General features: G+C 41.0%; 1 protein-coding gene and 1 long non-coding RNA gene across 10 annotated transcripts; one reads left to right on the forward strand and one right to left on the reverse strand.

Moving 5' to 3' along the window:
- Nucleotides 1-13,693: 13,693 nt before the first annotated feature.
- On the reverse strand, nt 13,694-223,881 carry KIF13A (kinesin family member 13A). 8 transcript variants are annotated; one of them, XM_037037896.1, is made up of 41 exons: nt 223,659-223,881; nt 223,319-223,409; nt 135,082-135,094; nt 113,433-113,493; nt 96,356-96,448; nt 95,051-95,231; nt 91,829-91,916; nt 90,070-90,204; nt 89,268-89,380; nt 78,100-78,211; nt 77,505-77,717; nt 74,666-74,776; nt 73,147-73,281; nt 70,236-70,366; nt 64,097-64,183; nt 63,839-64,005; nt 61,340-61,459; nt 56,042-56,255; nt 52,212-52,374; nt 51,034-51,174; nt 50,140-50,289; nt 47,619-47,780; nt 46,921-47,094; nt 44,937-45,088; nt 43,882-44,014; nt 43,544-43,690; nt 40,326-40,364; nt 38,499-38,598; nt 37,044-37,170; nt 35,091-35,146; nt 33,456-33,580; nt 33,021-33,197; nt 32,209-32,301; nt 31,908-32,060; nt 30,852-30,929; nt 29,253-29,300; nt 28,081-28,192; nt 26,829-26,980; nt 25,835-25,876; nt 20,085-20,870; nt 13,694-15,892 (listed from the first exon to the last, which is right to left on the reverse strand). In XM_037037896.1, exons 1-41 carry the CDS (start codon nt 223,711-223,713, stop codon nt 15,866-15,868), a joined length of 5,457 nt encoding a protein of 1,818 aa, XP_036893791.1. In that variant the 5' UTR covers nt 223,714-223,881; the 3' UTR covers nt 13,694-15,865. The 8 variants fall into 8 exon arrangements, with proteins under 8 accessions (XP_036893791.1, XP_036893789.1, XP_036893793.1 ...); XM_037037894.1 differs by lacking the exon at nt 25,835-25,876 and adding an exon at nt 26,209-26,313; XM_037037898.1 differs by lacking the exons at nt 25,835-25,876; nt 61,340-61,459 and adding an exon at nt 26,209-26,313.
- Nucleotides 223,877-226,400, forward strand: LOC118981175 (uncharacterized). Of its 2 annotated transcripts, none has more exons than XR_005065286.1 (3): nt 223,877-224,355; nt 225,024-225,081; nt 226,036-226,400. It is a non-coding gene; the product is annotated as an uncharacterized LOC118981175 (long non-coding RNA). The 2 variants fall into 2 exon arrangements; XR_005065287.1 differs by having other exon boundaries at nt 223,887-224,355; nt 226,114-226,400.
- The last annotated feature ends 61,958 nt before the right edge of the window (nt 226,401-288,358 follow it).

A 288,358-nucleotide genomic window follows, 5' to 3' on the forward strand; every position in this document is an offset into this window, starting at 1 on the left:
GAGTTGTGGGAGTTCCTTATATATTTTGAATATTCACCTCTTCTCAGATACATGTTTTGCAAATACTTCCTCTCATTCCATAGGTTGCCTTTCCGCTTTGATGGTCACTCCTATTGCTGTGCAGAAGCTGTTTAGTTTGATGTAATCTTACTTGTTTATTTTTGCTTTTGTTGCTTGTGCTTTAGGAGTCATATCAAAAAATCATTGCTGGCCCTGGCTGGGTGGCTCAGTTGGTTAGAGTGTTGTCCTCATATGTCAATGCAGGTGAGTTCTCCAGTCAGGACACATACAAAAAGCAGCCAATGAATGCACCAATAAGTGGAACAACAAATCTCTCTCTCTCTTCAAGAAATAAAACTGAGAGACTTCCACCAAGATGAAGGCATAGGTGGAAACACTGTGCCTTCTCCCACAACCAAGTTTGAATACAACAAAGGTTTGGAGAAATAGGACACACCCAAAGACCAGAAAATGGAATTATACGGAAGTCCAACAACTACGAACCATTCAACGGGGACGGTAAGAGAGGCGGAGCCAGCAGTGGAGCTGGGTCGGGCAGGACAGATCCCCCGATCTAGGTGCGCAGGCAGCCCCGAACCAGTCGGGGTGTGGGGCAGACTGACCGAGGTCGCACATTCGCACACAGTGAGACGGACCACGCAGGCCCCAGGGGGCGAAGGCTGACAGCGGTGGCACACTGGCGTGCAGTGGGACGAAATGCTCGGGCCAGTAACAGTGGCAGCTGCGGCAGATGGGATGCCGTTGTTCCTCGTTGACCCCGCCCACACATACAGCGTCACAACCCAGCGACTTAGTTGCCCTGCTCTAGTGAACACTTTAGGGCTCCGATCCTGCTATGGAACAGGCACGAAGAGCCCAAAAGATGGTGCAAGAAAAACTCAAAGTCCCAGAGCCAATAACTCTAAGCGACCGAGAAATTGCCAGCCTCTCAGAAGCACAATTCAAGACACTATTTATCAGGATGCTCACAGAACTGGTAGAGTATAGTCACAAATTAGAGGAACCTATGAAGGCTAAACTAATTGAAATGAAGGGAGATGCACAGGAAACCAATAGTGATGGAAAGGAAACTGGGACTCAAATCAATGGAATGGACCAGAAGGAAGAACAAAACATCCCACCAGAAAGGAATGAAGAAACGAGATTTCAAAAAAATGAGGAGAGGCTTAGGAACCTCCAGGACATCTTTAAACGTTCCAACATCCGAATTATAGCGGTACCAGAAAGGGAAAAGAAACAGCCACAAGTGGAAAACTTATTTGAACAAATAATAAAGGAGAACTTCCCCAGTCTGGCAAAGGAAATAGACTTCCAGGAAATCCAGGAAGCTCAGAGAGTCCCAAAGAAGTTGGACCCAAGAAGGAACACACCAAGGCACATCATCATTACATTAGCCAAGATTAAAATGAAGGAGAGAATCCTAGAAGCATCAAGGGATAAGGGGACAGTCACCTACAAAGGAGTACCCATCAGACTGTCAGCGGATTTCTCAAAAGAGACCTTACAGGCAAGAAGGGGCTGGAAAGAAGTATTCCAAGTCATGAAATCCAAAGACCTACAGCCAAGATTGCTTTATCCAGCAAAACTTTCATTTAGAATGGAAGGACAGATAAAGTGCTTCTCAGATAAGGTCAAGTTCAAGGAGTTCATCATCACCAAGCCCTTATTATATGAAATGTTAAAGGGACTTATATAAGAAAAAGAAGATGAAAAATATGAACAGTGAAAGGACAGCAAACACACAGTTATTAACAACCACCCCTAAAACAAAAGCAAACCAAGAGGACAGCTAGATCAGGAGTGGAACCATAGAAATGAAGAACACATGGAGGGTTAGAAACAGGGGGGTGGGAGGAGGAGAAGGGGGGAGAAGGCACAGAAAATAGCATAGATGGTAGGCAGAAAATGGTTGGGGGGGGTGAGAATAAAGGGGGAAATAAAGAATCTAAAGAACTTGAGACACGTGGTTATAAACTAAGGGGGGAGAATAGTGGGGGAGGGAGTGTGCGGGTGGAGGGGAATGAAGGGGGGAAATAGAACAACTGTAATGGTATAATCAATAAAATATATATTAAAAAAAGAAATAAAACTGAAAATAAAATCACTGCTAACACCAACATCAGGAAGTATTTTTCCTATGTTTTCTTCTAGGAGCTTCTTTTAGTTTTCAGGTGTTATGTTAAAGTGTTTAATGGATTTCAAGAGAAGTTTTGGTGAGTGGTATAAAGTAGGGGCCTACTTTCATTCTTGCCTGTGAATATCCATTTTAACAGCAGCACTTATTAAAGGGAATCTTTTTTCTGCACTGAGTATTCTTGGCACTCTAGTCAAATATTAGCTTAGAGCTTATGCTTGGGTTTATTTCTGGGCTCTTGATTCTGTTCCATTGGTTTCCACATCTGTTTTTATTCCTGTACGATACTATTTTGACTACTATAGCTTTGAAATGTAGTTTTTATTATTTATTTATTTTGTATTTTATTGATTATACCATTACAGTTGTTCTATTCCCCCCTTCATTCCCCTCCACCCTGCACACCCCCTCCCCCACCCTTCCCCCCTTTAGTTTATGACCACATGTCTCAAGTTCTTTAGATTCTATATTTCCCATACTATTCTTGCCCTCCCCCTATCTATTTTTTACCTACTATCTATGCTACTTATTTTCTGTATCTTCTCCCCCCTTCTCCTCCTTCCACTCTTCTGTTGCCAACCCTCCATGGGAGAAATGGTTGGCAACCATTTCTATGGTTCTGCTCCTGATCTAGCTGTCCTCTTGGTTTGCTTTTGTTTTAGGTGTGGTTGTTAGTAACTGTGAGTTTGCTGTCCTTTCACTGTTTATATTTTTCATCTTCTTTTTCTTAGATAAGTCCTTTTAACATTTCATATAATAAGGGCTTGGTGATGATGAACTCCTTGAACTCCTTGAACTCCTTCTCTTATCTGAGAAGCACTTTATCTGCCCTTCCATTCTAAATGAAAACTTTGTTGGATAAAGCAATCTTGCATGTAGGTCTTTGGATTTCATGACTTGGAATACTTCTTTCCAGCCCCTTCTCTTTCTCAAAAGGTCTCTTTTGAGAAGTCTGCTGACTTCTGTTATGTATGAGGAGTGGAGCCCTAGGTGTTCACCAGGGCGGGGCAACTCAGTTGCTGGGTTGTGACGCTGAATGTGGGGGCGGGGCCAAAGGAAATCAATGGCAGTCCCCTCTGCTGCCTCCCGCCACCACCGCAGGCCATGCAGTCTGTTCCACTATGCATGAATGTGGGACTGTGGTCAGCCCACCACCCAGAGCCCTCACTGGGTCAGCCCGAGGCGGAGCTGCCTGGGTGCCTGGGTCGGGGGATCCTTCCTGCCCTATCCTGCTCTGCTGCTGGCTCCGCCCCTCTTACCGTCCCAGTTGAAGGGTTCGTTGTTGTCGGACTTCCCTATAGTTCAATTTTCTGTTCTTTGGCTGTGTCTTTGTTTTCCAAACCTTTGTTGTATTCAAATTGGTTGTGGGAGAAGGCACAGTGTTTCCACCTATGCCTCCATCTTGGCGGAAGTCCCTGAAATGTAGCTTTTTAAAAATTCTTTTTAAATTAAATATATTAGGGTGACATTGATTAATAAAATTACATAAGATTCAGGTGCACAATTTTAAAGATATCATCTGGGTATTGTATTGTATGTTCACCACCCCAAGTAAAATCTCCTTCCATCACCACTTATCCCCCAATACCCTCTTCTATCTCTCCCTGGTAATCAGCATACTATTGTTTGTGTCTATGAGATATTTTCTTTCCTGGTAATCAGCATACCATTGTTTGTGTCTATGAGATATTTCTTTCCTGGTAATCAGCATACCATTGTTTGTGTCTATGACATATTTTTTTTCTTAACACCCTTATCTTTCTAACCTAGCCCTGCCAACCACATCCCTCCAACAGCTGCCAATCTGTTCTCTATCTATGAGTCTGTTTCTGAAATATGGACTCAAATATAGTTTGAGTCTAAAACTATGAAATATAGTTTTAGATCAAAATGTGTGATGTCTTGAGATTTGTTCTTCTTTCTCAGAATTGCTTAGGCTATTTGGTATCTTTTGTGGTTCTATATGAATTTTAGGATTAAAAAAATTTCTATAAGAAATGCCCCTGGAATCTTGATAGAGATTGCATTGAATCTGCAGATGGCTTTGGGTAGTATGGACATTTTAACAATATTAATTATTCCATGAACACGAGCTATTACTCCATTTATTTGTGTCTGCTTCAGTTTCTTTCATCAGTGTCTGAGTTTTCAGTGTACACATCTTTCACCTCTTTGGGGGGATATCAGCTTTGAGGCTATGAAAATGAAGTTGGCTAGTAAGGAAAATAAGTTATAAAAATACGTGTAAGTGGTACATTTTTTTAACTGCATAGTAAAAGAAGGAGGAAGAAAAGAACAGTTACATTGCATCAGTGCAGAAGCGGAAAGTGTCTGAGAGAAAAGGAAGTCCACCGTTACTGAGCAGCTGTCTGAAACAACGCACCGGCCCTCTTCGCACTCAGAGGTGTTCTCTCCTTTGTACTCCTTCCCTCGGTACTGAAAGCAGTAGCCATTAAATCTGATCCTTTAAGCTCGTATTCACCCCCACGTTCTAATAGTCATCTAACAGTGTATCTTCTTTCATTCTGCCTTCACCCAAACCAATTCAAATCCTATGATCTTCTTCGCTGTTCTGAGAGCTCTCAAAGTGGTCTTGCCATGTGGAGTCCAATCTGCCCCTCTTCACCAGGCCAGCTCCTAAGTATACATCAGGCCTTAATTTAAAGTCCTTACAGAAAGCTGTGGTCATGCCTCAGACTAAATTGGGTTCCTCCTCAGTGTGTGATCATAATAACTGTCCTTCTTCTCTGGACCACTTATAAGTGGTATAATTAAATAATTGTGTGTGGATATATAAACACATTATATATATACATATACATATATGTGTAATATGTACTTGTTTGTTCTCTCTCTTACCGAACTGTCTACTTTGTGCCAGCAGGACCAGTGTCCATGTTTCACGGCACTACACTCCCCTTGCTTACTGCAGTGCCAGGACACAGCAGGCTCTCGGAAGTTATTTGCTAAATGGCATATATATTTGATGGAATGTACACATGTTAAATGGAATATGTGTATGCATAATACATATAATTTTTAAGTTAACTTCCTTTTCTGCTCCAGGGTTACATCCAAGATATCCCATGTTGTTACATTTCCTTGTCACATTTTCTTAGGCTCCTCTTGGTTATGATAGCATCTGAATCTTATTTTTGATGTCTGACCATTTTGAGGCATGTGATAAGGTATACTACAGGGTGTCCCTGTCCTGGAATTTGTCTGAAGATTTTCTCATGGTTAGACCGGGGTTATGGGTTTACGGGAGGGCGGACACAGCAGTAAAGTGCCATTTCATCACATCCTGTCAAGGGGACACACCCGATCGCTGGGATGCAGTACCTGTCCCGTTTCTCCTCTAGGGTTTCTCTTTCCTCCTCATTTTCATACTCATACAAGGAAGTTACTGTGCAGCTCACACATAATGAGGGGGGGCTCAGGGAGCCCCTTATTCTCACCATATTTCACCACTTACCACTACAACAGCACACTGTTTCAAGTTCTTTTTGAAAAAGAATGATCTAACTTACCTCTGTACAGGATCTGTGTCAGGGATGCCCCAACCTGCAGGAAGAGCTACCTTTCATCTCCTTAGAGGCTAGAGACCAGCAAATACGGGGGTCACAGACAGAAGAATGCCTGCACCCCCTAGGCCAACGGCGGGCTGCCTTTTCTGCTGCAAACCCACAACACTGAGAGTCAAGCATAATCAGTGGCAGCCACCGGGCAATTCTTCTGAACAAGATCTGGAGACTGACGGGCTCTGATTAGACGGTGCTCCTGGATTTGAAGCTCAGCTCCATTACTTTTCTGGTCTTCGGGATCCTGACAAAGCCATAACCTCGCTAAGACTCAGTTTCCCCAATTATGAAGTGGGTGTAACGTTAGTATCTACCTAATAGGGTTGTTGAAATTATTTCAGGAGACAAAGAATATAAAGCCCTTTATACTCAATAAATAAAGAACAATGCAAAGGAGATATTTGTTAATAATGTGGAGTATCTTTCCTGCCTACAAATCGTGTAGCCCTCTGGTTCTCTTCTCGGCATCGCCAGCGTGGCTGTCCTCATGGCATTGTGGGTACTGTCTGGAACACAGCTGGGCTTGCAGACCTCATCAAAGTAGTAAGAAAACTTGAGAGCCATGTTTTGTTGGATGAGAAGAATTTCCTTAATTCCAAAAGCCTTCCTTTACATGTTCACAGCATAGCTTGAAGGTAATTTTGTTATAAGCCAAAATGTGGAGAGAAGGAAGACATCAGGAAAGGGACGAGAGGAGAGACATGGAGATTCAGAGGTTCAGACTGTGATGAGGATGCTGTCAGTTCATTGAAAAGACCGGTCCCCATGTCTTGGTCTGGGGTGACAAGTAAGACATCAGTTTAAAAGCTAAGGCACCTTGAGGGGAAATTTGACAGTGCCTAGGCTGATGCTCTGCTTCTCCTTATCAGCCTGGCTTTGGTAGAACAGAAGGAATAGATGGGCTTCCAGGAAGCATTTGGCTGGTCCTTCTGGTGGCATGGAGTTCCTGGAAACTTCCAACACTGATGCAGAAGACAGCTAAGGACGAAGAGTCACTGCGACTGTCCAGGGTTCACCTCGAGAGAGCGTGTCAGAGAAGTGCCACAGCAGGGGCGGCTTGTGCACAGCCCAGAGCTGAGAGCAGGGGTGGGCAGAGCTGAGTCTCTCCAGGACCAGCATGAGGCCAGCTGGGGGACCTGGTCAGTGAAGGGAGTTTGCTAAGCTTCCTGGGAGCAATTAGGATGGACCATTACTAACATCAGTGGTGGATGAAGCTGGGACAAAAGTCAGTGCCCAAAAATTAAATGTGAAAAGCGATCCCCAACCAGGGATCAGCAGGAGGCAGCAGAGGACAAGAGATTGCAGGTGCCTACCTTGGCTGACAGGGCAAGGCACTGCCTTCCAGACCCATCCCGGGAGGCCAGGGGGTCGAGGGATAGACAGCAGGGAAAGGAGCCCCCATGCTGAGTCTGAGTCCACTGAATCCTTAACCGAAAGAGTCAAATTTTAAACAGGAAGAAACTATCCAGGAATCCTTTTCTATGTTATCTGCACCATTTTTGTTAGGCTATTTTAAACTTTTTAACATGTTTTCCTTTTTAAACTAGTCTTTAAAAAATCCCTTTAAGTTTCCTTTCCTGGTTGTTCTAAAGTTTCATTTTACAAGCTTCAAGAGCCCTGAACCCCTTTCTCTTATTTCCAACAATTGGATGTATATTGCATTTTAATAAAATAACCCTACCTTTGTCAATCTCTTTAGCAAAAAACCCCCCAAAACCTCACATTCATAAACTTATTGGCAGTTTTATTTCTAAAGCCTATCATTAATATTGCTTGCCTTAAGATGTTTGAATTTCTTGATTCTGTCACAGGTGGGCATAGGTAACCAGGTTCTTGGTGATTGGGACAAAGAATTGAACTAAACACCCAGAGTTTATAGCAGAGAACATGGGAGCAGGTCAGCTCCAAGCAGAGACTGACCTCATGGGCTGGAGGGACTCTATTCTTATAGGGCGGATCCTTCCTGGCTAGTTTTGGCAGGTTTTTACTGCGCATGTACAAGTAGTTGTATTATTTTAAAACTACTGCACGTGGGGTCTCTCGTGATTTTCCCTGATTGGCCAACAGGGAAGGGGGGCCCACAATGTTACCGAATTGACCCCCCTTTCTGTTGCAGTCTCCCTGTACTAGGTTCACCTTTCCCATTACCAGATAATTATAGCTTTCCATGTCAGAAATTGGTAAAAAGGGATTATTTATTCAAGTTATACAGACTTAAGAGTAATGACTGAATGTCTTAATCAAAATCCCAAAGTCCCTTAAAACACCCATACATATAGTCTTTCTCCCCTCCCTTTGCCTGGTCTGGGGTACCATATCTCAGGAAAAGAAATAGGAAGCCATGTGGTGGTTCTTTGCCAAAGCCGCATGGTGATTCTCTGCCAAAGCCATGTGGTGATTCTCCCTCACATGGCTGCGGGGGTCCCCACTCTGGCCAAAGCCATGTGCTTCTTCTTCACCAAGTCTGCAGGAGTCCTCACTCTGCCAAAAGTGCATGTTTCTCTTCACCAAGGCTGCGGAGGTCCCCACTCTGCCAAAAACACATGGTTCTCCCCTCAGTGGCTGCCACATCTGGGTTTAAATCCCAGTGCCAATCTTCCTCTGCAGCCTCATTTCCAACTCCTCCCACAATCGGCTACACTTGCACTCAGCATTCCCATATCCTTCCAGCTTTACTGGGCTGCCATAGTGAGTCTGGGCAGGCGTGGCCCCATGGGGTAGAGCCAATCAGCTCCAAGCTCTCACACAGGCACTGTAAATGGGAGTTGCTTCCCAGTTACGTCTTGGATGGAAGTCACTCCCTTGTCCCTGGCTCAAAGGAGGGCCACAGCTATTTAACATATCTATGAAACCAGTGAAAGGTTATAGATATGTTAAATGGCTGTTCTTTTTACATATATATATATATATATTATATCATTACAATTATTCTATTCCCCCCTTCATTGCCCTCCACCCTGCACACCCCCTCCCATACCTTCCCCCCCTTTAGTTTATGACCACGTGTCTCAAGTTCTTTAGATTCTATACTTCCCATACTATTCTTGCCCTCCCCACTGTCTATTTTTTACCTACCGTCTATGCTACTTATTTTCTGTATCTTCTCCCCCCTTCTCCTCCTCCCACTCCCCTGTTGCTAACCTCCCTGTGTTCTTCATTTCTATGGTTTCGCTCCTGATCTAGCTATCCTCTTGGTTTGCTTTTGTTTTAGGTGTGGTTGTTGGTAACTGTGTTTGCTGTCATATTTTCACTTTTCATATTTTTATCTTTTTTTTCTTAGATAAGTCCCTTTAACATTTCATATAATAAGGGCTTGGTGATGATGAACTCCTTGAACTTGACCTTATCTGAGAAGCACTTTACCTGCCCTTCCATTCTAAATGAAAACTTTGCTGGATAAAGCAATCTTTGATGTAGGTCTTTGGATTTCATGACTTGGAATACTTTCTTCCAGCTCCTTCTTGCCTGTAAGGTCTCTTTTGAGAAATCCGCTGACAGCCTGATGGGAACTCCTTTGTAGGTGACTGTCCCATATCTCTTAATGCTTCTAGAATTCTCTCCTTCATTTTAATCTTGGTTAATGTAATGATGATGTGCCTTGGTGTGTTCCTTCTTGGGTCCAACTTCTTTGGGACTCTCTGAGCTTCCTGGGTTTCCTGGAAGTCTATTTCCTTTGCTAGACTGGGGAAGTTCTCCTTTATTATTTGTTCAAGTAAGTTTTCCACTCATGGCTGTTTCTTTTCCCCTTCTGGTACCCCTATAATTCAGATGTTGGAACATTTAAAGATGTCCTGGAGGTTCCTAAGCCGCTCCTCATTTTTTTGAATTCTTGTTTCTTCATACTTTTCTGTTTGGTCATTTTTTTCTTCCTTCTGGTCCACCCCCTTGATTTGAGTCCCAGTTTCCTTTTGATCACTATTGGTTTCCTGTGCATTTTCCTTCATTTCAATTAGTGTAGCCTTCATATGTTCCTCTAATTTGTGGCTGAAATCAATCAGTTCTGTGAGCATTCTGATCACCAGTGTTTTGAATTGTGCATGTGAGAGGTTCGCTATTTTCTGGTTGCTTAGAGTTATCGACTCTGAGACTTTGAGTTCTTCTTGAGCCATATTTTGGACTGTTTGTGCCTGTTATGTATGAGGAGCAGAGCCCTAGGTGTACACCAGGGCTGGGCCACTCAGTCACTGGGTTGTGATGCTGTATGTGGGGGTAGGGTCAGAGGAAAGCATTGGCAGGGGCCCCTGCACTGTCTGTCCCACTGCTCACTCCTCTGCTGGATTATCTGCACGGGAATGTGTGACCACAGCCAGCCCGCCACCCCACGCCCTCGCTGGGTCAGCCTGACGCGGGGCTGCCTGGGCACCTGGGGTCGGGGGATCTTTCTTGCCTGTCCCCGCTCTGCTGCTGGCTCTGCTCCTCTTACCGGTCCGGTTGAACAGTTGGTTTTTGTCGGACTTCCGTATAGTTCAATTTTCTGTTCTTTGGCTGCGTTTTTGTTCTCCAAACCTTTGTTGTATTCAAAGTTGGTTGTGGGAGAAGGCACAGTGTTTCCACCTACGCCTCCATCTTGGCCGAAGTCCCTCAACATCCCATGTTTTTAATATTTCCTGGACACCCCGAGTTCTGGATCCCATTACAAATCCTTCTTCTGGGAGTCCCCTGGCTGCATCCTCCTACAATTCAATTCTTATTTTGAACAAAGCCATAAAATTTAGTCATATGTCTGTGCCTCTAATGAAGCAAATCTGAAAAGAATCACATATGAAACTGTAACTATAAAAAGAAGAAAAATCAAATTTCTGATCATTTGCCTCCACCAGGAGTATTAGTGCAGTTTGATTATCATCTATAACTCATACATTCAGATCATCCTAGAATTTTTCCTTTTTTAGTAATATCTCCGTTTTCTTCCATGGAACTGTGGCTTTCCTTTTGACCCTACCATTTATAAATGGGCTGGATTCCTATATTCACTCAGAGGTTCCAGTTGGCTTTGCTTTGACCCATGGCCTCAGCTCTGTAACTCTTAACTGCTTACGGTGGTTTTAAAATGTCTAGAAACTCCTAAACTTTCCTCTTTTCAAGAGGAAGAGCTAATTCCCTTTCCTTCAGTGGAGGCTGGTCGTGACTCAATTCTAAAGAACAGAACGTGGTGGTGGAGGGGACCAAGTGTGACCTCTGAGACCCAGTCATACAAGGCATTTTGGCTTCTATTTGTTCACTTTGGAGCCCTCAATCTAGGGAAGATGACCAGCATGCGGTGGAGAGGTGGCAGTGTGAGAGGTGCACGTGGCGAGGAAGCGGCAGCATCGCGAGGGGGAAGTCCCTACAAGTGGCTCCTCGCGGGTCCAGGTAAGCCTTTGGGTAACCTCTTGCCTGCAGCCTCATGAGCGACTGGAGCCCGGACTACCCACTCCTGAATCTAGACCCAGAAATTGTGAGATGATAAATGTTTATTGCTGTTTTAAGCTGCCAAGTCTGAGGGTAATTCATTTTGCAGCAACAGGTTAATAACTAGCTTTCCCACTACATACAAAAGGTCTAGAAAATAAAGTGGGCCCTGGCTGCTGCGGCTCAGTGGATTGAGCCCTGGCCTGAGAACCAAGGGGTTGCCAGTTTGATTCCCAGTCGGGGCACATGCCTGGGTTGTGGACCAGGTCCCCAGTGCGAGGGGCACAAGACAAAGAGACAACCACACATTGATGTTCCTTTCCCTTTTTCCTCCCTCCCTTCCCCTCTGTCTAAAAATAAATTTTAAAAAATAATGTGGGTAAACTGGCATTTTATATCATTAGGATAGCCTTGGGTGCAAGTGGTAGTGAGGTTAGGATCTTACATCCTTATCTTCATGAATTGCTCTTTTAGGAAGCTGCTGCAGCTAAGCATTTAAACTGGTGTTTGTAAGTAGCTTGGCTTACTTGTGGTTGACCGCACACTAGGTAAAGACTGTGCTGACTCAACAAGACGGAGTCATCAATTACATGAAGGTGTGACTTCTGGCTCAGGTGTATTTTTATGACATTTTAAAAAAACTGATTGATTTTAGAAAGAGAAAGGAAGCAGGGAGAGAGGGGTGGGTGGGTGGGGGAGAGACAGAGAGATACACTAGAAAGAAGCATCCATTTGTTGTTCCAGCTATTTACCCATTCATTGGTTGGTTCTTGTAGTGTGTCCTGACCAGGGATCGCACCCACAACCTTGGCATACCGGGATGATGCTCCAACCAACTGTGCTACCTGGCCAGAGCTTTTCTGAAATTTTTAGTGAAGAAAAATACATCTACTCTGCTTGATATTTCTCCAAACTCACGCTAGACCGAGAAAAGAGAGTAACTAAGATACCTAACATCTTTAAATGGTTTGGTTCAGGCAGATTTTTAGGAGATGAAGACCCAAAGTAAGAGTTTAAAGTTGTCACAAACATCAGTGTTTTTCCACTTAAAAATCTAAATAGTTACACGTTTTAGGTATTGTGAAAGGGTCAACTTGGTTTGTACTATAAAACCAAACTGGGCCTCTTTTTCCCTCTTCAAGTTAATCTTTTCTTCCTCCAGAGTCTCCAATTTCAAAACTTACCTTTTCTTTACAAGACATTCATTGTTCTAATAATCAGCCTGTCACTGTCTTCATGAACAGGGTCCCATAAGGATTTCAGAGTTCCTTTCTCAGGGACAATCTGGCGCTGAGAAAACCTACAGTGAGGTCCAAGGTGGTGGTTTCTGCCAACCGGGCTCTGATTACAGACCCTGAGGCACCCCAAGCTGCTCTTCTAAGAACTCGATGCAAAAATAGAGGCAGCCAGTGAACATCAGAGGTGAAAAATCACTTGTTTTTCCAACAATACACTGAGGTGAGTGCATGTTCTGGATCACCGGAGAAATAGTGACTCAGTTTTACTTCAACTTAAATTAACTCACAGCACTGACATCTACAATGATCTTTCCCCATACCTTGAGGGATTAGAAACAAATGACAAGCTGGTTAAATTTAGACTTTGGGACTTTGTTTTCACCACTGTCAGCTCCAGTTCCTAATGAGTTAAAAGAGCAGAGCTGGTGTCCCAGCTTCTCATGGAGTTGTCTCCATTCCAGGCCCCCCACCAACTGGGTATTATAGGAGCCCCCAGATGTCTGAGGGGATGCTGCTGGACATTGGAACAGACTCCCTTTTTTCTGGGTTAGGAGAAAGTCTGAAATGAACTGCTATATATTAGAGATTGACTTTTTGTTGTTGATTTTTAACTTAGGAGGTAGGCTGTTACTGTAATAAGTTCAAAGCCAAATACACAAAACTTTCTATGTGATTACATACCAGCAACATCCTTTCCTGTTTTTAGCTCTTGGTCCAGGGAAGAAGACAGAAAGAACTTACTCAATTACATCTTCTTTTCAGACTTTTTAATTACTTGAACAAAAAGCTTTACTTTTTAAAATTAAGCTTAATCATGTAATTAGTTTTCTTTTTTCCCCAATGTAGTTTTAAAGCTTAAATACTGTAATTTTCAAAGTAAGTATTGGCTAGTGCAGCATTTAATAGAAGACAGCATCTTGCCCTTACCTAACCCTAATGGTAGTTTTATAGTTATTCTTCCCATAAGTGGGTACCCTAGGATCATAAGGCTATTTTTTTGCTATGATAAAATGTGTCCAAATAAGTATAAACAAATGTGGTAATACTGGTAATATATTTGCTTTGGAAATTAACTGTTGAACATGTGCCTACATTTAACTGTCCAGTAAAATACGTCCTAAAACCATTCTGCTCTTTCGCAGTCATAACAACAGAGGGCAAGGTCAAAGCCCGACCACCACTGATCTCGTACCAGTGAAGGGAATGAAAATTAGTTCATTCTGCCTTGAACTGTATTTGTAATACTTTATTTAAATATTACAAAGCTACTGTCCACCCAACCCCTATTTTGTAAAATTCCAAAAAGGTTTGGGCTTTTCTGCCCTCTCTACTTTTTCCTGGCAGTCCATACAAGACACTCTTCCATCCAGAATATTTAGATCTAATTCTTGATTCTTTCAGAAAGGCTATTGTAAGCGACTGAGACTTTCCTAAAAAGACTCTGCGGTAGCATTTTTCCGATAAATCTTTCCTATCACACTATTTCTGGTCACCGCTTCATGGACGGCAGAGCACTGCTACTTGCCTTAAAAGTCTAAGCACGGTGACCATGAATGGGGACTCTGTCCCATCTACTGCAGACGCCTCCCAGCAACGCTGGTCAGCCTGGGACATCCGACACCCGCCACGGCTCTGCGTGCCCCTCCACGACACATCCCCAGACAGAACACGGAGAGGAGAAGCTGCTGGAAGTGGGAGTGGAATCCCCCTCCCAGGCACTAACCTCTCTGTGTCGGACCTCCATTCACCAAACACGCAGTGACAACAGTGCCCAGGGCATCTGTCGCTGTGAGGATTAAAGGGCATAACACATATCACATATTGGGAACAGCACCTCAAACACGGTAAACCGTCAGTGAATGTTGGCTGTTACTATGATTGCTTAGGCTGCAGGGACACGAGACACACAGGTGTGGAACATCAGATTGGATAAAGGCAGTGTTATTAAAGACAAACAACTACTGTTTTAAAACCTGGATTAGACCGTCTGTATTCTAAAAGACACACACAATCTGTACCCATTAAATACAATAAAGTTGAAAGGGGATATAAATTACAGTTTTCCTTTTTTAAAACAGACAATAGTAAAATACTACAGTCAGCCCACTATACACAAAAATCATGAACAGCAGCTTTTCATTAAAGTCTCGAATACCTTATTCATTTACTGATGCCGAGAACTCACAGAGAAAAGGGACAGCAGGCTGGACACCTCCTCTCACGCACGCACACAGTTACTGCTGTGCCTCCAGACCAACTGTCCAGGCATCCACAGAACAGGTACCTGAAGTACCTTGGTAAAGTTTCTGCACACATAATCCCTCCAATGCCCCCACGAGCAGGAGAACGTTACAAATGAAGACATGGGCAGCAGGGTCATCTGTATTCAGTCACCTCCTGCAAACATGGTGAAGTGGGAACCTGTGAACTTTATAGCTTATTCCGTCTCTTCAGCATTCTCCAGAACTAAGTACAATAGCAACAGTAAAAACCACACCACAATGAAACCTACCAATCTGAAACAAAACCACACAAAGACAAAAACCAACACCCCTCCCCCACCCCACCCCAACACTTGGTATGTCCTTGTGTTTTTACAGTAATACTGCTTTCCCCACTCTGCCTGCCCTGCTGGGCTGAACCAAGAGCCCCAGTCATGGTTACAATGCAATGTCAAGTCAGCAGGCGGCAGGCCAGTGGAAGACCAAGGAAATCTGCTGTGAGAGCTTTCAGTGTGCTTCTGAAACAGGACAAAAAGGCAGGCGTGGCCTGGTGGCCAAGGGCAGTGCGGCACCAAGCTTGCAGTCAAACATATATGTACACAGAAAACAAGGGTGGACAGCAAAATCGACCAGTCATATGTTAAGTTCTTTGGTTATAAAGAACGGCATTCTGTAATCTTTTCTGCAAAGAGGGATCCGCAACCTCATTTGGGCAATAAAATGTTTCGTCTGCTTATGTATACAAGATTGCCCAAGTTGCTCTGTAACCAAGCCCAGTACCTTATGATTTTTTACAAACCACTTTTCTCTGCATTTTAGTGTGCAGTCTTGTCTGTCTCGACACAGACATACTATGAAATGTACACATTTCATATACACAATATATATTATAAAAAAACACATTAGAGTATTGACTACAGATTCTACAGTAAGAACTTATTAAAACTGTACAAGAATAAGTTTGTTTGAATCTGGGGTTTCCACACAGTGGGATGTATAGTAAGTGCAAAAAAACAAATACTGCCACTTAATTAGTCCACGATTTTCAGTTCTCTGGCTTTCCAGAAAAAGCAGGAGCTGTCAGTTCACCCAGGTGACAGCACCGCTGCTTTATTGTCGCGCAGGAGCGCAAAGGTGGCGGCCCAGGGGGTGCATGGCTTCTCCACGCCAGTCTGAGGGCCTGCAGGGCCGCAGCACGTTATAAAGATGAGGCTGGTGCTCTGGAGAGGAGACCCGAGACAGAGATGCGGGGCCTGCGGAGGAAGTGCTTGCAGCCTTTCACCGAGCCGTCGGGGTCCTGCTTCCCTGGAATTCAGAGGTTACAGTGAGTTCAAGCCCCGACCCCACCTCCCCTCCCCACCCACAGCGACCGTCCTCGGCCAAGCTGTGCCCATCCCACACCAGGGGCTCTTCCTCAGGGACCCACAGGATTCAGTTTCGGATGGAATCCAGCTCTAAAATTTACAGTATACAAGAGAGAAATCTAGCCCCAAGATGAAGCTTCTAGGAAAAGTAATGGACAGCAAGACCTAGTGTTAAAGCAAAAAACAGTTATTTCTGAGCCCACACAGTAAGTTGTATTAGGGTAAGAACAAAAGTCAAACTTTAGCATGTAAAAAGTTCTCAAACTGTTACAGTGTTAAAACAACATTAAAACTAAAATACCAAAATATTAAAACAATAAAAAGAAAAAAATATTACCATAATCCCACATTGTCCTAATACAACAAATATTTTTGTAAATCCCGCCTTTAAACCACAAACGTTGGCAGGGACACACAGTTCAGGAGACTTTCGAAGGCAAACCCTAGGCGTTCTTCCTGCTGTTGGCCTCTGATGTCCCAGGCATTGGGTGGTTGGCCCTCCTCCCTGTTCTCTGGGCTGAGTGTTGCACGGGGCAGCCCTTGGACACCCGGCCTTGCAGGACGTCTGCGGAGGGCTCTGTGGGAACCTCAACCCCACTGAAGTAAAACCTTAGGTGTGGAAGGCATTGGCTACTGGGAATCTGTGCCTTTTAAAAAATATATATTATTTATTTATTTATTTATCTTTAGAGGGGGAGGGAAGGAGAGAAGGAGAGAAGTATCAATGTATGGTTGCCTCTTGTGAGTGCCTGCTGGGAACTGGCCTGCAACCCAGGCATGTGCCCTGACTGGGAATCAAACTTCGATTGTGTGGTTCGCAGGCCCGTGCTCAATCCACTGAGCTACACCAGCCAGAGCTGGAATCTGAGCTTTTAAGAGGCACCTTCTCCCAACACCCACAAGGAATCCGTTGCACATTCAGGTTGAGAAGCACAGTTCCAGGGTGAAGAATTATCTCTGGACTTCTGGTCCAAGTACTTCTTGGACTTCCTGGAAGAAGGGTTGAAAGCTCACGTAGGTCAGCAATGAAGATTCTACTGAAGGCTCAGTGTAGAGGACGTTGATGACTTTCTTTAAATCATCTTTAAAATTGTTATTCTATTACAGTTGCCCCAGTTTTTCGTTTGCCCTCCTCTGCCCATTCCACACTGCCTCCACAGTCCATTCCACACTGCTGTGCCTGTCCATGGGACTTTTAAGCAAATGAGTGTTTGGTTTGCAAGAACAATCATGAGTAACTTCGTCATTCTTAAATTGGGGATGAAGTCTTTTTTTTACTGAAGAGATCACTGTTTAGGTTTTTGCAGTTTATGACTATGCTGTAAAAATGACTACACACTGAAGTTTTAAGGGATAGTATGGAAAACTTGGGTCAAAAAAATCCACCGATCTGAAATGGCAACTTCCTCTGTGAGACACAGAGACTGAGTGGCACCAGGATTGTCTTATCCTTCACCAAGCTGCCTTCTAGTTTGGTCAGCTCTTTGTTCTGCTAAGCATGGGCACTACCATACCCCTTACACCACTGTGCTTGGCGTGTGGGACCAAAACAGTGACTCTCGATGGGCAGAAATGGTGGCACTCACCAGCAGAGTATGCAGAAGCAGATAACTTCTTATTTATATGATTTACCTTTTTTCTTAGGAATATTAGCAAAAATCCATTTTGTTCCAATATAAGAATTAACATAATAAACCAACCTAGGCAATTTCCAAAGCCCAACATTCAGTTGCTCAAGGAATTCACCTTTACTTCTCCAAAGCACCTTTTAACCAAATGATTGTATTTTGTCAGTTCTACGATGCATGTTATTTTCCCCCACATTTTAACATCTCTGAAATTGGACTGTGTCTTACAATTGCTAACATGATATAGTTTAATTGGAAGTATTTTTCCTTAACGATACATAAAATAATGGTGTATCTAGTAGGCCAAGAAATCACTAATTTAATGAAATATGGCAGATACTACCAGATAGCTTGGGATAGCCAGTAACTAAACATCTGAGGGAATGAACAGGAAAATGACTGATCCTTATCCAAGTGAATACTTAATTCAACAAAACCCTCATGCCAGCTGAGAAAGCCACTGCTCCACACAGTGTAGTTCCACCCTGCAATGACGCAGGCAAGCTTGCTGCCCCATGCTCTGACAGCTGGGCAACACGTGAGCTTGCTCCCCAGGTGGGCACGTCTTCCCTCCTGGCAACATCTTTTTTGTTAAGTATATTTTATTGACTGTGCCATTACAGTTGTCCCAGATTTTCCCCCTACACTCCCCTCTGCCCAGTATCCTCCTTCCCTCCAGCAATCCCCCCCTTAGTTCATGTCTATGGGTCGTACATATAAGTTCTTTGGCTTCTCCATTTCTTATGCTATTCTTAACCTCTCCCATCTATTTTGTGCCTACCATTTATGATTCTTAATCCCTGTACCTTTTCCCCCATTCTCCCCACTCTCCCCTCCCAGCTGATAGCCCTCCAAATGATCCCCCTCTTTATGATTCTGTTCCTATTCTGGTTGTTTGCTTAGTGTTCTGTATTTTAGACTCAGTTGTTGATAGTTGTGAGTTTGTTGTCATTTTACTGTTCATAGTTTTGATCATCTTCTTTTTCTTAGATAAATCCCTTTAACATTTCACATAATAAGGGCTTGATGATGATGAACTTTAACTTGACCTTATCTGAAAAGCACTTTATCTGCCCTTCCATTCCAAATGATAGTTTTGCTGGATAGAGTAACCTAGGCTTTAGGTCCTTGCTTTTCATTGCTTTGAATACTTCTTGCCTGCAAAGTTTCTTTTGAGAAATCAACTGGCACTCTTAATCTTATGGGAACTCCTTTGTAGGTAGCTGTCTCCTTTTCTCTCGCTGCTTTTAAAATTCTCCCTTTATCTTTAACCTTTGGCATTTTAATTCTGATGTGTCTTGGTGTAGTCCTCTTTGGGTCCAACTTGTTTGGGATTCTCTGTGCTTTCTGGACTTGTATGTCTATTTCCTTTGCCCAATCAGGGAAGTTTTCTTTCATTTTTTTTTCAAGTAAGTTTTCAATTTCTTGCTCTTCCTCTTCTCCTGACACCCCTATGATTTGGATGTTGGTATGTTTGGAGATGTCCCAGAGTCTTCTTATTCTCCTCATTTTTAAAAAATTCTTGTTCCTTCATTCTGTTTTGGTTATTACTTCCTTATGTTACAAATTGTTGATTTGAACCCAAGCTTCCTTCCCTTCATTGTTGGTTTCCTGTACATTTCTCTTCATTTCACTTAGTGTAGTCTTTATTCCTTCCCTTGTGCTTTTGCCATATTCAATGAATTCTCTGAACATCCTTATCACCAGTATTTTGAACTCTGCATCTGATAGGTTGACTGTCTCCATTTTGCTTGGTTCTTTTTCTGGGGTTTTGTTCTGTTCTTTCATTTGGGCCATGTTTCTTTGTCTCCTCAATTTGGCAGCCTCCCTGTGTGTGTTTCTGTGTATTAGAAGAGAATGTGGTATAGCAGCTACACAGGGGAGGTGGTGGTGAGGCAGCCAGCAGAACAGGTGCTCCCACATTCACGTGTGGTAGATAAAACCAGGAGGGATATCTTGGGAGTGAGCAATCCCAGACCCAAGCCAGACAGCGAAGCTCAGGGTTCCAGTGCTAAGAAAATAAAGCCTCATAACTTCTGGCTGTAAAATCTGTGGGGATTGGGTGGCGGAGGAAACTGCTGGTCTCTCAGGATAGGCCATTTAAAGGGCCCGCACAGTCCTAGAATGAACGCAAATATATCCACTCTAGGAACCACTACCAGAGCACCAGCTAGAGCAGCGCCAGTCACACATGGGAAGGGGGGAAAGTGACTGGAAACAGGACAAGCACCGAGCAAGCCTAAGCAGCATTGTCCTCTCTCTGACCCCTCCCCCACATACAGAGCCACAAAGTGGTGAAGCAGGCTGCCTCACCCTGGGGGGTACTTAGGACTCCACCCCACACAACTTAACAGATGCACTAACACAGGGAGTCAAAGTAGCTCTACCTATTGGCAACCTCTTAATGAACATCTCCTAAGTCACAGAGGGGAAGGGCCACCGGGGGTTGGTGCCCAATTAGGCATGCTCACTGACAGCACAAGGAATGCCTCTGGAGTTTATTACCTGGTCATTCTCTGCCAAGGAATGCAGCTGGCCAGGGTCCTGTGGCTCATCTGCGACACTCTTACTGTCCATTTTGTTTGGTAGGTTCTTCCTACTTGAAATCTCTCCAGAATCTGTCAAACCATCAAAATCTTTCCCATCCGACACACCCATAAACTCCGTGAAAGAATGGTCCTCAAGGACGTTTGTGGTGTACTCTATCGTCACCTCCTTGGAGCAGAATTCTCTGGCAGCCTGGCCATTTCTGCTGGAGCACGTGTCTTGTTCTGAACACGAGCCAGTCCTACAGAATATCTTGGAGTTGTTCTCAGGAATGCTTTGGGATGAGGGGCTCCCTTTGGCTAAGGCACTGTTTTCCTTGAGGGGCACCGTAATGATCTTATCCTTTATCAAACCTCTTTCTAGCTCTGTCAACTCCTTGTTTGAGGACGATCTGAAATCCTGCAGAAGTGAGGGTCCAGAATGCTCACTGGAGTCTGTGTCTTTTGCCTGAATGGCTAGCTGATCTGTGCTGTCACTAGAGGGGACCGCCATGTCAGACAGAGTGGCATTGGAGGCACTGTGGGAGAAGTAGCCACTGGTGATACTGCTGGTGGTGGGGCTACGGGACACTTCTTTCTCCAAGACCCTTGAGTTCGTCAAATCTACTTTAGACGAAAACCACTCTCTGTTCTCCAAGCTGGCATTGTAAACACTGAAGTCAGCAAACTCCACCGGTACGTACGGCTGTGAACCTATCAGCTTCCTGTTCAGAGCTTCCAGATCATTTTCCTCCTCCTCAGAGTCCTACAGAAAAGAAGCCAAAGTCAGTCATTAGCTCCTTATAGCAACTGTAATGTTAAGGCAAGTTTTAAGTACTTGATTACTAAAGGCATTTGCATTTAGTGTTTTTTTTCTTTTTTTTTTTCTGCATTTGGTTAAATCTTATTACCTATTATGGACACAGGTACAGTATCCTCAGAGGTTTGTGAACACAAAGCCATTACCTCCTAATATGAAGACTCATTTCTTCTGTGCTCATTCAGTACTAATCAGAAATTTTCCTCCCCTGGTTTAAAAAAAGGATGGACTCTAGTGCAGTGGACTTGAATTAGCTGGCTTGTGATTGGTTTTCAGTTGGGATGTTGTCCCTTCTCTAATTAAATGAGTGGGGGGGAGGGGGCGGCCAGAGAGGAGCTGCTGCCTCACTTGTTCTTACGGTCCTCACCTTGGGGAGGCAAGGAGCTACAGTGCAGACAGGTCAGGTGATTTGTGAGATGTTTCTGAGCTGCTTTATGGAGAGAGGGTGGCAAAACAAGGCTGCAACAGCAGGAGGGCTAAGAACACAACCTCAACGCCCACCTCAGTACCGTACTATGCATTAGAAGGCTGCAAAGCACTACCAATCAATAGGAGAATTACAGGGGTTTTGAGGCGCGTGGATAGAGGATTTGGCGGGAAGCATGGAAAGTGAGGAAGATTTAAATGGAAATCTACTTTGTCTAATAGCTTTTGAGTTCTGTTTATAAAGATTGGTAAATATACAAAAGTTGGGAGTTACCAACTCCCTAATCTCTCTCCCTAATGAATGATTCTTTATATTTTGTGGAAAACAGTATAAAACAAATAGATATTTTACATTTAAATAAAAATAAGAATTATTATGTAGTAATTTCTAATTAACCTCATAAACATTTGATGACCTTGCAAATATTCGTTTTACCTTTTAAAATGTAACTTTCATTCAACAAATATTCATCTAGCATCCACTCTGTGCTAGCCATTGTCCTGAGAACTGGGAATATCAATGTGGAACAAAAAATCGGCATGATGCCTGTCCTCAGGTAGTTACGATTTGGGGTTCTTGTTCTCAGAACAACCCTGTTGCTCTGGCCAGGTAGCTCAGTTCGACAGAGCATTGTCCTGATGCACCAAGGTTGTAGGTTCAATCCCCAGACAGGGCACATACAAGAATCAACCAATGAATACACAAATAAGTGGAATAACAAATCCCTATTTCTTTCCCTCCCTCTCTCTCTTCCCTTCTCCTTTTCCTCTCTCTTTCTAAAATGAGTCAGTTAAAAAAAAAAAAGAACAATCAGACACTGTCTGGGTGGATGGAAAGTTCCTAGAACCAAAACGTCAACCTTACTCATCAGACAGATACAGGGAAAGGAAGGAGGGGGGAGAGGGGCGGACAGTGAGGATGGGCAGGGGTAGGAAGACTATGTCCCATTGCTATGGCAGATGGCAGTTAACAAATCAACATAAATTTCATCTAGTGAATTGTATTGTAATATTCCCTTCCTCATCTCATCAAAGGCTAAATATCTAAACATAGTTTAATATGCTTCAGTACTTCTTAGTTTTAAAAATAACTTGAATATAAATTATTTAAAAGCATCAGTGGTTTTAATTCCTTGGCTATTAATTAAAGGTGACTATCAGTGATAAAGTTCCAGAAATTAGCAAAGCCAATTTTGGGGCAACACTAAGCTCTTGCCATCTTATCTTTAGCTGCATTCTAAATTAAGTGGCACTGCTCGAAAATGGGCCGCCAGAGCGTTCTTTCTCCAGGGCTGGGGGAATGTTTGTAAAGGATCAAAGACTGAACAGAACTGTCTGAATCAGTCGCCTTTGTCGATATTTTCTACATTCTCCACTGGACTTGTTTAGAATCGAAATTGAGCCACAAGTGTTTGTATCTGTTATATTTCCTTTTGACTTAAGCTGGCAAAGAAACACAATTCCCCAAGTCCAAAAGGCCCCGGGGCGGTGCCTTACTAGAAAGTCAGCTGTTGCAAGGAAAACCAGATTTGAGGATGAGAATTAGAGCTCTGGGGGCCCTTGCAACGCCTGAAGACATTTCTTTGAAAGGCGGAGGAAAGGCCTGTCATCCTGACATTTAACAAATAAAATACTCAGTCATGACTCTAATGTGTAGAAACAGGTGTACATTTATCAAACTTGCAAAGACAAAAAATTATTCCTAAAGGATTAGAATTAGCTTAATAAACCTGCAGGTTACAAAACCCCCAAGACTTTAAGTTCACACAGGGATCAGTACATAGACCTGTACGTAGGGTGGGGATGAGACGGGAGCAGAGAAGGGCCGAAGCAGTGGGGACAACTAACTCCAAAAAAAAGAGAACTGAGTGTGGATGAAACATTTTCTAACATGTAAAAGGAGGCCGAAGTTTTACCAAGTTGTTGTCTTCAAAAAGAAAAGAGAGGACTTACTTGTCTTAAACTGCGTGTTCAGGGAATCTGGTTACATAGACAATTTGTTCCAGAAATATTATTTTATCATTGTATCTAAAGTAGACTAAACCACGCACCTTCCTACTATGTCTTAAGGACAAAAAGAATGAAAACGCTACCTAAAACTGGATCATGGAGTTGCGTTCTCAAGCTTCTCTCTAGCTACAGTCTTCACCATTTGATTTTTAGAATTTATTTAGGAAGCTGATAATTACCTACAGACAAAACACCTTGATTTTAAGAAGGAATCAAAACCCACATAAAGCAGTGACTCTGCAAGGAGTTTCACTTGATTAAAGTCATTTTCACTCCCTCTATGAATGGGACTGTATTTGCATCAGAGAGATGGTCTGTTTGCAGAAAGACTATCAGCCAAGGGCCCCCAGTGCTTCTGTCCATGGTGCTAAGGGGTGGGCAGCCCCCATTAGAAACAGCAGCAGAAAGGTGACTGAAAAAACTGCACCATCTTTGGGGTGACTGGGGTCAGCCCAATTCTGCTGAGAGATGCAACCTTTGTCCTCACACTCCCATTAAATGTGAAACCTTGGGCAAGTCCCTCAACAAGTCTTTTGTTTCTTCCTATGTAAACTGAGAGAAATAAAATACTGTGTATGCAAAACCGAAGAGAGGGAGAAATAACTTACTTTCTGCCGGTCTCTCTGCTTCATGACTTAGATAAGAGTCCAAAGGCGTATCACTGCATTTATTTTACGTACTTCACATCTTGAATGACTAAGATCTGACAAAATCCTGCTTTATAAGGACCGGTCATAGCTATATTTATTATGTTTTACGTGAAATTACGGTTACTCTGGTAACTAGATGGGCTAAAAAAAGGAACAATGTTCCAATATTGTGTCTCCAAAAGGATTTCAAACCCCCTTGCTCACACTGAACCACTGATTCACTCTCTGGTTTTTCAAGAGTAGAAAAAGAAAGTGAATTAGGAACAAAGCAATAATGCAGTTTGTGTCCATTTATAAGGAAAGAAATAAAATTAAGGCTTTTTAAAGAGAGATGGGAACTTCGGGTCAAGCAAGTAATGCCCTTAAAATCTACCAAAACAACCTAGAGAAACTGCTATCTGAAATAAAGTAAACAGTTCAACAGCTTCAGGGATGACGAGAGCTCCGCGAGCCAGATTTCTAAGGAGAGTAGAAGCTGATCTCTCTAGTAGGCCCCCAGCAAGAAAGACGGCACATGGAGCCCTGCCTCGTGGGCTCGGTGGGCTGTTCCGTCACAAAGGGTCTGACTGCTGCTTGGGACTTCTGGGTCCAGAGAGCCTGGTTTTATCCCGCTTTCTGCCAGGGAGGAGTCCTGAGATAGTTTCATTTTAAAATACTGGGAGTATAGGAAAACAACTGCGAGGCAAACTCTGAGAACAGTGCAACTACATTCTAGGCAGCCCAGAAGGGTCATCCAGCCTTCTTTTAATGGTGTTCTACCAAACTGTAGTGTTAAAGTGGGTTTAAATATAGTGCCTGTGCACCATGGTGGTAAGGGCCATGCCAACAAACGGATCAGCCACAGAGCCCGAGAATCTGAGGGTAACACACCAGCCACCTGGCCTTTCTAGCCCATGCTGCAGCCCTTATTAATTAAGCAGGTCAGCCAACTGACTGAGCAGCTCATTAAGATTCAGAGGAGCAGCTGTTGTGCACTCTCTTCTCCAGCAGGAATTAGGATGGGGATTTAGGGCTAGAGGGGCCGGGAGAACACAGAGGCATAGGCAGCAGGGAGGGACAGAGAGGTGAGGGGATAAGCTGACTTCTTTCCTTCCCTCAGTGCACCAGAGGGATGACAAGCTCATTTCCTAAATCCACTAGTACTTCATGCATGTAGCAGAGTGGCCAACTGCATATCCCGAACTAGGTAGTTTCACACGCTGTGCATTGGCAGCACATTCTAGAACCGTTAAAGGACCTCACACTAAAGAGCCTCTGGAATGGATCCGAAGTGGTACAGCTGGGAAAGGAACCTTCCCACACCCTGGCCACAGAGCAGGCGGCACACAAGCACAGACAGCGAGCTGTCCTCTTTTGCTCCTGGCTGCTTTACTATTTCAAAGTCTAAGAAAAGCCACATGAGAGGGAAAGCCCAGGCATAAAACTAGAAAATTCTTTCTAGGTCTGAGAATACAGAGGGCTTCTTTTGTTTTGTTTGTTTTTTAAATTGAGGTATCATTTATAATCCACAGTGCCTGGTATGCAGTGTTTAAAAAAAGATTTTTCAAATTTGTAATTGGAAAATCAAATGCTAGGGAATGAGGTTTCACAGGTAGTTTCAACCTACCTGGGATAAAATGCAGATGGGCCACCCTGGAAGTGAGACTGACACCAAGGGCTGTGGATTATGTCTGGTGAGCAGATGTAAAAAGGCTACCTGGGATGCAGGGGTGAGGACGGAGGGCTGGACTGTGGCTGCAAACTACACAGCAACCTTGGCAATCGCATCAAGCAACATGAAAGAAGCTTGCAAACATACCCACCGCTAAATGCATGAGTACTTACTGCAAGTAAGTGCAATTCTTCTAGGTAGATTAACTTCAGAATCTGGCCAGTACATACAGGCACATCAGAAACAGTCAATATTAGTGAAAGTAATCCCTTTGTTCCACTTTTTATAAAGTCTAGAATCATGAAAAGTGCCTTTCCCCCTTTTTCTGAGCAAGTGTATACTAAGCAGAAAAAATGAAATAAAATAGAATAAACACTTAGAGAATAAAAACACAGGTCACGGTCACCTTCATGCAAAATTTCATTACCAATGGTCACATTTTTTTTTTTTTAGAAAAACCAAAGACCCAATACACGTATCTGGATCACTGGGAAAGGGCCTTAAACCCACCACCGGGCAATAGGACAGAAATGGTTCCAGAACTTACAATCTTCTTCTCACGTTTGCTATTGTGCTCTACTGGCATGCTGCTGCCATTGCTTCCCGAGGGCACAATGCAGCCAGGGTTATGTGCCTGAGGTGGAGGCATGCTCTGCAAAGGTTAAGACACACAGATGCATCACACACAGAAGACGATGACAGCCAAAATACACGTTAATACGTGCAAGTTAGAAAAGCAACGCAAACATTTTCATCACACGTGAGTCGTGCAGCAAACAATTTTGCAGGCTACAGTTAAAGTACTAATGAAATCTGACAAGACTACACAGATTCTGTGGCAAAGAGCATAACTGGTTTTACCAAATTAAAAAAAATGAAAGCTAATATTTTCAAAATGCCTAGAGAACATCTCTTTCTCACTTGAAAGATAAAAAAGACTGTACATACACAGAAACAAAGCAAACAACAGCAATCGCAACTAACACAAAATTCTACTATGACCCTGTGTGCTTGAGAAAGAGGTGTTCCAGAATAGGACCCATGAAGTGCTAGCCCACGCATACATGTCTACATCCAGCATCCAGCTTGTTAATGCAAACTGTTACTTCTCCACAGGCAACACCACTCCTTCCTATTTCACATGGTACAGACAAGTCAAGCATTTACCTCCTGGCTTAGGAGAGGTCTTGCTTCAAGAGCTATCTTTTTCTTATGCTCCTCTTTCACAGGCATTAGGGGCTTGAAAAACTTTGGTGGCTGAGGAGAGAACGCTTTAAAAGGGCTGACTGACAAGGCATGAGGATTCTCCGATGTACAGCCTGGGGAAGACAAAAAGGCATCGGTTCACAGGCACAGAGCACTTTAACCAACACATAGAAAGAAAGGTACAACCTAGCCACAGGGATAGCTGGTGTAACAAAGAGATTAATATGCTAACACGTGGCTAAGCATTAAAACAGAGGTGACAAGAATGGAGATGCATCTATAAAGTCACAAAGTCATCAAAAACATGAGAAACCAAATTTTTTACCTCCTTTTCAGGATCCAGGTTAAGTGCCACTTACCAGACCAATTTCAACTCAAACTGATTTTGTTGCCCTGAATTCTCAGAACCCTTATTAAATGCACACACCATTTGACACTTTATTGCTTCATATCTAACTTTCTATGTATTTCATTTCCCCAGTTAGATTTTAAGATGTATTAGCGGTACCTTTTTATGCCTTTCATTGCACATAGCGTAACCTCCTGCAAGCCCATTCTCTCCCTCAAGCCCACCTGCTCCACATGACTAAGGAAGGACATCTTCTTTCTTGCTTCCACTCATTTCTTTGGGCCTTTTCTCCTCCTCCCACATTTTCCTCACCAATTCACTGGTACAATGGCACTTAGGTCAACTATAAGGTGTAAAATAATAGAACTGACTTACTTATCCACAAAATGTGTTCCCTTCATGGCACTGAGAGATTATATTTAGGTAATAATGTTGTCACAAATCAAATTTATTTCTGGCACCATTTAACAATTTAGGAATCAGAGACATGTTCTAAAAAATCCTTTGAGTACAAAAACATGACAGAGGTAGATATTCTTTTTTGGGGGGTGAAGAATGAAATCTTACCATAATGTAATAAGATTTGTGACTTCCAACTCAGGAGATGATGCATGAAAAGTGATTTAAAAATTCTGAAGTGTTACACAAAAGGCTTATTATTATTATTTGAATGACACATTGGATAAACAGCAAAAAGAAATCAAATGAGCGAACACGATATGTTCCAATCAAGAAGATAGTGTAGCACTATCCAGCAAACTAGAATTTCAGCTTCCGACCTTATTATCTGCCCTCTATAAAAGAACTCTACTCAGTGCCGTTCCTGAGCAATTATAAAGCAATAGCACAGAACAACAATCTCACCGCTACTCTCTCTACTCCTTCGAGGTGAATCTCTGGGCAGAGTCCCGTAGCACGCGACGTCCTGGTAACTGGAGCTGTAGTCCGACATGTCTAGCCGGCTCTCGGGCCAACCCTACGAGGGAAAAGGATGGTTCCGCTGTGACTCAGTCCCTCTAAAACGGCAGAGGAAGTGAGGACTTGAGTTGTTCTTGTTTTTTAATGGGATGGCAGTATGTACCCTTCTATTCTTGTTATGACATATTTTAAATGTGTAGAAAACTCCTAACTATGACAAATACTGTCGTACCCAAAGTACACCTAGAGTGAATAAATGTTAATACTTTATTGTATTGCTCAAGATTTAACAAAATCATTATGAGTAGAGTGGCCTACAGGTTCCATTCATCTTCCTCCCTCCCCAGAAGCAGCCACATTTATGAATTTGGTGTGTATCTAAGGAGGCTGGATAATTTAAAGCCCAAACTGAAACACTTTTCAGAGGGAAATGGTCCCACTGATAATTTTGGGGGGGTCTCAGGTAAAAGCTGGGACTGCCCCAGGTAAACTAGGTGATGTGGTTACTCTACATATAACTGAGATTTAAAAGTATCAAATTGGCACAAGATATTGATATCTTCAAGGGAGAAAACTCCTCTCGTATATCATATAAGCTTATTTATCTACTTCAACTTCTCAGCAGTTCATTGCCTCTAAGGACTAACTTTTAAGCTTCTTAAGAAGATAATCTGTGTTTAAACTCTGAAGCAGCCACAGTCCCTAGTTTAGTAACTTAACATGTGATATACATGGTTATGAAATGTTTGCTGAATAAGATGATGTTGCAAATGCCCTTGATTTTAAATCCCTAACTTTACTCACTTGAAATAACCATGATTTTGCAAGGGTGGATGCAATACCTTCTAAAATCATTTAGAGTTAGACCTATAAACACAGATGTCAACTAGATGTGCTATCATCCTAGTAGGAAAAGCAGTATTATGCTAAGTAACAGTGTAATACTCAGAGTGCACAGCAATGTCATATCAAGTATTTGAACTTGGAAGCAGACATGTAGACACAATGATCTGCATAAGATTAAGACAGAAAGTCTAGAAAGAGTGAACCACCAAGATATCCTAACATTCCAGACTTAAGAGACTGCTAATAACCTGGCCACGCCCAAAGGTGCACACCTTATCATCTTCATCAAAGCCAGAGAGGTCTGGTCGACTGGAGGAGACCTGCAAGAGATAAATGGTTTTACCAATGTGGTTTATGTATCTCACATAGATTTTATGTATATGTAAAGAAATATGATGTCATATATACGTGAAGCCTGGATGACCATCTTTTCTCTTTCTTCTCTCTTTCTTCCCCAGGAGCAATGACTACCCTAAATTTTGGGCTTATTATTCCCATATAGGTTTTATACAACTGTATGTTTGTGTGTGTATATGCATAAATATTTTGCATATTACAAAAATATGCAAAATGCTATATATTACTTATATGTACACACATATAAGTTATATATATATATACACATATACATATATATATAGAAATACAAAGGCCCTTTGTATTTCCACCATTTGTATCTTCTTTCATATTTTCTTTTCTACCCCCATCAATATTACTGTAAGCAATCTATTTGACCAATCTTTAAAAACCCATTTTTCAGTTTCTTTTCTTTTTGATACAACTCGGTCTGATCTTTATTATTTCCTTCTTTATTGAACTTACAATTCTAACTTCAATACTCATTATCATTTTATTTTTAAAAATATTCTGATTTTTCTAATTTTAAAAAATCCAAAGTATTTTTATATGAATCTCTTAAAAATAAGTAATTCCTCCTCCCCTTTTAAAAACCATAACCATATGCCATTATTACATCTTAAAAAGTTAAGTGATTCCTAAATAGTATCAGATCTCGGTCAGTGTTCAAATGTCTCATAACCATTTTCACAATTAATTTCAAAGCCAAATCAAAACAGTTCATATATTACACCTGGATATATCTTGTCTCCTTTAATTTATGAGTTTTCCCTTTTCTCTAGGTCACTCTTTCTGTAAAGTTTTCCACAGCTGGGGTTTTGCTGACTGAATTCCTGTGCTATCAGTTAACATTTTCCTCTAACCCCTGTAAATATTAGATCTAGAGTCTTGATCAGATTTTGCTTCAATCTCTGCGTGCGTGGCAAGGGAGGGTAGAATACTTCACAGGTGGTTTTCCTTTCCTTTGTAAGACAGATGTTCCCCTCATTATTTTTTACTGTTATTTTAAATATAAGAGCTACAAGTTTCCTAATAGCAGCTCTCACTCTTTCGTTTTCTCTGCTGTCTAGTATTTGTGAGATCCCACTAGGGCCCAGTTACGCAGCTGCGCTCTCTGGTGTGCTTCCCTGGGACCGAGGAGCAGGTGCGGCACCTCAGCACGCCCACACCAGTGCCCAATGTTCTATTCCCATCTACGGACCCTGACCTCGGGTCCCTTCCTGTGTCGCTCCCCAACCCCTGAGACAGGTCACGCAAGCCCCAGCCCCGCAGGGAGGTGCTCACATTATGCACATTCGGTGTGCTGAGGCACGGACCTTGACCTCAGGTCCCTTCCTGTGTCGCTCCCCAACCCCTGAGACAGGTCACGCAAGCCCCAGCCCCGCAGGGAGGTGCTCACATTATGCACATTCGGTGTGCTGAGGCACGGACCTTGACCTCGGGTCCCTTCCTGTGTCGCTCCCCAACCCCTGAGACAGGTCACGCAAGCCCCAGCCCCGCTGTGGGGTGCTCACATTATGCACATTCGGTGTGCTGAGGCTCCGCCGCAGGTGTCGCGCTTTGGTGGAAAGTGCTTCTTTGACTGTGACTGCCTGGAAATTGGAAGACAACATTAATGTTTCTCCTTCAATAGCAGGAGTAATATTTGTTTCTTGTGCACAACTTAGAAAATACAGAAATAAAGATCATTTCAATCCTACATGTCACCTGCTTCCCCATATTTACAAAATTGGAAACTTTTTGTAACTACTCATTTTTTTTTTTTTTGCTTAATCCATCAAAAGACATTTTCTTCATGAATAAAACCAGGAAAACTGTGGAATAGACATTTATACATTGTAGATATTTTTAAAGGTGGGCAGAGGAAACACAGAAAAATACCTCTAGCTATATATCTCACTTTAAAAACTACAATAAACTTTTATGCTGTTGGTGTTTTACTGACGCAGCGATCTAGATGGCACTTCCCTGAAGGAAGGTTTTTCTGACAGATGCCAATCTCAGTCCTCTGGTTGCTCAAGACACACTTTCCATAACTTCAACTCCTGCTTCTAAGAAATGACACCTTCCATCTCAGGGTCCTCCTATCCAGTGGGTTTTCACCTGAATGTCATGCTGTTGCCACAACCTGAATCGGAAAATCAGGGAACCAGTACCCGTCTGTGGTTAAGCACGTTGACTTCGGAGACAAGCTCTCTCGGTTTACATCTGAGTCTGGGCCACCTCCTCACTGTGTACCCTTGGGCAGGTGAGCGAACAGGTCCCCTTCCATTTTCCCATTTAAAAATGGGGATTATAATAGTATTTACCTCAAGGATTATCTTGAAGATTAAATAAACTAATGTATCTAAGTGACTTAAGTGCCATGCTTAAGTTAAAGGTATTCAATAAAATGGAGTCATTATTTGAATTTTTGTTTTGTTTTGTCAAAGAAACTATTTTGTGTAATGAGATCGCTACTCAAGTTTCACTTCTCAGATAGACAGAGAGAGAAAGTGCTTGGTAAACAAATTCATCTTTGTCCATTTGGTGTGAAGCCTGGTAACGCACCCTCCGGTCCCGTTACTTGCCTGCCGGAGCCGTTCAAGGCTCAGGATGTTCTCCACCTGCAGCACGCCACGCGTGTACTTCTCAATGTACGTCTCCCCATCCGACGTGCCTTCGTTCTCACTCCTCGCTGCCATGAGAGCCAGCGTTTCCCGGTCCTCAATCTCCTCTGTTGCCTAAGGTGACAGGAAGACAATTATTCCACTTTTACATGAACAGTATCTTTTATCAAAACTGTGGTGAGAAAATGATTTAAAAGTTTTGAGATTTAACATTCTCTATTACTTATATTGTGATCTTTTGAAAAAGTAATAAATATTTTACCTTTGGTATATTGGATACTATTTCATAGGTTACGCCACAGGAATAAAATATATTTTTTAATGACATTCTTCTCTTCAAACTCTGGGTGAAACTCTGGTAGAAAAAGAAAGCTGGATTAAGCGATGTGAAAGTGTAAGTTATTTAGTATTTTACAAATTGTAAGAGTATTACTAATCACTGGTTTTGACACACAATACTCAAAATAGAAAAATAACGGAACAGACAAAACCCATGTCCACCCCAAAGGGACAATGATGTCCAGCTGTTATTTGGGCAGACTATAGAATCTGTGGCCTATGTAGGGTGTGTGTGTGTGTGTGTGTGTGTGTGTGTGTGTGGTTGATTCTCTTGTGCATTTGCTGCCTTTCTTTTGATCATGTCAGGGTTTCATCCATCCGTCCTTGCACAGTCAGAAGAAAACCAGAAGATCAATTTTGTGACAGTACTTCTGAAATGAGGGGACATTTGGATGGGGATTTATTGGAGCCTGCATTTTTGTCCTGGTTTTGTGACCAACCCTCTTGCATCTGGCACTTAACCCTTTTGAAAGAATGAAATTCCGTAGCTCCCTGCCTCCTAGGATTATGGGTCTCACTCAAATCAGCAAAGGTGGAAAAGTCCTCCCAAGTGACATTCATTCTACTACACTCAGACCCCATTATTCTAGATAAATGAGAATCAGACTGTAACTTGGCCAGTATGGTAACAATCTACACATCCACTGTATTAACACCAGAAAACACTACACTTTGTGACAGAAGGAAAAACTTCAAGCTCATATACACAACTGCAGAATCAGGTCCTGTTACTACCTGTTTGTTGTAAATATTGGCTGCAATCCGTTTTCGTAACACTAATTCCATAGCAGCCGGGTGGCTGAGCTGGACTGTGGTCTTCACTATCAGGTAAATCCGTTCATTCTGAGGAGTGACCCTGTTCAAGTGAACGGAATCATGCACCGAGGAGTCCCAAGAGGCGATGGCTGAAACCTAAAAATGGCAGAGGGGGTGGGGAGCAGGAAAAGAGACACAAGTCAGGTATTGCAATTTTACATCACCCACTGGAAAATACATGCAACTCAACTGAATATTTTTCCTCACTTTTTAGAATGACAACCCAAAAGTTCTATTTTTTAAAGTCCCCAGTCCTCTTCCCCAAAGCAGACTATGGTAATTTAATGGGAAGACAGGCCCACCAGCAAATGCACTAATACAAGGTCCTTAAAGAGAAGCACAGGGGTCACTTACCTCCTCATCACTGTGCTTTATGATGGGCAGGTAGAAGAACTGGCTGCCATGCTCCTTGGGCAGGATGGAGTTCACGCCTGATGCATGCGGGCCCACAAGCTGTTCATTGGCACTGAGGTCATCCGCTAATCAAGTCCAGGGCACAGAAACAAAAGTGGGTGAAAAAAGTCAGTTTTTAATTAAAGACTGAAGAGATGAAGTTTACATGTGACACATTTAAATTTTTTTCTTTCATTCCTTATGTGCAGTTGATGTAAGAGACTTCAATGCTCACTCACAATAGCTTCTGTCCCTTACAGATACAAGTATGGGGACAAAAAGGTACCTTTGTGAGTCTCCTACAAAATGGACTGAATATATTCTGCACATAGTTCTAGGAACAAATATTATTATTACCTGCACCTTAAAATTTTGCTTTTTTCTCTTTTCTTTTTTTTTTTTAATTTATGGATTTTAGAGAGAAAGAGGACGGCGTAAGAGGGAGAGAGGGAAATATTGATCTGCTCCCCACGCATGCATGTCTTCGCTGGTTGATTCTTGTATGTGCCCTGACCAGGGACTGAAACTGCAGTCTTGGCGTAGCAGGACGATGCTCTGCCCAACTGAGCTACCCAGCCAGGACCAAAATTTTGTTGTTTTCTGATATCATTTCCTTCTGTAGCCTAGTGTTAGGTTTGTTTGGCCTATTTACATAACTTATGCTAAATTAGAGATTTGAGAAGTTCAATGATCAATTCAGAATCAAAGTTCTGAGCACTTGGGAGAAATCTGATCATCTCCTTCCATTGCCATTCCAAAAGTGGGACTCACCCTTCACAAATCTCTGTAAGTGCCCATCCAGTTTTCGCTTGTGCACCTCCAATAACGGGGAACTCCCCACTTCTGGAAGCACAGTCTACCTCTAGGTTTTAAAAAAATTCTTCACGTGAAGAAGCAAACACAGTCTCCCCGAGTTTTCCATCTACCCATCATTGGTCTTCTCTCCAGAAGAGAGGTGTTGAGGCTGTGTTTTGAGGATCACAAGGGCCCGGTCTAAGGGCCTGCCGGAGCCTGCCTATCCCCAAACTCGGCAACTCTGCTTTTGTTTTCTACACACGGAGTTCCATTTAAGATTGCATTTTGAAAATGTATTTTACTGCTAAAACATATTGCAAACCATTGTTCTAGGTTCACCCAGGTTTGATGTATTGCTATGATAAAGCACAACCTTTAACGCAGGTGGAGTGCGTGGTCACGTTCTGACATCAGCGCTCTTGTGGCGGAGAGCAAAGGACACTAGTTGGAAATGCAGATGCCTGGGCCCTTGCAAGGCCTAAAGATTCAGAATCTCTGAGGGTAATTACTTTCTCACGTAATTTCTATGTCTGTTAATGTTTCTGAGCAATAACTGCTTTAATGTTTCTCTATGAAGTTCTCAATCTTCAAGTGCTCTCTCTTTAAGATTAAATACCCACATCTCTCTTCGAGTGACCTGCCTGTCATGGACATATATATTTGGTTGGACTAAAAATGCCACCTCGATGCAGCAAATGAATAATCAGAAAAGTGACTTAAGCATCAACATCATGTGGGTCTGAACAGATCACAGGCTTTACTTCAACGTGACAAGCCCTGGAATGTTCGAGGTCTACTCACCGTTCAGATCAAGAAAGAGAACTGGTATGTGGGTTTCCATTCCAGGTGGTGGGATCCTGAATTTAATAACAAAATATAATCATAACCAAACATGTGTTTTACATCTTGGCAGACAATCAGGCAGTGCAGGGGCATGACAAAGAAGAGACCTACTGTGTAGATACAGGTTCTATTAAGGAAATACGTTCACATTTACTGATGTTCCTGGTAACACAAATCACGAAAATTATGTGACTTACATGAAGAACTACCAGTTGTATGAATTACATGTAATTACTTGAGACAAAGATTATTTGATGCATTTCTAAAAATAGTTCTAGTGATGGGAAAAAGGAGATGGGGATGTTGTTAGAGTGGGAATAGGGGAGGGGAAATAAACAGGAGAGACAGTATTCGAAAAAGCTCAAAGAAAGCGAGAAGGAAAGATGTATGAAACGAGGCGGGGTAGTGTACTGAACAGACCCAAGCAGTAGTTTATCAAAAACTTGCCCATCTGCATGGGAGTCAGCTTGGGGGCCTTGTACATTGAGCGTCCTGGGCCCGTCCTTTTTCTTCCCAATCAGAACAACTAGGAAGGGGACCCAGGACTCTACATTTATGAATGCTCCAGGTGCTCTGACGTTTGGAAATACCTCAGATGAAAGTGACTGGGGTAAAACAGTTTAAAGAGGGCCTCAGAGGGAAGAACACGACTGGGACTGAGCCGACTACTCCTTTCCGACACACTGCCTGTGACTGCAGGGCTCCAGCACAAGAGGACGATCAGCAGGGAGAAACATCAGGTTACACATTATGTGCCTGCAGTTCAGATTTTTTAGTTACATAATAATACCATGGAATCAATTACACTTCCATTCATCACTTTAGACACAACAGCACTAATGTTTCTGTGCCTCTCTGAAAGAGATTATCTCGACATGTACATTTTGTCTCAAAAGAAATCTGCTTTCTCTTAAATGCCTAGAACATATTCTTACAATAAGAACAAGAATAAGCAGCAGAAGTTGCCATTTAATTAATGGGCACTATGAACATGGTATTTTAAAAAATACATTATTGCTAATCTGTGTAAGAGTACCAACAAGGTAGTTCCATTAACGATTAGGAACAAAGCCTCAGAGAAGCTAAGTAAACAAGAGTGAGAGCTACGGCTGGAGAGCATATCCAGCTCTACTGTGGCCCACAGTCTGGCACATCACACCGTTTCCCAAGAACATCAGGACTGACATATCAACTGATCGCAGCTTAGATACACGGGGATGGGCAACAGTAGGTTTTACAGTTATTCTTTTTTTTTTTTTGCTTTGTAATCAGTATATTAAGGAGACATTCATATATTTCAAGAATTGCTTAAATTCGGATATCCAGACTTAAGCTTGTGAACATAACTTTCAAACACACATTTAAAGTTATCCATAATTTGCTACACTACCAACATTAAATTACAGTTACTTTGGAGCGTAAGTTAAATGGTTTAAAGTAAGCCTATAACATACCTTAAAAAACATGATAATTAATAAGTCATATTACAAGAATAAAGTCTATCACATACTCACAACTGTAAAGTTACTTTTGCCCCACCCTGTATTTTCTGCCCTCTTCAATTACACCCTAGATATACCCTTCGCTTGAGCCCAAAAGAGAGAATTTCTGGTGATCAGGAAACCACATGGGAGCTGCTCACACAGAAGAACTGAGGAGTGTGGTATCTGATTCCCGGCCAGGTACCAGTGCTCTCTGGCTGCCCGTGACAGGGAGCCGGCTGCGGTGGTGAGGACAAACGGGAAGGCAGCTCTACTGTGCCCCAGAGATGGGTGATGGGTGACCCTTCCCTGGGCAGCTCATGTTACTTAGCATTTCATGTGATAATCCTGGAAAGTCACTTGCATGACTCTTGCCACAGGCCATCTGAGCCATCCTGTGAGGCCTGCACAGAAGGAAGGGTGGACGTACCAGTCAGCAGGCGCCCCGGGGATCCCGCTGCCCGGCGCTGGCACCAGCACAGCGTTCCTTTCCTCAGTCAGCCCCACCCACTGCTCCACAAGCCGGGCTTCCCGTTCCACGTCGTCCTCAGTTCTCTCTGGGGGACAAAATGAGGGGAAGAGTACCAAGAAGGGAGGAAGTACAATTTCTACATTTCAGATAGACTATTACTTGGTTATATCCACATGGCTTAAACATCTGCTACATTACAAAGGATCTGAGGCTCCGAAGCTCAAGCCTGAGCACCCACATGGGCCTGGAGAGGCTAGGGCACTAGCTCAATGAACCACACACCAGGAAGAGTGGAAAACGCACTGGAACGAGGACCAGAAGACTTGGGTGAGCTCACTGGTTCTGTAATCTGGGGAAGTTATTCAACAGACGAGGCTAGTTTCCTACCCTGACAAAAAGGGATCATGAAGTCATGCCTGTTGTACTTCGTGCACTTGCTGGAAGGATCAAATGAAACGACAGATGTGACACTGCTTTATAAAAATAATGCACCACTTTATAAAGACAGAGGATTACAGAATACCATGCAGTGCACTCTGCAAACCTAACATTCTTTTCCTTCAGGCTCATTACTAAGAGATTGGATCTGATATATTGTGAAATACTCTTCCCTACAACCCAACTCTGGAGCTACCTGGGCACAAAGTGAGTTTTCACTAGTAGGCTGAGCACATACACAGCTGACACCAAGGGCACTGAGATGTTTTTCTGAGGGAGAATTTTTGCTCAATTCTTCATGAAATAAATGGGTTAACATCTGCGATTGGTCCTTTGGTACAGAATCAACTACAACGAGTGGATCATAAAGTCAGGATGAGAGACTAAGGGTTTTAATTGTATGTTTTTACTCTAAAATCCAAGAGGCAGTTGCCAGCATGAGCAAACTGCATCCCTGGAGCCTGGTCACAGTGAATGGAGCTGCAGGCCAGCGTTAGCTGAGTGCATGGCTACGGCCCAACAGTAGCAGGGCTGACCTGCCAAACGCTGTGCTTCGTGAACTGACCCTTTGGCTGCTGTCAGTTCCACTGCTCTGAGCCAGAAATAACCTCATTATTGAGATACTACGGTATGGACCACATTTGTATTCATCAAAACAAAATTTTAGTTTCACGTTTAATATAACTGTTTCATATAACAGTTAACTCAGAGTTTTGGGGGGGAGTTGTGGAGGGGGTAAATGCAGACAATTGTACTTGAACAACAGTAAAAAAACTCAGGTTTTTTTTTAACACATTGATGTCAAATTCAGAGCCTTCTTAAGCCAACACTGTAAAATATGATACACAAATAATCTATAACTGTTATAACATTAAAAACTAAGATACAATTATCTAACAAAGAGACAAAAATAATCCACAACCATGATCTAGAAGTGAAAAAGCTACTCTCAAGAAAGAGTTTAATCTCACATACCTTTTTTATTGCTGATTTTTTTAATCTGCTCATCTAAATATTCTCGTCGTTTAATGAGTGCATCAGACCATCTCTCTCTCACACAGTTCAAGTCTTCTTCCTGATGTGAGGGAAGGAAAGGATTTTTCTTCTGAGTCTACAGACAAGTATTTTTTTTTAAAAAGGTGTCTCATTGACTAGAAAAATTTTCATCAGGAAAGGCTGTTGAACATTGCTGTGTGATTAATATGCAAGAAAGCAAAGAGGCCTCAGAAAAACTGCATGCTGATCAAGAATCCCAGCACTTGGAAATCAGAGCCCCTATATTTCCAAAAGGATAATTATACCTAAAAGCAAGAGAGCCTCAAATTACACCAGCTGTTGGATGATTCCTACACGGTATGTGTGTGCATGTATGTATTTAAATTGTAGCTATTCATCTGGAGGATTTGCAATTCCAAGCTGAAGGACACCATGAACAGAGCCCAAACCATGTAACAGCAAACGGAATGGAAAATGACAGGCATTTTCTGAAATGCAAAGAATAGATCAGCAGAGAACCTTTTGAATTTGCCGCAACATTTGTACTTCCAACCCCTACCATGAGGCTAACCAAAAATCTCCCATGCACAAACCCAGCATGCAGCCAGCCATGCTTCCCAGAACTCCCAGCAGCAGCCGCCGGACTCCAGGTGGGCACGCGGCAGAAAGCGCACAGGCAGCCGCAGGAGTTAGTTAATGGCGTTTCTGAGATCCAAGGGGATCCTCCTCTTACAGTTTGTTTTTGCTTGCTTGTTTTCTTTCTTAGTAAAACCACGAGGAGGAAAAGAAATCCACAGTTCTATTCAAAATGCCCTGATTTGCTTCATATTAGTGTAACCTTTAAGACATTACATTCACAGCAGACACCTGTGGACTTCTGAGGCTCTACCTACAATGCATCCACATTTTAAGTACAGGAAGGCACATGGGGAAAACATGCTTTTAACGTTTATGTGGAGAGGAGTACACAGACTGGGAACGAAACCCCAAACTGTCCATCTCAGCTTGCTGCCTCGACCATTACTATTGCTGCACATTCCATGAGAGCAGGCCAGTCAGTGACAACCAGGTAAAAGTTCACATTTGCACATATTAAATAGTTGAAATTTGCCCTGGTCCGTGTGGCTCAGTTGGTTGGAGCATCATCCCTTCCTCTCTCTCTAAAGCAATGAAAAAAAATGTCTTCAGGTGAGAAATAAAGAAGGAAATAGTTTCACTGTGAAAGAATATGTAAATGCAAATAAAGATTATAAAAAATAAATAAATAAAAAGCAAGATTTAAATTCTCCAGGTCATGTATAACTAAGCCTGGCCCTACCAAGAGAAGAAAACTGGCTAAACAAAACAAAACTGCGTACATAAAATGTCTTCGGTTTTCTTATCCAACAAAAGTCTCTTAAGGTAAAAGGGCATTTTAGAACAATACTACTTTCTTGGGTGTCAGGAGCTAAGTGCAGTTCCTCACAGGAAAGACAAGAATTGCTTAGAGAACAGGCATGGATAACTGCACAAATTTCAAGATCACCAATTTGACATGGTGATAATCTTCTTGCTTAGAAAGGCTTCATAAGCTAGTAATTTGAGACAGCATAGCAAAATTGCAGTATTTGGTTATAAATTTTCAAGTGACAGGCAAATCTATAGAGACGGTCCTGTATCCCTGATTATATTTGATGCAAATAAAAAACGAGTGGAAAATTGCGTATTCTTGCTCTAGGCTCCTCCTTCCTCCCTGCCCCCTGCTTGCGGAAGGCTGGCAGTTAGCAGCAGCTGTGCCCCATGCCGCAGGATTGACAGCAGCGATACCTGATAACTATCCATATCACCACCATCCTCATCATCTCTCTGGTAGGAGAAAATAAACACAAAAACATGCAATTTGTTTCTCATACAGCACACAAGGAACGTAATTCTTTAAGCTTAGCTAATACAGACATCACCACAGCACACATAAAATATGAGGATAAAACATTTAACTGAATCTCAAAATGGTTTAGTGGATTTCATTCACTTGTCTATAATTACTTAAGGAACTTAAGTTTAAGGAATAAAGAAAGGAGTCATTTAAAAACAGTAACTCTCCTAGGTGAGACTGCAGGCCTTACTGCACTATTATCCAAATAGTTGTTGTATAATGGGGGCTGAGATTTAGAATGGGTTTAGAGAAACAGAATGTCTGAGAAAGGACTTTAGAGACCCCCCCCTGCTTGACCTCTGGAGTTTTATCCATGAGAAAGCAGTTTTACCCTTTTATCCAACTAAAGCCTGAAGGATGAAATAATTTAATCTGAGGATCCCACGTGGAACGTCAGGGGCAGGCCCCCCGTCTCCCACCTCAGCACACCACTCTCACTGAGGGCGTCACCACAGTGAAAGCCCCAGGGAACCCGAGGCTGTCTGCACACACGCTTCTGCACACACGTTTCTGCACACACTACTGCAATGTTATCTACTACTGTACATATCAGCATCCACACCAGTCAGCTGAGAAAAATCAAAACTGTTAAATCCACAGCAACATTTTACAATAATGTAAAAGAACACCTTGGCAAAAACATCTGGCAAAACAAAATCATTATGTTGAAAATAAAAGGGTTTTAGTTGAGCCAATTTTCTTTAAATGTAAGAACAAAGAGATTCCTGTTTGTAGAGAACATTCCTCCATACGGAGGCAGGTTCTACTCAAATGAATGCTATGTCACGTAACAACCTTCTTGCATTTCTCCGTGGTTATTGAAAGGTTAATAGTCAAACAGGAAGTAGAGTGGCCAAGTCATAAAACAGACAGAGTGGTTTTTTAAAAAGTGATTTAAAAATATAATTACACTATTCTCCTATCTAAATATATGTCAAAATATACTGTTATTTAAATGTGCTTTAAAAATACTGTCAAGAATATTCTATGTATAGACTTAAAAATAGGCTTTGCTTTAGTTTGGTAACCATAATTATTGTTTGTACAAATAATTCATTAAATGTGAGCCTAGCACTGAAATACATTTTCTTGAATTAATCCCCCATATTAATAAGTAATCTGTCTTTATTTTTTAGACAAAGAAGATACTTTTATTGACTGAAAACTAGCCTGAGCTTTATGATGGGTAACTGTTGGGACATCAGCATATTCCGGATCTGCCTGAGCTACTGAGTCAGAATAATTCTAACATACAATGTCAGTAACAAAAAAAAAAATTTATGGACATGACCTTGAACATGGCAGCAAAAATAAATGAATAACAAATACATACATGCATACATACACACATACATAACAGCTTTATTTTTTAAAAGATTTTTAAAATTTATTTTTAGAGAGGAGAAAAGGGGACAGAAAGGGAGAGAAACATGAGTGTGTGGTTGCCTCTTGTACACCCCCAACTGGGGACCTGGTCTGCAACCCAGGCATCTGTCCTGACTGGGAATCGAACTGGTGACCCTTTGGTTCACAGGCCGGTGTTCAATCCACAGAATCACACCAGCCAGGGCTATAAACACCAGCTTTAAAAGAGCCAGTTTAAATTTGCATGACGGGTACTATGCTCTTTAAAGAACATGTAGCCCAGGGGAAAGGCTATTTGAGAGCTCAAATTTTGACAAAACCCAGTTTTAACTTAAGAGGTATGTTGTTTTGACAAGTGCAAATAAGCAAGCCCTGTGATATTTCTCAAATGGGAACATTTAGTCAGTTGATGTTCTATATTCTGTAGGTCACGGTTTGGGATACACAGATTCAAAGTTTTATTTAAGATCAGAGACTTATGAAGCCACAAAATTTTACTGCAGAAAGGGACCTCGGAGAATTATTGTCCACATCATCATTTTAGAGAAGAGAAAAAGGGCTTGACGTTTCAATTACCTAACTATGCAGGAAGGTCAAACTGATCTTAAGAACTCTGGTCTCCCCACTTCAAGTCTGAGGGGTTCTACCAGGCCCCAAGGTCACCCCAACATTCACAGCCAAGTGAGGGATTGAACTGTGATGAGAATACAGACAAGCCAATTTCATACTCCACACACCCACAAAAGTCTCATGGACAAGCCTCCCCCAAAACAGCAGGCTCTGTCTCCACACTTTCACGCACACTCTCCTGCAGGTTTTGGGAATTCTGGTGTGAACAGGGAAGGCCGTGTCTGACAAAGCTCTTCCATCCTTAAGGCCCATGAGTCCAAGACAATGTTCTTTCTAGTTTTCAGAAAAGTCTTTGCCTGAATGCCAGGAAGTTCCCCACAAACAAACAAACAAACAAACACGAAAAAACAAAACACAGAGATGGAAGGTAAATCACTTTCTAGATGGACTGGAGTTCTGCCTGGATCCCACGGAGAAATGTTGTCTCCCTCTCGTGACAGGGAGAGGGCTTCCTCTCACCTGTGACAGTGAGGGGGCCCCGACTTCACGGTCTGATTTCACCCAGGCCCTTATCCATGTTTGAGAGGAAACTGGGGACCAGGGGAAGCACATGCGTTCCTTCAGGCCGCTGGGGACAATCTCCTAATCTTAAAGTTTATTTTTAAAGAGCACTCTGGTAATATAAAGGTCAATTCCTAGAGGTTTTCATCTTTAAAAATGAGAACATAAGATTTAGTAAACGGAGAACCCATGGACAAAAATGATTAGGAGGACAACTTTTAATTTTAAAAAAGTAAAGTTTTCTAAGAGCTGATTATTTATGACAGTGTATGGGAGCAATTTTACATTAATAAAAGTGAATCAAGCAGCAGGGTCCAAATACCCAACATAATTTGGCCCAGATATAAAATAAAACCTGCCTAAAGTAAATGAGACTATAGCATTAAAATGTCTGTTTATAAACAAAAGAATTATCAATTAACACTGAGCCAATACAGTACCTTAAATCTAGAAAAAGGGCAATGGATGGACATATGAATGGGTGGACAAATAGATGGTTAAGGGGAGGAATTCTCTTATACTCCTAAACAGGTCTCCATCACAGATCACTGACCTCCTTAATGCTGCATTCACAAATCTTCATTAAATACTATTTCAAACCTGTTTGTCTTACCTGGTAGCTGTCCAGCCCTCTTTGGAGCTTGGTGGACCTGGCGGTCACACAGCCAATGGACACTGACAGGACAGCTTCGACCATAAGTGGCAGTGTCCCCGAATGCTGTACAGGTTTTACCGTGACTTGCACTCTCCGGGAATGACCCTGTAGAGGTGAGCGTGTGATGAGGGAGCACGTGGAGATGGGTGCCAGCAATGGGGATGGGGAGACGGGGGGGAAAGGATAAAGGAAGAGAAACAAATTAGGAAACGAAGAAGCAAATAATGAGAAAACTCCACAAACGGTGTGTAAGAGTGGGATAGAGTGGAATCATGAGACAAAAACAGGCGTAGCACCTGTCTGAGTTGAAAGATGCCTCCTGTGTTGACATCTTTCGCCTGATGAAGCTCCACGGCGGCATACTCCCCCAACTCGTTCAGTTCTAATATGGAGATCCACATTTCTATTCTGCGAGTCACTTCGTTCCACCTGCAAAACACATTCCAACGCACCACAGTGTCATTGCCCAGGGACAGTGTTAGGAATTGGCCACCATTCACTGAGCACTTAGTATGTGCTAGGCACTGTGCTATGGATGTTGCATAGATTTTTTTATTTCACTCTGAAAACAAGTTTTCAGTATAGGTTCTTTTCATTTATTTGAGGTATAACTTACACTCAGTGAAATGTCCAGATCTCAAGCACGGAGTCTGATGACTTTTGACATATGCATACACCTGTGTAACTCACCCTTCCGTTACCTCGGAAAGGTTGTTCATACCTCTTCATATAAACAAAATCACGTAGTAGCATGAACTCTTTTAGGACTGGCTTATTTGATTCTGCATGTTTTTAAGATTCATTCAAATGGATAACAATAATCTTTCTTTTATCTGTATTTCTGAGTAATATTCTATTACATGAATAATATTCTAATTTCTTTATTCAGCCTCAGATTGAAGGATATCTGAATCGTTTGCAGTACTAGGGTCGCTATAAACATTTGTGTACAAGTCTGATTATGAACTTATGTTTTCATTTTCTTGGATAAATATTTAAAAGTAAAATTTCTGGGTCATAGAAGAGGCAAATGATTACCTTTAAATGAAGATATTCTCCTATTTTCTGTTATAAACTTTGTAGTTTTATCTTTTACATTTAAGGTAATGTAGTTTTAGATATGGTGTGAAGTAAAGATCAGAGTTGTTTCTTTTCATACCGATGTGCAATTTTTCAGTCTTGTTTGTTAAAAAGACTTTTCCTTTCCCATTACATTTCTGTGATGCCCAGTAGCTCCTTTCATCATTCTCATCTCACACACGTGGAAACAGGCTCAGAGAATCTGCTTTCTCAACTACTGCCTGAGTGCTAGTCTTGGCCCTGTGTCTAAAGGTCACAGAAAAGTCCCAACCTGTCATGCAGTGTTCTTGTCTTGGCATGAAGAGAATCAACTTCCCAGATGGAGCTACCATTCCCAGCACACCGGTGGCCCCACACTTCAATTGCTAGTGCTCCATCTGAAATGAACTCCAGGAATTCTTCTGTTACGTTCACCACAAAGTCCTGGGGTAAGTGGGTTGAAAGAAAGAGTGACAAGAATTGTGCATAAAGACACCTGTGAAATTTTCCTTTTTACCTTTTAACTGTGTAAAGATTCACCATTGATTTTTAGAGAGAGGGGAAGGGAGGAAGAAAGAGAGAGAGAAACATCGATTGGTTGCCCAGTGGGAGACTGAATCTGCAACACTGTCATGTGCCCTGACAGAATCAAACCGGTGACGTTTTGCTTTGTGGGACGATGCCCAACTCATTGAGCCACACTGGTCAGGGTGAAAAACGAATGTTTGACTCTTCCTTTTTATGGCTTAGAACAGCAGTTCTCAACCTCTTTGGCACTAGGGACCTGTTTTGTGGAAGACGGGGTAGGGAAAGGGGTTCAGAGGAAGCAGAGCTTAGGTGAGCTTCCTCCTGGCCCTTACTGGTCTGTGGGTGGGGCTTGGGGACGCCTGGATTAGAAGACTAATAACAGGATTAAATTGTGTATGATTATGCTCGTGATTCTGATCTCTTGCTCTTAGACCCTCCCACCCCAATTTCTCATTCTAAAGTGCACACAGATGAGTGTGAGGAGATGAATATCGAATTGACTGAGTAGCATGGCAAACCGCCCGGCACCAAGCAGCAGGCAAGGAACAAAGCCCATTTGCTTCCCATGAGCATCTCAGTGGAGTCTCAGCTAAAGACGACTCTGACTCATTTTTGGCAAGAGCTGTGTCATACTGATTTAACGTTGTATTATTTAACTTATTTATTTCATTTGGAGACAGAGCAAGAATTTTAGAAGGAAAATAAACTTAATAACCAATTAGTACAACCTACATATTTTTAACATGAAACAAACCCCAAGGTCACGTAATGAATCTGGGGGCTCTGAGACCAGTATTTATTAAACCAGCTGTTAACTAGAATTCATTTAAAATTCAGATTCCATCCTGCTAATAAACAGCTTTGTAGAGCTAAAGAAACATGGGGACTACAGAAACAAAAAACAGTTAATAAAAATCTTGAGAAACGGATTGGTAAGTATAGGCAAAAATGTGGGCTATTTATTTTCAGAAAAAAAAACTTGATAGTATTTACATGAGTGAAATTTTATAGGTGGTGATATGGATTTGTTTTTAAAATGTAGAAATAGAAGAAATATGCATGGTTTGCAAAGAAAAATGCACAGAAGATAGAGCCCGTCTGTTAGACAAGAATCATTGGCAGTTCAATGTAAAAGCCAGGAACGGTAGCTAATGCTCCAAAGTAGGTCCATACAATATTCACCAAAAATCCACTTTCCCTGTTTTATATTTTCTTTCAAACATCGTTTGGTACATTAGAATGCTATGCTTATAATGCTATACTCTATTAAAAAAATGAAGATATCTACAACTTACATGTTAAGATGTCCACATATATTAAAATAACAAGATGCAATTCTGCAATACATATAATGTAATCATGTTTTTGTGAAAAAGTATTAGAAGTTATGTATGCATGGTATTAAGAGTGCGTATTTACGCCCATCTATATATATGAATGTAAGTTTATCACACACATATAAAAGCTGTGGAACACAGAAAATAGTTTATCAAAATATGTAGCAAGCTGTCATTGGTCATCACACTTCTGGGGAATACAATTTTGAATACAGGTTTTCCCAATTTATTTTAAACACTTCTGGTTTTTTTGAAATTATATTGAAGTACATTTTGAGGTTAAAAAGCCCAATGAACATACTACTTTTATAAAACATTTTAGGGGGAAAACTTCTAAAGTACAAGTACACTTTTGAATGACACCCAGGTCTGTTGCCTCCCATGTAATTCATTTCACAATGGCACCTGTACCTTACAGTGAGAGAAGGTCACACTATACTGGGCGTCCTTGGACTGTGGGGAAGGCACCTCTGGGTCCACTACAGGGGCAGCCACTGTAGGCTCACACTGGTCCCAGAATGTGTACTGACAGAAGACGAAGTTCGAAAGGTTTAAGGGCAGCCCAGTTGCCTCTTTAACTTTCACCTGAAAAGACAGATTTTAAAAATGCAACTATAAATTCCATAAAGAAAACATTACACTATGCAGTCTTAACTACTTCAAATTTAAGACTAAGCAATGAAATAAACCAATCAGTCATCCATCTGACATGTGAAAATATTTGGCACCATTTCATTGGGGGGTTCTATCTGTAATGAGATCTGTGACACAGTTCTATAACTACAGCACAGGAACTTGGCAACAAAAACACACATCCCTCCAAAATTTTCCTACTGAGTTTCTGATACAGATGCAACCTTTACTAGACAAGTATGATTCACCAAGCAACATACACTCCTTGCACGCCAAACACACAGGCTTTTGAAATATCACACACCTGTCGTCAAAAAGTGCGCTATACTTCTGGAAAAAGTACTGTTCACCATTGTATTTACTGCCAGAAAGTTTAACTTTTATTATGCTCTACAGAAAACTCTTAAGATTTTTTAATAAAATTGTTTTGAATGAAAAAGTCATTTCTCTGGGCCTCCCCATTCCTGTCTGCTCACCCTGCACGTCAGCTTTTTGACTCGGTGAATGACTTCCCCACTGCTGTCCACGACTTCAAGACTGCCGCTTTCACTGGAGTTCTCCGAGGAGTCGTCCTCCACCACGCGCTCCGGGACAGCTCCTGTAACGCGCATCACCTCCACGTGGAGACGCCCTGCGACCTGGGACAAGAAGCCAGAGGGTCCTGGGGTTAAAGGGCACCCCTCAGACAACACAGACCCGAGGCAGAAAGCACTGTAACAGCGTCACGGGTGAGCAGCTTCAGGGTGGTGGCTCACCCTCTCCACTGGGGAGAAACTCGACACTCCCAGAGCTGGTCCTCTCCACCACTTGTCTCTCTAATCATCCTGCCTGACTCTGACCCAAATTTACCTCCCAGTAACTTGCCTTTTCTTCATTCTTATCCTTTTTTTTACAGGATGGCCCATGAACAGCTTAGGGCTACTATCATATTCTTCTATCTGGAATCACCTCTTTTCTGTGTGTATATGTATTCACTCACTCACTCATTTGACCAAACACCTGGCCTCCTCAGGCAAGGTGCTTTCACCAGGAGACAAAGACATGGGCAGCATCTGCTGTCAGCACACTCGCAGCCCGGTGGGGAAAGACAGAGAGGTACACCCCAGTAACAGTGTAGGCCAGCTGCTATGACAGAGATCATGTACCCGTCGTTAGGGAATAAATGTATCCACTCAACGAATATTTGCCAAGAACGGACACTGTGCCAGGAACTGTGCTGAGTGCTGTATTGACAACAGTAAACGAAACAGACATGGTCACTGGGCTCACGAAGCTTCTATTCTCTTGGGAACAGAGAGTGGCATGTCGTTCACACTGGGGCAGGGAGCAGGTGAAGAAGAGCTCCCTGAGGTGGTGAGACCTGCTCCAGGAGAAACAGCATATACAGAACTAGGAAGGTATAAGGACACAGTTCCTTTAAAACTGTTTTTCCAAAATCAAAGGCTTAAAACTTCCTCACTTTCCTGGTGTTCTCAGAATAGATGCTAGTTTAGCAGTATCTCTCTTAACATTGTAGCAAAGAATCAAAGGAAAACTGCTGAAATGTGCATTCCCAGAGTGTTGTAATTGGCCGAGTGATCTCTCACAAAACAGGTTAAGGTTGTAATAACTGCAGTGTGCATATGACATGCATTCTGGCAGTGCCGCTGTCATCTTAAATAGTGAGCCTGTTTTCAAAGGCAGCTCAGACCCAGCTTCCAGGCAGCCATCTGCACTGGCGCCAAGGACCTGAGAGATACTGGTCGATGGTATTTGACAAGGCAGAAACTATGAGGAAGTGGTAAAGTGGGGGCTGGGGAAGGGAATAAGCGAGATCACAACACAGAAGACAGTGGTTCTTCAGCTTTTCTNGCATATGACGTGCATTCTGGCAGTGCCACTGTCATCTTAAATAGTGAGCCTGTTTTCAAAGGCAGCTCAGACCCAGCTTCCAGGCAGCCATCTGCACTGGCGCCAAGGACCTGAGAGATACTGGTCGATGGTATTTGACAAGGCAGAAACTATGAGGAAGTGGTAAAGTGGGGGCTGGGGAAGGGAATAAGCGAGATCACAACACAGAAGACAGTGGTTCTTCAGCTTTTCTCAGTGCTTCTTGAGACGCGAATACATTTTTAATTTCAGGGGGATTCACGGAACTCTAAAGCCCTCTATGGACCCTAGCTTAACCCTGACTCAGCCACTGGATCCCTTTGCCCCAGGAGTTGTGCCCATTTTTAATGTGGGAAAAAACAACTCTAGCCCAGTGGTCTTCTACAGCAGGAAGTTCCCTGGGCTGCGGGGGAGGGGTTATGACACCTGCAGGCAGACTATGCACTCACACCCCACAACCAGGGCTCTAGGGTTTGCTTTGGGCAGAATGACCCCTTATTCTAAGCCTGCTCTAAAAATCACAAAAAATAACCTTGCATGTTATTTAGGGACAAACTACAAAATAAAAGTGTTATTGAATTTAAATTACAATATCAGTTGATGAATTGTATAAAATTAAAAAGTTTGATTTTGAAGACTTTCTGAAATGTCTTAGGCCTCTACAAGGCCAGTATATCTAAATAACCTAAATACAAGAGTTTAAAAATAAGGTGCTCACAATAGGGTAATAAAGCTTATTTTCTTTGAATACTTTGGGTTTCAAAATAATCCTCTCAAGTTGTGTCTTGTAAAGACCACTGAGAGGCCAGGAGGGAACTAGAGTGTATACAAAGGTAAGAGATGAAAGGAAATGAATATGGGGCCCAGAACGGAATCTAGTTTCCAAAGATTTTTAACTTGATTAAAATAAAGAAAAAATTTGTGAGCCACAAATATAAAATATGTTATAATAATCTTTTAAAACTGTGACTTAAGTTTGATAGTTTCTATTGATACTAGTAGAGAAAAAAGAATGAGGACTGTGATTCCTTTGCCTAGTTTCTCTCTATCAACCTCAGGAACTTAAATTGAAAACAATCCCCAAAACTTGAACCACCATCATCTTCTCTGACGTCGGTGTGTCCTTACCTCCCCCTGCTGGCTGATGATAGGGACTGCATACTGAAGTTTCACATCACAGAAGAGACACTCCAAGAACACATTAGCCACACCAATGAGGTTGTGATTCTCTTGCGCTTCGTAGAAAGGATCACCTCGTTTCCCATAGAGTCTCTTGGCCTGAGAGGAGGAGAGGTCAGTGGATAGGACAGAGGAAATAAAACAGCGATTGAATAATATGATTTAAAACTAGTGTTAACAATTTTTAAAAAGCATTTATTCGACAAATTAAAAAAGTAAACTTAGAATCACAGCACATCAATGGAACAAAGCAGCACACAGAAGGGCTTGTTAGTTGGAGACTAAGTCCGAGTAGAGGACCCTTCTTTAGTTACTGTCTTGTCTTCCCTGTCACACCCCACCTGCAGCCTATTTTATTTTATTCCCTGTGCGTTGCCTCATTTCCTTCACTGAATCTTCTAATCTCTAAAAATGAAGTGTTCTCTCTCATGTTGTTCATAGGAATCCACCCAGCTAAGAGCACAGCTAGGGGAGTGAGCACATGCTAATGAATACAAAATCCACGCTGACTCCATCCAGCCGACTTTTCACATCACTGACACGACCGCACAAATTTCGTTCCACTTCCCTTCCCTCGAAGGGCAGTAAAAATGTGACCAGACAAGGATACACTGTGTTATCCTCATTTGGTTCCTCTTTGGGCAGAGATCACATGTTACGTTACTGGTATAACTCAGCACTCCTTTCAGGATCACTTCTGCTTTACTTTTTTAATCTAAATGTTCAAAACACTACTACAAATATTCACTACACTACCAATCACTACAATGATTAAGTCATTAAGTCATTAAGTCTCTCTGCTTTTAAAATGACCAAATCTCCTTTACATTTTATCTCTCTTACCTCTGGGACGTTTTCCTTCCATTCTTGGTAAAGTTCTCTCATATCAATTAATTTATTCTCCAGCTTCTCAATGGTCCAGACTTGGGTGCCCTTCCCTTTCCGCTTCACTTGAATGGCTGGCTCGCTCACTATTGCTCCTCTCTGCAGAACAAAGAAAAAACAAAAGGGAGACAAACCTTGTTATAACTTTTTGAATTGTTAAAGCATTACATTATTACTGTAAAGTAGGTTATAGCAACAGTATATACAAAAGAAAATGAAATTCTACCACCTTCAGAATATTTTGGTTTATTTTCCACCTTTTATGTATACTCAGGCACATACTTAATTTTTATCACAAGTAGAACCCTGAGCAAAAATATAAATTTTGCATCCCGATTCTCTACAGTTTCATATTACGATCACGTCCTTGTGTTCACTGTTCTTCATAAACATGATTTTTATAGGTAACGCAGCAATCCTTATGTGGATGGACTATTCATTTGACTAATGAATTTACTGTTCAATATCATGGTTTTCTTGATTTTTTTTCAAACTTTATAAAGGAAATTTTATGTCCTTATACAAAAAAGCACACGAAACGTTAAGTTTACTTCTGTGACTATGGACTTAGAGTACATTTCTCCAAGGTCAAATGACTAAAACAAACCCAACAAGACTGATAGAGATACTCCCTCACCGATCTTGGGATAAATGAAGAAAAACTACTATTCTACAAAGTTTCTCCTTAAAGAAAACATCCTTCAAGACAGAATGATGGGAAACACCCAGATGGTTGCAGAATGTTCTCCTGTGCACATAAAGGCAGTTATCCTACCAGTCTTCCCGTCTTCCTTCCTTGTAGAATTCATTCTCAGGATGATACTACAACGAAACATACACCTACCCCCCATTTCAGAAGGGGGCATTTATATGAAAGAGAAGAGCTGGTGGGATTACTTACACATGCCTAGATTTAATGAAAACATCTAAATGCTTTAAGCCACTCGAATTCTCATATTCTGACCATAACATATCTAAGGGCATACATTGATGAGAAGGTCTATAGAGGAAGTTTTGAGAAGAATGAATACTTCAGGCTCACGTCTCACTTCAGGATCTCCTCGGGATCTTACCTTGGAAGTCAGGTTTACGCCACCTTACAGTCGTCACTAGTGCACACCCTGCCTCATTCTCACCTTTCTATTAGCACTGAGGTTCGCAGCTGGGATCTGCAGAGTCACCTGGTAGTCAGTGAGCTTGCTCATTTCCTCGGCTAAGAAGTTTGCCTCCCTCACCAAGGTATTGGCTTTAACGAGCTGTTCGCGCAGCTTTGCCAGGCTCTGGCGGAAGAGTTCATCCCTGTGGTATAGCAGAAGAGGAAATAAGAAAATCAAAAAGAAAAGCAAACTAACTGCAATCCAGTTTCTAAGGGAGTCATATTATTAGAAAGTGTTAGAAACGCCTTTCAGACAGTATTTTTCTATTGATTTTTGCCACCAAAGCCCCTCTCAGGCCTCCTTCCCATCAGGGTCACATGGGCTAGATTTATCTAGCTGGGTTTATTTATCTAGCTGGATTTATTTATCTAGCTAGATTTATTTATCTGCTGGTAACCACTGGTGAGGAGCAGATGTGTGAACTGATGTAAGTAAAATCCATTGTAAAAAATTATATAACATTCCAAGACTACTAGATTTTGATATGGTGATGCAAAAATAAAACCAAACCAAACCCAATAAAGGATGCTTTAGGGAAAAGACACGATTATGACTTCTGTGTGCTTTAGGGTCGGGGAAGGGAGGTGGGCGGTGAAAAACGCCTGCAGTCATAAAGAAGCAAGTGCTTCACACGGTTTCTTCAGCTGGTAAAAGGCAAGAATGGGCACTTTCGTGGCAGCAGGAATTCTTTTTTCAATGCTCTACACAGCAGCAATTCTGATAAAAGCTTCTTTGACAACCTGACCGGGTCAAAACCTGAATATGTGTTCTCCCAGGCCCAGATTTTTTTGCTCCAGTAGCACTTACAGTTACAATTTTTCACTTATCTGTACAGTGATTCGACTAAAGTCTGCCTCCCCTAAGAGGCTGTAAGCAACCCTAGGGTAGGGACCCTGTCTTTTCTGCTTGCCATTACGCTTAATTCCTGGCCAGGTACATTGCCCATGTAAGGTATTAAAAAATACCACTGAATGAAAGAAAGAGTACATCTGGATTCCACTTTTGAATCTGGGCTCAAAGGCAACCCAGTGTAGCAGACTGCGCTATTCCTTATATAGGTCTTCTTTTCTACCATTTACACACCTCCTGCCCTCACTTCATAGGGAAATGATAAGCCTGGAACATCCAAATCCATACTCTTTCCTTCTCACCCTAGAAATGACAACAGGAGGCCCACTGCAAAGATGTTAATATAAAATGACCTAAATTATATCACACATTGATAGTGCCGTGCTGCCTTTTCTAAATTATATTACTTTCCCCCCCAGTTACTTAGGTTTGACTACTTTCAGCCAGCCCAGTCTTTTCTTTTTTCCACAATATGCAGAAAAATGCCTTGTCGATCCTTCCTTTGAAACCTCTCCTAAATTTCTCTCCTGTTTTGTTCATTACCCCAGTTCATGTTCCTCAAACTTGCCCCAAATTCCTACAGCACCCAGGCTCTTCCTCCTCCACTACAAGACTGTTCCTATAAAGCCCGCCTTTCCTGGGTAGCTCCTCAGCTCAAAGTCTTCTCCTCCCCCACAGGATAAATCCTAAACGGGCAAGTCTCTAGGCCTCCTATGTACCCTGAAAGTTTTGGACTTCCTTCTCCCTATTCCTCTGCAAATCACTTTCTAGACTCAACTAATCTTCTCACATAATCTCCCAAATACACCTTACTCTTCTCCATCGCTTCACATTGGTTTATGACAACCCATCTATCCACAATGCCATCCCACCTTCTGACTATCCTAAACTGCACCCTTCAGACTCAGCGTGATGGGAGTCCTCCCACTGAACAACCATTGCACTTACTGTGCCCTCTGCCCAACTGGCCATCACATTCTTATCACTCAACAATTTCATACAGTCCACACTTACTAAGCGCTCACCATGTGACAGCATCGTTCTAGGCACTGGAAATATTTCAATGAATGAACCTTATTTTTCAGTTGAAGGAGATAAACAACAAATAAATAATTATATAATTGTGTCACTTCCTATTGTTTAATGAAACCGTTGTTTAAATCCCCTATTATGGTTGGACTTTCACACATTTGCACTTCACTCTAAATTATAAGGGTAAAGAAAGAATGAACTGCATCTTTAACTTTCTTTGTAATTCTCACCGGCTCTTAAATATACTTGATTCTAAAACCCTCAACATTTACTTTGATGTGAATCCTTCAATATTTTGCAAGCCATCACCATCTTCTTAGATAAAAGTTGTCCCAACTTCTTAATGACCATTTTTAATGGCATCTTAATTTTAGCCAGCAAAACCTGGTGAAATCAATGTTGTAACCATTTTTTAAAATGTTATCCTTTCTACTCTGTTTCTTTTTAAGAATTTCAGCCTCAAGAAGAATTAGTGTGGTATTATGGGAAGTAGCAATTTTTTTTGACATTTAACTAAAAAATGAAATGCTACATGATGTAATTAAAGCAACCTACCATTTCTACTGCACTTTGTTTTTGTCTTTTGCAACCTTATGTATATGGGAAAGTAAATAGGAAAGATAAATAGTAAGGATATCAGTGGGAACAATTACACCAATGACTTTCAGCTAGCTATTGCATAATAAAGCCAACAGCTCATAGTAAATATGGAAAAGGCAGCCTTCAGAAAAAGCATCATCTGATAACTTTTGTCTGTTTTACCCAGGCACAATACAATATAAAAAAATAATACAAGCATGATAAGTATTCATATTTAGTATCCAGACATGTGAGCAGAGAGCTCCTTGGGAAAGTGTAATTGACTCTTCTCCCTTGATCTGGAACAATCAAGTGCATTACTCTGGTGACCCTTCCAATGCAGGGTAGGGTCCCCTTTTCTCCTCTCAGAGGTCATCTTCCCTGGATGTGGCTCAAGTTAAGCGCCTCATTGCTGGAGAGAGATGCAGTGTACACGCCAGAGTGAGAGGAGGTCCCCTGAAGTCAGACTGCCCTGGCTCTGATCCCACTGGCCCAACCTACTAGCTCCACACAGCTGGGCGCGTCATTAAACCTCTCAGCCTCAGTTTCCTCATGTGTGAAATAGGGGGTGAAAATGACAAAATATGGTAGCAAATGGAAAACTTGGGTGAATATATGTAAAGCACTTAGTCACTCGTGCATGATAAATGCTCTATAAATGTCAGATGTTGCTTTTATTACTAATAATTATTAATACAACACAGGAGTTACTAATGGGTCTCTGGACAGACCTGGCTTTTTCAAATTCTGGCTTTTCATTGCCTAGATGGGTAAATGAGTCAGAGCATTTACACTGACTTCCCATCTACAAGACAGAGGTAATAGAGCTGTTGGGAGCATTAAATAAGATTAGCACCATGCCTAGGTATGGTAAGAACACAGCAGAAGTTAGGAATAATTTATCGTTCTTATCAGGGTTATCACTACCATTTCTTCTACCACTACCTCAGTTCTCATGTGTTTTAAAGTCATAATTTTAAAAAATTTGTATATATGAGATTTCTTAATACTGACATATTTAAATAGAATCTAAAATAAGAAATAAAAAAATAAGGAGAAAGTCTTATTCAGACTATCTCCATTTTAATATCTTAACAGTCTAAGCCTTCAAACTTGGTACCATTTTTACTGAAGGGTTGGGAGGCAGGGCATGTCTTTAACAACTAACTATAAGCATACCGAGGCTGGACAACATCCTTGAAAAGAAAAGCCAGTTGTGAACAATCCAGAAATGGGATTAAGATTTCCTCCTGTGCCAGGTTTATCCCCCTTTGACGTGTCTCAAAACGCTCCCCCTGAGCCCCACAGCCCCAGAGCCTGGCCTCTGGGCCCGGCGGGTCGGTCCTCACCTCTCCTCTGCCCACTGCGTCACCTGCTGCTGCGCGGTCTGGCTGCCGCAGGCCAGGCGGTCTGGGCCGCTGCTCCGGGGCTGCCTCTCGGGGGACAGTTGCCGGCGGAGCTGCTCCAGCTCTCGCTCATACATAAGCCGCTGTTCCTCGAGGGCGCTCCGCTTTTCTTCCAGGTACTGCTTCTCCAGGACCTGAACCACATTTTGAACTGGGTCTGGTGAGTCAAGAGACAAGGCAAGGTGTGTTCAGTGGTGGCTAAGACGGCAGTCAGCCCGTGCTGCTTCCGCAAGAGCCACCTCCCCCCCCCCCACCAAAACGGCCTTTCGATGTCCTTTCTAGCACAGGCCCTGTGGGAAATCCTTTCAGCTTTTTCCCCCACTAACATTTTACGTAAATTCCATATATGTAAATATGTTGTTTTCTTTAATTTGATGGGCTTATCCTAATGATAAATCTACTATAAGCAGAGTGTAAAAGAGGGGATGAGATCCGATGCACTGGGAAGAAAAACGTCATGAAATCTAGGATAATGTCAAACAAAGATGCAGCCATACAAGATTTGATTTTTATGGTGGTGAATTTCTATGCCCATTTAGCATTCAGTTTGGTATACGACAAACGGCTTATATTTCTGATTTTAACCACAAATCGTACTACTCCTGAATTTCTGTAATGTGAGAGGAACAAATCTTACAGATCGTTGTGTCTATTTGAAAAAATATTGAGTACAGCATCTGGCAATTTTTCAGGTGCTGAAAACTAAGAGGATACGTCACTCACAAAAATAAATGTCTCTTTTTGTGATTCTTGCTGTTGCAGATCTAGAGATCACCAATACGTACATGGGTGAACAGGCATAAAAATACCTATAGGTCATGCTCAGAAGGGCTGTACCATGACTAGAGGGGGCTGGGATGCAGGTGAGACTTAATCCTGAAGAGTTAACTGGCTGAGGGAGAACATTCACTTGGTGAGGACTAATGGACTCAAAGCCATGGAGAAAGACCGAGGTGCTGGCCTCGTGTACACAGAAGAATGTTACTGACAGTACATGAGCAGACTGTAGGGAAACGGTATGTTAGACTACCTGGAAAGTCACTACCACATCAGCATTTCCTGTAGGAACAGGTGACCTATACCTGTTCATATTCTCAAACTATCCTGGGACTTAATTTCCTCCTTGTATATGGACACACTTCCCAGCTCCTCAGAGCTATCTATGTTCTGTTTCCACATACTGACTGTCAGTTTGATTTCCAGGACTGATTTGTTTTGTTTCCACATACAAACTCTGTTTGATTTCTCAGTTTGATAGTGGGAAATTAAGATTTTGTCTAACACCCTATGACAGCTACTGACAGACTTTTCCAAGAAGGCCCTTATTAATTTGTGAAATAAGTGTGTAAGTTGCACCAATCTCTATATGAGTAGTAAGAGAAAAAGAGAGCATATCAACTAAAAAAAAAGTAGGTTAAATCATACAAAACAAAAAGTAGAAAGCAATGAAAATATCATGATGTGCACAGCATCAGTGAGCTTTTTAAATAAAAACCACCACCACAATGACAATAATAATTTTATTAGCTACTGGCTGTATCTCACATAGAGGAGCTATACATACATACCCACTGCATGCATCATCAAAACTAAGAGGGTGCATCACTCCCACTGTAGGGATGAGGAAACGGGGCTCGGAAAGGGCAAGTCGCTGACCTAGGATCACATCTGACCTCAGATCAGTGCTAACTGGCTAGGGTAGACATAAACTCAGTAGTAAATTAATGTAGTATTCTAACTTCCAATGTTTTGCTCAGAATTAGTACTCTGTCAAAGAATACAGGATGTGGCAAAAGTAGGTTTACAGTTGTTCATCTGTAAAATAATAATTCATAAATAATAATACAAGAGAAAACTCTTGTGTTTCTCATACTCATAAGGGTAAATCTATTTTTGCCAAACCCAAATTTAAAAAAATACTGTTCTTTGCTGATATAAGATTCTCAAATTCTGCATTTTTTTCAAAACAGAATGGTTTTCTTCAGAGTCTCTAAAATATGTTACTTGAAAACATGAAGGAAAACTAACCGCCACCATCAGCCCCCTCACCTCACCCCCCCAAAAAAATCCTACACAAAGACAGACCATGAGTGGACAAGACATTTGCTGCAGAGTAAAAATCTTTGTCCCCAAAGACTCAGCACTTCTGACATAGGCCCCAAATTCCCAGAAAACAAAAAAAAAATGAACATGGTAAATTTTTTTGAGGGAGTCTGAAGGACGTTTTAATGCAAGGGCTAGAGAACGTAAGCTCCCTCGGAAATATATTTAAAAATATATTTCTCAGACAGTACATATTTTTGCTCTATTCAGACTTTAGTTTTAAAAAGTAAAAAACAAGGTCCTCACATCGATTTATATTTACACAGGGCCTTATTTTCGAGATCCTTAGCTCAGTGTTTATGAGTTAAGAGAGAAGCCTTTTCTAGAGAGAAGCTGGAAAACATACCACTTCATACAAGTATATGCTAGGGTTTTTGCTAAAAGACCCCAAATAAGATACTTAACTCTCATTTCCGCTTATTAGTCAGTGGTGTTCAGAAACACACAGGATCCTAAGTCTTAAGTGGAGGAGATTCCACCGCAGGGCTCCACACCGTGCAGAGGCAGTGTGACCGAGGCTGCTTTAACTGCTTCAGCAGTTGCCATGACTGCCACTCCTATTGTAACAGGGTGCAGACAAGAGGGGGCACCCAAAAGGGATTTGGAACAGGGTCCAGAACTCAAGGTATCCAAGAAATATTAGGATGTCCTCACCCCTTCCCCCACAGATGTGAGTTGGGGGAAGGGACAAATGGAGCAGGGCCATGGAGAACTGTTTTGCATAGATAGCAACAGCTTTGCAGTTAACCTCTGGAATGGTCATTTAACATATCTATAACCTTTAACTGGTTTCATAGATATGTTGAATATCTGTGGCCATGCTCTGAGAGCCAGGGAGATGGAAAGTGACTTCTACCCAAGATGTAACTGGGAGGCAACTCCCCCTGTTTACAGTGCCTGTGTGAGAGCTTGGAGATGACTGGCTCTACCCCATGGGGCCACGCCTGCCCGGACTCACTATGGCAGCCCAGTAAAGCTGGAAGGATATGGGAAGGCTGAGTGCAAGTGCAGCCGATTGTGGGAGGAGTTGGAAATGAGGCTGCAGAGGAAGATTGGTGCGGGGATTTAAACCCCCTTGCAGCTCTGCAAGAGGACCACCTGGCTGTGGCAGTGAGGAGACACGTGCTTCTGGCAGAGAAGGGACCCCTGCAGCTGGGGCAGAGAGAATCACCATGCAGCTTTAGCAGAGAACTACCACTCGGCTTTGGCTGAGTGGCAACCCCAGCTCCCTGCAGCTTTGGAGGAGAGGAGAGATCCATGTGGTTTGGCCAGAGTGAAGACCCCCGAAGCTCTGGTGGAGAGAAGAGTACCATGTGGTTTTGGCCAGAGTGGTGACCCCTACAGCTTTGGTAGAGGAGACCCATGCGGCTTTGGGGTCTCTGCTCCCTTTGGCTGCGTGGCCTGGGGAGCAGGAGAGGCTTTGCCTGGGAGAAGGCTAAAAGAACTCTTGCCAGTAGGCCACGAGAAGGTGTCACATAGCTTTGGATTAATTAGAGATCCTGCCTGGATGGCGACATAGCTGACGGTTTTAAAACAGCTGTGAAACAGCAGCCTGAAACACGGACATGTGCTTCTTTTCTGGAGTTATGGTACCCTGTGATTAGGGCAGGGGGGAGAAGAAGTGCTGTGGGTGACTATGGTTATCCTAAAGAACTTTGATATTTTGGTGAGGACGTTGGGTCACTACTTTAAGTCCATATAGCATTAAATAAACATTTCCTTTCCTTTTCACAAATCTCTGGCATTGAGAGACGTCTTTCCTATAGGGTGGCGGACATAACAAACCTTGGCCCCTTTTGCTCTGTAACACTACTGTTCCCCAGGCTTTGTCAGTGGCCACAATCCAATGTGCAGCTATGAAAGACAGAGCCACCCAAAGCAACTGCCCCTGCACCTGCTCCACTACAGCCTGGCAAGCCCGGCCCCGGCCTCTGCCCTGGTAGAGGTGCAGGGGCCGAGAGTTTCTGTTTGTTTGTTTTTAAATTCTAGTCCTAACAAAAGTCTGGAAACACCTTTCTCTTATACATATTTGATAACATTTTCTTTTCAACTTTACCAGTTTCAAGCCTTTATCACTACCTATATTTTAAAAAAGAGATCACTCTAATCAGTAAGTCAATCTGACTCTATAATAAGGCCTAGGATAGAAGGCAAAGATTATTTGGCTTATTTCCAAGTGACCAATCAACTATCAAAACATTGCCCACAGTTTTAATTTCCCCCTATCACTTTCCTCCTTTTGAATGAGCTGTTTTAAAACGCAGTGAGTCTGGCGCCTAAGGCCAAGATACCAAGAGGGTGGTATTTTAGGAAGAGAAAAAAGGACCACATTTACTTTGGGCAGAGCACTTCTCTTCTTCATCAGTTTATTGTTTACCTGGTATGCAGCTATGAAATGAGCTCAGATTTACTTGTGTGTCCCAAGAATGGAAAAGAGAGAGTGGTGGTGGTTGGAGGGCATTTATGTGATAAAGTTAGAATTCATTCTTACCAAGAGGCCCAGGGCACCAAATGAAGGGAAGTAGATCTCTTTGGGGACAAAAGGACCTCTTAATCCCAGATGGAATAAGCGGGCTGTATGATTGTTCTTTACTTTAGAGCTACCATTGACTCTGAAATAGATCAGTGTCTGATTCCTAATTTTGAATCCTCGGGGAGAAGGCATTATTGTCTACAGATACTAGGTGGCTTGCTTTTACTCTTAATTCACATGAATTGAGTTTTCGATCATTATTTACTCTAGAGACTGAAAACACATTATTCTATTCTGTTACTGGGATAATGCAGGAAAATGCATATACGGAAAGATGTTCTGACTGCTGTGCTTTCAACAGTAATAAAGCCATTAGCAGCAGCAGCAATGACACGAGCAACACTTTTGTGCTGTTGGATGCACAGGGAAAAGAACAGTTACCAGACTGTAACCATGGGGAAGGTAGTAGAGGTGGGACATGGGAGGCAGGGGTCTTAACTGGAAAGGGAACATTCCTCAATCAAGGATGCAGAGCGCCACTGGCAGGAAGGGTCAGCTTCTTCCCAGTCACGTTAGATTTTGCCAAAGCACGGAGCACAAGCATCAGTCAGCAGCACTGCTAAAACCCGGTCAAGCTCCCTCATGCTAATGCCAATCAGTGAAACCTTTATCCCACTGTTTGTGGAGAAGCTTCGTCTGAAACCACAGGAGAGGGAAGAGAATCTTCAAATAGGACCACCAAGGGGACGACCACCAGGCAGATAGGCTTATTACTGGGAAGCCACCTAGTAGCAGAGGGGAATCGTAAGAACAGTGTCCAGCAGCCAGCATTTCTGTACTTGCATCAGAACATGTCTACGTGCCCCACAGGGAAGCTCCATTTACCAATGAACTTGGGTAAGCAATCGGGTGGGGAGAGGAAAACATTACTTTTAAGTAGATAAAATCAACACTGGAGAGCAGGGCCAGATCTGGAATACAAATGAATAACTCATGTTAATACCATGAACCATGATACCATGATCAGTCATGCTGCTGATGACTAACTGGTCTGGTCAAGAAGACTGAAGGAGTTAACAAATGTTTACTAAATACTCATTGGGTATTCAGGGATTTACTATGTACATGATAAGGTAGCAACTGGATTAAATTAGAAATCTGTGCTATGGGATGATACATGATTCAGTTGATACTAGGAGACTCTGCAGAATTAGGGGATAGAGATCTCTAGAATTCTGTAACCTCACTGAAAGAAATAAGTTCTCTTCGAATGGGAGTTCTTCCAGCCGGAGTGTGGAGCCTACACCCTCCTGTAACAGCCGTGTCCCTCCAGGCTTCCAAAAAGTCATTCACAGGAGGCTTGTTGCACAGGCACGTTGTTAAACGATGTGTTAATGTGATCCTGATGCCTGAACATCAACTTGAAATGCCTTTTGGGACTCTGCCACTTGGTGCAGCAAGTAGCAAAGTGGACTGACGCTTGATTTCCAGCTGTGGTCCACCCTGCGCTGCAGTGTCAAAAGCTCCAATAGCTAATTTAATCCATAATCTTCATGTTTAAAATGAGAAATCACCAAACTTTTTTCATAAAGTTACTTTTTCGCTCTTTTTTTTGTTGTTACACTACACTTGTTTCTCAATCTGACCTTTTCTTCGAAGCTTATCTTTATAATGAAAAAGAAGGGTCCTTGAGGATAAAAATCCATAAACGGAGATAAATCAGAATCTTTATTCTTGCAACAGAATCCCCAATTTGATATGCCAGAGATCTGACCAACAACTCTCTAGCCATGCTCAAATTCTTCCTGGATTGGCTTACTCAGGGAATACAGTAAGAAAGTAAATGCTTAAGGGAAGCGCTCAACTGTGAAACCAACATACTCTTAAGCACCCTGCCAGGTAGAGGCTGTCCTTCTAGAGAGCCTAGGTAGGGCTCTCAGGGTTCCTGGACCCCCCCGCCCCCCCACTTCAAGTTAGGGATCCTCAGGTATCTGAGGAACAGATGAATGGGAAAGTAAGGCTGGACAACATCCAGAAACCAACTTGCTCATGTGCTCCTGAGTGGAGCCATCAACCATATTCCTGTACCATAGTTCAAGTCCTAGAAACGTAGTTTTGTGCCTGGTAACGGGAGATCTTTCCTGTCCAGCATCCAGATCTCAGGTACAAAGTACGGTGATTAGAAGACTGGGAGATGGAAAAAGGAACAAGCAGACTTACAAAAGGAAGCAAGAAAAAACTTTGGTGTGTCTTTTACTGAACTCACATAAGCGAGTAAGCACAGAAGAAGAAAGTAGATAAAGGACTTTCTTTTAAACATAGATAGGAGGAACTTTAATACAATCATTAAAAACTTCCTGGAAAGAGGGATCTAGAAATAATACTTTAAGGAGAATCTCTTCCTTAAGAATCTGAGACAGGCTGGAGTGTAGGTCAAGCAAAGAACCTACAAATGCTTTTATTTTAGTTATTATTTCTTTCAAAAAAAGATTTTATTTATTTATTTTTAGAGAAAGGGGAAGGGAAGGAGTGGAACATCAAAGAGTGAGAGACACATCAATCTCTCTTGCATGCCCCCAAACAGGGCCGTGGCCCACAACCGAGGCATGGTCCCCGAGTAGGAACTGAACTGGCAAGCATTTGGTTCATAGGCCGGTCCTCAATACACCTGGCCACACAAGCCAGCACTCATTTTTAAGTCAGTCACTTTGGGGTATAATTTCCAATTGAGTTTACAGTAAAATGTTGTGACTTTTATCTCTCCGACAGATTGTATTAGAAATTTCTGGATCATTGGTAATATTTTCCTGGTGATTTTCATGCTCTGAAGGACTGGAAAATGATGGGCTCTGCAAGGGCAAATTTGGGGAGGAATTCCGTCACAGTCACTCAGCACTCTAGGACCACGGAAATGTTTCGACAACTGGCCTGAGAATGCGGCGTCCCCAAAAGCTTCCATCTACTTCCTGATTACATCTAAGGGCGCTGACCAGGTTCTGGAATACTTTCATTAGCCCCTCACTTATGGCCTTTTTAAGGAATTAGCCATGTGACGTGTTTACATTTTCAGAATGGCGCAACAACTTCATACATACGTATCCCTCACTGAGTGTGGTGAGATCAGGAACTGCCCAAGACACAGAAATCTGAAGTGAGGGCCTTACCATTACTATTCAGTGTTTTCATGATAACCTCCATCTGTGCAAATTCATAGTTATAGTCTGGTTCTGAAGACGCTTCACTGGCTGCGTCCAGGTCATGCTCTGGTGGGCCTGCTTCTTTTTCAAAGTCTTTCAACCAATCTCGCCGTTTCCTCTTAGGTAAATTAATTCTGTGGGGTTTTCACCATTAGAGAAAATCAACTTGTTTTGCACTCACACAAAAAATGTATATGAAAATATTAGTGACTACAAAGATGTTACCTGAAAAAGTGGTTATTGCCCCACAGGATTCTATCACCATGCCACAGCTGGGTGGTACTGCACAGGAGGGTGCCATTGACACAGGACCTGAAGGAACACCAGGGAAAGGGTCAGCTGACCAGTAAAGAGCACAAAACCCAGCCCGAGTAGCCAAAGAGGTAACTGGGGGAGGGGGGCTTTCTCTTAATAGATGTATTCTATTAATACCTAAAGAAGGAATAGGAGAATTATAACCACTTCTAAAACACATGATCTAGCCAGGGGTCCCCAACCTCTGGGCCATGGACCAGCAGCAATCTGTGGCCTGTTGGGAGGTGAGCTTGAATGTAATGTGCTTGAATCATCCCAAACCACCCCCACCCCCATGGAAAAATTGTCTTCCATGAAACCGGTCCCTGGTGCCAAAAAGGCTGGAGATCACTGATAATCCAGGGCTGCAAATGCCCCCAAGGAGAGAGAACCTGCTATGGTATGCAGCCATAGGAAACAGACAGCACCACCTATGGAATACTTCCACAAAAATTTGAGCTGAGTCTAATCAATATTCTATATGTAAATACCAATTAAGGAAACACAGAGGACAGAGGGAGAGTTAAATGATGCCATGGATGCAATGAGCAAAATGCTGGTAACAAGAAACTCTAGGCTAATAACTAGGCATCTTCAACAAACAATGCAAGAAAAAAGGGGTTGGGGGAGGGGTGGAGGAACTCATATACTAAAAGAGATTTAAGACATATAATAACCAGTGACAAAGGTTCACTTTTATTTGGATCTTGATTTCAAAAGACAACTGAAAAACAACATTTATGAGGTCATTGGGGAAATCTGAACACTGAATACATAATGACTAATAAGAAATTATTGTTAATTATTTTAGGTGTGATGGTATTAAAGTTATGTTTAAGAATATTCATCTTTTAAAAGATGCAAGCTGAAGCCCTGGCTGGTGTAGCTCAGTGGATTGGGCCCGGGCCTGCGAACCACACAGTCGCGGTTCAATTCCCAGTCAGGGCACATGCCTGAGTTGCAGGCCAGTTTCCAGCAGGGGACTCACGAAAGGCAACCACACATTGATATTTCTCTCCTTCTCTCCTTCCCTTCCTCTCTAAAGACAAATAAATAAAATCTTTAAAAAAAAAGATGCAAGCTGAGATCTTATGGCTGCAAAGTTATAATGTCTGGAATTTGCTTTAAAATAACCCAGAGAAGAGGGAGGGGGAGATGTGGAGGGCATGTGAATAAAACGTAATTGTCTATGAGGCGCTTGTGTTGAAGCTGGATTATGGATATACAGGGGTTCATTATAGCATTCTTTCCACTTTCATATCTTTTTCCATAATAAAAATTAAAAAAAACATAAAAAGAACACCATGCTTAAATCCCAAACAGCAACCAAATATACTGTAAATCAAAACTAATAACCAGGGGTGGGGGGAGACAATTCAGACAGTTTTTGTTATTGCACTGTAAATAATGTGCACTGCGTCTCTGGGTTTGGGTTGGCCCGTGCCCACCCAAACAGTCTCTGATGGGTCTGAAACAAACCTTGAAGAAGCAACTTAGACCAGTGGACATTTGTAGGTGATCTTTCAACAGTGCAGCATTTCTTACACTGCAACTTTACTACAGTCTACCAGGTATCAAGGGGCTGTGAAGTCAGTTGCCTGAATAACCCACTGTAAAAGCTTTTAGATTAGATTTCACTGACTGATCCTCCAACACAGTTAAAGGACAGTCACTGACATTTTTTAGGGGGAAAGGAAGAGTCCTCCAGAATTTTTAGTGCTGAAAATTTTGGTCTTTTTATAAATGTTTCCTTTAATCAAAAAGAGAGATTTTGTTGGTATATTAAAACAAAAAAATAAGGGGGATAATTAATTAGTTAAAATTTAACTTACTAAAGAACTATCAGAAGTTTAATGGAGAAAAATAATGAGTATTATTGAGTTTTAGTTTTTCAATAAGTTACTCTTCTCATTTAATATTTTCTGGCTCCTAATATTTATAGGACTCTAAAGGAGAGTTATGGAATAAGTAGAACTCCCATATGGAAATAATCACTCCTTTGTACAAATATTTCAAATCAAGTAGCTAAGTTTTTATTTATAAAAGTACTCTGGAAATACTCTCTCAAATCTTTGTAATCTGTCACACATAAACATGATAAAACTTTGGTGTGTATATTTCTACACTAATGTGTTCTCTTCATTCTTGCCATTGAAAAGAACTCTCATCATTGTAACTCAAGCTTCAAAAGTTTGTGTCCCATCTACTTGGCATTAGGAACTAATGTAGTTGTCTGCAAACTGGAACATAAGGTTAGAATATATAAGTGTGTCTATACATATATAGATATGTATACACATAGATGTACTTGTTTTTGCCAAAGAATGATGAAAAGAGTTTTTTTGAAAGTTTTATGGAATACATTTCTACCTAAAAAAACAAACATTCACTAGTCACTTTCTAAGAAAAATATGTGCCCATTGTTTACTGAGGTATCTCTACAAGGCTCTTTAGAAATTCTAGAAATAGCAGTATGACCAATAATAGAGATGTGTCCCTCCATGTCCTTCATTATTTTTAATATAGAAGTATAATTTTAAAAGTTCAGTTCCTCACGCTCCCTAGCCATACTTCCATGCCAAGAGCACCATCTCACTAGTGGCCACCACAGTGGTCTTAGCAGTCACGGAAGCTTCCTGTTTTCTCAGAAAGTTCTCCTGGGCAGTCTCATCTCAAAGCAACACTAAGAGCAGCTCCAGAGCATATGCAAGAGGAATACAATAGGCTTTGCCTCTCCTACTTATCACTACATTATCAGATAATTTGTCTTTAGAGGACTCTGTCCAGGGATACATACAGACACATGCATGCACACATATGCACGCCCCACAACACACATATGAATATATTACTCTGCCATTTCTAGTACACTCTGAATGAAAAAGAAAAATTAAGGAAGCTGTCTGGTTTAGTACTGTACCTCAGCCAAGAAATTAGCATAGAAATTCTTTTCTGGTTGGATACCTGCTTGGGATACTTGGAACAAGCAGATACAAAACCTCTCTGCAGGAATTTATGTGCCCTCACCCCGGCCACGAGGCGCCCACAGATGAACTGCTGGAGATGAGGGAATCTAAGAAACCACAACTGTTTGGGAAGCAAACTTATCAGCAGATACAACACACAGACTGAGGTCCCAACAACTTCAAAGAACAGAATTCTCAAAAAAGACAATGAAATACGTGAAAATAAAATTATAAATGGCGTCCAATGGAGCAAAAACAAGACTACCAGCAGAGAACATATCTAAAAATGGACTTCTACAAATGAAGAATAGAGACATTAAAATTGAGAATTCAATAGAATGGTTAAGACATTACTATTGAGAGAATCAGTAGACTCGAGGATAGATATGAAGTAACAATGACAGTTCTTAACCCCATGTCCCTCTCTTAGTATGTCCTCAACCCCATTTCCATCTTCAGAACCAAGGCTCTTGACTCACTTCCTTACCTACCATTCTCTCTTCTTTGCATTTTTCCTTCCATACCCAGAATTATATGGTACCTAAACACCCCAAGGTTGCTGGTGGCTTCCTAATTGCTAAACACAAAAGAATCTTTTTAGCTTCTATTCTGAACTCTCCTACCTTAAAATTTTCTCTTCCCTTAGCTTCCATGACTATATCCTCCTGTTACCTGTATTGACTCCCTGGCTCCCTTGTCTCAGCCTCCTTCATGTAATATCCTCAGACCACCCCAAAAACATTGGTTTAATTCTCACACCACACACTCTCAATCCACTTTCAAGAAAGGCAACACTGCTAATGCCCAATTCTCTATCTTCGGTGTAGCTTCGCAGCCCAAGGATACTTTGAAGCATCCCAAAATGAACTCATGACCACTCAGAACTATCATCCTCCAAACTCGTTCCTCCTCTTGTGTCCCTTATTTGGTTTAGTGGCTCTGCTGATTATCTAGTCTCCCAAGATAAGAACCTGTCATCATTGCTCCCTTCCCCTTTTTCTTCACTAATTGAGTCCCATTCTGTCCCCAAGCAAATCACTACAATTTTCTGACTTTCAAATAATTTTCATATACATTTTGTTCTTCTCCACTGCCCCTTGCTGTGTTCCCATTACAATAAATATCCACTTCCAGTCCTACAAATACCCCACACTTCCTCAGTGATCAGATTCGCAAGCTATAAAAGTCACTTGAAAAAAAGCACTCATCTTCCTGTGCAGTAACTGCTGTTCTACACATTCCCCTCCGCCAGGCATTCCCAGCACAGAGCACGGAGCAAAGTACACTGAATGAATGAACTGCTTCCCTGGGGTTCCACGGAAGGAGGAGATTGGGTGGGGTGGGGAAAAAAGGAGAGTAGGATGAAAAGACATGGAACTGGAATTAAATTGGGCATGAAAAAATGTGCTGATTAAGATCATTTTTAGATATAGTGTTAGAAGAGAATATGATCAAACCACCATGTTGCACACTGTAAATATATATAAATTGTTAATTACATTTCAAAAAAAGAATATAAAGAAATCCAAAGCTCCTAACAGAGGAGGATACAGTATAAGGCTAAGGACTAATTAAACTTAGAATAAGTAAAAATTAAGGAATAGTATCATTTCACCATTAAATATTTTAATAATAATAATATCACTATAATTCAAGATCTAGAAACTTTTCATGTATCAGGTATGCTATTATTTGAAGTCTCAGTTTTTCATTACTTAGAAATTCATATGGCCAATATTAACAGAATAATTTGAAATAAGTATGTTTTCCTCAGAAAAATGAGTGTTCTGAATTACAATATTTGTGTGTTAATGAATATCATAATAGAACTTTATTTAAATATTATACCTGATTATTAAATAATTCAAACAGCATTTAATATTACTAAAATATTGTTGGGGACTGCTCTGCTTGGTTTCAGGAATTGTAACTCTACCCCCCATGGATAAGGGTAAGTGATCGACCTCCAGAATTTGAGCCACTAAAGAGACAAAGCTTGTCTCCAGTAGCAAACACTGCCTCAGTTTCCTCTCCCTGCCCCCAAGCATGATCTATGTTGATGACGGGTAAGACTCCTCACAGCGAGGAGCAACCTAAGCCAGGCATGATCACTTGGGAGGCCATCATGGAAGGACTCGGGGGGGCTGAAACAAAGTGCAAGCATTGGACCCTTGCCCACCGGCTATGTGACATAGCCCGAGTCCCCATGTTCTCTGGGAGAAGCGCTTCCTGGCTCTAATCCACTTAAGCCTGAATACCTGACGGGGAGGGGTGCAGCTCCTTGCCTTGCCAGAGGAAATGAGAAAAATCTGGCATCACAAAGAATTCCTCAAAAACCTTTGAAACCTGCTCTGCTAAGAGTGCTTTCATTCATATGTTAAGGGTCCAAGCAGGAAATGAGTATGTCTCCCAAAGTTTCTGCAACCCCCTTACTGACAGACACTGACTCATGCTAAGCCCTCAGATTTCTTTGAAATGTTATCTACTGTTTGATCCTTGCCACCCTGTATTCCTGTGTATTACAACCCAATAAAAGCCCCTGGAGGAAGGGGCTCAAGGCCTTTTTCTGCTGAGAAACTGGCCACCTCTCCTCCCCAAGCAGATCATGTCTTGGTAGTGTTTACTTTCATCCATGGCGGACAAGGGGACTTGCAGAAAAAGTTGCCCCCACAAAAAATAAATACATTATTCTGTCAATTCTAAAGTTTTTACGTATTACAGCCTGGTTTAGTAATTTTTCAAAACAACAGAGTTACCCAATTAACTGCTTTTTTCACAATGCATTACACTGAGTAACAACTAATTTCATTCAATTTATTATGCGTCAGGCACTGAGCCAAGTGACATGCATGTTTTGTCTACTGTTAGCTTCACTTAACCACAGAAGGAAATTGGAGTTTAGATAAACAAAGTGCCCATCAAAGCAGAATCAGCCTACCCTGAAGCAGGTGTTTGACATGCTGCTATCCAGCTCTCTGTAACAGGGAAGCAATCCTTGTAGCCTTAACTTTGAAATAACTGAAGCAAAAAGATAGAAAGGGCAGTCTCCTCCTTTGGAAAATGAGGCACACAAGCTATGGTGAGTAGCCATCTACTCTTTTTACCTTGCATTTTCTTTCGGAGTAAGAGTAACATCGCCATCCGACGCGATATCAATTTCACAGTGCTCAGGCTGAATGCCGATACCAAAGAGCTGGATGTCCTGAGAGGTGTCTGCGCCCACCCTGGTATGGTCCTAGAACAGAGTATTAAAGAAGGTAAAAACCCATGCTTACAAGTTACTTACAAATTTATCACAATCAATGTCAGTAACCCAACAGCAAATGCATGACAATAGTAAGTGAATCAGATAGGAGATGCAAGATGTCTGGAGCACTATAGGTCAAAGCTCACCTTAATATATTAAATTTGTTTTTTTTTAAACATAGCGAAGTTTTTTATTTATCTTTAGAGGGGAAGGAAAGGAAAGAGGGAGAGAAATATCAATGTATGGTTGCCTCTCGTGCGTCCCTTGCTGGGAACTGGCCTGCAACCCAGGCACGTGCCCTGACTAGGAATCGAACCGCAATCCTCTGGTTCGCAGGCCCATGCTCAATCCACTGAGCTACACCAGCCAGGGCTGATACATGAAATTTTTAAAAAATATTAAAATAGGATTGGGGGGGCAGTAACTCTGATCAACAGTGATCAGATACTGCTTTAAAATACAAGGAAATCAGACTTGACAGAATACCTTGAGTTCCAATTTTAACTTGACAGCTTATTATTTATGTGACCACAGGCAGGTCGTTTCACTCTCTGAGCCTCAAGTTCTTTTTTCTTCAAAACCAAGATGATAATATCAGTTTGACTTATTTAATGGGAGTCTTTTAAGGACCACATAAGTTAACAGCAAAAGTGCTTTGAAAACAATTATATAAATTCAAGAACCACTAAAAATGTTTCATGGAAAGTTATACTTTAAAATACATAACTTTTAAAGATTTTATTTTTATTTATTTTTAGACAGAGGTGAAGGGAGGGAGAAAGAGGAGAGAAAGATCAATGTGTGGTTGCCTCTCACACAGCCCCTACAGGGGACCTGGCCCACAAGCCAGGCATGTGCTCTGACCAGGAATCGAACTGGCGACCCTTTGGTTCACAGGCCTGTGCTCAATCCACTGAGCCACACCAGCCAGGGCTAAAATACATAATTTTTAAAACGTTAAAAATAGCTGAGTATCTAATACTAGTATTACATAGGAGAGTGAAGCCTCTTGGTTAAATGATGTTCAGATTAATGGGATGTTAAGGACCACGGTCATACGTATGTGGACTGTGACTCCTGGTGATTCAATCTACTGCTCATCTCCTTCACTTTTTCTTTTGCTCTAAAAGTCATTTAACCACTATGATAACAATACTTTCTATTCCACCAAAAAAGCATAAGGCCTGGTCTTTCAAAATGAGATTTCAGAAGCAATTCCTTTCCCCTTAATCATTCCTGAATGAACAGATCTTAAGTGTTAGGGGACTCTCAACAAACCAGGTGCTATTTTTGTTATATAATGTCTCTGGACAAAGTAGAATAAAAAGGAGGACAGAAAGCTCCTTGCCTCAATTCTGGCTTATTCTCTATTGTATTTTGTATATTCTCTCACTAGGCAGATCAGAATCCTTAACAAGGTGCCTATCTAACCTTTCACAAGGGGGTACTTTCTTTTTATTTAGAGATTTACATGTGTGGACCATTTATACAAGCTGCCTTCAAGTTCCTAGCTCTCCAATCCTTGATAGCTACTTAAATACCCAACACATACATCTATTTACATACTACTGTATCAGAAGTTGTTTGTGTATGATGAAAAATGGCCTCAGTCAGGGTGCCCTATTTCAAAAAGATGTCTTATTTTTCCCCTAACAAAATATGTCAGCACTTCTAAAAACATGATCTGAGAACCTGTGGGGGGCGGTCTCTGAGAACCATTCAAGAGGCTCATGAAGTCAAAACTAATAAAACTACTAAGATGCCATTTGCCTTTGCACTCTCATTTCGTCACAAGTACACAGTGCTTTCCCGAGGCCACATGATGTGTGGTGTCATGGCTCTGAAGATTAATGGACTATATATTTGTACAAGCTTGTATTTTTTTAAAGATTGTATTTATTTACTTCTAGAGGGGAAAGGAGGAAGAGAAACTTTGATGTATGAGAGATACATCAATCAATTGCCTCTCACATGCCTCCAGCTTGGGACCTGGCCCACAACCCAGGCATGTGCCTTGACTGGGAATCAAACTGGTAACCCTTTGGTCAGCAGGCCGGCACTCAATCCACTGAACCACACCAGCAGGAACCAAGTTCGTATTTTTAAATGGTCTCAGGTTTAATACCTAATACAGTAAATATAGATACATATAACTCAGATACACATAAGTTCTTTGGAATCCTTGATACGTTTTAAAGAGTGCAAATGGGTTGTGAAAGTTTGGGATTGGAGGCAATAAGCTATCCAACATGGTTGGTGGCAGCCCATCTAAATGAGTGATATGGGACCAGAAGTTATTTTCTGTGGATGTATGTCTAGAAAGGACAAGTTACAGAAGAGCCCTAGCTATCTAACATACCACAAGAGTTTGTTCTAGCCTTACACTGATCTTGAGATTGCCTCAGAATTACTCAGAAGCGTAACTGAGACTCTCCAGAGCTTCTCAGGATTTTTGTGATCAAACCTAAATATTGTCAGAACTCTTGTCACCACAGCCAGGGATCAACACGACACCCTCAGCTGCCCACTTGTGCCCTCTGATGCTCGAGGTAACAGGAAATCAGCCCCAACTGCACCGCCTCAGGATAATACAAAATAGCTGGTTTTCATTCTCAGTAGTGACCTGACTATACTATGAATCCTCTTACTTTTAAGGAGGGTTAGGCTGGATATGAAAAGCAAAATCATGGGGGCAGATACCCAGATTCAATTGCGAATTGTACATGAACAAATCAGGACTGCAACCATGTGTTTATATACCCTCTTACCTTTAAATAATAAACCAGAAGTTCATTGAGAGCAGGGTCTGCATTCAGGTTGACTAAGTAGCACTTGTCATCCCCCACCTTAATACCAGATGTCTCCAGGGAAATCCCCATACTTTCAAGCTGGCGTTGTCTCTCCTGTGCACAAAGCAGACAAAAGCAGGGAACTCTATTTGTTGTTCTATTCACCAGATGTATCCATGGAAAGTGTAAGTCACTGCTTCTGGGGACCATGCCAATGAAATACACATTCCACTGAGCTCGGCCAAGTTTATTTACTGCCTAAAATGTGTGACATCTTTGGTCAGTATTCTGGAAGCACCAACAGTGAGCCAGACCCCATCTTGCCCTAAAGGAGCTTAGCATCTAGTAGAGGAGGGAGACTCTGTAACTGGAGACAAAAGAGGAGAGCTCTGTGCCACTGTTGAGGAACCATGTGCTGTGGCCTTCACAGGCAGGGGATCACGATGGGTTAAGAAACCAGAGAGGCTTCAAGAAGAGCAGACACTTAAGGTGGTTCCTGAAGCACAAGAAGAATTTCAACAGGAAGAAATGGGGGAGTAGCAGGGTAAAGGCAGAGTATTCCATGGGAGGGGCACAGGAAAGCCGAGTGAAGACTCTGGGCATACTGGAGGATTTCAGGTGCCAAGAACTCCTACTAAATGTGGGAAAGTAGTGGGAGACGGGGCTGGAAAGCAGGTTGGGTCCCTATTGCAGAAGGTCTTGAATTCATTCATTCACTCACTCTCTCATGACTAGGTACTGATCTATGGCTGAGAATTCCACAGCAAAGAAAACAGGGCCCCTCTCTTTCATGAAAACTTATGTTCTTGTAGAAGGAGATAGACTAGAAAAAAACAGATGAGTGAATGTATATAATTTCCAATGGAGTTAAGTGCTAAGGAAAAACAGAAAGCAATGTAAGAGGGGTAGAAAGTTAGGGGTGTGTGTGTCCAGCAAACAGCTGGACCAGATCCCAGTTGTTGCTTTCAAGTGACTTGTTTAGGGTAGTCTAATATTTCCAAGTGGACAGTGAACTTAAAATGTTTATAGAAAGCATAGTGTAGAGATTCATAAGACACATAATCACACATTTGTGCAGAATTAGTCCTTGCTTTATATGTTATTTCAAGGAAAGTTCAGGCAGCATTTTCTAACATGCCCAAAGAATCAAATACATCGGAAAAGCTATGGTGTTCTGTATGTTACAAATTCTCTGTCAATCAGGTTGCCATGTACTATGCCAAGTAACCTAAAATAACAACAGATTTTTGTTTACATGTGATACACAGGAAATATTAAAATATTTCCTACACCATCCCTGCTTAAATCCAGTGCTATCCAACACCTGAAGCAGATATACAGACCAGACTAGTTGATAAAGACACAAAGCCAGTGTCTAAACTAGTTTTTGCAGTCTAGTTCTCTCAAAAGACTTGTTGAGGATGACAAGTGACTGACGATACAGAAAAGAGGAAATGAAAAAGAATCACAACACCTTAGGCCTACATTGTCGAGTTACCTGTGCAATTTCTTCCGTTTTCCTCAGTTTCTCTTCCCAAGTCACTGTTAGCTCTTTTATCAGCTTTTCAGACTCTTCCAGCTTTTCTTTCAGTTCGGGGGCCTTCATAGCCTTTAAAATGAAACCAGAGCTATCAGATTTTCTAAGTGTTTCCACCACGTAACAAGACAATCACTTCTTGTCCTTCTTAAGCAGTTAGCAATAGTCTGTTGGAAGCAATTAATTCGCACACTGTCAGTGTTGGGTTTAGACCTTTATTACTCAAGTGAAGTGTAAGAGGCAAAATGACTGCTACTATTTAAAGGAGAAAAAGAAATACTAGTGCCCTGAATTAAACTGATACAAATCATTACAAAGTAATTTTACCCATCATACTACTATTTCACAGTTAAAGACTTAAAAGCTACTAAAGTTCATCTTCAAAATAGAAAGTTATAAAAAAGTTTACTTAAGCAGATTTCTTTTTCAATAAGACAGAGATCAAGGCATGTGACAAATAAAGGCGTTCCAGTTACATTAACCTACCAGGAAAGGGGAAAATTCTTCTCACTTATTTTAAAATGTAAATTGGGGCCCCTCCAACTACTTTTCTTACTATGGGATAAACTTAGTGTATTTATTATTCACCTGGATGCAGGACATCTGGTTAAAAGAGGAGTAATTTCCCTTTGAATTTGTTTAGTGAGAATAACTAAGGGGTCTAAAAACAGATAATATGCAGCTTGTGAATTTTGGGAGGCTTTTAATTTGCAATGATATGCTTTGACACCCTCTGATAACATGAGTATAACCCTACGGACAGGAAGGATGGTAGAGCTTGGACGGGCAGCTGAAGTGAAGATGACCTGGAGGCCCGCTGAGCATGCCTGAGTCTCCCAGCATGAATAGAGCCTGCAAGTGACATGCAGGGCTGGGGACACATGTGAACGTTCTGGAAGAACCTGCTGTGGCTCGTCTCTCCTGTGGCCAGGTGTTGTTCTACCCACTAGCCTAGATGATATGGTCACAGTGAAAATGCAGATTCAGAGACAAGAGGTAGGAAGTAGATCATCTACCTTCAAACAAATTCTAGAAGCATTACACTTTCCTCTCAGGATCAGGAATCTCTTCAAAGGGCATCAGCATTTTGATTTTTCAGGTGTTTGCTACCTTTTTTGGCATCAATAAAACAAAACTACGCTTGATGCACTGACTGATGATATAACCACGATAATAAAAACGGCAACATTTATTGAGCACTTATGATGTGCAAGGCACTGTGCTAAGTGCCTTCCAGATTCAGTGTTGTACTAGGGGTTAGGGATGAAAAAACTTAATGAAACATAGCTTCTTGAATTATAGGAGCTCACACCATGAAAGAAGAGAAAGACATGTAAACAAAAATTATAATACAACTGCCAGAACCACCAATTAATGAAGTATTCAAATCTCTGGATTCACTCCTATCTGTTTATCTCCTGTTGAAAGCTTTGGTGATTACACAGATAATCCAATAGATAAAAGGTATTTAAACAGTGCCTGGTACACAAGTGCTCAATAAAATGATAGCTGTTACATTTTTTCCACCCTTGGGACTCTTCCAACCCACAGAAGAGGGTGGTGCGGAAGAACATGAACTTGGAAGCCTGAGGAACACACCCAAGTCCTACCACGTGGAAACACGTGACTCAACCTAAGGAGCTTGGGCTATACCTCAGTCACATCACTTATTTCAAATGGGACAGCGTCTCGCCTNAATCTCTGGATTCACTCCTATCTGTTTATCTCCTGTTGAAAGCTTTGGTGATTACACAGATAATCCAATAGATAAAAGGTATTTAAACAGTACACAAGTGCAGGTAACAGGAAACAGCCTGGTACAGCCTGGTACACAAGTGCTCGATAAAATGATAGCTGTTACATTTTTTCCACCCTTGGGACTCTTCCAACCCACAGAAGAGGGTGGTGCGGAGGAACGTGAACTTGGAAGCCTGAGGAACACACCCAAGTCCTACCACGTGGAAACACGTGACTCAACCTAAGGAGCTTGGGCTATACCTCAGTCACATCACTTATTTCAAATGGGACAGCGTCTTGCCTGGTAAGTTCCCTAAAGCAACAGCTATTTGGAGGAGGATGTGATTATTAAAATCTAGGTAAAGCCAAGGAAAGATAGCAGTAATACAAAATTATTGATTTTATTTCCTATCAGGAGCAGATATAGAGAAAGGTAATAAAATATTTCTGAGTTATTCCTAACATTTAATTATCCTTGGTCATGCTATCTTCCATGATTTAAGGAGGAGGTGACACAATTCTCCTCTGAAAACTGCAGAGCCCTTTGGGAATAGTTTACAATGTTAGTAAAAGCATCACAATAGGTTCTTTGGCTTTCAGGTAGAAGAGACCTATGCTCTCAAGGACCAACTGATTTAACGCAGCAGACAATGAGGAGGTAGCAGCAGCAACTCCTTCTTAATTTTCCACTTCCTTGATTGTATCCTAGGACAGAAGACTTTAATTATGTTGTCTTCACAATGCCTAGCACACAGCGGATGCCAATCAACACTGAAATGTTGAACCACACGGAGATGACCTAGGACTGCAAGCAAGCAGGTCCTTACCACTTAGATACAAGAAGTCAGGAAACTTCAAATATAGGGAGCACCAGGCTGAATTTTTATTTTTAAATTTATTTAAAAATTATAATTGACTTAGAATATTATGCAAGTTTCAGGAGTACAACACAGCAATTAAACATTTACATACCTTACACAGTGGTCACCGCAACAAGTGCCCACCTGTCATCATGCATAGTTCTTACGGTATTTCCGACAACAGTCCCTATCCTGCACATTACCTCAGCCTGCGAGAGCTGCTCCCTCAGCTTCTCGACTTCCTCCCGCAGTTCCCGGATGACTTTTGCATTGGGATCCTCATTCACAATGGCATGGTTAACGATCCTTTTGGCTCGATCTGCGTATCGTAATGTGGAGAGTGTCTCTTCATAGTTGTCTGCTGCTGGGCTAATGGTGGCTATCATAGAGGTCTGGCTGTTGCCTCCCAAGTTGTCCTGCAAAATATTTCAAACGTCATCTTAGGAAACCAGGCCCATTTCATGGACAACAGGTATGATGAAGCAGTAAACACACATGTGTGATTTTCTCTGTGAAGAAAACACTATGTAGAAATGGGTTTGTATTTCACAAATAATTTTATGATAAGATGAAATGTGGTCTCTCTACATCACAACAATGAATAATGTCCATCAACAGCATTATAATGAGATAAAAGGCAACAGAAATGAGTTTTCATTCTGTGTTCCTGGGAATTGGGATGACAGTACAACACTGTCAGGTGTTCTATTTTTAGTTAGCTGTGCACACAACCTTTCAGCTGTCACCTCTGACACAATCAACTTTCGGTTGGAAAAGAGCACTGGAATGCTGAATTACCTTAAGAAGCCAAGTGAGGACTGAGTCTCGATAAGGCACGAATTTATTTTTACCCTTGCCAGCTGCCTGGTCAGCCAGCGATGATATAACCAACCCCAACGTTGTCAGTGATCTGCCAAGAGAATAATTTAAAAATTAGTTTTATGCAATGTTTATGTTGTTTTCAATAATCCTTCTAGGTAATAAGTATAAAATATACAGAATAAAGCCCTAACGTTGATACAATCGAGTGTACATTAATTTGTTGAGAAGCTGAGAAAAATAAATACAAAACACAACTTTATTGATTTAAAAGAATAAATTTAGAATTTCTATTGGGGGGTAAAGGGGGGAGGAATAGGAGAATGGTGGACATCTGTAATAGTATCGACAATAAAAAATATATTTTTTAAAAAGACAATCAATTCTGGTTCATCACAGGACCTGAGAAACATTCATTTCAGATCCTGGAAACGTACATTTAAGAGATCACAGTGGAAAACTTTATGCCAAATATTATGCTTCAAGTCTCAACCATTTACTCTTTGGATCTGACTCGGGCCATGCTGGGCTCTGGTTTTGTTTCCCAGAAAACAAACCATGTCACCTGCAGAGTCCCCATCCACCACCCGTTGTAAGGTATATTATACTGTTCATCTGCTTAAACCTGGCAAGTTTGTTTCATATAGAGTTATCACAGTTCACAAACACAAAGAACCACCCAAGGAGAGGACAGTACGGGCCACTCTTCCAACCCCTGCTTCTCAAAGCGGCAGCACTGGCATCGCCTGTGAGCTGGTCAGAAACAGTCTCTGAAGCCTCCCCAGCCTACTGAATCAGGACCAGTTAAAGGTGTCTCCAGGGGATACACCTGCACATCAAAATCTACGAAGGCCTCATTGAAGGACACCCCAAATGATAAATACATTTAGTTGTCTAGGCCTATGGTTCTCAAAATGTGATGCTGGGACCAGCAGCATCAGCAGCAGCAGGGACCTGGTTAGGAACGCATCTTCAGGCCCTTCCCCACACCTACTCAACCATCTGGTGTCTCTGCGCCACACTGGAAGAAGAAGAGCTGTCTTGGGCCATGTACTAAATACACTGTGACACGTAATCACACAAAGAAATCTCATAATGTTTTAAGTACATTTATGGTTTTGCGTTGAGCCACATTCACAGCCATAGTGGGTTGCATGCAGCCCACAGGCTGCAGTTTAGACACTCCTGGAGTAGAACTCAATCTGCTCTTCAAAAAGCCCTTCAAGTGATTCTGATGTAGGCTTGAGTTCGAGTACCACTGGTTCAGGCTGCTGAGCTCTCCTTGTTGGCTCACGCATCTTGTCTGCACCTGAAGAAAAGGGAGCCTAGAGACAACCGATATGGGATACTGAGGGACGAGGGACATCCTCTCTGCAGCAGTTATGTTACAATTGCTCTTCTAAAAGGAATTCAACTGGACCCCAAGTTAGCAGCCACAAAAGAGCAGTCTCAGATCTTATAGGATTGCAAGGAAAGGTACATGGTATCACAAAGAGAAAATAAGTTCAAAACAGTTTTAAAAGTCAAATACTACTACTACTTCTAAAAACAAGGCAGGGCACAAATCAGCAAGTGACCAGAGGTTGGCAAGTGAGAACCTAGGTAGCTTTCTTTAGAATGTCAACAACAGGTTTGAAACTGAGTTGAAAGGAAAGAAAGCCTATTTCCCACAAAACATAATTCTCCAATGGTGACATACTCAAAAGTCATTGAAATGCAAAGTAAATTCAAGAGGCAGATAATGAACAAGAATTTTAATAACTAACAGCCATGACCACAAAGTGATATAAATACATACATCATGACTGACAGATTTAAAAGTTAAACAAGTCCAACCCAAGAGAAATGAAAACATATGTCCACTCAAAAACTTGTACATGAAAATTTCATAGCAGCATATTCACAATAACCAAAATGTGGAAACAACCCAAATGTCCATCAAATAATGAAGGGATGAATAAAATATGGTATGTCCATACAATGGAATATTATTGGCTATAAAAGAGGAATAAGCCCTGGCTGGAGCTCAGTGGATTGAGCATGGGCCTGTGAACCAAATAACTGCGGTTCAATTCCCAGTCAGGGCACATGCCTGGATTGCAGGCCAGTTCCCAGCAGGGGATGCACGACAGGCAACCATACATTGATATTTCTCTCCCTCTCTTTCCCTTTCCCTTTAAAGATAAATAAATATAAACTTCAAAAAAACAACAAAAAAAGAGGAATGAAATTCTGTCACATGCTACAACATTAATGAGCCTGGAAAAATTATGCTATGTGAAAGAAGCCAAACACAAAAGACCCTGTTCTGGGATGAACAGTCCCACCCCTCCCAAATTCATACCCCCTAGTGCCCTAGAATATGACCTTATTTGGAAATAGGGTCCTTATGATGAAAATAATTAGGGAAGGTTCTAAACCAATGATTGGTGTCCTTATAAGAAAGCCATGTGAAGCCCTGGCCAGTGTGGCTCAGTTGGTTGGGTGTCATCTGCAAACTGAAGGGCTACAGGTTCAATTCCTTGGGGCACATGCGTAGGTCGCAGGTTCAGTCCCTGTTGGGGCACATGCCAATCGATGTTTCTCACTTTCCCTTCCCCTCTCTCTAAAATCAATAAGCATGTTCTCAGGCGAGGATTCAAATTAAAAAAAAAAAAAAGAAGCCATGTGAAGACACACATGGAAAACAGCATGTGAAGACACAAGACAGAATGTAGTGATTCATCTACAAGCCAAGAAATGCCACTAGAAGAAATGCCTTCTAGCAACCACTAGAAACGAGGAGAGGGGCACAAAATGCATTTTCCCTCTGAACCCCCAGAAGGAAGGAACCCTTAATTTGGGACGCCTGGCCTCTAGAACATCCAAAAATAAACCTGGCAACCCAATTTGTGGTATCTACTATAAAAACACTAAGAAATAATACAGCCACATATTAATCAATTCCAGTTATATGAAATATACAAATAGGCAACTCTACAGAGACAGAAGTAGTGGTTGCTTAGGGCTAGTGAAGGGGCCAAAAGGGAAGGACATGGACGTGAGGTTTCTTTGGGGGGGCAATGAAATTGTTTTAAAATTAGATTGTGGTGATGGCTGTACAACTCTGAATATAATAAAGCTATTGAACTGTACACGTAAAAATGGCAAACTATGTGGTATGTGAAGTATTTTTCAATGCAGCTTTAAAAAAATTTTAATTATAGAAAAATTCAGCAATTTCAGTCATCCTTCCAAAACTAACAACTTTAAGAAAACTGCGTGTGCTATGTAAGAAACAGAGGAAAGTAAGAATTCAATATAAGACAAAAATACATTTCTGCTTCCATGTGGGATATGGGGCAGTTTTCAATTTTGAAACTATTGCAATGAAATGTTTCAGTTGAAAACAATTCTCTGAACTATCCTACATTTTTAATACTCCAATGCAGCAGAAATACTGAAAGGTCAGTATTAGTAACTTTAAGGTCCACAGTGGCCCTTGATATAAAAATATGTTTTGGGGTTGTCATGAATATTTAATCACTGACACTGATTACTTCGTCTTATGGCAGCTACTCACATTTTCTAATTTCATAGTGTAGGAAGTAAAAAGGGAAACGGTGGCACAGTGTCATCAGTGCCACTGTACTATGTGCACTCTGTGAGCCCAGGGCAGCACGTAAGTGTCAGGAGCAGGGGGTGGAGCTGCACAGAAATGGCACAACTCCAGTTACTGCATATACTTTGCTCCATAACTTACCCAATCAGAGAAGCTTATCATTAGTAGAGGCCACAGCCTTTTACCTAACAGTGTGCACACATTCAAAACAAGAACTTTACCTAAACCTATTACAGTCTCCTTGAAACAAACAGAAATGAATTACTGGGTGAGTGGACTCCAAGAGTGAGAGAAAGCAGGTCAGCCAGGCAAGGGGTCCCGCCCAGGAGCAATGATCCTGGAACCCTAAAAGCTGTTCTGTTTGAAAACTCAGTGTGTGAAAGGTGAACAATAGGCTTACATATTTTAATGAGCACTTTATTCCAGGGAGCTTAAAAAATATAACAGAATCACCAATTATGGATCCTGCTAGTACCGTCGTCTCATACTGGAGACAAATGGGCAGCTTCTGTGCCTCATTGGTACCCAGAACAGGGTGGAGTTGTTTGCCAGTTTTCAGAGCTCAAGGTTATTCCAGGAATCTTTCCAATTCTACCAAAGAACTGCTCCTTCCATGAACTTACTGGAGGTAGCAAGAGCAAGGAAGCTCCTAATCTTTCAATCTCTTAGCACAAGTTCTCGGGCTGGGGTGGGGAATGGAATGGAATGGGAGGGGTTGACTGGAGGTGAAGGAAGAATTGGACTAGAGGATAACATTTACACACAGATGGCCATGCTTTAGGACTGAAAATTTCAAAAATGTACCTATTGATAACAATGGATACTTTGGGATCAAAAAGAAAGTAAATAAAACTCAGAAAGATCAAAAACAATATAAAAGCTGCTCCAAAAATCCAATCAATGAGAAAAGGTAGTCATAATTCAACTTTTTGTGTGGGGTCTCTTCTGAATATTCCTCCAACCTACATAACTTTCTAACCACCAGATTCCTGCCCTTAGGAGTAGATATGAATTTTTTCTAAGATCATAGCTGCAGTGCTTATTAAACTTTTTTAGTGTTAGCTGTGTACACGCATACCTTGGAGATACTGCAAGTTCAGTTCCAGACCACCACAAAAAAGCAAATGCAATAAAATGTCATCTTTTTGCTGCTGGAGGGTCTTGCCTTCACTTTGCAAAAAATGCCAACATCTGTGAAGCGCAATAAAACAAGGTATACCTAAATCTACTTCTCTATCTCTTTCTGCTTAGATTGTGATCACCTTGAGGACAGTGATCATTCTATTGCCATAGATATTCCTTCATCAGTTACTGCACCTGGCTTACAGAAAGCATTCAGTACTTGTGGAGTAAATCTGAGTCTATAATACACCAAAGAACAGAACATGGACTTGTTTCTAAAAACGGCTAATTCAGTCATCACTGGTATCCTATGTAGGTGCTGGCCCAATATCCACTCCCCCCCTCTTCTTATTAACAGAACCCTAATTTTGTTGGGAAGTATGTGCCAAGCTAAAAACTTCCCTTCCTAGTGTCCTTTGCAGCTTGAGGAAGCCATCAAACCCAGTTTTGACCAATGAGATGTAGGGAGACAGTACTGGGAGGGGCTTCCAGGAAAGCTACCTACTCCTGATAGGGAAGGTACATTATTCAGCGGACAGAAGCTGGTAGTCCTTAACCTCTTCTCCTCCTCACTTCTTGTTTGCAACATAGATATGGATGCAATGCCTGGAATGGTACAGCCATCTTTAGGTAATGAGGATAACACGAACATACACTAAAGCTGGCAGAGCTGTGTGCCTGACAGCATTTCTAAGGTGCTGTTTCAGCTTCTGAGTGTCTTGTTAAGTGAGAAAATGAATATACCATTTGGTTGTCACAATAGCTGGTTTCTGTTGCTTACAGCAGAATACAGTGTCTGGCTTTTAAAGAATTAGTTGAAAGGTGATGAAGTTAGTGGGTTTGCATTTAGTACTCTTCCCCACTAAGTCCCTACTCTTAAGAGTAAAAAAGAAAAAGCAAAATATGGGGGAAAGATAGTACCATCACCTGACAGGGAAGGAAACCCTTATACCTACAGTACAGGCCTCATTTCCACTCACCACCTTTTTCTGGTGGCTAACACAAATGAATAAACTCAAATAATGTTCATCTAATGAGTATTGCTCCCAACCTCATTTCCATCTCAACTGCTGTGGTATAATAATAAAGTACACACCAACATTTCCAAAAGCAAGTTCTTTTGAAAATTTGTTCTGTAGATTTTAATATACATTATACCTAGAATTCTGTCATCTAATAAGTTCAAGGAATGTCAAAGTTCTATGGGATTTATTACTGCAGGACTTCTCAGAGCTTTCAGCACTGTGACTGTCCAAAAGAAGGCTTTACAATTTACAAGTAGCTTTTCTCAACATTATTTGTCCAGGGATCCTTTTCTTCCCAAAGCCACTTGAGGAACTAGTATTTCACAAAAATGCTTTGAGGAACATTGAGGTAAACATACCACATACCCCAAAAGATATGGCTACTGTACCCTAAGGAGCAGAGTTTTGCTCTTTCCTTTATGAATCTCTCATGTTAAATGTAAAGATGTTTATTCAGATTTCCCCCCCACATACTCTGACCCAGCAATGTACAAGTAGTAAATTAACAAGGGCCCCTGCCCACCCTTGAGTAATGAACAGAGGTAAGCCAATACCCTTTTAAGTGAGGTTTCCAAGAGGAAATGAACATGGGTCATGCAAAGTACTCAAGAAGAAAAAAGGAGAACTGAGCCACATGCAACATTCGGCTTATAAAGTAATATATTATTACAAATTATATAACAGAATCCTAGGAGTACCACATATTACTATCTCTAGAACAAGTTCATGAGAACTCATTTTTGGAGATGTACTTTGTTATTACCACAGTAACTGAAATGCAAGTGAGACTGGGAAAGGTACTCACTGGATGAACATTGTTTGCATTTAAGGACTGGTGGTTGCTCAGATTAAAATGGACCCATTTTCAATGACATTCCCTGGGGCATTACAGACAGTGTGCCGGGATCTAAACGAGTTCTCAAGCGAGCTGACCCAGCCAGACCCCAGCAGAAAGGACAGGTTTCCTCATTCCACCCTAAACAGACAGGCAGAGCAGCAGGCTGACTCCTCAGATGTATCCCCCGTGAAGATGGTCTACAGACGACCTGGACCTCGCAGCCCACACCAGGCCGTGGTGGCGCAGCCATGTTGTGCCCCAGCTCTCAAAATGAAGGAATAACGTGCACTTTAAAGCTCTTAAGGGCTTAAGGAGAGATGAAGCTCCTATACTCACAGCCCATTAAGCATATACTAATGTCTGTGTGGTGTCCCTGATAAGTCTGCTTAAGAGGATTATTAATGTTCCATCAAAAAAAAACCCCCAAAACCCAAATAGGAGGCCGAGAGAATGCTTAGGAAACGTCAGAGATTTTTTTTAACTTTAGGACTCAACTGGGTACTGATTTTAAGGCTGGAACTATCAGGCAGCAGTTTCAACTTACTATATTATTTTATTAGTACACACTTATGTAGAGCTTGCTACGTGTTGGCTTCGTCAGAGCACTTCGTATGAGTAATTAATTTAATCTTCATGATAGCCCCATTCTTAAGCATGTTCCTCATCTGCATTTTACAGATGAGGAAACTGAGGCACAGAAAGGTCGTAAGGCTAGTTTCTGTAACTAAGAAACTCCAGTAGCTCCTCTGGAAGCCCCCTGAACCTTCCAGTTGAATTGTCACCTGTGTTCCCATTGTACCCTGTGTGGAAATGTCTATGGTACTTAAGGTACCAATGCTGCCCTTCTAAGGTCTCCCCTCCCCACTGGACCTTGCATTTCCTCAGGCCAGGGTTCCACCTTACTCACTCATCCCTGGCTTCTTATGTCCAGTGTTCAACACATATTTACAAAATGCAGTAAAAAAGTGGAGCTTCATATCTCTTATCTGCAATCTTTGGGGCTAGATGTATCTTAAAATTCAGAATATTTTGGATTTTAGGAAGTTCAATGCATACACTACACACGACCACCAGTGGGATCTGAGAGAGCATTCCACAGTAAAATATTGAATACATGAACAATTCTAGAGTTAGACTTACAAATGGCTACATTAGGAGAGTAAATAAAGACTATAAATATAGGTAAAGACTAGATAGCCTCATGAGAATTCAGGTGAGGGTTTACCAAGAAGTGTGCCATGAAGAAAAAAAAGCACTTGGTTTCTGGAGCTGTGTGGATTTTGGAATCACAGGTAAGGAGGGGATCGTGAGCTGCTGTCTCTGTGGAGGTTTCTGAGATGGCTGCGCAGATGTTACAGCACTGCCTCACTGTGAAAAGAATGCCCCATTCACCCAGTTACCACGTATCAATGGCCAGGCCGAGAACTTGGAGGACAACTGGTGGAGACCTGGATCCACAGTGGGCTCTTGGAGCATATGTACCAGTTCAGAGATTGGGGAGATGTGTAGAGTAAATAGCCCTGGATTAAGGCTCAGGGAAAAGGGTGCAGAGGCAGTTCCACTCCCTTTTAGCCAGTTATTTTGGGAAAAGCATAGGACCAACTTGGCAGACATCCACAGGCTGATGAAAGTGTCATAAAAAATAGCTCCATGCTGAAATGTTAGGTTATGCAGCATTTCTCAACACTATCCAATCAAAACCAAAATCCTTCTTCCTTTCACTTTTTCAAATGAAGTGACTAGCTGTTGTCCTAAACTATGGGCTCCCAAAGGACAGCGGTCACGCTGAATGAAACAAATAATCATAAACACAGAGACTTAAAACAACACAAGCTTATTATCCAGTAGTTTTGGTGGTCAGAAGTCCAAGATGTCCTCACTGGGCTAAAATCAAGGTGTCAGCAGGGCTGCACTCCTCCTGGAGGCTGTAGGGGAGAATCTGTTTTCTTGCCTTTTCCAGTTTCCATGGGCTGCCTGCACTCCTTGGCTCAGGGCCCCTTCCCCATCTTCAAGCAAGCTATGGCCGCTGGAGTCTTACTCCTCCTGCCTCAGTCTGACTCTGACTCCAGTTTTGTCTCCCTCTTTCATTTGTCAGGAGCTTTGTGATTACATCAGGTCCACCTGGATAATCTCTCCATTTCAAAATCTTAATTACTTAACCATATCTGCAAAATCCCTCTCACTTATCCCTCTCACAAAATCCCTCTTACTTTAAGTCACTTAAAGTAACTTACATGCAAGATTTGGGAATTAAGACCTGACATGTCTGGGGGAGGCAAGAGGCAGCATTCTGTTTACCACACTATCTAAATTCCTTTTGCACCCCCAGTATCTACCGCAATGTCAGACACATAACAGAGGCTTAAAAGATCTGTTTGGCTTTTTTGGTATTACTTAAAGGTCTCCAACCACCAGTTTCCTTGTTTTTAAACAGAGATTAAAAAAATAAAATACCTAGTATAAGCCTCACACAAAATAATACATGTGAAAGTGGTCTGAAAACTATAAAGAAACCTAAACATGAAGATAATAGTCCACAGACTAGGAGTAGAGGATACACACACCCATTTGTGAAAGAGCCAGTATATAATAAGGAAAAACAGAGGAAGCTAAGAGAATGCCATTCAATTAATAAGTCATTATGGGAAACAGGCCAGTTGCTGGGGGAGCAATATCATGTTATCGTGTAGCCTTGGGGTAGTTCAGTTTGGGACACTACATAATTTTGTGTCCAAATTTAAGGAGGCGATGATAATATTTACTCTGGGACAAAAGTATCAATCAGAACTTTTTTCAGGCAGACAGAACACATGGTCATGCCAAATACAGCACAGTGGTGAGCCTGGGCTCTGGAGCCAGACTGCCTGTAACCAAACCCAAGATCCACACTTAGAGCCTTGCGATCCTGGGCACATCATGTAACGGCTCTCTGCCTTGGTTTCCTCATCTGCAAAATGGGGTAACAGACTCCTTTCACAATGCTGATGTGAGGATCAGATGAGTTATGACATGGAGCATTCAGAAAGATGCTTAGCACACTGTAAGAGGTAAGAGTTAGTGCTCATTACACATCAAGGCCGTACCCTGAATTCCCACAAATTGACAATACAGAATCTCCAGTGTTTCCCCACAGCCCCGGCCAGCAGGGCCAGCAGGGCCCAACGCCAGCACACAAATCTCTAGGACAGGTGACAGACCTCCCTTTGGTACCTGCTCCCTCACACGCCCATCCCTGCTTTCCCGTCCAGGCCCTGAGCTCATTTTTGGAATGCAGAGCTGTAGTGCTAGTCTTGGCGTCTACAATGCTTTGTCAACAAATATAGCAAAAACCCTTTGTTATTTGAGCAGGAGGCAGGATGACTGGAAGATTAACTCCCTAAAGCAGCAGTCTTTGCAGTGAGTGTGGCTGTGTCCATGGGAGGGAGGGCGGCAATGGCCGACTTCTAATTTTAAACTTGTGCATACAAAAATTCTAATGTGCTAACGTCATTTTAAACTGAAAGCTGCACAGACATGTTCCTAAATATGTCACATCTTGTCATCTTCTGTCCTAAACAGAACCCCAAATTATATGTCACAACAGAAACACATTACAAGTACAAACTAAAGTGCTTTCTGCTGAACTTGGAATAAAGATCATGAGTATGCTGTTTACATGGATTATAAAACAATAGCTACAACAATTAATTTTATTCAGTTGCATGCTATGTACCAGGCATTGTTCTAAGTACATTATGGGCATTTAATTCCAAACAATTCTATGAAGTACTGTTATTATTCCCGTTTTACAGATGAGAAAAACGAAGCACAGAGAGATGAAATCACTTGCCTGTGATACATATACATCTAGTAAGTGGTGGAGGCAGGATTCAGCTGGGCCAGTCTGGCTTGAGCATACCCTCTTTAGTGCAAACCCTGCTCCCGCTAATATTGGAAAGGAGAGAGACTTCCTCTTGCCTAACAGGAGCCATCCTGGGTACAGCACTCCTGACAGAACAAGTCCCTTAGTTGTATGTACCTTTGCTGCACGTGCCGTGTAAAATGCCTTTATCTCTTCTGTCTACCTGGCAAACCCCTACACACCCTGTACGACTCTGTGCTCAGCCTTCCCTGCACCCCTGGGCACACTGCAGGCACTCAAGGCAAATAGTGAGATTTCAGTATGGCAGTCACTCAATAACTGCTAAGCTTTTTTTTTTTAAGTATTGATTTTTAAACAGTACTAGCCTTACCAAGAGATTCAAAGCAGATAAGCTCCCAAAGCTAATTTACTATATGATTTTATTAATGAAATTATAATTTGCATTTACCTAAGACTACATTCCACACATTGATGCACTAAAGATTTGTAGAATGTTTGAGCAGGGCTGCACCACGTAGCTTAAATAACTTCATGCATCTCTACAGAGGCCAGCTGTTGTTTTTCCTCGACACAGTTTACTGAAGTAGCATAGATCCTGAGCCACTTGTGATCAGAGCCGTCTGACCCTTTCTGTCCCAAGTCCCCCCAGGCACACAGTACACTGGATGTGACATTCCAGGTAAGCACCAGCCACCTTACTTGTTAATGTTGCTGCCTTCTTTCAGTCGCTCTCCTGCGGCTCCTGTTTTGGACACTCTTTCGCTGCCAGCCAGGTCCACCAAGCTGACCTTACTGACTTTCTCTCCGGAGTTCTGGTTGCGGGAAGCAAGACAGAAACAACACACATGAGTGCAAAACCCACAGATCTCTACATACACATCAGCACTCTGAGAGCAACCTGAACAGCCAGTCACTATATAACAAGGCAAACTTCTCAAGAAGATTTTAAATGGTAAGAAGAGCTATTTGGACCAGCAATTTCTTAGCCAAAATTTAAATTGGTGTGGTAATGGAGCATTGTGTCTGGCAGCTGGGAAGTAAACACGATGCACTTTCCTGAACATAGTCAAGAAGCTGGAGATTTTATGAGGAAACACTAGGACATAAGGATTCCTATTCACTCAGGTCAAATTCCTCTATTTTTGAGAAAGTGTTCTTTAGGGTGAATCTCATGGTTTCCTCTCTAACATTCCTTAATGACACTGAGGTAGACCCAGTTGTTTTTTTAGGTGAATTTCAGTATGAAAGGATACATATTTAAATCTGTCTGGTGACACCATTGTACTCTTTAGGGAGTTCACACAAGAAATCTAACTTTTTAAAAAAGTTCTATATTAAAGAAGAATCTAAGAAATTAAATGATTTCAGCAAATTAGCTCCACTGCTTGGTAGAAGAGCCAGCACAAAGTTCTCAGCAGCTGAACCCAAACATGAAACACATCACCCAGGCAGGTATTTTGAGTTTTTTTACTGCCACTAAAGAATCTCTCCAGTTGCTCACCCCAGACTGCAAGTCATAAAGTGTCTGTGTGATTATGATGTTGAACACAGCATGGGAGCGGCTACTTTCTTCATTCATGTTGGTTGCAGCTACCGTCCGAGACTTATTTCCCTCAGACATCAGTGACTCAATATCCTAGAGGCAAAGCATAAGCGAAGGATTATAAGCAAAAACATACGAACGGTCCTGCCCACAAGTGCATGTATTAATTATGATCCTCTGACACATTCGCCACCACCCTTCCATAAAATCCTCCCTGCCTCCCCTTCATGCAGCCGGGTTCAGCTGCCGCCTCCCTCAGTGCTCCCGGGTATAGGAAATGATTCCCCCACTCTTTCCCACTCCCAGCTGTCTTCTTTCTCTGTTAACTACCTATTTTTTCCTTTAGATGGTCCTAGGGAGAAAAGAGCTAATATGTACTGAGCCCTCCAGATACTCAGTAACAATAATTACCTCATTTTATTCTCTCTGGGCTTAACTACTCTGTGTAGCTACCTACTGCTCACTTATTTGCCTCTGTCCTCCAACACTGTGGCTCTCCCAGGAATTTTCCTTACTCACCTTTGTGAGTGTTGTTTGTAAGGTTACAACACTTGGAACCTATGGATTCTCATACAATGTTGGATGAATGAACCTTATCAAGAAGGTATACTCATGATCTTACACACAAGGATACTGAAGTTCACAGAGGTCAAGTAACTTTTCCCAATTCCAGGAAAAGGCAGAGCTGGGACACAAACCACAAGTTCCCTGGCTCTTATTAGGAAATGACGAGATGGGCACTGACCCCAACCACGCAGAGCTACGAACCAGTGCTGACTTAGCACCTCTACGCCAAAGAGGTCTCCATTCACTTCAGAATCCAGGTGTTTTTAAAGTAATGACTACATTCTGTTTCTGATTTAAACAGTACTAAGATGTCTTCACTTACTTTTTAATTTTTTAAAATTTTCAGTGACAATTGACATGCAATATAGTACTGGTTTCAAGTGTACAACAAAGTGATTAGACATTAATATAACTTACAAAGTGATCATTTCAACAAGTCTAGTAACCATCTGAAAAATGTGATCTAAATGGCTAGAGAGAGTTACTGCACACATTAATTTTAGTCCCACGGAGCGATGATAGGACAGCCACAACAAAGAAACAGCAAAACTAATAAGTAAAGGGGTGTATTTGCTCATCATTCATCTGCTTGCTTCAGCAACAGCTGGCAGTTTGTGTTATGAGATTTCCAAAGCAATGACAATAAAAACAAGGGCAAAACATCAAGTCAGGATGTAAGAAGACATAAAAATCAAGAAGTAGGAAAATGAAACAAGTCAATCGATATAGAGAGAATTGATTTAAAAAAAAAAACGAAAGAGGAGTGGAAAGTAATGAAAACCAAGAGAGGAGACCCCATTAAAGAGAAGGGGTTGAATGAACTACCAAACGCTGCCTATATTTGTCAAGATGGGCACCACTTGCAACCTTAGGTAGAGCAATCTCAACAAAGAGGTATTAGTGAAAATATTCAGCAAGCTCAAAACACTGGGCCTCTCAGCCGCACTGTGAAACCTACGCAACAAAGCAGGTTGAGGGATGTGATTAAAGGTCCTCTTTTTCTGTGTGGGGCATGTTGTTACTGGGTTTTGGAGAGCATGAATGGTACCAATAAGCTTGCTATAAAGCATTCATATAGAAATATATTCAACACCACTTACATACTTCAACTTACTGTGGTTATTAATGACTTAAAAAAAATAAAACTTACCTCAAAACTAGTGACAGCCAGTTGGGATAAGCCATCTACATATGGTCCCAAAACTTTATGCTCCCGAACTTTAAGAGACTGTCTACTCCTTCAGGAGGAAGGAAAAAGGAATGAACAAATCAGAACAAACTCTGAGCCTTTTCATTCTTTTTAAGTACTCATAAACCAAGATGGCAGTTTCAAAATAATTTTTAAATATATAATCTTCATTATATTTTTTTCATTACCATTTAGCCCCCTTATATCCTCCTTCCCCCAGAAATCACCACGCAGTTTTCTACGTCCATTGATTCCTTTTCTTTCTTCTTTTTTTTAAAGATTCTATTTGTTTATTTTTAGAGTGAGAGGAGAGGGAAAAAGAGAGGGAGAGAAACATCAATGTGTGGTTGCTTCTCATGTGACCCTGACCAGGACCTGGTCCGAAACCCAGGCTTGTGTCCTGACTGGGAATTGAACTGGCGACCCTTCAGTTATCCACTGAGCCACACCAGCCAGGGCCATGAGTCCTTTTTCCAAAAGAATTTGTTTTAATAATTAACAAATATCCTAAAAGCTACTTTATTTAGATTAACATGACAGTATTCATTATGATAAAAGATATTTATCATACTCAGATTTCTATTTAAAGTAACTTATTATTTAAAAATTCTATCTCCACTCCCAAACTAAAGAGTCAGCACACAGAATATTAGGTTGGGCCAACGTGCTTTATTTAGTAGATGAACTTCAGTTTTACATAGGAGGAGAAAAAAGAAAGGAGAAAAGAGACAAAGCAAAGAACATGCCAGAAATGATTTTAACCTCAAGGCTTGTCTATAAATAAGCACATTCTCAATAAATAATATCTTTAAAGTTTTGACCAAGCAATAAACAATATTAAAGAGCTTTATTTTATTTTTAATTTAGTTTTACAAGTCTGTATTGATTTATGCAGTTCTCTGCTGACAATTTTATACAGAAAGTGGTTTTACAGTACAGCAGTTGCTTGCAGTTACTGATACTTATCCTACATTTAGAATTGGTTCTGCTGGTGAAGATTTCAGGGCTCGGTTGAATTTTTATTTTTTTTTATTTTTATTTTTTATTTTTTTTTAATTTTTTTATTTAATTATTTTTCAAGTACAGTTTTCTGTCTATTACTCCCATCCCGTCCCACCTGAATTTTTAAATGGCAAACCTGGTTTGGTACCCATTTGCACAGCATATCAACAGATAATTAAGACTAAAAGCAAAGCGATACAGGCTATGACTATATTGTATATGTCTGCCTCTTTCCAGGTGTCAGATATTAATCACCTTAAATCAGCTTAACAATAACCCACAACCTTCGGACCAACTTTAATTACCTTAAATCAAATAAAGAGTCACTCAAGTATGGAAAAAAGGAACTAAGAACCAAGAGTGCTTCCCAAAGCCTTAGCATTGTTACCTAAGAACTTTTCAGTTATCCTTCTCAATCTTACAATCCTACAAAATAGGTTTCACTAACTTTAAGGATGAAAAATTCAATGTGACAATGAGCAATTTTGCTGTCCTCTAATCAGAGGCAGATCAGATGCACACCTTTACAAGAGCTACTTTGGTGCACACAAACCCAGAACTCAGCTCACTCTGCTTACACAACCAGAGAGTCTTTAATGCTAGTCATGAGCAAGAAGTAGTACGGTTAACACACTGCCAAGTGCTTTTGATGGTGTCTCACATCTGGCATTCTTGTACACTGCTGCTGAGAGTGTAGGCTGGTACAACCACTTTGGAAAACAGCCTGGCAGTACCAAATAAAGTTAAAGATTCAGTATCTTTTGACCTATAATTTCACCCCAAGATATATTCCCTAGAAACTCTCCTGGTGCATTTGTTCACCAGGAGAACTGGATGAGAAAGAGCAGCACTATCTAGAGATAAAAAGTGGGATAAAGAAATTATAGTATAATCACACCACAGAATACTAAAGAGCAGTAAAAATTAATGCATTATTACTTCATATATGAGATTGAATGAATCACTGATAGTAAAAACAGCAAGTCACCAAAGGACACATGTACCTATGATGTCACACAAAGTTAAAAACTATGCAACATCATGTGCTAACTCCAAAGAGCAAGAAGAGTAATAAAAAACATAAAATTCATAATAGTAATTACTTTGGGGAGGGACAGGAAATAGAATGGGATCTAAAAGAACATATAGGAGACTCCAAAAACATTGGTCATGTTTCATTTATCAAGAAACGTGGTGAGTAGGGCAGTCTTTGCTTCTATTATTCTTTATATCTTACATGTATTATAAATGTTCTTTCATATGTGTTAAGTAGTTCACAACTTTAAAGTAAATGTAAACATTTTCTATGATTGGGTCATTTCCTTCCCACCCATAATTTTGACCTTATATGTTTGTTTATACCCTTGGTTACTCAGCTGCTAAAAGCTTTAAAAAATATTTTTTAGTGTCAAAAAAGTGTTCACTATGTTACATAGAAAATTCAGGATATTGAGTTGTATTTAGAGAATCACTTCAACACACACACACAGCATACATTTGAAACAGGATCAGAATGTGCTAAAGTATTAACAGCAGTTATTTCTGAGCAGTGGGATAATAGGTCATTTTAATTTCTTCTGATATTCTGCTTATATTCTAAATTTTATATAAATATGTATTATTTAAATCAATAAAAATTTAATAAAAAAGTAAATAGTCCTCTCTTCTATGAACCAAACTCATCTGGTTTTTATCACCTATTTTTTAAAGAATACAGATGCCTTGGTTTTCCCCTGGGTCTACCGACTCCTAGTCTCTGTGGGTGGGGCTCAGGTAGGTGTATCCCTGAAAAACTCTCCACAGGATTCCAATGCACAGTCTGGTAAGAGAATGACTTGCTGGGTGGTTTCAATACTTCAACTCTTTATCCCCGATTCAGAAGTGCTGCTTTCCAACATAAATGGAAGGACCAATGTGTCATTTCTAACTCAATATTTAATACACATTGCAAAAACATCTTTTTAAAAATGGCATATATAAGCAACTTTACACATGAACATAGGATAAACTATGTATGCTGGGTATACCAACATGCTTTGAAAGCTGATGACGTCTCAGTAAGTGAACTGAAATCACAGTATGACCAAGAGCTCAAATAAATACACTCACCTGCAATTTTAACTTTAGGATCACTTCAAATTATTGCCTCTAGTACAAGTCTAATTTCAACCATCAACTTACCCTTTGGGGTCTAAAAGATCCCGAACTTTCTCATTATAAATTTCCATATAGGATACTTCGACTTTAAAGGTCTGTGACTCATTTTGCTCCAGAGAGATCCTTTTAAATAAAGCACAGCAGAGCCTTGGGATAAGGCCTAGCTGCTCAGCATTGCCCATCATGGAGAAGGATTTTCCTGAGCCTGGAGAAGAGCAAGCAGAAAGAAAGGAGGCTAAAGAGGCAGCAACACATAATGCTTCAACCATACAGGTTTCCTACATAGACCAACCAAGGTCAGACAGCGGAAATGGCAAACTTGGCCCCCAAACCTGGCCCTCCTACTAGGTTACTATTTTTTCTATTATACCCACTTCCTCCAGTTTTACCCTAATTGTAAGATCCAAGAGGACAGCTCATTTACAGGTGAATGCACACAAATATAACCACTAAAAACAGTGTGTACAGTAAATATCAAGTATACATTAAAAAAATAATATTAACAGTATTTACCCAAAAGTAACTTGTTTGTGAAATGCTTTGAAATATATTGTCTCATCTGAGTCTCTTAGTTGTCTTGCAGTATGACCATAGGCAGTATTGTTATGATTTATTGATTTTATTCCACCTTTATAGTTGAAATAATGGCAGCTCAGAGAATAAATGGCTGAGACCCTAGTATGTTCATGTTTTGCTTGTTTTAATCACCTACACCCCAAGCCTACATTAAGTAAAATCTACCATCAGTTTTGTATCCTAATGAAAGTCCTTTGTATAAAATGATGCTAACAGGTGGGATTTTTTTTTTTTTAGTTTTTACTGTAACATCTATACTGAGAAACTAGCAATTATTTTTTCTAGTTTAAATAGAAGTGAAAACTGTAATTTAGGGAAATGGCATTTAATAGTTTGAAACAAGCTTGCTCATTTACACTGAAATTAACTGCCAAAACTGTTGAATCGTCAAAAAGAGGGTTTTTTTGATCATCTCACTCAGTTGAACCCACAAAGGCAGAAGCATTTTTCAATTGCTTCCCAAAGTGTTTTCATTTCTATGTTTTAAGAAATGCACATTTAGCCCTGGCTGGTGTAGCTCAGTGGATTGAGCGTGGGCTGGGAACCAAAGGGTCACCAGTTCGATTCCCAGTCAGGGCACATGCCTGGGTTGCAGGCCAGATTCCCAGTAGGGGCCACATGAGAGGCAACCACACATTGATGTTTTTCTCCCTCTCTTCTTCCCTTCCCTTCTCTCTAAAAATAAATAAATAAAATCTTTTTAAAAAAGAAATGCACATTTAATATTGACTACAAATAAAAGCAGCAACTTACCTGTTTGTCCATATGCAAAAATGCAAGCATTATACCCCTGAAAAGCTTTTTCAAGAATTCCTTCCCCAAGGCACTTGAAAACTACCTCTTGACCTAAAAGGAAAAAGAAAATAAAAAAGAAGAAATTATTTTTTGTCATATTTGTATTAGTATCTGAGCCTCAGTTACCAGCATTCTCTAACTCCAAAAAGATGTTAAAACTGTACTGTATGCCTACTACGTGTAGGGCTAAGTATTAAGAGCTTAATGGGAGCAATTTTATTTAATCTTCTTAACCAGAGCTCAGTACCTGAATCAACTTAGATTCTACCCACTGCTTCTAAGGCATTAAAGTTTCCTTTCCATTGTCAGCAGGCCATATGGAAGTACTGTTTAAATTTGATTTAGTTTCTTCTCATGAGTTAGTATAAAATGTCATTAACCATGAATTGTCTTTCCCCCATCTGGATTCTGAGCTTCCGATGAGGAGGAACCATGTCCTACACGTTTTGGTGTGTGCATGTACCTCGGCACCGAGCACAGTGCTGGGTATCTGCCAGGTGCCGAGAGGCTGCTTATTGTTGGTGGAGAGGATGTGTTGAGTACAGACCCCTCTCACCTGTGTTCTCACAGTGGGTTCAGGGACAAGATCTCCTCGGTGAGCCTGTCTGCAGCTTACTGCAGCCCTCGGGGAGTTCTGCCATTTAGTTGTATAAATGTGATGTTAGCATCCATAGCATCCAGCTAAAGAGTTAAAGTCTGGCCCTGGCTGGCGTAGCTCAGTGGATTGAGCGCGGGCCTGCGAACCAGACGATCACGGTTCGATTCCCAGTCAGGGCACATGCCTGGGTTGCAAACCAGTTCCTTGCAGGCTAACTACCAGCAGGGGATGCACAAAAGGCAACCATACATTGATGTTTCTCTCCCTCTCTCCTGCCCCTCTAAAAATAAATAAATAAATAAAATCTTTAAAAAAAAAAAAGAGTTAAAGTCTGAAAATATTTTTAAGCACTTAAGGCTGCATTTACTACTCTTTGAAATTGGTGTCTTTCTGACATTCATTCACCATTATTAAAAGAATTAAAAGGATATTCTCCTTCTGCTGTGCACTTACAGTCCTCAGAACATTCACTATTATAGCATTTGTAGAAACTTCTGGTTTAAGTGCCTCCAGTGGAATGAGAACACCCTGATGGGTGCCAGAGACTATAATCTGTTTATCTTTATAATCCTAGTGCCTAATATAAGATACTTAATAAATATTTGCTGAAAGAATGAGTCCATTTAACCTTTTTATCCTACAGGACAATTCCTTTTACATTTGGAAATAAAGCAACAGAATAAAAGCTTTTGGATACACGTTCCTCTCTTATGCAAAGTTGGATCTCATTTTAGCAGTCCCTTGTGACACTACCACATACCGCGGGTGAAGAACGAGACTCTCAAAACTGCGTGAATATAAAACTAGATATATTTTCAACCATTAGACTGACAAAAATAAAATTCTGACAATATGAAGAATAGCTGGATTGAGGACATAGATGATTTTCATAAGATGCTGGAAGGATAAACAAATGCAGCCATTCTAAAGGCAAACTTCACAGCACTTCTAACAGGGCCTCTGCCCATAATCACTAGCATAGCCACCCTACAGAGAGCAGGGACCCCTGTAAAAGGATGCTCATGGCAGCCTTATTTATAACACTGCAAGCTGGAATCAAGTTAAGTGCCCACCTGTAAAGGAGTTGATAAGTAAAATGGGACTATTTTATATGGTGTAATATTACAAGTCAAGTAAAATGAAACAATTTGTGTGTAAATAATGCTAAAATTAAAAAACACTGTTGATTTAAAAAGGTCATGTTCAGACTGTACATATAACATAAAAACTTAGGTCAAATTGTGTGTGTGTGTTTGAGCTAGAGATTAATTTATGGGTGCTAAAGTAAAAATATGAATTGGGAGAAATTTTACCAAATTTAGATAATCTTATTCTCTATTTCTGACTTCCAACATCTAGCACAGACACTGGTACCTGAGAGGTATTCAAAACATGTTGATGGAACATGTGGGGTTTTTTAAAGGTACAACAGTAAGAAGCTTTCCTAAACCCAAGGTTTGCTGAGAAGAGTAAAGGCACAAGTTTGCACGTGAGCACACACACACACACAGTTTACAATTGTGAGTACGTGAAACACAGAGTTCATTCTTCTATTATTATTTATTAGTTATTGTATTATTTTCCACTGAACATAGGTAAACCTACTTTTGCCTCACCCTGTATACTCTGAGAATAAGGTATTGTCAAAATGATTATCAACTAAATACACTTTCAAAACTGCTTTTGTTAGTCTTGCGCTTATGAAGAAAATGTGACACACTCTGTTGCACATCTTTCATACCCATCAATATTTTTTTCTCATACATTGTCAAAAAGTGCTTTCCTTATCCCATATGTACTCCCAAAGTCCATGCCAAGAGGCCAGCCTCGAATCTGGAGGTGAGCCCTGGAGCACAGAAGATCGGGGAATTAAAACACCGCCTGTGCTCAGGCCTGTGATAACAATCGTGGTCCTCAGCCAGACCCCAGTGCCATTCGAAGGCATGGGAAAAGCACCGCTTTCTTGGCACACACAGATGAATGGAGTCATCCCCTTTGATCCTCCACACTGGTTAACTAGCACCCAAGAAGGGAGTGGGCGAGGGGGAGGACAAGACCCTTTAAAACTTAGCTAGGTCAAACATCCTGACCATAATTCATGATTTCAATTCATATTTAGTAACTTGGGAAAAAAAGCAAGAGCTTAAGATGATAAAAGGACTCAACTACAGAGAACTGTGACCAAACAGCAGACACCGTGGCTGCGCAGAGCCTGAAGTCATCACCCAATCAAGGATGGATACATCAGGTAGTGAAACATGATACTTTCAGTTTCTCATGCAGAGAGGCTAGGGTTATGAGGAATCAGTTTCTCAATGTTCTTTCAAGTGCAAATCACAATGCTTGTGATTTTTCTTTGGTAAAAATGGCCTTTTAAAGTAGAGTTCATTAGTTGGAAAAAAGAATGTTACAGAACTACACAAAATAGGTTTTTCATATGTCAAGTGAAAATAAACAAATTCAGGATGTGTATACTAATACTGCATGAAAAGTAAACCAAATAATCAAAGAATTCTCCAGGATATAAAAATAGAAGAATACACTTCAGTTTAGCATATATCCAAATTATTGTAAATACTAAGTAGGATGTAAATTAACCTATTTAATTTGTATAATATTATTTATACTAGCAAGAAGAAGAGAATTAATTTTTATCAATTGTCCTGTTTGTAATGCACCTTACACATTTTATATCATTGCATCCCTACAATACCCAGGTATAGTAGTCACAGATCATGATTAATAAGGAGACTGGGGTTCTGAAAAAGCAAGCCATTTGCCCAAGATCTGGGGTCCTGGTCGTGTCTGTACTGGCTTCTGAATGTGAAGGCTGATGCCCATTCATGATTGGTGACTTATGCTGCCTGACACTGGGAATCAGCTGCTCCCTCCTCTGGTCTCCATGGTATTTTTCTACAATCTCTCAGAACTCATCCGCTGCACTGTATTTTTTCTCTGCCACTGCATTGTGAGCTCCTTCAAACACAGGAGTTGTTGCATCTTAGCAGAATGCCTGACACACAGCAGGCATTCTTACTGAATTATTCCTATGTTGACATTGCTGTAGAGACTAACATGCATTTAATTGGGAACCCCTTTTCTCATTAGTGATGATCAAGGCATCAAAATATTGTATGTTGAACTTAAAAAGAAGTATTTTTTAATTGTTTTAGAGGTTACACTTTGGTCGAAGTTGGATGTTTTTGAAATTCTAATGAGCCTCTAAAGACTACAATATCCTTTGCCAACAATAAGGCACTGGGGTGTGAATAAACATGTCAACATGATATGTACCTACTAATTGGATGATTTTAATAAAGATCACAGATACTTTTACTGACAATCAGAGTAACCTCCTAAACCTTGAAACAAAATATGTGATTAAAAAAAAACCAACCTCTCAGATTTCCACTAACTATATACAAATGCTTTCCAAAAAGTCAAGTTCTTTCAGTTAGAGAGTAACAGTTACATTTGACAGAATATAATTTATTTTATCATATTTAATAAACCTTTAGCTAAGATAGGAAAGACAAATTCCAGGAAACACAAAATAGACTATGAGAAAGAAGCAAACAATTATTTTGTGTTTGTGGAATTTTTCTCATTTCCATCTTTAAATAACTATCTTAAAGCACAATTTATAAAAAGACAAATATAAAGAGCTATTGTATTTAAAAATACATGAATATAAAGATTCATGTATTTTTACAAATCTGCGCAATACCCATTTGATCACAAATCTGTGATCACAAATTCCACAGATCACAAATCTGTGCAATACCCATTTGATCACCCACACTGGATACTATAGAGACTGGAAAACATTTTATATGGCTTCATGTCTCAAGGGAAATGCATTCTCTTTTAAGACAAGACATAATGAATACTTTCCTGCCTCTGCAAAGATACATCAACATGAACACTGTGTTACAGCTGCTTAGCTTTCCATGGTACTCTTAACTAGTACAATCAGTTTTCTAATACTGACATTTAGATTATTTTCTTTTTCTTTTGTTCTGCAATATCCTTACATATTTACCTTTGTGCACTTTTCTACTGTCTTTACTAGGCAAACCTCCAAAAAAATCAAATTACTAAGTCCTTTTAGTAATGCACAAGTCCTTTTTTCTACAGGCTCAAACTAGCTATTATTAATCTTCCTTGTTTTGACTATGTCAGTAGGAAAAAAATACCCTCCTCCTGTTTGTTAAATTAAAATTTTTCTTTTCATAATTTATTGCCCATTGGTATTTCTTTTTTAATAAGTTTCCTATTTGGGTACTACATTTATTTTTACAAATAAATTGGCTTCATCATTGATTTTTTTACTTGTTAATTTTAAATTGCTCCTCATATATTAAGGATATTAACCTTTGGCCTATCATATGTTGTAAACATTTCCCCCTGTCATTTACCTTTTGGTCTTATGCTGTTCTTTGTTATACAAAACTTTTTGGTCTTTCATATTCAAATCTTTAATTTTTTCCTTTATAATTTTCACCTATGGTTTGTGTTAGGCTTCCAAAATATTTCTGGATTATTATTATCCCAAATTGTATAGGTATTCACCCATATTTGCTTCCAGTTTTGTCGTATTTGCTTTTTTACAGTTTTATTTTCAAACTCTCCTCCTTTCCAGCTGTGTAACCCGGGGCAAGCATTTGGTTTCTCCGTGGGTAAAGCAGGGACAGCAGTGTTGCCGGGGCTGCTGACTTACCACAGCAGTGCAGGCTCAGCCTCCACCCAGCGCCTGGGATATATTTTAGTTAGAATCTATTATTAAATCATCTTTTAAATCTTTAATCTACTGTAATTCATTTTAGTGTAGAAAAGGAGGTGATCATCTCCTTTTCTTGAAAAAAGTTCCTCCAGCTTTGCAACAATTCCACGAGGCAATCCAGTTTCAAAGAGAACAGACACCTGTTCTTAGAAAAAAAATTTAAGGGAATCATTTATTGCTATTTCTCTAGATCCCCTAGAGGGCCCGCTTTTAAAATTTCACTAAGAGAGGGGTGTGTGTGAACAAGTGTGTACATTGTGGAGTGTGTGTGTATGAACAAGTGTGTATGTTGTGGAGTGTGTGTGTTGGGTGTACATGTGAGGGTTGTCTGTTAAGGGTATGTGTGCTTCGGGTCATGATGAGAAGAGGAAGAAGGAACAGTATCATTATTTGGGCCAAGATATGCCAATCCATGTTGTCCAGTACAGGGAAAATATTTACCATTCTTTCGCAATATGAAGATATTTTCAGAAAAGTATAGGGGGAAAACAACCTAAAGTTACACTAATGAAACTGTGAACAGGGTGAAGGGACTGAGCAAAGAAGGAAAAAGGATCCCTGGACATGGACAATGGTTTGGTGATTGCTGGGGGCAGGGGAGGAAGAGGGTACAAGGGGACTAAATGGTAATGGAAAAAATACAATAAAGATTAATTGTTTAAAAAAGAAATATTCATAAAGTTCCTTTAATTTTCTATTCTGGTGCCTTTTAGCTGTGAATTCCTAGCTGGGGTTATACTTAATCAAATTTTTTTATTTTGAGGATATTTGGGGCATGGTAGACTCCTTTTTAAAGAAATCCTCGCTTGAAGATATGTCCTTGATTTTAGAAGGAGAAGGGGGGCGGGGAAAGGGGGGCATCGATGTGAGAGAGAAACCACCATCAGTTGTGTCCTGTACGTGCCCTGACCGGGGATCAAACCCACAACCCTCTGGTGTACAGGACAACACTCCAACCAACTAAGCCACCCAGCCAGGGCCACTGTAGACTCTATACAGCCTCTATGTTGTCTTCGACATGACCAGCTTTCCATGACCCTTATAGAATCTACTAAGGAAAGTTTGGTTCATCCGAAAGACTGAGGTTTTTTTGCTTTGTTCATTTCTATTTTTTAAACACAGCAGTTCCTTTTTCATCATAGAAAAAAACTTGCCAACTGCTTTAAGCAGCTAAGTTCACATACACACACAAAAGGAGCTATTTCTGCTGGGTGGTGGGAATCAAGGAATCCATAAAAGATGTATTATCCCCACCCTAAATGTTTCCTGTCTATGTAGTTCACACTTAACACAGCTATTTGTCTAGGGGAATATGCACCAGCCCATAAGGGAAAGTTCAGAAGTCTGCAGAAAGCAAGAGGATCTAAGAGTTGTTTCTATCCCAGATAAACCAAATGAAGCCACAACACTGTTAAATCTAAGAACCTTGTGGCTTTTCAGCAGGACTGATGCCAGAGAGAAGGTGGCCACTCTGTAGATGTCAGCTCCGCATGCCTGACGCAGGGAGTCCACAGGGCAAACCTGATCTCACTTGTTAGTAACCATGACCAAGGTGCTAATTTCTTCTGTGGAGTTTATGATTAGACATCCTGTAAAATGTGTGGACAAGTCTGAAAACACAGTCATGCCCAAAGCAATGCATAACACAATGTCAGAACAGTAGAGAGGGTTCCTGTATAGAATTTCTGCAAGCAAAGTTACAGACTGATCCACCCAGCCCTGAGTCACGTTTGATACAGATCTTTGAAAAGCTAACACTCTGAGTCTCCACACTTGTGCATAATCAGTCCCTATTGGGTATAGCAGCAACGGACTCAAAGCTCCTAGGCATGTGCTTTGGGAGCCCAGTAACCAAGGTAATATTCTCTCTACAGCAGGGCCCTGACAGCAAAGCACAGAAACTAGGGATGAAGGGAAAATGCACCTATCATTCATACACCTAACATCTGACCACTGAAGAGGCACAAGGGTGAAACATCACAACATCATAGCCCATCACAATGGGCTATGTTCTAGGAAATGGGAGAACAAAACGGGAGGGCATACCCTCTCTCGTTTGCAATTTGCATTAAACAAGGCAGCCTCACATAGATCACAGTCAAATAAAACACCAAGTATGGGTATACAAGGCTAAATATAACATATACACAGAATATTTCTCATTTTCCTAAAGTAGCTACATGAACAAGCATACAAGGTTTTAATATAATCAATAATTTTACCAGTTTAAACACTGTCCAGTTCTCATAGGAGTTAGTGTGGAAAAAAATGGTTAAGGTCATTATTTGTGATTTGGAATTCCCAGGCCGGCTCATTTGTGAGGATGTTTTTCTACTTCTAAACAGGGATGACAGGCACAGCAATTTTGGTGAGTCTGAACTTGGCAGGTGGCCCAGCTCCAAATCGGAGCACCTGGACAGTGCAAGCGCAGGCAGGTTCTTCACACATACCTGTGGGGATGAGGAATGCACCTAACTTGAACGAGGATTCAGTAAATCCCTGTCTCAAATAATAGCACTCTCAGAAACTGTCACAAGTAGTGACTCTAAACCTGCTTTCAGTTAAATGACCAAAAACAACAGAGTTCAGGTAAAAAAACTAAGCCTGATCTTGGTGACATGAGGTTTAAATTTTAATCAACTATCGTAGTTTGCCATTAAGGGGACCTGGTAAAAGGATCCTGAAAAACTGGGCCATGAGGGTAAAAGTTCCATGGTGGCATCCAAGAGCGATCAGCACTGCAGTCCTTGGGAGTCCTGTGGCATAGCGTGGGTGACTCACCCGGACGGATGTTTCCACCCCAGTGACAGTGCTGGGACTAATCATGAGCTGGCAGTGATGCTTGGCTCCTTTTTTGTTGCCAGATAAAGTGGCTGACTCACCAAGGAGTGGGTCAGGATTTGGTGCTCAGGATGAAAGAGAAAAAAAATAAACCACCTTACCCGTGAGGACTGTCTACTAGAAATATTTTGGAGTTATTCAGGAGGGTATTTTCACACACAACAACTGCAGAACCCAGCAAACTTTCTTCACTTCCATCTGCTCAACAGTGTTTTACACAGCCTGACACAGAAGCAGGCTTAACTCAACATCTCCTTTGGACTGTGGGGTACACAATATTTACAGCACTTGAGGGGAGGTTGAAACAAAGCTCCACCCAAAGACAGGCATTCACGACTCTCAGAGAACTTCTGACAGGAGGGAGAATGCCATCAGTACTATTCCTGGCCAGGTTCCCAGGCACGGCACTCCAATCTGATTTTCTGAACACAGCCTCTCTTGGGATGAGAGAGCGAGCCTGGGATCGCAGAAGTCTTCACACGCCACTGCCATTGACCAAAATCCTGTTTGCCACTGCTTTCAGCTCACTCGCAGGTAGCAGGGGCTCTGAATCTCAGTTTCCTCATCTATAAAATGAGGACAATAAAGTTTCCACCTGATGAGGTGTTTTGACAGTACGATAACCTGCTACAGGTAAAAGTATGCACACTGTGCTGAGAGCCTAGTGCTTGGAGCTGTATTACCTGTTGTTATTATCCAACCCTCTAAATATGTGTAAGTTAAATGATGTCTCTGGGTGCCAATAAAGACTCTAAGGAAAAGACATGGACAAAGAAAAGTAGTATGAAAGAGGGTGGTTGTGGGGACGAACAGGGGACCACAGAGTACACCTGACAAGCCCAGAGGAAGCCTGTATGATGGGCCCTACAAACTCAGACACTGAGTAACCACATGGGATGGTCTGATCATAAAAATTCCTCACTCAGATCGAGTCATGGCAGGTGTGTAGGCCTGTAGCTTCCTTGACAAAGGTTGGTCTTTACCTTCTGCATTTGAGATTAACATACCTTTGAAATGTCAGAGTAATCCCCTTTTTCTGGACCCTTCGTGGTACAACCTGGCTGGCTCCAGAGCCAGGAGACCACAGAACCACTCACTGTGATCTTATTCCCTTCGTATCATCTCCAAGTGCTGCACATGTTAGTTATTAACTATCCTGTGCCCACCGTGTACAAGAAGTATGTGTTCCTCCATTTTGCCTTTGCATGCAATCCCAGAGATTTCCCTGCTTTGCTCTCTCCAGCCCCCCTATTCTACACCAGTGGATTTCACGTAACCGCCCTTATGTCTCCTTCTTCAATTCTAATGTACACAATAAGCTGCAAAACCGCCATTTGGGGGAGCATTGTCTGAATCCACTGAGATACTGTTTTTCAGAAATTGTCAGTTTGGCTCAAATAAACTCATACAAATTCTCCACAGATTTGGGCATGTCTTACGTCAACAGGTGGGATTAAAAAACAGACACACACACACTTTTAAATAATTTAACAATATTAACTTAGCTAATTTGTTTCAGAGAGAATTTTCTTTAAATATGTACTTATTTATTAGAAAGAAGAGATGGGAGGGAGAAAGAGAGGGAGAGATACACTGATGTGAAAGAGGAACATCCATCAGTTGTGTTACATACACACCCCTGAATGGGTGACCCACCCCACAATCTAAGCATGTGTGCCCTGACTGGGGATCTAACCAGCGACCTCTCACTCTGCAGGACAATGTCCAACGCAGCCACACTGGTCAGGGCCAGAGGAATTTTTCTTAAGTGACCTACACTTATTCAGTTCTCTGAAATAACCAGCATTCTCTCTTCCGTCTGTAAAACACAGTGTTGCATGCCCAGTGCACACGACATCACCAGATTCGAGACTGCTCTCTGGACTCCACCAGCTGAATTATATTCTTACAAAGGGTCAAATGTGTTTGCTTCTAAATTGATCTACATTAGTTGTACCTCTCTGTAATTATATAACTTAACTAGTAAATGCAAAAAGAAAGCTAAGTTGAACACTTAGGAACAACCTGACAAAGGCCAGTCACTAAAAGAATTGTCAAATTAGGTATGGGCGAGATAACTTGTAAAAGACTATATAAAAGAAAAATCTAGAAGGATTTTGCAGTCGTCACACTGTATCGTGAATGTCTTTTATGATGGCATGCACCATTTATAATGAACCTCTGCTTTAACAAATTTTTCAAATAGTCAACCACTATAGCTTCTCCTAACTACAATTTTGATAACAGCTAATGATTACTGAGTATTTATTCTGTATAGCACTCACCGAATGATTCACATATACTTTAGCAGTATTATAAAATAACCAATACAGTGTGCTAAAACAACTATTTTGGAACTCGGCTGAAAACATTAGTTCTATGTTGGCTACTGTCAGACTTAGAGTGTAAACTTTGATGCATTGTTAAACAGTGTGACACAGAAATCATTTCTACCTCTGAGCACATCAAATCTGCTGCCCTGGGCACGGAATCAACTGTGGCTGCTCGCCCCACAGCAACAGCCAGGCTGGGATGCACTCAGCTGTCCCCTCACCGCACAAAGCAACGCTAGCAGAAGTGCAACCTTTCTCCTGACTTGCAGGGTATTAACCATGACCGAAAACACATGGCTTCAGCAAATTCGAGCAACATGCCATATGGTGAGAATTGTTACATAATTTCTAAGTCAATAGTTTAGAATCTCTCAGGCCAGGAAATGTTCATGCCTGCACTGGTCCCCAGATATGCTACCACAAGACTGATTTTTATTTTTGGTATGAGGGTTTATAGAAAAATATGTTTACCAAAAATACTCCCCTACAAGAAAGAAAAATTAAAAGCAAGGTTACTGTCGCCCTGGCTGGTGTAGCTCAGTGGATTGAGCTCGGGCCTGGGAACCACATGATCACGGTTCGATTCCCAGTCAGGGCACATGCCTGGGTTGCAGGCCAGTTCCAGGCAGGGGATGCACGAGAGGCAACCATACATTGATATTTCCTTCTCTCCTTCCCTTCCTTTCTAAAGATAAATAAATAAAATTAAAAAAAAAAACACAAGGTTACTGGAAATCACTGCTATTCACCAACCTGACAGATTTTAAGCAGTGAGAAATCGTTGACTGGTTGCTGAGAAGGCCTTCATTCCAATCAGCAGTGATTTAAACATGTACAAAGACCTACTGTCCATTATGATGCTCTCTGGTTTTCAGTCTTCACTAAAATATACTAACTTTATAATCCTAAATGTGGATCTATGCCTATGTGGGGTTGCAGGGGAAGATGTGGGTTTATGCAGAAATGCCATGCTTTGGGAGCCTCACTCTGCAGGTTACTTGTTTTTTTTCTTAACTCTGACACAAGGATTTTTGCCTTAAAGACTCAGAATTATGTGCCAGCATTATTATGACTACCTACCAAAAGGTAAAACAAGAAGAGATAATATAGTTAAAATGTAAAATGTCTCAAAGCATGATAAAATGCAATTCAAATGGCTTAACAAACAAGCCTTTGATTTGCCTCTGAAAAGTCCATCTCGACAGCTGTGTGGCCAGCATAAAATGTCTAATTCATGTGTAATCAGAGAGCTGGAGGAGATCTGAAATCAGTCTAGGCCAGCGATTTTCAGCTGGTGTGCTGCAAGAGGCCCAGTGGTGTGCCACTGGATTTTCTAAAACACGCAACACCTGACTATTTCATCAGGGGCACGGTCCTCTTTTCCCTTAGATTGTCAAATAAAAAAATGACACCAGCCAACACAACAATAGCTGTTCAGTATAAATGAACCAAAATTATACCTATTTTTGTCAGATCAGAAGAAAACACATTTGTTGCTATGCCACAGAATTTTATGATTAGTTTATATGTGCCATGAGATAAAAAGGGTTGAAAATAGCTGGTCTGGCTAATAGTGGGAAATATGGCTAGTGTCTCCTAAACCAGGTCTTGTAAACACTAGTAGAATTCATTTTCCTTCCAAACAACTGATGCTACTACCCTTACCCCTGCTACAATGTGACAACCATAAAGATGATAAATATTAAGTGAGCTTTTCCTGTGTGCCAAGTACTGGCTTAGGGACTTCACATGAATAGGTCATTTTGTTTTTGAATCAGAAATATTATCTTTTTTAAAAAAGGTCTTATTTATTTATTTTTAGAAAGAAGGGCAGGGAGAGAGGGAAAAAAGGAAGAGAAACATTGGTGTGCAAGAGAAACATCAACTGGCTGCCTTTTGAACACCCCCAACTGGGGACCTGCCCCAAAACCCAGGCTGAGTCCCGACTAGGAATAGAACCAGCGACCTTTCGCACTGTGGGATGACGTCCAACTCATTGAGCCATACCAGCCAGGGCCAGAACTGTTATTATCTTCATTTTGCATATAGGAAACAGAAGCAAGGTGGGATTAGTTACTCACCCAACCTTACACAGATAGAAGGGGGTGAGGTCGGAATCCGAACTCAGGCAGTCTGACCCAAAAGCCCACAACCTTCCACTGCTCCAACCAACCCACTGCAATGCTATTATACACGATTGCACTACGTATTTCTAATTCAGAAAGTCTGAAAGTAACTGTGAGCTTAATGTTTTTCATCAGCATGAAATTTAGAGTCCCAGCTTCTCTTCCTCCTTCAATACATGCACTTATCTTTCTCTCTCTCCCCTGCTTTCTGCCCCCACCTCCCGAGTTTTGAGAGCTGCCTTAAGAGCTCCCATTCAGTATCAATGATGCCATTCTTCTCTGAGCCTGAAAATTGGTTGACTTCAAAAAATATGTGCTTCCCCTTTTCCATTTCCTCTATTTCCCATCAGAGAATGAATGCTTCTATTTCAATGTTTCTATTCACAGTTAAGAAGGAATTGCTCTTTTTTAATAAAGAGAAAGGAAATCGAATTATCTATTAACAAATCTACTAGTAACATATTTACTAGACAGAGTATTTACAAAGAATGCAAACAAATCTGAGAAAATAGCAAGATTTTAGTTTTTGCTAAGGCAGTCACAGTATTTGTGTAATAATGGGGATATCTAAAGAATAAGAAATTTTGTAAATAGACATTGCTCTATTAGGCAAGAGAATCCTATTTCAGAGCTAATTGGAAGGTGGTATTTGATATAATCACACAAACTAAAATTTAGTAAATTTTAGGCTATCGGTATGTTTAAAAATCAGTTTTATCTTTTTAAATATTTCTGAACATACTGCTTGTATTGAAGAGGTACAGAAATCTTGAGTTTCACACTTGAATTTTATCATCTATACTTAATAAAGTTATTTTTAGTAAAAAGATTAGTTTGGCCTACATTCAAGGACATGAGTGATATACTGCAGAAAGTTAGAATGGTTTCTATGGGTAACACTGGAGGGTGTGATACTAGGGTATACGGAAAAGAAAGAAAATCTTCCTTAGGCATAATTTTAACCACATCACTCCAACAAACCCCCTCCCCCCTTTTTACCATATCAATCTAAATTTCTTAGTCTAGCTTTTTTAATTTCCTATTATCTAGCTTCACTCAATATGTACAACTGGATCTCCCACTGCTTCCCCCAAGACGCACTAGTCTGCTCAGACCAGCCCCACTCTCCCCCACTTCGGCATCGTCACATATGGCTGAGACAAATGCATTGTTTATAGGCACCTCCTACCAATTTAACCCTTGTAACAGCATATGAGGTAGGTACTATCATTCCATGTTTCCCACTTTACAGAAAAGAAACTGTATCTCAGAAAGGTTAAATTGTCAAAGGGAACCAAAGCAGGTGTCCTGAGATTTAAGCCAATTTAAATATTATTGGTGGAAATACTGCTGCATGGAATAGCTGAGATTTTCTTGCCTATGCTCTCCTCTAGGACTTTCATGGTGTTGTGACTTATATTTAAGTCTTTTATCCATCTTGAGTTTATTTTTGTGTATGGTGTAAGTTGGTGCTCGGGTTTCATTCTTTTGCATGTAGTTGTCCAGTTCTCCCAACACCATTTGTTGAAGATGCTGTTTTTACTCCATTTTATGATTCTGCCCCCTTTGTTGAATATTAATTGACCAGAGAGACTTGGGTTTATTTCTGAGCTCTCTATTCTCTTCCATAGATTTATGTATCTGTTCTTATGCCAGTACCAGGCTATTTTGATTACTGTGGTCTTATAATATAGTTTGAGATCAGGTATTGTGATCCCTCCTACTTTGTTCTTCTTTCTCAAAATTGTGGCTGCTATTCGGGGGCATTTATGGTTCCATATAAATTTTTGAAGTGTTTGTTCTATGTCTGTGAAATATCTCGGAAAAATATATACCAAAAGATTTCTCAGCAAATCTTAATAGAGATTGTGTTGAATCTATAAATTGCTTTGGGTAGTATGGACATTTTGATGATGCTAATTCTTCCAATCCATGTTCATGGTACATCCTTCCATTTGTCTGTGTCTTCCTTGATTTCTTTCTTCAATGTTGTATAGTTTTCTGAGTACCGGTCTTTTATCTCCTTGGTTAGGTTGATTCCTAGGTACTTTATTTTTCTTGCTTCTATAACAAATGGGATTTTTTCCTGATTCTGTTTCTGATATTTCATTGTTGGTATACAAAAATGTCTTTGATTTCAGAATATTGACTTTGTATCCCGCTGCTTTGCCAAATTCACATATTAGGTTGAGCAGTTTTTTTCAGTGGAGTCTATAGGTTTTTCTATGTATACTATCATGCCATCTGCAAACAATGACAGTTTTGCCTCCTCCTTTCCAATTTGGATGCCTTTTATTTCTTTTTCTTGTCTGATCGCTGTGGCTAGGACTTCCAATACTATGCTGAGTAGAAGTTAAAATTCAGGTTTCACTTCTGAGCCCACATGCTCTCCTTCATGCTGTACTGCCCTTTGGTTAAACCTATGCTAAACTTCTGTGTCTAGTTTCAGACACCCCTCTTCTATGATGCCTTCCCAGGCAACTGCAGTCTTTCCAGATTTCACTTTTCCAGGGTTTTCTCCTAGCAGTCATAATCTGTAAAATTTTGAGTTTAACTAAATATTACCTCAAATGTTTACTGTTGTTATGAATTCTTTTGTTTTCCAAGTTAGTTTTTACTTTCTCAAAGGCTTCCTAGGCTAAACACATAGTGAAGAACTCATGAACACATAAGAAACTATTCTGGCTTCCTGGGTTCTATGAGAAGAACAAACAGTAACACTGGACTGGGGCACAGAATGGGTGGTGGGGAGTCATGGAGTAGAGGGTGCGGAAGGTAGACAACGGCTACATAACGGGCCTTAAATGTCATCTAAGAAGTATAGATTATAAGTGATGAGTAGTCCATGAAAGTATTTGAGAAATGAATGAGAAAAATTCTAATTCCAAACAACATATCTGACTATATCCTGAATCACATCAACTGAACAGGGCGAGAGCTTGGGCTTTGTATAGCTATAGTATTTGACCTCATTTGTTTCTGTTACAATAGGAAATGTTATACTTCTGTTGTTTATTTAAATCCATAAGGACACACCCAGCCAAAATACACAGAGTGCTAACAATCACGGCAGACTGTTCCCCACTCTGTAGTATACATGTATGTATGTATTATTAATTTATTTATTTTGTTGAATTTATTGAGGTGACATTGGTTAATAAAATTACATAGGTTTCAGGGATACAGACTCTGTAGAATTTGTTATCTAATGTCCCAAAGGACCAACCAATAAAAAGGCAAAACATTAAGAACTATTTATTCACATTAATAAAATACACTGCTGAAGTCACAAAACTGATGTTTGAAAAGAAAGACTAATTTATCCAATGTGACCAACTAAAGGAATTTTCCTAGTTCAAGATTGCTTACTTTTGAAAAATATATACCAAATAATTTCTCGGCAAATCTGTTTTACCTGGCAAGGAAAAGGCTGTCAATAAAATTCCCTATAAGCAAGCAACTTTCTTTTGCTTTCTAATCTTTTAAGACCTACATCCTCTCCATCATTTCCTCACTGCTTTTCTTTTCTTTCTTTTTTTTTAAAAGTAAATGGGAGTCATTCAGCTGATATTCTTGTAAGAAGAATTAAGGAGAAAATGCTCATTAAGACTATACATCCAAGAAAATGGGGACACAGTCAGAAGGGAAGGAATCAAAGATTCCCTCCACTTAAACAAATGCTTTGCTCTTAAGCTAAAGCAATTGTGATTAACTCCTAGGAAAGGCTAGTTACCTAGGATCACAAATAATAATAAAATTAGCAGCCATTTGTATCTGACAGAATAGGGGATAAAATGCCTCAAGAAAGAAACACCAGCAAATGTGGGGCAAGGAGACAGTGTTTCCCTGAGGAAAGTGTGTTTTAGTTATATCACCAGTGACTGCTTTAGAATACTCAGGATGTAAAGGGAGGGCTGGAAACCAATAGCACCTGTGCTTTGCTTATATAAACGGAGCCATGCAATCCTTGAAAGTTAATGACAAGGAAAGGCATGGTACATTAAATCTCCTCTTATGCGACAATCACAACAGCTGCCATTTATAAGTTGAGATGGTTCCCCATTATCTCTAATCCCTGGAGCATGTCTGGAGATACTAATATCCCCTTTATACGTGAAGAACCTATAGCTCAATGAGGTTGTGGTAGGGGTCAGAACCTGCCCGTGACTTCTCAGCACCTAGTGGCTGAGCTAAAATCAAATCTCACTAGCTCCTAAGTACATGCACTAGATTGGAAAGAATGAATGTGAATTTTATGGGGAAAACAGAATGCCAGAAGAATTAAAGAAAGTAGATGTAATGTAAGAAGAGGCCAGAGGCCCAACCATCAACCGCAGAAAGAGAGCCAACTTACCAGCATATTTTGTAGTGTTAGATTCATCCATGGACCAAAAGCAATAATCAAAGGCAAATACCTGAATAAAAGAACAAAATATTAAATTTAAAAATTCATTGACTTCTATGAGTAAATCAGACTGCAAAAAATAAAAAAATCACTGATGGAGGTGAGGATGCCTGTGACTGCCTGATATTTTAAAAACCTCCATAGGTTTGATGCTTTGTTAACCCTGAAGTTTCTTTTTGACTAAAGTGTTGATTATCTTCTAGTACTAGACTAAGCTACACATGAAAACTGCTACTTATCCAGAATTCAAACAATCACATATCTTAACCAATTTTTTAAAATTATACATTTAGTGAGAAAAAATAATGATTCCTCTACCAAGTCAACAGTTTCTGGCTGGATCTCCCACAACTTCTTAAGAAACACTAAAGCAATCAACTTTCATTCAAACCGATTTCTTCTAACTTTCCATGATACTACCATTTCTAGCATAGCCAAAGCTCAAAACTCCCCGCAATGTCACCTTGGACACCATCTCCTCTTCTGTTTTAGCATGCAGTCTTGGACCCAGTGTTGTTAATAAATCAGTAATTCACTCTTGCATGCATTAATTTTTTAATTTAATTTAGATTTTTATTTATTTATCTTTAGAAGGGAAGGAGAGAGAGAGAGAAATATCAATGTATGGTTGCTTCTTGTGCACCCCCTGCTGGGAACTGGCCTGCAACCTAAGCCTGTGCCCTGACTGGGAATCGAACCATGATCCTTTGGTTCACAGGCCTGTGATCAATCCACTGAGCTACACCAGCCAGGGCTAATTTTTTGTATAGTTTGAATGCCTACTGTTATGAGGAATGACTGATGCTACCTTCCTCAGGACCCTCATCTAATCATTGTTTTCCATGCATACGACCACCACTCATGTTACGGCCATCATTATCAAATGCAGAGGGCAACATTTCCTAAATGTGCTCCAAGAAATAGTAGTTGCATGAGACAGTCCATAAAAAAAAGACAAACCATGTTAGAAATCGTGTACATTTTGCCCTGTTTGGGATTCTCAATATGTAAGGTTCTGAAAAGTCCTCCAGCAACTAAATCAATTTAACTAACTTTTTATTTTTCCAACTAATTATGGTGAGGAGGCCCTTTCTTGAGTAACTCTTGTCTACATGCCTTGAAACTAGTGTTTCTCCATATACCAACCTCTTAGCTATCTCTGGCCCAGGTGACTCAGCAGCTACTTTCCTGGGCTCCTTTTTACAGCCTCCCTCCAATGCCTCCCGCCCTTTGGTAGTACACACAGCAAATCACAAACCTTCCAAGGGCAGGGACTCTTCAATGCCTAATCATTTCCAAGGGATCTTAAACAATGAGCAAACAGAACCCAATCTCTTTGACCTGGCATTTGAGACTGACCACAATGAGACCTTTCCAGCTTATGTCCCCCAACTTCTTTATGTTTCAGCTAGACTCGTCAGCACCTTAGAGTCACAATCCCACCTCCATTGGTGTTCTCTTCATTTCCACCCTTCAAAGTGCTTCATACTCCTTAAGGCCCAATGCAATATATTTTTCTTCTAGTAAGCATTCCTTGGTGCAATCCAAAGGAATTAGCTTTCCCTTCTCTAAACTCTCACAACACTGTATAATCATGTGTGTGTGTGTGTGTGTGTGTGTGTGTGAGAGACACCTATACCAATTATTGTACTTTTCACTAATTCTGTGTATCATCCACGCATATGTTTTATCTCCACTGGTAAACTAGGTTCCTTGAGATCAGGAACCATACCTGATTTATATTTGTATTCTTCAGTGTTCATAGTAATTGCTTTAAAATTATTTACTGTATGATTAATGGCATTGAGACCTTACATGAAAGCAGGTATACTATCTTCATCATCAAAAGATAAAGTTATGCTCTCAATAATTTCAGCACTATCTATACTTTAATGCTTTTAAAACTGATTCAAGTATGCACACAACTTACATCATCAATCTCAAGTCCAAATTCAATTTTGTGACTTATGCAAACATTCACTCTGGCCTTACAATAAACAAGGCTAAAATGAACAGCTATGAAACAATAGTTTCAGCCAACAGAGTGTGGAATATTTACGGCATTCAGAGGGCTGTTCCAATGACTTGAGAGACCACACAGGCATAATCCAGTCAATCATCCTGCCTCTAGGCAGAACTGAACTTCAACACTTTTCCTGAGAGATGAAGATCTGTCTTGTTTTTAAACATTTCCAGAAAAGGAGATTTCACAACCTCCTTTTAATGGCATCTTATTATACTTACTGTTCATTCCCAGGACATTTTCCTTTCCTTTTAACCTAAGTCAACTCTCCTTACTTTAAATGGCCAAAAGAGGCTATTTTCCAATTTTTATGTATCTTTATAATTTTATTCTAGCAGGGGTGTCCAACCTTTTGACATCTCTATGCCAGACTAGAAGAAGAGTTGTCTTGGGCCACATATTAAATACACTGAGACACACAATTACAAAAAAAACTCATAATATTTTAAGTAAATTTACAATTTTGTGTTGGGCCGCATTCACAGCCATCCTGAGCCACATGCGGCCCACTGGCTGCAGGTTGGACACCCCTGCTCTAGAGTCTCAATGACTTCCTCTTAGTAGTGGCTCTATCAATGAAATAATCATTTATTTTCTATATGTTAATTTGCACACCTAGCTAAAAGTTACTTTTACAGCTTGCCATGTTATATACAAGGTGAAAAAGCTAGAAATTTATATTCCCAGTAATGCTACTTAAAGTACAATGAAATCCACCCCAAATTCAGGGTCCAACTCTCAGTGATAATTATTCCAAAATTTTGTGCCATTTCTAACAAACAAACAATTACTAGTTTAAGGCTGTTTTTGTCCATAGATAAAGAACATATTTGAAGTGTTTGCTTCCTAAAATTCAGACAAATGTTAAGACGCAGCAGAGAAGAAAGGGGCCCTGACAGTGTGGTAGACACTTGACACAACTGTTCTTCGCTTGTCAAATACCAGCCTCTCCCTGAATCACGTCTCACATTTCAAACCCTTTGATCACAGGCATTTTGGAATGCTCATCCCTCAAGCCGGTCATGGTTATTATTTTACTCAACATTTACCAGTAAGAAAGCTAAAGGCCAGAAATCTGGGGGGTTTCCCTAAAAATTCAAGAGCAAGTGAATAGAAAAATTGTTATACTTTTTCTTTAATGCATGCCACAACTGATTGCTCCTTCTATGAAAATCTACAGCACTCCGTAGCTCCCCTGGCACTGGTCCACATCTCGTTCAGTGTGGGTCTCCCCTCCACTCTAAAAGTGAATCCACTGGGGGCAGGGACTTCAGCTCATGCACCTCATAGTACCTGGGTCAGTACCTCACACAGAGCAACTGCTGTACATAATGTTTCTTCAATAAGTAAACATAATACAAGCAGAAGGAGTTGGAATGCAGACAAGAACACAGAATGGATATGTGAACTATGGTGAATAAGCAGAGATTCAAATTGCCAAGATATATTTTCAGATGTTTCATTACTTTCAGATGCATGTTTTGGGGGAACTTGGTCCCTTCAGCAGTTAAATGCAGATCTGGTCACAAGATGGGCACTGGGGTTCTCTTCAGCATCAAATTCCATGGTTCATATGAATAAAGAAGTACGGCCACATCATGTGTAATGTGTAGTTTGCATAGAAATTAAAACAATTATTTGTTTGACTACTGCTAGGATAATTTTAATTATGACTGTTACTAAGAGTTTCAAAGAAGTTTAAAACAATTTCTTTGTCCTCTCATTTTCTTTGCAATCTTGTTAGTACTATAAGCTATACACAAAATATTGTCTTTCTTTTCATGGACAAACATTTACTTTAATCACAAAAGCTTTATAACAAAAGGAAATATGATTATCTTAGGGTTTACATAAGTTTTGGCTTTCCAATACGAAATCCACTGATATTTCAAATGAGCTAACAAAACAACTTTACTGATTGTTATTCCTTGGAAACTGACCACTTCATATAAAAAGAAATTAATTTTTCCAAAGCCAGCATATCATATTAGAGAAATAGGTTCAATAAGATTTCTAACTCATTTCATAAGAATTCCTAAATTCTTATTTCATATATTCATTATGGAGTCACTAGTATCTTAACTGAAATGCAGGAGGTGTGGGATTTCTTAATGCATACAACTGAGTAGAAAAATAAATCAAATTTGGAAATCATGTGTAAATTTCCTATTTCATCAATGCCAATTAACACTGTGAGACCTTTATTTGTAAAGGCATCCATACATTGCCAAGCGCTTTCAACTAGAAAAGGAGCCAAAAGTACAGATGTTCCCCAGTTGTCTTTAAAATCTGAAAGGCATTATCTTGTTTTCAATACAATATTACTCCACCTTCTCAGAATCCCACTCCTTCCTCTTCCTTTGCAATCTGTAAAATTCATAGCAGCACTGACTTCCCTTCAGCTTGTGGTCCGTATCTGCTCTACCTTCATCACTCTCTTAAAAAATGCTAGCTTTGTATCTTTGTGGACCACTGAACAGCTGGGAAAGTTACTACAGGTTGTTTTTAATAAGACAAATGTGTTGAGTGATATATATTGAGGTGAAGGCATTCCAGCACTTCAGAGCGGGATGCAGCATAGTCAAACTCCACTCTTATCTGACAGTCCAATCTGACGGCATTTCAGCAAAATTCAATTTACAATTAAAAAAAAAGGTAGAAAGAAAGAATCTTGAAGAACCAGAAGGCATCAGCGTTCTAAGAAATGCAATGTGGTAGTCATTTTCCTGACCTATAAAAAACCAAATGTAAAGGTACTTACAACTGCATTACATGTGTGTCCTTCCTTTTCATTCTTTCTACTTACATGCTTTCTCTTCTATGTTACCCAATTGTAAAATATTTAATCCAGAAAGCAATCAACAAATACTTATTTTCCACTTTTCTCAGTTTTAGGTATCTTAGGGAACTCAAATATGTATTAGGCATATTTTGGGGGGTCCTCTACTTGCTTACGGTCTAGTTGAAAAGACAGGCATGAAACAATGAATCTTGAAAATAAAAAAGTACATGTCTTTCAAAATCATTTTAACACCTCTCACAACCTTTCTCCAGGAAGAAAGTGATAAATCCAATACTACTCTCTGGAGAATTTAATTTTGTACAAAGAAATATTTTCATATACACAGAATTTTTGCAGCGAGCCAAAGCCTACTCCCTTTCAATTTCTCCTTATTAAAACTTTTTGATGTCATCTCAAATGTCACTCCCTTATGAAACCTTTGTTAAGAACACTACTTCTTATTACTCTGAATTTTATATTTGTCTGACTACATTGTGATTGTGTGTGCGTGTGTGTGTATGTGTGTATGAGAGAGAGAGAGAGTGAGAGAGACAGAGAGAGAGAGGTTTTCTTTGTTTTGCTACATCATTAATTCTTAGAGAACAAGACCTTGGTTTTCTCAATGTTTTTATTGTCCACAATTCTGCCAAACAAAAATACTCTAACAGTGTATTTTTAAATTAGCTTCTTGGTGAACTACCTTTTAATTAAATGCTCTTGTAAAACTGTGTTTTCAGACATGTTTCCGCTGCAGCACTGCAACAGAGTAGATAACACAACCGTACTTTTGTCAACACCTCCCTTTTCACTTCACCTGTGGAAGTGCCAAGACTGGTGTCATCCTTCAGACACTTTTTGCGTTCATTGAGTTCTCACTCTTTTCCTGAAAAGAGAGAAGAAAGCTCCCATATTTTTCTATAAATTATGTCAAGAGTCAGCCATCTCTTCAGCTCTGAGAGCTTCCACCAATGACCAAGAAATCCTCTGGGTGTATTAAGCACAGTGGGAAGTCCAGAGGGGGGAAAAATATAAGAAATTATAGACATTAGAGGGAATCCCTCCTTCCTGCAATCCCCTCCCTCTCCTCACTTCCCTGCCCACTGAGCTACAAATCATTCTTTAAGACCAACATAAATGTCACCTTCTCCAGTGTTCCCTCACCCTCTTCTCCACATTTATCCCCGTTCTGTGCTACTTTACTTGATAGGCCCGATCTCTCTACTACATACTCTACCTAAATAACTGCAATTTTACATTAAATTAGGACTGTGGGAATTTAAACAAACTGCCTGTTAACACAATGCTGGGTGCATAGTAGTAATTCAGTGTATAGCAGCCACTGTTATCAGTGTAACAGCACCTACTCATGGGCTCCTCTCCCCAGTTAATACTACCACCTGCAGAATATTTATTACTAGGTACCAGGCACCATCCTATGTGCTTTATATTCTCAGCAAGCTGGGAGGTTTCCTGAACCAGGGACTGTGATAATTTACTTCTTTATTCCCCACAGCTATAGACGTAGTCAATAGGTGCTCAGTATTTGCTGAATCAAATAGGGAAATGAGAAAAGGCAAAAAGGGCCCACGTGGCCATGAGTAGACGAGGTGCTACAGTTTACTGAGTTCTGTGTCAAAGGCATCAATGCAAAACCCTATTTCCTAGCTCCCGAATCCAGAATCAAAGGGTTTGCGGGGGGCGGGGGGGGGACCCACTCTATGAGAACTTGCTTTGTTTGCATAAAGGGGTGTGTCTCTCTCCTCTCATTCTATACTGTCATCCTACTCTCTTTGCACAATTAATCTACTGTTCACATCTGCAGACCCAGCTGCTATTAACAGCCTGTTCTAGCTACTCTCTGCTTTGAAAATTGAGCCCAAGATCTCTCCACAAATCCCCGTCTCTCCAATCTTATAAATATTGGCTTGCCAACGTCCAGTTTTATAGTTACTTTCAACTTTGTCAATTTTAGAGTACAATTTATACAAAAGACACACGCCAAATTTATTCACACCTCACCATACTGTTATGAGAATTAAATCAGACCAAAAAAATTAAAGTAGTATATTTCATGTCATGTTAAAACTTTCCTTTTATTTTTTTATATTTTGATTATGCTATTATAGTTGTCCCATTTTATTCTCCCCTTAATTTCCCTCTGCCCTGCACCACCCCTCCCACCAGCATTTCCTCCCACCCCAGTTCATGTTCATGGGCCATACATATAAATTCTCTAGCTTCTCCATTTTCTGTTCTATTTTAACCTCTCCCTGTCTATTTTGTACCTACGAAATTTATGTTAATTCTTATTCCCTGTATCCTTTCTCTCTTTCTACACCTCACCCTACCTTCCGATAACCCTCCATGTGATCTCCATTTCTGTGATTCTATTCCTGTGCTAGTTGTTGGCTTAGTTTGTTTTTGTTTTGTTTTTTTTAGGTTCAGCTGTTGACAGTTGTGACTTTGTTGTCACTTTACTGTTCATATTTTTGATTATCTTATTCTTAGATGTTAAACTTCAACACTTTTGTCTCTTTCATTGCTTTCTCCTATCATCAGATACAAAAAGAGTCTTAAAAAAAAAGAGTTAAACTTCATTCCTCTTGGAGAAGCTAGACTGGAAGTAAAAGGAGAGCCCAGCACTGAAAGCCTGTCTGATCACCGGGAGTGTCTTCACTGCTGCCATGTGCTGGAGCCAGCCCAACTCCACTGCTGTGGCAGCCCAGCTCCAGCCTGTGTCTGCAAATCTGCTCCTGGGCACCAGAGAAGGAGTGCCAGAGTGACCACCCCTACTGCTGGTGAGTTCTACTGATAAAACACCACTCATCCATTTGAAAAGCTGTCAAGTAACTGCTGTCTTTTTACCATGTAATTAATCATCTCCTTTATATACAGCTATACATACACACACAATATATGTGTGTGTGTGTATATATATGGCTATATATATATGGCTACATATATGGTATATACAATGTAATTAATCATTTGCTTTATATATGGCTATATATATGGCATACCAAACAATGCCCTGAATTACAGTTAATGTTGACTGACTGTGAGGATGTCAAAGCATTTTAAAGACACAAAGCAAGCAAGCCAACAGCATCCACAAGTAATAAGGCATTGTTCCTGATCTCAGGGAATTCACAGTCTGTTGTAGGAAACGGCTGTACTGTGGAAGGTACTACTTTGAACTGCAGTTCCACTTTCTAAAGGCACATGGAGAAGTCTCTCTTCAAACAACTAATTCATCTTTGCATTCATTTGCTTTTTCTTCCCCCACCCCCAAGATTTATTGAGATATAATTGACATACAGCACTTGTATAAGCCCAAGTATACATCATAATGACTTCATTTACATATATTGTGGAATGAAAGGTATTTACTCATTGCTCTGCTCACTCACTCATTTTGAATGCAACAGCCACACAGTACTCATGCTCACTCAACAGCATCTACTGCCCCCCCCTCCCAGACTGGTACAGTGAAGTCATCATTATTAATGCATGCACATTCCAGTCTACTCTCCTTGGCTGCCAGGTTACATTGATGTTGCACAAACTGTTCTTGCTAGATTAACAATGGTTGGACTTTTTCAAGACAGACCTTGCATATTATATGTATGACTGTTCAGGTGAGAGGGCGGGGAAGATGCACACAGGGGCTCAAGTTGGACCATTAAAAGTTCATAATCTCTTGACCACAGTTAACTGTTCCCAACAGTCTGATGGAATTTTCAGATTAGGGACCAAAGAAGTCAAATGAGTCTTTCTTTAACAACTGATGCTATAAAACCTGGGACAGGTCGAGGCCATGTTTCTAAGCATGTGGACTAGAGAAGCAGACAAAGCTGAACTGCAATGAGAGAGAAATGAAAGGGACACACATAAGAATAGAGACAGAAGATGGGGAGATAAGGAAAAGTGATTGTATTTGAACCCCAGCCACTTCCTGTCTGTGGTTTCTTAGAACTGTCCCAGAGTCATTTATCTTATGGTTTAGTTCCTCTCACTTTAGCTGAAAAGACTCCCAACTACTACTACAAAAAGAAATAAATATAAGAGATGTTAAAGGAAGAAATAACCAGGCTTGACCTTCCTTTGAATATAGAGCTGAAAGAAAGTTTGAATATTAACAGTCCTGTGAAAAAAGGCAATAAAAAGGAAAAGTTCCCTAAAAAACAACCAGAGTTTCAAATAATTTAAAATAGAAGTAGTTCTACCAAATCCGAGACCAAGAGTATGACAGAATATAGGGCTTCTATTTAGCACTTACTCAACTCCAACTCTTTCAAATACTCCATTCCTTTCATGTTTAATCCTTTACCATTCAGTGTTTTTTTAGTAATATATTTTATTGATTATGCCATTACAGTTGTCCCATTTCCTCCCCTTCATTCCCCTCCATCCTGCTCACCCCTCCCACCCATATTCCTTTGCTTTAGTTCATGTCCATGTGTCACAAGTTCTTTAGATTCTATATTTCCCATAATATTCTTGCCTTCCCCTGTCTATTTTCTCCCTACCGTCTATGCTACTTATTCTCTGTAACTTCTCCCCACTTCTCCTCCTCCCACTCCCCTGTTGCTAGCCCTGCATGTGATCTCTATTTCTATGGTTCTACTCCTGTTCTAGCTGTCCGCTTAGTTTGTTTTTGTTTTAGGTGTGGTTGTTAATAACTGTGAGTTTGCTGTCCTTTCACTGTTCATGTTTTTTATCTTCTTTTTCTTAGATAAGTCTCTTTAACATTTCATATAATAAGGGCTTGGTGATGATGAACTCCTTGAATTTGACCTTATCTGAGAAGCACTTTATCTGCCCTTCCATTCTAAATGAGAGCTTTGCTGAATAGAGCAATCTTGGCTGTAGGTGTTTGGATTTCATGAGTTGGAATACTTCTTTCCAGTCCCTTCTTGTCTGTAAGGTCTCTTTTGAGAAATCCGCTCACAGTCTGATGGAAACTCCGTTGTAGGTAACTGTCTCCTTTTCTCTTGCTGCTTTCAAGATTCTGTCCTTATCTTTAATCTTGGGTAATGTAATTATGATGAGCCTTGGTGTGTGCTTCCTTGGGTCCAACTTCTTTGGGACTCTGTAGGCTTCCTAGAAGTCTATTTCCTTTGCCAGATTGGGGAAGTTCTCTTTTATTATTTGTTCAAATAAGTTTTCCACTTGTTGCACTTCCTCTTCCCCTTCTGGTACCCCTATAATTTGGATGTTGGAATGTTTAAAGATGTCCTGGAGGGTCCAAGGCCTCTCCTCATTTTAAAAAAATTCTTGTTTCTTTATTCTTTTCTGTTTGGTTGTTTCTTTCTTCCTTTTGGTCCACTCCATTGATTTGAGTCCCAGTTTTCTTTCCATCACTGTTGGTTCCCTATGCATTTTGCTTAATTTCACTTAGTGTAACCTTTATTTTTTCAACTAATTTGTGACCAAAATCAACCAGATCTATGAGCACTCTGATCACCAGTATTTTGAACTGTGCATATGATAGGTTGGCTATCTCTTGGTTGCTTAAAAGTATTGACTCTGGGGCTTTGATCTGTTCTTCCATTTGAGCTTCCCCCCCTTTGGGGGGTCTGGTCTCACCTGTTACGTAGTGAGGAGAGGAGCCTTAGGTGTTCACCAGGGCGGAGTAACCCAGTTGCTGGGTTGTGATACTGTATGTGGGGGCGTGGTCAGAGAGGGAACAATGGTGCTTACTCCATTTTCTCTTGGATTCCAGTCCCCTCTGCCGCTTCCCATGAGCAAATTGAGCCCTTCTGGTGCTGGTTCCCAGGTGGGTAGGCTTGCGTACATTCTAGGACCCTGTGGGTCTCTCCAACGAATTCTCCTGTGAGGCTGGAAGTCTCTCCCTGTGCCTCCACCCTGGCATGTGGTTTGAATCAGTGCTTTCGGGCTTTATTTCCTGGTGCTGGGGCCCCAGGTTACACGGTTTGTCCCACTGCTCATTTTTTGCCTGGTTTATCTGCATGCAAATGTGTGACCGAGGTCAGCTAACCACCTTGCGTGCCTCACTGGGTCTGCTCATTGCCTCCCCGTGCCCGGGTCTGTGGGCCAACGCCTTTTCCTGATGTGACCCCTCTCCGCAGGCCACCGACTCCATCCCTTACCAGTCTGGATGAATGGCTGTCGGACTTCAGTACAATTCAATTTTCTGCCTGTTTTGGTTGTGTTTTTGTTTCTAAATCTTTGTTTTCCTTAATTTTGGTTGTGAAAGGAGGCACAATGTTTCCACCTATGCCTCCATCTTGGCTAGAAGTCCCCTTTACCATTCAGTTTTAAAATATGCTTCATGCTTACTGAGGAAAGAGGGTTGGGAATGTCACAAATGCACAATCTGCGATATTTCCATCTTTTCAAGTTCTAGTTATTTCCTCCCCAAAAAACCAGCCACCCAGACAACTTCTCCAACAACACATTCAAAAAGTTAAGTTGTATATTCTCAAAGACTGAATTGTTCTTCTTCAACGAAAACAGCCCAAACAAAAAGCTGTAAATGTCTAAGCATGTACCACAGGATGCTATATTCTGTTTCTAACAAATAATCATTGTTGCTCATTAAAAGGGAAAAAAACAAAATCCAGACTGCATTTGAGTCACCTTGACATCACCCACCATAAGCTACCTCTGAGTCTGTTTCAGAACCTCCAGACCAATACCTCCCCTCATCTACCTGTCACCCCCGCCCCAGTGGTGCAGCACAGAGGCTGGGTTGACTCCAAGGCTGCAGGTACCAGTGAGAAGGACTGGAAGGGGCTCAGGGGTTGCAAAAGTTATATTGTGCAGTCAGATCAAACTGGAAAGGTGACAGAGTCACTCTGCTGGGAAGGACCCTAGCCTGGGGCAAGGAGGTAGGGGCCTACGGGGGCATCATGATACTCTGTCAGGCCTAGTAGGTGTTCACTGTTGTGGATTTGGAGACAGATCAATGCCAAGAGGCAAGGGAGATGGATCCCTTTTTTTCTGGGGCCTATAACCCATGAAACTGTAGCTGACAGGGTCTCCTGTCAGAGGGAATGCCTGGCTCTGAACAAAGCCAGGGAGAAGGTGAGGGGAGAAGTGTAGAACCTGCAGAACTTTCAAGTAGAAACATGTGGTTTGATGTTTCAAAGGATTTCTTCTGTTTCTTTGGCATTTTTTACAAATGTGATTGAGAATGACAAAGTATATTAGATTATAATATTATCCCAAATTACTCCGTGCCTTCCCTGTAAGCAGATTACATGTCCTTGACTATGTGACTGTTGGGGCCTTAGTAGGAGGAATATAATTTCTGACCCAACCGACATCAGGTTTGGCCACATGACCTGCTCTGGCCAACTGAATGTGGACAAAGAGATATATGCCAGTTCAGAGCAGCAGCTTTAATAGGCCGTTGCATGGTTTCCTTTTTTATCCCCTCTGGCATAATAACAGCAAGTCCCAGACAGGGGCAGTTCCTTCGGATTGGACCCTAGATTGAAGGCCCATGAGACAGAGCCACAGCTGCTCTCTGCTGACATGGGACAACAGAGAAGTGAACCTGGTTTGTCTCAAGCAACTGAACTTCTAAGGTTGTGCCTGCTGTATCGCCTAGCATAAGCTGGCTAACAAACACAGTGGTTATTATGAAGTAAACCTAGATTACTACCTACCCTATAGTCTGCACTCACAACTTATCATACATCCTGCAGCCAGATTAATGCCTTGCATGTACAGTCTTGATCATGTAACCTTTCTATACAAAAATCCAAAATGATTCTTCATAGTCTACCAGATGAATGTCAAGGTTCCCAATCCTCTATAAACTACCTACTTTCCTAGTTTTTTTAAAACACAACTTCCTTTTAGGGCCTCTATAACTAGAATTTGTACTTCTAAAGATATCTGTATCATAGTAAGAAATGTATTGTTATTCTTCATGTCTGGTTCTTGAGTAAGAGGAGCATCTTTTTCCCTTGACCTAGAACTCCTAAGTGCCCTGGGATTTCCTTGGTGATAGTAACCTCTCTTGTTCTAATGAGGTGACTCATGGGGGGAACCTCAATAGCTTCAGGATGGGGGCCTGGATGCCAGAAAGAATGAGCCCTTAATAGCCTAGAACTTTGAGTCATACTCCATCTACTCTCCAGGAAGAAAAGGTAAGAGATTCTGTTAGTAATCAATCATGCCTACATGAGGAAACTTCCATAGAAACCTCTAAATGACAATGTGTTAGGAGGGTAACACACCTCAACTCCAGAGAGACAGAAACTCTGTGCTCAGGATCCTTCCAGACCTTCCCCTACATATGTCATCTGGTTGTTCATCTGAACCCTTTATAATAAACCAGCAAACCTAAGTACATGTTTCCCTGAGTTCTGCAAGCCATTGGAGGGGTCAGGGGAAACTCAGATTTGAAGCAAGGTCAGTTGGAGGTGCAGGTAACCTGGGGACCCACTACTTATAACTAGTGTCTAAAGTGAGGACAATCTTGTAGGACTGAGCTCTTTACTTGTGGGGTCTGTGCCAACCCTGGGTACTTAGTGTCAGAACTGAACTGACTTGTAGGACACCCAGTTGGTGTCCAAAGAGAACAGCAGCACTGCTCGGTGGAAAAAACCCACACGTTTGGTGTTAAAATTATTGTGAGAAAGAAACAGTTTTCCTCTAACATCTATTTGTTTCTGTTCCTCACATACACCTCGATTCCCACCCCACATTTCTTCCTTTTGAAACTCCACACATACCTGAAGTCCCTCTTCAAGCTCCACTTTAAGCTATAAAGCCTTCCTCCTCTGAAGGCACAAAGTACTGAAACAATGAATAATGAGGTTTATCCTTATTTATTTTCCATTACTTAGTGTTACACATATATTTAATCTTCCTGACACATTATGAATTTTAGAAAGCAAGAACTACTTAAACCCCACACACTCCTCATACAATACTTTTCACAAATGCTCTCAATTAAAATATTTGTCTAATTAATGGTATTTGAATGGACAGTAAAAACTATTCCTAGGAAAAACGCGTTGCAGGACGGCTATGGTGCCATTTTGTCCGTGCAGCTGCAACATGCATGGACCCGGATACAAAGGCCGAAGTGTAGATGTGGAGGCAACAGCGGAGCAGGTGCGTTTCACTGGGCAGGATACAGGCAAAAGCCCTGGATGGATGCTGAAAAACGCTCCATACTCAGCCATTTGTTGGTCTGAAACAGTGCTGCCCAGCAGACACATAATAACCAACTCTGTTACTTACAATGTTTTTGTAAACACATTTGAAAATGACTTTACTATTATATATTATTTAATCCAATATAGCCAAAATATTTATCTTTGATGTCTGGTGTGTACTTTCTACTTACAACACATTTCACTTCAGACCAGCCACATACCGCAGGCTCAAAAGCTTCCTGTGGCTGGATGGCCGCTGTCGTGAACAGTGTGGGTCTAGAACTCATCACTTTTGAGGCCAACTTAGTTTTTAGAAATTCTCAAAGCAAAGCAGTAGAGGCCATAGCAAATGATGGCAGTCACAGCTTGTAAAACAAATCTGAATGAAACTGCATTTCAGAAGATGCAAGCTGTACATAATAAGATCTTCACTTTCTTTTTTGTCTGAGTCATTTTTATAAAACCAAATTTATGGTATATTGATATGTCTTTTTAAAGGACACTGCCTTAAAAAAAACCTCAAACAGATACACAAACTAATGAAACAAAAACTGAGAGCCCAGAAATAAGCCCATGGCCAAATAATTTTTGATAAAGGACAAAAAACATGAAATGGAGAAAAGAAAGCCTCATATAAAAAAGTAAAACTACACAGCTATGTGTCACCATACATACAAAGTAACTCAGAATGGATCAAAGGCCTAAACATAACACCTGGAACAACAAAATACATAGAAGAAAACATAGGTACCAAACTTATGGACCTTGGTCTTGGAGAGGATTTTATGAATTTGACCTTGAAAACAAGGGAAGTAAAAGAAAAATTAATAGTAGCCCTGGCTGGTGTGGCTCAGTGGACTGAGCACCAGCCTGAGAACCAAAGGGTCGCCAGTTCTATTTCCAGTCAGGGCACATGTCTGGATTGTGGGCCACCTCCCCAGTAGGCAACCACACATTGTTGTTTCTCTCCCTCTTTTTCTCCCTCCCTTCCCCTCTGTCTAAAAATAATATAAATAAAATCTTTTTTAAAAAGGGAAAATAAATGGGACTATATCAAACTAAAAAGTTTCTGCATAGCAAAAAAAAAACTCCTTCAATGAAAGGCAACCAACTGAATGGGAGGCAATATTTGCAAACAACTCTAAAAAGGGGTCAATATCCAAAATATATAAAGGACTCATACAAAACAACAAAATCTAATTAAAAAATGGACAGAGGACTTGAACAGACACTTCTCCCAGGAAGACATATAAATAGCCAACAGATACATGAAACAATGCTCAACTTCACTAGCTATTGGGGAAACACAAATCAAAACCACAATGACATATGACCTCACACCTATTAGAATGGTTATCATTAAAAAAAAAGTAATAACAAGTGTTGGAGAGGTTGTGGAGAAAAAGCAACCCTCATATACTGTTAGTAGGAATGTAAATTGGTACAGTCACTATGAAAAATAGTATCAAGGTTTCTCAAAAAATTAAGAAAAGAGTTACCATATGACCCAGTAATCCTTCGTCTAGATACCGACCTGAAAAGTTTGAAAATAATTTTTTGTAAAGATATATGTACCACTATGTTCACTACAGCATTATTCATAGCAGCCAAAACATTGAGACAACCGAAGCATCCTCTGATAGATGATTGGATAAAGATGTGGTACACACATGTGTATATATAATGGAATACTACTCAGCTATAAGAAAAGGTAAAATACTGCCATTTGCAACAACATGGATGGACCTTGAAAATAATCATGCTAAGTGAAATTAGTCAGATGGAAAAAGTCAAGAACCATATTTCACTCATGAGGAATATAAAACTGAAAGTAACCAATGAGCAAACAAGACAAGCAAACAAACAAAAACTCAGACACAGACAACAGAATGGTAGTTACCAGAGGGAAGGAGGGAGGGGGGAGTTACCAGAAGGAAGGAGGGAGGGAATTACCAGTAAAAAAGGATAAAGGGGGAGGGGTCAAATACATGGCTATGGAAGGAGCCTTGACTTTGGGTGAACACACAATTCAATGTACAGACGATGTATTATAGAGTTGTATACTTGAAACCTATATTTATTAACCAAAGTCACCCTAAGAAATTTTTTAAAATTTTTAAATGATACTAAGTTCAAAAAGCAACAACTTTATTTTGCTGTGATGTCATTTTCTTCTGTTCATGATTTTGAGGAATTAAACACCTTGAAGTTTGGTAGTGCCTAGCTTCACTTGTAAATAAAATAAACAAAACATTAAAAGCAAATTTAATTAACAAGGTCAACTTGTTCAAATAAATCATACATTGACTTATAAATATTAAAGTTAATGAACATGAAAATAAACGGGCAACTAAGTAAAAAAGGATTGCAGATCTTTGCCTTTTGGGCAAACTCTTTCTTATTCTCTCCCCTGTCTTTGTCCCAAAAAACCTACCAAGCAGAAAAATGACCTTACATCCATGTGGTACAACAGAAAGTATTCATGACTGTACCATACTGGCACTCAGAAAAAATAGGGCTGGAGCCAACCTCTCCTACTGGCTGGTCTTGGTCAATTCATTCCTTAAGCCTCAGTCTCCTTGGTCTTATGTAACAGAGTTAGAATGGTCTGAGTTGAGAAATGTCTGGCTCTAGTATTCACTTCACACACACAGAAGGTGCTCAATAAACACCAAGGAAGGGAAGAAGGAAACAAAAACAGGAGGAAGAATTTATTTGTTGTCCTCTACATGTGTTGAATGTGGCTATGCAGGAAGGCAAGAAACTTGTGCCAGATGTGACAAAAGCATGAAAAGTGAAGGGTCCTAGAATGTTCTGGGCATTCTGGCTGCCATCTGGGAGACCAGGAACTGGGTTTCTGAAGGCAAAGCTACTATGACCAAAGACATTTGCCTGTTCTCTCCCACAGAGTACATGTAACAGCATAATTAGACAGTGCTTCTCCACACATCTTCTCCCTCTATACTATCTCCTGCCAAAATCCAAAGGTTATGAGAAGGTAGCTAAACTAACAAGCAATTTCCCCTGCTCTACTTGCAATACGTCTAAGGCAAAAACCTTGGACTTAAAACTATGGTCACACTGGTAAAGAAAAACACACCCATATCAACTCTGAAAATTATGAGACAAAGGTTCTTACTTTTTTTTTCATCTAAACTAAAGAGGCATAACAAAGATGTCTCAATGTTTCTCAAAAAGCTACTTTAAAAAAAGGGAACTAGAACACACTCTGCAACACTGCGTAATATGCTACTGTGGGAGAATTAAAAAGCATGCAGTTGGCCTACATGAAATAAATGTTTCTCTGCTTAGGAGTCCAAACTTACAAAAAGTAACACCAAAAAGAAAATCCAAATATATAGTATAAGACAATTTATACACAAGAATTTACCTGACCTTTCTAGGGCAGAGACTGCAAACCTTATTGGGCATCTGTATCAAATGCTTTGCCAGCAATTCCAATTCAACCCACTCTAAAATTGAACCCATCAGCTTCTTCCTGCAACAAACCAGCTCTTTCTTCTTTAGTTCCTGCTGAATTTTCAGTCACTTAGAATCAAACTTCAGTCATGTCTTACTCCTTGAGCTATATTTTCTTCTCCTATATGCTGTCAGCATCCCAGTCCTAGGTACTTTCCTTCTGCAATGTTTCGATAATTCTTCCCATGGTACCGCTCCAGTGCAGGCCCCTATAAGTGCTTTTCTGGCGCATTTTACCGAATACCACCTCCATCCTCCCCGCTGACCAAATCAAACTCATTCTGTGCTCTGCTTTCAGGTTGACCTTCTGAAAGGGAGCCTCAACTGCTCCACTGTTTTGTTCAAACTAGGGTTTTCAGAAATTGAAGGTATCAAGGTCCAACCCTGGCACCGTGTCTTTCAAGGCTTGACAGCTCAAACAATACTCCAATGAGGGCCCACCAGTCTGTGTATCCATTTCCTGACTGAAGAAAATCTCGGTTGCTTCCGGTTTGGAGCAATTACGAGTGAAGCTGCCACAAACACAAACCTGCAGGTCCGTGTGTGGACAGACATCGTTTGTGTAAATTCCTAGCAGCGTGATTGCTCGGTCTTATGATAATATGCTTAGCATTGTGAGAAATGTCAAAACTAGGTTCCCAAGTGGCTCTGCCACTTTTCAGTATCACCGGCAAGAAACGAGAACTTGTGTACTTCCCATCCTCGCCAGCTTTGGTAGTATCAGATTTTTGGATTTTAGTCATTCTAATAGGTGTGGTGTAAAATCTCATTATTGTAATGTGCAATTTCCTAATCACATGTAATGTTGAACACTTTCATGTCCACATCTGCCATTTGTACATCTCCTTTGGTGAGGTTGCTGTTCAGGTCTTTTCCCCATTTTTTAATTCAATAGTTCATTTTCTTACTGTTGAGTTTTGAGAGTTCTTTGCATGTTTTGGGTAACACCCCTTTATCAGATGTGTTTTACAAACATTTTCTCCAAGCCTGTGGCTTTCTTTTCATTCTCTTAACAATGCCTTTGTACAGCAAGCATTTTTAGTTTTAACAAAATCCCACTAATCAAGTTTAAGCTCATGGATCATGCTTCTGGTGTTGTATCTAAAAGTGATCACCAACCCTCAAATCTCCTAGATTTCTCCTATCTTCTAGAAGTTTATAGCTTCGCATTTTATGTTTAGGTCTATGATCCGCTTCCAGTTCATTTTTATGAAGGGTATAAGGTAGCGTCTAGACTGATTTCTGTACATGTGGATGTCCAGTTGTTCTAGTACCAACTGTCTCTTTCATACTTCATTTTAATATTCTCTGGTAACCCATCTTCTATAGTTCTTTAATTCTCTCTTTCACTGGTTTTTTATTTTGGTTTGTCAGGGCAAGAATTTCTACTGGGTTATTTTCCAAATCTGTTTTGTACCTTTTTATAATCTCCAGTTCTCTCCAACAATTTAAAATATTATATTTTACCTTTTTAAATATAAGCATACTCGTGTTAAAGTTCATGCTTAACAATTTAAACATCTGTGGGTCTATTTCTACTTAATATCTCCGCTGGTTTTTGTGCACACTGCCTTATCTTGTCATGCACCGCTTTATCTTTGTGTGCCAGACACTGTATTTTTAAAGCCATTTGTGGAGTCAGTCATTAGAGACTTAGGGCTATGTTCTTCCAAGTGCCTGTGGGGACCTGCATTCTGGGATCACTTTGATCCAATTTTAATGTTTGAGAGTTCCTGGATCACAAAAAGATCTTGAACCACACAGCAACAGGTGTAAGGACTGGTTCGCTTCTGTTCCACCTTCACACGCCACACAAGGCTGGGTCTCAGCCCTCTTTGTCTGCCCAGAGTATAAGGAGTTTACCAAGCACTGCACCTCTGGCAGACCCTGAACTCCAACACATTCGTCCTGTAGGTCTGCTAGGCCCTGCAAGGCTGTCGTCAGAAACTCTGCTCTGCCTTTTAGCTGCTTTTATCCAAAATGCATGTGTCCAAAGACCAAGTTAACCCCTCTAAGTTTCTACCTTCTCTTGGATCTTGATCTGGTAATACCTCACTAGTTTGGTATTTCCCCAGTGCCTTCAAGTTTAAGTTTTCAATATTCTGTCAAGTCTTAACTGTCCTCAGGTATGTGCAGATCAGAACAGGACCCTGTATCTGATGAGTTTCACAAATATTTTACTCCTTGTAGCCCTTAACACAACTGATTTTATATTGTTATCTTGGACATATGCTCTCTAGCCCACTTCCACTAGAATGCTAGGATCAGGTCTGATTCATGTAGCACCTGTCTCCTGTCTAAAATAATTATTTGTTAAATTGAATCAATAGTCTTGTCTGATACTTTTGCTAATTATTCATGCCAAAAATCTCATTATTTTAAATCAATAAAATTTTGTTCTTGTACAACATCATCAAAAGTAACTTTCCCTCTTCTATTTGCTTTCAATATTTACAGGTTCTATAAGAAAAGACCTTGTATAGTGTAGTATCTTTTTAAACAATTTAACTCTATTGTGTCACTTATTCGATTTTAAAATGATTTTTATAATTTCCAGATGTTCTTTGTGGCATACACACACACAAATGTATGAATGTGACAACCTAACATTCATTTTATTTTGAAAATTTCATGACACTTCTTAGAAACAATCAATAGGACCCCTACTGAAGTCACCAAGCTACATACACTGGATAGAAAGGAACCAGGACATTTCTATGCATACAGAATTTGTGATCTTTTAAAAATTTGTTTTTGTGCCTCTTTTCATTTCAGTGTTTCTCCTTCATTAAGTAGCCACATATGGAATTGCTTAGGATTTCATTGCCTTTTTCTGTGGGAAAAGAATGAAATATATCACAAAGTTGACAGTCTGTTCAGAAACCTCTAGGAACCGACAGCAAGGGAAAGAAGAGCTACTAAGGGGAACGCACAACTTCCTGAGCAAGACACACTTTTCTGGCTGCAAATTTTGGGGACTATATCCACATCAGTAATTCCTCAAAGAGAATTTCCTGATCTCCTTCATCTCCCAAACTTGGCCAGGATGCCAGTGCTTATACCTCTATAACAGCACATGTTTCCTCTTTCTGAACAGATCTTACAGTATTTGTTTGGTGTGTGCCTTCCTTGCTGGAGCTGAAACTCTTAGTGCCAAGGACAGTTCCTGTATTGCCTTCTATAAACATAAAGGATAGGACTTAGCTTTTTAGCAGGTTTTGGAGTCTGTTTTTTTTTTTACCATAGTCCAATTTTCCCTCACAACCCCGGAGTCAAGTAAGCCTAAACTATTCTGGATTCCTTACCCTCACCCAACGTATCTAAGATTCTGACCACATAACATGTGTGGGTGTAGCCTGTCTTGATGGCATCTTAGAAACAAAAGCTATAACCAGCATCATTGGTCAGGGGCTAGTCGAATTTCTTCTTCCTTCTGGCACTAAGTGTCCCTTTGATACCCAATAAAATGCTCACTGGTAACAAAATCAGCCTTCAATTATTCAGGAGTTGGTCATTCGGATGCTCTGTTTCTCATATTCTTTTTCCCCACCTCCTCTCTACCAGGGTTTCTCACTGGTAAACATGCCATCATAGGCTGGCCCAAGCAAAGGGGATGACTCCAATCAGTGGACTTTGTGATTGGCTAGAAATTCCAGTGGAGCACACAGAGTTGATGGACAGTTGAAACTTTACGTAGAAGTTTGCAGAACTTTTCTGATATCAACTATTTTAAGGAGGACACAGAAAAGATAGTTGGTCCAATTAATAATCAGTTACACACTATCATCCTAGATGTCACTATTTCATCCTTCCATTTTCTAGGTGGTGATACACTGTATAGTCAGTCCCAGCTCCTCCATTTACCTACCGGTGAATTGGACATCTTGCTAAGCCTCATTTCATCATCAATAAAATAGGAACAGGAACTGATAGGACCAGGGCATTAATACCAAGAGTGAAATGTAGGAAACTGGTTTGTAAATGTAGAGGAGCAGACTAATCTTATATCATTACCAACATTAATTGTTTGTTTACAGTTTAAGTTTTCTATTAGAAAGCCAATTTTTCTTCTCACAGAGAAAGGTGTTCCACATTCATAATTATAATGGATAAAATCCTGGATTTTTACACACTTTAGGTAGTATGCATGTCAAATTCCATAACAGTGCTTACCTTGGGAGGTTTCCTTAGTGATGGAAGTGAAAAATTTCAGTGGTAGAAGGAGAGAGGGTTGTCAACACAGCAGCCACATCAGAAGGTAGCAATGAAAGAGAAAAAACATAAGAAACTCAGCATCCTGATAACATGATCTAAAAGATACTGTAACTTCAAAAAAAATCAACACCAAATTCACTTTACTGATTGAAGTGATAAACTCTTACTGTTTGCTCAAAAATACAGCACAGGCATAATAAATTTCTTTCCTGGTTTAACAGAAGAGATCCAGTCATTCAGAGCTATTTTCAATGATTCTAAAAGATGCCAACAGAAGAGCATCAAAATAAAGAAAGATGCTGCAATCATAGTGCATACAGTCAAACACTTTTAATTCAATATTCATACTTAATTTTTTTAAAAGTTGGTATTAAAATGTATGTACAAGGAGGGACTCCAAAAATCCCAGAATTATCTTCTAGAGGGAGAGCTCCTTGTAGTGCAGGCTTCTCCCACTAGGTAAGTGTTCTAGGAGCCCATCTGTATCAGTGTACCAGCTGGCGTTGTTGTGAGAGGCTGTGTCTGGCTTCAGTGAATCTTTTGAAGACTCTTTCAAAGCATTTGCTCATTTCATGATGGGTGATTTATGAATGCACCTGCCCACACCCTGCTGAGTGTTCAGTAGTTTTTGAGGCCCCCATGCCTCACCTACCCTATTCACCTGATTTCACTCCAAGTGACTTATTTTTGTCTCCCCAGATGAAAAAAGTCCTCAAAGGGGAATGTTTTGCTCTGGAAGAGGTGAAACAAACAAAAAAAGTGGCAAAAGCACTAAAAGGCATCAAAATTGACCAGTTCAAAAACTGCTTTGAGCAGTAGGAAAAAGTCTATAGGTGTACTGCATCAGCTGGAGAGTACTTTGAAGGTGACTGGAGTTTAAACACGTAAGAATAAATACACAATTTTTAATAAATAAATTCTGTTTTGGGGGGTCCCCCCTAGTATATTTCTTCTCATAACCATTCCAATTAAAGGGGATTTTTCCCATTTAAAAACCATATTTCAACTCTGAACAGAAATTTAAAAGCACGTTACATCTTTCCCCATCACCAATTACTGATATTGTATGTTCACAGTTTTTAACAGTTTTGTATGTTCACACCCCAAAAATGACTAAAATTGCCTCTGAAGAAAACTGTGAAAAGAAAATCATTTTGAAAGTTAGGCTGACTTGCTTTGTAAATGTTTTCCTCAAGTACAAAATTAAGGTGCTGAACTATAAATTTATAGTATGTGATCCTACGACAGTTCTTAACCTTCTTGATGTGGTCATTCTCAATGAACCTCCAACATCATCAATTCATAAACCATGAAGTTATTGTTAGATCAACAAGGAAAACTGTTCCCCATGTCTTTAAGACTTCTTTACAGGGAAAGGAGATCATGAGGAAAGAACTTTCCAGGGTGGGGATGAAAAGGCAAGGGTCCAGGCACAGATAGCACCGTGTGTTTTCCTCTTCCCCGAGTCCAACAGAGACCCCCAATAGAACCCAGAACCAGCAGTGAGGAAAGACTGTCTGTGGATTCCACAGTCAGTCAAGTAGGCAATGCTAAACTTTTAAATCTAAGAAAAGAAAACCATGTTTCTGTAGTGATGAAATCGAAAAGTCATCTTCTTGAAATTCTATGAATTAATGAACAGAAATAAGCCCTTATATCATTATCTTGGACGGTTGGGTATAATGAGAATGTGGTTTTTCTCTTTAGGTTTCAGAGGGGAACTCTATCTAGAGAAACTGGTATCTCTGGCTGCTTCCAAAGCAAGTCTCCACATTCTCTGTCTACCCTTTAAAACAAGATAAATATTTATAGCTATAATAATAAAAAATGTACAAGTGTTTTTAATTTTAAGAAAGCAGTGGATCTGTGCTCTGTGCTTAAAGTTGAGGTTTCTGCCAAGAAAATTTCCTTAAGTGGAACACAGCTCTAGAAGGTATCTGTTCTGAGCAGGTATTACAATATTCAACTAAGCCCCCTCTGATTTTCTTATTTATTTTTAAAAGCCATTTAAATCACTACTTTATTTAACAAAGGAAAGGAAAGTCACTTGGTTTACAATAAGGCACTCATATGAAAAGCATGGACCAACCTTCTAAAATACGCCTTTCATATGTAGGATATGATGAACCAAGTAACCTCACGGGGGCGGGACATGCTAACAGGAACCCAGGGATCTCTCCAGAGTTCTCCTGTGCTTCCTTTATGCCAGAATAAGCATCAGCAGCATCAATGAACAAGTGCTGCTTTGTAGCCAGGAGTACATTTACCTCCTTAGCTGTCCGATAATAAAGTTATCCCTTCTTCATTAGCATTCCGATATGGTTTACTTTATTCTTCTTAGGAAACCAATCCTACTTCAGCAGTTTAAGCACTTAAAAAGCGTATCCCTCTCACTTGGAAAGATATGGGAAAGCCAATATAATTCTACTGCCCTCTTTTGTGGTTCTGTTTGTTAAGAATAAATGTACACTAGGCATCAGGGGAAGAGGGGAAGCCACTAACTTCATCTGTGAAGCCACTAACTTCACCCAATTACTAGACATTTAGTTTAGAACAACGATCCTTACTCTACAGGGCAAAAGAAGTCATCACAACATCACCTCCTTAATTGCTAAACCATTATGAGTTAGGTTGCTTACGAGTTAGGTCACACAAACAACCAAGTCATTCTAATTCAGGACCATAGTGTAGTGCCCCAACTTCCAGAGGTTCGACAGTATTCTCTGGTAGTTGTGAAGAAAAAACTTTCCAATATGAGTAATACTGATACTATAACCAACAGTATGTGATCCTTTGGGAAAATATCTGTGATATTACAATGTAAAGATAAAAGTTTCATATACATATACAAAGTTTCATATATCAAAAAGTTTCATATACAAAAAGGATGAACAGAAACATCTATCAGAAGCATAATCAATATTAAATATATATATTTAATTATGGCCTTTGGTTGATTATATCAATAAAGTCTTATCAACAAAGAGTTCTGTTCTACTCTCAGTCAGGTCCAGCCTATTGCTGATATACCTATATGACTCAATCAGAGAAAGAGGTACTATCCCTGACTAAGCAAACATCCAGGGAACTCCAAAAAACATCCCTTCAAACAGACTGAACTGACCTCAGACATGGGCGTGTGTGGCTGCTGACTTTTTAGAACACAGAGAATTCCACTGACTCTTGGCTAAAGGCCTGTGTACTCCTGACCACTCTCTTCTACCCACCTTCTCATTCATCCTCAAACAGAGTTCTTGTTTTTAATTATGTGAACCTCTGTAAGATATCAGGAGAGAGGTGCATGTGTGTATGCTAAAGAAATAAACTGAACACAATTTGACATTTCAGAATCTAGCGAGGTAATAATGTTTCTAGGTCCCCAGATTTGAAGAAAATAGGAGATAGTGTTCTATACTAATAATACAATACCTCTATTTCCCCCAAACTGAAGCTTCTTTCCTCCCCTCCCAGGATAAGGAGGTCAATAATCTCTTCAAGTCACCCACACCGTTAGCATTCACCACCAACTCATGTAATTTACATGCTTTCTCCCACTTTTGTCTCCCTGCTCTGCCTCATCAAATTTTCTCTAAGACCCAGCTCAGGGCTCCATTTTCTCAGTTCTTTACCAAATGGTACAGGGCCACTACGACCTTCACGCCTCTGACACTCCAGTATTCCTACAGTCAGCAAAACGGCTCAGCCCTCACTGCCACACAAAGGCAGTAACTTTGGTCTGCACATGAGTAATTTATCTGTACGGTATTTGAATCTCATGTATCCTTAATATTTAAATACCATGAAAGCAGAGGCTATCCCACATGCTAATTTCACAATCTCCGTTTCCCATCTCACATACTCATGTGGGGCTGAGAACATTAAAAGACCTGAGAGATGATTTTTTTACATTAGTAAATTAGAAATAATCCAGATGTGAGGATTTACTTCGATCACTACCTCAATCCCACGATCCCACAATGTTGTGGCAAGATGGCTTGTAATAAATAGCAGTGGAGACCTAGAGATTGTTAAAAATTGTAGACTATTTTCAATGGCTTATTTAAAAATAATTATTTCTCTAGACCAGCATTTCATACAGATAAGTTTAATGAGACGATAATGAGGGTCAAACCCTCAAAAGTTTCTGAAGTCCACTAAGTTCAGGAATACACGTTTAGTTTCGTGAGGCTAGAGAATGTGCGCACACTCATACAAATAAGACTGTAAAAAATAAGTTGAACCTATATTGGGCAATGCCTTAGAAAGAGAGTTGGTACTTAATTTAGCAGGGAGTACAGGCCTGGAAAGCTTAACAGGAGAGTGAAATTAAGAAAGCAGTATAAACAGTATATTACAACAACCCTATAGAGCTGGAGGTTTTTCCCCACATTTCACACTGAAAGATTTCCGGGTCAAGGAGTCTTCTGTCCATTATTTACAGCCTATTGAATATAGCCAGCCATTTAGAATTTAGATGGCTGAAGAGCTCAGTGTGCATAGCCCTAATACGAGTCTATGTTTCAAGAGACGAGAATGATCAGTGTCTTATTCTAAACACAAATTTCATTCCCATGTATTAACTGTCTTACTAATGATTGTTGCACTATGCCATAACCTATATCTGAAAGATACATAGCTAACGGACCCGTACCTCCTAAACATTAATCCATGGACATGACTTTTATTTAGCCCTCGATGATCACTTTCAGCTTGGTCACTAAATTCTGGGCCACGAAATGTTCCAAGAGCTCTGTTGACCAGCAAGTATTTACTGAGTACCGATTCCCACACTGCACGTTATAGGTGCTTTGAGGAATATTTTAGAGAAAGGGGGCACAGTCTCTGAGCTCAAGAAGCTTATAATACCTTGTGAGAGCAATAGGCGCACAGAGGAACAGACAGTGATAAGTGTCACAGCACAGATAGCAACAAAGACCTATGTTGTGTCAACCACCCACTGTGCGCTACTTCGTTCAGCTATGAATATAAATTAAACACGCTGCCTTTCAGACAACACAAAACTGAACTTGTACACACACCACAATACAATGTGACACACACAGCAGCAACCCCAAAAGAGGGTAAGATCCAGAGGGAAAGAGGGCAGGTATTTTCTGAGTAGAAACCTGCTGAGCAGGATCTAGGAGGCTGAACAGTCACCAAGCTGAAAAGGCAGACATGGCATTCCAGGGGCAGGAACTGTGTGTGCCAAAAGCACCCTAAGTGGGTCCTAAGCCCGCTTAGGACCGGAGAGTCGTAGGACTGTTCTGTCACTGAGCTCCTAGAAAAGAGATGGTGGGACATAGGATGATACAGGGCTGGGGTTTTGTCAGACAGGTGGGTATAAAGTTCCAGCTTCAATCAGCATTAATTAACTGCAGTTTGAAGATGAGTTTATATACTTGTGTACCAAGTTAACGTATCAATATATTTAAAACATAAAACAAGCACTTCTATGAATTATAGTAAATAGAAGGAATCATATATGCATTGAAAAGTCCTTGCAACTTATCACAAGAAGAATGTTAATGCCCAAAATATTAAATGCTTATGGGAAGTTACAGCAAAATTTGATGGATTTAAAATATTTGATAACCCTACAAGGCCCTCTTTACTATCATTTTTAGGTGAAAAATACTGATACAAGGTACAGAGATTGTACGACCTGCTTAAAGTCACAGAGTTAACTGGCAGCAGCATCGTGACTCAAGTCCCAGCAGTCTGGCTATAGCATCCCCTCACTCTGAGCAGCTACAGCATATTGCCTCTTGAGTCTGTAAGAGTTTAATGAGGGCTCTTTGAGCCAGGGCTAGGATGCTGGAGAGCAATCCATGTGGATGCCTAATGACATGGATCATCCGTGTCCACATGGGTCATCCATGTGGTTAACGGCATCAACTAGTCCTCTCTGTGGCAAGGTCCTTCACAGATGTGTAAGAGAATCTCAAAGGAGGAATGTCTTTGACATGGAAGAAAGGGATGTGGTAGCAGTGTGGAGTCAGCAGAAGGCTGCAAACTCCTATGGAAATTGATCACCACTGGAGAGGGCTTGGAATAAAGCCACAAAATGTGCATGGAGTGTTTTGGGAGTAAACAGTAGGCATGAAACAGCTGAAACAAAGGCAGAGAGTAGAAGACATGTTCACGAAGCAGCAGGCAAACAGAGGTAATGAGAAACATTAAGGCAGAAATAATAGACAGCAACCACAGTGCAGACAGCACTCCGTACCACACTGACTTTGACTCTTCCCAGAAGCAACTGCCATGGAAGGCTGGCCCAGTGAGAATAATATGGCCAGATCTGTTTTAGGGAGGATGTGACTGAGGCCACCTATGGAGTGAGCAGTGAGAGATGTCCTATGACCCTCTACTTGGCACCCTCCACAGCCAAGTAGTGGGGCTAACTTTCATGGTATGTAAGTTGGCACCACTGCAAAGGCAAGAGAAAAAGTAGGATGGAAAGGAGAAAACAAGCAGATGATTTGAAGGCCCAATCTGTAAGACTTGTTGGCTAATGAGCCACCCACCTGGCCTCCCCACTACATCTGTAAGGACAGGAACACAGCTGCAGGGTTGTGGCATGACTTGATATGTCACATACGTGTCTGTACTTCTGTCACAGACATTGAGATGAGTTGAATGAAGGGGAAAACAGCTTCAGTTATCTTAACATTTAATGTGTTGTTGAGTTTAAAATTTTAATTCCAAATGCATTTACAATAAAACACTAATAGTCCCCAAACTCATTTAAAGAAAATTGCTTCTTTAAAAAATATATCATCCACTTAACCTGCTCTTTCAATAAAAGTAAAAAAAAACCCTACACTACTTTTGTACTTGTGGAAAGATTTGTGGTTTGATTTTTGGTACGTTTGGACTACATCCTCTGGCATAACTATATTTGGCTGCAATTTCTATAATAAGTAATTAGATTTGGAACCAAACAACCTTAGCTCTGCCACCATTTAACTGTGCTGATCTTGGGCAATTTTATTTAACCCCGCTGAGCTTCGGTTTCTCTATGAAACTGGGGTAGAAGAGCACCCCTTCAGGACACGTGAAGGATTGCATGTGATGGCAAGGGTAGCACTACACAGCAGTAGCACAGAGTTACTGCTCAATAAATGTCAGATACTATTGTTATTACAACAAATAGCTCTCCTAGGTAATACATGCAAAATGTCAACATAGCTCAACTAAATCTAACACAGAAAAAAGTTACTTGGAGTTAAAGAATGAGAGCACTTTTTTGGCAATAGAGAAAATTTATTTTCACAAAGACGAAGGAAACATGGTGTTCAAAATATGTTCTTCAAACGAGGACAGCAGATGCTGACAACTGCAGAAGCACACTAATGAGTGCATGGATGGTCATTACACTCTTAAAAAAAGGTTAAGATGTTCAAAATGTTTTCAGTGTTCAGAAATTACTTTTAGAGAAAGAAAATACTCCAGCACAAAAGTGAATGCACAATGTTCTGAGTCTCGAGTGTCCTTGCTGGTCAGATAAGAATGACTGGGAGGGTCGGCAGCAGTGAGGACCAGCCGGCAGCACTCGGGACTGGTAGGAGACCCCGGGCCTGAAAGGTGCCATTCAATGTGCCTCAGCGATGGCATACCTTAAAGGGGTGTGTAATATTAAAACTTTGAATGAAAAATGCTCACTGTGTTGTCAGTGACACAGTGGTTTCGGGTGACTAGAGCACTTCTGAAACAAGAGTTTTTCCCTTTCCAGAAAAAAAAACCCACAAACTTTTAAAGACATGTACAATAAAGGAAGGGAAAGAACAGAGAAAAAACTTGGAAATAACATCTAAACACATATAAAGTTGGACACTCTTTAATAACTAAATTATGATACTAATGTTTTTAGCACAAAGGTAAGAGGAGGTGCATAACTGCAAACACCTGGACATACTTCATGGAGCTGATCACACGTGACATCCAGTCCCATGTACTGCTACAGAGATATAATAAAATTCCTCTGATAGCAACAAAGTGGACACAGGAATGATTTAAATTGTAAAGACAGACTTTATTTAAAAAGGGCCTAATATTTAAATTTTGCCATTTCTTTTCTCAGTCTATAAAGTAGTCTATCACTAGTGGAAGGACCCAGAAGCACTGTTTTAGTACCTGAAATGCCAGCAATAAAAGGTCAGGGGTCACCATGAGAAACAGAACCTAAAGGAGTGAACAGTTTTTGTTCCCTTTCCTAAAGTAACACCTAGAATTTTCAACTAAGTACCAAAGAGCAGATTCATATTATCAATGAAAGACGTGCCCGAAAGACGAGGATAGACATTGGCAGTTGACAGTTTCACTGATGAAATGCACTGGAATGAAGAGTGAAACAAGGTGATATTTTGAAAAAAGCTACTCTGTTAGTCTTTGTCCAAAACACTTTTTGCAATAAAAATGTATCAACTTTATAACAGAAGCAATAAACGTTTGAAATAGAGTGAATAAAAACAGCAAAGTCCTACAATTCCCACTGGAGGTTTCCTAAACAGTTTAAGTTTTATATATTAATTTTACTTTACAACTCTAATGAACCCAAAAATCTTTTGGGGTTGCAAGAGTTTGTAAATACAATACAGCACAATTTCAGTTTTTTAAATCATCACTTTCTTTCTGCACAGTTGCACAATATGTGTGGCACTCAGCAAGACTCAGGGTTAATGACATGGCCTTGCCACCCCCACTGACTAAGCAGGAAGACACACAGTGGTGACCCTAGTGGCTTGCAAACAATTAAATGAACTCTTGGTATAGGACCTAATCAACCAATCCGTGAGCTACCAATCTACCCTAATACCAGGTTCATCTCCACTATGGCACTAATAACTGTAAATACACTTCTAATAAAACTCTGCCTGGCTAAAAATATTTTCAATTAAAAATACTGAATGTCATTCAGGTTAAACCTAAAATCTAAACATCCCAACTTTGGAGGAGGGGAGGGAGACTCGAGGCTGAACTAATCGCCAATCACCAATGGCCAGTGATTTAATCAATTGTGCCTCCATAGTGAAGCCTTCATAAAAATCCTCACAGACGGATTCAGAGAGCTGCCCGGGTGCTGAACAGGCAGAGGTGCTGGGAGGGTAAAGCAGCTCGAGGGCATCGAGGCTCTGAGCCCCTTTCTCATGCTTTGCCATATACATCTCTTCCACCTGGGGGTTCCTAAGCTGTATGTGTTGTTGTTTTTTTAATAATAAATCGATAATCTAGTAGATAAGCTGTTTTCCTGAGTTTGTGAGCTGTGGTAGCAAATTATCAAGCCTGAGGAGGGGCTCATGGTAACCTTCCCTTTATAGCCAGTAGGCCAGAAGACCAGGTGACAACCTGAGACTTGTGACTGGCATCTGAAGTGGGGTGGGGAGACAGTCTTGTGAGACTGAGTCCTTAACCTGTGGGATCTGATGCCGACTCCGGGTAAACAGTGTCAGAATGGAACTGAAGTGTAGGACATGAACACCCAGTGGGTGCTGCAGAGACTGGAGAGGGGCCTGTGTGAGAAAACCCCTGCACACTTGATGGACAGAAGTGCTGAGAGTAGAGAAACACAGAGTCAGAGTTTTTTCCCCTTTATGATGCTCAATACCTGGACAAAACCTGGAAATATGCCTAGGCTGCATGCTCCTCATAGTGCAGTCTGAGGGCTGCTGGCATAAGACCATAAACTGTTAGTGGTCTTAGAGGAGATAAGAATCCCCCCAAGGTACAAGCACTCTGGCCTTCCTTTAGAGGTAAAATACCACCAAGCCACCCTCCTCCACATTTACAAAAGTATCCATCCCTGAGATGGACTGAAATCAAAAAGGAAAATGGAATGCTCCTGAAAGTTTTTTTATTAAATGTATTTTTATTGATTATGCTATTATAGTTGTCCCATTTTCCCCCATTTATTCCCCTCCACCTTGCACGCCCCCTCCCACCCACATCCCCCCACCTCCCACCACTTTAGTTCATGTCCATGGGTTATACACGTAAGTTCTTTGGCTTCTACATTTCCTATACTATTCTTAACCCCCTTCCCCCATCTATTTTCTACCTACCATCTATGCTACTTACTCTCTGTACCTTTTCCTGCTCTCTCCTCCCATTCCCCTGTTGCTAACCCTCCATGTGATCTCCATTTCTGTGAATCTGTTCCTTTTCTAATTGTTTGCTTAGTTTGTTTTTGTTTTAGGTTCGGTTGTTAATAACTGTGATTTGTTGTCATTTTACTGCTCATATTTTTCATCTTCTTTTTCTTAGATAAGTCCCTTTAACATTTCATATAACAAGGGCTCCTTTAACTTGACCTTATCTGGGAAGCACTTTATCTGCCCTCCCATTCTAAATGAGAGCTTTGCTGGATAGAGTCATCTTACATGTAGGTCCTTGCCTTTCATGACTTTGAATATTTCTTTCCAGCCCCTTCTTGCTTGCAAGGTTTCTTTTGAGAAATCAACTGACACTCTTATGGGAACTCCTTTGTAGGTAACTGTCTCCTTTTCTCTTGCTGCTTTTAGCATTCTGTCCTTATCTTTAATCGTGGCTAACATAACTATGATGTGCCTTGGTGTATCCCTCCTTGGGTCCAATTTCTTTAATATTATTTGTAAGAAGCCAATGAGAAGTTTCCAAGGAAGTTTTCATTTCTATGTAATCAACTGCTTAATAAAAGACTATATAATAAAATGTAAAACTTGAAGTGAATATATGAATATATCCACAATAACTATTAATCCAACATAATGATGTCTACATAGCCTATATATGTATTTCCAAAATTAAAATGGGTATACAAAGCAAATGGAAAGTTTTACAAGTTCTATAACATTATTTTATTCAATCACTATCCATCAATAACAGCTCTCCTGACCATTTTTCGAATATTATCAAGGAAAGTAACACCTGAATAGTCCATCCTAACAAAACACAGCCATCTAGATGCAGCTGTCGGCCTGAAGCCTGCAGAAAGCCCGTGAGCACAGTCATCTCTGTGGTGCGGTCTCCAGGCCACTGCACAGAGCTCCTGCTCCTAATCACCATGGCTACAATTCTCAGTGGGTGAGCCTAGCCAGAACCACACCAGGGTTAACCAAAACAAAACTGAGCAGAGGAAGCAGGGCTCTTATGCAATTTTCTTGCTGTGTCTTCAAAGTTATCATGCAGTAAAGCTTTCAAAAAAATGTAGCACAAAGCACCAATTCTTTATTTAAAATCGAGAATTAAGATAAAGAATTAAGCACCTCTGGGGGCCTTTCTCAGGCTAATTCTCAGTCTATCTGTGACTACTAAACAATCTCAATTAATATGCAGTTTGGAAGAACCATACATTTAAATATCTGTTTTGTTCTTATTTCCAAGATTAATTTTCCATTTAAATGAGTTTGTATCTTGATAACATATATTTATGACAGCATGCTTATGATTGCATAAACAACATTTAAACTTTCTACATTAGGGGGTCAGACAAAAGCAGGGATATTGGCTGAATAATGCTAGTAGACATAGATAAGGGCCTTTTACCAGAGCCAGTCCAGCAGGGTAGTTAGAAGCAAAGATGCAAAATAAGCTGTTCTTCTGGGGTCCTACTCTTACCTCCACCACTTTCTACTAATGTGACCTCGGATATGGTGTTCAAATTCTCAGTACCTTGGTTTCCTCACCTGTCAGAGTTGTAGTGAGGTTTAAATAAATGTATGTAAAGCCTTTAAAAGTGTCAAGGTAACACAGGTAATTAGAACATCTCCCACTTCCAGCCACTTATTTTACTCATAATCTCTTTATTTCCATTTGCCATAGAAACAGTTGGTACTGCTGATGTCAAATGCTTATGAACTCCGAGAGCCTGCCAGACCCACTACCTTGAGAACCACAGGACCAGACACCCTGACTCTGCAGCCCCACACACTGTAAGAACCATGTGTAGAATCACTGAACTTCAAAGTCGCATTGAGTCAAACCATGAAGGCAGGAAGATTACAATGCTGATCAACCCCATTTCTAATATGAAAAAGATTTTAGGAAGCATGCTAACTAGGCAGGATGGCATTTCTCATCTGCACCCCGAAAACAGACATGGGAGCTGCCTATGAGCCCTGGCTGATAATGTGTTTGTGATGAGTCCCACACCAGTAGTGAACAGCCATGGCTGTATTATCTTCTGTATGAGGAAGCATGAGATGAAAAACCTGCATCATGGACAGCAAGCCAGGAACAGTTTGATTCCAGAGCTTAAATATAACTAGAAGCCTTGCCAGAATCCATGGGTCAATTTTAAATCCATAGCACTGAAAAGAAATGAGCTTTCAAGCCAAGAAAAGACACGGAGGAAACATCAATGCATATTACTAATTGAAAGAAGCTGATCTGAAAAGGCTACTATACTGTATGATTTCAACTGTATGATATTCTGGAAAAGGCAAACTATGGATAAAGTAAAAAAACTGCTGATGGCCAGGTGTTGCTGGCAAATGGGGGTGGGAGGGCATATGAATAGATGGCACAGAGGATTTTTAGGGCAGTGAAAATACTCTGTATGACACAATGATGAATAGATGTCACGATACATTTCTCTAAAGCCACAGACGTACAACACCAAGAGTGAACCCTACCTAATGTGAACTATGGATTTGATGATGCTTTGTTACTGTAGGTTCAACTGCAACAAGGTACTACTCCAGAACAGGATGCTGACAATGGGGGAACCATGCATGGAGATAGGGGGTATATGGGAAATCTCTACCTTCCACTCAGTTTTGCTGTGAACCTAAAATGGTTCTTAAAAACCAGTTTTGATTTAAAAAAATTTTTTACCTAAGCAAAAAAAAAACAAACAAAAAAAAACACACAACCCCACAACAACAACAACCTAAAACCCAAAACAAACAAAAAACCTGTCTAACCACACTGCCCATGTAATGCCCCTACCATGCCTATCACCATCCCAGAGCAGAAGTGACTACAGGTAAGTCAGAGACTGATTCATGAAGATTTAGGATTGCTAAAACAAAGTTACATTGATGCTACAAACTCCTTGAGGACAGCTGCCATGTCTGGACCATTTTTATTACCCCCAAGCCACTTAACAGCATTTTCTTTGAATTTACTATTCACATGGTTTAAAAAATAAACAAACAAATATTTCCTTACTATGCAAACTTACAGCATGGACCCATTGAAAACCATTAGCGTCAAATTCTTAAGAATTAAGTATTCTCCTCAAAATTGTACAGGAAATTCATTATTTTTGGAGATAATTAGGGATTCAAAGCAATAAGAAAGTCCATGTAAACTGACTGGTTTAGACTAAAGATATGTCTTTAGTCTAAAGAAGAGTCCAAGGTATGAGCAAGAGGCAAGTTTAGCAGGTTCTTGCTAAAGTACATGATATGTACTCCCCAACTTATAATAGTTTGACTTAACTTTATGATGGTACAAAAGTGATACACATTCAGTAGAAACCATTCTTTGAATTTTGAATTGGAATCTTTTCCTGGGCTAGTGATACGTGGTACAATACTGTCCTGGGATGCTGGACAGCAGTCATGAGCCTGCTCCTGGTCAGTCACACGACCGCGAGGGTCAACAACTGATACTCCACAGTGTTCTGTGTTGCCACTGTTTTTCAAATACTGTGTTTTGTGCTTTCCTATCTATAATACAAACACCTGTGTCTCATGGTTCTGGTGACAAGAAGAAAAAGACAATGACTCTTGAGATGAAACTCGAGATAACTGCCCAACTCTATATTAATGTAAGGGATCTGATCATGTTTAAGGTAGGCTAGACTACACTAGCCTAATGTAGGTAAGGTTAGACATATTAAGTGCATTTTCCACTTATGATATTTTCAACTTATGGTGGGTTTATTGGGATAGAACTCCATTATAAATTGAGGAGTATCTGTATAACTGAGAATTATCAATAAAAAAGTACCACTGCCTTAACCACTTAGTTTTCTCCTTCAAAAGGCATCAGAAAAAGGGGAGGGAAAACCTGTTCACTAAACTAAACTCATAAACTCAATTGGAACAAGTTATTATAAAACCACCATTGCTAATCCAATACTAGAATGAGCCAGATCAACCTCAAATAGAAAAACAAAATGTTCCATGGCTGGACACTGTACCCATCACCTCAAGGAGCTGCTACTGGGCTCAGAGATGCCATCTCTGAGGCCACCAGAGACGGACTGCAGAACACTATACTCATGTATTCTACTATATGGGAAGGAGGAAACCAATATTACCATGCATATTCTGTATATTACACACAACCTGGATAACATATATTATTCAACCAGTTGTGACTACAGGGTGAGGTGGGATTTATTAGCCCCCTTTATCAGATGAGTAAACTGCCCACCAGCCTAAGTAAATGGCAAAGCGAGGATTAAGACTGAGTTCAGACCCAAGATGGCAGAGGAGTGAGTAGAAACTACACGAACCTCCTCCCAGGAGGAGGTTACAACTAAATTGCAGAGAAATCATCCTGAATAACCAACTGAACACTAGCTGGAGAGAAGCCTTACAAATGAGGACAGAGAGAAGAAATCACTTCACCACAACAAGACTGGTAGGGAGTGGAGATGAGGCATGGGAGGGCTGGTTGAGCTCCCACGGGCGGCAGAAGAAGTTCTGGAGGGATATTTCAGGGTCCAGGGGTTTCCCCCTGAGAAGCGTGGAGTCTAAACTCCAAACTGGGCTCCCAGCCTACAGCACTAGAGCCAGAAAGGAACCCAGATAACATCCAGTTGTGAAAAGGAACAGGGTTTCTGTCTACCAGGGGAGATGAATGGAAACTCAGAGAGCCTCACAAAGGGCCAACACACAAAATTTCATTTGTAGCCACTTACCCTGGGCTCTGACAGAGAAAGAACAGAGTGAATTAGAGATGCTTGAGGAGAATCTGGGGTGGGTGGCTCTGGGAAAGGAATAGCTGCTAGGATCCCTGTGCTGAGTCATCCCCCATACTACAGAAGCCATCTTTCTCAGGAAGAGCACTCCTCCCCAAGTGGCCTGAGGGGAAGCAACAGCCACACCTACAGGAATTACTCTGCCTCACCCTGTGGTGTGTAAGCCAGGCTGCTGATAACAGCTTGAGGCTACATCACTGATCACTTTAAAAACTAATGTGGAAAATATAAAGAACCAGCCAAAATGGGAAGACAAAGAAACAGACCCCAAATGAAAGAACAACAGAATTCTCCAGAACTAGATAAAATGGAGGCAAGCAATTTATCAGATACAGTTTAGAGTGATGGTTATATAAGGATACTAAACAGCAGGAAAAAAGATATAGAAGGCATAAAAAAGGTTCAGTCAGAAATAAAGAATGCAGTATCTAAAATAATACACTGGAAGGAATAAACAGTAGGTTAGATGAAACAGAGGATCAAATCAATAATTTGAGAGACAAGGTAGGAAAACAATGAGGCACAGCAGCAAAAAGAAAAAAGTTTACAAAAAGGAGGAGAGCTTAAAAAACATTTTGGACAACATGAAGCATAACAACACGTGTATCATAGGAATATCAGAAGGAGAAGAGAGCGAGCAAGGGATCAAGAACTTATTTGAGGAAATAATGACAAAAAACTTCCCTAATCTGGTGAAGGAAAAAGGTACATAAGTCTGGGAAGCACAGATAGTCCCAAACAAGATGGACCTAAACAGAACACCAAGACACATCATAATTAAAATGGCAAAGCTTAAAGGCACAAGAGAAAAACAGGTAGTTACCTACAAGGGAGCTCCAACTAGACTGTCATCTGATTACTCAACAGAAACATTTCAGACCAGAAGGGAGTGGAGTAAAATATTCAAGGTGATGAAAAGCAAGGACCTACAACCAAAACTACTTCATCCAGCAAGGCTATCATTTAAAATGAAGGAGAAATAAGAAGTGTCCCAGACAAGAAAAAGCTAAAGGAGTTTTTTAACACAGGACCAGTACTGGACAAATATTAAAGAGCTTGCTTTATGAAGAAGAAAAAAAAGAAGGAAAAATGGAGGAAAATAGTTTAACAATAAATATGCATTAAATATGTATCTATTAGTAATCACCCTCAATGTAAATGGTTTCAATGTTCCAACCAAAAGACATGAGGTAGCTGAATGGATAAGAAAACAAGACCCGTACATATGCTGCCTCCAAGAGACCAATCTCAGATCAAAAGATACACACAGACTAAAAGTAAAAACTAGATTGAAACTAGAAATCAATCACAAGAAGAACACTGGAAAACACAAAAAGACATGGAAGCTAAATAACATGTTACTAAACAATGAATGAGTCAACAATGAGGTCAAAGAAGAAATCAAAAGATACCTAGAAACAAATGAAAATGAGAACACAACAATCCAAAATTGGTGGGGCACTGGGAAAGCAGTCCTAAGAGGGGAAAACATAGTATTACAGGCCTATCTCAAAAAAAAAACAAAACAAAACAAGAAAAGCTCAAATAAACAAGTTAACTCCACATTTAACTTGAAAAAGAACAAAAAAAGCCCAAAGTGAGTAGAAGGAAGGAAATAATAAAGGTCAGAGAAGAAATAAATGAAATAACATCTAAAAATGATGTAAAAGATCACTGAATCCAAGACCTGGTTCTTTGAAAACATAAACTAGCTTGACAAACCTTTAACCAGACTCATCAAAAAAAAAAAAAGAGAGAGAGAGAGAGAGAGAGAGAGGACTCAATTAATAAGATCAGAAATGAAAGAGAAGTAACAATTGACACCAAAGATATACAAAGGATTATAAGAATGCATTATGAAGAACTATATGCCAACAAACTGGACAACCTGGATGAAATGGATAAATTCCCAGAAATATTCACTCTTCTAAAAATGAAACAGAAATAGAGAATCTGAATAAACAGATTATACCTAATGAAATTGAATCAGTAATCAATAAATTCTAGTAAACAAAAGCCCTGGCCTGGATGACTTCATGGATAAATGTTATCAAACATTCCAATAAAAACTAACACCTCTCCTTCTCAAACTATTTCATAAAATGCAAGAGGAGGGAAGGCTCCCAAACTCATTTTACGAGTCCAGCATTATCCTAATTCCAAAACCCAATAAAGACACTACAAGGAAAGAAAATTATAGGCCAATATCCCTGGTGAAAATAGATGCTAAAAATCCTCAACAAAATACTGGCTACTGGCAAACCAAATACAGCAATGCATCCAAAAGATCATACACCATGATGAAGTGGGATTTATTCCGGGAATGCAAGCTTGGTACAACACTCACAAACCAGTAATTGTGATACACCACATCAACAAAATGAGGGATAAAAAACCACATGATCAGACCTGGCTGGTGTGGCTCAATGGACTGTGTGCCAGCCTGCAAACCAAAGGGTCATCACTGGTTCCATCCTCAGTTAGGGCACACACTTGGGTTGTGTGTGGGCCAGGTCCCCAGTTGGACCATGAGAGAAGCAATCACACAGACATTTCTCTCACTCCCTTCCTTCCTCTCTGTATAATAATAAATAAATTTTAAAAAATGACCACAACGATACAGAAAAAGCATTTGATAAAATCCAGCACCTATTTATGATAACAACTCTTAGTAAAGAAGGAACAGAGGGAACATACCTAAACATAATAAAGGCCATATATGACAAACCCACTGCCACCATCATACTCAATAGGCAAACACTACAAGCGTCCCCCTTAAGGTTGGAAACAACACAGGGATGTCTGCTTTCACCTTGCTTATTCAAGTGGAAGTCCTAACCACAGTAATAAGACAAAAAAAAAAAGAAAGAAATAAAAAGCATCAAATTGGGTAGGAAGAAGTAAAACTGTCATTATTTGCAGATGACATAGCACTGTATATAGAGGACCTCAAATATTCCACCAAAAAAATAGTAGAACTGATAAATGAATTCAGCAAAGTAGCAGGATACAAAATAAATATTCCCAAATCAGTAGCATTTTTATATAACAATAATGAACTAACAGAAAGGGAAATTAAGAAAACAATTGCTACAAAAATAATAAAATACTTAGGAATAAACCTAACCAAGGATGTAAAAGACCTATACTCAGAAAATTATGAGACACTGAAGAAAGAAAATGAAGAAGATACAAATAAGTGGAAGCACATACCAACCAAGTTCAGGGATAGGAAGAATTAATATCATTAAAATGTCCACACTACCCCCACGCAATCTATAAATTCAACACAATTCCTATATGGAATCACAAAAAGGCCATGCACAGCAATATTTCATCGGATATATCTTCCCAAGCAAAGGGAACAAAAGAAAAAATAAATGAGACTGTATCAAACTAAAAAAAGTTTTTGCACAGCAAAGTAAATCATCAACAAAATAAAAGGACAACCCTCAAAATGGGAGAATATATTTGCCAATACATCTGCTAATAGTTAATGTCAAAAATATATAAAGAACTTACAAAACTCAACACCAAAAAACCAAACAACCCCAATAAAAAATGGGCAAAAGACCTGAATATACATTTCTCTAAAGAGGACATACAGATGACCAATAGATATATGAAAAGATGCTCAATATCAGTAATCATCAGAGAAATGCAAATTACAACCACAATGAGATCTCACACCTGTCAGAATGGCTATCATCAATAAATAAATCAACAAAAAACAAGTGCTGGAGAGGATGTGAGGAAAGGGAACCTTTTTGAACTGTTGGTGGGAAGGCAGACTGGTGCAGCCACTGTGGAAAGTAGTATGGAGTTACCTCAAAAAGTTAAAAATGAATCTGCCTTTTGACCCAGCAATCCCACTTCCAGATATATATCTGAAGGAACCCAAAACACTAACTTGAAAGAACATAAGCACTCCTATGTTCACAGCAGTGTTATTTATAATCGCAAGGTATGAAAGCAGCAAGTGTCAATCAGTAGATGAGTGGATAAAATAGCTATGGGGCATTTGGACTACTTGATCATAAAAAAGAGAAATCTTAATTTTTTAAAATTGTATTTATTTAATTGTTGTTCAAGCACAGTTTTCTGTTTTTATTCCCATCCCAGCCCACCACCCTTGTGCTCGCCACCTCCCTCCCATTTCCACCCCTCTTAGTTCTTGTCCATGTGTCCTTTATACTTATTCCTGTGAATCCTTCTCCTTTCCCCCTGGAATTCCCTCCCCTCCCCCCTATAGTCACTGTCAACCTGTTCTCTATTTCAGTGTCTTTGGTTATATTTTGCTTGCTTGTTTGATTTGTTGTTTAGCTTCCTGTTAAAGATGAGATCATATGGTATTTGTCTTTCACTGCCTGGCTTATTTCACTCAGCATAATGCTTTCCAGTTCCATCCATGATGTTGCAAAGGGTAGGAGCTCCTTCTTTCTTTCTGCTGCATAGAATTCCATTGTGTATATGTACCATAGTTTTTGAATCCATTCATTTACTGATGGGCACCTAGGTTGCTTCCAACTCTTGACTATTGTAAATTGTGCTGCTACGAACATTGGGGTGCATAGGTTCTTTTGGTGTTTCAGGGTTCTTAGGATATAATCCAAGCAGTGGAATTGCTGGGTCAAAAGGCAGATCCATTTTTAGTTTTCTGAGAAAAATTCCATACTGTTTTCCATAGTGGTTGTACCAGTCTGCAATCCCACCAACAGTGAACTAGGGTCCCCTTTTTCCCACAACCTCTCCAGCACTTGTTGTTTGTTTCTTTGTTTATGATAGCCATTCTGACTGGAGTAAAGTGGTATCTCATTGTGGTTTTAATTTGCATCTCTCTGATAGCTAGCAATATCGAGCATCTTTTCATGTGTCTCTGGATCCTCTGCATGTCCTCCTTGGAGAAATGTCTGTTCGAGTCCTTTGCCCATTTTTTAATTAGGTTGCTCATCTTCTTTGGGTGGAGTCGAGTGAGTTCTTTGTATATTTTGGAGATTAAACCTTTGTCTGAGGTATCATTGGCAAATATGTTTTCCCATGCAGTTGGTTCTTTTTTTTATTTTAATACTGTTTTCTTTATCCATGCAGAAGCTTTTTATTTTGATTAGATCCCATTTGTTAATTCTTTCCTTTATGTTCCTTGCTCTAGGGGACATATCAGTAAAAATGTTGCTGTGTGAAATATCTGAGATTTTCCTGCCAATGTTCTCCTCTAGGATTTTAATGGTGTCATGGCTTATATTTAAGTCTTTTATCCACCTTGACTTTATTTTAGTGTATGGTGTAAGTTGGTGCTTGAGTTTCATTTTTTTGCATGTAGCTGTCCAGTTCTCCCAACACCATTTGTTGAAGAGGCTATTTTTACTCCATTTTATGTTACTACCCCCTTTGTCTAATATTAATTGACCATAGAGACTTGGGTTTATTTCTGGGCACTCTGTTCTGTTCCATTGGCTATGTGCCTGTTTTTATGCCACTACCAGATTGTTTTGATTACAGTGGCCTTGTAATACAGTTTGGTATCAGGTATTGTGATCCCTCCTACTTTGTTCTTCTTTCTCAAAATTGCAGCTGCTATTCGGGGTCATTTATGGTTCCATATAAATTTTTGAAGTGTTTGTTCTATGTCTGTGAAATATGTCATTGGTGTTTTAATGGGTATTGCATTGAATATGTAAATTGCTTTCGGTAGTATGGACATTTTGATGATGTTAATTCTTCCAATCCATGAACACGGTATATGTTTCTATTTGTTTGTGCCTTCCTTGATTTCTTTCTTCAGTGTTGTGTAGTTTTCTGCATACAGGTGTTTTACCTCCTTGGTTAGGTTTATTCTCGGATATTTTATTTTTGTTTTTGCTATATCGAGTGGGATTGTTTTGTTCATTTCTGCTTCTGCTGTTTCATTGTTAGTATATAAAAATGTCTTTGATTTCTGGATATTGACTTTGTATCCTGCTGTTTTGCCAAATTCATTTATTAGGTTGAGCAGTTTTGGGGTAGAGTCTATAGGATTTTCCATGTACAAAAGAGAAAGTTTTACTCTTTGCAACAGTATTGATGGACCTAGAGAAAATTATGCTAAGTGAAATAAGCCAGAGAAAGACAAATACCATATGATTTCACTTATTTGTAAAATCTAATGAACAATCTGAACTAACAAGAAACATGGGAACAGACCCATAGATGGAAAGCAGGATGACAGCTAGTAGGGATGGCCTAGGGGTACAGGGATTGAGGAAAAAGGACTCATGGACATGGATAACAATGGGGTTGTCCATTGCTGGGGGATGGGGAATATACTGGAACTAAATAGTAATGGAAAAAAATACAACAACAATTAAATTTAAAAAAAGAAGACCAAGTTCAGGGTCTTTTTAGTATATTCGTTTAACCCTACATCTAACCTTACAACCAGACTGATCTTTCAAAAACAAATTTCCTATGATTCTCGTGGTTTAGCATCCCGCAAGGGCTTCCTATTATGCTTGGAATATATACCAAAATTCTTCACGTCATCTTGAGCTATGGCCTGTGGTCACCTTTCCTGCATTTTACCTCGTCCTTCCTACCCACTGTGAATTCATAAAACTCATTCCTGCCCCAAAGCAATGACACACACTGCTCTCTGCCAGTAATGTCCCCCCTCACCTGCTAGTTCTTTCTCACCTGTGCCAAGACTGTCACCTCCCTAGAGAGGTCTTCCCTGATATTTAGTATCAATTTTCCTGATGACACCGATCACACCTTGTTAGTATTGTGGCTTACTGTCTGTCACGTCCACTTTAAGGGAAGCCGCACCAGGTTGATGCCAGCTCTGCTTTGCTCACTGTCGTCTACTCTATGCACCTGGCACGCGTGAGCACTTGGCCTGGCCACAGACACCATTGCTTCCCCGCTCTGAGCACCCACTAGGCAGAGGCTGGTCTCACCTGTCCTAGTTCTTTCTTGCTGGTCTGCATAGTGCTTCCTATGCAGGAGAGAATAAATGTTTACTGAAGAAACAAACACACACATAAAAAAGAATCTTGGAACTATGTACTAAAAGAATGCAGATGTCCCATAAGACCACCTATGACAGTCATACATGAAGGGCCTATTTTTATATAAATACCTGGGGACATTTATTTTACTACTGCATAAAAGTGATTGTTTTGGTTTGGTTAACCACTAATTTGAGAGTCCTTTTAATAAGGATATGTGTGCTGGCTTCTTTATTGAATTACTCAGTAGCTCTTCATATAGCAGGTATTGAGTAGGGAAGCTAATTCCCAGCTCTGGGCCTCAGGGGGCATGTGTGTGAGGTGAACTGGCTGGACTGCATGCTCCCTGGACTGCCTTCCTAAAGGTGACAGCATCATTCAGAGGAGAAAGTGTTCACATGCCAGGGTGTCTGCACAAGAAGCTCCCACTGCCTGGAATGCCCTCTTTATGCTCCTCCTCTCAGGTCTGGGGAAGGGAGGCTTCCACACCCCTATTATTAGTGGTGCTGCAGCCTGCACCACCCCTACTGACTCACTCTATCTCATATTACTCTGCTCCATTTTCCTCAGCACCTTGCACCATTTTAAACCACTTCATTTATTTATTTACTTATCTACAGGTCTTTTCCTCTGGATCTAATAGTTATTAGAGCCACTGAAATCGGGGCTTTGTCTAGCTTGCTCACAGTTGTGTTCCCAATGCCTAGAAACTCTCAGGCATAAAACAAATTCATAAACATCTGTTAAATGAATAAATGAATATAAGAGGCCCTTGGCTCACATCACCAGGTTACCAGTAATATATGAGACAATGGGTATGTTCCCTTCACTAAGTGTACTTTTCCAGGCTTGTCGGAAGACCAATCAAACGGAGATGTAGTGTTGTACTTTACAGATGCTTTATTAGGGAAAATTTCAAATACATACAAATGGAGAGGGAATACCATAATACAACATCACATAACATTATACCGCATCCCATTGTATTAACAACATACCACAGTGAACCTTCTCTCACAATCATCAATACATGGCCAGTCTTGTGCAAGTACAGCATACTTAATACTCGTAAGAGAGGGCTAGTAGAGAATTTCAAAAGTTATATTGATATAAAAGCTAAGGTTGATTTGTATTCACTTTTAGAAAACAAACTAGTGTATTTTAAACTTCCAAAAGGCTTGTCTAGGTTTTACATGGTATAAAAATAGTGATTATTCCTTTTCCAGGGACCTTAACCCCCTGTATCCAGAAGAAAACCTGAGAGCACCAAAAATAGACAGTCCACAGCCCCAGGGGGTCTGCCGTGTCTCACTCCTAATACATTCATTCCTTGGCTGCTTTACTCACTCCAGTTTGACCTGCTCTGTTATCTAGTTTCCCAGCACACAGCAGACCGGACAGCCAATATGCAAGGCTATGAAGGGAGACAAACAGCAGGATGGGGTCTCCCGGCAGCCCAGCACTGACCAAAGACAGGAAGTCGAGAACAACCCAAGCTCCTTTCACCACACAGAAAACAATGAATCACGATCATGTCGAGCAGCCTATGGCCTCTCAGAGCTTAAGACAGAGGGAGAAACAGGCCATAATAGTTAAGGAGTGGTATTTGAAGGAATAAGCTCCAGTTATTTGGAAAATAAACTTACAGTAAAATACTCATTAGTGGGGAAACATAGGCAGCAGGTAGAGTTAAAAAAAAACTTATGTTGTAATAGGAATTATTTTAGATGAGGATTCTAGATAATTTTTAATTGTTCTGAATTGAGTTTCTCTGATTTTTGTTTTAGTATTTTAGTTGAAAAGGTGTAATTAGATGTAGTTTTCATTGCAGTCTCGGTCTTGTTTACACATTTCACATTCAGGGCCAAGAGAACTTAGAACAGTAACAAACAAGAAAACATACTCCCAACAAGGCACAAAATGGGATCTAATGCACCCAAATCAGCAAGTCTGGTACCTATCATAAAACATGTGAAAGGGGAGGGGAGGGGAGGGGAGGGGAGGGAAAGAAAGAAAGAAAGAAAAGAAAAGAAAACAAAGAGAAAGAGAAAGAAAGAAAGAAAGAAAGAGAGAGAGAAAGAAAGAAGTATCAGTGTCCCTGGCATCTTCATCTTCAGGTCTTCCCACTTACTAAAAGGAAAGGGAGGGAGGAAGGATAGGAGGGAAGAACAGACACTGGGAAGAACAATAATTTTCATACGTGCTTTTGTGCACAAAATCTTTCCCTGCCTGGAGACATTCACAAAAAGCTAATTTTGGTCTGGGACCTTTTGTTACTCTCCTACTTTTGTGGTGTTTATTTCCAAGGGCCATGAATATCTTTTAAAAGCTGACACCTTCTTCTTCTCATCAATTTACAAAACTACTTCTTCACCTTACACACACACCCCTCTCTGGCCTAAAAAGTCTAAATTTAAAGGTTCACATCCTCCCTCAAGATAAAGAGAAACATATCTTAAGGTACTAGAAAATTCCACTGCAATCCTGAGATCTAGGTAGATGGAACTAACATAAACAATGGAAAATATGTTAATGATGCCTCTCCCAGAGTCCTCAGAGGAAGGTTATCACTGCCAGAAATACTACAATCAAATACGTTTTTGAACTCCTGCCTTGACTAGCTCCCCACTTAATGTTCACAATGCACGACAGCAGAGCAATGCATGACAGCATAGCAAAGGCTCAGAGAAGTCCTCTAGCAAAAACAAAAAAAGGGAGGGGTGCAGAATTTTACTGCAGAAATAATTTTTTCCTATATTGTCAACCATTAGCATCAGTTTCAGGGGGCACATCTGAAGGGAAGCTGAACAAATCTCAAGTTATCAATTAACAGCTAACACAGAAAAACACACCCATACTCTTCATGTTATGAAAGAAGAAAAACATACTCACTCAGAGACCTGCTTTCAGAAGTGTCACAGGACAATAATGACGCCAGTAACCTCTTAAAACAATCTCACCAGAAAATTTTCCAAATTCAAAAATAAATGCAACCATCTGAGATTTTCTTAAAGGTTCAGTCATTTTCCACTGGGGTATTTTAAAACTAAACACTGCGGGTGCCCCTTAACTGACTCCTTCAGAAGGCACAATGCATGCAACAAACAGTATAGTAACTGATGAGAAATGGGGTGGGGAAGGGAAAAGAAGGAAGAAAAATGCCCTTGGAAAGTGAGTGCAGGAACAAAAACTCAGTGTCTTCCTGTCTTCCTCTAAAGACTAGCCTGGTTCTAGTTAAAGCATTTGGGTTTCTAGCTGGCCCAATCTACCTAGAAATACAAACAAACAAACAAACAAAAACTGGGCGATCACAGGGAAGGCTCATCCACAGATCCCACAGGAACAGGGCTTTGCTTCCAGACCCAGGAAAAGCAAGAGTAACAATCTCTGGAGAAACAAGTTCATTTTTCAGGTGGTCTCCAGAAATGAGGACATCTGCTATTCCCACTAAGGAAAGCACACCACCTGGAAATCCCAACCCAGACTCAGGGGATTTGGCCAGAAAGGAATCAATTCTTGAAGCTTTAAAAAGCAAGCTACTTTGCTGAACTTGAGGTCCATATTGTTTTCCAAATACCAGTGAAGAAACAAACCTGGAAATGGAAAAACAAACGGTGGCAACTCATAAATCCAACACTTTACAGCAGTGCAAGAACATGAACCACAGTTACGTACAGTAATGAGATAACTCTCAAATGCATAATGTTGAAAAGAGCAAGTCACTGAATAATATATTCAGTGTGATTCCATTTATACAAAGTTCCTCCCGAGAGGGCAAGACCAAACAATATAGGGGTGGGCAAAGTCGGTTTACAACTGTGAGTATGTGAAACACAGTTTAATGTTGTATTATTTATTATTGTATTATTTATTTTTGTTATGACTATAAACCTACTTTTGCTCACCCTGTATATTGATTGGGGAATATACAGCTAAAAACGAAGTTATTTTTTTTAAGCTGAGAAATCAAGGACACAAAACAGACAGTGAGCCTACTGCAACGGCTGTACTCCTTTCCCCCACTCTTACAACGTGTGGGGAATATTTCCTCAGCTGGAAGAAGCTTATGTGAGTATTTGTTTTTACTACTAGTGTCTAAATGCACATATATGTTGTATTCACTTTTGTACATATGATACAGTTCACAGTTTTAAAAAACTAGTGATTCTCCTCAAGTCTTTAAGAAAACAAATTGAAAAAACAGACTGGACAAGTCAGGAGACTTCAATTAGGAGAGACTTCATTTAGGAAGGTTGAGAATGTCCCTGGAATTCAACAGGTCTTTGCAATTAAAACAGGAAATCCCATTACATCGTCCCTGTTCCAGAGACCTGGAGACTGCCGAACATGTCCCTGGTTTTCGGGGGGTTTTTTTGTTTGTTTTTTTTTTTGTTTTGTTTTTGGTGGTTGGCAGTTAGAGTTTTCATGTTTGTGGAAAGACAATATATGGTGATCAGGGGTAACCCTCTCCGCAATTAGTGCATTAAAAAATACAAATTTTCAAGTGCGACATTGGTGGTATAGTGGTGAACATAGCTGCCTTCCAAAAATACAAATTTTCAAATGAAGCACTCGGACAAATGACAAGGAGCAGCGAAAAGTCAGGAGACCCAAATCCTCCACAAGCTGCACCTGAAGGCCCACATGCACGTTCTTTAACCCTTTCCCAACTCCTTCCAGTTCTCCAGTCAACTTTTACCAGTGTCTCAGCTGGGAATATGCTAGCAGTCCTCATTTCTGATCTCAGATGTGAGTGAAGACAAAACTCTCACAAATCTTTCCCTAAAATACATCTGGCTGACCGACCCCCTGGAGAATAACAACCCGTGTTTACACAGTAAGCTCTCCCAGCTCAGCCATGTCTCCATCCCCCAGTATCTCCTGCAGCCACCTCAATATCTAATACATGAAAGGGCTCAAAAGTCCTTTAATTTAAAACATGATTCTAGATTTTTTAATTATTTGTATTTAAAACTTTTAAAAAACTCAGGTCATGGAATAAATGTTAAAACCAAAAGATAGCATTGTGAGCAGATATATTTCTAATTACATAATATTTGAGATACCAATTATGAATGCGCTTAGATAAGTCACATACAGAGATTCCAGCAGGGCGTGTACTTCATCTGGAATGTTTCTCCTGTCACTAACTACAGTACTTGTGAGAGCTGCTTAAAACAGGCCATTTGGGGACTTTCTGCACAACTTGTAGTCTTGGACTTGAACTATGTTATGCTATGAGTCCATATGATGTTCTTAAGCTGTTAAAATTCTGTATTTGTGCTGTGCTTTCCTTTGGTCTGATTTAAAAAATTGTTTCTCCTTGGATTAATCAATAAAAGTACAGCACTTTTATAAATAAAGTGCAGACTTTTTAGTCACTCAAGTAATAGGACTTGGCAAGTAAAATGAAAAGTCTGTAAGTCATAAAAAATTTTACTGGGGACAGCCCTTCATGTATAATTTATCTCCTCACAAACGCAACAGAACAAGGGCGAAGAGTTCTAGGAAGGACAGCAAAATGACCTCAGAAGAGGCGGATCAAAATGGGCAAGACAGAACAAAAAATAGCTGTTAACAGTAACCAAGTCTCCCATATGTAGATAGAAATATATTTAGTGTATTTATTGTTATAGTCCACACACAGTTTTTCTATTGTTCTTGGTTGTAGATAGGTGTGAAATTGTCACTTAGCTGGGTCAGAAGTGACAGCAACAAATCCCTACAAAACCTGTGTTAACTGAATTCCCCCACACCTTCTCATGTGCATTAAGAAAACAAGAAATGGATATACTCTTAAAAATTTTTACCTTTACAACACAGAAACTCCATAGTAGAATCAAATTAAATTTACTTCTCCTTTCAAACATGACTTTCAAGATGAAAAAAATCCAACAAATGCTTCAAATCTCTCCATCAGATACGTGGGAGAAGAATATTCAGAGTGGACATACTGACGACAAGCACAGAGACCCTGAGGCAGGGGCACGTCTCGGGGCAGAGATGTGAAGAAGCAGTCTTCTTCAGGATGTGGTTTGACATTAGAACTAATAAATTGATGCGAGGTGTGGGCGTAAGAGGAATCAGTGAGAAAACTAGTGTTTTACACCTGAACAAGAGGAAGACTTAGGGTTGCCTTTACTAAAATGGGAAGTCTGTGGGAAGAGCTAGTCTGGAGGAGGAAGTCAGAAGTTTGGCTTTAAACATGCTAACCTTGAGATACCAACTAGGCAATGAGACATGTAAGTAGGGAAGGCAAGTAGGCAGTCTAGATACACAGAAGTCAGAAGTAAGATGATGTTTCAAGCTATGTACCTGGATGGCATTATATTCTGTCTTGTGTAGAGCAGGCCCGTCTAATAGCAAACATGAAGTACACACACATGGTTTCTCCATCACTTCAAAGAGACAGTCCAGTGGGAGTTTCACAAGAAGCAAAAGATTTCTGACGCACTCTACTTAGGAGACAGCATAAACAACTCACCCCTGTGGGCAGGACCAGAAAATCGATAATGTGTGTATGTATGTACACTGCATTAAACAAAGTTCATCACCTCAACACTTCATTGAGAAATGTTTGATTAACTGCAGCTGTTCACTGATAATAGGGAAGACCACCAGCATAATGACGAAGGCAAACAGTGTTATCTCTTAGAAGGGCTAAGAGATACTTAATAAAGAGATACTTAGATGTCAGTTTACTCTGGAAGTTACTTGCCAGTGAAGAGGATAGTTGGGTAAGAGCGAGGCAAACCAGAAGGAAAAATCTATTTAGTAGTACAAATAGCAACATTTACTAACAATGTCAGTGGTTTCTACCTGGTCCCACCCAACTCTTAAGAGAAGCTGCTGTTCCCGTAGCACCAGCAAAGGCAGTGTATTTATGACATCCTTGTGTAAACTGCACAAGGATGAAAATGTCAGAACAGAGCATGTAATTGGTCATTATGGGCAAGTGCCTATTAATTCAGAAAAGAAATACACTGTTCACCTTTTGTTCAACTAATAAGGCTGCCAAGAAATTCAGTTTTTGTAAAGTTTGAGTTCCTAAATTTATCATCTAGTGTATAGTAGTCCCCCCTTATCAGCCAGGAATATGGTCCAAGACCCCCAGTGGATGCCTGAAGCCACAAATAGCACTGAACCCTACATATACACTACATCTATGTTTTTTTCTATACATACACAAGTATGATAAAGTCTCATTTATAAATTAGTCACACTAAGAGATTAACAACAACTGATAAGAATATACAACAATTATAACAATATACTGTAAGAAAAGTTATATGAATCTGGTCTCTCTCTCTCTCAATATCTGGAATTTTCCTTTTACTATTTTTGGATTGTGGTTGTCCGAAGATAACTGAAGCCACAGAAAGTGAAGCCCCAGCTAAGGGAACACTACTGCATTTCTTAGAGCACATTAGGCTGTGTTTTGATGAAGGACATCCTCTATTGCATATTAACTGGTGAAGCACGGGACTCATAAGAAGGAGACTGAAAGTTTCTTTTTTTTTAGGTACTTTATTTAATTACTTTTTAGACAAAAGAGAAGGGAAAGAGAAGGAGAGGGAGAGAAACATCAATGTTTGGTTGCCCCTCACATACCCCTAGCTGGGGACCTGACCCGAAACCCAGGTATGTGCCCTGCCTGACTGGGAATCAAACCAGCGACCCTTTGGTTTGAAGGCCCGTGCTCAGTCCACTGAGCCACACCAGCCAGGGCTGAAACTTTCTTTGATGTAAAATTATTTACAACTTCAGTGTGTTCATAACTGGAGAATGCTTAAGCATACTAGGATACTCAGATGAAGAACACCTTCCAGTCAGATCTGAAAGTGGTACTTCAAAACATAATCAGAACCCAGCAATTCTACTTCTCGGTACATACCCAAAAGAACTGAGAGCCGGGATTCAAACAGTTATTTGTACCTGTGTATATATATAACAGCATTACTGACAATAAACAAACAAAATAAGGCGTTTATACACAATGGAGTATTCTTAAAGAGGAAATTCTGACACATGCTACTACATGGATGAACCATGAAGATATTAATGCTAAGGGAAATATACCAGACACAAAAGAAGACAAATATTGTACGATTCCACTTATATGAAGTACTTAGAATACTCAAATTCATACCAACAGAAAGTAGCATAGAGGTTACCAGGACCTAAGAGAGGAAGTAATTGGGAATTATTGCTTAATAAGTAAAGAACTTCTGTTTGAGATGATGAAAACATTCTGAAAATGATGATGGTTGCACTACATTGTGAATGCACTTAATACCACTAAATTATTCACTTAAAAATAGTTAACATGGTCAATTTTATGCTGTGTGTATTTTTACCACAATAAACAATCTAATCAGGGTACAGATAATTCCGTACCTTCATAATCACTGGGTACTGAGGCGGATAAGGGAACAAGATTTCTCCTCCCAGAGAAAAATCTGGGCAGATGCAGGGGAGGCCAGCCCAGGCAAGACAGCTCTTGACATAAACAAGAAGTGTGAGCCCCTGTAGCACCAGAGCCCCAGCCCCAAACACCCCAGAGGCAGACGCTGGCAAGCAGTGCCAACATTCTGACTCTCAGAATCATCAGCCAGGAGATCTGTGAAAGACAGACTTTCAAGAGAAAGGCGGTTTATAACCATCTTATCAGGTATAATGCACAAAGTACAGGCTATGAGAAAATGCAATCTATGAAAGCTGTAAATCTCCTGTAGAAGTTTAGGTTTTTATTTCCCAGGCTGGTTTAAGCATGGAAAAATAAACCACCATCAGTGAGCTAGTAAGCTGGGCCAGCTCCTCTCATGGGTGTCAAACTTTGAACTGTATGGTGTGATGAACCAAAGTAAACAACACTCGTGTGTACATGCCGTTTTACAGGTCAGGTGTTTTGTGTGCACATATTCTTGGAGATTCTTATCCTCCAAAATGTCTGAAGTACACCAAACTGGTCTCAGATGAAGTTCAAGGAAACCTTTCCACAGCAGTCAGAAGAAATATAGGAGAGAATCGGCGCGCTCCTTGGAGGCCTGGGGTGGTGGTGACAAGAGGTTCAGGAAGCTCAAAACTTGGGGATTCGGTGAAGCACACCAACTAAAACCTGGCAGTACCACTGTGCTGGTTACATCAGAGGCCACTAGCAAAGGACACTTTGGGATGGAAGCCCAAATTTGTTCTATTTCACCAGCCAAAGTGGTACTTAGCAAGTAAGAGAAAAGAAAATTCAGAGTTCGTTTTATTCTGCTATATATATGTTATGCTACATGGAGAGTACAAAGCAGTGAAAAGTCTCACTATAAATACCTTCTTTTTGCTGCTCTGTATAATGCTGTCCAAGACATCTTAGTGTCAGAACAGTACAAAGAAAGAAACTGTATTTCTCTGGTCAAAGTAAGGCCATGCGGGTTGAAGGGTACAGATTAAACCACCCAAAACATGCCTCTCTGGCATCAGGATTATTCTGAGGAACATCAGATGAAGGAGCAGCTTGGAAAACAGAGAAGTTACTCTTTATAAGGAACATGTGCATTTACTAGGAAAACCTCCATTTGTAAGAATGCTCCCCTCCCTGTGCCAAGAAGAAAAAAATGACTCGCAATCACGAGAAACTTTTAATAAGGGAGTCACTCATTTTTCTCACTGGGTATTTCTTACACATACAGGAGATCTACATGTGAATAGGTTTGTTTTATTCTTATTAACAGGGGTCTTGGCCAAGAACTCCAATGGAGGGAAAATTATTTTCCTCCCCTACAGTATTAAATATCATAACCATTCAAAAGCTATAATGTTTAAAGACATTAGCAAAAACACTTAATCAAGGTCACATCGTCCTAAACTTCAGTTTCAGAATAATCTGAATAGGTGAACTTAGAAAGACCAGGGTACAATGGAAATGTTGAGGAAGAATGTAATGTAAGATCACAGACACCATAAATAACATAAAGACTAAACACAAGGGTACGATTTGATTGCGTAAGCATTCCAATACGCACAAGCTTATGTCACAAGCAGTAACTCAAAAGCAAAGAATTTCTCCAACAAACAAAGCAGCCCTTTAAGAAAATGGTACAAAACCCTCAAAACTAATGTTTAAATTAACTGCTCTGTAAATATTTAAGTACATTTTAAGTTAAAAACTGTATTCTAGCCACCTGGTTTTAGCTCTCTGCCTTCCTCCGTTAGCAAGAATGAAGTGTCCAGCATGTGAGCGTTAGCCTCCCCTCATGACGGCACTAATCCCAACCACAGACTGCAGCCAACCAACAGCACACGCTGAAGCACACAGCACAGGCCACACAGCTACATGAGACTCACTAGACCTTCAGTGAAAGAAAAGGAACTAAAAACTGAGGTTACAGTCTGCCTGCAACACTTAAAAAGACACCATTTGTGAAGTCTATTGTTCTTTTGTCCCTTGCAGGATAAAACGAATTCACAAATGACCAAAATTTGGCCAGGTGCTATGGGAACTAAAAGCAGAGCCAAATTACCCCTTTCGTGGAAAAAAGTTGCAATTTATTTTGAAACTTACATCCATATTCGTCAAAGGATTACAGAGAGTTTGCTGAGAAGGGGAGCAGTTGTTAGTGCGGCTGGAAACATGAAGTACTCGAAGGACCTACGGAGAGAACTCCCAAAGGCCTGACTCCTTTGCTTCCTCACAGAGGCGGTGAACAATAAAGTGATAAATTCCTCAGGTGAGAGATCATTTTTTTAAATAACAGACTCATGGATTTCCATAGAGACTGTAACTAGTTTAACTTCCTGGAGACACTGTAATTGAAAAGGAACTTACGGCCTTATCAGGAAAAACACTGCTCAGAAACTATCTTGCTTTTCCTAAAGCTGTCTGACTTCAGAGTTCATACAGAGGCTAGTACTGCCAAACCGGCTGCGTGGGATGGAAGGTCGAGGAGAAGAACCTGGACCTACCAAACTTTGCCATTACCTTCCCTAAAGCAGAGAGACCAGAAAGTATGTGAATTTCCACAACAGACCCCAGGGCTGGGGAAAAGAAAGAGGCAGTGGTGATCTCACTTTGCAGGCGACACTACTGCCTTAAAGGGTCAGTATGTTTCAAACCAGCTTTGTCCGAGTGTTGGCTCCCTTGCACTGTGACACTCACTCCGAGGTGTTCACAGGGCCAATTATTCCCAATTGCACACTAGGGTTTAATCCAAAGGGCTAAGTAACTTGCCTAAAATTTGATAGGGTCAGGCCTGAAACTAGTTATCTGGATTCAAAGTTTCGTGTTTTCCCAACTAACCAACATCCTAATTTATTTTTAATTCAAAAAGGACCTTCCTAAAATACAAATGAACACACACAATACGCTTCTATTCTTTCACGGAAAATACTGTATTCTTGAGGCTTTGTTTTTCACGTTTGGTGTTATGCACATACTATTTCTAAAACTACAAGGGGCAAACTATGGAGAGCCTTTTACATGATGAGGTGATAGTTCAGTGCCAAGTGTTGGGGGTATGTTTTGTTTTTGTTTTTGGCTAGTCATTAGTTGATCTGTGCATTCCCAGGTTGAGAGAACTGGATTATCATTTTGGTCATGACTTATTTTGTTGTCTTAGACAAATTCTTTACTCTTCTTTCAGATTTTGAGGAAAGCTTCCTCTTCCAAATATAGGCTGTATTCATGAAATAGGATCCCTTGAGATCCGAAGAGAGGCAATGTGTCATAAAAGAATCTGATATTCTAAGTGAGCTACTGACAACCTACTGAACACTTACCATGTGTTAAACACCAAGACTGAAATAAAAACTCTACATGACAAATATGCCCTTCTGAAAGCTCACATCTTGAGAAGACAAAAAAAAAAAAAACAAGGGACGCAAAACACTGAATTCTTGAAACTTTGTTTTTAAAATGGCAATAGCATAAGACTGGACAATTGGACAATAGAGGACGAAGGAAACTACATGTGCCCATAATAGTATTAAAACCTCAAAAAATGTTGAATAATATTTCTTCTAATGTGGCAGTTATAGTGATTGGGAAAAAATAAAATAAAGTATTAAGAAAAAAATAAAGAGCCCCTGCAATCCTATTACCCAGAAAAAACAACTGTTAACATTATCATGAATTATCTTTGTGGACTTTTTTCTATGCTTCTCTGGGTCCTCAAAATGTGGTCCCCAGACTAACAGCATCAGTATCTGGTGCTATTTCTAACCAGTATCTGGTTAGAAAAGCAAATTCTCAGGGCCCAACTCAGACCTACTGAATAAGAAACTCTTTGGGTGGGACTCAGCAATCTGTATTTTAAAAAGTCTTCCAGATGATTCCAGATGATGGGTGCCAACGTTTGAGAAGCACTGACATACGCTGTATACGGTACAGGCACATACCTTCTGCCCTGGCCCCAAAATGGGATCATGGTATATGTAGTGTTCCAAATTTAAAATCCACACTTGGTACCAAAAGTTATTATGTTGGAAATTACCAAAAGATTGCATGAATACTCTTATCATATGTGTGAATGTCTTCTGCATGGGTGAAATATATCACAGAATGGTTCAATTAACAAATGCAATTAAACACTAGAGTCAGCCAGACTAAATCATTGATGGCTGAATAAACAAGTCATTTAGCAACGTGAGGACCTAACGAAATCCATCTAAATATGAGTAGTTACATAAGGTTCTTAAATCTTTTCTTAAAAAATAAGAAACATCTGTATTAACTTCTCTATCCTGCCCTTGAATCTATTTTGAGAGTACTTATAAACTCGCTTTTGGTTTCCAACATTCTTGCACCAGAAAACGCTTCCCTGACCCACTAATCTGTACACACTGGGACAGTCACCCAGGCAACTCTTGCTTGTGTCACCTCCACCCCCTTCCCCACCCCCCTCTATCACAGACCACAACTACACAAACTCCAGAAAAGCAATGCAAGCTCTGAAAGTTTGTACACAGGGCAGAGGCCCTGACTCATAAGACAGAGTGAGGACCGAAGCAAGGATGAAGTTTGTAGAATGGAAAGGGAAGAAAACTGGAACAAGCAGGACCATCATCCTGTGCAGATTTTGCTTAATGTTGCTGAATTATTTCTCAAGGTTTGGAATACATAGCTTTCAAAAATCTTTGCCAGCTCCAGGGACATCCCGAGGAAAAAGTCAAGCTTTGTATTTGCTTCAGGTTATCCAAAAAGCTTAACTGTAAAAACAAAACAAAACAAAAACAAAACAAAACAAAATTCATGGCAAGATAAGAACATCTTAACTATGTCATTGTTACTTTATAAAAAAGATAAGCTTTTGTGACCTTGAACACTTTGTTGAACTTTTCTGGGCCTCTATTTCCTCTTCTTTTTTTTTTTTCTATAAAAGTGACATGATTGGAGAATATAAACTTAAGAGTTGTCAAGTGATGGAAACAAAGAAAACCCAAGAAAGTGCAAGTATAATAAAATTTTATAGCATCTGTAAAGAATTTATTGGATAGCAATCTCTTGTCTCAACAACAACAAAAAGTACATTCCAATTGCATTCTTCTTTCTTAGAAACTTCACAAGTAAAGCTAGATATGGTATAGCAGGCACAGAATGAAAAGGAATCCTGGAGAAACCATTCACATGCAGGCTGGAGCCCGAATGCCCAGGCTCAAATGACAGTTTTATCACTTACCATCTGGATGACTTGAGCAAATAGCTTAATTCGAACTTTGGTTTCCTCATTTAAAAAATAAGATTAATAGGGTTTGTGGGGATTAAATGATGATATAAAGCATATAAGTTAATATCAATATGTTTTAACTATTGCTATTATCAATAATCTTATTAGTACTATTGGATGTTCTACTCAAGAAGTAGAGGGTAAGAGGTGGCTATAGCTTGGAAACATAACTAAAATGTAAATAGGTACCTACATGACCCAGGGCCACCAAAAGGGCAGACAATGGATTGAGTCAGTTAAGTAGGCATGCTAGTCTAAATCCTAACTGTAGCTTACTACGACAGTGTTTTTCAAGGGACAACATTCAACCCACAACTAGAGATCAAAGGCAAAGTAGCTCAAAGGAAAGCTTCAAGGCTATGGGTTAGAATAGAATCTAGGTTCAAATCCCAGCCCCTCTAATTCAGAGCTATGTGGCTTCCAACAAATTACTTAAGCTGAAATTTATGGCCCTCATCTCATAAAATGATATACTTTCAACTGCCCTACAAGACTGCTACAAGCCTGGCACAAGAACAACCACATAACAAGTGATTGATAAATGGTTAAGTCTTAAACGGGAGGTAACGCCTCAACTACAAGCTCCACTTAAGGTGCAATGAATTTTTTTCTAAATATATTTTATTGATTATACCATTACAGTTGTTCTATTCCCCCCCTTCATTCCCCTCCACCCGCACACTCCCTCCCCCACCATTCTCCCCCCCTTAGTTTATAACCACGTGTCTCAAGTTCTTTGGATTCTATATTTCCCCCACTATTCTCGCCCTCCCCCCATCTATTTTCTACCTACCATCTATGCTATTTTCTGTGCCTTCTCCCCTCTTCTCCCCCCATTTCTAACCCTCCATGTGTTCTTCATTTCTATGGTTCCACTCCTGATCTAGCTGTCCTCTTGGTTTGCTTTTGTTTTAGGGGTGGTTGTTAATAACTGTGTGTTTGCTGTCCTTTCACTGTTCATATTTTTCATCTTCTTTTTCTTATATAAGTCCCTTTAGCATTTCATATAATAAGGGCTTGGTGATGATGAACTCCTTGAACTTGACCTTATCTGAGAAGCACTTTATCTGTCCTTCCATTCTAAATGAAAGTTTTGCTGGATAAAGCAATCTTGGCTGTAGGTCTTTGGATTTCATGACTTGGAATACTTCTTTCCAGCCCCTTCTTGCCTGTAAGGTCTCTTTTGAGAAATCCGCTGACAGTCTGATGGGTACTCCTTTGTAGGTGACTGTCCCCTTATCCCTTGCTGCTTCTAGGATTCTCTCCTTCATTTTGGTCTTGGCTAATGTAATTATGATGTGCCTTGGTGTGTTCCTTCTTGGGTCCAACTTCTTTGGCACTCTCTGAGCTTCCTGGATTTCCTGGAAGTCTATTTCCTTTGCCAGACTGGGGAAGTTCTCCTTTATTATTTGTTCAAATAAGTTTTCCACTCGTGGCTGTTTCTTTCCCCCTTCTGGTACCCCTATAATCCGGATGTTGGAACGTTTAAAGATGTCCTGGAGGTTCCTAAGCCTCTCCTCATTTTTTTGAATTCTCATTTCTTCATTCCTTTCTGGTGGGATGTTTTGTTCTTCCTTCTGGTCCATTCCATTGATTTGAGTCCCAGTTTCCTTTCCATCACTATTGGTTTCCTGTGCATCTCCCTTCATTTCAATTAGTTTAGCCTTCATATGTTCCTCTAATTTGTGACTTTGTTCCTCTAATTTGTGACTATAATCTACCAGTTCTGTGAGCATCCTGATAAATAGTGTCTTGAATTGTGCTTCTGAGAGGCTGGCAATTTCTCGGTCGCTTAGAGTTATTGGCTCTGGGACTTTGAGTTCTTCTTGCGCCATCTTTCGGGTTGTTCGTGCCTGTTCCATAGCAGGATCAGAGCCCTAAAGTTTTCACTAGAGCAGGGCAACTAAGTTGCTGGGTTGTGATGTTGTATGTGGGGGTGGGGTCAAAGAGGGACAATGGCTCTCACTGGTATTGCAGGGCAACTAAGTCGCTGGGTTGTGACGTTGTATGTGGGGGCGGGGTCAAAGAGGGACTATGGCGTCCTGTCCACCGCCTGCAGCCACGGCCCTCACCGGTGCCACAGTTGCTGCCGTCACGGGGCCCACGCGTTTCGTCCCACTGCACGCGAGTGTGCCACCGCCTTCAGCCCTCGCCCCCTGGGGCCTGCGTGGTCTGTCTCACTGTGCTCGAATATGCGCCCGCGGTCTGCCCTGCACTCCAGCTGGTTCTCGTCTGCCTGCACGCCTGGGTCGGGGGCCCTGTCCTGCCCGACCCCGCTCGCTGCTGGCTCCGCCCCTCTTACCGTCCCCATTGAATGGTTAGATGTAGTCGGACTTCCCTATAATTCAATTTTCTGTCCTTTGGTTGTGTCTTTGTTTCTCCAAACCTTTGTTGTATTCAAACTTGGTTGTGGGAGAAGGCACAGTGTTTCCACCTATGCCTCCATCTTGGCGGAAGTCCTCAGGTGCAATGAATCTTAAGGACAAAGAGTTAACTAGATCATCCAAGCCTTTCCTGTCTTGAGGCAGGAAGTGGAGATTGTATGTAGAGCACTTGGCACCAGGAGGGTGACAGCTGCCTACTTAGGGAGAGGTGGAGGACCCAAAGGGTGGACAGAGGTGCTGACCAGAACCAGGCCAAACCACAGAACTCACAGCTTTGCNTGTTTCCACCTATGCCTCCATCTTGCCGGAAGTCCTCAGGTGCAATGAATCTTAAGGATAAAGAGTTAACTAGATCATCCAAGCCTTTCCTGTCTTGAGGCAGGAAGTGGAGATTGTATGTAGAGCACTTGGCACCAGGAGGGTGACAGCTGCCTACTTAGGGAGAGGTGGAGGACCCAAAGGGTGGACAGAGGTGCTGACCAGAACCAGGCCAAACCACAGAACTCACAGCTTTGCTCAGAGGCTACCTCCTCAAAAACAAACTGCATACAAAATACTTTTTGTCTTTGGGCGACAAAAATAGCTTTGTTTCTTCTGTCTTAAGGTTTTTCTTGTTTTGCTTTAATTGCAGGCTTTGTTTCTGTAGAAAGTAACTATTTAAGTTGTATTAATAATAGTAGCAATTTACTGATATCAGAAACCATATGCTAGGACCAAAATTAATGAAGCCATCACTTCCTATCACAAGTAACTAGGAAATCAATACAGAATATACCTTTTCTCATAAGTGTTTTCCCCATCCATAATCTGGCTGCTCTTCTTACCATAAGGTAATGTGGCATGGTTAACAGTTTCATTCATGGAAAGCCATTTCATTTCATGCTACAATAAAGCCTTATCTTTTATGGCTGTTTTTGCTGTAGTAGACTGATATCACACACAACTCAGGGAAAATTAATGAGGACTGGCCACAGGGAGACCTACTTTAGAAGAACGACAGAAAATTCAAAGAAAAACTGGAACTTTAATATTTAGACCTTTGCTCTGAAAATAAAACCATGTTTATACTACATTTTATGTGAAAAGGATAAAGAGTTCTGGTTTTGACTCAGAGCAGGAACTCCTAGAATTAGTCACAGAAAAATAGGAACAGATGAAATTTTAGACTTTTTCTCCCAAGAGAGTAATTCAATCAGGCTTTCCAATCCCATTTTTTACCCTTAGACATTTTATTTTATTAATATGCCCTTTTAACTTGATGACATGGATAACAAATGATATCCTTCCTCTAGTTGGTGGAAAATGGGGTTTTTGCTAAATTAGAACAGAACATACCTTCAGTTTTCCTGTGAATTAGATAACTATTCTCCTACACAGCAGGGTTTAAAGGAAAGGATGATCAATGAGCTCAATAACTTCATGACTGATAAACCTCACCAATGGTCTGCCTAAACTTCTGCTTCAAATTCCCCAAACATCTTCAGTATTGTTTATACTCTCAAATATCACATATAAGAACAGAGCTGATGAACCGTGAGGGGAAGAGATCCAAATGGGGAAGAGATTCTATGAAATTTTCCAATTTGGTCAATCTCCAGAAAGCAGCATAAATTAACCTACAAACTCCATTGAGAGGCAGGCGAACAAGCATCAACAAACGACTCTAGGAACGGTGTGTTCACACTGGTCCAACAGGGGCACTAGAGCTGAAATCCATTAGGCTGACGTCCCATCAGCAGCAACTCCACAGTGGAGACCACTAACCGCTACTTAAATTTCTAATACCAAATCTTGATTCCACCCTTTTAAATTCATATTAAATTTAGAAAACAAACAAGAAGACAACTTGGACAGCTTTACACTCTCTTATTTTACTATTAAAAAGAGCAACAAGCTCTTGAAATAGAAAACATTACTGCTGGGATTTTTTCCACCATGTACCATTTCCTCACCCCTTCCCTACTCTAGTTCTCACCAAGTAATCCAATCACAAAGGCCTATTAAACAACCAATGCTCATTTTTTTAAAAAAAATTAATGCAGTTTAAATAAGTAAAAAAAAAAAGTTTGGACCAAGTGAAATACAGACTCAGCCTTAAGTCTCCTGGATTCTTGGACTATAGAAAATATTGAAATAAATGGAAGATAAAAAAGGAGAGAAATCAGAATGATCAAATCAGCAACTTAGATTTTAAACCTGATTGATTTCCTCCATGGGGAAAAATACTGTGTACATGCCCAAAGGGAACAGCTTTGGCAAATTATATGTCCAGGAACTGGAGAAATATAAACCCCCCAACACAAAAGCAACAGTCCAAGTTTCCTTGATCCATTTTTACCTTAGACACATTTAAAAAATACCTTTCTTCCAATGGGAAACTCAACACATTCAACCTGCCTGCCTAGCTCCTGACTAACAGCCTGGCACAGCAGCTATAAAACCACATTTATCTCAGTCAGCTCCTGCAGTGCCTTTCATATCTAGTCTTCAGTCTGACTTTTATCTTATGACAATGCAATGTAACTATGGAAACACAGGATTTAGAATTATATTTTTTCCTGCTGCTTTTTATAACTCAATTCCATGTAAATTGTGTGATTTAGGGTCTCTTATTTTTTTTTTTTACAGGTTACAAGAAAACAAGCACTTAAGTGGAAAAGGATAAAAAAAAGAAGAGAAAAATCACTAATTAAAATCCAAGGCGTATTTTCTTTGTAATGCTAAAGAAGTCGATATTCCAGTCGCTATTTCCTAAGGGCCACAAGGCTCTGGCCTTCTTTAAATCCCCAAGTGACCCTGGTGGGGTCAGAGCAGAGGCCCAGGCTTGCAGCACTCACTCACTGGCAAGTGTTCACGGGAGAATTCAGAGCCAGCTGCTTACCAGAGACAAGGGAGGCCAGACACAGGCCCATCCTAATTTAGGAACTCAGAACTCTCCCTGCACGACAAGCTTCTGCAGCTAGAAAGTCAAAGTATTCTGGCAAGTAACATTCTAATGTCATAAACACAGACTCCCCAATAATGTCATCATAAAAAGACATCTAAAAATAACATTCTTGTGCCGAGTGCCATAAATATAACCACTGTGCAATGTAGAATGTGACCCAGTTTTGTGTGTGTGTGTTTTTCTTTTTAAGCAATACCCAGACACAAATATATCTGTGTCATGGGGATTAGAATTCCTCACCTTGAGATCATGTGGATTCTGGACTGCAGCACCCCGAAGCAAGTTCCTTCACACCTTGAACTCCAGGCTTCTCATCATTCTAAGGTCAAAAAACTTGACTTGTTGCCCAAAGTAAATATTCAATAAGTGAAATTTTATTTTTCGCTATGTTTATTATTTCCATCATTTACCTGGGGGCAACGGAGGGCCATAAAAAGGCCAAAATGTTAAGGGTGGCTCTCTCTCTTGGAGGTTGGATCACAGATTATTTTTATTTTCTGGTCTGTGCTTTTCTATAGTTCTCAAATTTTCTACAATGAACATTTTAATGCCTTAGTAATCTTTTCTTTTAAATTGGTCACTCTCCTGAATTAACGTTACCATCAGATTCTAAAGAAACTTTTATTCTATTCACACACACACACACACACACACACACAAAAACAATTAAAAAAAACATGGTTTCTGCTTAACCACCTCCTGTCCTTGGGAGATAATTCCTGCTAAGGACAGTCAGTTTGAGGCCCACGGCATTAGGAAGCAGACAAATCCAGGGTCTTCAGTGAGGGAAATTCAGTGCCATGACCCCTGGCTCAGCTCCAGCTCTGCTGGGGGGAGGGGGATACAGGGAGTCCTGGGCATAAATTCTGCACGCAGCTGGGTCCTCACTACAGCCTGAGAAAAGCAATACATCAGTATTCGTCTGTCCTCACCAAATGATCAGAAGCTCTGGAGCTGGACTTGTGCAGGGTGTTTTTTTTAAGCACCTCAGTGATTTTAACTTGTAGCTGGTATTGAGAATTACTACTCTAGCAAGTCCACGAACATCTAAGCACCAATCTCCCAAATGGAGGGAATTTCAATTCTCTTAAAATTCAAGGCTGCCCCCTACTCTGTATGTAAGTGGGAGGGGGGAAAGGGGAGGAGAGACAGACGATTCTGGACAGTTTTATAAGACTACCTTCTAAACACAAATTTTTATCTTCCTAGATTTATACATATATATAACAAAAACCTGGTTAATTTCAAAATTCAAAGGCTGATTTGTACTACACTGATTAGTATAAAGGAGGTTTTTAAAGAGATAAATTACTCATTTCCAACCCCCCAATTCTTAAGCTAAAATCTGATGGCTTTTTTGGTTTTAAAGAAACTATATAACCACATCTTCTACTCTTTAAACCTCACCTCCTTTCATGTTACACCAACTGCACAGAGTAATTTTAATGAAAACAGAAATTCACCAGTGAGAACTGCACAGAAGACCCCAACCAACCAACCGAAACACACACACAAATGACTAACAGTGATTTCATGTCACATAAAAAAATCGATGTTAACCTGACAGTGTTAGAACAGTTCATCAGCCATCAGGGAACAGGGCTGAGCCACCTCTTCATTGCCTGTCTAGAAAACTCACTGTCCCCCCTTCTCTCTCTCACACACACACTCCTGACACCAGACTTGTGGGGCTCCTCCCCCAGCACCAGGCCCCACAGGGTAAGGGCTCAGTCTCAGAAGACTGCCCTCACCACCTCAGACACCAGACACCTCAGACACCAGCTATCACCTGGGCTTCTGAATAACCAACCAGTTATAAGGCAGAAGGTTCCAAACCTCCTCCTTGAGTTCAATCATTGGCTAGAACAGCTAACAGAACTCAGGGAAACATTTACATTTACCATCTTATTATATAATAAAGAATAAGATAAAGGACACAGATGAACAGCCAGATGAAGAGGTATACGGGGCGAGGTCCAGAAAGGTCCCTGTGCAGGAGCTTCTGTCCTTCTGAAGTTGGGGTGTGCCGCCCTTCCCACACATGGTGAGTCTGTTCACCAACCCAGAAGTTCTCTGAACCTTGTACTTTGGGTTTTTATTGGAGACTTTGTCACAGGCATGATTGATCACAGTCTATTTCCAATCCCTCTCCCTTTCAGGACCATGGGGAGTAGTTCCAAGTTTCTAATCACAGCTTGGTCATTCTGGTGACCAGCCCCCTTCCCGGAGCCCACTAAGAGTCCCTCCACTAGAACAAAAGATGTCCGTATCACTGAGTTCCAAGATATTTAGGAGTTCTGTGTCAGACACTACTACCTCTCAGGAAATTATAAAGGTCTTAGGGACTCTGTATCGGGAACTGGGGTGCAGTGGCTAACACCAGAGTGTGTGTGTGTGTGTGTGTGTGTGTGCGCGTGCGCGCACACGCGCGCGCGAGTATGTGCCCCTGTGTGGATCTATTAATTCACATTTCCCTAAACTTTCAGCAAGGCAGTAACATGTCTGTCTTTCTTTCCAAGGTCCCCCCTCACCTCCCCACAAGCTTCACATCTTTGAAAGGTTAAATGTATGCACTGTTCCATGCTCCACCTTCCCAGGCAACGTTGCAAGAAGAAAAAGGAGGAAGAGGGAATTGCAGGTACTATGAGCAAGGCTTAGGGTCAAGGGTTTTACACATACAGGGTTGGGCAAAAGTATGACTACAGTTGTTCATATAGAAAATAATACAGTAACTAATAATAATATGAGAATAAACAAGTTTCTCGTACTCACAACTGAAGACCCACTTTTATCCCTCCCTGTACTATTTTAAGTCTAGTAATCCCGTAATGCAGCTACTGTTACCCTAGTTCATAGATGAGGCTCCGGGAGGTTAACAAACATCCTGAAAGTCAGCAATACAATAATCTCAACAGTCTGTATTCATAAGTAAAATTAATGAGTAATACCAACGCATCAAATCCCAAACGCATCATGGGATTCCTGTGAAATGGATTTATGTGTTACATGTAAATGTTTGTGTTCCTCCAGGGAAAAATAAAACGGGTAGTGACAACTAGAAAGTTTGTTAGGAGAAAAGGAAAAGGGAGTCTGGATTCAATACTGGCCACCAACAATCCAAAGTAGAGAACAGAAATTGGAACTGCCTGGTAATTCAGAGTTGCTATTGCTGGCTGGTCCCAAATCCAAGAGAAAACACACTTTCAACATGGATTACAATCCGAGGCAGCAGTGACCTTGGCAGTGACCTCTAATTGTTTACCCCTTTATTCCCTGTAGATGTTTCTTCTTGTAACCACTCAGTGCAGCTTGCAGGAACTTATCCCATAGCCCTGAAGACACAGTTATTTCTAATTGTGCTGTTCTGGAAAAAGTAGTAACAGGTCTCTTCATACAGTTATGGGAAACAAAGATGCCTTTTAAATGGAGAACTGGGATGGTTTATTCAGACTTTTGACAAGTGAAATTATAAAATTCTAGACATGAGCATCAGCACCTCAAGCGATTCTTCCATTTGACTGTTAGTTGCACAGTGTAAGAATGGACGAGAATCTATACCGCTTTTAAACAGATTACATTCCAATTAGGAAGCACAGTGCCTAACAAACACATAGCAGGTACTCAGCAGACTTGTTGAATGGGTGAAGAAAGGAATGGTAATAAAACAAGCAGATAAAAAAGATAAATTAGCATAAAATGTGATCAATGTAATAAGAAAGGTATGAAGTGCTCTGGGAATCTGCAAGATGGAAAAATGGTTCCCAACAAAAGTCATGAAGGTCTTCATAAAGACAGATTATATGTGGTCCTGAAGGATAAGGGAATTTGTCAGGTACCTTTTCACCTAAAGAAACAAGGCTACTTCTTATGGTAGCCTTGAAATACAAGCTTACGACTTGATCTAAAACAAACTTCATGCAAAAAAATAAGCATTAGTTTTTAAATATCCGTTCCCTCTGGAAATTTGGCAACTAAACCTCACAGAAATGTCAGAAACTAGTATCTCAGCTTTCTGAGCTGTAATGGACTCAATATGGTACTTTAAAAACAATGTCTTTTTTTCCCCATCTTTCTGCCCCATGTAGCTTGTCTTTGAATCATTATCTTGGAACTGAAAGCTTTAGAATTTAACTCCTTTGGAGGTGACATCTTTACCTAGCAAAGAAAAGACAGTGTTTTTATAATGCGAGATATACTCAGTTAATTTCTATTTACTCATTCTGTAAAACCAGTTCAATTCGGTCAACCAATCTCATGAAATTTTATAGTTTTGCATGTCAAAAACCCATGATGATAAGGACAAGAGTTAATACATACATACATATGCAACTGCTATGCAAGCAAGTTGGCCCAACTTCCCTCTTTTATATCTCTATCATTTGTTCCAAAAGAACAATTCAAAGAGAAACAAATTCAAATCTTGGAAAAACTCTAAGGTGCTCTAGGATGCTTCCCCCATCCTCTCCCCTGCCCTGCTCCACTGCATCTGCTACATATTAACAGCACTGAAGCAACAGAAGACATCCATAAACACCATTTCCTGCAAGGAAGACACAGACATTCTGGTGTGTGTCTCAGTACCAGATGTTTTATTACATCTAAAATCCAATATTCAGCAAAGCAGTGACGATGCTCTTCACTGTAACATAACAAAAAATACGTTATACTTGATTTGTTTTTATTTATAATAGCTCCTCAAAGCCATGCCAGCTCAAGCTTATTATTCAATTGTCTTGCTGTCACCGAACACAATCTTCTTTAGAGTCTGAGAGTCTCACCATTTGAAATGGAAATGAAGTCTCACCAAGGCTGTACTGAAATGGTACATATACTCAGGATAAGAGAATTCTAGCAATTGTCAAGTCCATTCTCATTTCACACAGATGTAACTTGTCGAAGTCAGCATGACTAGTCCCGGGCAGATAGGACCAAAGCCCAGGTTTCTGGATTGCCCAGTGTAACACACACATAAACACAATGAGTCTTTTGCAGCTGGAGCTTTCCTGGTGAGGATGCAATGATTTCTACTAAACAAAGAGGTCCTAACTAAAACACAGACCTTGAGTTTCTCCACGGTGGATAGGCAAGAAAAAAAATTGGGTGATTCATGGACACTTTTTCTCCACTAAGCTTTTAAATGTTTTGTTACAGTTTTGTGTTTGTTTCAAAGAGGGGTTTTTAAGCTTGGGTGAATTACCCCCAACAGGTATGGCTCAGTTGGGTGGAACACTGTCATGTACACAAAAAGCCTGCAGATTAGATTCCTGGTCAGGGCACATGCCTGGGTTCAGTGAACCTGGGTTGCAGGTTCAGTCCTGGGTCAGAGAGTTTATGAGAGGGCAGCCAGCTGATGTTTCTTCATATTTTTTCTTTCTCTCACCCACCCCTTCCTCTCTCTCTAAAAACAATAAAGAAATTGGGCAATTTATCTGGTGGGTTGGTATGATACCTGTATTCATAGTGAGAATTGCTATTCATGAAGTAATTATGACATTTATTATTCACTTCTACAGTAGGCATTCTCCTAGACTAACTGCTGTTTGCTTGTGGTAGGAGCAGCAGTAACAGCAGTGGCAATAATTAATAAGTATAACAACAACAAAAGTCAACATGACTGAACTTACTGTGCCCAGCACTGTTCTAAGAATGCTGGAAACATTAACTCCTTTAATCTTTCAACACTAAGGTTTTATCTTCATTTATACATTAGGAAATGAAAGGGAAGAGAAGGTCATGCTATTGGCAAGCAATGAGCCATTGAGTCCTATGGTATTCTGCTCAGACCAATTGGATATACCACTAGAACAAAAAACACAGAAAAAAATCGTTGCAAGATTTTTTCATATAAAATATTCAGTGAAAGTCCAGCTACTACCACCATCTAGAGGGAGGCTTCTTAAACTTGAATATTTATACAGGTTACCTTGGAATCTTACTAAAATACAGATTCTAATTCGCTAAATTTGGGGTGGGGACTAGAGTATAACCAGCTCCCAGTGTATGATAATTAATTCTGGTGGTCCACAAACCACACTAACAAGGATTTATTTGTGGTGGAGAAAGGAGCACTGTTTAACTGATCTTACATACAGGAGGAAACTGTTAGTGAGGCTACAGATTCAACCTAATTAGGGGTCAAAAATCATCATTGTCTCTCTTCTCAAAACACAGAGTTCATGGAGAATTCCCCATGCTCCTTACCAGACCCAACTGAGGGGATTTTTGGAGCGGGTCTCAGAGCAGGAGCATAAGTAACAGAAAGCTAAACGCAGGAAGTAATGGGTGCATAATTATTTGATGTGAAACAGGATTATTTGCATTCTAGATCCTACAAGTTTTCTTTCCCTATAACAGAAATCCCTGCAGTTAGCAGTTTTTTATGATAAACACAAACTTTTAAAGTGATTACGATGAATATATGTGACTCTAAATCACTGAAGAAGCTTTAATTGGTCTTTGAAGGATGGAATCCATTCTGCTACCCAAATAGTGTATTACTCTCCTAAAACCTATCAGGAAGCTGGTTTCCTCTCACCTGGATTTCAAATAGCCTGGTTCTATGAACTCTGCTCTAATTATATTAAAGAGAAATCAAGGACATTCAAAACTAAAATATGCTGACCTTCTGGGGAAACCCTAGTTAACCAATAGCTGCTCAGTTGTTATGGGTGTCATTGTGAATGTCTCCCCCACCCCAATTCACATGTGAAGTCCGAACCCCAAGTTCTGCAAAACATGACTAGATTTGGAGATGGGGCCTTTAAAGAAGTAATCCAGTTAAAACAAAGTCATCAGGGTGGAACCTACTCCAATGTGACTGGTGTCCTTGTAAGAAAGAAACTTAGGAACAGACACAGAGGAATGACCCTGTGAAGACACAGGAAGAAGACAGACATCTACAAGCCAAAGAGAGTCCTCAGAAAAAACCAACCCTGCCCACTCACACCTTATTTTCAGACTTTATAACCTCCAGGACTGTAAGAAAATTAAGTTCTTTTAGTTAAGCCATCTGGTGTATAGTATGTTACTACAGCAGCCCTAGTAAACTCATACATTGGCTTTTGTTGCTTTGCTTCTCCAAGTGAAATAGAGCAGAAGCTCACTACACATCATTCAGAAAAAGGCAGGCTGTACATACTCTTCATCACAACACGACTGGAAAGGATGGCTCACAGGAAAGCCCACAGTGAGAATCAGGAGGCCTGGCCGGAGACACCAAATTATTTGTCTTTTTATACTCAATGATGCCACCAGAAGAATAATCTGCAGTCCACTAGGTTTAAATTTTGGTGCTATCATTTAATTAGCTGTTCAATTTTCAAGTTCCAGCCCCGCCCTCTCTCTAAAATGAGTTCCCACCTCATAAAGTTGTGGTGAGGATTAAATGAGATAATGTGTTTTAGACCAGACTTTGGCCGAGGAGCTGTTCCAGTACATACTGGATGGATGCCCATGAGCCTTGACTATTATATTTATCGAAAACAGTCAAAATCTTCCTCTCATATACTGGCTTTGGTGGCTAGGCAGTGAATGGTAAAAGTGGACTAAAGCAGGGAATTATAAAAATGAACCTTGCACTTTTAAACATTCTATGTTAATTCACACCATATAGAAGTTCATTCATTCACCAATTTTTAGGTTTTAGGTGTGAGGCAAAGGCTATTTCTTTGAGAATGGTGTGCTGAATGGGGGTCTGGTTGCCTTTTCTATGTAAACTATACCGCAACCCATTATCAGTTTTCAGTTTGTGTTTCTCTAAAGAGGATTAAGAACTAAAAGATCTTTAAAAAGCAATGCCAGTGCAGGAGGCTCCTATATTTCTATAATTTTCCATCTTGCTGTACAAAATTCTGTTGCAATATTTTTTAGTACAGTAGTTCTCAGACATTAACATGCTTCAGAACCACCTGAAGGGTTTCATAAAACAGATTTCTGAGCCTTACTTCCAGCGTTGCTGATCCAGCAGACCTGGGGTAGAGCCCAAGAATCAGCATTTTTAACAGGTTCCCAGAAGATGCTGTTGCTGACGACATAGGAGCCACACTTTGAGAACTTACCCTCACTGATCCTCTCTCAGAGAAAGCGCATCTTTCTGCATTCATGTTTCATCAATTTACATAATATTTAACCTAATTCCATCATTTAAGGAAAAATACTACTGATGCTTGATAGCTTACAACTCCACTGGGAGTGGTGGAAGTACTCGGGGATTCAATTGGGATGTCCATGGTGTAGATTCTGAGAAAGAACATACCACACCCTGGCTGGTGTGGCTCAGTGGACCAAGCACCGGCCTGTAAACTAAAGGGTCACCGGTTCAATTCCCAGTCAGGGCACATGCCTGGGTTGCAGGCCAGGTCCCCAGTACCGGGCACGCGAGAAACAACCACACATTTATGTTTCTCTCCCTTTCTCCTTCCCTTCTCCTCTCTAAAAATAAATAAATAAAAAATTTTTTTTTGGTAAAGAAGATACCTACTAAGAAGGGCTGCCTCACCCCAGGGTGCTGGGGTGCTGCCATGTGGTGCTGTTATCACAATTGAGTTGTTTGCAAGTCATAAGGTTTCTTTCTCCATCGCACCCCACTGGGAGTTCCAATTGGTGCTGAATTGACCCCAACAATCTCCAGCTGTCAATGGACATTTGACCCACCACGGAGATCAGTTAACTTGTTACAGAAGGAGTAGGGGGCACCAGTTAATGACACAAATTGGCTAAATGGAGATCAGTTAAGAAAACTTCCAGGGCATTAGCCTGATATTTATCACTTTCCCCCACTCACCCTCAACACAAGAAATGAATCGCAAGCTACAAATATATGCTTTTCTAATCACCACATATTTAATACTTTCCTCAATCCCCAGCATCACAGGCTATAATTATATTAGTGTTCACACAGAGTAGTATAAGGTGATCAATCCAGCTTTAACTTATAAGTAAAGTAAGTACACTGTTGAGAGTTCACAGGTGAGCCTTACTGCCTTTATCACTGCCGTCTTCTGAGAAATCACCTAGCAATTTATGATTCAAGACCTTTGTGACTGTAACTTTCTCTTAAAACCTCATGCCGTTTTCTAGGAGGAATTTCAGTTGAACCATTCGCACTGGAGTCCTTCAGACACAGACCCAGGACCGTGGGACTTATTTGGGCCTTTCTGGCATCAGTATGCCCAAATCTATTTTCATTCCATTAAACAACAAACATATATGCTAGAACACAAATTACCACCCCTCTACGTCTTTTGGATATCCAGCTGCACTGATAAACCAAGGACAGAGTAACCTGTTGTGACAGCTTGTCAAAACCCCACAAGAGAGATTCATCGCCAGCTGCACGCACACACATAAACCAAGGGCAAGGGCAAAGAAGCCACCAGCTGTGGTCCCACTCCACCCAAACCACACAGGCACTGGAAGACAGCAGAACCTCAAGGCTGTACAAATATACAACAAAATTCCAGCTCGATTTCCCTTCCAAAACCCAAAGAAAACCTAACATATTCATAAAATATATATCCCATGATGTTTGCATCTGACTTGTTTTCCACTTGCTTTTCTTCTCAATCAAAAGAAATAAAAGATTTAAGTAAGGGTCAGGGAAAGAAGGGAACTATCATTATTAGCAAATAATATAATAGTCTATAAAGAAAGTCCAACACAATCTGCAAAGACTTATTAGAATTAGTGAGAATTTAGCAATGTTACTGCCTATAAAATTCAGTGTATGTTAATACTTTAGTTAACATACATTTAGTGTCATTCCAAGCTACAACAAAAAGCTCACACATGCAATTTAAAATGACCACTTGTGATATAGTCACACAACTGAATACTATTCAGCAATAAGAACGACAAACTACAACTAAGTGATCACAAAAATTACACTGAGCAAAAGAAGACAGATACGGAAGAACAAACACTATGATTCATTTACATGAAGTACAAAAACAGGCCAGACTGACCCACGCTTTTCCCTTCAGACAGGGGCAGCCCTCAGGGCACGGCAGTAAAGGGAAGGAACAGGAGGAGGTAGGGCTGGCTACTAGGGGATAATGTCCTGTTTTTGTATCTGGGTGCTGGTGCTCAGTTTTAAAATTCAGCATGTCATATATTTACAACTGTAGGAAAATGGATGTATCATATTATGTCAATAAACAGTTTTTTTAAAATATACCACTTTAAATAAACCACTAAAATAGCAAAAAAAAAATACATTTTAGTACTTAGGCCTACGTACCTACCTAAGAAAAGATACATTTTAAGATACATATACCATATCCTCCGCTTAGAAAATTCAATACTGTAAAGATGTTAATCCTACATGGAGGGATACATCCACTGTAACCATAACATAGTTTGTGAAAATCTGTAAGGACCAAGCTACCCCTGAAGCAGAACAAACTGGCCCTGAAGTCATCGGTACAGCAAAGGATGCCTCAGGGATAGAGAAACAGAACACAAACAGCATCCAGAGCTGAGAAGACGATCCTCAGTTATCTGGAAACTTTATAGGACAGAACTAGCATCCCAGATAAGTGGTGAGAGGCTGGACTACTCAATAAACAATGCTGGGGCAACTGGATAGCAGCTCTATGACGGGAAAATGAATCCCTACTTTATATCATATTCTTCAAAACCTATTTCAAGGATTTAAATGTGAAATGTAAAACATTAACATTTGTGGAAGAAACCACAAAATAGTATTTTTATGACCTTCAGGTAGTAAAAATAAGATATATAAGACATTATCCTTAAAGGGTAGATTTGAATATTTTTTAAAAATCATACCTTTGATAATAAAAAAAATAAAAACAATTTTAAAAGACTACAAACTGAAAAAAGATATTTGCATATAAATGAAGAGTAATATGTACAGTATGTGAATAATCCTAAATCAATTGGAGAAAGGCAAAGAAATGAACAAAATGGGGGAAAAATGAACAAGCATTTTATAAAAGAAAGCAAAGGAACAGCCAACAAATATCAATACATGAAAAGATGTTCAATCTTATTAGTTATAAATGTAAATTAAAACCATAATGAGATAGCATTTCACAGGCTCTAACCTGATAAAAATTTTAGTCTTATAATATTAGGTATTATCATAAGTAGCATCATTATCATGTACTATATATCATATATATATGATCTGTCCAGAATATATTCTGTCATGGAATATGAAAAATAGAGACATTTATTGAAGAAGATACAAGAAACACTGTACATAGGACAGTTTCACCTCAGTCCCCTTCAGAGTTGGTACCTTGGGACCTCACACAGTTCTCCCAATCCCCATCAGCTTCTCCATTGTATTCTCCCCGAATCTCATCAACAGTGTGAAATCTCTTCCCTTGCAAAGGTGATTTTAGTTTAGGGAAAAGCCAGAAGTTGCAGGGCACCAAATCTGGGCTGTCGTGGGGGTTGAGTCACCTGGGTGATTTGAGTTTCACCAAAAATCTCTCTACAAGATATGATGTATGAGTGGGCACGTTGTCATGATGAAGCTGCCAACTGCTAGTTGCCCACAGCTGCAGCCTTCTGAATCATCTAAACAGTTTCTGTGAAGGAATGTTCAAGCTTCATGCAAAATCTGACACAGATTTGTTGCTCTACTTGCTCAGCCATTCTGAATGCAACAACCACACAGTACACATGCACACTCAATGGCATCTACTTGCCCCCACTGACTAGTACAGGGAAGTCATCATTGTCCACACATGCACATTCCAGTCCATTCTTCTTGGCTGCCAGGTTACATCAATGTTGCACAAATCATCCTTGTTACATTAATAGTGGCTGCACTTTTTCTGTATCCATGTACACACACACACACACACACACACCACACACAGATGTGTATATACGTATGTATGTGTGTGTGTATAGTAAATTTCAACATGCACATATCCTACAATCCAGTAATGCCCATGTGCACAGGAGCATTGTTCACAGAAGCGCAAACCTGGAAACCACCCAAATATCCATCAACAACAGGATAACTGGAGTATATTCATACAACGGAACACCACAGAGCAGCATAAGTGAATAAAGTGCAGCTCATGCATCAACATGATCAGTCTCAAAACCAGAGTGGATTGTGGAGGTGGCAGCACAACTGTGAACAGTTACCAAAGCTCACCGAACTGTACACTTAAATGGGTACTTATTGTTATGTGTAACTTATCGGTCAATAAAGCTATCCCCACAAAACTGAGCAACTGAAGTAGGGGGAGGAGTGTAGAGTATTTTTCCATTTACAAAAAGATAAAAACTGGGAAAACATAAAATTAAATATATTTAAATTATAAAGAAAATTAAGTGAAAGAAATATACAAAATTCAAAATAGTAATTTCCTTTCAGGAGCAACGGAAAGGAATGGAATTGAGAAAGTCGTACAAGGGACTTCGAAAGTACAAACTGGGTAGTGGTATAGATACTTACTTTTAACTGTTAAAACAAACATCTAAATAACGTACTCCTTTATTACACATGCAATGTTTCCATTTTTTAAAATAAAGGAAATTTAAATAGTTCTATTTTAGATAAACAGAAAAAAATATTACTTTTTTAGCAAAAAGTAATTAAGACTAACTACTTTGTTTTACTTTCAGTTTCCTCCTTAAATTCAAAATTTCAAAACTTTGACCGTTAAATATTCTAAATTTGGTTACATTTGTAGAAAACATACCCTTAAGTATAAAGGGTTAAAGGACTATGCCGTACTCAACCTACCCTCAAACAATTGAAAAAGCACATTATATATACACATATATAATCATAAAGAGATAAAGCAAAGGCAGCAGTTTAAAATGTGGAAGTTTGCTATGCTTGCAACTCGACATCTTTTCCAAGTTCAAAAAATATTAAAACTGCTGTCCAATAAAAACTTACCATAGGGAACATTACGTTATATTGAGAACACACTTTAATGCCTATTCTAACCATTCTGATGGTAATGAATCACATAACTGAGGTACCCTTTTCCTCCCACTGGCCTCAGACCAAAGGTGCTAGAACGACCAGACTGGAGCATCTGAGCAGGCTTGACTTCATTGTTCAAATGTCCTGGGCTACAATTAATTTTCATCAAGTAGCAAAGTGGTTTTGTATGTCACCAAAAGCGGTGGCACTTTGGGAAGCGGTCAATGTAGATTCACAAATTTCTGTTTGAAAAGAGTATCATTTTCTTTGGGGAGAACATACAAAGAGCCAAATGTCTCCCAACTTCCAAAAACAATGACAGAAATCAATTTACTCTGTCAGTACTATAGAGTTTCAAAAGCAAAATAAGTTATGCTGCATAAACATTGAAGGAAATGGTTTTGTTCCAAAACGTGACACATACTGTCACACATCATCTTTTACAATGTAGCAGGGCTACGCAAAAGGAGAATCTAAGCTCTTAGAAAGCAAAATCCAGCCCTGGCTGGTGTGGCTCAGTGGATTGAGCATGGGCTGCGAACCAAAGGGTCACCAGTTCAATTCCCAGTCGGGGCACATGCCTGGGTTTCAGGCCAGGTCCCAAGTGGGGGCCACGTGAGAGGCAACTACACATTGATGTTTCTCTAACTCTTTCTCCTTCCCTTTCCCTCTCTCTAAAGATAAATAAATAAAATCTTTGGAAAAAAAGAAAGCAAAATCCACACTCTAACAGACAGATACTTTCCAAACAAATAGCCTCTTGGTTTATAATATTATATTCAATAAGAACACACAAGTCAAATGAACAACATAACATGACCTCAGGAAAAACAAGGCCAGATGAGATGGAGTGTAAGCCGCTTCAAAGGAGATGCTGAAAGCTCACCCACCACTATACATCATAGCTCATTAGAAATTTACATTAGCCTCCTCTGGGTCAAAAAAAGCATTTTGCATAAAAATAATTTATTGGGCCCTGGCTTGCTGTAAGTATAAATCTTTTAGGGACCAGTCACCGGAGTGTACCATAGCTCATTGATAAGTTAATTACTAGTGAGACAAAGCATGTGACCAATGGCTTTGGGGAAGGCTCTGCTTAACATTTATTATAGTAACCACAAAGGCCTTCATGCTATGAATTAAAGCCACCCACAACATTTTAATTCTGGCTACTGAGCAATTAGAGAAATAAGAGACAGCTGCTGATATATTTCACCACTTTAGTATAAACAACTGTGGCAGTCTGGAGACCTTGGTTATGAGGTTACGGCAGGTCTCACAAGGAGGGGAGAAAAGTTAGGATAGAAAAAGAAAAACATGCTTCTAAACACAACCATAAAATATAGATGACACCAGTGTGCTTCACTTCCTAGAGTTATGAAACCCTTTGAAATGCTGATTTAAGACATGAACTCTTACCCTTGGAAACTGCATACGCATCCACAAGCCCACCATTTTACTTCTCATTTCAAGGGTTCATTGCCCCCAATTTAAAATGCCCTGTTATTACACAGATAGTCATAATACTACATACAAGTTCTAAGAAAAATAAAAAGTGGCAGCTCAAGCTATTATGTCCAAAGAATGACAAATTAAGAGGTAAGGCCAAAACTAAACACAGTTAAGAGATGACATTTATTACTGATGGACTTTAAATGTGATTATAATAATTTTATATTAATAAAAATCACTGATTAACTAACACAATAGTCTCCTACAAAATGCAGCTCCCTTCTTCCTAAAAAAAGACCTGCACTAAGACAATGATTAATTACAACCAATTTACAGGGCACTCACAACACAAGCGTCTGTTGAAGACAAAAACTATTGACCCAAATAGTTTTCCTAGGATATAGTCTGTAGCATACTGCTCTAATTGTTTAACTTAGTCCTTGTTCTATTGTAAATCTTTGTTCAAATGTAAATTACATCTGGCAGATTCTCAGAGTGTGGGGTATCTAATCTTTTCTGTTATCAGTGTAAATGCCAAGTTACAAATCTCTACTTCCTCACAAATAAGGAAAAGCAGAGCTAAGATCAATCTGTTTTAATTTAAACAAACCAGAGAAAATTTGAACAAATATGAGTGCAAACTTTATTTTGGGTTAGAGAAACAGAAGATTAAAGTATAATAACTCAAATACATCTGATATTATAAAACAGTTTATTAGTGGATTACAAAATAAAGCACTGTCATCATGTAATTTATTGGTCAAATTTACCTTCTTAAACTCTTTAAGGATCAAGAGATAGAACATGTACAGAAACACATTCCTTTCTTATACCCTATTTTCTGGATGAATACCCCATGGAATTTTAACAAAAGCATTATTTATTCAACAATTGAGCATCTTACAAAATTACAAAGCAATAACAATCTCTCAATCTTAGGAATTTATCTTTATTTGTCTAATAATCCTCAAAGGCACTTAATCATGCCTAAACAAATCCTAATGAAACATTAAAAAAGTAAATTTTAAAAATATCCCTTAACCACCCATCTGGAAAAACCTCTACTGAGGTGCTTTAATTTTTTTTCTTAATTTTAAATTTCCTTTAAAAAATTCTTAAAAAGAATACAATACTATTGGCTGTGAATGATGTAGATTCTAGAAAAAAAGATACCTACTAAAGAGGGCTCCCAGTGGCTAACTTGACTCAAGTTTAAAAGCAGAGACTACCAGCCATTTCTACACAGGGACTGCTCATGCAAACTGCATTACAGGGAGAAGCCCACGCTGAACTACCTACCTCTGCACTCAACTACCTGCCTGCAGTTTCTGCCCTGTGTGAGCCAGCCCTAGTAAAGTTCCTGGAATCCTATTTCAACCAATAGGACTGAAGCTGTCCCCATCCAATCAGAGCTATGTGGCTATATCCCCCTCAACCCCCCCAATCAGCTTCCTCACCAACCAAGAAGAGTGCTTCATTCTGATCAATTAGGACAGTGCCTTTTGGACCCAACTGCAAGGATTTGGAGTCCTTATGTGCATGAGGACAAATCAATCAGGGACCAGGGCAGAGACTTCTGTCTATATAAGTCAACTCCTCTCTGGCTCAGAGAGCACACTTTCTCTTTCCAGGAAAGACTCTGTCTCACTGGGTGGAGATGAAACAAGATGTCCCACCAGAGCAGAGCAGAGCAGAGACCAGCGCAGGGCAGAGCGGAGCTGCCTAGCTGGAGAGGGGCCTGGCCCCTAGGCCACATCACCCCAGCGCTCCTAGCAGCAGTGCTGTTTTCACAGCCATGCTGTACCACAGCTGAGCTGTTTACAATGAATAAAGTTTCCTTATTCACTGTATCCCATATTGGGGATTCCTGCTGGTGTTCAACAACCTTTGGTTGACAATGACTAAATATGTGGGTCACCGCAAAACACTCCTAAGGAGTCACACTCTGCCAGCCATACACTACTCATGTCTGCTCTGATGCAATTCATCCCATACTTCATTTTTGAAAATAATGGCTTTATTGAGATGTAACCCATACACCACGGAATATGCCCATCTAAAGTATACAATCAATGATTTTTAGTATATTCACAGAGTTGTAAGGTCATTACCACAATTAACTGCAGAACACTCTCAACACTCAAAAAAAAAATATCCATTTCCAGTCACTCCTCATTTTTCCCCAAATCCCCAAGGCACAGCAACCATCAATTACTGTCTATCTCTATGAATTTGCTTGTTCTGGACACTTCGTATAAATGGAATCATACAACATGTGGTCCCTGATGACTAGCTTCTTTCACTTAACATAAGGCTTTGAAAGTTCATCTATGCTGTGCCTGTGACCAGCACCCTATGGGTCTATCATGAAGAAGGTCCAGCATGTACACACCCTTTCAAAGACTGCCATCCACGCAGTTATAACTGCCACCTTTTCCTTGTCCTCCTATTCCAAATTAATTAGCAAAGTGTTATCCATTATCTACTTCTTGCCTAATGCTATAAGATCAGCCAAGATGGAAACACAAAATCTAGGACACGATCTCAATATGGAAGAAATGTACAATCTAACTAAGGATGTGAGATACGCCTAAATGAAATAATTAGTGAAGGCAGTGTTAGGGTTATCACAATAGCTGAAGACATTCTGTATATGGAGTACCTAACAGCCAAATTAGAGGGGTTTTTTTTTCCTGTTCACAGTGTCCTAAGCTCACCATCACAGTGGCTTCACACACTTTTCAAAAAGCTTTAAAAGAATACTCTGGAGTCTTGGGCCAGTCTTCCTCCAGGAAACATTCAAAGAAAACAATTTCAATAGAGAAATGTCTCTGAAAGCGGTCACCAAACCCTGCTACTGAAGTAGTCTTCTGTCTGATAACCTGACACAGAAATAGAAAACTCTACACATAACAGACACTGCCTCCACAAGCTGGTAACCTTTCATCTAGTTACAATTATACCTTGTGCACAATGAGGATTTAACCACAGAATAATCACTAAACCATTGTAATCAATTGTAATTTGTCTTCAGTGACATTAATTTTATCTACTATCTCCAGATGACCAATCTAAATTTCTCAAAAGATGCTGAAGTGACTTGCAAAACTCTTCCCCGAAAAATGTTATCTCTGGCCCTTTGCAATTTCTCCTTAAGAGTAAGTATGGGCACAGGATGTTCTACATAACACACATCTATCTCGTGAATACTAACTCCAGTGGACTTCTTGGTATCTGAAATTGAGTAACCTGTCTATAAATATCTCAATACATAGTTTGTTGCTCATAATGGTGGTTCTCAAGCTATAAATAGTAAGGCTATTTCTCTAAAGTGTAGTGCAGCTGTCATTTGATTTTTCAGAGGAAAAGTCTACAACAATTGAGTGTTCTAACAGCCCTTTACTTTTCCCCATCAACTGGCCTTATGCTTCAGATTGGAAAATTCTGTTCAATTCCCTCATCTTCACCTGGAACGTATATGTGATCTTTTCAATTAATTCCTGATATATGACTTATACTTTAATTTTATTTACTTCATCTAATCCACTGTCATTGTTTTATTCATAGAAACACTAAATTGATTTTCACCTACTATTTTCTTGCATGTATAAAAGCCAAGTTATAAAATTATTTGGACAATACTAATATTTTTGTGTTATTTATTTCTAAATAAAAACTATTATGCTGGTAAGATATATATATAAGCCACCATATAAGGAGCTATGTACATCTGATTACTCATTCCATGTTTACTGTGTGGCTTCCTGCTAGGTACACAATAGCAAGCTTGCCTGAAGCTTTGCAGGAGCTTCTAGAGACAGTCTTATTTGTTGTTTACAGAGCCTGCATGGAAAACTCAGCTATACCCATACAAAAATCATGTATTTTATGTATATTTGCATTTTTTAATTGAGCTACATCATGTCTGGAAGCTGCAATGTAAAAAGAACTTTATAAAACAGTCAGTTGACACTAATAAAATTCTTGGAATACCAGATGTTTCTCTGTATGAACACATCCAAATTAAGGGTTGGATGGCAGTAGAGGAAAGAATGTGTTATTCTTAGAAAAATAAACTAGCTAGAAATAGGCAGTCACTGTAAGTAACCCTAAAACAAGATGATCTCAACACCTTTGTTATCAGTAGCTTTCTCCCCAACAAGTAGACATCTGTCCTGCCTGAAGTAGGGAGCAATCCTCTTCAGGAAAGACAGAGAGCATTTTCAATTATATTTATTAAACCTCCACATTAACCCAAAAGTCAATATGAAACTCAGGGGCATCTAACAGTAGATTTGCTGGTGCGATTAAAGGCTTGCAGTTTTCACCAATCAGCATGCTTCCCAGACTTTGCATTCAAAGTCTAGGAAAAGTTGTGTTATGTGTTAATTTTGAATGGCATTTCTGATTTCCTAACCAGTAGAGAAACTTTTTAGGAGTTAAAAGTTGCCAACATAGTATAATCATAAGAACGTGAGTCAATGGGAAATTAAAAATAAAAAATTCTTTAAGGGTAGGGAACCACAAAAACTTATTTTACATTTTACTTTGACTGCTAACACTGATGGATCAGCCTCTAGACACCAGAGTTTGCTGAACTTACCAAACGAATAATAGTAACTGAAAACAACAGGGCTACACTTCAAAACCAAGTTACCTCTGTTAAACAAAACTCTCCCAACAAATAAATTTTTCTCTCTATATTCTGAATATGCATTTATGAGTGTGATCTGGCTGGCCAACATATTGGTGACTACTGTAGACGTACAATCTTCAACTCTGTTGTGTGAGTGTTTAGTCTTGTATCAGCTATCATTGGGGAAAGGCTACAGGGCACCCCCTTCCTCTCCACTGGGGCCACAAGAGAATATCATCTCCCAGAGAGATGTGAGATTTTTAAGTTGATCCAAAGGGGCCACCGTTTTCAATGTTTGAAAACACTTTTTATATCATTCCTCTACAGAGGAATGTTATTCCCAGAAGAATAAAGATAAAGTACCTGACTGGTGTGGCTCAGTTGGTTGGGCATCATACCTCAAAGCGAAAGGTCACTGGGTTGATTCCTGGTCAGGGCGCATGCCTGGGTTGCAGCCTTGGTCCTTGGTTGGGGCATGTACAAGAGGCAACTGATCGATGCTTCTCACATCAATGTTTCCCTCTCATTCTTTCTCCCTACCTTCCCCTCTCTCTAAAAATAAACAAAATCCTTTTTTAATAAAAATAAGTAAAGAATTGTGATGGAATTGTGGTGTCCATCATAGTGTACAAGGATTTTGTACAGCAAAAGCAAAAAAAACAGCAAAGCAACAGTGAATGGAGCTAGGAAGGCACCCTGATGCCCTCCTCCACCTAAGGAGTGAATTCAGAGTCCTACACACCATCCATTCCTTCATTACACTTTCAGGGTCCATCTGCTCTTCAGTGCCCACCTTCCCATTAGACACCTTCGAAGCTTCAAAGTAAAAGAAACTAAGCCCTTTCAAGAACCTTACCATATAATTACCTTTAAAAAATTATTTAAAAAGCAAATAAACAGGTTCAAAATTACACGGTCAAAATTATCTACATAATGTTAAGGGGGTTTGAAGCTAAGACAAGTGCCAAAGAAACATAGTTAGAGGAGGATGCATTTTTTTAACTTGATTTGTGGTGGGGGTGGTGAGACAGAGAGGAAGAAACATATATTTGCTGTTCCACTTATTTGTGCATTCACTGGTTGCTTCTTGCATGTGCCCTGACCGGAGATTGAACCAGCAGCTTTGGTGAAGCAGGATGATGCTCTATCCAACTGACCTATCCAGCCAGGGCTGAGGAGGATGCATTCTGAATCATCTAAAAGGAATTAATGAAAATAAGTTTGTGGAGAGGAGGCTAAAAGAGCATTTCAGGCTGGAGACACTCAGGAAGTGAGTGCACGACTTACTTTGATCTGGGCATGGCAAGAAGGTGGACTTTGCGGGAGTCAGGTGTGAGGAGCTACTAGGGAGCTGGGATTATAAAGGTGGGAGGCAGCAACTGATGTGGAGCTAATAAAGCAAGTTATTAAGACATGAGCTAAACCGAGCTCCAGCAACTATGCCAGGGACCCGAAACCACCACATAATTGGCCCAACAAGCATCAAGCATGTTTTAAGCCCTGTATCGGGGTCCCCAGCTCCCGGTCATGGACCAGTACCAGTCTGTGGTCTGTTTCAGAACTGGGCCACACAGCAGGAGGTGAGCAGCAGGCAAATGAGTAAAGCTTCATCTGTATTTACTGCTGCTCCCCACTGCTCACATTGCTGCCTGAGCCCTGCTTCCTGTCGGATCAGAGGCCACATTAGATTCTCATAGGAGCGTGAACTCTACTGTGAACTGAGCACGTGAGGGATCTAGGTTGTGCGCTCCTTAGGAGAATCCAATGCCAGAGGCAGAGCTGAGGGGGTGATGCTAGTGCTGGGGAGCGGCTGCAAACACAGATCATCATTGGCAGAGAGGTCTGACTGCACAGAGAACAAAATCAACCGCTTGCAGACTCATATGAAAACCCTATCAATGACTGAATGGCAAGTGACAAGCTGTATCTGGTGGCAGGCCGTATAGTGGTGAGCTGATGTACTTCAGTTGTACAGCTGCACATGGTGGCAGGCTTTAAGTCGAATCTGACACTTATTTGAGTCTGCGTATGGCCCACCCATTATTTTATTACTACTTTCATCCGTGCTTATTTCCCACACTGCACACTTGTCTCAGTCACAGCTTCAGTAAGCCCACAAGCTAAGCCTAGCCAAAATGAGTAAAAACCAAACATCATTGGAGAGCTCCTTTGAAAAGGGGGAAAGACCCAATGATGAGATGGCAGAAGACTCCAAGACTGCCAACAAAAAGAAAGAAAGCTCCATTTAAAAGAAAATACCAAGAGTCCTACTTAAATTATGGGTCCACCGCAACAGGTGATTCAAAGTCTGGAAGCATGCTTTGTATAATATGTGGTGACTGGCTATCCAAGGAAGCCATGACACCTTCAAAACTGCTTCACTGCTTGGAGACCAAGCACCCTGCATTAAAAGACAAGGCTTTGGAGTTGTTCAAAGAAAAAAACATGAAGAACAGAAGCAATTATTGAAGGCCACCACTTCATCAAATGTGTCTGCACCGAGAGCATCATTCTTAGTGGCTGACCATACTGCTAAAGCTAAGAGGCCCTTTACTCTGGGTGAAGAGTTGAGTTGATCCCGTCTGCTGTTAAGGACATCTGTCATGAACTTTTAGGAGAGGCTGCAGTCCAAAAGGTGGTACATGTTCCTCTTTGGGCTAACACCATAACTAGACAAACTGATGAAAGAGCAGAGACATTGAGGCACAACTGTTAGGATTAATGAATCAGTATGGTACGCAATCCAGGTTGACAAGCCTACTTACTGATGTTGACAAGGCAACAATGCTGGTCTTTATGCAATGCAGTTTTCAGGAGGATGTGCATGAGGGTGTACACTTTTGTTGCCGACCAACACCAAAGCTGCAGAACTATTCAAGTCTTTGAATGATTACATATCAGGAAAATCGAATTGGTCATTTTGTGTCAGTATATTCACAGAGCAGCTGCCATGACTGGACAACTCTGGTCCCACTACTTGTGTCAAAGAGGTCACTTCGGAATGTAGTCTATGCGTTGTGTCATCCATAGAGAAATGCTGGCTAGCCAAAAAATGTCACCTGAATTTGACAACGTTTTACAGGACATGATTAAAATGATCAACCACATTAAAACACATGTCCTTAACTCGCATCTGATCTGCTCATGCAGCTCTGTGAGGACACCTCTTATACACAGAAGTGAGATGGCTTTCTACAGGTGCATCACCAGCCAGAGCTTTTAAGTTACGAGAGCCACTCCAGAGATTTCTTTTAGAAAAACAGTCACCACTGGCAGCACATTTCAGTGACACAGAACGGGTCACAAAACCTGCTTACTTGTGTGACACAGTCCACCTGCTCAATGAACTCAATCTGCCACTTCAAGGGAGAATGACAACTGTGTTCAAATTGGCAGTTAAAGTGGCTGCATTCAAAGCAAACTGGAATTTGGGGGCAACAAGTGAACATTGGGGGATGCTTGACACGTTTCAAACATTAGCAGAGATTTTGAAAGAGACCGAGCCAGAGCCTTCTTCCTCCCAGTTGGCGCGTGGGCACCTGTCTCAGCTTCCAGAAGAGTGTGAGCATCACCTCCCAACCACAGAAGACCCCGAACTGAGAAGAAATGTGTCCCCACAACATATTTGTGAATAAGCCCGGTGAGTCGACTTTGTGCTGGGAGAGGATCAAGTGCTTGAGACTGCAAGTAACAGTGGCCTTAGAAGTACATTTGGGACAACTTCAAACCTCCGTGTGTTCTGGATTAAAGGCCATTAAAGGTGCAATGTCCTGAGATTGCCACAAAAGCAGAATAGCCTGCTTCCTTTTCCAACATCCTATCTTTGTGAAGAGAGGTTTCTACAGTGACAGCAACAAAAACAAGACTACAGAGTAGACAGGATATAAGCAACACATTTCAAGTGTCACAGCTTCCCATCACCCCCAGACAGGACTGTCTAGCTGCGGGAAAACAAGCTCAGGGCTCCCACTGATTCTGCATTATGGTGAGCCATATAATTATTTCATTATATATCACAGTGTAATAATAATGAAGTGCACAATAAACATAACGCGCCTGAATCATCCTGAAACCATCCTCCTATCCTCATCCGCTGAAAAACTGTCTTCCACAAAACTGGTCCCTGGTGCCAAAAAGGTTGGGGATTGCTGTTTTATATTATCCATGAACAGGCCAGAACATGAAAGGCAAACTTCACTTACAATATTTTACAAATTGACAACCATAAATTACATAGACAAACCAGACCGATCAACTGTATTTCAAGTTCTGGGGATCTAATGCGAAACATGGTAACTACAGTTAAAAACATTACATACTTCAAAGTTGTAAGGGAGATCTTAAATGTTCTCATCACACAAAGGAAATGGTAATCATGTGACATGATGGAGTGTTGGCTAACAGTGTGATCATTTTGTAATATATATATATATATATGTATCAAGTCAACACATATACCTTAAACTTACATATGTTAATGGCAATTATAAGTCAATAAGGGGGGGGAGTGACTGTACTACAGTAAAGATATTGTTGAGGAGTTTGTTCACTAAACAATATTGTTAAGATAAGGAGATGTTTCATCCAGGGCTTAGTAACATGAGTAGCTGTTTTCCTCTTTACATGGGCTTCTAGGATCCTCCAGCCAAAAAGAAAGCCGACCTGCAGCAGCTACACGGGCATTACCGTGAACACTGGATGTCTTGCCGTGGTTTCCAGTGATTTCTCTTATTCTCCCTTCACCCTGGATATCCTCCCTCTCCCTCAGCGCTTTGTTCCAGTCTATACTCTGGAGCACTCGGTGTTTGGTTAGTAATACTGTGTCTTTCATACACATTATAACAATTTGAAATTAGGATACATCTACATCCAAGATTTAATGATTCAGTTAGTAACAGTTTTTCTTTCCTTTGTGACGCCTAAATACCAATGTGACTTACAATCCATAGCATTTTAGATTCAGTGAACATATGGCAACAAAATGAAGAACAGACTTCAAACAGCCACAAGTCAGGCTTTTCCTGCACAGGCTGAGACACAGGAGAGAAGCAAGCAGCAGCAAACCTCGAAGGAGGCCATGAAAGAGAAGAGCCAGCCCAGAGAAGATTCGTGAAAGCACCTGGCAATGGAGACAAAAAAAAGAGCACACTGACCACAGAAATGAGAACAGCCAGTAAACTGCAGGAGCCTCAGAGGCTCAGTGCAGGGAGGGTGGAGGCAGACACAACAGCCTGTACCTCGGTCCCAGCCTAGGGAAACAGCTGGTGCTGGTGTGGGCACAGCAGGTATGTTTGCCTGAGTCTGGAGGTAACTGACAGGCACGCAAAAGCTACTTGGCCACAGAACCAGGCATGACTGTTTTGTCTATTCTGTCCGGACAAATTCCCAACAGTCCTCTTTCTCACTCTCTTTGGAGCTTCCAGATTTTGGAGGTGTAATCTGGCCAATCAACACTTTTCCATTCAATTGTCCTCATGTTTGACTCAAGTTCTATCTCTTCAATTAGTTCTGGCTAATGAATTACAAAGCAGTGAGCAGAACTGAGCTCACATTACCAACCAGCCCCAAAGTGTCTCACATATATGCACGATTCAGTTGTTTAGATGGCAGGTCTGTCTGTCCTCTCCTACTATACGGTCAAGTTAAAGTTCACAAGGACGATCATTTATCCCACACAGTACAATTAACAATACATAATCACTGCATCTAGACATCAAAGGCTTTTGTTTCCCTTTCAACATTGTGACCGATAGAAATGGGGTAGAGAAGGGAGTTAGGATGTCATGTTTAGTAACACAGGGAGTAAAAGGTTTTTAAAGATGAAAAATATGTATTACCAATGACTGCGAAAGGGCCCAGAAGTACTATGTGGATGACGGAAATGTTCTGTATTGTAGTGCTGGTGGTTACACAGGTGTATCCAATCATATAAACTCAAGAAGGTATATGCTTAAATGGGTACATTTTCCTATAGACAAATTATACCTCCACAAAGTTGATTTTAAAGAATATTTTCCAGGAACCAGTTGTTTAGTTTAGAGTAAATGAACCCCACTAACTATTCATTCTCTTTTTAGCTATGCGTGTTGATATTCAAATGATAAAATGACAAAATGCAAATGATATTCAAATAAGTAATTTTTTCCTACTTTCCAGAAGCTAGGATCACTCCTGGCCTAAACGGATGTTTTAATGAACACTGTCTTTGGTTCTCAAAAGGTAACATCAGGAATCTGTACCTTATTCCTTATTGGCCTCAAATATAGAAAAAGCAAAGAAAATAAGAAGTACTGGACCTAATCAACAAATAGAGCACAAGTGAACCACGTTCATGAAAACGGTAGAAAACCCCAATATTATACCAAGGAGGAGAATGTAAGTGGAACGCTGTCCAATCATACACTGACGCCACTTTCCTGAAGAGAAACCCAGAATGGATTTCTGTTAACAGCATATAAAATTGGACAAAAATGATAATAGCCTGTCAAATATTTCATGGACTTGGGTTATTACCATCTACGGAGCTTCGAAGTTGGCTAATTTTAATCCCAGATAAAGCCATAAAAGCCATACAAACCATCCAAAACTTGACCATCTGAGCACAGTATTCAAATACTAAAAAATCATAGGTAGGGAAGAATAGGCTTTTGTTCTACTTTATTCAAATCTCCTAAAGACCACTCTAGTGGCCAGTATTTCAACAATTAATGAGGGAAACTCAGAGTTTAGACACAGAAGCTGGTTCTCTCGTCCTTACAAAATTTCACATAACTGTTATTGAGTCAAAAGTTCCATTCTCTTTTTAGAATCAAGGGAAAAAAAGTATTACAAGTGACTCAAAGCAAAGTAATGTAACTGTGCTTCACTAGTGATATGTTTTCGGAGCACAGCCACCAAAGACATCAGGGATGTCAAGTCTTACTCTTTATCCAGTAGGATAATAATTTCTTTATTATGAAGGTTTAACTTTAGATTTATGTTTGCGGTCACAGATAACACATTAGCTTTAGTCATAATTTCAGATTAAGGAACAACCACATGCTCATCAAATTAAAGAGAAGTACAATTTGGGGATTAAAAACTTTCAAACAGGTGGTAGGAAAAGGTATGGTTAAAATAAAAATTAGCAATGTCAACACATAAAAATTGTCTGTATATCTTTATAAGTCCATTTCTGAGGTGGCCTAACATAGAAACTTCAGCACTCATGAGAAATGACATGGTGCACCCCTTAGAATTTGTCTCCAATGTCCTCCCCACCCACCCACTCCCCCACAAAAACAAGTGACATCCTGAAACAGCATGTACAATGAAACAGTATGTGTTCATTATTCCAAAGCACTTTCACCAGTGAGCATGCACACCTTCCAAAGTTCTGAAGAGCAGGTGAAAGGGCACAATTAAGATTCTCACTGGTCAAGATGTGGCAATTTGAGTATTTATGACAAAGGAGGGTGTGAATAACAAGTGTCTGCTCATTCAATCCAAGTGCGACACAATGCTTGTTTCAACATACACCCGGCACGTGGCACAGATTCGCCTGGCTGCACCCTCCTGGCAATTTTGAGACAGTATCAGTATTGTTGTTCTTAAAATCCTTGTGTATCACACTACTTCATCATCGTCCCTCTGTCTATGGTTCTTAATACTGCATTAAGAGTAAAAATAATACACTAATAAAAATAGCCAACACGTTATTTACCACGTGCAAGAAATTAATCTAAGTGCTTTGTTTATTTTACAGAGCTGGAAATTAAGGACCAGTGAAGTCAGGCAGCTTGCTCATTACCACCCAGTGAGTGCACACAGGTGTCAACACTCACACCCAGGGAGCCTTCCTCATGCTGCCTCATCAACGGGGGGGTGGGGGGGGGCGGGGGGATGCTAAATATGCCAGTGGCATCTATCTTGGCTAGTGAACATTTTATTCCCTTCTACTACTGAGTGCACTTTCTCAAGGGAAAGGGAAACCAAGAAAGAGAAAACTTTGATGAAGGGAAAGATTAAAAAGTAAAGCAAAACCCCCCCCAAAAAAGTCAATGAGAACTTTGACTTCAACCAATGTTTTACTGAACTTAGTATTATAAGTTTTTATAATTTTTGATAGTGTTACAGCCTAGAGGCAGTATGCAACTGCTTTTTTTCATAACCTTGGGAAATAATTTCTTGCCCTGGCCAGGTAGCTCAGCTGGTTAGAGCATCGTCCTGATGTGCCAAAGTTGTGGATTCAATCCCCAGTCAGGGTGTGTACAAGAAACAACAATGAATGTATAGATGGGTGGAACAACAAGTTGATCGATCTATCTATCTATCCATCCATCCACCTACTTTTACCTCCCTTCCTCTTTCTCTCTAAAAAAAACCAATATATTTTTTAGAAGTTCATCTCATTGGTGTAACTACCATGTACATAAAAGGGGAAATGCAAGAAAATGTTCAACAATGATGAGCAACTTTTATTTTATCTCTGATGTCCTACATTTTCTAAGTTGTTTAACAGTGAACGGGTATCACTTTTATAATTAAGAAAAATTGTTAAAAAGTTATTTGAGATTTCAAAAAGAGAAGGAAGGATATATGCCTCTCATTTCACCTATATAAAGAAACCTTGACCCTGGCTGGTGTAGCTCAGTGGATTGAGCATGGGCGTGTGAACTAAAGGATTGTGGTTCGGTTCCCAGTCAGGGCACATGCCTGGGTTGCAGGCCAGTTCCCAGCAGGGGGTGCATGAGAAGAAACCTTGAGCCCTGCAAAAGTTAGCTGCGAGTTCCTAAAAAGTCACACAGATACTTGGATTAAAACAATAATAGAAGTAGCACAGTTTTGTTATTTTAGCATTTTTAAAATGCCGTGAAGAAGGAAAGATAGCAAGAGCCCTTTCACACTCAACTGCCCAAAGATTGGAAAACTAAACTTGCCCAAGGCAGAGAAAATTATCCAAAGCCTTCTCTGGAAGGGCCATATGTTCCAGGAGCCAAGATGCCAATTATTGCCCAGAGCCATGAAGTGCCCCACCAGACAGGCCGCTATTTGCAAAAACCTGCCACAAGCTGCTGCCCATCTTTCACTCCCTGCAGGTGAGGCCTGAGCACGGGTTTTTCTCCTGCTCTTAGGCACTGAGTCTTCTGCCTTTCTGGTCGGATTTCTGAACCAACAAGGCTCAGCCATGGTACTATGAGTCCTGAAAGTTTTGTAATTGTTGGGAACTATATCAAAAGTAACTTGTTAATAAGGTGGTTATGAAATAAAACCTGTAATGGCATATTTAATAAAGTCTCATAGTGTTAATAAAGACTTGATAAAGTCTGCCAGGGCTTATGTAAAAATGTAAATACAAACAGACTCAAAGCTACCGTTGTAAACGCCATTCCCGTCTGACTTCCATTCCGATGCACACTCCTGGATGGTGCACTCTGAATTTCTGGCCACCCTTAGCACTCCTGGGATCTGGCACACTCAAGAGCATCTTGTGACCTCTGTATTTCAGAGTTTTAAAAAAAAACTGACACCTGCCACAAGGGCAAGCAGAAGTTGCAGCATCGACCCAACTGCCATTTAGGAACAAGAGAAAGAAAGGTACTCTTACCCACGGGGAGAAAGAAGAGCAAGCGGGCCAATGGCCCCTGCCACCCATGGAGCTGTCCCAGGTTAGCAAGCACCTCATTTCAGTATCTTCCCTCTTCCTCAACTCTGTCTCTCCACTCCACTTCATCCATGACAAGGGGAGGAAAAACTATTCATAATATGACTCACATCAACGCCAACCAAGACTGGTTGGCGTAGGGTGCACCCAAGTCTGGGAACACACATCACCTCTGGGCCAGACAACAGCTCTGGCACTATCGGAAGTGAAACATAGCTAAGGTCATGGCTTTGCTACAACAGGATTCCCTGCCACTAGTGACCTGTACAGAACGTGCAGCTGAGGCCGCTATGTAGGTTGTGCAGCAAACACCACAAATGTGAACTTTGTCAAAGTCTGGGTGACCCCTCAGTTGGATCAACCTCTAAGTAGTGCTAACAGAGACAGCCTCTGCTTGTCAGCCCTAGGAAGTGGTAGTAAAAGTAGTAAGAGGCCAGAGCTACATTTGCACTGCCTTATCCAAAATAGCCACATGACAGTGCACAGCCTGTCATTATGTAACAATCTAATGCAAAAATTAAAGGCAGCAGAACCACAAGTAATGGATACAGCCAGAGGATCACATAATAATGCTCCACCCACAGACTGCACATATCCAGGCACAACGTATCCATACCTTTGCACTGTATCCAATCATAAAGACCTGAGGGCACCTACTATGTACAGGCATATACCAGCTGCTGAGGGGAAGAAGTAGGGAAGAAATAGGAGATAAATTTTAAAAACGGCTCTGCTCTCAAGTTTATACTCTAAAAAGTTTGCACAGTTTTTCAGGGCATGGGGGTGGTCATTACTTTCCACTCAAATATTTGGAAATATTTACTCATTACTTTACCACTAAACTCAAAGAGCTATAATGAACTGTCAGTGAATAAATGCCACGGCACTTTATAAGTATCATTCTGCTTGTAAATAAGCTAAATAAACAAGCAAGCAAGCAAGCACACACTAACAAAATGTTTCCACTCAGCTGTGCCTCTAACCTGTAAAAACACTCAAGAAACTGGTGAATGGCCTGGAACATCTCTTCACATACCCATGGTTTCCGAGGCCTGCGGCCAGAATCCTGCAGGCAGTCTCCTCAGGGCACAGTCTCCCAAGAGGACCAGCTGACCTTCGGTGTGGGGGTGACAAGTGAGGTGTAGTCAGGCACAGGGCACCACATGGTTCCCATACGTGCCCTACCTCCCCTTCACTATTCACAGAGCTCCTCAATTGCCGACGAGAGTGAAGATGATTGAGCAGTTTATCAAATAAAATGTCAAGCTCCTTCCCAAAAGTCCAGTCTAATCTCAACGCTGTAGTCCAGCCAAAATGAGAAACAAGTGGTTCACCTTCTGAAGATGACATACTCTAAACAACATTAACTGAGCTGGTGCAAAGCAGCACACAGCTCTGGAAGCATCTGTCACCCGTGTCGGAGTGTGTGAGATGTCAGGCAGCTTCCACTTGAGTACTGGCCTCCACGAAACAGTGGCCAGAGCAAGCAGCACCAGACACTGCCTAGGGCTTCAGCCCCCCACTGACAATGGTCACACAGGGTCACACACAGTCATGACTCTAGTGCCATGTGGCTGCATGCTCTGATGTAATACCCTGCTATGATACGAGAAGTCTTTATTAAAGGGCCACATTATGCAAGCAAGAAGCCACAAGCAACTGAAGAGCTTTCAAGAGAAACAGCTTTTCAGAAAACCAGAAATGGGAGCATTGTTTGCCTCCAATTAATAGGCCCCGGGAGGCACATCGGTTCCTAAACCACCACTTGTCTTAACTCCACCTCACCTGCCAAAGGGCAGCCTGGGGCACCCTAACGACACGGAGCACCTCTGGGACAGCACTGAGGTGGGAGCCTTTATGCACAGGACCACAGGCTCTGGGCCTGCAAGCACCTGGCACTGCAAACACTACACTAAACAAAAGTACTCTAAAACCACCTCATTTTACCCAAGGGCTTGATGAAACAAAGGAGATGCTTTTGAAAGAGGCAGCTTTGGCTTAAGTTTCCTCATGTTCAAATTTGAGCACGAATTTTCAGTCCTCCTGGAATACCACGTTACTCCCACTTGTGCAGATCAAGAACCAATCCGCTTGCATTTCCGCAGCAGCCCATCATAGGCACACACGCGCGGTCAAGGTGGCCTTCTGTCTGTCTGTACTCAGGCCAACAGGTTTTGGTCACGCATATGGAAGAAGGGCACCAGAATAAGGAGAGAGGATCCTGGGCTTTTTAATGGCTATAACCTATTCCTGCTCAGCACCACAACCAGAGCCTATCACTGACACCCCTGGAAAGAATTCACTAAGTAAGAGGCTTAGGGAGAAGTCCCTTGTCACTAATACCCACAGCCAGGGCTATCCAGGATCCGGATGTTTAAGTCAAAGACTGCATTAAAGCCTTGGCCAGTGTGGTCAGTTGGTTAGAGCACTGTACCATAAACCAAAAGGTTGCGAGTTTGATCCCCTGTCAGGGCATGTGCCTAGGTCATGGGCTTGGTCCTCAGTCAGGGCATGTATGGGAGGCAATCGGTCGATATTTCTCTCTTACATCAATGTTTCTCTCTCTCTCTTTCTCTCTCTCTCTCTCTCTCTCTAAAGCAATGGGAAAATGCTCTTAGGTGAAGATTTAAAAGAAAGACTGCATTGAAATTAATTTTGAAAAACCACCTAGTGATTGAAGCAGGCAAATTGCTATACACATGTAACTTATCTGAAATCTAGTTCCTTTCAGGTGGTCATTAGATCCCTTCCCTCAGAATCCTGAAATAAAAGTGTTCCTCCACACTCAAGGCCATACCCGGATGACACTTCCTGACGGGATCTGAGGCATGCTGAGTAATATCTGTCTAATCACAAAGGCTGACCAATCAAGTAAAAGGCTTTATCTTTTAAAGGCATCTAACACATACCCAGATACTTTAAATTCAAGGCATTTGCCCAAGCCCCCACCCTGTCTAGGCTTCCTGCTGACTCCAAGGCTGCTCTGGGGACAGGCTGGAAAGTCAGGGCAGTCAGAATGCTGGTGCTCAGGGCCCAGGCCTGTTCCCCTCCCCTAACTCCTCCTCCCCCCATTCCCATCCTGTTCTTTGCTTCTAGGGCTGGAACAAGGGGCAAAGCAACAAACTCTGAGAGCAAGCTGAGAGCAGGGAGAGGCTGCAGCAGAAACGCACACCTGCGCTTTCCCCCCTTACAAGGCCACAGGCTGTGAATGTTGGTGGAGATGTTTGATGTGCAGACAGAACAAAGAGAAAAGCATAGCATACATGTTCATTCATGTAAATTTACAAAGTATTTAGCACATCAAAACATTTCATCTTCCTCTTTAGTTTTGGAGTATTTCTGCACACACACACACACAAATAGATAAACTGATCAAAATTCCTGAGAAGGCATATATCTCTACTGCATTGTTAAAAAATACCACAAATATGCATGTATTTAAGTTTGCATGACAATAGTTTTTGAAAAAAACTTTAAGGTATCAATACTAAATTCTAAGGAAACTAGAATGTTTCTATGAAATAGCCTAATTTTTCAAATCTTAGTGTGACATAAAAAGAATGCCAAAAACCAAATGACTACCAAAAAAAATAATAAAAGAGAGTTCGGGGATAAAACATATTCACTGAAGGGTGCCAGAAAAAAACAGATATATAAGTAATAATATTTCTCTATTTTTGAATTTAAGATTTCATTTATTTATCTTTAAAGAGAGGGGAAGGGAAGGAGAAAGAGAGGGAAAGAAAAATCAATGTGTGGTTGCCTCTTATGCACCCCCTACTGGGGACCCGGCCTGAAACCCAGGCATGTGCCCTGAGTGGGAATCCAACCTGAGACCTTGTGGTTCGCAGGCCAGTGCTCAATCCACTGAGCCACACCACCCAGGGCTCTATTTTGAATTTTTAATAGAGAGGCCCCGAGTTCATGTTTCCAGTATGATAAACAGAATGAGTCATCAGCCTGGGGACTAGGATAATAAAGTCAGTTGCCTCAGGAGGAAAAAAAGGAAGCATAGAAGCGCAATACTATTGAACACAATGTTTCAGCTTCAGACAGTCATTTTCTGAGAAGTCAGTTTATAACTAGGTAGTTCTGTCCACCTATGAATCCGCTATACTAACTAAAGCCCCATAGCCACATTATTAGAAATAGAATGAAATACAATAAACATTTACTGAGGATGTACTATGTCTATGGTAATGAAGGAGAGCAGCACCCAATAACTAGATCACAGAGTTGAGGTTCCAGAATTGGAGCTACAGCTCCATCCCTACAACCCACAAACAGGCCCTCGTGTCTGGTACAATCGTTTGACAATGGGTGACATTCCAGGCAGGCTGTCTGCACTGAGGTTTCCCCCTCACTTACTGCCCCACAGCTCAGCTGCACCCTCCCACCACCAGCCCCCATTCTTTACACACACACTTTTCAAAACATGACCAAGTTTTACCAGTAACATTGACTTCTGACAGGTATTCACATTCAGGTTCTTGACAAAAATTCTTCGCCTAAAAAAAATCACTACCAAATGACCAGAAACTGGTGAACACCTGTCATGGAAGGAATTTCCTTCTCAACAAAATTCACTGAGTCCCTCTCAGCAAAGCCATGCTCCTGTGTCTGGCAGCTGAGATGGTGAAGTACTTGATTTGACATTGTAAAGGTGGTCTTAAAGTATCCACATTTAAATCGGAAGTAATCAGAAAATTCTTACCACTTATAAGTCAGAATTTTGAGACTTCCTTCTTTAATCATTCTTTTTAGGCGTTAAAAAAAAAAGCCCAGACAAATAAGCTTTTGGTGTTCTACAGTGATAAAAATAATGAAATTGTCTGTGCTTAGTGTATGCTATGTGACAGACACCCTGCTAACCCTAACCCTGTGATGTCTGTACTTGTTAAATTTCCACTTTACAGAGAAGGAAACCAAGACACAAGTGTTTAGGGACTTGCCCAACATTTCATAGCTAATAAGTTACACAGTCAATTTCAAACAAGAGCAGTTTGCCTCCAAAGTCCACTCAGTGACTTCTGGCTACTACATCATTGTGTCACAATACTTGATAGTGTTTTACAAAACTAGTTACTCACACCCAATTGATGGCCACAGAAATGCTGCAAACAGCAAAAAGGATTTTCCTTCATTGAGAGTAAAAGCTCTGGCTCAGCTACAAGGAAATTCACAGTAATTATAAAAATTAAAACTTTGTTTAGGTTAACTTCTAAATAGATTGGTGAGGTTACTTCAATATATCAAAATACAAAAGCAAAGATATACCTTGCCATTTAACAAATTCAATTATACACACAAATAAGGAGGACTCTATTCAACTTTTTAAAAGATTTTATTTATTTTTTAAAGAGCAGGAGAGTGGGGGGAAAGGGAGGGAGAAAGAGAGGGAGAGATAAACACTGACCAACTGCCTCTCTCACACCAACTGGTGACCTGGCTTAAAACCCAGGTGTGTGCCCTGACCAGGGAAGTAAACCAGTGGCTACCTTTGGGTTTTGCAGGACAATGCCCAACCCACTGAGCCACACCAATCAGGGTGCTATTCAATTTTTTAAAAAGAAAAAAATTCTTTAAAAATGTATAGTGTATGCTTTGGCCTTAAGGACCAAAGAAGTCCAAAAAGCTCAGAAACTCTAATCGTTAAGGGCCCTCCCAGGAGACGTCACAGGCATCAGGGACATCGACAATACATCTCAGTCCAGAGGTCACTGGGAGTGGTGTTCCTGTAAGTTCCCAGGAAAGGAGAAAATTAACAACGTGGTGAGTTTATATTTTACAAAGCTAAATGTGTCCAGTGTTTAAATTCTAATTATGTCCTTCCTTCTGTTGAGTCCCTTTTTTTATTAGGTGTAAAACCAAAATACGGTGTTTTTGTTGTAATGTGCCTCTCAGTACATTTAAAAGCAGCTAGAAACTCTGTTTCTCCCATTTTTCAATTTCTACTGGTTTTTAAATTTTGGTTCTCAACTCTAGGAACCAATCTATGGGGATTTTTGCAAGACGTCACCCTTAGAAAAACTGGCTAATACCCTGCCTAGAGAACTTTTTTTAAGTCCCTCAGGAGTACAGTAGAACAGCAATTTTGGAAAATTATTTCCAATACATAATTCATCATAAAAATTCAGACTAAGCTACCATCCTCAAGAAAAGAATGCAGTTCTATCAAAGCCAGCAGTACTTTAAGGCTTTGAAAAAACTTAAAGTGACATTGCCATGCTAATGTTACCTATTTGTGCTGTAACTCTAGATAAAAAAAAAAACAGATGTTTAAAACTCAATTAGGCTGCTCAAATTTAACACCATTATCTTGATAAGCTTTCTCTACCACACCCCTCCCTACTTAAAACATTACCCAAGGGAAGCAAGTAATTTTAAGGATCTTTCTCAACGTAATAATGTAACCATTCCCTATTACAATTTGTATGGTGAATAGTAAGCTGTAATTAACTACTTCTAAATAGAAGTAGTTAAGGGTAGAAAACAAAAAGGCAAAACAAAACAAAATACTCTAACAGTTTGTTATCCGATTGTAAAAAGGGCAGTTACAAGTGCAAGTTCAGCTGTAAACCTTTAACACATTCTCTGCTTAGCTGGGATAATATGTGCACACACTAAGCATCAATTCTGACAGCTTGTTTTATTAAACCACAGAAGTCAGGTATATTTAAACGCTTGTTAATCTGGTCAACAAACTACATGCAAGTTTATCATATACAGCCTTTCCAAAATTTGGGATAAATCTACCCTCTGCGCACACCAGAATGCCTTTGCAATTCACCATCACTTGCCCTTTTTCCTCTGAGGCTCCCAGCTGGAGACACATGGATGTGTGTGGTCATTCCTGGTGGGTGTAACAATCTAGGGAGTGTCTTCTCAGACAATGCAAGGAGCCAACAGCAAAGGGAAAAGCTTCCCTTAACTCACAGGCTTTCTTCCTGTTCCTGTCTTAAAGAAAGAAAGAAAAAAAAAAGCCCAAAGCTCCAAACTTCTTTCCTCAAGGAAACTACACACAGAGGCCATCCTCACATCTACTGACAGCAGCGACACTCATCACCCCTACAGACCAGACTCGGGAGAACCCCATGTAGTCAACAACTCCAATCCATTTTCAAAGAAAGGTCAGAGGCACAAATCAGACGGAAACACACACACACACCGCCAGAAGAGAGAAAATATTGGGGGTTAACTACAGTTTGGTAGAGTTGTAGCAGAATCCTCAGAAACAAAACAAGCTACCCAAGTAAGGTTTAAGCTAACAGCTCTGGAAATGTCATTTTCCACCCCCATACAAACATATTCATTGCATAAAATAGCTGTATGCCTGCGAGAACAGCTTTAAAATCACTGGGTCCTGAAAGAACACAACTAACTGTACAAGACGAAAACTAACTGAAAAGTCCAAATCAGATGATTCACAATGCCCTGCAGCCACATGCAAGAACAGCTGTCCCAGTGAAGGAAGGAGGCAAGGAGAATGTCTGTGAAGGACCCAGGCTCCTCAGCTACCTGATAACGACTTCGGGTATCTGGAGCTGGTGGCTGTCTCATTTCACTTGACACCTTCAATTCTCTCCCTCAGCTACTGCAGGCAGGCGGGGCCTGCCGAGAACAGTGACCCTGTCCTCGCAGCTCTCTCAACACTCTGAGGAGAAGTAAATCACAATGCAACCCGTTTCAGCCCCTACAAATTTACCTACTTACTCTATCTGACTCGACTTTACATTTAAATACAGTTGGGAGAAGTCTGAACTTCAGAGCTTAAAAAAAAATGCAACTGCCGTCCATTTTACAGATGAAGAAACTCAGATGGAAAAGGATTCTAGCCAGCTGAAGGATACAGACCACATTAGGAGCACCGGGAGGCACTCATTCTTGTACCCGCTTATCATGTGATGCTGATACACAGGAACGGAGGTTGGTATAACCCCACGGTTAAAGGGCCTGAAGCAGGGAACGGGCCCACAGGCCCCTGGAAAGCTGAAGAAGTCAGTACAGGGGAAGGAACAGGAAGTACCCTGCATCTGATCTAGACAATTCAGGTAATTCCTTTCCCCTCTGCTGAAATTACAGGATTGTACAAACAAATAATGAGAGGCAATATGATTAAATACACCTGGCTAGGAGCGGGAGGCTTTGTCTAAAAATGGGAGACAATTTATTTAGCTTTCTGAGGTTTTACTTTCACTCTAATACACACCTTTGTCACAGGAAGACCCTGTTAAAGTTTCATAAAGTGTCTTTTTATGGTAAATATTTAGGCTGGTCTTATAAGGCATTCAGATATTAATTTTGAGAAAGTTAATGGTTTTCAGGATTTGCATATATGAACACAAACAAAATGGTAAATAAACCAAAGGGCAACTTCTGAAAGTAAGCTTTAAAACCTGGGTTATTTCAGTAGACCAGTGGTTTTCAACTTCGGCTACACATGAGAATCAAGTGCCAACCACGTGAGTTAGTCACCTGGACATGCACCTGGTCAAGCCTCCGGATGACTACATCCCCAGCCCTCCATTCTACATAGATGAGGCCCCAGCACTGCGGAGGAGAGACACATCATACCTACTCTGCTCTGTCCAAATTCCTGACCCACAGAATCCACAGCGTAAGGTACGAAAGTAGTTGTTTTAGACCACTAAGTTTTGGGATGACTTGTTACGTGACAACAGTAACTGAGACACCTGGGAAGTGTTTAAAAATCCCAATATCCAAGTTGCACTGCAGCCCAATTAAGCCAGAGTCTCTGGGGGTGGGATCGAGGCATCTACTTTTAAGGCACCCAGGTGATTCTACTGTGCAACCATGGTTGGCAACCATCTCTAGACTTACGGCTATTCAATGCAGTAGCCACCTGCCATTTATAGCTATTTAAATTAATGAAAATTACATAAAATGTAAAATCCCGTTTTTCACTCTAGCCACATTTCAAGTGCTCAATAACTCACCTATGGGTAGTGGTTACCATATTGGACAGCAAACACATAGAACATCTCCATAATCACAGAAAATTCTACTGGACAGTCCTCATCTAGACCAGCGGTACTCAAGGCTTGGTCCTGAGTTAACAGCATCACCTGGGCATTTGTCAGAAATTCAAATTCTCAAGTGACACAGCAGACCTACTGGACAGGAACTTTTGGGGTGGGGCTCCCCAGATGATTCTCTGCACACTCAAGTGAGGAAACCACCGCTCTTGTTACTGCCTATAGAGAATAATTTTCCCGTGTCCTAGCTCATACTTATATCTGAAAATTATCAACTTTTAACTCCATTATAATGAAAGAGAATAGTTCATGTTGTTGTAAAATTTCAAAGATATATTTTTATATTAGCAAGCTTGTTTGAGAAGAAATGCCTTTCAATTAGCAAAATATTATTTAGAAGTTTCATATGGATGCTCTCAGTTATTCATAATCACTAAAAGAAACAACCTTAAGGTCCAAAAACACAGAAATGGTTAAAAATCACAGAACTCAACAGAATATTCAATTATTAAAATTATGGGCATGGGCCCTGGCCAGGTGGCCCAGTTGGCTGTACATCATCCCATGCACCAAAAGGCTGCAGGACCGATTCGCCATCAGCACACATACCTAGGGTGTGGGTTGGATCCCTAGTCAGGGCCTGTACAGGAGGCAACCAATCAGTATTTCTCTCTCACATCAGTGTTTCTCTCTTCCCTACCTTCCTCCCTCTCTACCTCTCTAAAATCAATAAACATATCCTTGGGTGAGAGTTAAAGAAAAAAAATTTTTAATTACGGGAATGGGCAAAAACACGTTTACAGCTGAGAGTACACAAAACAGTTTATTGTACTATTTCTTATTAAGTATTATATTGTTTTCCATATGAACAATTGTAAACCTAATTTTGCTCACCCCTGTTTACTTGTGAAAACTACATTGGATGACAAACTATAAATGGGACAAAAGCAAAACAAAACTGTAATTGCAAAAATTTATTATATGAAAAACAAGACTGAAAATAGAGGAACAATAAGAATAACTGATTTGTTAAACTTGGCTGAACAATGACCCCCGCCCCTTTTACTTTGCCATGCTTCTTACACCTACATGTGCAAAAATACAGGGTGTGGCAGAAGGAAGGCTTGCTTGAGTGTGGTTGGTCGGGTACGTGAATGTCTCTCAGAGATGGACAGCAACTGGAACATTTCACCTAAAATGTCAGATGGTGTGCTTGAGTGTGATATTGTTATGTTACAGAATTACACGATTATGATTTCGTAAGAAAAGATTTTGTAATAAAAAGGGGGCATTATTTCTGCCAGACCCTGTATATTAGAGTATCTAAGGAAGCAATTTTTTTAAAAAGGCAGTTCTGTTTTGATGTGAAAAGTACATTCCAAAAACATTTGGTAAAGCAGCTCACTACCTGATCAATGATTCACTGAATTTTCCACCTTAGTAACATGAAATAAAGACTGACTTCAAGCAAATGAGGAAACTTGGACTGAGTGCCCTTCTAATACTGAGAAGAATTTCCCCTCTCTTCTTCTTTAAACTTAGATCCTACAATCAAATATAAGAATTATGCATTCTATGAAATAAAATTTCAGAGATGTGAAAATTTGACTTATTTTTCCTTGTTTATTGAATTTCTACATAGTTTGGGTGGTACACTGCCAAATAAACCTAACAACTATGTGTTTCTCACATTTTCTTCCCGAATTTGCAAGTCTAAATTCCCAGAAATACTTTGTAGAGTGACCTTCTTTGAAGAGATCACACCTAAATCAACTCTTGATCATTTCAATATAAATTTTAGCATTACTTGTTTTCTTGACAGCTCTGTTGTTAGTGAGTTTAATTTCTTCCATCATCAATACACAAAATCATCTTCCTGAGTATGTCTGTATGTCTCAGAGTCTCTACTACTGTTTCCTTCCTGGGTAATATTGTACAAACTCATGTAAATTCTACTGAATAAATTCATTAATATGGTGTCTGCTCTGGCTCCCAGGAAGATTTAAGAAAAGGTAACTGGCTGAATAACTCTGAGAAACCTTGATGTCTTCAAAATGGCTACTATTTGGGAAAAACTTGTTCCTGTAAATTTCTTAAAAACATGAGTGCATACACATACAATTTTACTGAAAATTAGAAACAATCCAAGTTATACACTTACCTCTAACTAAGTTTTGACAGAAGAAGCTGAATTAAATGGTAAGATAATGGTAGTATCATTTTGAAAAATGTTCCCAGCCCAACCTGTTCATACATTTTTTTAATTAAAAGTGACTTTTAAAAATTTCTCACCTAAAATGCATGCAACAGTAATACAGAAATCGGATTTTTTCAAAATTCTCCAACTTTCTGTCCTGACTACAACTAATTACCTTCTTGAATGTGGGTGAGTTGAGAGCTCTCTGGGGGCAGCTGCCACCTTCAATTCCAGCATTTCCACATGCTCTTAAGAGAACCATTACTTTTATTTTTATTGTGGGAAGTTAAATAAAAAGAAGATTTGATAGAAGTTTCTAACAGTAACAATTTTTGCTTAAATAGAAAAGAGTATTTCCAAAATGCTTTCTGTGTGCTGGGCATTCTTGAACCTAGGCAATGAGAACATGAAAATAAAGCATATATCGTCTTCACCCAGGAGAAACCCTAGAGTCTACACCTGAGATAGGTCCTTAACATTAAAGATAGAGACCAACACAAACAAAACAGTGCATCATAGGGCAGAGGAGGGGAAAGAGAGAGCAGACTACATAGAGGAATCCATCATGAACATCCTCAGAAAGAGGGCGTAATGCTGTAACCAGGAATCTAGACTAGGATACTATTTAAAAAAAAAAAAAAAAAAACACGGACCAAAAAAGGAGCTCTTGAAAATTAAAAACGTGATTGCAGGAAAGAAAAATTAAACATAACGATTGAAATATAAAGTGGAGAAAATCTCCCAGAAGGCAGAACAAAAAACAAGAGGTGAAAAGTAGAAAGAAAAGCCCTGGCTGGTGTGGCTCAGTGGATTGAGTGCTGGTCTGGAAACCAAAGGGTCAGGGGTTCAATTCCCAGTCAAGGCACAAACCTGGGTTGCCAGCCAGGTCCCCAGCAGGGGGAGTGTGAGAGGCAACCAGACATTGATGCTCCTTTCCCTCTCTTTCTCCTTCCCTTCCCCTCTCTCTAAAAATAAATAAGTCAATAAATTTTTTTAAAGTAGAAAGAAAAATAAGTAATTAGATGACCAACCAGTTCAGGAAACTAACTCCACATACAAATTAGTGTTCCAAGGGGGAAAAAAAACAAACAGAACAAATAAAGAGAACTTGTTAATGAATTAATTCAAGAATTTTTTTAGAACTTAAGGACATGAGTTTCCAGGTCGAAAGTCCCACTATTTAACAAAAAAAGGGGGGTGGGGTGGAGAACATTCTACAAGATTCCAAAGAGGGAAAATCCAGGTTACACACTAAGAATTGGAAATCCAAATAGCTTTGGACTTTTTAACAGAAACACCAACATGATACAAGATATTAGGCCAACCAACATCTTTATTTTGATAGTCATCCAAAGTATCGATGAGGTAGGTGGGAAAAATGAAGATAATTTCATGGTTTCACAAACACCTTACTTCCCAAGCACCCTTTCTAAGGAAAGTACTAAAGGGTGTGCCCTACAAAATGTGAGCAGTAAACCAAGAAAGAAAAGGAAAACAGAAAAACAAGACATTCACAGGTAAAAGGAGTCCTCACACATGGACAGGTAAAAGGGACCCTCAGAATGCGGTGGAAACCTCTGGATGGCGGCCAAACCAGGCAGAGAAGGCCGCCCGTTCATGAAGGAGCATATCAGAAGGGTCAAGGAGAAATGTCTCTACGAAGATGGAATCAACAAAGTGCTTGATATGTTTGAATGTCTTGAAATGAGACTTAGGCGAGGGGCAGATAATGGAAATGCTGAATTAAAAGTAAGTACATAAGAAAAAGCAGCAAATTAAAGAAAAGGAAACAACAGACACAATTGTTAACTCTGTGGAAAACAAAAAGTTCTATATGACAGGAAAAGAGCATAGAGCTATAATAAACAGTGTTCTATTTGTTCATATAAATAATATAAATACTAAATACTGACATGACAAAATTTACTAAATAACTCTATCGGGAAAATGAGGAATGGGAAGAATTTGGGGTGGGCTGGGGATAGGACACAGAATGAGAACAAAGAGTGCAAATCAAAAACTAGCACTACCAGCCCAGGCTGGGGGCTCAATTAGCTGGAGCATCGTCCCTTACACCAAAAGGCTGTGGGTTTGATTCCTAGTCAGGGCACATGCCTAAGTCTCAGGTTTGATCTGCACAGTCAGGGCGCCTACAGGAGGCAACCAATTAGTGTTTCTCTCTCACATTGATGTTTCTCTCTCTCTCCCCCCGCATCCTACACACACCTTCCCCTCGATCTCTAAAAATCAATAAAACATATCCTTGGGTGAGGATTAAAATTTTTTTAAAAAAACAACTAGCACTACCAGCACGTTACTCAGAAACACAGAAAGAAATTCCAAAAGACTGAGCTAGAATTATTATATATAGTCTCCTCTGGGAAAAGAAATAAAGAGGAGAATTTATTTTTTTATCATAGCCTTTATAAATTACAGAACTACTTTATAGTAGTTCTGTAAAGTAGTTGGACTACTTTAAACTATGTACACTGATTAAAATATACAAGGTGGAACAAAAGTAGGTTTACAGTAGGTCATATGGAAAATAATACAATAATAAATAAGAATAAACTTTTGCATACTCACAACTATAAACCTCCTAACATAGAATCCAACCTCTTACCCTCTAAACTTGCATTTTTCAAATTATAAATGTAAGACTTATTAGTGGCTTGTGAAATTAATTCAGTAAGTCACAAACATCTTTCTAAAATGAATTAGAACTGAAAGGGATGGAAAATAAGAGAGACACAGCACTTGTAAATTTTTTTCATAAACCTTCATATACATACACACAGTTCATAATGTAAAATGTATTTTTAACTTTGGACTATGAACAAAATGACTTTAAAATTATTCATCTACACTGTACTTAGGCAAGGGGTCTTGTTTTTAAAAGAGATTTCAATCTATCTTTATTTTATTTTTATTATTTTTAGTACTCACCCAAGAATATGCTTTTATTTATTTTGAGAGAGAGAGAGAGAGTATGGTGGGGTGGGGGGAGAGAAAAGGAAAGAGGGAGAGAGACAGACAGACACACAGACATCTATGTGAGGGAGACACATCATCAATTGCCTCCCATATGTGCCCTGACTGGGGATCAAACCCACAACCTTTTGGTGTATGAGATGACATTCCAACCAACTGAACCACCCAGCCAAGGCTCAACCTACTTTTATTGTAGAACAAAGAAATGGAAAATGTTGACAGCTAATGAAAATACTCTATTACAATGTTCTTTAAACTCCCACCAATACCATCCATGAACAATGTTCATGCCTACGTTCGTGGAACCTAAATACTCCTTGCTTTCTTACAATCAACTCTGTAATATTTGAGCCAGAGAAAAGAGTAACAACACAAAAAACAGAGTTCAAAATCACCCAAATAGTTTTGTAATATGGAATAATATGCTTCTTAGGTGATCTTTTAAATTTTGTATGACTTTCACTAATATTTAAATTTCTGGTCTATAAAGACACTTGAGCAAAAGGACCCATCTTGGAAGCGTTTTGGAGTGTCAGAGGAAGCCGGTCTGGAAATAAAAACTCGCAATATACAGTGCATAAACTAAAAAATATATACATGCAGTGGATCAAGACACAGCTTTCTTCCACTGACCTCCCCTCATTCACTTTATAAGGTACGCTGCACACCTCACAGTATGGGAGGTATAGGCAAGAAGTTAAAACCTGGATGCTCTTTTACTAAGAGCCCAAATTTACCCCAATTTTTCCTTTTAATTTGGCCAGATTATATATACATCTCTTTGAATGCTTGCCCTACGGTTTACTTGCATAAAATAATCAAGAACAAAAACTTCTGCAGAAAGCAAGTTCCATTTATACTCTCTTCACAGTAAAACTTCACTTTCAAAAAGTTATAAAGATCAGATTCATAAGCCACCCATAAATACTGTTAAAATTACCACTCCCACCCATACAGAATGTAAGAAAGAACAAATGAGTCTTGAAATACTGGTACTTAAAGACAGAAAAGATATTTGTTGGAATACATAAATAACATATAGTGTGTATGTCTGAAGTCTGCATGGAAAAGTAATGATTGTGGTTATCTCTCTTTTTTTGAGAGGGGAGGGGATGGGATGGGAAGAGCAGAAGTGACAGACAGGGTGGAAGGACAAGTTTTTACCATGCATCTCTTCATGCTTTGATTTTTTGTTAACTCTTCCCTCTTTTGGCAAATTAAGCATTCTCATTCTATTCCCCACTCCTGAACTACCTTGATTCTGCATCCTATTCCACAAAGTGTGTGCACTCATGCACACCTGTGCACACGATCACCCACAAGTCATTTCTGGCAGGTGTGCTTTCACTTTCTTTGGCAAAGACTTTCTCCTGTTCTTGCAAAAGTGAACCTTACACTATTAGCACCCACATGATCAATATAAATGCCACCTGCCTTTGCAGGGTGCTAGAGAATTCTGGGTCACTCCCACAGCCCCTCCTCAGTGCTCCATCGCACAGGCATTTGCTGAGCACCAGCTTTATGACAGGTACTGCTCAGAAGCATGGGACACAGAGATACACAGGCCAAGGTACTTGCCTTGAGGGATCTCACAGCCTCAAAGAGGAGACAGAAGAAGAAATAATTTCCAAGTAATATGGGACATGCAATGGCAAAAGCATAGTCTAAATAATCTACCACACTGCATTTTAATGGTCTTTCTCCCTCTTCTCACATCTCTCACAGGTGAGGTCCTCTGACACAAGCCCACAGTTACTGGGCCTGTAGTCATCTGTGCATCCCCTGTGCCAAGGACGGTGCCCATATCATCTGAACTTCAAAATATCTCCTGCATAGTAATACATCTGTATTTTAAGAAACAAATTCATATATGTCTGAATGTTTCAGAACAGTAATGGTGTACACATCGACTATTAACCTGGACCTCTGCAGTATATTATAAACTTAGTGTATCAGGGCCAAAACAAACACCATTAACCTCAGAAGCCCTGTGATCTTTTAGCCCTCACCATGTAGTCTTGGCTTTGACTCTATAAAGGAGGAAAATTATGAAAGCTAAGCCTGTCTGTTTCTTCTCCTGGAGATCAGTGTGCTCTCACTTATTTTACTGATAGGACTGAAACTTTTACCCAGTAACTTAAAATTTCTATTCACAGTTAATATATTAATAATTTCTAACAATTCTCAGGAAAACAGTATTTCTCAACTTGATACATCATTTCCAATATAAATTTAAGGACTTCTTACACTTTAAACCTTGGACTTCTAGGTAGGAGAAATAATGTTCTTGCCTTTCCCTGAGCTCTAAGCCAAAACAAACGATAGAAATAAATTGTAAACATAACATGATGCACTGTCTCAATTAATCAACCCAGAGCCCACGGGAGGAACTGTCTCTATTTTTAAATGCACTGTTGCTTTAAGAGAAAACCTGGTGGAGAAACATGAAACCAAGCTGCATAATGAAAATCAAAATGCATGTGGTGTCTCCATCCTAGCCATAGAATAATCCTAACCTACAAGCAATACTGTTGCACTGACCCCTCTCAGTCGGTCTGTAACCTAAACGACTGGTACCCAGGCAGAACCCTACAGAAAGGGCCCATCCGCCACTCAAAGAATCAGATCTGTCAGAAGGACAGAACAAGAGAACACCCATATTTCAGTGCTATTCTTGTCACTTCAGAGAAGGGGCTATTCCAATGAGCAAGCAGATGGATAAATCCCAAAAGCACCCTACACATTTTTACCTTAAAAAAACCCTAATTAATAATGGCAGTGGCAGCCCTAAAATTGATCAACTGATTATTGAGCATTTCTAAGCAACTGTCTACAGTTATAATTTCTATCCAAATTCCACAAAATTAAATCTGTTTCTCCCCACACACGACAAAGTTTCGTTTCACTAAATAGTAGCTAACGGTTGCCTTCCTTATGGTTAGGAGTGACAAGGAACAGGTGCCAAACCAGCAAGGGAAAGAGAAGCAGCGGCTACACAACAGGAGTTAGAATATTCTACCTGTTCCCCAGACTGCTTTGAAAACTCTGACCCCGCAGAATTTTTTTTTCTGAAACAATGTGACAAAAACCAGTCTGGGGGAAAAAAACATCGGCTATCTAATTCAACCTGTAGCTATTTTAATGTACTCAATGAGTTTGGTTACTAACCACAAAATACACAACTACATTGCTATACATGAATCTAAAATATTATATTTAAAATGTATCTAAAAATATTACCCAAGGATACAGATACAACCATTATTGAAAAGCATTTAACACAACATTTTAAATGTAACTATACAACTTAGCTATTTGCCATCACCATAACAATCTGCTCTGGGTAGCAAAATGTTTGCAAAAACTGCTAGCCTCAGTTAAAAAAAAATCTTACATCTTCATCATTTTCCCCCAAATTTAGCAAAACTGTGCCCGAAGACCACATGGTTATAGAATGGAGGCAGTTGCTACCTTTAGCAATAAAGTAAGAAACACTGTTTCCGAGTCTCCAGTGAAAAATCTTTGAAGAGCAAAAATCACTAAATTGTAGCGTATCAGTCAACAGGTGACTTCTAGAAACACAACCTCATACTCATGTCCCAGAAGAATTAATTTTGCCAAATATCCTGTTTTTTCTTTCCTATTTTTATAAGCTAGTGCATCGCTATACTGATTGAATTCCAGCCGTTTTCTTGGGGGGGGGGGCTTACCAGAAAAATGCCAAATATTCTAATTATTTTAGGGTATTTTCCCATACTGCTGGGTGGAATAGAGCAGAATTAATAAGGATCCAACAGTTAGAACTTTTCAAATGCAAATATGCTGCCATCTAGTAAAGGCAGCCCGTTTTAAACATCCCCCAGCGTCTACACGGCTCCGACGCTACTTTTGTTTCCTTGAAAACCAAAATTCGCGTATTACACACACACACACCAAAAAAAAAGATTTTCAATGGTCCAGGCCTGAGCTTGCATCTCACAAGGATGTTATGCTTTATTGTGGGATCCTCTCTCATTTTACACACAAAGTCCCTAAACAAGTCTGTCAAATAAAGCAAACAGTGCAGCGGTGGAAAGAGCCTGGGGCAGTGATTCCGCGAAAAACAAGGCTGTGGGGTAGACACTGGCCCACTCGGGCCTCAGTCTTCTTATCTGTAAAATGTGGCTATTGGACTAGTCTTCCCCAGGGTCCCACCCATCTGGCCCCCCTTGTCTGGGTGCCCGGCCCGACGCCGCTCCAGCGGGGAGGGGGCCGGAGGGAGGAGAGGAACTTGGACTTGCAACAGCTTCAGAGACGAGTGTGCGACAAACTTGAAGCCGCTCCTCCAAACAATAGGAGGGAGCACTCCCATTTTCCTGGCTCAAACTTGGAGACCGCGGTGTCGGATCCCCCTCCCGCCCTCCGTGCGCCCGCGTTACCTTTCTCCCTGTTTGGTGTTGGAAGGAGGAGAGTGCAGGACCGTCTGATTCCCTTCCATCTCCACCACACACTTGGTGTTCAGCTCCAGTTCTGAAAGCGAAGGGAACACAAACGCTGCAAAGCCGAGCATCCCGCCGGCGCGGGCTCTCCCGTGAGGCGGCCAAGCCGGACACCCGGCGCCGGGGTCTGCACGGCCGGTGCCCGCGCCTCCTCCGTCCGGCTCTCCGGCCTCGGCGGCGCACCGGCCGCCCAGCGCCGCAGCCCCACGGCCCCGCAGTTTCCAAAGTTGCCCCCGCCCTCGGCCAGACCCCGGATAGAAACAAGCGGAAAGATCCTCACCTCGTCGGTTCATGGGCCGGACCCGGACGGCAACTTTTACCTTGGTATCCGACATGTTGGCGGCGCCCGCTCGGGCCGAGGCGGCCCCTCACGCGCCGCGCCGCCGCCGCCGCCGCGCGCCCCTCGAGCGCGGCCGCCGCCGCTCCGCCGTGAGCTCCGCGAGGCAGCGCCGAGGCGCTCGGGCCATCCCGGGGGAGCGCGACGCCGCGCNGCCGTGCGCGGGCCCGGGCGCCGCTCTAGCTGCGCGGGCCCCGCCGAGCGCGCATCGCCGGGGCCCCTCGCGGCCGCCCCGCGCCCGACCACACCGCCATCTTCGGCTCCCGGCCCGCCCGCCGGGGCCCCGCGGCTCTGAGAGGCCGGACTCGGCCTCCTGCGGCGTCCTTCGTCGCGCGGCGGGGCCGGAGCGGGAACGCGGCTCGCGGCCGCCGGAATTCGGGGCGGGACGCGCGCCGTCCCCGGGCGGGGCTGGGGCCGAGCCTGCACCAGCGCCCGCGGGGACCCCGCGGGAACCGCCGTGGACTCGAGTCACCTTCTGGGGCCGCTGTCACCCGCAGCCCCGCAGCCCTGGGGCGCGCCGGGTGGGCAGGCCTTACTCGCCGCCTAAATGCGCCTGAACCGAAACGCCGGCTCGCCGGCCCCTCCGCCAGCCCAGCGCGGCGCTTGCAGCGGTATTTTAAGGTCGTTGTGGGGAACTGAGGTTAGAAATTAATCTGTGCATGCACCACCGAAAGAGTACGTGTGTGTAAATAGCGCTCTCGCTTCCTTTCCCTTCCCTTCCTCTTCCCTTTCGTGGGAGGGATGTCTAGTTGGCTATGAGGGCCATTAACTATTACATAAGAATTTAATAGCAGTGGATTCCGTCGTCCTGCCAAATGCAGACCGCTGCCAGGGCGGAACTGGGTGAATCCGATTTATTCTGTGTGGTTCAACGCGGGCTTTGGGGCGCTGTGTGCCAGGCAGGCACTTTGAAGCGTACAGACGTGTAAAATCTAATTTGCCTCTGGGGAAATCTTTCGATATGGGATAAATGTGAAATTTAATTGTTCATTGAAAATTGTATGGGGGAACCTGCTGTGTGCAACGTGCTGTGGAGGACACACTCAATCAAACATGAGTAAAGTTATGCTTCCTCCGCCCCATGGCCATGCTGTGGTAGGGAACGGCTCGGAGTCCCACACAATTCCAGACTGCGCAGGTGGTGTGAGAGAGGGGCAGTTCTGTCTGGAACAGGTGCCTGGTATGGATGGTCTTGACTTTAAGAAGTAGCAGCTGGCGCTACTTCTCCACTCGTTTCGTTGGAAAGATGCCACAGCCCACTTCTGGAAGACCCGTGGCATCTTTCCTCACTCCCCTTTCCTACCACAGAAGCCTACTTCGTCCATCCAATCTTCTGTTCAGCAAACACAGACCCTGCACTTAGGAGGTGGGATATATTGCCGAACAAAAGACACAAAATTAACAGCCTCCTGAGGCTAACAATCTAAATCTGTGCCTGTCTTCTCATCTTTGGGCTCCTGTGACATCTTCTTAACCCAACTTCCTAAGTTTACTTCCCATAATCTTTGCTATATCCAGCTTCCAGAGTGATTTCTCATGAGTAAAATTTTAGTTTCATCATGCATGCTGTTACATTGTTCAGAATGCCCTCCTGGTAATGGAGTTTATCCTGCTAATATTACCTTCCCTGCCCCTGAAATTCTTCATTTCATCCAGAACTTTTTCACAAACAAGACCCATTCCATCCCTGTGTTAAGCCATTGTTCTGCAGTTCCCACCAGTGTAAATTACAGAGGATTGGATTCTACCTCCGAGAGTACCATCTAGTTTTAACGCCCAGTACCTGTGAGTGTGGCCTTATTTGGAAGAAGGGTCTTTGCAGCTGTAATCAAGTTAAAATGGGATCATAGTGGGTTGGGATGGGCTTTCAGTCCAATGCCTGGTATACAATGAAGGAGAGGCAGATTTGAACTCAGGCAGGGAAGGCCGTGTGAAGGCAGAGGTGGAGATTAGAGTGATGCGGCTACCAGCCGAGGGAGGCCAAGCGTTTCCAGGAGTTCTGACAAGGCATAAAGAGAATGGGAAGAATTCTTCCCTAGACCCTTCAGGGGGATTATAGCCCTTCCTGCACCTTGATTTTGGACTTCTAGGCTCCAAAACAGGGAAAATAAATTTCTGTTATATCAAGCCGCACAGTTTCTGGTCATTTGTTATAGCATTCCTAAGAAACTCAGGCAGGAATTAATGTCTCTGTCCTGACACATCTTTTTTCACTTTCCCCGCCCCTCATTTTCTGCCATATCATGAAAACTTTGAATACCTAAGACATTTCAGTGTTTTATTAATGGCAATGGAAACTGAATAAAAATTTTGATTGTAGAGACAAGGACTGACATGTTCAGAACATTCTGAGGAATGAATTCGAGTTCATAAAAGGTTATGCAAAGGAATGTTGCAGTCTTCCAGATGAGAGGTGAGGATGTCATGAACAAAGCCAGTGACCGTGCAAATGGAACATGAGGAACAGATGCAGGTCGTACTGTGGAAATAAGTGTGGAACGACTTAACAACCAGTGAGATTGAGCACTGAGGGAGCCGAGAGAGTTTCAGGTGACTGGGAGAGGGTCTGGAAGGATGAAGGCCCATAACACACCATAAGTCGGGTCCCCAGTCTCCCTGCCTCAGACCATTACAGGTCCAGGCCTGTTAGGAAGCCAGTCACACAGCAGGAAGTGAGCTTGAATGTAATGTGCTTGAATCATCCCCCAACCATCCCTGTCCCCTGTCCCCCGCCCTTCGCCCCCCGCCCCCTCTCGGTCTGTGGAAAAATTGTCCTCCACCAGTCTCTGGTGCCAAAAAGGTTGGGGACCACTGCCATAAATGACTGAGAAAGAACAGGTTTTCAGATGAAAAAAGCATGGTTATTTGGGTGTTGCTGGCTAAATAAACAGTTTCCATTGGTTCTTAGCTGAGTGGTCTTTCCACTTTTCACCCTTCCCAAGGCTCTCCACTTAAAAACCCTAGATTAGCCCTTGCCTCTTCTAAGAAAGGTTTACTAAATGTTTCTTCTGCAAAACATTTTTAGCCTTAACTCCTTTGGAATTATATCTTTTCAGAGTTTAAAAGGGCCTTTGGGGTCTTCTGGGGCCTTCTACAACATCGCCAAAAGTGGTCATCCCTCTCCTTGTGTGTGTCTGACAGCAGAGTGCTCATTGTTGCATGACTCTGCTTTGAAGTTCTACAGTTAGAGCCTTGGCCAGGTAATTTAGTTGGTTGGAGCATTATCCCAATATGCCAAGGCTGCAGGTTCGATCCCCAGTCAGGGCACATACAAGAAGCCACCAATGAATGCATGATTAAGTGGAGTAACACCTTTCTCTCCCCCCCCCGCCTTTCTAAATCAATTAATAAATAAAATTTTTAAAAAATAAGCTGTACAGTTAGAGAAGGCCTCCAGAAAGAATCAAATTTGCCTCCCCAGTTATTCCCAACTGTTGATATTAGTGCTGTCTCCTAGAGTTTCATACTCCAAATCAAACTCCTCTTACACATGACGGCCCTTCTGATACCCAAAGATGGCTGTCATGTCCTTCTGAAGAGATCAGAATATGCTTCTCTGGTCACTGTTGTATAACACATCCTCTGAAAACTTAGCAGATTAAAACAATTTGAGAAGGGCTCATCTGGGCAGTGCCAGCTCTGGCCCCATCAGGAGGTTGCAGTTAGATGGTAGCCGGAGCTGCAACGTGGTGGGATGGAATGGCTCCAGCAGGGCAGGCGTTTCCCTTTCTCTAGGTAGGTTTAAGGTCTCTCCACAAGGTCTTTGTGCATGGGTAGACTTGGGCTTCCTCACAGCATGGTGGCTAGGTTCCGAGATGGAGCACTGCAAGACTGCCAAAGCAGCCGTATCATCTTTTATGACCTTAACTCAGAAGCCCTGGAGGGTCACTTCTGTCATAGCCACATAAGCTCTCCCAAACCCAAGGGATGACTCTGTTCCCTTTATCTCAATGGGGGAAACGTCAAACTTAGTATTTTAGGAAGATCGTGTAGGTGGCAGATAACGGTTATAGCTCTTTTTAGAAAATACCATCAGTCACATAATCCATTCTCTTAGCTGTCCTGGCCATCCTCCTCTGAAAGTGGATTATGCCTTCAGGTAAAGTAAAGTTTAGGAATTAGATAGGCTAATTTGGATCTTGTCTCACTTATTCATAGCCTGGAACAAGTAGCTTAAGTTCCCTAAAGTTCAGTCAGTCTATGAGGAAATGTGGAATCTGAACTCCTACCACACAGGCTGTAGTAACACTTTTATGAGCAAATGCCTATTATACAATGTTCAGAACTACTGCTCCCTCACCCCCACTCCTCAGCTCTGGCTCCCTGTCTTCAGCTGCCATGTTTGTGCTCATAACCCCAGCGGACTGGTACAGCTGGTAGGACACCAAGGTCTATTCCTGCTGCATACTGAGTCTACCAGGTTCTTCCACCTGGAAATCTGGCCTTGGGATTCAGAGGATTGTGACCCAAGAGTGTGTCATCCTTGGATTCAGACTGTCTAGGGTAAATCCCGAACTTTCCCTTATGGGCTATAAAATCTATATTAACTCTTCTGGGCCTCAATTCCCTTATTTGTCAAATAGGATAATGGTGATTAATGATGGTAAGAGTACCTACTTTATGGGGTTGTTCTGAGTATAGAATGAGTCACTACCTGTGGAATCTTCATCACAGCATTGTGAATGGGAGCTGGCATCTCCAGGGAGTCAACAGGAGGGTTATGGAGCAGCTGTTTGCATAGTCACACGGAGTGCCAACACACTGCTCTGAAGAATGATCACGAAGCATGACACGTAGGGAAGAGGAAACTGTTTGGGTCGCTGAAGACCTTCCCAGTTCTGCTTCTAGGCTCTATCAACACTGAGCTGCGTTCCTGACCCTAGATTCTACAGAGGCACTGGAAGGAACCTGGGAAAAGTGCCAATGTGAATGAGAAGATGAGAAGATGCTTGATGAACCGTAACTGTTATATTTTGTCAGCATGGATAATATCAATAAGTTACACAATATATTGCTGGTACCACCTTGCATCCATGAGAACCTTCAGAAGGGGAACATTTAAAGTTGGATACATAGATGATAAACATAATGAGGAATGAAAAGAAGCACAGTGTAAAAAGTTAAAGCATGTACCTTGGAGCCATGCAACCCCCAGCTCAAATTCCACCTCTGCCGTTTGCAAGCTTCACAATATTGTTCACATCAATGATCCTACCTCTACTTCCATTTCCTGATCTGTAAACCGGTGCTGATGGTGATACTTACCTTGATGTGCCAGAGACACATAGACCAGGATCTGACACACAGTAAGGGTAAAATGGGTTATCATCTGGTGTTATTATTGTTGTTGATATCATTATTATCACTGTCCCTTTTATTTATTGATCCTGGACTTCTTCAGTGAGTCTAGGTTACATTATTCAGTACATATGACTCTACCATAGTCTTTAAATGTCTGAGGTATTTTACACTATGCAATGAAGAACATCCTTAAAACAATCCCCAATGGGAAAACCTTCAGTATCTCAATGCCATCAGCCCATCCCCCATCCCCCTAAGAACTATGAAGTACCCAAATCAAGGCCACAAGGAAGTCCTGTGGTCCTGCCACTATTGGCTCTTTGGACCAGTTGGCTAGGAAATGATGGGCTGGGGACCTCTCCAGAGCCCCTTCTCTAGAAAAGGGTTCCCAAAGGGCTCCTTTCTAGGGGAGCCCTTAGGGGAGGTTGTGGGAACCCTGATCTCAGACATCCGGCAGTAGGAAATCTGAGGTTATCCATCTAAGAGTCATAGACTATACACTAGGAATTTTAACTGAATGGGCTTCTTAAGAAGAATCTGGAACTTTCTAAATTCACCCATTATTTGTTTCCCCTTATTTGATGAAGTATGCAGTAAAAAAAAAGAAAAAGAAAAAGAAAGGTTAATAAAAGAATTCAAGGGCTTTTCTCAAGAGATAGCAAGGAAAGCTCTGGGAGCTGGACAGACAGTGTCCTGTTCTGGAGTCAAATGAGAGAGAAGCTCAGGGTACACAGCAAGGCAGCTTATGGAGGTCATGGTCCTATGGTATAGAAGTAAAGGCTCCCCTGAGCTATGGAAAGGCTAGGGGAGGGGGCTCCCTGACAGCAGAGCCTGGCCCAGGCACAATCAACCATCTCTACAATTTCCAGAGACCAGCTTAACCAGCCACAGCTGCTGTGCACACTAGTCACTAGATACACCCAAGTCTTGTGCACTTTACAAATATGCATTTTATTAGGAAGAGCTTGTTAGTAGGGCTTTACTTTAGAAGGTGGAAATGCCATGGGTTCTGAAAAAAACTGGCAGACACCTGATAAACAGCCCAGGGTCCCTGGAATCATCCAATTTCTGTAAGACAAAGTTCCAAAGCTATTTCGGTAGAAAGGGGGTTATTAGAGGCTGATGTAAAAACTGCTTAATGGCTTAAGTCTACAGAGGATTAATGAGTACTGACAGAGCAGGCAAACACTTAAATAAGAAGCTTTCTATAAATCTACTTTAACAACTGTATCTGTCAGCCTAGGCTAAGTTACAGTGTGGTGACCAACAACCATCGAATTTTAGTAGCTTGTGAAAACAAGGCTCCTTGCCTCACTTACATGACTTGTTTGTAACAGCCTGGTTGTCCATTACAGGTCTGCTCTTACCATTTTCATTCCAAGCCCCAGGCTGATGAAACAGATTTGTGGTAGAAGGAAAGGAGAAGGTGATAGACCCACAATGGCTCTTCAAGCTTTGGCTCAGAAATGACACATATTGCTTCTCAGTTTTCATTGGTCAAAGCAAGTCGTATGGCTAAGCCTAGCCTCAATGCAGGAAAGAATGATTCTCCCCCAAGGAGTGTGTAATGTTGTCCTATATGTAACAAATATATATGTTTTCAATTCTACCCACAGTTTCTAGCTCACAGCTCCTGAAGCTCTTACAGTTACATAAGTGACTAGAACACAGGAACATCTTTCATTACAATATTTGTTTTTTTTACCTTCATTTCTGAAATAGCCCCAGAGTATTAATGGTGAAATGAGGTGGTTGTTAGAAAGCTCCTAGATAACCAGACGACGGGAGCTGGTTGCCAAGGAAACCAGCTTAGAACATCCAGCCCTATCACCCACCACCCTTACCTCAAGGGAGGGGAGAGAAGCTGAAGGTTGATCCAGTCACCAATAGCCATGATTTAATCGGTCAAGCCTACACAGTGAAACCTGCATTTAAAATTTTTTTTTCAAGGATTGAGTTTAGAGAGCTCCCAGATGAGTGAACACGTGGAGGTGAACAGTGAATTAGTGAACAGTGAATGGTGTGCCTGGAGAGGGCGCTGAGCCCCCAACTCCTTCCACATACCTTACCCTGTGCATATCCTTTTGTAAATCAACAAGTCACCTAGGAAGTAAGCCGTGTTCCTGAGTCCTGTGAGCAGTTCCAGCAAATTACTGAACAGAGGAGGGGTACATGGAAACACGCCATGACAACCTGGACTTGTGATTGGTGTCTGAAGTGGGGAGGGGAGCAGCCTTGTGGGACTGCACCCCTCACCTGTGGGACCTGATGCTGACTCCAGCGATAGGACACCCAGGTGGAGAGTGTCAGAATTGAGTTACACTGCACAGCACGCACTTGGTGCCCGGCCCCCAGAGTTGGAGAACTACTTGGTGAGGGGGAACCCCCCCCCACACTCGTGTACAGAAGTGTACTACTCAGTGTGTAGTGAGTGGGTGGATAGAAAACACACCAAGTTCACTCTCTTCTCTACAAAGGGGCTCCAAACCATCTATCACAATAATACTCACATGTTGCAATAATTTACAGTAGCAAACATTTATTAAACATAGACTACTTACCAAGCAGTTCTAGTATTTAAGCCTCACAATGACCCTATGAGGAGCACATTATTATTGTTGTCCTTCACTGTACTGATTAGTAAAAAATATATATTAGGTTACTTATTCAAGGTCGCATGCCTGGGATGAGGTAACCTTGGGATTTGAATACACATACAAATCGGAACAAGCATGTGAGTGGTTTCCTTAAAGGGTGATAATGGATTTACCCTGACAACTGTATTTTTCTGATACAAAAGATAAGCAATGTAAATAATAGTCCGTTCGCATTATGTGCAGTTCAATGCAATAGGTGGCTTCCACAGAGGAGCCACACAACGCTGCGGCAGATAGGAGAGAAAATACCCTTAACGGCAGTGATCTAGGATGCAGGGGGCAGTTGCAGGCAGGTCACGGGGTGCAAGGGGCAGTTGCAGGTAGGTTATAGTGCAGGGGGCAGTGTTTGCAGAGCATATTGGGCTCAAAGTGGCCTAATAGGAAAAGGGGACGTGGGTGTCCGCCTGACTGCGGTTTGTTTACTGCCTGTTACTTACCTGCTGTGTTTACCTTGGACATTCAAGCCTCGGGTGCCTTGTATACAGAGTGGGTACAATAATATCTATTTCCTAGGGTTGTTGTGAGGGTTGCATGAGATAATGTATGTAGAATGCCTGGCTTGGAGGTAGTCAACAAATGGTGGATGTTATTGTTACTGCTATTATGGTTGTTGTTGAAAAACGATAGAATTTTAATATGAATATTTGTAGAAAAGCAGTCTGTGTGTGGGGGGGGGGGCAATGAAGACAGGTTTACGGAGATGGGAAACAGTGAAATGCTGTGCTTTAGGAAGCTAAATCGAGTGATGTGTGCTGGAAGAGCTGGCCCAGGAGAAACCAGATACTGAAAATGATCTGGGAATGGATTATCCAAGCTAAATTTGGGGAGCTCCTGAGGTGGAGGGTGGGCAAGGACAACAATGAGGAAGAGCAGGGTGGAGAGATATCCTGGGTGGAAGTCTTCATCCACACTGCAGGTCAGTAGAGCCCTCTTGCTCTGTCCTCTTCTGAGCAGGACCAGTGGCTGATCAGAATAGGGTCTCACATCCATCTCAAAGCACAGACCTGTAACCTACCCTCAGCCTGCCAGATGGTCCCAAACCTGGCTGACCATTCTTTGCATTCTGCTGAAGCAGGGCTTTCTGAGTCTTCTCTCAGATTCAGGAGGTCTGGGCTGGGCTGACTCTGGAATAGCCCATGCCTGGACTGTCATTTAGGAATAGCTTGGGGAGGCCACCTAGTCACACTGGCTGCAGCCCACACGTGAGGGCAGAGGTACCATCCCTGGCTGTTGTATAGCCTTCGTTCTTGAATATAAGCTCATGAAATGATTTGGAACTAGCCAAAACCAAACCAGAAGAAGGTGAGAGAAAGCCCAAAAGAGAACAAGTCTTTGCTGAGGGATATATCCAGCTATGAAGACTGCAGGTTGAACCTTTTGTGGGTAAGGGTAGGAGAAATCAGAGCATTCAAGTTTTAATTTTCCAAAAGTCACTGATAGAAATTGGAAAAGCTACTCCCCATCCACCAATGTATCCATTCATTTATTGAATGTTTGTCAAGCAGCTGGCACATGTACTGTGGGAATTGCTGGGGACTTAAAAACCAACGTTGTCGCTTCCCTCAAGGGGTTCCTGGGCAAGGGAGGAACAGCTAGATGCCATCTAAAGTGGGCCACATTCTCATGGTGTGTGAACCAATTTGGAGGGAAGCCACAGTTTCTGTCCTGCGGGAGGCTTCACACTAGAGAGGACTTTTGAGCTGGATTCTATTGGCTTAGGGGTGGTTTGCCAACCAGGGCAAGAGAATATCTTAATCAGGAATAATTGAGTTGCACAAAACACAGGCAGACTCAAACTGGCTAAGACAAGTTGAAGAACACACCTCTTGGAAAGGCAAGCACCATAAGTCTCATCAAGGGCAGCAGCCAGAGTCTGGAAAGTCGAGAGTCCATATTACTGCTTTGTTTCCTTTTAGCTTTGTGGTCTTTTGTCTCTCTCTGCATGTTTAATTTCTTCTTCTGTCCCTCCAGATGACCTTTGTACACATAATGAGAAAGGCCCACCTTCAACATCTTTGTGTGTGGCCTTCTCGTTCCACTTCCCAGTAACAGCTAACCTTGCAGAACAGGGAGCAGTATATTGTCTTCTGAGTAACTTCAGGTTCAATTAAAGTCACTGTATGTGTGTGTGCACGTGTGTGTGTGTGTGTGTGTGTGTGTGTGTGTGTTGAAGGGGGTGGGGTGTTAGTGGCGGAGGCAGAGGAACTAAAAATGTTAACAGACTGAAGAAAATACAGAAGAGATGAGTGTGCAGGGGCCAGTGGGTGGCCAACAGAGTGGAGGAGGAAGAGGAGGATGTGGCAGTTTTGGGGCTCAAGGATACTTCAGAGGGAGGGCGAGTGTGGATGGAACTTGGAGTTTTCGGGTCCTGCACGTGGTGGGGTTGGTAATTACCTTCCCCCTTCCCACCATGCTTATTCTGCTGCTGCAGTTCCACCAGAAGGGAAAACTAGACTATATCTCCACATCACCTTTAGGCACGAAATCACTTGGTCATATTCCTGGCCCTGTGTCCCTGTGATGGAATGCAAACCACATCTGATCCTCCACAGGAAGCAGCCTAAACAGGAAGGAGGAACTTCTGGGACAGACGTGGAGGGGATCAAGTGTGGGCTGTTCTATACCTTCTGCACAGGTGTTGGTTGCTGGAGCGGGGGGCCCCAGAGGAGGAAGTGTGTGGGAGTGTGGAGGAAGCCTAGTCCATGACACGTGAGGAAATGGTCTGGAAAACATGGTGGTGGTGGATGGAGGCCCTTAAACTGCCTTCTCACCCATAGGTCATAAACAAATGTCCTGTTTTAAAAGTAGAAGTTCCCAGCACATTAACTCAACGAGATGGAAGAAGAGGGTCAAGGGCTCAAGGAAAAGCCTGGGGCTGGAATGCCTGTCTCTGCTGCTGTGCTCTCTTTACTTCACCCAGGCTGGTTTGGGCACCCCACGGCCCTCACCCCCTTCCTTCTGAAGGAACTCTGACTTGTTTCTTGGTGTGTGGCCTGCATATGCTATGACACCCTTCTAGGATTCCAACATCAGGGAGCGTAGAAAGATTTATAGAATCACCAGGCCGCCCTTTCTCCTCCTACCCTGCTCCTCAGGGGTAACCACTTTTAACCTTACATACCTACCAGCTGTGTGACCTTGGACAAACGATATAACTTCTCAATGCCTCAGATCCCTCGTCTATAAAATGTCAGTAATAATAAAAATACTTCAAATTGTTATTTTCAAACTTAAATGAAGTAATTCAGTAAAGAGACTGGCATTGAGCCTTCACACAGTAAAAGTTAAGTAAATGTCAGCTGTCAAAATCACAGTGCCTCACAGTCCATTGGTTTGATCATCCCCTTCCTCACTGTGAGCTCCTTACAGAATTGATCTGTAAAGTGATGGGCACATTGAAGGAACTCAGTAAAAGACAATTATCTTTATTACTGCTATTGTTGAAGGTGGTAGGAAACTTACCTTGCTCATCTGAATATCACCAGCCCCATGGCACAGACCCTAATGCCCAGCATCTTCTCAGTGGGGCCTTGATTAAGTGAATACTTTGAATAGGTGGGTCTCTGCTCTTTACAAAATAGTCAGCATGGAAGGAATGCACTGATTATTGTGATGTTTCTAAGTTTTTTCCTTTCAGAGCTGTGTTGTTCTTGTGAGCATCCTCAGTGGTGGCAGGTCTTTATTCGTCACTTCGTGCTGGGATTTTCAAGCTGGAAGGTCATTTAGAGACCCTTTAACCCAATCACTTTGCTTTAGATCAGTTGTCACCTGTGACATTTAGTGGAGTGACTAAGGCCACACAGCTGGTCAGTAAAGACAGAAAGATGGTCTTGGTTTTCATAAACACCTTAAAGTCACTTGTAGTTAATTCCAGAGATAAAATGGGTAAATCAGCTGAAATATATTGGTTTGTTCAAGATTGAGGTAGGAGGGAAAATAAACTAGACTTGCTTGTCTCATAAGAGTGAAGGCAATTTCAAAAGAAGAGTCCCCAGCATGCTGGAGTGTCATTACTGGAATGTGTGACCTGGCTTCAAAGGCCCTGTCCAAACCAGCTCCACCTGCTCTCTAACAGCTCTCAGAATGTTCACCCAGGCCAGGTCACAGGTTTTTCATTAAAAACTCCCTTTGAGTGGGGCTGCAGGCCTGGAGAACAGGCATCTTACCTGACCTTAGCTGAGACATTGACTCAGAGCCTCTGCCTGGTACTCTGCTCACCCCTTCTAATGTGCTTTGAAAAGTTTCATCAGCCAACCCAGGTTCCTCCACTGAATGACAGAACACAGAAAATGATTGCAATGATTCTTGTCTCATTTTCCCCAAGTTGGTACAGAACTAGCCTGCTCTAGACGCCTTGGAGAGGTTAATCCAGTGCACACGGCGGATGCCTTGAGGCATTAGGGTTTAATCCTCTTGCAGAACCCGCTGAAGAAAGGCTGCAGTTGGCTGTTCCTGTAACTTCCAATCCACCAGATTCCAGTGTCTTTCCCCCACACTACCAAAGATGCAAGTCTCCCCCATCCACAACCGCAACCCTCAGCCCCGGCCCCAATGGGGTGTTCAGTCAGGACAAGGCTCTTGTCTGAATAAGCACTGATATATCTGTTTAAAAAAAGTTTATTGGTTTTTTTTTTAGTCAAGTTAATATCAAGAGAGACTCCTGCAGTAGTAAAAATTCCAGGAGAAAACCACAAACTAATCTCACAGGGAGTCAGTTAAAGGCAGCTGTTATAAATTAAGTAATATTTCCCTCTTGTGGAAGTGAAAAGACCCTTTTGCTTCACGGGAAGAAGATTCAGGGTAGCTCCTTTGAATTCTACCCTAACTTCCTAGGGCTTTGTTAAACATTTCTGCAGATTTCTACCCCACCAATTGTTCTTTTCTCCCAGAGGTCTTTAAGATAGAAAGAAAGAAATAACCTGCAAAATCTTTCTCCAGGTAGAGTACCTTCATGGAGCTAGGAGAAGTTCAGGCTTCCACATGAGGTGCTTGCTGAGAAATGGTTTAGTTTCCTGCTCAGTGCATCCACTTTCTAGAGAGCCTTGCAGGTATAGCTTTGTAATTCTAGAAAGCATTTCCTGAAGACTTTGCCAGACAAATGGAAGAAATACGGCTCTAAAAATGACTGTTCCCTTTTGAACAAGAAAATCCCGCATATTTGTGAAGGAAATAATGCACTGTAGTGGCCGCAGGCAGATGTGTTTCCAGAAATAGATGGTAAGGCAACACTTATGAGGCTGTTGAGAACCTTGCTGGTTATGTGAATGCTTTCTCCAGAAGAGCTAAACTAAGTTCAAGCACCTATTGACCTTAAAAAGACTTTAGTTGCATACATATTTATTGCCTCCATAGTGTATGAAATCATTATTATAAAGGTTGAATATCTTCATATATTTTGAAGAAGAGAAAGGAGTGACAATAAATGTTCCTGTAAGAGCTTTTAATACAGTACAAAACTGAACCAAATGCAGTGTGTGGAGTGTTGGATCCTGATTTAAACAAATTGACAATAAGCACATATTTTAGTGTCAATCAGAAAAATTTGAATATGGATTGTTAGATGATACTTAAGGAATTATTGTTACTTTTGTGAAGTGGTAGTATTTTGGTTATGTAAGTAAATGTCATTTTTTTTAAAAGATGCATGTTGAAGTAGTTAAAGGCAAGTATAATGCCTGGGATTTATTTCAGATAGTTTATTGAATATATATAACAAAGGATGCTTCAGGGCCTAAATGTCAGTTATTAATATAGATAATTGCTAATATTGAGGTTTATTACATTATTCTCTTGGTTTAAAATGTTTAATACATTTCATAACAGTGTTTTAACAACACGAATAATAATTTTGAAAGAAAGACTCTAATATTACCAACAGGTCACTTCTGATGGAAGAAATAGAGGTGCTTTGCAAATGGAAATAATAATGAACCTGAAATAGGTTATTTGCAAACCTAGTACAAAGAATATACGGTTTTTCAACAAACTTTTCTCAACTCACAATCAGACACAATGATGGTATTGAGCACAGGAGCCTAACCAACATAAAGAAATTAAAGGTTAAGATAATATTAAATGTTTCATCTACGTTAATCCCAAAGTGCACTTTTAGATTCAAAACAATGTCTGGTGCCAGATGGCATACTAGAATACTAGAATGTCTGGGAAACACTTTGTAGAGTACGTGATAGGCTAACCTCTATGCTGTACACCTGAACCTAATACAGAATAATATGGATTGTACATTGAATTGAAAAATGTCATTTTTAGTATATCTTTGATAAGTTATAGTAAAATTATTAGCCATGTAAATGAATATAATGTTAGTATGTTCAGTTTGGGTTGATTTTTTAAAAATATGACTTAAACGTACAGATTCTTTACATTAGCAGAGAAGTGAAAATAAACTGCAAAGCCCTATTGATCAGGAGTGAGGTTGTTTCTTTGTGTTGGATGCAGTAACAAGAGGATCTCATACAGAACTGTGTGTTCCTGCGAGGGTTCCCGCACGTCTTAGGACACGCTGTCCGTGTGGCTGCCCCTAGTGGAAGATGCTTCCTCATAACTGACCTCACCTCATCAGCAGGATTTCACAAAGACCTGCCAGCAGGAGATTTCACCTTAAGGCACAGCCTTATCCAGCCATTGCTGAGGTACAGGCACATCTAGACTGTTTCCTGAATGCCTATCAGGACTGTCCTGGAGGACGTGGATTTGGAGGTACAGCTGAAGCACTTCCTGGGACAGAACTTATTCTACAGAGAGAAGAAACCAGACATGAAGCCTCAGTCATTGAAAGATGGAGAGAATTCTGAATAGAGTAGGGTGGGTTGTATTCTAATTCTGTATATTAGGGCATCCCAAAGATGAAACGGAGGGTGCCTTAAACTAGGATAACTTGAGGGGAGTTTGAGGACCTTTTATAGGGTGAGGGAGGACCTTCAGAGACAGTTCAGTACACCAGGTTAGAACCAGAGGAGATCTCACCACAAGGAAGCAGGAGGGGAAGGAGCCATTCTTGTCAGCCAAGTGAGTCATGAAGAGAAGGCCACCTTGAGAGGATCAGTGACTTTTAGTGCATAAGTACTCACTCCTACGTGATGCCTTGCTCCCAGGGGTTAACCAGCTGACATCAGAGAGGAGTGAGCCAGCTGAGAGAGCAGGAGGGGGAGCATGGGGAGTGAGTGTGGGGGCACACAGAGATGTGTACACACTCTTCTTCCTCTGTCCAGTATCCACAGAGTAGCCACAGTAGTGTTTTTAGAATTTTCTTTAGATGGTGTCATTCCTGTATTCAAACCCTACCATAGCTTTCCCTCAAACCTGGAATAAATCTTAACACCTTACCTGAGCCCACAGGGCCATCACCGCCTCGATGTTGCCCACTCTCTGGTCTTGCCTATGAGCTCACTTCCCTGGGCACCCTCAGCTCAGCCTCACCCACTTTCTTGCTGTTTCAGGACACATTGTGCTTTCTTGACTCAGCACTCTCATTCTAGCCTATGTCTAGAAAATTCTTTATATCATTCATGTCACAGCTCAAAGGTCACCTTGGAAAGGCTGTCCTGGACCACCTAAAATGGCTGCCTTTCTCCAGGCACCTCTGCCCTCTTTACCCTGGGTTTAGTCTCCTTATTCCTGGGCCGCTCAGGCTCCTGAGCTGGGTGCTGTGCTAAAGGATAGCCCTGCTCCGGCCACCTGTCCATCGAGAGCCCAGACCTTTGAATTAGGGTTCAATCTGAGAAGCAGAATCACTAGGGGATGCATATAATTACACACATGCACAAATACACACATACATACTGTGTGCATAAATACACATATGAGGAGAGGGAGGAAGAGAAATTTCTCAGAAGGATTTGACCTCATACAGTTGTAGGAGTGTTTAAGCCACTGTCATGATGTCTGATGTTGAAGCTCAGAATCCACAGTGGAAAATGGGGAAGTGAAGATGGATGTAAAGTGGGGAGATCAAGACAAGCCCGAGCTCACAGCACAGGCCAGAGTCCCATAAAGATGGACAGAAACCTGTGTCAGTTCTTGTTAACTCTGACCTTAGGGGTGTGGGTGTTCTTTGTTGCAGAGTTAAACATACACACAGCTGACCCAGGAGTCAGAGAAGCTGAAGGAGGACTCTGGGGGAGGTGGAGCGGCTGCTGCTACCTCACAGGCAGCAGGTGAGCCAGCAGATTAGCAACCATGCACTTGACTTGCAAAAACCCTGCTGCTTCCTCCCTGCCCACTGAGTCTCCCACAAGAAACATGGGAAAGGGAATTCTGGGAAATAGGAGTCAGCCGAGCCAACCTGATACATTTGAAATCTACCACCCCTGTTCTTGACCACCCTTCAGGCATCTTACATCCTGAAATTCCCAAGCGGCCTCAACACTTCTTCCATAATCTGCATGGATCTCTTTTCTGGTTCTATCTTTCTTTAAGCCACTCATGCCCCATGAGGTGTGACCAAGGGGTGGATGTTTTTTTTTTCAGAGGTGTAAACAGAGTTTGAAAATGCAAGCCGGTCCACGTGTGTCAGGGAGGCCACTCATGATTCAGGACAGAGTGGAAGATGACAGAAGAAAAGGGAAGATGACAGGTTATAATGATCCCTCCCCCATTATAACCTCACTGGGTGAAACCCTGAAGAAACCAAGAATCCTAAATGTGAACATTGCAGATCATTATAATGGTATATTTGTCAAGGCTGAGGGATAAAACATGTTTTATTTACATTTTTACAGAGATTTTAAATTTGAAATATTAGATTTTATGAAGAGAGGATATCAGTGGGTCAGTAGCTGAGAGGGTGACCCGAGGTAATTTCTGTTGAGTAAATATCCCCTAGGTACACAGAATCCACTTTTCATTCACTCAGGATAGCAATAGTGTGCATCAAGTCAGAAAGACTCTTACATTCCTTTCAAATTTGTATTGTTTGAATTCAAATGATTCAAAACTCAAAAGGGAAAAATGGTAAACAATGAAAAGGGTCCCTTCTATTTCTGTCCCAGTAGCCCGGTTCCCCTCCTCAGGACAAGATGTGTCGCCCGTCTCCTGGGTTCTCTTGTCGGGACATTTGCTGCATATAAACACAGATTTGTACATCTCTCCCCACCCCTTTAAAGTTTTAACCTAAATTTTAGCATACCATTTTTACTGTTTTTCACCTTGCTTTGATCACTTAATAATGTATCTTAAAGATTCTTTCATATCAGCACACGAAGAGCTTCCTCCTTCTTTATTCATAACTTAATAATATTTTATAATTTAACTAGTTCCTTAGTGAATACACTTAGGAACAATCTTTTGTTGTTACCAACAATGTCAGAATGAATCTCTTGAATGTGCATATGTCTGGAGAAAAAATTTGTAGAAGTGGGGTTGCTAGTTCAAACAGTTTATACAGATGAGATTTTGCAAGGTGCTACCAATTGCCTTCCATGGAGGGTATACCAAACTACACTACCATTAGCAATGTACAAGATCGCCTGTTCACCCCTACTTTTGCTAACAAAACATGTGTGATGGCCTTGAAAATGCACCACTCAGACATGTTGTTTCAGAACATGAAATTACTGCTGTGTTCTGAATGCACCACTGTAAGTGCACTGAGGCCAGGTTTTCCACCTGCTGCTCCCAGCCAGTTGGCTGAGTGTAGTAAGGACACTAAGGAAGGCTCATTCCTGCAAGAGGTAGGATTCCTCAGTAGGCGACTTCAGCTCAGCTCTCCATCAGTCTGGGCAAACTCTCTTAGGACTGTCCTACTGTCCCTATTCAACCTTCCTTTGTTTCTTCACTCTTTCCCAGGGGTCAGATCAGCAACTTGGTCTTAAGCCTCTCTTCCCTTTCTCCATCTTCCTGTCCCTTGTTCCGTCACAGGAATTTGCCCCAAGTTATCACTTGCGTATCTAATCTTGGTGCCTTCTTCTCAGAAGAACCTGAATTTTTCTTGTGAGTGAATTTGGGTATGTTTATATATTTAAGAGCCATTTATATTTTTTCTTTTTAAAATATATTTTATTGATTATGCTATTACATTTGTCCCAATTTTGCCTGCTTCTACCTGGTACCCCCATTTTCTTCAGCAATCCAGCCCCCCTACTTTGTTCATGTCCATGGGTCATGCATGTAAGTTCTTTGGCTAATCCATTACCTATACTGTTCTTAACATCCCCCTGTCTATTTTGTACCTACCAATTTGTGCTTCTTAATCACTGTGCCTTACCCCTATTCTCCCCCGCCCCCTCCCAGCTGATAACCCTCTGTGTGATCTCCTTATCTATGATTCCATTCCTGTTTTGCTTGTTTGTTTAGTTTGTTACTTGGATTAAATTATTTTTTTAATCTATAAAATATATTTTATTCATTATGCTATTACAGTTGTCCCATTTCCCCCTTCATCCCCCTCCACACTACACGCCCTCTCCCAACCACATTCCCCCCTTTTAGTTCATGTCTGTGTGTCTTAAGTTCTTTAGCTTCTACGTTTCCCACACTACTATTGCCCTCCCCCTGTCTATTTTCTACCTATCGTCTATGCTACTTATTCTCTGTAACTTTCCCCCCTCTCTCCTCCTTCCACTCCCCTGTTGCTATTCCTCCACGTGATCTCCATTTCTGTGGTTCTGTCCCTGTTCTAGTTGTTTGCTTAGTTTGCTTTTGTTTTAGGTGTGGTTGGTAATAATTGTGAGCTTGCTGTCATTTTACTATACTTGTTTTTTATCTTGTTTTTCTTAGATAAGTCCCTTTAGCATTTCATATAATAAGGGCTTGGTGATGATGAACTCCTTGAACTTAACCTTATCTGAGAAGCACTTTATCTGCCCCTCCATTCTAAATGAAAGCTTTGCTGGATAGAGCAATCTTGGATGTAGGTTCTTGCATTTCATGACTTGGATTATTTCTTTCCAGCCCCTTCTTGCCTGTAAGGTATCTTTTGAGAAATCTGCTGACAGTCTGATGGGCACTCCTTTGTAGGTGACTGTCCCCTTATCTCTTGCTGCTTCTAGGATTCTCTCCTTCATTTTCATCTTGGCTAATGTAATTATGATGTGCCTTGGTGTGTTCCTTCTTGGGTCCACCTTCTTTGGGACTCTCTGAGCTTCCTGGATTTCCTGGAAGTTTATTGCCTTTGCCAGACTGGGGAAGTTCTCCTTTATTATTTGTTCAAATAAGATTTCCACTCGTGGATGTTTCTTTCCCCTTCTGGTACCCCTATAATCCGGATATTGGAACGTTTAAAGATGTCCTGGAGGTTCCTAACCCTCTCCTCATTTTTTTGAATTCTTGTTTCTTCTTTCTTTTCTGGTTGGATGTTTCGTTCTTCCTTCTGGTCCATTCCACTGATTTGAGTCCCAGCTTCCTTTCCATCACTATTGGTTTCCTGTGCATTTCCCTTCATTTCAGTTAGTTTAGCCTTCATATGTTCCTCTAATTTGTGACTATAATCAACCAGTTTTGTGAGCATCCTGATCACCAGTGTTTTGAATTGTGCATCTGAGAGGTTTGCTATTTCTTTTTCGTTTAGAGTTATCGGCTCTGGGGCTTTGAGTTCTTCTTGAGCCATATTTTGGACTGTTCGTGCCTGTTATGTATGAGGAGCGGAGCCCTAGGTGTTCACCAGGGTGGGGCAACTAAGTCGCTGGGTTGTGACGCTGTTGTGGGGGCAGGGTCAAAGGAAAGCAATGGCATTCCCCTCTGCCAGGGCCGCAACGTCCGTCCGTCCCACTGCCCGCAAATATGCAACTGCAGTCAGCCCGTCGCCTTGTGTACTCACTGGGTTCTTCCGCTGGGGCCTGCACAGTTCATCTCACTGCTCACTCCTCTGCTGGTTTATCTGCACACAACTGTGTGACTGCCGTGGTCAGCCTGCCCTGTACCATCACTGGGTCCACGCTGCTACCCCAGCTGCCTGCACGCCTGGGTCTGAGGATCTTTCCTGCACAACCCTGCTCCACCTCTGGCTCCACCCCTCTAACCAGTCCCAGTTGAATGGTTGGTTGTTGTGGGACTTCCGTATAGCTCAATTTTCTGTTCTTTGGCTGCGTCTTTGTTTACTAAACCTTTGTTGTATTCAAACTTGGTTGTGGGAGAAGGCACAGTGTTTCCACCTATGCCTCCATCTTGGCCCAAGTCCTCTCTTTTCATCACTTTAAATACTTCTTGCCAGTCTCTTCTTTCCTGCAAAATTTTTTTTGAGAAATCAGCTGATAGTCTAAAGGGAACTCCTTTGTAGATAACACTCCGCTTTTCTCTTGCTGCTTTTAAGATTCTCTCTTTATCTTTAACCTTTGACATTTTAGTTGTGATTTGTCTTGGTGTGGTCCTCTTTTTGTCCATCTTGTTTGGGACTCTCTGTGCTTCCTGGACTTATATGTCTATTTCCTTCACCAAATTAGGAAAGTTTTCTTTCATTATTTTTCAAATAAGTTTTCGATTTCTTGCTCTTTCTCGTTTCCTTCTGACATCCATGATTTGGATGTTGTTATGTTTAAAGATGTCCCAGAGGTTCCTAAGTATATCCTCATTTTTTAAAATTATTTTTTCTTCCTGCTGTTCTGATTGAATGTTTTTCCTTCCTTGTGTTCCAAATCATTGATTAGATTCTCGGTTTCATTCCCTCCACTCTTAGTTCCCTATAGATTTTTCTTTTTTTCATTTAATGCAACCTTCATTTCTGCTTGCATCTTTTTTATGTTGTTGAACTACCCAATGAAATCTCTGAGCATCCTTATCCCCAGCGTTTTAAACTATGCATCTGATAGGTTGCTTATCTCCATTTTGTTTAGTTCTTTTTTTTTTTTTGAGTTTTCTTTTATTCTTTCATCTGGGCCATATTTTTTTGTCTCCTCCTTTTGGCAGCCTCCCTGTTTGTTTCTGTGTGTTAGGTAGAGCTGCTTTGACTCTCTGTCTTGGTAGCATGGCCTATTGTAGAAAAGCACACTGGTAAGTTGTATGGGGTAGAGCCTAAGGTAAACACCAGGGCACGCAACCCATGTCCCCACACTGCTTCTCTGTGTGGGGAGGGCTGGAAGTGGGGACAATGCTGCCGCCTGGTCTTTGGACTTTTGCTCAGGAAGAAGCTGTCTCTCTGAACTCATCCTGTTGCCAGTCACTTCACTTTCTCCTGGTATACCAGTGATACCCTTCCAATTGTTGCCCTGGTGCTGAATCCTAAAAGGGGTGTGTCTGTGAGTCCTAAGTGCTTAGTAGGCATCATAAGAGGAGTCTCTTGAGAATCCTGCAGCGTCTTCTGCTGCCCCAACTCCCACTAGTTTTTACAGCCAGGAGTTATGGGGACTTATCTTCCTGGCACTGGAACCCTGGTCTGGAGCTGGGATCCCTCACTCCTGATTTATCCCTCCTGATTTTTATCCACCACATGTGAACGTGGCACTATATGTTAGCCTCCACACCTCTCCATGCCACTCCACTGCTCCTTGCCTCTCTGCATCTCTGCACACCTCTCTTCCTCTCCATGCCTCTCCATGCCTCCCTCTCCTCTCTGCATCTCTGTGTATTTCTGCATCTCTGCCCCTCCCACCCATGTGGATGAATGTGGCTTCTTAAATCCTTGGTTGTTGGACTTCCACACAGCTCGATTTCCTGACAATTCTGGGCAATATTTGTTTTGTAGTCTAGCTGTATTTTTCCCTATAGTTGTGCAAGGAGGCAAGTCTTGTTTACCTACTCCTTATCTTGACCAAAAGTCCTATTTATATATTTTTTCATCAGATATTTCTTCATCTCCTTTGCTCATTTTTCTATTGGGTTAATGGGCTTTATTACTAACTTATAAGATCTTTTTAGAGATTGGGGACTTCCGCCAAGATGGAGGCATAGGAGGAACACTGTGCCTTCTCCCACAACCAAGTTTGAATACAACAAAGGTTTGGAGAAACAAAGACACAACCAAAGGACAGAAAATTGAATTATACGGAAGTCCGACTACATCTAACCCTTCAACGGGGACAGTAAGAGGGGCGGAGCCAGCAGCGAGCAGGGTCGGGCAGGACAGGGCCCCCGACCCAGGCGCGCAGGCAGACGAGAACCAGTTGGGGTGCAGGGCAGACCGCGGGTGCATATTCGCGCACAGTGAGACAGACCACGCAGGCCCCAGGGGGCGAGGGCTGACGGTGGTGGCACACTCGCGGGCAGTGGGACGAAACGCGTGGGCCAGGTGACGGCAGCAACTGTGGCACCGATGAGGTCCATGGCTGCAGGCGGCGGACAGGACGCCATAGTCCCTCTTTGACCCCGCCCCCACCTAAACGTCACAACCCAGCGACTTAGTTGCCCTTCAGCACCAGTGAGGGCGGCAGGCGGCAGGCGGCAGACAGGACGCCAGAGTCCCTCTTTGACCCCGCCCCCACCTAAACGTCACAACCCAGCGACTGAGTTGCCCTGTTCTAGTGAACACTTTAGGGCTCTGATCCTGCTATGGAACAGGCACGAACAACCCAAAAGATGGCACAAGAAAAACTCAAAGTCCCAGAGCCAATAACTCTTAGCAACCAAGAAATTGCCAGCCTCTCAGAAGCACAATTCAGGACACTATTTCTCAGGATGCTCACAGAACTGGTTGATTATAGTCACAAATTAGAGGAACAAAGTTACAAATTAGAGGAACGTGTGAGGGCTGGACTGATTGAAATGAAGGGAGATGCACAGGAAACCAATAGTGATGGAAAGGAAATGGGGACACAAATCAATGGAATGGACCAGAAGGAAGAACAAAACATCCCACCAGAAAGGAATGAAGAAATGAGAATTCAAAAAAATGAGGAGAGGCTTAGGAACCTCCAGGACATCTTTAAACGTTCCAACATCCGGATTATAGGGGTACCAGAAGGGGGAAAGAAACAGCCACGAGTGGAAAACTTATTTGAACAAATAATAAAGGAGAACTTCCCCAGTCTGGCAAAGGAAATAGACTTCCAGGAAATCCAGGAAGCTCAGAGAGTGCCAAAGAAGTTGGACCCAAGAAGGAACACACCAAGGCACATCATAATTACATTAGCCAAGACTAAAATGAAGGAGAGAATCCTAGAAGCAGCAAGGGATAAGGGGACAGTCACCTACAAAGGAGTACCCATCAGACTGTCAGCGGATTTCTCAAAAGAGACCTTACAGGCAAGAAGGGGCTGGAAAGAAGTATTCCAAGTCATGAAATCCAAAGACCTACAGCCAAGATTGCTTTATCCAGCAAAACTTTCATTTAGAATGGAAGGACAGATAAAGTGCTTCTCAGATAAGGTCAAGTTCAAGGAGTTCATCATCACCAAGCCCTTATTATATGAAATGCTAAAGGGACTTATATAAGAAAAAGAAGATGAAAAAGATGAACAGTGAAAGGACAGCAAAATCACAGTTATTAACAACCACACCTAAAACAAAAGCAAACCAAGAGGACAGCTAGATCAGGAGTGGAACCATAGAAATGAAGAACACATGGAGGGTTAGAAACAGGGAAGTGGGAGGGGGAGAAGAGGGGAGAAGGCACAGAAAATAGCATAGATGGTAGGCAGAAAATAGATAGGGGGGAGGGCGAGAATAGTGGGGGAAATATAGAATCCAAAGAACTTGAGACATGTGGTTATAAACTAAGGGGGGGAGAATGGTGGGGGAGGGAGGGTGTGGGTGGAGGGGATTGAAGGGGGGGAATAGAACAACTGTAATGGTATAATCAATAAAATATATTTTAAAAAAAGATCTTTTTATATTTGAGTGAAATCAGGCCTTGTTAATATGAATTGCAAAAATATTTTATAGCTAATGTATTTTATTGTTTCCCCCACCCCCAGGGAAAAACTACTTGGTCTTTGTTAAATTTATTTTTCTATTCTTCTTTGGCATCTGGGTTTTGTCTCACATTTTGAAAGTTCTTTACTATAGAGAGAAGATTTAAACATTCTCCCATCAGTACTTTTACTTTATTTTTAACATTTAAGTCTTTGATCCTTCCCAAATTTATTCTGGCTTAACATTTGAGGTAAGAATCCAAAATTTTCTTTTTTCCAGATGGCTACCAGTTGTCCCAATCCTATTTCTCAAGTAATCTTTTTCCTACAAATTAGAAACGCTACCTTTATCACATAGTAAATTTCCATTTGCACTTGAGAATTTTTCTCTGTTTTATTTGATTCCACTGATCTATCTTGGAGAAATGCTTTGGTCTGTATTCTATTAGTCTGGTATTTTAAAAAATAAACAGGCAGATATCAAAGACTCTGGTATAAATTTATTCAAACTCTATCCAGAACAATATATTCAACAGATGAGTCGTTCTTTGGAGAAAATATTCTGAAACCCTACATCTGCCAAAATCCAATCTTCTTTACCTGTTAAGGATAAAGTCCAAACTATAAATGTTGTCAGTATTAGTTAATAAATCTTGACTTTTCTATAGCAAAATAGCTGGCTGGTGTTGGGGTTGGGTTTTAAATTTTCATTTTTTTGTCATTGTTGGTCGAGTTAGCTTGTTAGTGGACTGTGCTCATATTTGGGGTAAAAAATTGATCCTACCATCGCTCTGCTCACCCTTTAACTTTCTCCTAAAGCATGATTCTGGTTTTTGTTTTGTTTATTTCATCAGCTGCCTATATATACTCACTTTATATTCTTACCACATACCACCCTTTTCTCAGTATTAGTGGCATTTTGATTTGTAGAAGCTGTGAGAGGATGCTTTACAGAACTCCAGCTGTGGGGAGTATAACTGACCAAGGAGCTCAGCTGCTGTGCTCCAAAAGCCACTGAAGTGTGTGTGCTGAGGCAGTGCCCCCTGAGGGCTGCTTCTAGTGGTGACTGAGGGAAGCAGAAATGCTAAGGCAAGCTGCTCTGGAACAAGGAATGAATGCCTCTCAGCTGACTTTGGCTCCTGGGCCACCCAATGGCTTCGATGAGCCTTCTTTTGATTGCACAGCAGTCAAGAACACTTCTACCTACTATCTTTCCCTCTCTCCTTTGTGTGGGGTCAAATGGGCATGTGGTCTCATGTTCTCTCAGCCTTACTCAGCTTTCTTCTCATCTTCTCTCACACGGGTATTTTGTCCTGCTAAAATCCTTGCACACTGAGTCCCAATTTGACATCCAATTCTTGGAAGACCTGCATTAACAAAAAGCATCCTGTTTTTATAGCTATTAGATGTATTTATCGGTGCTTTCTCTACATAACCATTATAATTGTACTTGGATGTTGAATCCTGGCCCTTGGCCACCTGCTTCGGTCTGTGCGTTAGGAATCCCTCTCTTTCTCAGTTGAGCACAGCATCTTGCCTCGTAACCACAGGTAATCAGTCAGAGATCGCTATATCTGTGTGTCAGTAAGTCAGGACTGTAAGACTTTAAAGCCCACATAGCAGAGAGGAATGGAATAGTCTTCTTAGGAGTAATTAGTACCTGACTAATACCGGAAACACAAAGAGGGCATTTCAATCTGGGCTTCACTAGGGGTACACCCAAAAAACAGAGCTGCTCCCAGGGCCTTAGATCACCCTTTTGTCTGTAGGTGAAGCGGTACTCATGTATCATCTGATCCACCCAGTGGTGAATGGACACACCTGTGATTTTAGTTAACTATCACCCCTCTGGCCTTTTCTAAAGTTCACTCTTTCCAGTACTTTGATTTAATTNCATAACCATTATAATTGTACTTGGATGTTGAATCCTGGCCCTCGGCCACCTGCTTCGGTCTGTGCGTTAGGAATCCCTCTCTTTCTCAGTTGAGCACAGAATCTTGCCTCGTAACCACAGGTAATCAGTCAGAGATCGCTATATCTGTGTATCAGTAAGTCAGGACTGTAAGACTTTAAAGCCCACATAGCAGAGAGGAATGGAATAGTCTTCTTAGGAGTAATTAGTACCTGACTAATACCAGAAACACAAAGAGGGCATTTCAATCTGGGCTTCACTAGGGGTACACCCAAAAAACAGAGCTGCTCCCAGGGCCTGAGATCACCCTTTTGTCTGTAGGTGAAGCGGTACTCATGTATCATCTGATCCACCCAGTGGTGAATGGACACACCTGTGATTTTAGTTAACTATCACCCCTCTGGCCTTTTCTAAAGTTCACTCTTTCCAGTACTTTGATTTAATTGCAAACAGTTCTCCTCTTTCCATCTTCAGGGATTCTGATATTCTGGAGAAACCAAGTAGTACCTGACAGTTAAACCTGAATTATTAATCCTCTGTCAGAATTCCAGGATAACGTCATTTTCCAGCAATGCTTCAGAAGAGAGCTGTTGAATTCCCTCGCGCCTGACCAAATCCTGTCACGTTGTGGCGTGCACAGTGTAAAATCGTCTTGGAATGTCTCGGAGACGACCTCTGCAGGTGGGTCTTCCCTCTGGGGCTAGATCAGTCCTGTCCATTTCACTGCTGCTGAGGTGTTTGTGTGAAAAAATATTTTAATGGTTTACCTAGCAGTTTAGATCCTAATGTGTCAGTTACAGACATTTAATCTCTCATTTTTAAAAATCCCTGCCTCTTTCACTGTGCAAAGGAGGATGCATGTGAGTAACATATGGGTGGAGTTGGTCTGCGAAAGAATTTAAGGAGGAGGAAAATTATACCATCTCCAATTTTTTAGGGAGAGCCTGCATTTTTACCAGGTGACCTCACTAATTTTAACCAGGCTTGCCTCACAGGTTCTTATCCGTCTACAGACAATCCCAGTTTGGTGGTCCGGCTGGAATGACGTGCAATTTAACCCCATTTCCATTTCTCCTAGCCCTTCACACTTCAATGTCAGTGGGATGTTCCTACCCCATGCCAAACTCTGTAGTGGGTTACTCTTGATATAGGTTTTGCTGAGCCATCCAGTGCTGTCATGCGTGAGGCTGGCACTCCTCACTGGAGCCAACTGCCTCAGAACCTCAGATCGAGTTTGAACATCACAAAGAAGAAATTCTAATACAAAAAGAAAAGTCCCCACATATACTCACACCACTTTGTACATCTCCTTTACAACTACAAATCCACTCAAGGCTGTATTGATATAAGCATGCAGCTTTCATCTGGACCATAGTATATAGAGACAGGTCTTACTTCTTTCACCTGTTTCAATGTAATGACATAAACAACATATTTATGATTTTTAATGGCTACATAATAGCCTATCATTCATATGTAATTTACTTCATCATTCCCAACTATTTAATACCTAGGTATTTGTGGGTCTTTGATTTTTAAATATCCTATCAATACCACTATAAACATCACTGTATGTAGTATTTCCTTTGTAATCAACTCCCAGAAGTAGTATTAGTGAATCAAAAAATATAAATACTTTAATGACTTTTGATAGGCAGCCAAATAGTCCTCAAAAATATACAATACAGACTTACAAGGCTACTAGTATAAATAAGATGTATTTTAAAAATCAATTTATTATTTATTGCTACCAAAAATAAAGACTATAATAAAGTGCTCATCAGCAGTTCAGATCAACAAGACTTAAGAAGGAGAAACATGCGGGACAGGTAAGAGGCTGAGAGAGGGCTGTTCTGTCTTAACTAAGGAGGCCCTGAGGGTAAGAATTTTGTGCGTCAGGTATTAGTCAGTCTTCTTGGCATATTTGCTTTTTTTTTTTAAGATTGGGTTTAAATAGGGATTAGAAAAAGATTATGGTATTAGTAGCAAAGAACATTCAGGGCAGCAGTAGCTACTAAGGATGAATTTTTGGGTCCAGACATAGGTTAAAATCCCAGATCCACTTTTTTAACTTTGTGGCTTTGGGCAAGTTATATTCCTTTGTCAACCTCACGGAGAGCTGTTGTGAGGATTAGAGGTGGCCTGTGTGAAGAGGAAACGTGATACCTCATCATCGTCAAGAAGAGTCTGGCTTTACTGGTGGCAGATGATGGCACGGTCTAGAGATTGTCATGACTTTGGTAACCAGATCATAAAGTATACAGAGGGCCGTGGAAGATGCGGAGGTAAAGATGGGGAAGAGGAAAGAGAGATGGAGAAAAAAGGAGAGAAGGAGGTGGAGGGAAAGGATGTGGGAGAAATAGAAGAGAAGGAAGATGAGGAGGTAGAAGAGGGAGCAGAAAAGAAGGAAGAAGAAAGAAGGACAATACACATACTATGGAAAATAAGACAACTAATTAGGTTCTTAGGTTTGCTCCTTGTGATAGTCCTGCACTAACAGCCCTGCAGGCAGAAATCTAAAAGTTGTGGGCACTTGCATTCAGTGCATTGCAATGTCTGTATCTGCTGTGGAGAGAATAAGCTTAAGCCGGTGTAACTATTTTGGTAAGTGACAGGTCTGCTTGCCTGGTGGCCCTGGTTTAGAGCAGGACCCTATATGGATACTGAAAGCACAGGGGTAGAACTAACTCTCCAGATGGTGGTGGCTAGATACATTTGGGAAGACTGCAGGAATCAGACAAGTGAGCTAGAATTCAGGCAGACTTCAGTCTCAAGAGGAAACTAGAGAATTAATTAGGAAGATGGAAAAAAATACCTGGGTTTCCATGCTGGATAACAAAAGCAAAGATATGGGAGAGGTAGCAGGTTCCAAGAAAAGAGGATACCCAGGCATCACTTTACACAACACTGGTCAAACATTGAAACCAATTTCAGACATCATGTGCTAGTTCATTCACTCATTTCTTCAACAACTGTTGATTGAAGTCCAGGTTTCATGCTTAGTCCTGGGAATATAAATGTGAGGAAGCCGTTGTCTTCTACTTAAGGAGATCTCTGGTGAGGGAGACAGCTAAAAATATAGAGTGATCAGTGCGAGGAATCAACAGATGCTATAATGAGCTTTACAATGGAGATGAAGCTTGAAATGAATCTTAAAAAATGAATAGAGAGAAATTGGCACCTACATATACTGCTGATGGGGAACAATTAGGCAGCTCCTCGAAAAGTTAAACCAAATTACCATATGACCCACAACTTCACTCCTGGGGAACTGAAAGTATTTGTTCGCACAAAAACCTGTACACAAATGAACATAGCAGTATTATTTATAATAGCCAAAAGGTGGAAACAACCCAAATGTCTATAAAGTAATGAATGCCTGACACAATGTGGTTTATCCAAAACAATGACATATTCAGCCATAAAAAGGAATAAAGTACAGATATAGACTACAACACGAGTGACTCAAAATTACACTAAGTGAGAGAAGCCAGTCTCAAAATGTCACATATGTTATGATTCCCTTTATGTGAAATATCCAGAATAGAGACAGGAAGCAGATTAGTGGTGGCCAGGGGCTCAGGGGAGATGAAAGGAGAGAGGAACGGCTTGATCTGTGTGAGGCTGTTTCCGGAGGTGATGAAAATGTTTTGTAACTGTGTAGAGGTAACGTTCGTACAACATCGTGAATATGTTAAATATCACCTAACTGTAGACTTTTAAATGGTTAATTTTATGTTAGTGAATTTTACTTCAACCAAAAATAAAGAGATTTTCCAGATAAACAAGATGAAGGAAGACATTCTGCAGAGTTCACATCACACGTCAAGGCCCAGAGGTACAAGCATGGGTCATTTGAAAACAGAAAGTACTGCAGCATGGCTGGAACACACAGGGAGTGCAGTAAGAAATGAGACTACAAATGTCAGTGGAGGCCAAAAACTAAAGGGGTAACAGGCTTAATTTTGTAGAAATAGGTACTTTCTAGATGGAGGCTCAAAAACTGACAAGGCTGAGAGTGTAGGTGAGGACACTGTCCAAGGTTAGGGTGACCACAGTGGCTGTTTGTCATTGTTCACAGAATGTTAGAGATGAAAGGGACTTAGAAAATGTTCAGCCTAGTCTTTCCCGTGGTGGAATTATGAAACACTGACATTGTATGGTACTCTGGGGGAGGGGTGCACGAAAGGTTCTGTGGCTAGGTCATTCATTCAGTGCTGTGTCTCCAGCATCTAGAACAGTGCCTGGCAGATAATAGGCACTCAATAAATAATTGTTAAATAAACGGTATCAGTTTGGGGGGAGCTCCCTCTTGGGAGGTACTACACACATTAGCAAAATAAAGTTCCTGAGAAACCAGTAGTAAAGAAATCAGTTTTAACTTTCCACCCAGCATTTCCTAACTAATGCGCCCACACACATCTTTTTTCATAATGCTTATGTACATCCTGTAGCTTTCTAATGCTCTCTAGAAACATTTGAGAAATTATAGCCTGGTTCATCCTTTTTCTTTTACCAGCGAGTTATAGAACATCAGATATAGAATTTTAAACCAGACCCAGCTGCAGTGAAAATTAGAAGTATCTAAATTGTGAGGACCTACACTCTAAGAAAACAGGGTCTAGCTTATAATAAATGTTTTGAGGGGCAAATTGTCCCCTGGTTTGTAAGGAAGCAGAGCTGCCTGGACAGCCTCATTTTTCCTCCTGCCAACATAATCTGAGCTGTGCCCTGTCTGAGGAGAGCTATTTCCACCTGGGTGCCTTCTGGTAGTTTTTCATACTTCCCTGAGTTGAGCAGTAGAATGCTCAGTCTTACTGACCTCAACTGAGACATTTACTAATGGAACACCAGTTTGTCTTATCTGTAAAACTGAGACAAGACACTACCTACTGCCCCATCAGAGGACTTACTATGAAACGTGTGATGCTTACACCTCAGATCTTTGGATTAGATGGGCCTCTTTTACTATTTTTTGGTAATTTATATATTTAAATAAATATGTGGCATAGTAAATTTATGTTCTCATTTTATTTTTACTTTTTTAAGATTTTATTTATTTTAGAGAGGGGGAGGGAGGGAGAAAGAAAAGGAGAGAAACATCAATGTGCAGTTGCCTCTCATGTGCCCCTTGTTGGGGACTTGGCCTGCAACCCAGGCATGTGCCCTGACTGGGAATGAAATAGGTGATTTTTGGGTTCTCAACCCACGTTCAATCCACCAAGCTGCACCAGCCAGGGTTTTATGTCCTCTTTTTAAAAGAGCTTTCCAATTGTGAGCTCTTGGGACCGCATGCAACTTAGATCCTACACTCCAGTGACCACAAGGGCAAGAATACCCTGCACCCAGCACTCAGAGCCTACCTGACAATTAGAAAGAACTCAATAAATATTTGTTGAGGATTGACTGTTTAGAGATGATGTACATGAAACACTTGGCAACTAGTCCTCATTGCACAGACTTTTATGAATAAGCAGAGGCAGAAACAGAAAGTACACCCAAAGGTGTATATATTCAAACTATGCACAAGTTATTGGTTTTGAACCAACCCACAATGCCTATGAAGCATATTGAACATCATCAGAACAAATTGTAGATTTAGAAATATAAACTTGTCCTTGTGCTCCAAAATAAATTTGTCCTTTCCAACACTTACTCTCATATGACCTATCCCTACTGGTTCAGAAGACAGTTGTGGCCGTTTGTCCTCATCTGCAAGAATGTGACAAAAGCAACTTGAATGCAACACCAATCATATTCTGAGCTCTACACAGGGCAGGTGAGATCATTGGAACAGCAAATACTCTGTCTGATGTTTCTTATGAGACAGGTGATTCTCTTATGCAGTGATGATTGACATTTTTATAGTAATGATGCAGAGCATGAGGGCTTCCAAGGAAGCCAATCAGAAGGCAGTTGGAAATGTAGGAATAGTGGTATGTGTGTTTGTGTGTGTGTGCCTATGGAGTGTGCATTGTGTGTGTATACTCCTTGTTGTAGTTACCTTTGTAAATAGAAAACCAACAGGTTCCTCTGAGGAAAGTTATTAACCACAGCAGTAAGTGACTGAGCTATTAATATAGTGGGCACCAAGGCTGCACCAAGCATGAAAGGCTGCCTTTCTGTCCTCCTTTGCATCTCTCATCTTCTCCAGAATGCTTCCTGGAAGGTACTTACCCTTCTCATCATTATCATAAAGAATGGCTAGAATGTGAGGATGGCTGAAACTAATTCCTGCAGATTTGTTGTCTGAGTCTTAAACACTGCTCCAGTCTAGTCAAAGGAAATGAAAGTGAAGAGACAGCCAGCTTATAGACACTGGGGACAAGTTGTCCGTGCCATCCGCAGCCGGACTGAAACACTGGGCTATTTATCACACAGAGCCCCATCTGTTCAGGGCAGAGAAATGCTATTTGCTTAGAGGAAAGGAAGAATTGATAGCAATATTCCCTAGCTTTTACATTAGAGGGTTTGAAAAATAGCCTTTCAAAAGAAAGACACCTTTGTATTCTAATTGAGTTATGGATTTAACAGATCACTGGGCTGAGGTTCATTACCTGCTTTAGTCAACTCTCCAGTGCAGCAGGACTCTGAGCCTTCCTTTTCAGTATTCTGCTCTGTGAATGAATCCTCTGAATCTTTGGCATTTTTTTGTTGCCAAAAAAAAAAAAAAAAAGGATTTGGCTTACTGTTTTAGGATGAGAAGAATTCAGAGGGCAAACAGAAGGAAAATACTAATGGTCTTAGGTAACAAAAGAGCACATTTGCAGAAAACTTACATATGGTCATCTTAATTCTCAATAAGCAACATCTTTGAAGATGATTATTCCTCAACTTAAATCTCCCTTTATTCCTAGTTTTCAGAAAATTCATTATAAAGTGCCTTAGTGTGGACCTTATCATCATCATCATCTCTCATTATTATGTTGAGCTATTATTGTAGTCTCTTTAAATCTGGAAACATATCTTGCAGTTCTGGAATATTTTTTATTATGTCATTGATAATTTTCTCCTCTCAATTTCATTTATTTTCTCTTTCTGTAAAATCTGTTAGCTGGATTTTGGGCCTCCTTTAATGATTCTCTAATTCTCTCATTTGTTACTTCCATTGTCCACCTTGTTGTACATTTTAAGAGTTTTCTACGAACATTCCTATTCAGCATTTCTACGGACTTTTATAATTTTGGTTAGACTGTTTATTTTTTATTTTCAAAAGCTCTTTCTTAAATGTTCTTTCCTTAGAGTCCTTTTCTTGTTCTTTTTCTCTTATGTTTTAACATCCTGTCCTTTTTTTCTTATCGCTCTTGAGTATATTAATTCTAGTTTTTCAAAGTTTTCTTCTATTCTTTGCATTGTTTTTGTTTCTTTGGGTTATTTTGTTTTGACTGTTTATTTGTTCATTTATTTGTTTTGGACTCTCCTGCAACCAAATCCTTAGCTATTATTTGTGGATGGATGGAGATCTTTCCCCCTAGAAAGCTCNCTTAGAGTCCTTTTCTTGTTCTTTTTCTCTTATGTTTTAACATCCTGTCCTTTTTTTCTTATTGCTCTTGAGTATATTAATTCTAGTTTTTCAAAGTTTTCTTCTATTCTTTGCATTGTTATTGTTTCTTTGGGTTATTTTGTTTTGACTGTTTATTTGTTCATTTATTTGTTTTGGACTCTCCTGCCACCAAATCCTTAGCTATTATTTGTGGATGGATGGAGATCTTTCCCCCTAGAAAGCTCTCGTTCTGGGAAAGTGAATCACTAGAGATCCTGTTTGACATCCTAAGCACCAGGAGGCTTTCCCTTGCTCACCCTTCTTCATGGCCACTTCTGGGTGGGGCCGTAATTCTTCCTTCATTTATCTGGTGCCAGTATGTGGTGCAAAGTAATCTATCAACCATTCATTAAGTTTTCTTCCTTGATCCACTACTTATTAGGAACTCTGATGAGGCCATAGATACAGGGTGAGAAATGGAAATAACATAGAAAGAGTGTGTGGTGTGGAAGTCATGCTTTATAACCTTCTCAAGGCCAATCTTATCTGTACCATTTCCATTCAATGATAGTTGAAGCAGTGAAAAGCTAAATGGCAGTGGTGTGCGTGTGGCAGGGAGGTGGCCTCAGAACAGGGTGATCATGTGCCAAGCAATCTTTTTCATTAGAACATTAAAAAACATTGGAAGACAGCTTTGGAAATGCCAGTTTCCTGGTGTCTTTTTTTCTGGGACTACTGATGACCTTCTAGGGGTTCCATTGTATGTAATAAGTTACTTTTCTCCTGCTGCCTTCAAAATAACCTCTTTGTCTTTGACTTTTAGAATCTTTTTTAAAAAATATACTTTATTGATTATGCCATTACAGTTGCCCCATTCCACCCTTCACACCCTTCCCCCACCATTCCCCAACTTTTGTTCATGATCATGTGTCACAAGTTCTTTAGATTCTGTATTCCCCATAGTATTCCTGCCCTCCCCACTATTTTCTACCTACCATCTATGCTACTTATTCTCTGTACCTTCTCCCCACTTCTCCTCCTCCCACTCCCCTGTTGCTAACCCTCCATGTGATCTCCATTTCTATGTTTCTGCTCCCAATCTAGCTGTCCTCTTAGTTTGCTTTTGTTTTAGGTGTGGTTGTTAATAACTGTGAGTTTGCTGTCCTTCCACTGTTCATATTTTTAATCTTCTTTTTCTTAGATTACTTCCTTTAACATTTTATATAATAAGGGCTTGGTGATGATGAACTCCTTGAACTTAATCTTATCTGAGAAGCACTTTATCTGTCCTTCCATTCTAAATGAAAGCTTTGCTGGATAGAGCAATCTTGGCTGTAGGTCTTTGGATTTCACAACTTGAAATACTTCTTTCCAGCCCCTTCTTGCCTGTAAGGTCTCTTTTGAGAAATCCGCTGACAGTCTGATGGGTACTCCTTTGTAGGTGACTGTCCCCTTATCCCTTGCTGCTTCTAGGATTCTCTCCTTCATTTTAGTCTTGGCTAATGTAATTATGATGTGTCTTGGTGTGTTCCTCCTTGGGTCCAACTTCTTTGGCATTCTCTGAGCTTCCTGGATTTCCTGGAAGTCTATTTCCTTTGCCAGACTGGGGAAGTTCTCCTTTATTATTTGTTCAAATAAGTTTTCCACTCATGGCTGTTTCTTTCCCCCTTCTGGTACCCCTATAATTCGGATGTTGGAACGTTTAAAGATGTCCTGGAGGTTCCTAAGCCTCTCCTCATTTTTTTGAATTCTCATTTCTTCATTCCTTTCTGGTGGGATGTTTTGTTCTTCCTTCTGGTCCATTCCATTGATTTGAGTCCCAGTTTCCTTTCCATCACTATTGGTTTCCTGTGCATCTCCCTTCATTTCAATTAGTTTAGCCTTCATATGTTCCTCTAATTTGTGACTTTGTTCCTCTAATTTGTGACTATAATCAACCAGTTCTGTGAGCATCCTGAGAAATAGTGTCCTGAATTGTGCTTCTGAGAGCCTGGCAATTTCTTGGTCGCTTAGAGTTATTGGCTCTTGGACTTTGAGTTCTTCTTGTGCCATCTTTCGGGTTGTTTGTGCCTGTTTCATAGCAGGATCAGAGCCCTAAAGTGTTCACTAGAACAGGGCAACTAAGTCTCTGGGTTGTGACGTTGTATGTGGGGGCGGGGTCAAAGAGCGACAATGGCTGTCACTGGTCTTGCAGGGCAACTAAGTCGCTGGGTTGTGACGTTGTATGTGGGGGCGGGGTCAAAGAGGGACAATGGCTCTCACTGGTATTGCGGGGCAACTAAGTCTCTGGGTTGTGACGCTGTACGTGGGGGCGGGGTCAAAGAGGGACTATGGCGTCCTGTCCGCCGCCTGCCGCCCTGGCCCTCACTGGTGCCGCAGTTGCTGCCATCACCGGGCCCATGGGCTTCGTTCCACTGCTCGTGAGTGTGCCACCGCCGTCAGCCCTCGCCCCCTGGGGCCTGCGTGGTCTGTCTCACTGTGCGCGAATGTGCGCTCGCGGTCTGCCCCGCACCCCAACTGGTTCCCGTCTGCCTGCGCACCTGGGTCATGAGCCCCGTCCTGCCCCACCCTGCTCGTGCTGGCTCCGCCCCTCTTACCGTCCCCGTTGAACGGTTAGATGTAGTCGGACTTCCCTATAATTCAATTTTCTGTCCTTTGGTTGTGTCTTTGTTTCTCCAAACCTTTGTTTTATTCAAACTTGGTTGTGGGAGAAGGCACAGTGTTTCCACCTATGCCTCCATCTTGGCAGAAGTCTTCTAGGAATGCCAGGCCAAGGATGTTTTATAACTTTGGTGTAAGGGAATGGAAATTTGGTATGACAAAGAATAAAGCTGTTGAGAGTGACTCTTTTGGATTGGTTTTACCTACATAGCTGACCGGTCCAGGGCTATCTCCCACCTGGGGGATGCTTTGGATAATTGTGGAAAAACACTTTAGATTGGCTTTGCTCAAGGCTTTAGATTCAAGTAGCTCTCTTCTTTCCTTGGTGAACTTTCCTCAGACATGTTTCTCCTTGTCTCTTCTTGTCACCAGAACACTAAGGCCTAGAGAACTGATATTTAAATAAGGGCTTACAGTAAGGATGCTAAGTGGGTTTCAACTTGTTTATCACTGCCTTTGTTTTTTTTTTTTTTGAGATATTGGCTATTTTGAGAAGGACCCCTAAGATTTATCCAGGCTCAGCAATGAGAAACAAGTAATATGACTAATTAGTAATGTATTCAGGCATGGCCAGTGTTTTCGGTGGACTCCATAGAAACAGACTCTGAGACTCAGAGACTTGCTTGCAGGAGGTTTATTAAGGAGTTTACTCAAGAACAACACTTGTAAGGAAATGAGGTAAGTAATATGAGACATTGCAGTTGCTACAAAATTTTCAGCCAATTTCAAGGGGGAACTCTAGAGCTGGGTTGCCCCAAATGAGACAAAATGCCAGACCTTAGCACTCATCTCTTCCTGCCCGCAATGCCCGTTTTCTCCAACATTGACCCCAAAGGGCTGAAACCTTGGGTAGGGGTATTCCCTTTGGCCAAAGCAATTCTCAGAGAAGATGCAATTATGAACTATCACTGGCCAACACTTGTGACAGCTAAGGGAACGCATGCATGGGTCCTGAAAGGGGAATCTGGGTAGCATACCACAGTATCCTCTATAGCCACCAAAGTGGGAGTGGCCATGCATGTGAGAGATATTTGTCATTGTGGCCTAGGGAAGAAGGCCAAAGAAGTTCGCTGCTGCTTCAAGTGTGAGACTCGGGCTAGAAGACCAAAATAAGACCATGCAACAAACAAGGGCCAGTCTAGCTCATTAGAGGATAATACTGAAGTTCAGAACCCAATGTTGCTGTTGTCATAAGTGGTCCTGTGCCTAATCTTGTCTATTGTGCATACATCTCCTTTGGGAAACTCACATGGGATGGCAGCTGCTTCATTAGCAACTAGAGAGGATTTAGGAATTCAGGCCCTGAATTCTGGTTATCTTTCTCAATGTCTTTCCACATTGGAGACATGACTAATACTCATTTAATCCCAACTCATCATAACTAATGATGTGATTCGCCTTTGCTTACTCTAACTGCCTCTCCTTCGTGCCTTCCACTCTGGAGGCGTCCATGTTGGAAAGTGCCAGGGCACCAGCTGAGCTTTCATCAGGGTCTACATTGTCTGCAAAAGAAGCCCAGAAACTGCTTCCAGTCTAAGCCCTGAAGAGGGGGATCATTTGAAGCCTAGAAGTTCTCTCCTTATTCCCCTCCAAATTCTTTAAATCTTCTCCCAAATATTTAACTATAAGAAACCCAAGGTACCGCTTGTCTGTGGCACTAGAGTTAGAATCAGAATGTTCTACAGACTTACATTACTTGTTCTTCTACCCAGGTGAAGTCATACTGTGTTACTGCCTAAATTTCAACATTCCCCAACCTAAATAATGGATAAACTCACCAGCAGCCTGTCACCTATATTTCTTTGAGTTTATTTTCCCTGTGATTAAAAAACCATAGATGTAAATATGAAGTTTAATATTTTAAAGCTTCTAGGAGAAACCACAGAAAAATATCTTTATGATTTTCAGGTAGGCAAAGATTTCTTCAATGAGACACAAAAAGTATAGAAAACAAAATTGAAAATTAGGCATCGTTAAAATTGAAAACCTCTGTCTATTAAAAGAAATTATTAAGAATGTAAAAAGATGTAGAATTGGAGAAAATATTTGTACTATATATATTTGACTAAGGACTTATATCCAGAATACACACACACACACACGCACACACACACACATACACACTCTCCTACACACCAATACTCAACTTATAAATGATTTCATTAAAAAACAGCAATACACTTGCACTGGAACTTCACAAAGAAGATAACTGAAAGTCTACATAACATATGAAAAGGTCCTCAAAATCATTATTCATCAGGGAAATTCAAATGAAGAGCACAATGTGATACTATGACAGACCTAAATGAATGAATACAATTGGAAAGACCAACAATTACATGTGATGGTAAGGATGTGGAGGAGCTAAAACTCTCGTATAATACTGGTAGGAATACAGAATGGTGCAACCACTGTGGAAAACTGGCACTCTCTGACAAAGTTGATAATATATTTACCTTACAACTCAGCCATTCCACTGCCAAGTATATATCTATAAGTGAGTTTATATGTACACATAAAAATTTGCATGTGTATGTTTGTAACATTCATGATAGCTCCAGAATGGACATAAGCAAAATGTGCACCAGTAGGAGAATAACTAAACAAATTGTGGTATATTACAATGGAATACCATTCAAAAAATAGCGCTGACTTCTGTGGCTCAGTGGCTTGGGTACTGTGGTTGCCAGCTCAATTTCTAGTCAGGCCATATGCCCGTGTTTCATACCAGGTCCTTGGTTAGGGGAGTGAGGGCATGCAAGAGGCAGCCAATTAATGTTTCTCTCACACATCAATGTTTCTCTCCCTTTCTCCCTCCCCTCCTTTCTCTCTAAAAATAAATAAATAAATAAATCTTTAAATGATGATAGCAACAACAGTATAAGCAACAAAATTAATGACTTTCAAAAACATTAGTCTGAGCAAAAGAAGCCAGATACCACTAAATAATATATACTATATAATGATTCAATTTATATAAAGTTTAAGAACAGGAAAAAGTAGTCTATGATAACAAAGGCCAAGGTGAGTGAGTGTTCATTGGAGACAGGAGGAGAGTTTCTGGGGTGATGGAAATCTGCACTATCTTGATCTGGAAGGTGGTCACACAGGAGTGTATTAATAGATATACAAATATTTATTAATTTTTAATTCAAAATTTTATCTTGCCCTGACCAGTGTGGTTCATTTTTAGGGGCATCATTCTGTGAAGCTAAAGGTCACCAGTTCAATTCCAGGTCAGAGCACATGCCTGGGTTGCGAGTTCAGTCCCAGTTGGGGCATGGACAAGAAGCAACCAATTGATGTTTCTCTCCCCCTTTAAAATAAAAAAATCTTTGAAAATTTTATCTTAAAACTCATTCATTTTACTGTATGTAAGTTATACTTCAAAGGCCTAGTAAAAAGAATAAGTGATCTCAACAACTACATTGAAAGTATAAAGCAGAAAACATGGCTCATAATCCAGTCATCCAGAGGCAATCACTACTAACACTTCTCAGTTTAGTTTCAATACATGTTTTATGTGGGTAAAATATTATGGCAAGCACATATTTTAATTTGCTTCCACCCTTATCATCATCATAAGCACTTTTTCATGACATAAAACACTTCTCATGAACATGATTTGAAATGGCTATATCATATGTCATCATATACAGTAAATTATTTAACCATCATGTTAATGGTCACATCCTCTGTGTTTTTTTCATTGCTATAAATAATATTTGCATAAAATGCTATTACCAAAGTTTTATTTCCTATAATGTAGGTTATATATTTAAGTAACATTCTCTGCTGTGTATCAGCTATAATTTTTTTTTAAAGAATCAAAAAAGTAGCAGCAAAAACCTAAGTCGGAGTTTTTACTCACTGGTGTAGTGCCCTGGCATCCTGCCATGGAGGTGAATGTAGTAGCTCCAAGCTGATTTGTCACTCACCAATAAATGTTACTGATGCACAGAGGAGATCTTCCTGAGAAGGAAGACTGAGTTGGTGGAACAGACCCTTGTAGACTGGTAATTCAGGGGGAGGAGAAGAAGAATTCAGGAAAGCTTCACAGAAGACTTGACACCTTAACTGGTCATCTGAAGGGTCAGCAATGTTTTGCCAGACAGGATGTGGGCTACAGGAAATGAGCAAAGGATGGAAGCACATTGGGCACAGGATTTTCTGCACGTGTTTAAGCATTAGAGTGACACTGTCATGTTTGTGTTTTAGAATTTTCTGGCAATGTTCTATCCCTAGGAGGATGGATTGGAAGTGGAAATGGAGATAGAAATTAAGGAGGGTAGACAAATTAGGGCACTATGGATAAATAGGCAGGATGAGTGGAATCAGAGTAGAGAAAATATTTTCAAGCGTCATTTAGGGAAAAGTATTTAGAACAACTGGGTTCAGGGGGTGAACAGGGAGAAATTTTATTCAAGAATAGCCTCCTACTGAATTTGCAATCCTAGCTATGCCACTAACTGTGTAACTTTCAGGAAGTCTCAGTCTACCAGGGCTTTAATTTCTAACCCATAAAGTAAAGAGGTTGAACTAGATCAGGACTAGATTGGACTCATGCTGTCACCTTCCCCTCTTACATCAAAGGCAGATAGACATCACTAACTAAACCAAGTCCCTTCTCCAGTTGAGCCGGGACAAGATTGCAGGCAGGTGCCAGCAATGAGGGAATGCAGAAGAGTTGAGTCTATATGCCAGCCTTGGACATGATGATCTCCCGGTTTATTCCCAACTGTAAAGCATAATTATAAATTACATCATCACATTCTTCAGGTGGGAGGTGAAATTAGAAAAAATATTGTTTAATAAAGACCTGTAAATAGTACTATTTTTAAAAATAACATGAGCTTATTCCCATGTTTGGGAGATTTGATTTTAAGAACAATAATTTCTTTTTCTTTTTTGAAAATATATTTTATTAACTATATTATTACAGTTGTCCCATTTGCCCCCCTTCATTCCCCTCCACCCTGCACACCCCCTCCCACCCACATTCCCTCCCTTTAGTTCATGTCCATGGGTCATAAGTTTATTAGCTTCTACATTTCTCACACTACTCTTGCCCTCCCCCTGTCTATTTTCTACCTACCATCTATGCTACTTATTCTCTGTATCTTTTCCCCATCTCGCCTTCTCCCACTCCCCTATTGCTAACACTCCATGTGATCTCCATTTCTGTGGCTCTGTTCCTGTTCCAGCTGTTTGCTTAGTTTGCTTTTGTTTTAGGTGTGGTTGTTAATAACTGTGAGTTTGCTGTCTTTTTACTGTTCATATTGTTCATATTTTTTATCTTGTTTTTCTTAGATAAGTCCCTTTAACATTTCATATAATAAGGGCTTGGTGATGATGAACTCCTTGAACTTGACCTTATCTGAGAAGCACTTTATCTGTCCTTCCATTCTAAATGAAAGCTTTGCTGGATAGAGCAATCTTCAATGTAGGTCCTTGCATTTCATGACTTGGATTATTTCTTTCCAGCCCCTTCTTGCCTGTAAGGTCTCTTTTGAGAAATCAGCTGACAGTCTGATGGGCACTCCTTTGTAGGTGACTGCCCCTTTATCTCTTGCTGCTTCTAGGATTCTCTCCTTCATTTTAATCTTAGATAATGTAATTACAATGTGCCTTGGTGTGTTCCTTCTTGGGTCCACCTTCTTTGGGACTCTCTGAGCTTCCTGGACTTCCTGGAAGTCTATTTCCTTTGCCAGATTGGGGAAGTTCTCCTGTATTTTCTTGTTTGTTCAAATAAGTTTTCCACTTGTGTGGCTGTTCCTCTTCCCCTTCTGGTACCCCTATAATTCGGATATTGGAATGTTTAAAAATGTCCTGGAGGTTCCTAAGCCTCTCCTCATTTTTTGAATTCTTATTCCTTCATTCTTTTCTGTTTGGTTATTTCTTTCTTCCTTCTGGTCCACTCCATTGATTTGAGTCCCAGTTTTCTTTTCATCACTATTGATTCCCTGTGCATTTTCTTTCATTTCACGTAGTGTAGCCTTCATTTTTTCATCTAATTTGTGACCAAAATCAACCAATTCTGTGAGCATCCTGATCACCAGTGCTTTGAAATATGATAGGTTGGCTATCTCTTGATCGCTTAGAAGTATTGGCTCTGGGGCTTTGATTTGTTCTTGTGTTTGAGCCATTTCTTTGTGGCGGGGGAGGTCTGGTCACGCCTATTATGTATGAGGGATGGAGCCTTAGGTGTTCACCAGGGCCGGTCAACCCAGTTGCTGGGTTGTGACACTATGTGGGAGGCGGGGCCAGAGAGGGAACAATGGCACTTGCTCTGCTCCCTCCTAGATCCCAGTCCCCTCTGCCACTTTCAACAAGCAAATTAGGCCTTTCTGGTGCTGGTTCCCGGTGCTGGTTCCTGGTGCATTCTAGGACCCTGTGGATCTCTCCAATGAACTCTCCTGTGAGGCTGGGAGTCTCTCCAAGCACCTCACCCCAAACAAGTGTTTTCAACTGGTGCTGGGGGCTTGGGTTGTGCGGTCTGTCTTGCTGCCCATTTTTGCCTGGTTTAGCTGCACACTAATGTGTGACTGTGGTCCACCAGCCACCTTGCATGCCGCACTGGATTTGCTCATTGCCTTCCTGCATCTGGGGTCTGCCAACTGACCCCTCTGCTGTGACCCCTCTCCACTGGCTGCCAATTTAGCCCCTCTTACCGGTCTGGATGAATGGTTGTCAGACTTCCATACAGTTCAATTTTCTGTCTGTTGGTTGTCCCTTTGTTTCTAAATTTTTTTTTTTGGTCTTTAATTTTGGTTGTGCGAGAAGGCACAGTGTGTCCACCTACACCTCCCTCTTGGCCAGAAGAGAACAGTAATTTCTTATAGATTGTAAATAGCAATCAGCACTACACAATAAATTGACACTTGGTTTCCTAAATTAAAGAAGAAAAGACTTAGTTCTCTTAGCATAAAACATGAGTAAATTTTCATGACTTTAGATTGGGTAATGGCTTCATAGATATGACATCTATAGCACTAAAAAACTAATACCTGGACTTTATCAAATTAAAAACTTGTACTTCAAATGATGCCATTAAGAAAATGAAAAGATAACCCGAAAAATAGAAGAAAATATTTTATTATCATATATCTGATAAGAGACTTGTATTGAGAGTATATAAGAACTCTTAAAACTCAGTAATAACAAAAAGAAAGGCAAATAACACAATTTAAAAACTGGGTAAAGTATTTGAATAGAATTTGTTTCAAATAAATATGTAAACGAACAAAAAGCACATGAAAAGAAGCTCAGTCAAATTTTTAGGGAAATGCAAATCAAAACTACAATGAAATATTATTTCACTCATGGCTAATATAAAAACGAATGATAAAAAGTGTCAGAGAGGATGTGAATAAATTAGAACCCTCATCCATTGCTTGTGGGATTGTGAAATAGTGCAGCTGCTTTGAACAATAATTTAGCAGTTCTTTAAAAGCTTAACCATAGAGTTACCTTATAACCTAGTAATTTTAATCCTAGGTAGATACACAAAAGAACTAAAAATATATGTCCACACAAACATTTGTACCTGGATGTTCATAGCAGTATTATCCATAACATCCCAAAAGTGGAAACAACCCAAATGTTTTTTAACTGATGAATGAATAAACAAATGCAGTATATTTATAAAATGGAATATTATAAGGAAATAAAAAGAAATAAAGGGCAATGTGAGATCTTGCTTCCAGGCATATATTTTCATTTTGGCTCAAATTAACAAAAAATTCTGTACAAGTTTGGACATTTCTTTCAAGATTATTATTTGAATTTATTTTCATAATTATTCTAGCCAAAGTCTTAGCTGATTCTTTTTTTTAATTTTAGAATTTTAATTAATTGAGGTATAATTGACATATAGTATCACATTAATTTCAGGTATACAACATCATGATTCAATATTTGCATACATTATGAAGTGATCACCAAGGTAAGTCAAGTTAACATTGTAGGAGAAAACAAAACTTTCCTCTATCCTAAAGTTTTTAATAATCAGATTGATATGAGGCATATTAGCAAGAGAAAAATAACAAAAAAATGAAAAGAAAAGGAACAGAGTAGTAACACATGCTATGACATATATGAACCTTGAAAACACCATGCTAAGTGAAAAAGCCAGACCCCCCAAAAAGTCACATATTATATAATTCTGTTTATATGAAATATCCAGAAGAGACAAATCCATAAAGATAGAAAGTGGGTCAGTAGTTCTGCTGGGAGGAAAGGAAATAGGAGGTAACTGCTAAAGATTATTGGTTTTTCCTTCAGGGTGATAAAAATGTTCTGGAATTAGATAGTGATGATGGTGAGCAATATTGAATATGCTAAAAAATATGTTGTACCTTTGGTTATATATTTTTTAAAGGGTGAAATTATGGCATGTGAAGTATATCTTAATAAATATGTTATATAAAAATGGTGGGAAGCCATCAGAAAGGCTTAAGCAGGAAGAGAGTAGCATAATTTATATTTTTATAAACTTTATTTCTGTATTTATAAACTATATATGGATTGGGTAGGTGGGAGAAGTAAGAGAAAGTGCGAAGACACCGGTCAGGAGATTCAAGCAATAGTCAAAGTAAAAAACCATGTTGACTAAGATTAGGAATAGCTGTAGTAACAGACATGTGGAAAAGTTTGAGGTATATTTTGGAGGGGGTATTAAGAATGATTCAGAGGACTTCCGCCAAGATGGAGGCATAGGTGGAAACACTGTGCCTTCTCCCACAACCAAGTTTGAATAAAACAAAGGTTTGGAGAAACAAAGACACAACCAAAGGACAGAAAATTGAATTATACGGAAGTCCGACTACATCTAACCCTTCAACGGTGACAGTAAGAGGGGCGGAGCCAGCACGAGCAGGGTCGGGCAGGACAGGGCCCCCGACCCAGGCGCGCAGGCAGACGGGAACCAGTTGGGGTGCGGGGCAGACCGTGGACGCATATTCGCGTACAGTGACACAGACCACGCAGGCCCCAGGGGGCGAGGGCTGACAGCGGTGGCACACTCGCGTGCAGTGGGACGAAACGTGTGGGCCCGGTGACGGCAGCAACTGCGGCACCAGTGAGGGCCAGGGCGGCAGGTGGCAGACGGGAATGCCAGAGTCCCTCTTTGACCCCGCACCCACATACAGCGTCACAACCCAGCAACTTAGTTGCCCTGCAAGACCAGTGAGAGCCATTGTCCCTCTTTGACCCCGCCCCCACCTACAACGTCACAACCCAGCGACTGAGTTGCCCTGTTCTAGTGAACACTTTAGGGCTCTGATCCTGCTATGGAACAGGCACGAACAACCCGAAAGATGGCACAAGAAGAACTCAAAGTCCCAGAGCCAATAACTCTAAGCGACCAAGAAATTGCCAGCCTCTCAGAAGCACAATTCAGGACACTATTTCTCAGGATGCTCACAGAACTGGTTGATTATAGCCACAAATTAGAGGAACAAAGTTACAAATTAGAGGAACGTGTGAGGGCTGGACTGATTGAAATGAAGGGAGATGCACAGGAAACCAATAGTGATGGAAAGGAAACTGGGACTCAAATCAATGGAATGGACCAGAAGGAAGAACAAAACATCCCACCAGAAAGGAATGAAGAAATGAGAATTCAAAAAAATGAGGAGAGGCTTAGGAACCTCCAGGACATCTTTAAACGTTCCAACATCCGAATTATAGGGGTACCAGAAGGGGGAAAGAAACAGCCANGCGCAGTCCAGAGAGAGTCAGACATGACCCGGCGGCGGCGACATGGTGGCAGGTGCGGCAGCAGCGGCGGCGCGAGGAGGGAGAGCGCGGGGTGGAAGCTGGAGCCGCAGCGGGCAGAGAAGGGCGGGGGAGGGGAGGGCCGTGCGGCTGCGGCCTGCCAGGAGGGGGCGCAGCGGGACTCCAGCGCGCCAATAGAACAACTGTAATGGTATAATCAATAAAATATATTAAGAAAAAAAAAAAAAGAATGTGGTTTTCCCTCCTAAAAGAACGAAAGAATAGTGGGGGAAATATAGAATCCAAAGAACTTGAGACACGTGGTTATAAACTAAGGGGGGGAGAATGGTGGGGGAGGGAGGGTGTGGGTGGAGGGGATTGAAGGGGGGGAATAGAACAACTGTAATGGTATAATCAATAAAATATATTTTAAAAAAAAGAATGATTCATAAGTTTCTAGCTTGGGCAATTGAATGAATAGTAGTGCTACGTGCCACTGGAGAAGATTCATTTATGTCTCGCCAAAGCCCTGTGAATATATCATACTCTAACCATTTGACAGATAAAGAGATTGAGGATCAAAAGTTGTTAAAATAATCTTCCCCAAACCAACAGCAAGTAAGGAAAAGCATCAGAGTTGTGACTGTTCTAATTCACAAGCCCATACACTTTCCACTGGGCAATCCACTGCTCACGTTCCCTTTACTACACCTGAAGAAGTGTTGCATCAGGAATTTACATTTAAGAAGATAACATTTGCAGAAGATAAAACCAAAATTGTTAAAAAGTGAATTAATGCTCATCTTTGGCTTTTAAGAAAAAAAATGGATGTGCATAAATTTTTAGCCTAATTGCTTACTGAGTTGAACTTTTCACATGTAAGAAAATAAATTGTTTTACCCTTCACATGAGAAAAAAAATGAATTACCATTTGTTGATTTATGACATTTCCAATCACTGAATGTTTGAATTTCAAGAACAGTTCCACAGTTCAGTGGAACAGATGTACACTTTTTGGTTCTTGGACAGTTGAAAGTGTCCGTTCTCTCTAAATGCTGTTTTTGGTGCATTCCTTGACTTTGGCACAACTAGTTTCCATTATTAACTTTTATGTGTGATTTTGGACAAGTATTTCATTCTCAGGCTAACTAAGAAGAAAGAGATCCCAGAGGTCCTAACTCTGCTCCACATATTAGCCAAAGAGAAAGAGCAGCCCCAAGGACAATGGGGTCAGGGGTCAGAGTACTGAGAAGACATGAAGAAAGTGCAGGAAAAGCTTCACAGGGAAGCAGCTCAAGTAAGCATCTGCCACGTGAGGGTATTGGAGAGGCCAGACAGACCTGTGCCCAAGGACATATGTCAGCACCGTGTCAAAGCTTGAAATTGTGGCCTCAAATGTACCTCTCTTTAGATTAAGACAGTCTCTCTCAATATTTTTAAACCTCTGCTCTCTTGGCTGGAATTCCACTTCAGCTTCTCACAGTCTCTGTTCTCGACCAGCTGAGATTCTGCTATAGACTCTTGGGGTCATCATATCGTTAGTTATTTCCCACCAGCCAAGATTAACTGAACTTCACTCTCAGACTTTGTGTTACTTTAAATTTTTTCTATATAAATTTATGTCATAATATTTAATATGCCTTTTCAAACAATAACCCACTTCTGCTTCTTTAGCCTGGACAGAGAGATCATTTCTCTTCTTTTTTGTTCCTCTCTTTCCTTCCAGTTTGGAAACCAAGAATTAAGGAATTATCTGCAGTTTCATAATTTACATGGTGGAGGACAGAACATCCAGCTCCAGTTGTCACTCCCACAGTTAGTGTAGAGGTGTATCAGAGAATATCTAACTGGGGGGATAGTAGGCAACAGCAGATTTGTGTTGGAAACAAGGGAAAAGATGGTGAATTACATAAGGAAAGGAAAGTCCTTCTTCTTTATACTTACCAGACCGGTGCCCTGGTGAGCCTCCAAAGCCACTCTTGATCTCCAGGTCTTAGGACTTTAGGATAGGTGTTCTGTATAGTTTGATAAACTCAATAATTTTCCAGGAGGGTGGGCCTTCTTGCATACCTCCTGTTTCTGTGGTGAGTTAATGGGTCTCAGGAGCTCTCTAGTGAGCCAACACTATTTTCCTGAAATACACCAGGGATGTAGGCTGGACAAAGAAAGCACAATCAGGCACACTGTGAGGCTGAGGGAAGATTCCTGTCTTAGATGCTTCAGATGCCAGAAAGACCTAATAAAATCATCTTGAGGCAAATGGGATTTACAGTAAAGGTACCCAGGTATTGACCCTGGACCTGGAAAGGAGCCAGAAACCAGGGCTACTCCAGGGGTCCACACCTCCCCTGTTGTCTCAGGGACACGCATTCCCTCTGCTCTCTTATTGTCATCTCTTGTCTCTTCTCCCGGAGTTTCTTCTGCTTGTTCATAGTTTCTACTCTTTCTTATATTTGGTTTGGCCCTCATGGCCACAAACCTACCTGGGGCATCACTCTATGCAACTTTTTGGCTTCTGCCTTTCTGACTGCTAACCAACTCCTTTTCTTGTTGCTCTTCAGTTCAAATTGCTGGAAGAGGGAAGCCGTGTGGCCACATTCAGGCTGAAAGTCACAGACACCCTGCTAGAGCCCATGCCTGTGTGGGACAAGGGCACCTTCCTGGTCCCATGTCCAGAAGAGGCTGGTAAAAATATGGCTGCCTGCCCTACCACTTTGACAAGCAAGTCTGGACAGACTCTGTGAAACTGCTCAGCACAGTACTGCTGTTCCCAGAGGCAGTGATGATCGCAGCTACAAAGATTTCAGCTGCTTTCCCAGAGCTCCCCTCCAGGAACGCCAAGCCAGGGAGAGTCACCCTGGGGGACATTTACCCTGAAGATGGCCCCAAAACTTCTATTTGCTTCAATGTCAGTCTCTTAAACTGGGGAAACAGAGGCAGCTTAGCTGACATTTCCAAAGAGGGAGCCAATACAGAAACAGATGGGGAAGCACATTCTTTAATACTGCTATGTCCCCAAATCCCCATGGCCACTGCACATAGCTGTGTGGGTTGTGACTGCACAACTCCACAGAGTACTTTTTCCACATAGTCACCTTACCTTGCCCCACCTTTGCCCCCACTCCAGGCCATTCACATTTTCCAGCCATAAGACAGAGAGAATAAGGGCAAAAAAACAATTCCAATTCTAATTTTTGTTCCTCCCATTAAAAGGTCATCTTCCAAATACATGCCCCTGTGGTGGCCCATTCCATCTGCGATGCCGTAGATGTGTCCTGAGTGCATAGTAAAAGGTTTCTGACTCAGTCTTTGGGCTGCGATAACAACATATCATAGATTTAGTAGCTTGTAAACAACTTGGCTGGGAAACCCAAGATCAAGGTGTCAGCCTAGTCATCTTTTTATGGGACCCTCTTCCCGGCTCCTAGCTGTGTCCCCACATGGTATAAGGGACAAGAGATCTCTCTGGAGCCTCTTCAATGATTCCATTAGGGATGGCTCTGCCTGCATGACTGAGCACCTCCGGAAGTCCCCACTCACTCATACCATCACATTTGGGGGTTAAGATTTTAACATGTGAATTTTAGGGGGACCATAGCATGGTGTTCCTTTCTGGAGGTGAGTTAAGGAAGTATGCCCCAGCTGTCCCTTGACATCAGCATCCAGAGGGTTCTCTTTCCAGAGGGGAAACGAAAGGGCTAAAACGCAAAGAGAGCAACGTGTGGAAGACAGACCGACCTGCTGTGTCACCTTGTCCCTGCCAGCCCTGGTGCAGGAGCATTCAGGTGACCGTTAGCAGCAGGACAAGCAGCATGGATCATGGTGGCCGAGGACAGAAACAGCACAATCTGGGGGCTGAAATGATGACAGAGTTCGTGTGGCTCTCTTATCCCTCCTCTCCAGAAGTTTGTGTTGTGCCTTCTTGAAAAGCAAAAGGTTACAAAGGTCGGAGGGCTAACCACTGCAAGTGGAGTTAGGTGAGGCCAAAAAGGAAGCCTGTATTTCCTTTGCACCATTGTACATACGGTGTATGTATCTATTTGGTTGAAAAAGAGGAAGGGAATCACTTCTTGATGGTGTTTTTTTATCAGTTCACATTTCTGTCCCTTTAACACACCCGTACTCTCTGCTTCAGACTATGAAGTTTTCTGCTTTGATCTCTGCCATGTTCAAAGCTCAGTCATATATAGTCCTCCGTAGTCAAAATGTTAAAAAACTTTTTAATATGAGAAAATTCAAAAAGACAGAGTAGAAAGAATAGTATAGTAGTATAATATACCTAGTAGCTGTTGAATGCAAGCCCCCCTAAAAAGCTGTCTATGTTCTAACTCTGGGAATCTATGAATGTGACCTTATTTGGCAAAAGGGTCTTTGCAGATATAATTGAATAAGGAATCTTGAGATGAGGTCATTCTGGATTATCTAGTGGGCCATAAATCAAATGACAGGTGTTCTTATAAGAGATGGACCAGAAGACAGACACAGAGAAGAAGGCCATGTGACCACGGAGACAGAGATTGGAGTTTGGCAGCTATGAACCAAGGACAATCTGGGGCCATCAGTAGAAAGAACAGGTGAGAAAGAATTCTGCCCCAGAGTCCAGAGGGAATGTGCTTTGCTGATACCTTGATTTCAAACTTCTGGTCTCTCAAATCAAACTGAGAGAGAGTAAGTTCTTGTTGTTTTAAATCTCCAATTTGGAGTAATGTCATATGGCAGCCAAGGAAATTTATAAATGCCATATATTCATCATGCAGATTCAAAAACCACAATTTTGTCACATTTGTTTTGTGGACAAAAAAGGGGGGGCATTTTATGAAAAGTAACCCCATAGAATGATCTGATTATAAATTTCTAAGTAGATAGGTTGTGGTGGGTAGTCATACCCCAGGCATTTAACTTTTTAGGAAAAGGTTTAGCTTTGCCTAAAGCAAGCCTTGTCCATTGTTTTTGTGCTTTTAGGTTAACACATCTTTGATACAAACTATAACTACCCTCAAAGAACCACATAATTTTGTTAACTATTCTGTAATCCAATCTCTGCTTTGCTTTTTCCCCCACCTTCTGTAATCTTTGTTACCACACCACCTTAATTTCAAGTGCACAAAAGAAGCTGCAAAACTATCATTCTTCAGAGCATTTGAGATCTTGCTCCCCAGGTAAGTAGTCACTTTGACTCAAATAAACTGATAAAAATTGTCTTTGAGTTTGGACATTTCATCTTTCTCTTTTCTCCTTCCTCCCTCCCTTCCTTTCTTTCCTGCCTCCTACTTTCCTTCCCTCCTCCCCACTTCCCTCACTCTCTATCTCTCTCCTCTTTCTTTTTAAACTGAAGTGTTTTAAAGCATATTCCAAATATCACATCATTTAATCCTTAGATAATTTAGTATACATCTCAGAATGGATACTTAAAAATTTATGGATATTTAAAAATTTAACAATACTGCCATCATGACAACTAACTAAATGGCTAAAAATAAATCTTAGCATCAAAAATGTTTTAAAATATTTCTAACTCTACCTCTGGAATCTTGTGAGATTTGTTTCACTCCTCTTTGAATTACCCTTTGTTTTCTGTTATTGTAACGGTAGGAAGTTGCAATGGTGGGGAATTGTAACCCACCCCATCGTTCTTCTGACATTGTTTCTGTAGGTGCTGACTCTGACTAATATGTAGCTTGTAGATGAACATGTTTGTATAAAAATCCTATAGGAACAAGCTTCAAAAGATTCAGTCTTTGACCTTCAGACATCCCACCATCAGCTCCGGAGCCAGCATGATGTGAAACCAGAATGGTGTGAATGCAGGGCGCCTAAACCAGGATGATGTCCACCAGACCATCACTTGCCTTATTGGAAGAGACTACGCTCATGTACGTGTAGAGTTTTCAGTCCCTTCCCTTGATCTCTTTGTTTTGTTTCTCTCTTCCTCTTCATAGAAAGTTCTGCCTCCACTGAAAAGTGTAGATGGACTTTGAGACAAGAGTCCTCGTCTTCCCAGGAAGATGGGCTTTGAGCCATGAGTCACTGGTCTTCCAGGCAGCTGGCATTTGAGTGAGCCAGTTTCCTTTACATCAGCACCTGCCTCTCAAATAGTGGCATTTGTAGCAAAAGGCAGTGGGGCCTGTGTTCAGTTACGTTATCTTCCTAGAAAAGAAATGCCTGAGATTAAACATACCATTACAGGTGTTGGCTCCTAGGTGTATGGTGGCGAGTATCTCAATGTTCTTCCCCACTTAGTGATGAAAAAATGCTCGGAATTCTTTCTGGTTAAAAATAAAGGGTTTTTATTTTTCCTTTACAATATGAGCTTTTGTGTAGGGTTAACATTCAGAATTTCAGAGTCATGTTGGAGAGATGAGAATAAAGTCCTGATACAGAAAATTAAGTTGGATTCAATTTTTTTCCTCAAATGTAGAATAATTTTGCTTTGAAAAATGAAATAAAATTTTAGAAGGCAAAACCAGAAGTCATTGTATATTTGCTTTTAAGTGCCTTTTCCTTCCCTCCAAGAAATTTCTATACCAGTTTAAAAACAAAAGGAATTTATGCTCTGAAAAACTGCATTTAGCAGTAGTTTCAAAGAAAATTATGGTACCTGCAGCCTGCATTCAGGTGTTTGCTGTTGTCGGGGCATGCCCCTTTAGGGGTTGCTATATGGAGGGTACATTCAGACCCTTTATCTGAAAAATATATTCTCCATATCCTAGGTTACTATCTTAGAAGCATCTTCATTGTAAGTTATTCCTGGTCAAAATTTAAATACCCCTTGCAAAGGTTGTACATTTGCATATTCTGAGATATGTTGGTGATGGGAATGTAAAGGTCAAGATTACTGTGTCTAACCATTGGCTGAGAGCCATACTTGCAAAAACTGGGTAGTAAATATTTTGAGGAGACAGAAGAGAGGGTGCTGCCAGGAGGGGAAAAAGGGCCCTGGCCAGGTAGCTCAGTTGGTTATAGTGCTGTCCCCATATGCCAAGGTTGTGGGTTTGATCTCTGGTCAGGGCTCATACAAGAATCAACCAGTGAATGCATCAATAAGTGGAACGAAAAATCAATGTCTTTCTTTCTCCCCCTCGAATCAATTTTAAAATTTTTCAATTAAAAAAAAGAAGGGCAAGAGCCAAGATGAATAACAGAAAAGTGTCAGAGTACTCAAGGAGACATGCTCCAGCTTCCTCTCTCATTGTTCTCCTTCACACCTCGTACCCCTGGGTAAGCTAAAGGCTAAAGGCTGCCAAGGCCACCAGGGAAATTGCTGAGTGACAACTTTTCTGTCTGAAGACAGTGTAAGCTCATCATCTAAGTGACATTAGCCATATCCTGAGATCTAGCCAAGTGACTCCTCCTCCCTTGTCTCCACTTATATATGTGCCATGAATGGCTCTCTTTCAACAAGGCAGGACTTCGAAGCCCTGAACTTAGGCAGCTTGTTTGTTCACGCGGAAATGAAACCTTTGGCAGAATAGAGATGGTGGTCTAAATCTCTCTTCCCGATAATATTTTCTTCTATTATAACGCAGTCAAGGGGAGTGAGGAATGCATCTGACATGCACACAGTTTATAGCATAAAAAGTTAGGAACTAATGAGGCAGGATAGAAAGATATTAGAGAAAAATTCCAACAACTGGAAGAAGTAGGAGCCCACATCCTCTCACCAGAGCCGCACCTCCAAGCATCAAAGAGAAGCCCCCTGTGGTGGTTGCACAGGTCACCAACAAGAACTGGCTAGAACCAGATCAACCCAAGATGGAGGAAAAATTGACCAGAGACTTACCCCAAAGCTCATTAGACCATCATTATAATAAAAACTTACACCACATTCAGTCGGGGGTATTGAGGGGAACAAAGGCCATGACACTTCCAGAATGGACCATGTTAGGAGCGAGGTCCCCACCCCAACCAGAAGGCAGTGAGAATTTGGCACCACAAGGCCTGAAGGCAAGGCCCTCCCCACCCTCAGCAATACAAAAAAATTCCAAGAACTGGCCAGGTGTACAAGCTCACTCTTGAGTTAGCCTGCATCCACTCGGACTCATACTTTTCACTTCTCTCACAGCAGCGCCCACACCCTGGCCTCTTTCTTTTTCTCTACCTGAATAAAACTTGCTTTATTCTCACCCCAATTCATCTTTGAAATCTTTCCTGGGCGAGTCAAGGACCTGGAGGTTGCTGAACCGCACCCAGGAAAGGCCAGCCCCCAGAGCAAAAGCGGTGCAATAACACTAAGAATGATGCAGCTTTAATTCTAACACTCACCTACCTTTCTCAGGAACTTGCTGTCTTAGTATTCTGCACACTCTACCAGAAGGAAGGGAGAAGAGATCAGTAGAAGTGTTTGAAAATATAGGAGAGGTCTAGTTTCAGCCCCAACATTTAAAATGCTTGGAAGTCACCACTCTTGTCTTTATAACAACAACAAAAAGGTGCATAAATTGAACATCAATTTCTTAAACCTATCGAAGACATAAGGTCAGAGAGAAAACTGCTATTCTGAAATCTGGAGAGATGCGTGAATGCAGAGAATAACTGAGATCAGCGTATCTGGAACAATAGCTGCTAGAGCCATTAACTGGTAGGAATATTCAAATGGTCATTTCCATGGGCTCCTAGAGGCTGAATATGACATGTTGGATGGTGAGAAATCCAAGGGGGCCCAGGCTAGGGGGACCCCTCACTTTCATGGGTTTTACCTCCGGGAGACCCACCAAATTCTCCAGATGAAACTTTGAGAAATGTCCTCTTATATTTCTGGCAGGAGGCTGGCAAAAGTAGCCTTTTTGAAACTCCTCTAGAGTCTTCTCCTTTACAAAGTCCTGCTCTCTGAGGATAACAACTTTACCAGAGACTCACCAACTTGGGAGAAGGGAAATGAGCCAGCTACAACCCCCTCTAGCCTCTGTTTCCCTTAAGGGGAGAGAAAAAAGGATAAGAAACATTTCCACAGGTCACAGCTGAGGGACCCAGGCTCACAGAAAGATTGAGATTTAATGGTAAGATTACAGAGCACTTCCCCTCCCCCACACTTTATCATCAAGCCAGCAGGGCTCCAGCCCAGTAACAGGAGGTTGTAACTAAAGGAAATGTAAGACCCAAAGAAAAATAGGAGGGGGGAAAATACAAGGACACCAGAGGAAATTGAAGTATCTGGTACCTCAGTCTCCAGAAAACATAAAACATAGCCCAGCTCCTAGTCAAATTAACATAAACTCTCACGGTAAAGTTTGTTTATTATAGTTCTTATTATCTAAAACATCATGTCTCTCTTTAAGCAAAAAAGTATAAGCATGCTAAAAGACAAAGAAAAACAGTCTGACAAGACAAATAATCAAAATCAGACTCAAATATGATATAGATTTTGGAATTATCAGAGAGGAAATTTGAAACAACTAAGATTAATGTATCAATGGATTTAATAATAAAATTGACAACATGCAAGAATAAATGGATAATGGAAGCAGAGAAATGGAAACCTTAAGAAAGAATAAATAAGGAATGCTAAAATCAAAAGTATAAAGAGAATGAGGCCTTTGATAGGTTCATCAGTAGACTGAACACAGCTGAGAAAAGAATCACTGAACTTGGCCCTGTCTGTGTAGCTCAAATAGTTAGAGCATCATCCCAATACATCAAAATTGTGGATTAGACCTCCAGTCAGGGCACATAGAAGAATCAACCAATGATTGCATAAACTGATGTTTCTCTCTCTTTCTCCCTTCCTCTTCTTCTCTAAAAATCAATAAATAAAGTTAAAAAATCTTAGAAAGAAACAGTGAACCTGAAGACACAGTATATCCATAAAAATTTCCCAAACTGCCCTGGCTGGTGTAGCTCAGTGGATTGAGCACGGGCCTGCGAACCAGAGGATCTCGGCTCGATTCCCAGTCAGGGCACATGCCTGGGTTGCAGGCCAGTTCCCAGCAGGGGGCGCATGAGAGGCAACCATACATTGATATTTCTCTCCCTCTCTCCTTCCCTCTAAAGATAAACAATTTTTTTTAAAAATTTCCCAAACTGGACTTCCTCCAAGATGGAGGCATAGGTGGAAACACTGTGCCTTCTCCCACAACCAAGTTTGGATACAACAAAAGTTTTGGTGATCTAACACACACCCAGAGGCCAGAAAACCAAATTATACGGAAGTCCGACACTACGAACCGTTCAACGAGGACGGTAAGAGGTGGAGCCAACAGCGGAGCTGGGTCAAGCAGGGCAGACCTAGGAGCGCAGGCAGCCCAGATCTAGTCGGGGTGCGGAACAGACTGACCAAGGTCGCACATTCGCGCACAGTGAGACGGACCACACAGGCCCCAGGGGGCAAACCCAGTGGTGGAGGGCTGACAGCGGTGGCACACTCGCGTGCCAAGGAGCGGGGCGCGTGGCCCTGGTGACGGTGGTGGCTGCGGTGCTGGTGGGGGTCGCTGCTGCAGCGGCGGCGGCGGCGGCGGTGGCGGCGGCGGCGGCGGGCGCCGGAGGGAAGCCATTGTCCCTCTTTGACCCCGCCCCCACATACGATGTCACAACCCAGCAACTGAGTTGCCCTGCGCTGGTGAAAACCTAGGGCTCCGTTCCTGCTACTTAACAGGCACTAACAGCCCAAAGGATGGCTCAAGAAGAACTCAAAGTCCCAGAGCCGATAACTCTAAGCGACCAACAGATTGCCAGGCTCTCAGAAGCCCAATTTAAAACACTATTTATCAGGATGCTCACAGAATTGGTAGAGTACAGTCACAAATTGGAGGAACATATGAAGGCTAAACTAATTGAAATGAAGGGAGATATCCAGGAAACCAATAGCGATGGAAAGGAAACTGGGACTCAAATCAATGGAATGGACCAGAAGGAAGAACAAAACATCCCACCAGAAAGGAATGAAGAAATGAGAATTCAAAAAAATGAGGAGAGGCTTAGGAACCTCCAGGACATCTTTAAACGTTCCAACATCCGGATTATAGGGGTACCAGAAGGGGGAAAGAAACAGCCACGAGTGGAAAACGTATTTGAACAAATAATAAAGGAGAACTTCCCCAGTCTGGCAAAGGAAATAGACTTCCAGGAAATCCAGGAAGCTCAGAGAGTGCCAAAGAAGTTGGACCCAAGAAGGAACACACCAAGGCACATCATAATTACATTAGCCAAGACTAAAATGAAGGAGAGAATCCTAGAAGCAGCAAGGGATAAGGGGACAGTCACCTACAAAGGAGTACCCATCAGACTGTCAGCTGATTTCTCAAAAGAGACCTTACAGGCAAGAAGGGGCTGGAAAGAAGTATTCCAAGTCATGAAATCCAAAGACCTACAGCCAAGATTGCTTTATCCAGCAAAACTTTCATTTAGAATGGAAGGACAGATAAAGTGCTTCTCAGATAAGGTCAAGTTCAAGGAGTTCAGTATCACCAAGCCCTTATTATATGAAATGCTAAAGGGACTTATATAAGAAAGAGATGATGAAAATTATGAACAGTGAAAGGACAGCAAACTCACAGTTATTAACAACCACACCTAAAACAAAAGCAAACCAAGAGGACAGCTAGATCAGGAGTGGAACCATAGAAATGAAGAACACATGGAGGGTTAGAAACAGGGGGGTGGGAGGAGGAGAAGGGGAGAGAAGGCACAGAAAACAGCATAGATGGTAGGTAGAAAATAGATAGGGGGGAGGGTGAGAATAGTGGGGGAAATATAGAACCTAAAGAACTTGAGACACATGGTTATAAACTAAGGGGGGGAGAAGGGTGGGGGAGGGAGTGTGCGGGTGGAGGGGAATGAAGGGGGGGAATAGAACAACTGTAATGGTATAATCAATAAAATATATTTAAAAAAAAATTTCCCAAACTGATGTTGAGAGAACAAAGTTTTTTTAAAAAACAGGACAGAATATGCAGGAACTGTGGGGAAATTACAAAAGGTGTAAATTTGTATAATTAGAATAGCAGAAGATGATGAAAGAGCAAAAAGGGTAAAAGAAATATTGGAACTAGTATGGTTGAGAATTTTTCAAAATTAATGACATACAAAACTACAAATCCAGGAAGCTTAGAGAACACCAGGCATAATAAATACCAAGAATCTATATCTAAGAATACCATATTTAAATTGCAGAAAATCAACGACAAAGAGAAAATCTTAAAAGAAGTTGGGGGGTGGGGAAGATCTTACTTTAAGAGAAGCAAAGATAGGAATTATTTGTGACTTTTGATTAGAAACCATGCAAAAAAAAAAAAAGAGAGAGAGTGATGGCCCTGGCTGGTGTAGCTCAGTGGATTTAGCGTGGGCCTGTGAACCACACGATTGAGGTTCGACTCCCAGTCAGGGCACATGCCTGGGTTGCAGGCCCGTTCCCAGCAGGGGACCCATGAGAGGCAACCATATATTGATATTTCTCTCCTTCTCTCCTTCCCTTCCCCTCTAAAGATAAATAAATAAAATCTTTAAAAAAAAAGAGAGTGATGTGAAATATTTTGAATGTTTAAAGAAAACCCCACCAGCCTATAATTCCATACCCAGTGATGTCATCCTTCAAGAGTGAGGAGAAAAAAAAAGACTTAGACAAACAAAAATGAAGAAATTCTCCCTGGTCAGTGTGGCTCATTTGGGTGGGAGTATTCCCACAAAGTGAAAGATCGCTGGTTCAATTCCCAGTCAGGGCACATGTCTGGGTTTTGGGCCTGGTCCTCAGCTGGGGCATGTGCAAGAGGCAGCCTACTCATGTTTCTCTCTCACATTGATGTTTATCTCCCATCTCTTTCTCTCTCCCTTTCCTTGTCTCTAAAGATAAATAAATAAAATCTTAAAACAACAAAACTGCAGTAGACCTGTCTGTACAGATGTAGTTCTTCAGAGAGAAGGAAAATTATATAGGTCAGAATCTCAGATCTACATAAACAAAGAATGTTGAAAAGGAATAAATGAAGGTAAAACAAAATAGTATGTTTTAATGCTTAACTGTTTATTCAAAGTGATAACAATAACAATGTATTGATAAGTGAAATAACTGACAGAAATTTTATAAAAGATTGGAGGGAAGAATCAGGAATACTCTACAAAAAGCTGCCTGCATCATCCATGAATCTCTATAACATTAGTTGAAAGTGGACTTGTGCTAGTTGCAAATACATGTTATGAACTCGAGGTTCTCCACTAAAATTTTTTTTGAAAAGGAAGTATAATTGATATGCTAGGAATGAAGAGAAAATAGAATCACAAAAAATGCTCAGAATCAGAGAAGGCAGAAAAAGAAAAAGAAGATAAAATCTAAAAAAAAAAGTAAAATAAAAAATAGTTACAAACATGGTAGATAGTAATCTATCCCTTTAGATGTGCGTGGTCCAAGTAACACTAATTGAAAAATAGAGGATATTAGTGTGGATTAAATAATAAGGCCCAACTACATGTTATCTACCAGAAAGCCACTTAAAAAAAGGAGAAGAAAAGAAACCCACTTCAAGCGTAAAGACAGGTATAGGTAAAAAATAAACGGATGGAGAAGGCCACACTATGCCAACATTCACCAATAGAAAGCTGGAGCATCATATTAATGCCACACAAAACAACAGAGTCAAAATACAAGAAGCAAAATCTGAAAGAACTGCAAAGAGAAATAGATGAACCCACTACGACAGTGGGAGGTTTCAACACACCTCCATCAGTAACGGATGGGCCCAGCACCCAGAAAACCAGTAAGGACATTGTTCGGCTGAACAGCACCACTAATCAACTGGACCTACCTGACATTAAAAAAATAGAAACATGAACATACATATTTAGGAAACCAATAAGTTTAGGTGGGATAATTCAATATACAAAGGAATTCTTTAGTTAACTGAAATATATCTATTTTTATTCTACCCAATATTTTTTGCATATTTCTTTTAAACATTTCAATTATCAAGTCATATATGAGTTTACAGTTTACCTGATCAGAAGTGGAATTGTGAAATAAATCATCATACACTTTTATAAATATTTGGAAAAATGAACCCAAAAGCACCAGCACATGTCACCAGTGATGTAACCAGCATACAACCCTCTAAAAAACTCTTGCCAAGGCACATACATTGTAATTCATGGGGGCTTTTTCCCCTCACCAGCTTGAGGAAGAGGGCGGCAGATGAATGCTGCTTCTCCAAACCCAGAGACTCACTGTTAGCGTCAGTTAGGGAAGGGGGTGCACAGGACAGCTCCTTCCCCAGAGCCTCTCTGCTTGCCAGAGTGCTCTCGTCTGCCCTTGGTTAACCCCTGATATTCATTCATCCTTTTAATAGTGCTTACTGGGCACCTGAGGCAGGCCAGGCACTGCCCCAGATGACCACAAACATTCAGATCAATTGGTGGCTTATTAACATCACTATGTACATCAAAACAATTACGACAGATTGGAAAAGTAGAAATTCTCAGCACAAGCCGATTGCCCAATTTTGCTTGTATTGTCAACCATATGACCCCCAGGTGGGTGGAATGTGAGTCAAAGCAAACCAAGGCTTTTCCTGTTCTCTAGCTGCAGAGAAGCAAAAGTCCCAGTGAGCTAGTTGGGACTTTTATTTTTTTCTGGGAGAATGTCATGAAAGATTCATTAAACTTTTTATTAAACTCTGCTTTCATTACACTTCCATTAAATTCTCCTGTTGAACTCTTGACGAGCTTCCTCTAGGGACTCCAGGTACTTGTATTCATTCATTTGCTATTCACTAAGCACAAGACGCTGCACTAGGGATCATCCAAAGTGCAAACGGGAGTGAACCCCAGTCATTGCCCTCTAGTAGTGTGCGATCTATCGTATTTCTTCCAAATAGTCCCTGTAAGGTTGTTTTTAACCTGTGTCTTGCAGTTCATAAATTTCATTACTTTCACTGAATTACATTTTCTTTCTCACTTTTCATACCATGCATGGTACAGGAATAATATAATAATCTATCTTCATATGTGTATTCATAATTCCATAATCACCAAAAATAAAACAGCCCTGGCTGGTGTGGCTCAATGGATTGAGTGCGGCCTCAGAACCAAATGGTTGCCCGTTCGATTCCCAGTTAGGGCATGTGCCTGGGTTGGGGGCCAAGTACCCAGTTGGGGGCGTGTGAGAAGCAACCACACATTATTTCTCTCTCTCTTTCTCCCTCCCTTCTCCTCTCTCTAAAAATAAATAAATAAAACATTAAAACAAAACAAAACCCTTCTTAGCACAGATTTAAGAATCAGAAGGTCTCAGTTTGCATCCCATCTGTGCCTGTGAAGCCTTGGGCCAGCCACTCAACCTTCTGAGTCTCAGTTACTTTGCCCATAAAATAGGACTAAATATTTCTGCCTGATCTATTGCACAGTTTGCATATCAAATGTTCATGTGTACATACAATCATTTTATACACTATAAAATAATGTACAGATATAAGTCGATATTGTTAAAAGTTTATGACAGAACCTACCTCAGAGTTTGGGTTGTGTACAATACAAACGCCATAGAAATAGTAACTAAGGGCAGAATTTGGCCCAGGGCACTTAACTACAGCAATTTTTATTAAGGGCAGAAGGGAAAAAAAAACAAAGACTTCTTATTCAAAGCAGAAAACTTTCAAACAAGCGACAAAACTTGGCAAAGACACAGCACTAAATGGATCTCCTTGAGAAAAAGTCACGGAATGAAGGCAAGCTTCCGAGAGCAGGAACTGAGGGAGAAAAGTCTTTAATGTTATCATCTTCCTCCTCCACCCTGGCTTAGAATTCCTTATCTAATCAACTGGAGACACATCTCAACAGTCCAACAATAAAAATGGAATGCGGTTTAAGTGAGGATCCTTATGGAGCCCAGAAAGCATTCCTGTCAGGCCGCTCTGCCTGTGTCTGGAGTCTCCACTTTCACTTTTAGGGGAACTACAGATAACATACCTCCCTCTCCTGGATTGTAGAAGTGTTTTCTGGTGAAATCCAGTTAAAACGCAGTGTAAAATTTACACTATGTTCACAGAACCTGGCAGGAAAGTAAAGTTTATGCTCAGTTCCCCTGAGATGAGTCAGCAAGTGAAAGGGGACGCAGTCAGTGAGCGGGAGGCAAGATCGGCTGTGCTGAGATTCCCCAGTTTGGACACCTGGACAAGTACGAGAGGTCACCGGAAACCTGCCCAATGTAGGGCACTGGAGGGCAAGGGACACTGAAGAGCACGATTTCAATTAAAAACACAGAATATGATCTCATACCCATTAGAAATGGCCACAATTTTTTTTTTTAAAAAAAACAAGTGTTGGTAAGGATGTGGAGAAACTAGAGCCCTTGTGCACTGTTGGCAAATTGTGAAATGGTGCAGCTGCTATTGAAACAATATGATGATTCCTCAAATCATTAAAAATAGAATTACCACATGATCCTGCAGTGCCACTTCTGGGCATGTATCCAAAAGAAGTGAAAACAGGATCTAAGAGAGATATCTGCACACCCATATTCACAGCAGCGTTACTCAAATGCGTCCATCAATAGATGAATGGATGAGCAAAATGGGAAGTCACTGAGGCCGAAAAAGGAAGGACATCCCGACACAGGCTACAACATGGATATGAACCTTGAGGACATTACACTGAGTGAAATAAGCAACTCACAGAAAAGCAAATACTGTATGATTCCACTTTATGAGGTACACGTAGAGTCATCAAATTCATAGAGAGAATTACAACGGTCATTGAGAGAAACTGGGGGAGGAAGTAATGGGAAGGTATGTAATGGGTACAGTTTTAGTTTGGCAAGATATAAAAGGTTTGAAGATTTATTGCACATAGTGTTAATGTGCTGTACACTTAAAATAGTTAAGGTGGTAAATTTTATGTTATATATCTTCTTTACCACAGTTAAAAATTAACCGCTGCTGGGGTGGGGGGAAGGTTGGGGGTGGAGGAATGGAGCAAAAAGGAAGAAGGACTCATGAACATGGACAGCAGTGTGGTGATTGGGGTGGGGGCGGAGAGATGAGGCATAAGGGGACTAAACGACAATGGGAAAAATACAATAAAATATTTGGAAATGCTAAAAAAACGAAAAAGTTATTTTTGAAATTGAAGAAAAAACAAAGAAAAGAAACATCACTAACCAGTTGACTTTACAGCTAATACCCACATTCTATGCCCTCAGACTCTGATGGTTTCTGATGGCTGTAAGGTCCAAGCCCTTTGGGGTGACATTCAAAAGGACAAAGCCTTCCTGGAGGAGGCCCCATGGTACATGTCCTCCATCTTCCCTTCTGCCACAGCTCACAAGCTCCGGGTTCTCAGTCCCTGCCATGGTTTGCATTCTCCTCTGCATGCATCTTCTCAGATGGAGCCCTTCTTTGTGGTGCTCCCCCTTCATCTTTGCCCCCAAAGTCCCATCCACGTGCTAGGTGCAGTCCTGTACTGCTGAGCTTTCCCTGATTCCCTCAGAGGCAGTGAGCTCCCCCTGGCTTGGCTGTGGTTTGTAGTTCGTCACATCCAGCCCTGTGTCCTATGAGTTCGAGAATCTCCACAGGCAGGACATGAGTCATGTGTGTGGTTGATGCCTTAGTCATTTGGCATTTTCATAACACCTGCAGCCAACAAATGTTTAATGAGGTCAAATCATGCCACTCTTCTGCTGAGACTCCTCCCTTGGCCATAGTGATTTGTACAAGGGCTTCAGGGACTGACCCAGTTCCTCCAGCTTGCATCCCCACTTCCCTCTCTCACCTCCTCCCACGTTCCCCTCATTCCCTCTGCTCCAGCCTCCTGGTCACCTTGCTGCTCCCTGGACCCACTGGGCAGGTTCCCAGTGTAGGGCCTTCACAGGGGTTGATTTCTCTGCCTGGAATGTTCCTCCCTCGGATTCCTATTTGACTCACTTGTTTTCCTCTTTCAGGTGTTTGCAAAAATTACTTTCTGGAAACATCTTTTCTTAACATTCTAATCTTAACTTAGATTTATAATCCAGTCTCATCTCCACCCCAGCACACCCTACCTGCTTTTCTGCCCCTATTTTTCTCCATTGAACTTATCCCCAGGCAACATATATTTTACTTACTTCTTTAGTTTTTGTGTCTTCCCTGGAATATAGGCCCCATGAGGGCTGACATTATTTTATTTCTTATTTAAGGCAGTGAATTATTTCTTATTCACTGCTTTCAACAAAATCCTCAGCACCTGGTAGAGTGCCAGCAAATAGTAAACTTCCAATAGGTAGTTGTCCAATTAATTAAATGATTGAATGACAGAAAGCACTTGCAGTCTTAGATTATTGAATACTTTCTTTTTTTTAAATTTATGAGAGAGCCCTGGCTGGTGTAGCTCAGTGGGTTGAACACGGGCCTGCGAACCGGACAGTCCCGGTTCTATTCCCAGTCAGGGCACATGCCTGGGTTGCAGGCCAGTTCCTGGCAGGGGACCCATGAGAGGCAACCATACATTAATATTTCTCTCCCTCTCTCTTTCCCTTCCCCTCTAAAGATAAACAAATAAAAATATTAAATTTATGAGAGAGGGGAAGGGGGGGAGAAAAGGAAGGAGAGAAACAATGATGTGTGAGAGATACATTGATTGGTTGCCTCTTTCATGCCCCCAACTGGGGACCTGGCCCAGGCATGTGCCTTGACTTGGAATTGAACTGGTGACGTTTTGGTTCACAGGCCAGCCCTCAATCCACGAAGCCACACCAGCCAGGGCTGAATACTGTCTAATTGTTTGTAATCCATCTCTTTTTTTCTGTTAGCACTCATCCTGAGCTTGGAGGAAAAACTGCAGTACAAGACCTTCTTTGTCTTCAATGCACGGGATTTAACCTGTGCTAAGTAGCAATTGATTGATGTTTTTCTGTTGGCACACTCTTTAATCATTTCCCGTCAGGAATTAAAGTAAAGGTCATGTTGGATAAGCACTCAATTAAGTCTTTAGATGATGGTGATGTGTAAACAGACTTAGTCCATATGTGTAATTAATTCTCACATTACCTAGCAGTTTGCTTCAACGCTGTAGTAACTTGATTCCTGCGAACTTGCTACTTGTATTTCATTATGAGTCCCAATCTTTTAGTAAGCTCTGCCCCCAATATTTTAGTGTGCAAATTTTCAAACATAGAAAAATGAAATATTTTACAGTTATTTTTATTAGCTGTAAAAGAGTCCCTCTAGATTCTGCTATTAACATTTTAGCATATCTACTTTAACACCTAACCATTTATCCAT

Source organism: Sturnira hondurensis, unplaced genomic scaffold (assembly GCF_014824575.4).
Source record: "Sturnira hondurensis isolate 20B ecotype Veracruz unplaced genomic scaffold, ASM1482457v3 Scaffold0023817, whole genome shotgun sequence".
In the NCBI taxonomy this organism is placed as follows: domain Eukaryota; kingdom Metazoa; phylum Chordata; class Mammalia; order Chiroptera; family Phyllostomidae; genus Sturnira; species Sturnira hondurensis.

Excerpts from the sequence above, each read along its gene's own strand:
- KIF13A (XM_037037894.1), bottom strand. The coding sequence starts at position 223,713 with ATGTCGGATACCAAGGTAAAAGTTGCCGTCCGGGTCCGGCCCATGAAC. Across the intron at positions 47,781-50,139 it reads TCATCAGCCAGCAGGGGGAG|GTCGCAGGGCGTCTCCACGT; the intron begins GTAAGGACACAC and ends TTCTTGTCCCAG. Across the intron at positions 20,871-26,208 it reads GCAAACGTGAGAAGAAGATT|GACTCTGAGGAGGAGGAAAA; the intron begins GTAAGTTCTGGA and ends TCTTTTCTGTAG.